The 270,954-nt window shown below is 36.9% G+C and overlaps 6 protein-coding genes and 3 long non-coding RNA genes across 13 annotated transcripts; 2 read left to right on the forward strand and 7 right to left on the reverse strand.

The window, feature by feature from the left end:
- Positions 1-17,672: 17,672 nt before the first annotated feature.
- On the reverse strand, positions 17,673-18,879 carry LOC136264989 (uncharacterized). Its single transcript, XM_066059756.1, has 3 exons — positions 18,665-18,879; positions 18,401-18,463; positions 17,673-18,217 (listed from the first exon to the last, which is right to left on the reverse strand). Exons 1-3 carry the CDS (start codon positions 18,777-18,779, stop codon positions 17,814-17,816), a joined length of 582 nt encoding a protein of 193 aa, XP_065915828.1. The 5' UTR covers positions 18,780-18,879; the 3' UTR covers positions 17,673-17,813.
- Positions 18,880-20,159: 1,280 nt separating this feature from the next.
- On the forward strand, positions 20,160-24,464 carry LOC136265000 (uncharacterized). The gene is made up of 3 exons (XR_010705337.1): positions 20,160-21,904; positions 23,661-23,769; positions 24,228-24,464. It is a non-coding gene; the product is annotated as an uncharacterized lncRNA (long non-coding RNA).
- A 688-nt stretch (positions 24,465-25,152) lies between these two features.
- On the reverse strand, positions 25,153-26,551 carry LOC136250428 (uncharacterized). The gene is made up of 3 exons (XR_010698535.1): positions 25,779-26,551; positions 25,669-25,722; positions 25,153-25,276 (listed from the first exon to the last, which is right to left on the reverse strand). It is a non-coding gene; the product is annotated as an uncharacterized lncRNA (long non-coding RNA).
- A 23,343-nt stretch (positions 26,552-49,894) lies between these two features.
- On the reverse strand, positions 49,895-50,725 carry LOC136246855 (uncharacterized). Its single transcript, XM_066038455.1, has one exon. The coding sequence runs from the start codon at positions 50,723-50,725 to the stop codon at positions 49,895-49,897; it is 831 nt and encodes a 276-aa protein (XP_065894527.1).
- Positions 50,726-57,352: 6,627 nt separating this feature from the next.
- On the forward strand, positions 57,353-154,592 carry LOC136265007 (adhesion G protein-coupled receptor L4-like). 3 transcript variants are annotated; one of them, XM_066059768.1, is made up of 25 exons: positions 57,353-57,474; positions 69,218-69,299; positions 74,177-74,530; positions 76,357-76,659; positions 82,878-83,147; positions 95,110-95,302; positions 98,762-98,831; positions 102,237-102,305; positions 102,425-102,545; positions 106,910-107,050; positions 107,104-107,173; positions 112,785-112,896; positions 112,957-113,015; positions 114,254-114,383; positions 121,142-121,233; positions 124,999-125,104; positions 125,742-125,898; positions 132,521-132,626; positions 140,050-140,116; positions 140,177-140,280; positions 141,123-141,252; positions 142,623-142,664; positions 143,547-143,615; positions 154,084-154,156; positions 154,388-154,592. In XM_066059768.1, exons 2-25 carry the CDS (start codon positions 69,218-69,220, stop codon positions 154,432-154,434), a joined length of 2,967 nt encoding a protein of 988 aa, XP_065915840.1. In that variant the 5' UTR covers positions 57,353-57,474; the 3' UTR covers positions 154,435-154,592. The 3 variants fall into 3 exon arrangements, 2 of the variants coding, with proteins under 2 accessions (XP_065915840.1, XP_065915845.1); XR_010705355.1 differs by lacking the exons at positions 154,084-154,156; positions 154,388-154,592 and adding an exon at positions 141,715-141,832 and having other exon boundaries at positions 143,547-143,606; XM_066059773.1 differs by lacking the exon at positions 69,218-69,299.
- Positions 154,593-158,676: 4,084 nt separating this feature from the next.
- On the reverse strand, positions 158,677-175,226 carry LOC136250437 (uncharacterized). Its single transcript, XR_010698540.1, has 3 exons — positions 175,069-175,226; positions 163,093-163,227; positions 158,677-158,772 (listed from the first exon to the last, which is right to left on the reverse strand). It is a non-coding gene; the product is annotated as an uncharacterized lncRNA (long non-coding RNA).
- A 26,212-nt stretch (positions 175,227-201,438) lies between these two features.
- Positions 201,439-211,761, reverse strand: LOC136250444 (uncharacterized). Its single transcript, XM_066042653.1, has 6 exons — positions 211,664-211,761; positions 208,841-208,912; positions 207,609-207,962; positions 206,504-206,815; positions 204,326-204,595; positions 201,439-202,833 (listed from the first exon to the last, which is right to left on the reverse strand). Exons 2-6 carry the CDS (start codon positions 208,908-208,910, stop codon positions 201,635-201,637), a joined length of 2,205 nt encoding a protein of 734 aa, XP_065898725.1. The 5' UTR covers positions 208,911-208,912; positions 211,664-211,761; the 3' UTR covers positions 201,439-201,634.
- A 21,282-nt stretch (positions 211,762-233,043) lies between these two features.
- On the reverse strand, positions 233,044-255,761 carry LOC136265023 (uncharacterized). Of its 2 annotated transcripts, XM_066059786.1 has the most exons (19): positions 255,622-255,761; positions 255,165-255,312; positions 254,656-254,694; positions 253,389-254,606; positions 253,081-253,335; positions 252,320-252,435; positions 247,404-247,526; positions 246,342-246,626; positions 241,482-241,707; positions 240,305-240,462; positions 237,133-237,220; positions 236,820-236,879; positions 236,595-236,764; positions 236,408-236,534; positions 234,731-234,928; positions 234,252-234,632; positions 233,615-233,741; positions 233,293-233,392; positions 233,044-233,231 (listed from the first exon to the last, which is right to left on the reverse strand). In XM_066059786.1, the coding sequence occupies exons 2-19, from the start codon at positions 255,235-255,237 to the stop codon at positions 233,178-233,180; spliced, it is 3,798 nt and encodes a 1,265-aa protein (XP_065915858.1). In that variant the 5' UTR covers positions 255,238-255,312; positions 255,622-255,761; the 3' UTR covers positions 233,044-233,177. The 2 variants fall into 2 exon arrangements, 1 of the variants encoding a protein (XP_065915858.1); XR_010705356.1 differs by lacking the exon at positions 233,044-233,231 and having other exon boundaries at positions 233,370-233,392; positions 234,247-234,632.
- A 97-nt stretch (positions 255,762-255,858) lies between these two features.
- On the reverse strand, positions 255,859-265,181 carry LOC136265035 (leishmanolysin-like peptidase). Of its 2 annotated transcripts, XM_066059801.1 has the most exons (11): positions 265,050-265,181; positions 263,274-263,351; positions 260,726-261,185; positions 258,483-258,583; positions 258,137-258,234; positions 257,996-258,083; positions 257,854-257,939; positions 257,745-257,801; positions 257,579-257,694; positions 256,011-256,115; positions 255,859-255,948 (listed from the first exon to the last, which is right to left on the reverse strand). In XM_066059801.1, the coding sequence occupies exons 1-11, from the start codon at positions 265,074-265,076 to the stop codon at positions 255,944-255,946; spliced, it is 1,221 nt and encodes a 406-aa protein (XP_065915873.1). In that variant the 5' UTR covers positions 265,077-265,181; the 3' UTR covers positions 255,859-255,943. The 2 variants fall into 2 exon arrangements, with proteins under 2 accessions (XP_065915873.1, XP_065915881.1); XM_066059809.1 differs by lacking the exon at positions 256,011-256,115.
- Between the last annotated feature and the right edge of the window lie 5,773 nt (positions 265,182-270,954).

Below are 270,954 nucleotides of genomic sequence, written 5' to 3' on the forward strand. Positions count from 1 at the left end.
CAGGATATACTGTACTGTAGTTTGTGCCCACATTATGTGCCACATAGCCCCGTTTTTACAGATCCGGTCACAAATAGTTTTGAAAGTCTAGACTAACATGACCAGTTAGCATATTATAAAACATACATAATTATCTTGTCAATGTCTCTTCGGTATTGAAGTGTTGCCCACTTTAACATGTTCACCATACTAGTTAGTATAATACATTTGCATATCACTGAGTCAAGAATTATTAAAAACAAAATGAGTGACTCTCTTTATAGTCTCTGAATACAGATACGAAAATTATTTTATAACAAAAAAAAAGCAAATTACAGTAATCTGTCTAGATCATGTTTCAGTCTCACTGTGTATTCATTACATTGGATTGTTTAGTAAATTATCAAATCATCTGCTTATAAGCCTAATGTTCAAGTCAAAGGTATTTTATTGTAAATCATGATGTTGATAAAAAGTAGAAATAATAGGGGTCCAAGCACTGAGCCTGGGGGACACGAGAGAAAATTTTACAAGTAGTATTCTTGTTGTAGACTAAAACTACATGTAAGAACGTGTTTTATCCAGTTCAATATACTTTTGCAGATGTCGTATTGACTCAGTTTGTGGAAGAGTTGTCTGTGTGAGACTTATCGAAGGATTTATAAATAGACTTTATAAACAATACAGTTATATACATCGTCACACAAAACCTGCCTGTTTTCCAATGGAACTGAAATATCTACAGTTTATGCATTGTACGTAAATGATAGCTGGCTAGCTCATAATAAAAATGTCCAGGATCAGAGTGGATCTGGAATTTTTAGAAAAGGGATTCAGTAGTAGTTTAAGAGTATGACAGGTTAATTTTGTAATGCTTGAATGTAATAAACTTGATGTTTAAAACTACTACACATTAGTTACTTTACACAGTTTTTGATCTACTGATGCTTATTATTACTATTCTAGCTACATATGTGACAGAATTTTGGAAAATCACCCATATGGGCGCATTTGACATCTAAAATATTTAATAATCAGATTACACATTTCATAATGGAAATCTAAGTGTTGATGCTTTTAATCCATTCCCAATACCTTAAATTACAACAGAATTCCTGAAATATTTTTAGGACTGTTTCCTGCTCTTATTAGCAACCCACTAAACATGAAAATTCTAATTATTTCATGCGTGCCCATATGGGTGATTTTCTAAATGCCTTCTTAAATTTCTATGATGCTACTGTTCAGAAATACAGTGGTGTCTACACTAGCTTATCAATTTTATCAGAATCTGACATATTCAGTATAGTTATGCAGAGTTTGCAATCCATTATACTGTTTGAACCATCTTTAGTTAAAACATTGATGCTTTCTGTATTATAATCTTGTGTATAGGAAATGTAAAAGCACTATGTAGGTAAAAGACTATGTTACTTAATTTAGTTCTTAAATCTTTATCTGAAAGTCCTCTCCCACTGAAATGGAAGTCATTTGCTTCCCTAGCTTGTACTCATGCACAGGCTGAAAGTGCAGCAGGGCTACTACAGTGAATTTATATAGTTATGTACGTAGTTGGATGTCAAAATGCCTATATACCTATAGGATAGATTTATAGTGTTTGCCTTTGTTTGGCTCATCATCTTTGCTTCTTCATAAACTTGGTAGGGTAGCTAGCCACAATGTATTTACTCCTTCATTATCATTACTATCATATCATCTTCTATAATTCTCTTCTTGAAAAAGCTTAAAAATAACAAGAGACTCTCTTAACTTAGCCAAATGCAAACTACAATTATTAAACAATAGCATTACAGTAATTAGAAGTGAGTTTTTGGGTGTAATCCTTAAGTTTTGATGCAAGAAGAGTGATAGCATCAATTAGCTCATGAGTATTGGTGAGTATGACTTGTATGTTATGCCTTGTGGGGTGGTTTTGTTGTAGCTAACTAAGAATCACTACAATGCTAGCTAGCTAATAGCTAGTTTTGTGTATAACTAATTGCTGGTCCAGGACAGCTAGCTGTTCAGAAGTAAACCCAACTCCAAAGAGATTTCCAGAGTCTATAAGTGCAGTGTAGCTAAAGTTACAGTGAATGATCGATTGCCCTATCTCCATTAGCAAATATTATATCATTGCACCTAGTTCTTGCTATGGCTTCACAAATCAATTAAATACAGATTTTTTTGTGCCTCACATTGCTAAGCATTATACATAAGTCCATTTTCATCCAGATGATTTCACAACCCATGCACTTAATTTCAATCCACAGCTGTGTTTAAGATTTGAATTATGCTATGCATTAGCCACAAGGTTGTATACGTGTCGAGCTCAGTGAAAAATGGTAGCAATGTGTTTTCTAAGCTGGGATGTTTCTGTAGTTGTGAAGTAGCAAAGGGTAGTGAATACCTCATTATTTTTCCCACTTTTGGAATGAAATATGTTGGTGATATGGTCACTAAAATGTAACTGGCTAAGAAAAACCCACAAATTTCTCAAATGCCATTTTATTGCTTCTCTATTATTTATTATAGTAACAAAGGCCAACTGAAAGGTTTAGTCTTTTAATAGTCTTTGAGTTATAGTGCTGGACATTTCTAACAGCCAATAAATTTGATTTGTACAGCAAATATACAGCAAATAAAGTACAGGTGCTTAATTTATTACATACAATGTAGTATCCATGAAAATTTGATTTACTGTACAAAAGGAGGTAACCAGAGGAGATAATTACCTACTCTGGTTCTAACAATTAGAACACTGTACTATGCAGAATTGTCATAATCCCTTATGAAAATGAAACATATTTTAAAGAATTTAAAATATGCTTATATAAACAAACATACACATATTTTAACATTATTTGTTGTCAGTTAATTGCATGTGTGTGTGTGTGTGCAAGTTGGCTTGAAAATTTTCTACTGAGTTTTGATTGATAACACCTCCTGGCAAGGTATTCCAAAGTTTAATCGATGATGGCATAATATGAATATTTGTATGCGTCCACTCTTGTGTACGGCTGCATGAAGTGACCATGTGTATAGTGACATGTTATTGGTACTAATATATTGTCATTAATGTCAACATCAACAATATCGTTAATTATTTTGTAAAACATTATCAGTTTTGCATTTGTTCTTCTGCTTTGCAAACTAGGACATCCCAAAGATTCCATCATTTTAGTCACACTAGCGTATCTGTCTTTCTTATTTAAAACAAATCTTCACTGTGAAAAAGGTGGGATATAATATGGTATTTTCAGTGGCTTATTGAATACAAATAAGCTTTAATATAAACCCTGTATTATACTCATGTTATACTTTAGTATAATGCATACTATACTATTACATATATGGTTTCAGTTTATTTACCACATTACCTGAAATAGCTTATATCTAGTATAATGCCCACACTATACCATCACATAATTGGTTCCAGTATGTTTAACACATTAACTAAAGCCTTACATGAGATTGTTAGTATAATACAGGTTATATCAAGCTTTTTTGTATTAAATAAGCCACTGGAAATACCATCTTATATCCCTCTTTTTTCACAGTGCTTGCTGATCGTCTTTGCACCATCTCTAGTCTGTTAATGTCTGTCTGGTAATGTGGTGACCATACCACTGATGCATACTCTAGAACTGGTCGTAAATAAGTTTGATAGCATGATGATTTTACAGCAATGGGACAGTTTGTTAAGTTTCGTCGCAAAAAACCAAACACACAATTTTCCTTCTTGACAACATTGTTGATATGTTCATGCCAGTTCAGTTTTTGGTCTATGGTGACTCCGAGGTATTTAGCGTGTTCAACTTGTTGGATATTAGTACAGTCTATGTGATATGTAAGGTTAGGTAAGTTAGACTTGTTTGATATTCTTAAACACTCGCATTTACTTGGATTGAAGTTCATTTGCCATTTCTTGGCCCACTGAGATAATGAATTTAGATCTTGTTGTAAAATAGTAATGTCTTCCTCTGAATTAATATTTCTGTATAATAAAGCATCATCAGCATATAATTTGATCTCAGATTTAACTACTGTTGGGATATCATTAATGTAACACAAAAAGAGTAACGGTCCCAGGACAGAACCATGTGGGACTCCTGATATTACTGATTGTGGTTGACTGGTTTCTCCATTTAGTACAACTTGCTGCTTTCTATCAGATAAAAGGCATTGATCCAATTTAACAATTGGCCACGTATACCATATGAGGACAGTTTATGAGATAGCTTATTGTGAGGAACGGTGTTGAAAGCTTTTGACAAGTCCAGCAGAATTGCATGTACCTCTCCAAAGTAGTCGCAAAGTCGTGTACAGTTGATATCAGTTGGGTTTCGCATGAGCGCCGCTTACGGAAGCCATGTTGCTGTCTGCATATAATATGATTTTCTTCTAGCTGTTGATAAATACTGGTGGAAATTATATGTTCGAGTATCTTACAAACAATACATGGTAAGGAAATTGGTCTGTAGTTAGAGGGGTGCGCACGACTTCCCTGCTTATAGATTGGCACCACGAGGGTAATTTTCCAGTCTTGTGGAAGGACACTCTGTTCAAGGGAAGCTTGGTAAATTAGAGTAAGTGATGGGGCAATTTCACTTGACATTAGCTCTAAGAGTCTACCAGGGATCTGGTCTGGTCCACTAGATTTGTGCAGTTCTATGTTAGAAAGGAGTTGCTTGACTCCTTCGACAGAAATGTTCAGGCTTCTTAATTCAGAGGAAAAATTGGCATCAGCAATAGGTGGGCAATTGTTGTCTTCTCTGGTAAAGACTGAACTAAAATACTTGTTCAACTCTTCAGCCTTTGCCAAATTATTAGTAACTACTTCACCGTTTACCTCCAAGGTAGGAATTCCATTACAGTCTTTTCGCTGACTTTTGATATATGAAAATAGTTTTTTATTTGGACAATTTGATTGTGGATTTATCAAGTTTGTTAAATAATCATTATGTGCTTTTCGACATTCACGTTGGGCTGCCCTTTTAGCTGTACGGTAAGCATTCCAGTCTTCAGTAGAGCCAGACATGCGAGCACGGTTATACAAATGCTTCTTCTTTCTAATATATAGTTTGGTGTTTGCACAACAATTGTTTCCTTTTAGCTGGAGGAATATAAACAGCGTTCACAGATGATTCAATGTAAACTATGTCATTGTCACTTATTCCTGGCAGAGGTATACATTTGTTAACTAAATTTGGTCAGTTAGTGGCAAAAATTTCAAAGGTATTCTTATTTCTTGTAGGGAAATCAACCAACTGAGTCAAACCAGCATAACAAAACGTGTCAAGGATGATATTACAGTAAGAAGAAGGATAGTTGTTCCCCAAGATTGAACAATTTGACCAGTTGATGTTTGGAAGATTCACATCTCCAGCAAACCATATCACAGCATTAGGATTTTTATCAGCTAAGTCATTTAGCCGTGACACATTAATTCTAGGTATCTTAAGTCTGTATTAGGTGCTCTATACACTGATACTACTATTAAAGACTCACTTCAAGATAATTCCAGTTCAGAACCTATGAGTTCACAAGGGTAGTTACTAGTATCAATTTCTTTCCATGAGTAAATTTTATTGCAGGCTAGAAAGACACCTCCAAAACCATCACTTCTATCACGTCTAAACACTTGGTAATCATCACAAAATATTTCACTGTTCTGTATGTCCGACCTCAACCAAGATTCTGTTACTGCAATAATATCAGGTTTGTAGACAGAAACAAAGTTATCAAAGAGTGGTTTTTTGCATGAATACTTTGGCAGTTTATGACAGCAAGTGTCAATGCAACATTATCATTATTATTGCTTATATTAAGAGTGGATGAGAAATTTCTGAAGTTACATACAATTGGTGTAGTGAGATCATGATTACTGTCAGTTGTTAGATCAGAATCAATGGGAGACAAGGGTAAATCTAATTGAACTTTAACACTTTCTATATATTAGGTACACTGATCAGCAAGATCAATCAGACTGGGCTGTTTTATTGGTGGGATTGGTTCAGATAAAATTTCCGGCTGTCGTCTAGGCTGTCTTTTCATAATTGTGCCATTTTTAATAATTAGGTTCACTTCACCTTGTTGTTTTCTTTTCTTAAGTTCCTCTACCAGCTTCTTATGTTTCAATCTCTGGAGTTTTGTCATGTCTTGTGCAATAAATATGTTTTTATACTCTTCATGAAATCTGAGTTTGGGGACTCTAGACAGAAGTTCTAACTTTTCAACTCCAGACTCTAATAATGCAACAAGAAGGGGTCTAGCTTTATTATCAGTTTTACAGCCAAGATGGAATAACTTATAATTATGGATTTTAATATCCAAATCAGTAGAATCTTCGCACACTTTTAGGAGCTTATCTCTTTCTGCTGGGTCTTCTGGAAAGTTGTAAATGATTATGTTGTTTTTCTTTCTTTCTCGTTCAGCTAATTCTTCTACAATAGTTGTTGCTGTAGATAGTTCTTGTGAGCTGGAAACGTTTCCTGTTGCCTGAGGTTGTGTTTGGCTAGAGAGCAAATCGTTAAACTTCTTTTTGAGAGACAGGTTGTTCTGGCTTAGTTCTTCAATTTGGGACCCAAGTTTTGACACTGTAGTCTTTAAAACTCCATACTGCTCACCAATCACCTTCAGGTCCTGAGAGATATTAACAGGAGAGTCATGGTTGGCAACAGAAGTGAATTGATTTAGACACGAGTAGCACTGATTATACTTACAACAATATACTAGATTGGGGATTTCTCCTACTACTTGGTTAAATAGCTTGTATTTTTCTTTAGGTATTCCCTCACAACTAGCGTGTACCCATCAATAACAAAATTCACATTGAATAGCATCACTTGATTTACCTTTAGATGTGCAGCGTTTCATACAGTGACTACACGTGTCACCTGGCAACTTAACTAGCTTGCTCTGGCTTTCTGCCGGCGAAGTGTCCTGTGAGGCTGCAGTAACTTGATCCAATGACCGTTTCATAGTCATGTCATTCTAATTGAGTTGCACTGTAATGAAAAACTGTCACAAATAACCGTGTACACGATAACTTTACGCTTGCCTTTAGCGGTACCCTTAAAGGATGCCACGGTACAACAGCTTCTCGGTGTGTTAGTAGCGGGAAAATGCTTGAAGAGGAGGAGTGCGAAGAAGGACATCTGACTCCCACAATTCAAATGCAAAAAAATTCAGTCTATTGAGAAGTGTTCTATCCTTTCACTGTTTACATAATGTTGAAGAGGTTAAATCTTTCGCATTAGTAAAATCGCCAGGAGGTGGCCAGTTTTACGGGAAACGTTTACGATTTCTAACAGAAGACCGTATATTAAAGTACAACGCGGATTGGCAGTGTTGATAAGTGTTAACGAAGTCGGTACGCAATCCCGGGTATGTAGTATATAATATCTATGGTCATATGATCGTTCACTTTGTGATAAAAGCACCTAATTTGGTGTGGTGATGCTTGTTGTTATTATCACTAGATTTGCCATCTTTTCATTATAGACGATTGAGAGGTGATCTAATATTTCTTTTCAAAATTCTTAACAATTATTTCACCACCGATATATATACGTACTCAAGATCTATTACCAGGGGGCATCAATTCAAATTGTTTAAGGAACGCTCAAGACTATTGTGTAGATCCAATTACTTTATCAATAGAATCACCAACAATTGGAATAGTTTGCCTAATTATGTTGTAAATAGTTCTTCGATTAACACTTTTAAATCATTATTAGATAGTCATTTAATTGATTCAAGATTTATTTTTGTATAATTACTGCATTGATCGGGTATGCAGGCTGTGCCTTTACCCGTATTTAATCATAATCATAATCATAATCAAGACTCACTGAGGAGCGCGGCCAAGAAACTACGAAGCGCACGCCCAATTAAAAGACGTGGCCACTACTATGAGTTATTTACGTGTAGGGTCGGTTTCGCAATATTATCCCTGGATTACGCAACATCTCTCAATGGATTTGTATTGGGTTACGTAATAAAAAATCTTTAGTCGTCGTTTTCTTGCGACCTTCCTAAAATAAAAAATATAGCCGTATTTAGACATATTTCACTTTATTTCTCTGCCTTGTATTACACTTATCGTCACGTTATACCAGTCATCTTACCCGTATTTGTACCGGTAGTCTAGGCCTGACATTATCTAATTCTGGTTGGCCCTACGCGTATTTTCTCCATTCAAACCTGTAATCCCTACAATAACTTTTAAAGACACGATGTGGACACAAGCCCTAATGTCTGACAAACACGTTGTAAAAGCGTGCAGACCCGTAAGTTCCCTAGGGAAGGAATTTTAAGCAGAAATCTTATAGAGTCCATTTAGTATCACGCCCCATGCCAGCGTTTAGGCCAATGAAATTTGATTAGCAGTTTCGCGTCATCGCTAGCATGCTTTTGATACACCCGCATGGAATTTCATTATTGGTATTTCACATCGAAATACTCTAATAAAGCAGTCACTTTTATTCTAATAGAACAATCAGCTATACTCTAATGGAAAAATCACTTGTTTAGGAGTTACAGAATTAACTGAATATTCTAGTAACGTACTTTAGCTAATGCAAGAGTAATCAATGTACATCTCACTGTTTTTTGGCAGAAATCTTCATGTTTGGATGTGTGTTGTGCATAATCCATAAGACCTCACCTTGAATATGCTAATGTTGTATGGGGACCCAATTATATTGGAGATTGTGACAGGATGGAGAGAGTACAAAGAAGAGCCACTAAATGTGTTCAGGATCTGTCCAGTTTGGAGTATGATGAGCGTCTGGTTACCCTCAAGCTTCCTACATTGTCATATCGAAGGCATCGTGCTGACATGATTATGGTATATAATATCTTACAAGGGAATGTTAATCTTCGACCTGAATTATTTTTCCACCTGAATTTGTCAAGTGCCACAAGGGGACATGACTTCAAACTTTTTAAACCTCATGCCCAAAAGAATGTTCGAAGTGAATTCTTTTCAGTAAGAACCATCAATTCATGGAATAATTTACCCAATTAAGTAGTGTCGTCTAATTCTAATGACAACTTTAAAATTTTGATTGATAACCTTTATTCTTAATGTAATTGTTTATTGTAATGAGCAGGACTCACAGGCATAATGCCTTTTTCTCTGTATTTAATAATAATAATAATAATAAATAATGAATAATAACCGCCCGCCCGCATCAAATTTTCAAAAATCTGAGCGAGAAACTAGTAATCAAGTTTCATTGGCCTTATAGTCGGAAGATGTCTTATAAACAAGGTGTGAAAGCGTGAAGAACGTACAGACACTAGGGAAGGTGTATTAAATCGTTAGTCAATACTCCATTTAGCGCCATGCACCACTTATGATACAAGAAATGCTTTGCAAGTTGTGTGGAATGACCAAAACTAGGGTCCGCAACGCGAAAAATTGATATCCTCCAATCAACTACCTAACTATTGTCATGTGTTAGGCTAAGTGTAACGTGAATAACACCAGCGTGGCAGCCAAGTTTGTCACTTTCTTCTGGTAGAAAACGATACAAATGTCTTAAAATCACGTGATTTTTCGTTGCAGCAGTTCGTAGGGTTGTTCGTATGCCACGATATTCACTCTCAATATTGTTCAAGTAGTCCATCATCAACTCAAAGTAAAGATTTCCAACTAAATTAAATAATTAACATTCCATACATTCATTGGTATGATAAATATTGTGCATGTTTTCAGGGTCATTTTAGTGCAAACCCCACCCCAATCAGTGGTTCCTATCAAAAGATATAAGGAAAAGAAGTTGACAGTGTGATGATTTTTGTGTACAGCATTTCAATGCTTTTTATGTATATTGCATGGCACCAAACACAATATACAAAGTGTCATAAATCTAGATAGGAAACTAATAACGACATTAAATTTTCACCACATATCTATTTTATGAAGAACAGCATATGAACTAAGTAAAACCTCTCAAAAGTGACCACTTCTTTGTAGACTGACCACTCAGAATACTACATAAATAAAGCAAGTGATTCACAAATAAAACTGTGTATATTGTGTAATTCTAAGTATACACAGGTACCCAATGCATTTTCTGGAACAGTTAACTAGAAAAATCAGTAATATTTTATAAATGGCAAGTACTGGCATCACAAGTCACAATTAACACGTACTTCGGAAACATGCATGACAATCAGATAACACAGTGTAAGAGCAACATTATTTTTAAAATACATTTGTTTGGACACTGCTCAGCTTTATTTGTCACATTGTAAGCACTAAGGATGATAATTATTATATAACACAATGACATCACTATACTACAAAGAGAAATTATAAATAGTTTCTGATCAAAAGTACAACCACTAAAGCTGCTATAAAATGGATCAAAACAGCAGTAAATACACCAGAATATAACAACAGGTACGTGTGAAGCCATGTAAGGTTGGTATCACATGCCAGTCTCCACTTTTGAAAAGATTATGCTCAACCTTGAACCTTATTTTACAATTCCGCGCAAGACAACAAACTGCTCACCTTCAAACTATACTTGCATCGATGCAGGGGGATGCCTTGAAGTCCAAGGTGATTGTAATGCTGAATTCTGAGCAGTGTTAGATGGCGATTTACCTTTAAAAGGGTCATATTTTCATCGTAATCCAACATCAATCGTCCTCCAATCAAAAAACACATGGCAAAATCGAAATCAGCATATACGGTTTGCCTAGAACCACTTTCTTCGTCCTCATCAGCAGCAGATTCACGCGGAAACACTCGGAAACTTCGGCTATCACAGGTGCCGCATTATTCCAATTAGAATTACGTACGCAATTATTTGTATGGGCTTCTTATGGGGATTTTTATTTCTCAAACTTTGATTTGCTATATTTCAATAAATACCGCATGGATTTTAATCCAGTAAAGTGCATTACGAAGTACGAAGCATTGGCTACCATTTACTGGAACGGCAGCTTGTGAAACGTTTATTGAAGGTGTATAATTTAAGTAGCAAAAATATGTGTGAAAAAATGGTAGGTTGGAAATCGCTACTCAAAGTATTGGTGGTTTGATTTTATTGGTCAGTTTCTGGTGGCAGCACGATCTGTGCAGCTTTTTGGCGACAGACAAAATGTTTCTTTCTCTAGAGCACAGGACAAACAGAGCAGCAACTGCGCCGTGGATCAGCAATGACCAGTACTAGGTAAAAGTACCTGCATGCGGAGTATGGTTATAATTGAAGCTTGTTAGCCATCTGGCTGATCATGAGCCATCTATATGCTGAAATTCGGCCAAATTGACGCGATTTTTTTCAAACAATTACCAGAATGGTTGATACATCAGTGAGACAGTCTCCAACAGCGAGGATACGAAGCTTATAAGCACTTACCGATACGGCTATCTCGCCCAGTATACGCATAGAGCAATCCAATTCATGAATAGGCACTCACGTGATCGAAATTCAAATCGCGGAAATACCCATTTGAAATCGCTTTCATTTCTGAATAGGAATCATGCAGTGTGCTCCTTTTGTAAATATTTGTGTTAATTGTTCACTCGGGCGTGGTCTGGGCCAGTGCAGGTGTGTTTTATGCTGTGATGGCATCATAGGGAGAGTCTCAGATTGCTGGGTTAATCGAGATGCTGACCTAATGCACACAAATTTTAAGGTCATGGAATAGATTATGGTTGTATTTCTGTGATTTGAATATCGATCACGTGAGTGCCTATTTCATGCATTGGATTGCTCTATGCGTTTACTGGGCGAGATAGCCGTATTGTTAGGTGTTTATAAGCTTCGTATCCTTGCTGTTGGAGACTGTCTCACTGATGTATCAACCATTCTGGTATTTGTTTGCAAAAACCGCGTCATTTTGGCCGAATTTCAGCATATAGATGGCTCAGCCAGATGGCTAACAAGCTTCAATTATAACCATACTTCGCATGCAGGTACTTTACCTAGTACTGGTCATTGCTGACCCACGGCGCAGTTGCTACTCTGCTTGTCCTGTGCTCCAGAGGAAGAAACATTTAGTCTGTCGCCAAAAAGCTTTTTTTTTTTTTTTTTTTTTTAAAGAAAGAAGAACCGGCCCAAGTTGGCACTCCCATCCACCACACTCTACTCTACGCTAAGATGTTCTATAAAATGGGTTTAGCCTTTTCCTACACCTACAGAGCTACTGAAACAGAACCTACAGAACATAGAATAGAAAAAAAAAGGAAATGGGGCTTAAACGGCCCCAAGACGCCCCTCCCCCAGTGCAAGGTCAACTGATGCTGGAACATGACCCTTAAAAGGATGACCAGAGGAGGAGCGAGAACCCCTTATGCACATGATGGCAGAGTGCAATAAGGAGAGGCCAAGACGGCAGCGAAGCCAGCTCATCACCCTACAGTACGGTGATTTCCACTTATAAGATAGGAGGAAGGCCAGGCACTTGTAAGCCACAGTGGTGGAGTCACCCATGCCTCCAGAAGTTGAAAAAACAAGAGGACTAAAATTACCATGTTCCACCTCTCGCACTCTCTCCTCATACTGACGGCGCTTCGAAGTTTCATGCTGGCGATAGGGATTACAACGGTTTGAAGGGGCATAAGGGTTAAATATTCTAACATCAAAAAAAAGTAGGTTCAAACCGAGAACCCCAGAATCCAGAAGCCTTGATGTCCAAGCGAGCACCGACATCTTGGTTAGCTGTACGTAGGGAGAGAGATTCACCACTCAAGGGCTGAAGGGGAGGTTCAGTAGATACATCATGACAAACCTCTGACATTAATTCTGCAGTCAAATCTCGGATGTCATTGTGGCGGATGGTAAGGACACTTTCTTCTGGTCGCCAAAAAGCTGCACAGATCGTGCTGCCACCAGAAACTGACCAATAAAATCAAACCACCGATACTTTGAGTTGATGATAGACTACTTGAACAATGTTGAGAGTGAATATCGTGGGATACGAACAACCCTACGAACTGCTGAAACGCAAAATCACGTGGTTTTAAGACATTTGTATCGTTTTCTACCAGAAGAAAGTGACAAACTTGGCTGCCACGCTGGTGTTATTCAAGTTACACTTAGCCTAACACATGACAATAGTTAGGTAGTTGATTGGAGGATATCGATTTTTACAAAATCACTCCAATTAGTAGCACTCTTTTTATTATTATTATTATTATTATTAAATAGTGTGCATGATTATGTAGCGTAGTCTTAAACTGTTGTAAAGAAGATTTATTAACTAATAATATTATTCATGATCTAAGCTGTTCCAAAGTCAAATTGTTGATGGAAAAAATGAGTACAGATGGCTATTTATTTTGGAGTAGGGTAGTTGATAGGTGAAATTGTGATGTTGTGTGTTACAGTTACTTGGGACGAGGTAATGGCTGGGAATAGATACTAAATTATGAATTATTTTGTACATCATCGTCACTTTTAGAGTGGATTTTCTTGACTCTAAACTCTGCCATTCTAAATCATTTATAAGACCAGTTACACTTGTATGCCATTAATAGTCATTTTAAACAAATCTAGCTGCACGTCTTTGAACTTTTTCAATCTTGTCGATGTCTTTATGAGTATGCGGATCCCATACTGTACATCCATATTCTATAACTGGTACCACTAAAGATTTATAACATGAACTTTTGATATGAGGAGGGGCGGTTTTTTAAATTTCTGTGTAAAAAGTCCAGTAAATTGCTTGCCTTTTTGGTAATATTTGAAATATGCTCTGCCCACTGCAATTTTTCATTTATAGTTATCCCTAAATATTTTACCGACGATACTTGTTTTATAATCTTTGATTCCATATTGTAGGTGGTGACTATAGGGGAGAGTTTATTTGTTACCTGTAAAAATTCACATTTGTCAAAGTTAAAAAGAAGTTGCCAATCTTTTTTTAGTCCAGCATCTAAGCCAAATATTCATTCACTTTTTGATAAAAGCCCCAATTTTTTTACAGAGCACATGGAACGTGTACTAAGTGTTGTAAAAAGGGGAGGCACGTAAAAAGTCCTCAGGAATACCACTTTTTGTACCCTGACAAGAAAACTATTTGTTACTATTAAATATCAGTCATGTTTCTATCAAGTTAACTGCTGAGCCTAGTATCATAGTAGTACAAAGTATACAGCTGGCCTATTAGTAATCTATTAAAAAAAATAGTTTTCTCACCTAGGTAGTAAACAAAATCACTAAAATTTTCATTTGCAGGGATTCTGATAAAGTTTTGGACCTTCAATGCTGACAATTGTGTAGTACTATGTGCAAGGATTATCCTGATACGTATCATTTCTTTATTGAAGGGGTATAACAAAAGTTATGTAATGCTAAAGTTTTAATAGGTCACAGGTGAATATCTCAACAGAAAACCATGAACTACAGCAGTTCAATTATCAAGTACAGAGCTTGAACAAAGGTCCCTCGTTCTTATACTGGGCACCATATGAAAGGTAATTAAATTCTAGTTTAATGAAGGTAGTTGCAAGTTGTTTAAACATCTTGTTCTCAAGTTACAGCACTTTAAAGTCAGTGTAATATAGCATAAGCAAGAAAAGCACAAGGATGTGTCATAAGGTATTTCTTAGTGCTGTGATAATGCTCAAAAACATAAAGGAACTGGGTTCCAATGAAGTGAGATTTTGAGCACTAAGAAATACCTTATGAGACATCCTTGTGCTTTTCTTGCTTATGCTATATTACACTGAATTGAAAGTGCTGTAACTTGAGAACAAGATGTTGAAACAACTTGCAACTGCCTTCATTAAACCAGAAATTTAATTACCTTTCATATGGTGCCCAGTATAAGGATGAGGGACCTTTGTTCAAGCTCTGTACTTGATAATTGAACTGTTGTAGTTCATGGTTTTCTGTTGAGATATCCACCTGTGACCTATTAAAACTTTAGCATTAAATAACTTTTGTTATACTCCTTTAATAAAGAAACGATACACATCAGGATGATCCTTGTACATAGTACTACACAATTGTAATCATTGAAGGTCCAAAACTTTAACAGAATCCCTGCAAATGGAAATTTTAGTGATTTTGTTTACTGCCTAGGTGGAAAACTATTTGTTTTTTATAGATTACTAATAGGCTATTATGTTCCAGCTGTATGCTTTGTACTACTGTGATACTAGGCCCAGCAGTTAACTTGATAGAAACATGATTGATTTTAATAGTAACAAATAGTTTTCTTGTCAGGGTGCAAAAATAGGTGTTCCTGAGGACTTTTTACATGCCTCCCCTTCTTAAAACACTTAGTGCACGCTCCATATACTCTGTAAAAAAATTGGTACTTTTATCAAAAAGTGAACGATTATGTCAATTTTAAGGGTTTATGTACTGCACTATTTGGACCATTTTATGGGATTGTTTATGTCATTTTGCAAGAGGGTACAGTCTTCATGAGAGATTATTCTGCGGTACAGTAAAATGTCATCAGCATAATTATAATGTAATCTTTGAGGTAACATTTAGGGTATATCATTTACAAAACATACATGTAGAAAAAGAAGGGGGATCCTGTGGAAGGGAAACTCTTCAGAAAGTGGGAAATTATGTCTTAGCAAGTTCCTCAGATGGACAAGCGTTTGATAAAATTAGAGAATCTTCCTTTTTATCAAAACTACTTAGGTAGTGACAAACCTACTCACAGAATTTGTGAAGATACAAAACTTGCCAATTCAGTATGCATGAAAGTGGGAAACATACATCAGTTTTCTAAGCAAACAACAGAAATGACTGTTCTGTTACGAATATTTTGTCAGCAGGTGTATGCATGTTCTATAAGCTCTGTACATAATCAATGGGTCACTAATGCAAATTCACTAGTCTGAACAAACTTTTGTTAATTTGACAATCACTGTATATATACATGTAACACTGCTCTTGTTTGAGAAGCATAGTTACATTGCTTGATGAGTAATACTTACTACTGTATATGCATTCCCTCTCTGTCACACACACACACGCACACATACACACACACACACACACGCACACACGCACGCACACACACACACACACACACACACACACACTACAATACACTACACACATACACTACACTTACACAGACAAACACATACACACGCACAAAAGAAGCCACTCATCTGACCAGAAGATACTGACTAACACTTTTACATGCAGGTGAGCTAACTCTCAGTATAGCACAAGGGCCTCAAGAGAATAGCAATGACTGGATCAGTGATCTGGTCCACATCTCTTTTATAAAGCATGATGTGCATGCATTCTATAGTTGGCTTACAAGGCAAGACAGTGGAACTTGACTCAACAGTACACACACTCCATCAGTGACAAAATTATTTACACATATTATCATTTTATTTTTTGCGCTCCACATCTGTATGATAGTAATTGCATGCTTCTTTTTACAGTCTCAACAATGGACAGTAAACAGTTGTGGGATGATGTACTGTTATGGGATTATGTACCACCATTCACTGATTCTAGTACAAGTACTCCTAGGGCAACTTCCCCAAGAATGTCAAAAACAGTTAATCTGTGCACCTTTGTCAATCAAGCAAATTAAAGAAGAAGCCACCCAACACAAAGAATGATGTATATCTAAACACATTACAAATCCTCAACCTCAACCATAGCATGATGGATGGAAAATCTGAAACTTGTTGAATGCAAACAAAGCAAATATAACTAATGGGGCTTGGTTAAGTGCTTCTGGTGCAAGGTTCTTACCTATGGATTTTGAAATTGAGTCAAGCCGATTTATGCAAATAATCCACGATGATGACCGGAATCACTGGATAACTGTTGCCAATATTGGAAGTGATGAGCCAGAAGAAGTATAATTATGCTTGTGTATTTAAAAAGAATTTAATGCAATCACATTTGATCAGATGTCTAGAATCTCAGAAGTTTACTACTTTCCCAAATAACATCATGGCCTTAAGATGAGTGCAAGGGAGATGTGAAAGTGTTTTGGCATATTCCAGGTGCCAATAGCTCCAAAGCAGCCAAAGATGATATTGCACAATATGTGAATCATGGTTCCATTCTGAAGTCTGCCTTACAGACGTACCCAAGACTGCCGTCTTGAATTACAAAAGAACATTGATCATAATTTCCTAAATGTAGTGACAAACAAATTTAGTTGTACAATTTAATTAATATTGCCAGGTTGCTGCCTATCAGAGAAGCATGTGCATTAAATTTAACTGAACTGTTTAAATAGAGAGAATATATATGTATCTGGGGTGGTAATGGCTAGGTGCACATACCATGCATGTATATAGACCATGAGTACTGGCTAACTATGATCATGGTAAGCTCTACAAGCTGCATGTCTCTCCCATTCTATGTTCTCCAATTCTATGCTGATCCTTATCTTATGTGAAGGGCTATTTAAATACTTTATTTTTAGCTAATTGTGTACTGATGTACAATTGGTGTATCTATGTTTATAGGGCATTGCTGGAAAGCAGCTGCTGCTGCTGCTGTCTGCTGCAGTTTTCTACTGATGCAGTCTTCCCTAACAAAAAGGTTTGGGCACTGCCAAATTAGCTTAGTCAAAGCATATTATAATAGATTATATATTCTTTACCCGTAACATATCTATGGCACATGATCAAAAATTAGTTCCATTCCGTAAAATAATGTAACGGAACTGTTCCGTTCCGTTCCGCTCCGTTCTGCAGAATAATGAACCCCTGGTTTGCAGACACTTTTTAAACCATACTACATGATTTAGTTAAAAAGCCCGTTCTTCTGCAGGACTGTGCATAACATATACATATGTACGCAAAAAAACACACTGACAATACAAAGATACAAATCAGTTAGTCAATCATGCAGATGCATTTTTCAGACAACAAGAGTCAGAGGAAATCGTCGGTGGGAGTAATCGGAATCTCCATCAATCCAACGATTAACATCCAAGTCAACACTGCTCAATTCCCAGTAGTATCGATTGACAACCAAGAATGTGACAATGGAGTCAATATTCCACCCGTCATTACTGCTTTGATATATGGCAATCCCTTGTATGTCATTTACTTTGATGCAACCTCCGATTTTAAAAAAATGATACAAATTTAGCTCCCACATATCTCCTTTTTGTGTTTCATAATCATCCTGTGGTAGATCTGGCAAATCTCTTGCGTATGTCCGTCCCTTTACACGCAATTCAATTCCATGACCCCGGTCAGAATGACCATGTCGTAGATTAGATGTAAATGCCATAACATACAGGGATGTTACGCAATGACCTATACAGTACAAGGTTGAAAGTATAATTATTACTACGACAAAACACATGATAGCTACACGTGCAAACTTAAAAATATTTAGAAATTATAGTTTGTGTATTTCTTAACATAATTATACCATATATTTATAAACCCCAGCACCTGGTATTTATAAATCTACATAAAGCAAATAATGCATCTTACTTGAAGGGATATAACGGCGGCTTTTTGAGTTGGCTACTTCAACCAGCTTGGATAGTTTGGTACCTGTATGGGAGAACCATACATGAATAATGACAGGTCAGCTAGCACAAGAATGCAGCAGTGCCATTTATACTATAAAAGGCAATGCTACATTGTTATGCTAATAGGATCAGTGCTACAACAAACAAGTATACACATGCATTCAGAAACATAATATAGTGTAACTTAATAACTGACAGCCTCTACATAACTGACAGCCTCTACCTCTTGTTTCAGATATTTCTGCAGCTGCAGAGGCTGAGTTTTCATTTTCAGCAAGCACACCATAACTTGAGAAAATAGCACCCACTGCAGCAAAGAACAAGAATCCTTTCAGCATAGTAGCTGGATACAAAACAGCACAAAAGTTAACAATGATATGCTTCTAATTGTTAAACAACAACTGATTGACTAAAGCCTTTTGTTTTGTAGTTATGTGTTTTGGATGCTTAACCACTGTGTTTATTTAGAACATCTAAATTTGGAATTGAAATTTCCTCTAGTATTACATATAGGTGTTTTTCTAGGGTTTCTACCTTTACCTAATTTATAGTGAGAATTAGGTAATGGTGAACTGGTGAAATTTAGCATCAAAATAAATGGATGAATGCTGGACCAAGTGTGAGTATATGTGACCTAATTTTAGAAAACCGTCGATATACGCATATAGACGGGTTGCCTTTTTAAGGCGTGATCGTTTTACCGTAAATTTTCCACATACTTTCCGAGTTCGCTAAGTCAAAAATGTATTACGGCTATTGGAGAAAATGAACGTTTCGGTTAACTTTAGCAAACAAGAGTTAGCCAGCCTTCAGAACAGAAAGTATGTTATAGAGAAAAGTTCGAGCTATAACATATCCAGCGTGTAAGGTGAAGGCTGAACGAGAAGATGATTTTCTCTCAATCTCGGGTTTTTGGAAAGCGATAAAACTCGCTGAAAACATTCTTTGTAAGACTTTGCTACTACTTAGAATGATAGACTGGATGATTTTAACTCACTTTGTACCTTTGAAGAATCAAAAACGTTTGTCAAACTATTTTAAAAAATGGGTTTTTTGTTGACTTCTTGACCAACATTGTAATCATGCGTAAAACGGAAAGTCGCGTTTTCTCGCGTTACACAAGGGACACGCCCTAAATAGGCAACCCGTCTATACGCACAATTTTCAAAATGCATTTTATTTGTTCTTTGTTTTCTACAGGGACAGAGGAATGGACTACCTAAGTTTCAGCTTCATAAGTTAAGCAGCGTTGGAAATACAGCACTAGACAGCTGGACGAGCAAATAAATTGATATGTACAGAAGCTGTCGAGAAAACAATCTACAGGCGCTTACATAAACCATCATAACTTACTGATACAATGACGTACGGAACTGAATCTTAGCTCATTGTGTTCGCCATGAATTTGTGCATCCACTAAGGTATAGTTTTTGCCCCAGGCATGCTTCTGTGTTGGCGAAGGAAGGAAAATTCACTGAAAAACGATCGTGGGTAAATTCTTTTGTCACCGCAACGTAATTAAACGTCTGTACTTTTGAAATCCTTTCGTGTATGGAGATGAAACAAAGATTTTTGTACTCCTTATGAACAGGCGAACACGATGATTCCCAGGATGTATCCATTGGAGGCTTAGTTCGCCCACCAGTGAGGCGATAAAAACTTGCATATTTTTTTCTGGAGCTTGCGTTTTTTTACTGATAGTTTTTAAATGCGTTTTTTATTACAAAAGTACTGTTGTGCGTATATCGATGGTTTTCCAAAATTCGGTCACATTATTACTCACATATATACTCTCCAGAATACAGTTGTTCACTGACTATCTTTTTTTGTCCTGTTGTGCATTGCTCTGTTATTACCTATCTGTCTTTTTTTAGTTATTGTATTTGTGTGAATTTAATGTTACTGTATGTATGCTTAATTGTGGGGAGTATGTTTGCAGGCTTGTCCTTTTGTACGGTCCTGTCATTTTGACAAAATCGATAATAATACTAATAATACTGAAAGACAACCATACCAAAAGTGATGTTATGTAATAAAGTTGTCTATATCTGACCGAATTTTGGAAAACCATCGATATACGTACAATAGTACTTTTGTAATAAACGCATTTAAAATTATGGGTAAAAACGTAAACTCCAGAAAAAAATTACTCAATTTTTAATCGTCTCTTTGGTGGGTGAATTAAGCCTCCAATGGATACATCCTGGGTATCATCGTGTTCACCTGTTCATAGGGAGTGCAAACATCTTTGTTTCATCTCCATACACGAAAGGATTTTAAAGTTACAAATGTTTGTTTAGGCTGTTTACGCTTGTTTACGTTTAGCCTCTGGCAGTCCTTTGTGGGAGTTGAACTCTGTTTCATGCTCCCACTCCCTGCAGTTTGGTCAGTAGTCTGCAAGGCTTTCTTCATAAGGCCCCTGTCCGGGGGTTTTGCTGTGTGTATGCTGGCGGTCCATGCGGTGTTTTTGTAGGTCTGTAGGTTTAGCTGCTTAAAAAAATTTTGTTTACGCTGCGGTGACGAAAGAATTTACCGACGATCGTTTTTTCAGTGAATTTGCATTCCTTCTCGAACACAAAAGCATGCCTGTGGAAAACCTATACCTTGGTGGATGCACAAATTCATGGCAAACACAATGAGCCACGATTCAATTCCGTACGCCGTTATATCAGTAACTTATGTAAGCGACTGTAGATTCTTTTCTCGATAGCTTCTGTACAAGGGGTAGCCAGCGCCCACGCAAAAACCCAACATGTTGTACGAGAGTCCCAATATTTAAGTATTTCAAAACGTATTTCTGAATTATTTCCATAAATATTTCATGTATTTATAATTGGATTTCTCAGATAGGTGAACGAGAGTCCCAAGGCGTTGGCTACCCCTTGCTTCTGTACATATCAATTTATTTGCTCGTCCGGCTGTCTATAGTGCTGTTTTTCCAACACTGCTTAACTTATGAAGCTGAAACTTAGCTAATCTATTCCTCTGTCCCTGTAGAAAACCAAGAACAAATAAAAGGCATTTTGAAAATTGTGCGGATATCCACGGTTTTCTAAAACGCAGTGGCTATTCGTCCGGCTGCCGGACACCACCTTTCTGCGCTATTCGTCCGGCACTTCCTGTTTGCACACGTGAGGGCTCACGTTGCGTTCAGGTTGAGGCGCACTATTAAAACAGAAGAGTCTTGGTTGGTTCTTGGACGAACTATGGCCGTATCCTTCGAAGTTGGTGACACCTTCTCGTCCTATAAAGATTTGAAGAATCGTGTTGGAGAGTTTGAAAAAATTAATTTCGTTCAGCTTGCCCACAGGGATTCCAGGACATTGGCAGCTGCAGCTAAGAGGGCGCCTAAGGTAGTGGAGAAAGCAAATAAAGAGCTTGTGTATTACAGCATTGTGTTAACTTGTGTGCTTGGGGGAAAGAAGCACAAATGTGAAGGATCCGGTGTTAGACCAACACAAAAGTGAGTCCATGATCAGTGAGAACATAAGTGCAAATGAGTGAGATTGGTATTAAAATGAGTGAGATTATGTAGAGGGCAGGAGACTCACCTGCATTGTGTGAATCACTCTCCTGAATGCAAAGGATTTTGCCTCTAGGGTATGTGAAAAGTTTGCAACTCAAGACATTCTTAGGTGCAATTTTGATCGATAGTTCATCATTTTTGGACAAAAGATCAAACAGATTTTAATCACATACAGTAAGGGATTATATTGCATAATGTATATATACAGTAGCTATTATATAATTCACTGTTTGCTGCTGTGTGCCCTGTTATATTCTGATGTTACTTTCTTCGAGGATTTAAGCCACACCACTTCTGCAGGACTGCATTTATGACAAGGCTTTGTTTTGATTATAACAGATAATGACCTGAATGCAAACAGTAACTATACAGCATGGAAATGACTTAGTATATAATAATTGCATGTTTAAAAATAATGTGAAGTCAGTTAATTAGCTAGCTATAAGGTGTGTGCAATGAGTTCAATAATGGCTTCTGTTTACATGGCTTCTGTTGATTGTTGGTGGCTGAGCAACCCTAACATATGTGAATATAACCATAACAACCCTATGATATACCTGTCCTTACGAGTGATCACGTGATGCTAAGAAACGGCTGCTTTAGTTCGAGATTCATGCTTTGAGTCAGAGAAATTAATTCGTGAGTTTAGAGGTGTTGTGAGTGAGAGTGAGATTTTGCTTCAATGCGTGAGAGTTGAGAGCTCTGGTTATACTCTGACCGAGTTTTTGTGTCTTGTGCATTGGCCAGAGGGTACATGACCAAATTTAATTGTGAAAATAGCCAATGGCTGACGGGTTGCTGTATTTGGTGGATCAACGGATCACGTGATGAACATATTATTCTACTACTCATTGGATTATTGTGTAATACTCTTGATATAGTAATTATTTTACTAATAATGACAAATGCTGCACCTTCATCGCTAAAAAGTCCACGCACCGTTTCAGATTTATGGATTTAGCTAGCTACGTAATCACAGATTAGCTAGCTACGTAATCACAGATTAGATCCACTACCTAGCTTTAAACACAAGTGTTTTTTTTTATCATTATTTTTAGTCAAGAGGATGAGATTAGGTACAGCCAGCCCATACCACAGCTGTAATCCTACAATCATTCTATAATTTACCTTCTTTAGGCTTTATTCTCATGGAAGGAGAGTGTGCCGTGGCCCAGACCGCTGAAGTGAGTCAATTCATCAGCTTTCCTGTTAAGAATATTTGCTTCTATAAAGATTGTCAACAGTGCTAGCTTGCCAAGTTAACTTACTCAGGCTGTATCAGGAGTCAGACTCCTCAAACACATGCCTATCCATGGAAAACGATGTAGCTACTTGTGCAGCACCAGATAGTGGACTATATAGACTATGTACTGTATACATAAGTTTAATATGACCGCCATAGCTAGCTAAATCCGTAAATCTGAAACGGTGAGTACAGTTGAGAAGTTAAAATGAAGTGAGCAGTGTTTTGTCATTATACTAGTAAACTAATTATTATACCAAGAGTATTACAACACTGACATTACTTACACATCTCCAATGAGCAGTGGAATATGTTCATCATATGAACCGTCTACCCGTGATCTGTCGACCAATGATTCACCCAGTACAGCAACCCATAGCCGACTGCAATTTCTAATAGTTTATATACCATGTATACTATTTTATGTTTCTGCTTTGCTGTATTTTGCAGGACAATCAAGCAAGGCTGCCCAGCTTCAGTGAAACTTTGCTTGACAGAAGATTGCCAGCAGCTCACAGTGTCTCATGTCAATATGAATCACAATCATGATGTCAATAAGGTTGTAACTGATGTTGATTGTGTTGGTTGTGTATGACAGCACTAATGCATAAACTACTGTATAGAGAGAAACTTTGGCAGGGGTAAACTTTAGTTAAATTGCATTTGGCAAAATAAAAACTTTGGCAAATTCAAGCTCATGCAATGTTTAGCTATAAAGAAGCTAATCTGAGACGCTATGAGTAAATGGCGGATTTGGCCAAATTTGTCGAAAGTTCCCTCTATATGGTATTGGAGTTGTTGATACTATATACTTTTGTAACCTTTGGTTTGCCTGCACATTATTTATTTTGTATAGTAAATTGAATTACAAACATATTGTTAAAACTGGCCTTGAAAGCCTATGAAATAGTGTGCTGTGTATTCTAAACCACTTTGCATGGTAAATACGAGTTTTCTGTGGATAAATACAGCTATTAAATTAAACAATTATAATGAAATTCCATTTTTTGCTAATAGGAGATGTACAGCCATTTACCAAGGTAAAGAAAGTTAAACAGTGCAGAAAAGGATGAAGTGAAATTGCTTTTGGAGATGAACGTGAATGAGAGACTAATACAACAGTACTTAAGCTTATAGGAGAAAAGATACAAAGTTAAGCACTTCTCAGCAGGATTGTTATATGCAAAATTGTAGTTTTGTTGTGTAATACACTTGTATGGATTAATTGCTAAAAAATGTAAAACAATTAATAATGTGCACAGACTAAAAGAGTCAATGTGTTGGAGTATGCAGTACTGCTATGGGGTCAACTAACACTAAGTAGGAATGTTGCTATAACATGAACGACAAAACCACACTGCACACTTTGGCTTCTGCTTTAAATTCACACACTTGAAATGATACCATACTAGGCAACTATCACATTGTATGGAGTCGTCTTCATCATCATTAATAGGGCGAGTACAGCTGCCACAGTAATAAGCAGGATTCTTCTTTATTGCTTCCACCACATTATATGTACAGCCATCCATCCATCCTGAGTAAAGTATTTCTTGCATGAATCCAAATGGACTTGGTCATCTAAACAAGATGCTGTAATGCGTTCCAGTAGAATTTCAACACCATCTTCCTGAATTACGCCCTTTCGTGCAAGGACAATCTCTGCATCACTAGGTTCCACAAACCACTGTAGAATTACTAGAATCCAGTACAACAATAATGTATAATATAATAATTTATGTGACCTGATTTTGGAAAACCTACATTTTGTATACCATGTTAAAACATATATAGCAAACAGTGTTTTATAAGGTCTCTATAATAATCCATGGGCATTGACATGCCTACAGAAGTCCATATATGAGTATGTGCCAAAACGGTAGGTGTTACAAAATCAGGTCACATTAGTTGCTCATCTCTTTCCCTGTCAAGTGGCAACTTCTTTAAAAATGGCACAGGCTTGTCCAATCTTTTCTTCTTTCTAGGTAACCCAGTTACAGTTTTCTCTGCCCCTTTTGGCCTGCCTCTCTTCTTTAGTTTAGGTGGCAGTGTTACATCTTGAAATTCTAGCAAACAAATTGTGTGATTTAAATACCAAACAGGTTTGCAGTTGAATTGAATGCTTGGTCTACCTGAATACTAAATAAATAGTGCATCTTATTGTAATTCACGTTTGATATTTGAAAATTAGTGCACAATTGTTGTGCACTGTCATAATCATCATACCGTAATAGGGTAAACATTTCTCATATTAAAAATTTACTAGATTTACATTATAGTTTTTCAATGAAGTGTCTGACATTCAGACAAATTTGTTGGGTGTGGTCAGATAAGATGTATATGACACATTTTTTGGGTGTACTACTGAAGAAAGGCACATGCTTAAATTTGTGCACACCCTGGTCAAAACATATGGTCAAGAATTCACTATATACGTACAAGTGCAATAGTGCTATACCTTTATGATTGGCGTCCAGTAGCACAGGTGTGCTGCTATCATTATTGTCAGTTGCTAATCAAATTCACAAATGGAATATAGCAACTGTGCTACAGTATGTGCCTGCTTACCATCATCATTGTCCTCTTCCTCATCATGACTCTGATAAACCTCACCACCATCTATAGTTACTTCACTACTGACAGGTGGTACTAAGTGTCCTTCACAAGTGTCCACTGTATTGCTGATCTGAACAGCTATTATCCAGTTATTAATGGCACACAGTATGCCAGAAATGTTGAAAACAAAAATTAGTTAATTTTTTGGGAAAGAACATAGGTGGCTGGAACCTAGCTAGCTAGGGCATATTCAGAAATTCTTATGTTTTCTAAACATTGCTCCCATAAGTTTCTGGCATTTATGATCAGATTTACAAAAAGGTACCTTTTTCATACTCAAATTCTACCCATTTCTGAACTTTGAAGCTTCATAATAGGGCTGGGAGATAATTTAGATAAACAGATAATCTAGATACTTATTGTAAATTAGATAAAGATTTTCACTATCGAGATGATAGTAAATCTCTGCAATCTAGTGTATATCAACCACAGTCAGACGAAAAACTTTTGGAAAGGTATCAAATTAAATGAGCAACAGGTAAAACTTCTGACTTGACAAGGACTTTACATCAACAAATATGTAAAACTGTGCTTACAAAAGTACATTATTATATCAATATTCGAGATAAAATGGTTGTCAGTTATCGAGGTCAAGATGTATCCCTACTTCATAACTTTTTTTATTTTCCATGAGTGCAGCTAAAGTGTTTAGCTGAATTTTGAAACTAAGAGCAAGTTAATCAGTATAAGGAATCAAGTGTTACATCATTTTGTTTGCTGGCATGTACAATGTGTGGAAAGGAACCTTTCACAAATTCAGTCACAATTTATAGTTATACACATGTATGCATAATGCAAAACTTCAGAAGGCAAAAATACTTTCCTTCAACCTTACATACAGTAATTTTATATAAAACATGCAATAACAATTAAAACATGATCCAAACTACAATGGGAAAATCCATTTTACATTATTTTCTGAAAAATTCTAACATAATTGAAAATTATTGTAATTTCACAAGCAAATATTGCATGGAACTAACACATTTTGCAACCATTTATTTGACAATTGTCATTTATTAGTCATATTTGCAAATAGCCGAAGTTTCAAAATGCTTAGAAAATAAGACTACAAATTTACATGTAAGCATATTTTACATAAACGTGCATGCATATAGTTCACTCCTAAATACAACTACCTAAATGGTGACAAATATTATTTACACATATTCAATGTCCTCATAGTCGGTTTTAATTTTGGGTATGTCAGTTTCCTGTAACTCCATGTTCGCATTGAATTCAATGCATCGGATTATGGATCTTTGAGGTAACTCTACTCTAACTTGCCTGCCTCCATACTTCCAGGGAGACCATTTGCCTTCAAAACTGCCATCCATCCATTTAATTTTAACTTTGGTGTTATCTATTGTTAAAACCTGCCCAATCTGTGGTATCCAGTCCTTGTACTGCTCGCATTTCAATAGAACATAGTCCCCTTTAGTAAACTGCTCCAATGGCTTTTCTGATGAGTCTCCTTCAGTACTTTCTCTGGTTGTAGTTAATGATTGCTTCCCTTTCTTAGAGGGGCGATCCATGGCCTTGGATGAAGTAGTTCTTTTATCACCAATCACAATCTGAATGTTGGTAAACAGCAACAGCATAAAAAGTATGAATCTGAGTTTAAAACTATTCCAAAACCTTATCGTACTGAAATTTCAGGACCATGTGGAATAAAAGGCACCGAAATGTTAGGATATGGATAAAATGGTATTGAAATTTCAGGACCATACAGTAAAAAGGTACTGAAATTTTATGACCATACAAGTAAGAAGGTACTGAAATTTCACGACCATACAGATTAAAATTACTGAAATTTCAGGACCATACAGATAAAAAGTACTGAAATTTCAAGACCATACAAGTAAGAAGGTACTGAAATTTCAAGACCAAACAGATAAAAAGTACTGAAATTCCAGGATGTTAAGGAAGTAAAGAGTACTGACTGTATGGGTAAAATGATACCCAAATTTCAGGATCTTTTGATAGCAAAGCATTGAAATTTTAGGAGGTTTTAATTATAGAAATTTGTGCAGTTCTCAAACACTGCATTAGAATCAGCTGGTTTTCCTAGTCACATTGCTCTAATACCCATATCTGGTAGTTTCGCTGTGTTAATCACCATACCAATTTGATTTACACTTATAATAACAATACTTGAATATATAAGTACTCATAAATATCCATGTAATACTAATCAAGTTCTGAAATTTCAATTACCTCTACACTCATACAAGTTAGCTAGACTGGCAGGAAAAATTGTCATAACAACAACTGTTCACTTATTACGATGCCACAAAGAATGGCATCTATATTTCCTGTTACTTGACACACATCATGCTGGTAGCCATTGTTTAGAATAGAGACCAGTTGCATGCAAGTTCTAAAGCACGTTATTGTAGTTACGTCACAACTGGATGCTATGGTTGCCTGTCAAAATGTATTGAAGCCATTGGGAAAACAATGATAACTAATGGTGAAATCTTTGTTACTTACAAAGTAGACGGTAACAAAGTAGACGGAGTCTCCCCCATACAAATATTATGAACTCTTGATATTAGCAAAAATAAATATTTATACTGCTATCAAGACACACGGTAGTGTGTCGTGCGGCCCAAGAAGCCGGCGCGTAACACCCGTGAGTATATTGACAGGAAGAAAGAAAACGCAATTTTCGCACCTCCGTAGCTCTGTGCTTCCTTGATGAAACAAGAAGATTTTTGCTGTGGACATGCCCCCCAACTGCAGCACTCTACATTCCAAATTTGAGCGAAATCGCTTCGCGCGTTTTCGAGATATGCGACTTCAAAAATTGGCTGAGTTTCTTCGTTTTTTTTTTCTTCTTCTTCTTATTTTTCTTTTTCTTGTCGCACACTTACAAAAACTGCTATAAAACTCGAACGCGTTATCCGATTGCCTTGAAATTTGGCACACAGAAGGGGGGTATAAAGGCGCATCTCTGTACCAACTTTGGCTGGAATACCATAAACAGACAAAGAGTTATGAGCGATTATGCACGAAAAATAACACCAATATGTTGTCACGCCTACAGGGTAAACCGCGTATGGGAAGAAGCTGAAAATCGGTGGGTGAATAGGTTAACTATTGAACCTCAAACCTTTTGTGGTTTGAAAGAAATCGAGCTAAAAACCAGGAAGATACAGCGAAAAAATCAACAGTGTGTAACAATTACGCAATCGAGATTAGCTAATTTTTAATATTTTTATTTTATTATTATTATTATTATTATTATGCTTGCCACGCCTACCAGGTAAACCGCTTGGGGTAATGCTTTCAAAATCGCTGTACAGATGGAGTTATCATCTTAGAAAGGCTCTTCAATGGTGTAGAAGAATCAGACTTAAAGCCACGGAGTTATAACACGAAATCCAACTTGGTGTAGCAAGTACGAGATCGAGATACTCTAATAGAGCAGTCATCCTAATAGAGCAGTCACCCTGAACAGAATTCAAGAGATCAGTTAGAAATAAGTAACCTGTATAGAGATCAGCTACAAACAAATCACCCTGTAGAGAGTTCAGCTACAAACAATTCACCCTGTTAAAACATCAGTTAGAAGAAGATTTCTTGTAGAGAGTTCAGATACAAACAAATCACCCTATTGAAAGATCAGCTAGAAGATGTCACCTTGTAGATACTTCAGTTACAAAGAAACCACCATGTAGAGAATTCAGCTACAAACTAGTGACCCTGTAGATACATCAGCTAGAAGAAGTTACCTTGTAGAGAGTTCAGCTACAAAGAAACCATTCTGTAAAGAGCTCAGCTGCAAACAAATCACCTATACAGAATTCAGCTACAAACAAATCACCCTGTAGAGAGATCAGCTAGAAGAAGTTACCTTGTAGATAGTTCAGCTACAAACAAATCATCCTGTAGAGAGATCAGCTAGAAGAAGTTACCATGTAGATAGTTCAGCTACAAACAATTCACCCTGTACAGAGCTCAGTTAAAAGAGGTTTCCTTGTAAAAAGTTCAGCTACAAACAAATCACCCTGTAGAGAGATAAGTAAGAAGAAGTTACCTTGTAGATCGTTCTGCTACAAACAATTCACCCTGTAAAGAGATCAGCTAGAAGAAGTTACCTTGTAGAGAGTTCAGCTACAAAGAAACCATCATGTAGAGAATTCAGCCGCAAACAAATCATGTATAGAGAGTTCAGCTACGAACAAATCTTCCTGTAGAGAGATCAGCTAGAAGAAGTTTCCTTGTAGAGAGTTCTGCTACAAACAAATCACCCTGTAGAAAGATCAGCTAGAAGAAATCACCTCGTAGAGAGTTCAGCTTCAAAGAAACAATCATGTGAGAGTTCAGGTACAAACAAATTGTCCTTTAGAGAGATCAGCTAGAAGAAGTTACCTTGTAGAGAGTTCAGCTACAAAGAAACCATCATGTAGATAGTTCAGGTACAAACAAATCACCCTGTAGAAAGATCAGCTATAGAAGAAATCACCCTGTAGAGAGTTCAGCTACAAAGAATCTATCGTGTAGAGAGTTTAACTACAAACAAATCACCCTGTAGAAAGATCAGCTATAGAAGAAATCACCTTGTAGAGAGTTCAGCTACAAAGAAACCATCATGTAGAGAGTTCAGCTACAAACAAATCGGCCTGTAGAGAGATCAGCTAGAAGAAATTACCTTGTAGAGAGTTCAGCTACAAAGAAACAATCATGTAGAGAGTTCAGCTGCAAACAAATTACCTGTAGAGAGTTCAGCTAGAAACAAGTCACCTTGTAGAGAGTTCAGCTAGAAGAAGTAACATTGTAGAGCTACAAAGAAGCTACCATGTAGAGTTCAGCTGCAAACAAATCACCCTGTAGAGAACTCAGCTACAAACAAATCGCCCTGTAGAAAGATTAGCTAGAAGAAGTTACCTTATAGGGAGTTCAGCTATGAACAGATCACCCTGTAGAGGGTTCAGCTACAAACAAATCACCCTGTAGAGAGTTAAGTTACAAAGAAACCACCATGTAGAGAGTTCAGCTGCAAAAAAAATCAATCACTCTGCAGAGAGTTCAGCTAGAAGAAGTCACCTTGTAGAGAGTTAAGCTGCAAATAAATCACCCTGTAGAGAATTCAGCTACAAACAAATCACCCTGTAGAAAGATCAGCTATAGAAGAAATCACCTTGTAGAGAGTTCAGCTACAAAGAAACCATCATGTAGAGAGTTCAGCTACAAACAAATCGGCCTGTAGAGAGATCAGCTAGAAGAAATTACCTTGTAGAGAGTTCAGCTACAAAGAAACAATCATGTAGAGAGTTCAGCTGCAAACAAATTACCTGTAGAGAGTTCAGCTAGAAACAAGTCACCTTGTAGAGAGTTCAGCTAGAAGAAGTAACATTGTAGAGCTACAAAGAAGCTACCATGTAGAGTTCAGCTGCAAACAAATCACCCTGTAGAGAACTCAGCTACAAACAAATCGCCCTGTAGAAAGATTAGCTAGAAGAAGTTACCTTATAGGGAGTTCAGCTATGAACAGATCACCCTGTAGAGGGTTCAGCTACAAACAAATCACCCTGTAGAGAGTTAAGTTACAAAGAAACCACCATGTAGAGAGTTCAGCTGCAAAAAAAATCAATCACTCTGCAGAGAGTTCAGCTAGAAGAAGTCACCTTGTAGAGAGTTAAGCTGCAAATAAATCACCCTGTAGAGAATTCAGCTACAAACAAATCACCCTGTAGAAAGATCAGCTAGAAGAAGTTACCTTGTAGAGAGTTCAGCTACAAAGAAACCATTCTGTAAAGAGCTCAGCTGCAAACAAATCACCTATACAGAATTCAGCTACAAACAAATCACCCTGTAGAGAGATCAGCTAGAAGAAGTTACCTTGTAGATAGTTCAGCTACAAACAAATCATCCTGTAGAGAGATCAGCTAGAAGAAGTTACCTTGTAGATAGTTCAGCTACAAACAATTCACCCTGTACAGAGCTCAGTTAAAAGAGGTTTCCTTGTAAAAAGTTCAGCTACAAACAAATCACCCTGTAGAGAGATAAGTAAGAAGAAGTTACCTTGTAGATCGTTCTGCTACAAACAATTCACCCTGTAAAGAGATCAGCTAGAAGAAGTTACCTTGTAGAGAGTTCAGCTACAAAGAAACCATCATGTAGAGAATTCAGCCGCAAACAAATCATGTATAGAGAGTTCAGCTACGAACAAATCTTCCTGTAGAGAGATCAGCTAGAAGAAGTTTCCTTGTAGAGAGTTCTGCTACAAACAAATCACCCTGTAGAAAGATCAGCTAGAAGAAATCACCTCGTAGAGAGTTCAGCTTCAAAGAAACAATCATGTGAGAGTTCAGGTACAAACAAATTGTCCTTTAGAGAGATCAGCTAGAAGAAGTTACCTTGTAGAGAGTTCAGCTACAAAGAAACCATCATGTAGATAGTTCAGGTACAAACAAATCACCCTGTAGAAAGATCAGCTATAGAAGAAATCACCCTGTAGAGAGTTCAGCTACAAAGAATCTATCGTGTAGAGAGTTTAACTACAAACAAATCACCCTGTAGAAAGATCAGCTATAGAAGAAATCACCTTGTAGAGAGTTCAGCTACAAAGAAACCATCATGTAGAGAGTTCAGCTACAAACAAATCGGCCTGTAGAGAGATCAGCTAGAAGAAATTACCTTGTAGAGAGTTCAGCTACAAAGAAACAATCATGTAGAGAGTTCAGCTGCAAACAAATTACCTGTAGAGAGTTCAGCTAGAAACAAGTCACCTTGTAGAGAGTTCAGCTAGAAGAAGTAACATTGTAGAGCTACAAAGAAGCTACCATGTAGAGTTCAGCTGCAAACAAATCACCCTGTAGAGAACTCAGCTACAAACAAATCGCCCTGTAGAAAGATTAGCTAGAAGAAGTTACCTTATAGGGAGTTCAGCTATGAACAGATCACCCTGTAGAGGGTTCAGCTACAAACAAATCACCCTGTAGAGAGTTAAGTTACAAAGAAACCACCATGTAGAGAGTTCAGCTGCAAAAAAAATCAATCACTCTGCAGAGAGTTCAGCTAGAAGAAGTTACCTTGTAGAGAGTTAAGCTGCAAATAAATCACCCTGTAGAGAATTCAGCTACAAACAAATCACCCTGTAGAAAGATCAGCTAGAAGAAGTTACCTTGTAGAGAGTTCAGCTACAAAGAAACCACCATGTAGAGAGTTCAGCTGCAAACAAATCACCTGTAGAGAGTTCAGCTAGAAACAAGTCACCCTGTAGAGAGATCAGCTAAAAACAAGTCACCCTGTAGAGAGTTCAGCTAGAAGAAGTCACATTGTAGAGAGTTCAGCTACAAAGAAACTACCACGTAGAGAATCCAGCTGCAAACAAATCATCCTGTAGAGAGTTCAGCTAGAAGAAGTCACCTTTTAGAGAGTTCAGCTACAAAGCAACCACCATGTAAAGAGTTCAGCTGCAAAAAACTCAATCACCTTGTAGAAAGATCGGCTAGAAGAAGTTACCTTGTAGAGAGTTCAGCTACAAAGAAACCACCATGTAGAGAGTTCAGCTGCAAACAAATCACCTGTAGAGAGTTCAGCTAGAAACAAGTCACCCTGTAGAGTGTTCAGCTAGAAGAAGTCACATTGTAGAGAGTTCAGCTACAATGAAACTCCCATGTAGAGAGTTCAGCTGCAAACAAATCACCCTGTAGAGAACTCAGCTACAAACAAATATGCAGTGAAAAAGATCAGCTAGAAGAAGTTACCTTGTAGAGAGTTCAGCTACAACGAAACCACCATGTAGAGAGTTCAGCTACAAACAAATCACCTGTAGAGAGTTCAGCTAGAAACAAGTCACCCTGTAGAGAGATCAGCTAGAAACAAGTCACCTTGTAGAGAGTTCAGCTAGAAGAAATCACATTGTAGAGAGTTCAGCTACAAAGAAACCACCATTTAGAGAGTTCAGCTGCAAACAAATCACCCAGTAGAAAGTTCAGCTATGAACAGATCACCCTGTTGAGAGTTCAGTTAGAAACAAGGAATCCTGTAGAGAGATCACCTAGAAGTATCACCTTGTAGAGTTCAGCTACAAACAAATCACCTGTAGAGAGTTCAGCTACAAACAAATCACCCTGTAGAGAGATCAGCTAGAAGAAGTTACCTTGTAGGGATTTCAGCTACAAACAAATCACCCTGTAGAGAGTTCAGCTACAAAGAAACTATTCTGTAAAGAGCTCAGCTGCAAACAAATCACTTGTACAGAATTCAGCTACAAACAAATCGCCCTGTAGAGAGATCAGCTAGAAGAAATTACCTTGTAGATAGTTCAGCTACAAACAAATCACCCTGTAGAAAGATCAGTTAGAAGAAGTTACCTTGGAGAAAGTTCAGCTACAAAGAAACCATTTTGTAAAGAGCTCAGCTGCAAACAAATCACCTGTACAGAATTCAACTACGAACAAATCACCCTGTAGAGATCAGCTATAAGAAGTTACCTTGTAGATAGTTCAGCTACAAACAAATCTCCCTGTAGAGAGATCAGCTAGAAGAAATTACCTTGTAGAGAGTTCAGCTACAAAGAAACCACCATGTAGAGAGTTCAGCTGCAAAGAAATCACCCTGTAGAAAATTCTGCCAGAAACAAATTGCCCTGTAGAAAGATCAGTTAGAAGAAGTTACCTTTTAGAGAGTTCAGCTACAAAGAAACCATTCTGTAAAGAGCTCAGCTGCAAACAAATCACCTATACAAAATTCAGCTACAAACACATCACCCTGTAGAGAGATCAGCTAGAAGAAGTTACCTTGTAGATCGTTCAGCTACAAACAATTCACCCTGTAGAGAGAGCAATTAGAAGAAGTCACCTTGTAGAGTGTCCAGTTACAAAGAAACCACCATGGAGATTTCTGTAATCAATATATGTGACCGGATTTGCGAAAAGGGGTCTTCCACACACATCCAATTCCGTAAATGTTGGAGACCATAACTCAGTGTTCAAGTAACATATTAACCTGAACATTTCACCATGTATTCAGCTATAGTGGTGCTCACCACTGCCCAAATATCAAGGCAATAGCTCTTTCCAATCTGAAGTTATCAATTGTCAAAGTTGGCAAATTGGACCCCTTTTTGCAAATCCGGTCACATATGTATTATACAGTATATATAATTTGTACATTTACTGATAAAATATTTAAAGTACATCTACTTCATCTTTTCTTCTTCCTGTAGTAAAGAAAAAAACATAGGTTAAAAAAGTCCCAAAGCTGGCCATAGGCCGGCTTTGGGGTATACAAATACAAAAAGAAATGAAATCTAATCCAAAACAGCCAAGCTGTAAAAAAAGTGTGCGGCCCTCAGAAAGGCTATGGTGAAAAAAGATGTGAAATCCAAGGTGGCGGCCAAGAAATGGCTGTGATGGTAGGTTAGTGGTAAAAATTTTAATAACGACAATTCAGGTGAATTTTTGTGAAGCGGCACAAAAATTCACCTGAATTGTCATTATTAAAATTTTTACCACTAACCTACCATCACAGCCATTTCTTGGCCGCCACCTTGGATTTCACATCTTTTTTCACCATAGCCTTTCTGAGGGCCGCACACTTTTTTTACAGCTTGGCTGTTTTGGATTAGATTATTTTATAACAAAAAAAAAGCAAATTACAGTAATCTGTCTAGATCATGTTGCAGTCTCACTGTGTATTCATTACATTGGATTGTTTAGTAAATTATCAAATCATCTGCTTATAAGCCTAATGTTCAAGTCAAAGGTATTTTATTGTAAATCATAATGTTGTTGATAAAAAGTAGAAATATTAGGGGTCCAAGCACTGAACCTGGGGGACACGAGAGAAAATTTTACAAGTAGTATTCTTGTTGTAGACTAAAACTACATGTAAGAACGTGTTTTATCCAGTTCAATATACTTTTGCAGATGTCGTATTGACTCAGTTTGTGGAAGAGTTGTCTGTGTGAGACTTATTGAAGGATTTATAAATAGACTTTATAAACAATACAGTTATATACGTCGTCACACAAAACCTGCCTGTTTTCCAATGGAACTGAAATATCTACAGTTTATGCATTGTATGTAAATGATAGCTGGCTAGCTCATAATAAAAATGTCCAGGATCAGAGTGGATCTGGAATTTTTAGAAAAGTGATTCAGTTGTAGTTTAAGAGTATGACAGGTTAATTTTGTAATGCTTGAATGTAATAAACCTGATGTTTAAAACTACTACACATTAGTTACTTTACACAGTTTTTGATCTACTGATGCTCACTATTACTATTCTAGCTACATATGTGACCAAATTTTGGAAAATCACCCATATGGGCGCATTTGACATCTAAAATATTTAATAATCAGATTACACATTTAATAATGCAAATCTAAGTGTTGATACTTTTAATCCATTCTCAATACCTTAAATTACAACAAAATTCCTGAAATATTTTTAGGACTGTTTCCTGCTCTTATTAGCAACCCACTAAACATGAAAATTCTAATTATTTCATGCGCGCTCATATGGGTGATTTTCTAAATGCCTTCTTAAATTTCTAGGATGCTACTGTTCAGAAATACAATGGTGTCTACACTAGCTTATCAATTTCATCAGAACCTGACATATTCAGTATAGTTATGCAGAGTGTGCTATCCATTATACTGTTTGAACCATCTTTAGTTAAAACATTGATGCTTTCTGTATTATAATCTTGTGTATAGGAAATGTAAAAGCACTATGTAGGTAAAAGACTATGTTACTTAATTTAGTTCTTAAATCTTTATCTGAAAGTCCTCTCCCACTGAAATGGAAGTCATTTGCTTCCCTAGCTTGTACTCATGCACAGGCTGAAAGTGCAGCAGGGCTACTACAGTGAATTTTTATAGTTATGTACGTAGTTGGATGTCAAAATGCCTATATACCTGTAGGATAAATTTATAGTGTTTGCCTTTGTTTGACTCATCATCTTTGCTTCTTCATAAACTTGGTAGGGTAGCTAGCCACAATGTATTTACTCCTTCATTATCATTACTATCATATCATCTTCTATAATTCTCTTCTTGAAAAAGCTTAAAAATAACAAGAGACTCTCTTAACTTAGCCAAATGCAAACTACAATTGTGACCGGATTTGCGAAAAGGTACCTTTTCCACACATTTTACATACCAGCAAACAAAATGATGTAACACTTGACTCCTTATACTGATTAACTTGCTCTTAGTATTACAATGTAGCCAGATACTGTAGCTATACTCATGGAACATTTCAGGCAATTATATGAAATGATAAAAAAGTTATGAAACATCAAAGTTCAAAAAATGGGTCAAATTTTGTGTGTGAAAAAGGTACCTTTTCACAAATCCGGTCACAATTATTAAACAATAGCATTGATTAGAAGTGAGTTTTTGGGTGTGATCCTTAAGTTTTGATGCAAGAAGAGTGATAGCATCAATTAGCTCATGAGTATTGGTGAGTATGACTTGTATGTTATGTCCTGTGGGGTGGTTTTGTTGTAGCTAACTAAGAATCACTACAATGCTAGCTAGCTAATAGCTAGTTTTGTGTATAACTAATTGCTGGTCCAGGACAGCTAGCTGTTCAGAAGTAAACCCAACTCCAAAGAGATTTCCAGAGTCTATAAGTGCAGTGTAGCTAAAGTTACAGTGAATGATCGATTGCCCTATCTCCATTAGCAAATATTATATCATTGCACCTAGTTCTTGCTATGGCTTCACAAATCAATTAAATACAGATTTTTTTGTGCCTCACATTGCTGAGCATTATACAAAAGTCCATTCTCATCTAGATGATTTCACAACCCATGCACTTAATTTCAATCCACAGCTGTGTTTAAGATTTGAATTATGCTATGCATTAGCCACAAGGTTGTATACGTGTCAAGCTCAGTGAAAAATGGTAGCAATGTGTTTTCTAAGCTGGGATGTTTCTGTAGTTGTGAAGTAGCAAAGGGTAGTGAATACCTCATTATTTTTCCCACTTTTGGAATGAAATATGTTGGTGATATGGTCACTGAAATGTAACTGGCTAACACAAATTTCTCAAATGCCATTTTATTGCTTCTCTATTATTTATTATAGTAACAAAGGCCAACTGAAAGGTTTAGTCTTTTAATAGTCTTTGAGTTATAGTGATGGACATTTCTAACAGCCAATAAATTTGATTTGTACAGCAAATAAAGTACAGGTGCTTAATTTATTGCATACAATGTAGTCAGTGTTGGGCAAGTTACTTTGTAAAAGTAACTAGTTACATAAATTATTACATATTACTTGCAACTGAACTATTTAGTTACAGTTACATATTACCCATAAAATAAAGTAACTGTAATAATATTACATATTATATTACTTTGTGTCCACAGCCTTAAGCTGTCACGTGTGAAACTACCACCTTATCACGTGACATGATTGCGTTGTTGGACAATATGCAAATTTTGGTTATAAGCTTCATTCAGTAGGCCTCGTTAATTACTTCGTTGTGGCTAGGCATTACTCAGGGGATAACTAACGAGATTAGTAACTTCGTTACTTGTAGTAATAATATTACGTAATATTAGACTCGTTACAGTAACTATATTATTTAGGTAACGCGTTACATTTGTAAGTAAAGTAGCTTGCGTTATATTACCTGTTTTTATAGTGTATTTCGTTATATTACTTTGTTACCACGAATGTAGTATCCATGAAAATTTGTTTTTACTGTAAAAAAGGAGGTAACCAGAGGAGATAATCACCTACTCTGGTTCTAACAATTAGAACACTGTACTATGCAGAATTGTCATAGTCCCTTATGAAAATGAAACATATTTTAAAGAATTTGTGAATGATAACTAATCTTGTACCAACTTCTTGACAATTTTCTTCTCTAGCCATCCATTTCATACAAGTTTTTCATGTGACAAGTCACATGAAAAATTATCTCGTTTTGCCAGTATACTAACATCTATCCACTAACATCTAACCACTGTACCACTAAATTAAGCACAAGGAAATATCTTGATCAGGTCACACTTCACACAAGTTGTGTGTGTAGCTATATGTTAAGGGTGGGTGAGACTTAAAAATGTAACTTGTGCAATGGTACTGATGTGTTTCAAATGATACTAAGTGTTTTAATCATTCTTGCAAGTCGACTAGGTCAAGCTATGCAAAATGTTTATGAGGTAACATGTGGCCATGGAAAAATTTGGTGTATAGTAATTTACTTTTGAATTGAGCCTATTCTGCTTTTAAGTTTACCTATTATGCCTTTTGGAATTTCCTACAAAATTAGCCTATTATGCTCATTTTTATGCTTTTCTTACATAGTCCAATTATGCCCCAAAATTCAAGCTAAAACTGTTATTAGCTATTATAATTGGCAAATTTTCATAAGATTACTTTCACCCAACAGCATAATATTATGTTATCCAAACTTGGATAAATGCTGGTAACTTCACCTTGGAATCAAAACTTTAGCAATCACCACAACGCTTATAGTTTTTTTTTTTACTACTGATACAGATTTGTGTGTTCAATGGAAATTCTATTCCTCTGTAGAGAAGCTTCTCAAAATAGTGCAAACTTCAGCCTATTATTCCTGAAATTATGCCTAGCAATATGCTTGATGCTTTTGCTCACATATATTATGCCAAAAAGTATGCTGGCATAATAGACTCAAGCCTAATTTATTTCATGCATGGTTATAAATTAAGCATTAAGCTTAACTAAAATGTGTGGCAAGAATCCATTGCCACAATGCATAAAAGTTGCATTTCAATTCTACTGTCATAGTACGTGTATGAATAGCTTAACCACTACAGTGTTAAATTCACCTATCATAATAATTATATGAAATGTGATAAAATCCTGCTCTTTGCTAGTGTGCTGATGAAACCAGATTCCTATTTTAGCTTTTCTATTGTGTTTGCTGACACAGTTGTGAGAAAAGTAAGCAGTTTATCCAAACGATATCAACTAAAAAGTGCACTTGTTTTGAAAATGCGTGAGCGAATCGCCGAATAGACAATAATTTCACCAGAAAGCAGACTGGCTAACCATTCCAGTTGCTAGTGCCTGATAACAGATGAATGTCAACACTGAAGAAGTTTAGCTGTAAGTGTTAGTCACTTAACGGCAGTATGCAGGCCAATAAAATTAACAAGCAAATTTTCCAGCATCTGGCTATACAAATGAATGCTGCACTTGTGATGTTAGCTACGTACATGCAACTACTCTATTCACTTCAAAATTTACAGCGTGCCAGCAACAATGTTTTTGTGCCCTTCATGTGTCAGACTCTTAAAAACAAAGGGAATGTACTGGTGGAGTGGTGGTACTGTAGCTACGCATTTGTGCATGGAGCAACAGATCTAGAAATCATTGTGGTGCCAATGTTTCCAGGCGCCCAGGCATTAGCTACAGCCCCACACATGTGTAGCCATACAGTTAGGGTCCGCAAACCGAAAAATCGATATCTTCAAATCGACTTACAAACTATAGTCATGTGTAGGGGTAGGTCTAATCAAGAAAGCACTTAAGTGGCAGCAAATTTCGTCCATCTCTTCTAGTGGAAATAACGCGAAATACCTTGAACTCGATCGATTTTTCGCCGTCATAATTTGCAGATTGCAGTGTTATTCTTTTGGGCCAAAACTCTCTCTCAAGCTTTGAGAGGTTGTCCACTCTTACTATAGAGTATAGGTAGTTTAATGTAATTAATTGATATTTGGTATCGGCGTCGCGCGCATCGCCAATCGGCGAAAAAAAAGGTTTCCTGATCTGGAACACAGCAGACTTGCAGGAAATACTGCAACATTTACTGCAGTGATCACCTCCAAGTCAAGTACCTGTGTGCAGAATATGGTGTGGATAGAAGTTTGTTGACCATCTGGCTGTGACCAGCCTCGCCAGATTTAGCAAAAACTCCGCGATCCAACAAATACTGCAGTCTCGTGTATATAAGCACCTTCAAGTGTGATGGATTATGGAAATGATTACTCAGCACAAGTACAAACTTCTAGCTAAGGTTAAATTACGAACACTTTAATCAATTACGGCATGCGAAACGCGATTTATTGCACAAACCAAGGCTCTCGTAACTAATATATAATTTTACAAAAGATATTGTGGTAATATACTTGACAATTACTCTGAGTGCAGCTAATTAATCATTTTTGTGATCGTTGATCAATTTCAGTGACAATATGTATGAAAAATCAATTTCTGACTGTTCTATAAGAATATCTGACTGCTCAGTTCCTTCAGCTATGTTACATTGGTGTGAATTTACCTATGTAATTTAATGCTGGCATATTGCATGCTATAGTAAAATCATTGTGCCTTTTCCAAAAAAAATTTTCTTCCTCATACTCAACAGAACTAAAAGGTATAGTCTAGACATAGCATCTGTATCTTCATTTTGATATGCAATGGTATGTATATGCTGAGCCCACTTAATATGCATGGGGGCAGTATTAGCAATAATTATAGTAGCTATCAAAAGCAGAAACCAAGGGTTTATTTTGTATATCCTAACTGTGTGGGCCACTGTTATGCATTCCATGTAATTCTCCAAACTACTAAAATTCTACCTCAAAAACTTCAAAATCATGACCCAGTGCAGGACAAATTTTCAACTACGCATTTGAATTTTTGAAAAGATCTTAATATTAATATGATGAAGTCATCGCAATAATCACTCTAAATTCAGTGACATGTGACTACTGCTCTTTGATATAATCCATTAAAACTATGTCAATTTTTAAGTTCCAGTAAATCATCTGATTGGCATCTCACTATAACAATTAAAATAAATTTTCTTCCAAATCACAAATAACTAAACATCATTTTTAGAGATTTTGTGTCACAGAAGTAATACTATGTTTTTTAATGTCTTGCACAGAATATGATAATAACTACTAGACATGATTGAGACTGAATAAATTGGTACTTTAGTACAAATCTAGCTAGCTACCAGGAAATATCATGACTTGTATGATAGTTTCCATGTAGATCTGATATGATTTCAAGGCATGTAAAACTTGTCTGGGGACCATACCATCTGACCTTGCATGCTACTGCATCTGAGTATCACATGAAAATAGACGATCAGATAATTATAAGCTCTGATTTAACTATCAAAAAGGTGTGCATGATTATAACTATGCTACACATGACCTGCATGTGCGTATTTAGCTATAGCTATATAGATCTGGACATGCACTCAAGACCTCTGGACTCTATCCTTGCTACAGAAATGATCATCTTACTGTGCTCACAGTGATTTAAATTACATCAAGTCAGCAATATTATGTTCAGTGCCGTAAAACTTTCATTGCAAGAGTTTTAGTTTTGCACAATAAATTGCGTTATCGGCTAACTGTAAAATTTACCGTCAGTAATCAAGCCATCGCTGTAAGTTTATACTTGCTCTGAGCAATCATTTCCATACTTCAGCACACCTAAAGGTGTTAATTTGCACGAGACTGCAGTATTTGTGGGATCGTGGAGGAATTTTTCGCTAAATCAGGCCAGGCTGGTCTTAGCCAGATGGTCAGCAAACTTCAATCCACACCATAATTATTCTGCACACAGGTACTTGACTTGGAGGTGGTCACTGCAGTAAATGTTGCAGTATTTCCTGCAAGTCTGCCGTACTCCAGATCACAAAACATCTTTTTTTTCACATACCATTAGGGAGAGGAAGTTTCCATAACACGGAGTTAGGGTATTACTGTATACTACTGTACTCTAAATGATGCACATTTTCAGTAGCATTACACAGTTAGGCAGTTAACTCATTGGAGTGATCAGAGTAATTGGAGTGATCTAAGTGATTGGAGTGATCTGAGTGATTGGAGTGATCTGAGTGATTGGAGTGATCTGAGTGATTGGAGTGATTGGAGTGATCTAAGTGATTGGAGTGATCTGAGTGATTGGAGTGATCTGAGTGATCTAAGTGATAGGAGTGATCTGAGTGATTGGAGTGATCTGAGTGATCTGAGTGATTGGAGTGATCTGAGTGATTGGAGTGATCTGAGTGATTGGAGTGATCTGAGTGATTGGAGTGATCTGAGTGAATTATAAGTGATTGGAGTGATCTGAGTGATTGGAGTGATCTGAGTGATTGGAGTGATCTGAGTGATCTAAGTGATAGGAGTGATCTGAGTGATTGGAGTGATCTAAGTGATAGGAGTGATCTGAGTGATTGGAGTGATCTGAGTGATTGGAGTGATCTGAGTGATTGGAGTGATCTGGGTGATCTGAGTGATTGGAGTGATTGGAGTGATCTGAGTGATTGGAGTGATTGGAGTGATCTGAGTGATTGGAGTGATCTGAGTGATTGGAGTGATCTGAATGATTGGAGTGATCCGAGTGATCCAAGTGATTGGAATGATCTGAGTGATTGGAGTGATCTGAGTGATATGAGTGATTGGAGTGATCTGAGTGATTGGAGTGATCTGAGTGATTGGAGTGATCTGAGTGATTGGAGTGATCTGAGTGATTGGAGTGATCTGAGTGATTGGAGTAATCTGATCAATCACTCCAATTACTCAGATCACTCAGATCACTCCAATCACTCAGATCACCCAGATCACTCCCATCACTCAGATCACTCCAATCACTCATATCACTCCAATCACTTAGATCACTCAGATCACTCCAATCACTCAGATTACTCCAATCACTCAGATCACTCCAATCACTCAGATCACTCCAATCACTCAGATCACTCCAATCACTCAGATCACTCCAATCACTTCAATCACTCAGATCACTCCAATCACTTAGATCACTCAGATCACTCCAATCACTCAGATTACTCCAATCACTCAGATCACTCCAATCACTCAGATTACTCCAATCACTCAGATCACTCCAATCACTCAGATCACTTCAATCACTCAGATCACCCAGATCACTCCAATCACTCAGATCACTCCAATCACTCAGATCACTCCAATCACTCAGATCACTCCAATCACTCAGATCACTCCAATGAGTTAACTGCCTAACTGTGTAATGCTACTGACAATGTGCATCATTTAGAGTACAGTAGTATACAGTAATATCCTAACTCCGTGTTATGGAAACTTCCTCTAATGGTATGTTTTTTTTCGACGATCGGCGATGCGCGACGCCACCACCAAAATAATATTAATTAATTATATTAAACTACCTATACTCCACAGTAAGAGTGGACAACCTCTCAAAGCTTGAGAGAGTTTTGGCCCAAAAGAATAACACTGCAAATTACGACGGTGAAAAATCGATCGAGTTCAAGGTATTTCGCGTTATTTTCACTAGAAGAGATGGACAAAATTTGCTGCCATTGTAGTGTTTTCTTACCCCTACACATGACTGTAGTTTGTAAGTTGAAGTCACTTCAGAATTATTATTACTGTGATTGTGGGATTCGCTGCGTGATTTTTCGCGGATTTTTCCTACTCTATTTCCTCCGTTTTTGTACGCTATTGTGATTTAAAATCAATACCTAGACGGTTATTCCAAGGCACGAGAGTTCTGGTTGACCACAACACGAGAATGGGGAGAGGTAAAAAGAGACCTATCCCCGTGACCTCTCAAGATGATACCTCGGATGGCACTGTTACATCGAAAAGAACTAAAAATCTCAACTCGTCCTGTCCTATCTGTGAACGAGCTTTCGAACCTGGGCAAGAATCTATTTTCTGTGATGGCGACTGTCAGAAGTTCATTCACCGGCAATGTGCAAGCCTAACCAAACATCAATTCAAGCAAGCTGGTGAGTCAGACTTACCTTATTTTTGTGTTCATTGCACTTTGTCTAAGCAAAACTCAGAAATAACTAATCTCAAACAAGTTATCACCGAGCTCACTGACAAAATCAATTCCCTTACACCGGTGAAACCTGTTAATGTACATTCTGCTGTACAATTACCTGTACGCATGTCCACAAATCCTGCTAGTCAACCTCCAAACACTGCTACCACAACAGTGCAACCAGCTGACCGTAAATTTAACTTGGTTGTATATGGAGTTAGTGAGTGCCCTAATGGAACCAGTCGGCCAGACAGAATGAAACATGACATAGACAAGTCCGTTTCTATTTTATCAAAGATTAACAATGACATCAATCCCAACTCAGTCAGGGACGGCCTAAGATTGGGCAAATACAACAAAGAGCAGTATCGTTCTCGTCCACTTTTATTAAAACTTAATCGAGCTGTTGATGTGATTTCAGTCCTTTCAAACCTGGGTGCCAACCAGGACAAGTCAGTTTCCATCAAACCTGACATGACCCCAGATGAAAAGCAAAAGGAAGCGTTGTTACTTAAAGAAAGGTGGTCACTATTGCAGTCTGGTGTCAACAAAGCTGATGTCAAAATCAGGTCGGGTTCTATTTACGTTAAGGGTAGGAAACATGGGTATGTCTCCAATTCAGTCTTCCACCTTGCAAATGCTAGTCCACCGACTATGTCTGTGGACAGTGATTCTACGGACAATGCTAGCCCACCGACTATGTCTGTGGACAGTGATTCTACAGACAATGCTAGTCCACCGACTATGTCCGTGGACAGTGACTCTGCGGATAATTCTAATTGACAAAAAAAAGATCTATATTTGTGTTTGCATAATTATAGAAGCCTTGCAAATAAGTTGACAACATTTCAAAACTTTGTCTACACTTCTCACTACAATATTATAGGAATAACTGAAACGTGGTTGAATTCTACGATAGCAGACAATGAAATTCTTCCTGCTGGCTTTACAATATACCATTCAGACAGAAACACTAGAGGTGGAGGAGTACTACTAGCCATCAGGAATTCTGTTCCCAGCCAACTTGCAGACTGTCCTGTGAACTTAGAACTAATTCTTGTACATGTTGGCCTAAACAATCCAATTCGAATTTGCTTACTATATAACCCTCCAAATACTACTACTAGTCATAGACAAAACCTAATAACATATCTTGAGAAACTTACTGCTGATCCCAAGCCACTTGTCATAATGGGTGATTTTAATGTCCCAGATGTAAACTGGGCCACTTTAACTGCGTCAACTAGTTTTTCATCCCAACTGTGTGATTTAGTATTTCAGTCCAATTTGTTGCAGATAATTGACTGCCCCACACATATCCACGGCAACGTACTCGACCTTGTATTTACCAACTGTAATGATGCCATCAATTCATTCTCTGTTTATACGGATAACACAATATCTGATCATTATTTAATAACCTTAAAAATGTCATTTAACTTTACTCATTCCGATCAGCAACCAACGAATTATGTATATGATTTCTCAAAGGCAGACTATGATGGTTTTTGTCATTTTTTCCTAAGCTGTGACCTTACTAGTTATTATAACTGTACTGATGTCAACGAAGCATGGACCTTCATCAAGCAACTAATTATTACAGGGATGGACCAATTTATTCCAAAAGTTAGGTTGAGATCCTCTCAATATCCTAAATGGTTTAACGCTCATATAAGACACCAAATTAAGTGTCTCCGAACACTACGACGAAAGTTAAGACGACGCTTTTCTATACCTGCCCTTAATCGCTTGATCTGTGCAGAAGATAACTTACAATCGGAGTTACAAACTGTTAAATCTAATTACGAGCAAAGTTTATTAGACAATTTTGCCAAGCATAATGACCCTAAAATATTTCACTATATCAAGAGTCTGTCTAAATCGAGATCATTGCCTACAGTCCTGAAATACAACTCCATCTCAGTGGAGTCTGACAAAGAAAAAACAGATATGTTCAACAACTACTTTTTCTCCGTGCTTACAGATAGTACTTCTGACTTACCCATGTTGCCTGAGCTGAATAGCTTAATAACCGATATATCAATCAATCCGAATGAAGTATTTGAAGTGCTAAATGCCCTCCAGATGAACAAAGCGTCTGGTGCAGATAATATTGGCCCTTCTGTATTAAAGAATTGTGCTGCTTCTCTGGCTCAACCATTATATTTCCTTTTTTCCTTGTCTCAAAGAAACAGTGAGGTTCCTTCACAGTGGAAGCACCACACAATTATACCAGTGTTCAAAGCTGGTGACAAATCCAGTGTTAATAATTATCGACCAATTTCACTATTAAGTAATATCTCAAAGGTCCTCGAACGGATAGTTTATAATAAAATAATGGAAGTTTATTCAGACTTAATATCACATTGTCAGTTTGGATTTTGTAGAAACAAGTCCACGTTACAACAATTACTGCTGTATTTTAATGATCTTTGCTCCTCTAAAGCACAAAAGGACTATTTATTTAGACTTTTCTAAAGCTTTTGACAGCGTCCCACACAATAAATTGTTATCAAAGCTATGGTTTAATGGGATCACCGGCAATTTATGGTCTTGGTTTCGTTCATATTTGACTTCTCGTTACCAATGTGTGTCTGTTAATGGCTGCCTTTCCAATGTCCTACCTGTTAAGTCTGGTGTTCCACAGGGCAGTATACTAGGACCGTTACTATTTTTAATCTATATAAATGACTTATCTCAAGTCGTAGTACATTCAACTATATTCAAGTTTGCCGATGACCTCAAGTGTTATCTACCTATAAGAACTCATATGGACTCCACTCATCTCCAACATGACCTGAACCTATTATATAAGTGGAGTACAGAGAACCTTCTTTCTTTCAAAGTTAACAAATGTGTTGTCCTACAGTGTTTACCATCCTCAACTTCAGCTATCACTGTTTACAATCTTGATAATTTTGAACTATCTAAAGTATCTCAACACAAAGATCTTGGCATCATATTTACAACAAACTTAACTTGGCAATCCCATTACGAAGCCATTACAGCTAAGGCTTATAAATCAATTGGTCTGATACGGCGAACATTCAAAAACACTATATCAATCCAACCCAAAAGAACTCTTTATTTAACCTTAGTCAGATCAACCTTATTGTATTGCTCTCCTTTGTGGCGGCCCAATCTCATTAAGGATATTTCGATGTTGGAAAGAATTCAGCGATGTGCCACCAAATTTATTTTAAACGATTTTACTTCGGATTACAGGGAAAGACTTATGGATCTCAAACTATTACCCTTGATGTACACATTTGAATTACTAGACATTCTATTTTTCATCAGATCATTAAAGTATCCTACTCCTAGTTTTAACATCTCCAACTATGTAACCTTCAATAATTCTAATACCAGATCATCAAATATCAAACTACATCACAAGATTTTAAGTAATTCAATATGTGCCAATTCTTATTTTTATAGACTTCCCAGATTATGGAATTCTCTGCCAGTAATTGACCTTACCCTCTCCTTCAACACAATTAAGCAACAGTTAAAGAGCTATTTATGGGAACATTTTTAAAGTAATTTTAATTCAAATAATAAATGTACTTTCCATTTCGCATGTCCTTGTTGTAATTGTGCTAAGCTCCCCAACCCTTGTAACTATCATTTATTGTAATAACTAGTTTCATAGGCTTTTGGTAATTAAGTTAAGTATAAGTAGTTAGTTTTATAGGCATCTGGCATTGATTGTCATTTGTCCTTCAGATCACCTTTCCAATCATACTGTCTTATTATTGTACCTACCATCCTTGTAATTTTGCTGTGTATCTGTAAAGCAATGAAATAAATAAAATAAGTTGATTTGAAGATATAGATTTTTCGGTTTGCGGATCCAGGGGGGGGGGGCTTTGGGGGCTGAAGCCCCCCCCCTTCATATTTAGGCTTTACTTGATCAATATACTGAGTATTATAATGAAATTTTGTCTTAGCATAATTATATGATCACTAATAATACAAATACTCATAAAACCACCTTATAAACATCTTTCCAAGGTATTATCAGTGGATTTATTCCAAAGTTTATGCAACAAGGATCCGGATCAGCATTGGAGGTGTACAAGATCGAGATACTCTAATAGAGCAGTCAGCTAACTACTCTAATAGAACATTCACTGGAAACATGTAGTTGGTTCTGTTATGGAATTTTTCCAAATCTGCCTGCACCTATACATACAATGAAGTGGATTGGTCTGTTTAAAGGGCTTCATTCATCTACTTGTGTAGTTAATATGTATGGCAATACTTAATTCAGGTACACAATTTCCATTGAAAATGCTCTCAGATTCAATCTTGTATTTAATATTCAAATTTCAAAATTTTTCACTTTCAACATTATTATTCTAACATGCACCTATTCTTGGTTGTCTGTACCTACCCAAACTTTTCCATTAACAAAATGCTTCAGAGAGCCATACCTATAATCTAAAGGCAGTATATAAAATATCTACAGGCAGAAAATATTAGAGATTTTATGTGGAAATGTCTCCAAATTGCGGTATTTTAGCATCTATTTTCAAAATTTCCTGGGGGGGAGGGGGCATGCCCCCAGACCCCCCTAGTTCCAGCATGCTTCGCACACCTCTACCCAAGAGATTAGTACCTTGAGCTAGCCCCCCCTTTATAAATCCTAGATCCGCCCGTGCTAATGTAGTGTAACAAAATACAGAGAGAGATTTAGTGATTCAGAATTATTTTTGTGAAATGTCATCTTGATGATCTCCGTCGTTTAATAATCACGTTTTTTTTTAACAATGTAGTTTACTAGGCAAGCTAAGTGGCTGTAGCAGTCCTAGAAACACCGCCCAACTCGAAGAGCGCAGGAAATCACGTGGCACAATTATGCATAGGCGGTGGAGACGGAGGGCCAGGGGGGTCATGGTCACCCCCACTTTTCTGTTTGCAAGAAAAGGTCGAGATACTCTAATAGAACAGTCAGGATCTGGATACTCTAATAGAGCAGTTTTTTTAGAGCAGTCACAGTATTCAGAGAAGCACTGTAGTAAGCTGCTTAGCTACGTATGTGTAGTTATAAATAAAGAGATATAATTGGTGGAGAACAACTATTGTCAGCAGGCAGTGACCTTTTTTTTTTTTAGTCTTCAACTTACAGCTGGCTTGGCCCCCTCACTCTTTGGCCTGCTCTACTGCTCCTGCAATTATGTGACAAATTAGCTATGTTTTTTTTTTTTTGGGAAGACTGCATCAGTAGAAAAACTACTGCTTTTCAGCAGTGCCCATACATAACATACAATATAATTACATACACATTAACATACATGCAAGTAAAAATTAGCTAAAATGAGATTTATATAAGTTTTTAAATTGTCCAAGAGTAGCTGCAGTGTAAATTGAGGCGTTCATTGAGTTCCAAATCTGCGTTCCTTTATAGTAAAAACTATTCTTTCCATATGAAGTCCTAACTCTTGGTACAAAAAGGCGATGACTGTTTCTTCTAACATGGGAGGTAACAGTTGTAGTGTACTGAAATGTTTCTCTCAAGTAAGCTGGTGAGAGCTGATGAAGAGTCCTATAAACAAGGATGGCAGTATGGAATCTTCTACGTTCAGCCAAAGTATGGCACAAAAAACTTTGTGTAGCTGGGATCAACGAACAAAACTTAGAATGAATACGTTCAAACTTTTTAAAGTATTGTACAGACGAAGGTGACCACACAACATCGCAATAGTCCAGTAAAGGAAGTACAAAAGCACAATACAATTTGCCCAGCAGCTCATTAGATAAGGGACGCAAACGATAAAGACAGTGCAGCCTAGACTGCACTCTCTGATAAACATATTGAGTATGCTTCTGCCAAGTCAAATTTTCATCAATGTAAACTCCAAGATATTTAAGAAATGGTACTCGAGAAAACTGTTTTCCGCTGATATTAATACACAAATCACTATCCCGTAATTTCTGTCGAGAGCCAATCAGCATTACATGAGATTTTCCCACACTAAGACTTAACTGGTTGGTCCGCAACCAAAAGTCAACAGAATCCATATCACTTTGCAAGCCACATTGTGCTAAGAGCAAGTCACCACTAGAGCAATGTAACTCTATATCATCACAATACTTATTTAGTTGAGAGCCTTGAACAACAGACGGTAGATTGTTCATATATATACTGAACAACAAGGGCCCAAAATGGACCCCTGAGGTACACCAGCATGAACCGTACCCCAGTAAGAAGCTGATTCCTGAAAACACACCCGCTGCCTACGGCACGACAAATAACTAGCAAACCACACAAGAGATTCATCCATTACTCCATAGCAAGCCAACTTTGACAGTAGAATGTCATGATTCACACAATCAAAGGCCTTAGACACATCCAAGAAGGCAGCAGCAGTAATTTACTTTCATCAATGGCCTTGCGCCAACCGTCAGTGACACACATTAAAACATCCTGAGTAGAGTGTTGTGGGCGAAAACCAGACTGTCTGTCTGATAATAAATTAAACTTCAACAGATAAGAAACTAATTGATCATGAACAACCCGCTCCAAAATCTTTGAAAGCACCGGTAAAACTGATCATGAAATCGGTCGAAAGTTTGTTAGTTCCATATTATCTTTGGACTTTTGTATTGGAGTGATTATCGCGTATTTCCAAAATTCAGGAAATGTTCCAGAAATAATACTGTGGTTAATAACCCTAGTAACAAGTCTTCCAAATGAAAGTGGATGAGTCTTAATAAACCTTACAGGAATATCATCAACACCAGATGCCTTTTTAGTATCCAAACTAGAAATAATGGAAATGACCAGTACTTCAGAGACAGTGTTGAGCTGAAATGTTGATTCAGCTGTAGTAACAAATGAAAGTTGGGAAACAGATGTAGGAGAAATCCCTTGTACAACCTTATCAGCAACAGCCAAGAAATGTTGATTTAAATCATCAAGTGTAAAATTCAAGTTCTCCAAAGAAATAGGCATCTGAGCCTTTCGACATGACAAATGACGAAAATAAGACCAAAACTTAGAAGCTTGTCCCTGTGCCGAAGAAGCAAGCTGAGACAAATATGCACACCTAGCAGTCCTCAACAGTTTGTTTACTCTGTTACGTAACGTACGATACTGCTGCCAGATTTCCGAATCACCAGTAACCATAGCCTTATGATGGAGCCTATCTCTCTGACGACGGGCAGCAGTAACATCAGCACCAGCAGCCCACGGACTAATATTCTGCTAGACACAAAACTTACGTGCAGGTGCTAAGAAATTTAACAATCCCTGTAGCACAGCAGTAAAACACTGCACAGTATCACTGACATTGTCGAAGGAAAAAACAGCATCCCAGGCTGTATCAGTAAATAAATCACAAAGCAAGTTGGAATCAAGCTTCTTGTAGTTTCTAGCAGAAATCACTTTGTGGGTACGCGGTGGATGCATCCTTCGAGCAAGGTAGGTCCCCATAACAATATCAGTACATCAGCAAAAGTCCAGATGAGTAGATGTAGACTCTGTAATTCTAGTAGGCCCCTTAAACATCTCACACAAGTCAAAACCATTAATAAAACTATCCAATAGCTTACACTCGGGCAACTGAGGAGACAAGATATTAGAGTTTAAGTCCCCAACTATCAAAACTTTTAAGGCATGTGAAAATCTCTTTTCACACTCCAAAGTGAGGTATTCATAGAAGTCCAACTTAGAAGGAGGCCTATAGGCACAACACAACAGTAAAGATCTTTTACTCTTGGGATAAAGCTCCACCCACAATGATTCAATTTCACCAGTTGAAAAATCAAGTTTCTTACAATGACAAAAGTGGTTGGAAATCAAAATAGCAATACCTCCACCATGACGATTTCTATCCTGACGAATAAGGGAATAATCACATCCACCAGGAAGAATCTCACTATCTGGTATTGTATCATCAAGCCATGTTTCAGAAAGTGTTAGAACATCAAGATGAAAACTATACAGCAAGCTAAATATTTCATCCTTGTGTGGCAAAAGACTTCGACAGTTTAAATGTGCAATACGCAGCCCATGAGCAACTGGCATTAAACTAGACTGTTCTTGGCTAACATCACTATTAGTAGAGGTCACATCAGAAGTCAGGACTGAAATGGCATAGTACCCACCAAACAACGTGGACAGGACCAAGAAAAACATTCCATCCTGTAATATATAGATTAGCACGTGATTGTACAAGGCACGTGAGTGTTGTGAAATCATTCTAGAACATTCTTAGCACGTTGTTACATGGTGTCAGAAGTTTCTTGCGAAAATGGATCAGCTTTCGCCACCAGAGGAATTGAACTTAGACGGAACTATTGCTGACAACTGGAGACGATGGAAACAACGTTTCGGGATATTTTCCCTTGCTAGTGGACTATCTACAAAAGACGCGGGAATTCAAGCCGCAGCATTTCTTCACGTGGCCGGACCGGAGGCACTGGAAGTTTATAATACTTTCTCATGGCAAAATGCCGACGACAAGAACAAGGTGGATAAAATAATAGAAAAGTTTGATGAGTATTGCAACCCTCGCAAAAATATTACGTGGGAAAGACACAAGTTCAACACGCGAAACCAGCAACCAGGAGAAACCATTGATCAGTATGTAACAGATTTAAAAACAAAAGCTCAATCTTGTGAATTTGCCGAATTGAAGGATGGTCTGATTCGTGATCGGATTGTGTGTGGCATTATTTGCGATAAGACCCGTGCGCGTCTATTAAAAGAAAGCGACTTAACTCTTCAGAAGGCCCTCGACATATGTAGAGCGAACGAAGCTACATCTACCCAATTGAAAACCATTAGTTCCAGTACTACCGGTAAAGAAACACACTATCAGGAAGTCCTTGCTGTTACAGCACGACGTCAAAGTCAAGAAGCAAACCCCAAACCTCGATGTGACCGATGCGGAAATCAACACTATCGTCACCAGCCCTGTCCAGCACAAGGCGTAGAATGCTACAATTGTGGTCGTAGAAACCATTTTGCAAAGGTTTGTCGAAGTCGCACTGCTACAAAGTACCAAAAGAAAGTGCACAGTGTTACACATGAAGACTCCGATTCCCCTGACGACATGTTTATTGGTATGATACAATGTGCTACTTCAAAGTCACCCGATTGGAAAGTAACAATCCTCGTAAATCGCCAGAAAATGAGTTTTAAGATTGATACAGGTGCACAATGTAATGTCATCTCCAGACAGAAATACCTCCAACTAAGCTCAACCCCACTGCAAAAATCTCATGCAAGGCTAGTTGCCTTTGGTGGCCAACGACTCGACACATGTGGTAAGGTCACACTAAACTGCCAGCACAAAGGAAAATGTTACCCTGTGGTTTTTGAAGTGATTGACCAGAATGTTCCCAACATAGTAGGCTTGACGACTTGTATGGAACTGAATCTAGTGCAACGATTAGACGCTATCAACAATCAACCTGATGATATTCTCAATGCCTACAGTGATGTCTTTGACGGATTGGGATGTATCACAGACGCCTTGTACCACATCAAAATTGACAAAAATGCCCAGCCTGTTGTACACCCACCGAGAAAAGTTCCAGTCACTTTGAGACCCAAAATTCAACAGGAACTCAGTCGCATGGAAAAGCTCAATGTAATCCAGAAAGTTGATGAACCCACAGACTGGGTAAATAGTATGGTAACAATTGTTAAACCAAATGGTAACCTCAGAATCTGCATAGACCCACGCGATTTAAACAAGGCAGTCAAACGTGATTACTATCCAATGAGCACAATTGATGACATCGTTACAAGAATGCCAAATGCCAAGGTTTTCTCTGTCCTGGATGCCAGTTCTGGATTCTGGCAAGTCCAATTAGACACACCAAGTGCAAAGCTTTGCACGTTTAACACACCCTTTGGACGCTACATGTTCAAACGTCTTCCTTTCGGGCTCTCGTCTTCCCAAGACATTTTCCAGAAAATAATGTCAGAGATGTTTCAAGATATACCAGGAGTCGAAGTTGTTGTGGACGACCTGCTCATATGGGGCGAAAATGAAGAGCAACACGACACCCGCTTAATACAAGTCTTAGAAAGAGCATGGCACAGAAATCTCAAGCTCAATAGAACCAAGTGCCAAATCAGAAAGGATGCCATTACCTATATCGGTCACATACTTAGCAAAGATGGTCTCAAACCTGATCCAAAAAAGACCGATGCCATTCTTAAAATGCCATGTCCAGAGAACAAAGATGATCTTCAGAGATTCTTAGGTATGTTAACTTATCTGGGCAAGTTTATACCAAATTTATCCACTGTAGCTTCGCCTCTACGAACCCTATTGGAAAAGAGTGTGGAATGGCATTGGCACACTGAACAAGCCAACAGTTTTCTATCTTTGAAGAAATTAATCACCACTGCCCCTGTGCTCAAGTATTTCAACCCTAGTAAACCTACCAAGCTATCCGTCGATGCCAGTTCTAAAGGATTGGGAGCTGTACTTCTACAAGATAATCACCCCATTGCCTATGCATCCAGAGCCCTCACTATGTGCCAGCAGAACTACGCCCAGATTGAGAAAGAAATGCTCGCTGTGGTTTTTGGATGCACCAGATTTCATGAGTACATTTTCGGCATGCCGTCTGTTGAAGTAGAGACTGACCATAAACCCTTAGAAGCCATACTCAAGAAGCCACTACATCAAGCACCACTGCGACTCCAGAAGATGATTATGTCCATACAAAAGTATCAAATCAATCTTATTTACCGCCCTGGTAAACAGCTAGTGATTGCAGACACTCTGTCCAGAGCGTATCTAACAAAACAGCCAGATGACTCCACATCATTTGAATTTGAAGTGAATGTAGTAGCATCACTGCCAATATCAAAAACCAAGTTAGAGCAATTTCAATCAATGACCCAATCTGATTCAGCTCTAAAGCAATTAATGAAACTAACACTGGATGGTTGGCCAGATCACAAGTCACAAGTGCCAACTGAGTGTTTACCATATTGGTCATTCCGAGATCAAATATCCTCCAGCGACGGAGTTCTTCTAAAAGGGGAAAAGCTCATAATTCCTAAGGCCATGCAGCCAGAGATGTTGAAATTGATACATTGTTCCCATTTAGGTATAGAGAAATGCAAACGGCGAGCCCGAGATATAATGTACTGGCCAGGGATGTCATCCCAAATCCAAGATACCGTTTCAGCTTGTGGCACTTGCAATACATACCAAAGAAAAAACCAGAAGGAGCCTCTCATCCCACATTCTATCCCAGACCGTCCATGGTCCAAAGTTGGTGTTGATCTTTTTGAGCTGCAGCAAAAGCAGTACCTTGTGATAGTGGACTATTACTCAGGATTTGTTGAACTAGACCTGCTCATTCACACCACAGCAAAGCAAGTAATTAAGCATTGCAAATCTCAGTTCTCCCGTCATGGAATACCGGATGTCTTGATATCCGACAATGGCCCCCAATTTTCCAGCCACGAGTTCCAACAGTTTATCAAGCAATACCAGATTGACCACCGTACATCCAGCCCATACCATCCACAGTCCAACGGCATGGCTGAAAAGGCAGTACAAATCATCAAACGATTGATGAAGAAGGCAGCACATGATGGAAATGACCACTACCTAGCACTGCTAGAGTATCGGAACACACCATGGTCAGACACTCTTGGGTCACCAGCCCAGCGACTTATGGGGAGGCGGACAAAGACTCTCATACCTACAGCAAATACTTTACTAAAGCCAGCAACAATTAACCCAACTGCAGTACAGGAGGAACTTCAAAAACACAGAAAACAACAAAAGATGTTTTACGACCGCCAGGCAAAACCATTGAAAAGCCTCAAAATAGGTGACTCAGTGTTGATGACATCAAAGGATGGCACGTGGAAGCCAGCCAAAGTAACCAGCATTAGTCAAAGAGCTCCACGCTCCTATAACATTGTGACACCACAAGGGCAATACTATCGTAGAAACCGAAAGGACTTAAGAAAGGTGATGGGTAAAACAGAGGTTAACACAAGCACTGATGAGTTCCTAGATGATCAAGCATATGACAGTGACACAAATGAACCAGTTGAGGAAAGTTGTGGCACTAATTCTGTTGTATCAGCTCCAGCCCTGAGACGCTCCCAAAGAACCATAAGAGCACCAGTTCGATATGCCGACCAGTTTTCGTGACTATAACATACGCACACACTGCACTACTTTCACTTATTTGATTAGAGCACTGTAAGGGTTTTTCATCCTTGTACCCTGTAACACACTCCTTTTTGTAATGATGGAGATGTAATATATAGATTAGCACGTGATTGTACAAGGCACGTGAGTGTTGTGAAATCATTCTAGAACATTCTTAGCACGTTGTTACACATCCTCTGATAAGTAGCATACGTGTAATTATCCACGCTACAGCACTTACAATGAGTCCATTTATCACAAAGGTCACAAAGAAGCGCCTTTTGATTCCAGCGAACTGGCTGGTAGCAAAGACTACAGGGATATCTTGTAGTAGGACCAGGATTCTGTTCAACATCGCCGCATAATAAACCGTAACATGTTACGTTTCACCGCAACATGTTACGGTGAAACGTAATTTTATAGCCGTCACGTGATCCGTAGGATCCTGCACATGACAAAAACTTAGTTGAATCAGAAACTCAGTTTTCTATTTAATTGTTCTTTTGTTCGTTGCGTTTTTGTGTCTGCTGCTGCTAGTAAACTAAAGAAAACAAAGCACATGTACATAGGCCTAACAAAACCCCGTTACGTTAAAACTCGATTCGCAAACCTCGCAAAAAAAATTTTCTTGTACCCCTGTGCAATTAGGTGGCGAATTGCCAATCGAAAACAACATTCTCGCGGTGTGCTAAGGTATAGCTACTCTCACCTTCTGCGGTATATCTAGGCTGATCAACTAAGCAGGTGACTTTAATACTTTTTGACTGTATTTGCATGCATGTATGTTCGCATATAGCTACAGTAGCTACATAATGTATGAGAAGAAATTTCAACTTAGTTACGTAGTTCAAGGCGCTGGTTTAAGTAGTTAGCTAGGTGTTTCGAAGTTAGTATTTCGCCGGTCAACCCTCAGGGTCGCCGGTCAGCTTGCTACTGGGTTGAAATTTAGCCCCGGTTTTCCAGTCATTAGCAAGAAACTTTTACTCGGGCACTCAGTCAGGCCAGCATCACCAACTGTAGGTCACCTACAGTTCCATTGACACCTTTTGTACACTCGCTCACGTTTGTAGGAAAAATATTTACTGAGGAATGCTGAACTGTAGTACAAAGTGACTACACGTGGTCACGAAACTCGAAGCGACCCGGCTGAGCCAACCGATCGAAGTGTAATCCGTGCCACTACGTAGAATTATCCAATTCTATTTTTGTCATTGAGCCCCGGCATTTCTGATGGGTGCATAATGCCACCCATACACATGAAGCATGTTCTCATGAGAAGCATTTATATGAAAATCTTGTGAAGTGCATGCACACAAGGTCCACAGCTACAGTAGTCTCGCCCCCCGCAGGGTGTGATAACACGCAATAGAGATGTTTGGCTGCAGAGCAAAGCTTTGAATGATCTAGTTGAGATCTAGTTGCACAAAGGTATAGGAATAACGGATATCAGAGGCTTTTCAAATCTGATTGGAGATTGATGAATTCCTAAGTTTTATACGTCACTGCCAAGAGTTTGTATTGCGTGTCACTGGGAGGCTAGTCTACAGCTATGCTATAGTGGTATCACCAAGGCATGAAGTTGCAAAAATTGGAATTTGATATTTTGTCATAAATCAGATCAACAGCATACAGTACATTTTTCTTTGCACATGATTATATTAAAACAGTTCATATATATATATATATATATATATATATATATATTTATATTTATTTATTTATTTGTACTCTGTTGTCATGGTAACAACCACAATTAAGCTGCGATTTATATACTGTATAATGAGTTTTATTGAGGTTTTTTTTTGTGGATTGACAGCTATTCATGAAAATTTCCCCATTGAAATAGTTACCTGATTGATTTGTCACAATCACTTAATCAAAAATGATGTTAATATAATAAAAGTGTACAAGTAATTTAAAAAATTAAAACATGGGAATACGTATATGTGACCAGATTTGTGACAAGGGGTCTTTCACACACATCCAATTTATGAACTTTGGCATTTCATAACTTCCAATAGGAAAATGTTATTGCCTTGAAATTTGGATAGTGATGGGTACCAATGTAGGTTAATACATGAAGAAAATTCCAGGTTAGTATCTTTTTTGAACACAACGTTATGGTCTTTCAAGTTCATAGAATTGGATATGTGTGGAAGACCCCTTTTTGCAGATCTGGTCACATATATATAGAAATCACTTAAAAAGTAAAGAAACAAGAGTCAAACAAGCCAGCATTCTAAACACAGAGAGATCTCTATTTGGACTCAATGGATATGGTATATAGAAACTAAGGAAAAAAAACAATAGTTTCTCCGTAAATCATGCAGGGGCAGATTAGTACTGAGAATGCTTCTGTATAAATGTTTATTCGAGTCGAAATAGAGATCTCTGTGTGTTTAGCATGCTGGCTTGTTTGACTCTTGTTTCTTTACTTTTTTCAGTGATCTCTATTCCCATGTTTTAATTTTTTAAATTACTTTTACACTAGTTTGTTTACTTTTTATAAATCCATTTATGGATAGCAAAATGATAATAAGAGTTGCTTGTGGTGCTTGATATTACACAATACTAAACATGTATATGAAAGTCATTCATCATGTACAGTTGCTGTTAAGTAGCTATAGTCAGTCAGAGTTAGCAAACACCAGTGTATTGTTCCTTACTATTGAATGTACTTTGTGCTATACAGCTTTTACATGTGCATTTTCTAGTGTTTGAATGCAGTGAATTAGCAAGAAAATAAGCTCCCATGTGAATATGGTAGTAGTGTCACGTGATGCTGTGTGGTGTGTACTAATTCACTCTAGGCCACGTGTGAACAGGTAGGCTGCATTATTTATCACGATCCAAGATGGTGGAAGAAAAGATTGACCTTCTTATGGAGAAGCTCAGTCAAAACTAGCAAGAGATGATGCGAAGCTAACCCCAGCTATTGCCGAAGTATGTAAAGCGAGAGGTAACGTTTACACAACTTGCACAAGAAAGGACAGCACAGAAGCTATAGCGGAAAATCTCAGGACCGTCTTACCAGTTCCGGAAGAAGGGAAATGAGATGCAGTTCAAATTCAACCAGGAGGTTGAAGAATCCATCGCATCCACGAAGAAGGAGCTGGGAAAGATGGCACCCTCTGAAGGGCAACAGGGCTGTTAGAGGAAGGTGCATCCGCTCTAAAAACGTGGCAGAGCACGTTAAAGTGGTGGACCGCTCCAGATTCAGCTGGGGTACTATCCGCCATTATTAAAGTGATCCTCTCGTGGACAACGAGGATGATGAGAAGCAGCTTCGCCGCTCAGAAAAGGAGACTGAGCATGAAATCAGAGAGTTCAAAGAGGCCAGCAAACGATGGCGAGGTGGTGGAAGAGGAGGCTGGAGATGGCGGCCTTACCCATATTCGTTCCGGGATCCCCAGTGGGATACTGCTGGACCCAGTTCAAAAACAGTCACATCACCTACACCTCAGCCAATGATGTCCCTCACACCTCCGAGGCAGATCAGGCCAAACGTCTTGGGGCCTTGTTTCACATGTGGGGCTTTTGGGCACCTAGCAGCAAGCTGCTCTTTTAAGGGAAAACAGTATCCTTTTGGTCAGCCATGCTGAAGTCACAGATATTATATCTGAGTCTAGTGAATTAAGCATGTGTGTACAATGTGTTGATAGTGGTACTGCTGAATCATGTGTGCCTATACAATGTGTGAATGATTCTCAAAGCATTGGTTGATGTTTAGGATACCTCTGAAGTAGATGACACCTACCCCCCTGGTGGCCTGTTAGTTGACATGGCAAGAATTTGGGAGGCTGAAGTTCCTCCAACCTTGAAACAAATCTCAGATGTCCAAGGAAGGCTCAAATAAAAACTACAGTATTGGCAAGAGCTCCTGCATGCCCACCTCTCATCCTGGACTGTATAGAGAATGGTTACCGCTTGCCGTTAAAGTTTGTTCCCCCTCCTTATTCCCAACATATCCACTAATCTTCACAGTTACACTGTGAGTTTGTAAATGAGGCAGTAAGGAGTTTGATTTTGAACTGCTGTGTGATGAAAGTTCAGAGTAAGCCTGAGGTGTGTAGCCCATTGTCAGTTGTGAGAAGTTAAACTATGCCTGGTGCTTAACCTGAGGTACCTGAATCAGTTTTTGCATGTCCAAAGTTTTAAGCATGAAGACCTGTATATAGCAGCACTGATGTTTGAACAAGATGAGTACCTATTTAAATTTGATCTCAAGTCTGGGTACCACCATGTTGATATTTGGCCCAAACACTGCAAATATCTGGGGTTCTGTTGGGATTTGCATGGCGTAGAAAATTAGTATGCCTTTAAAGTCCTTCCGTTTGGGTTGGCCACTGCCTGTTACCTATTCACAAAATTAATGAGGCCATTAGTGAGGCACTGGCATGGAAGAGGCCTAAAAGCTATTATTTACTTTGATGATGGAATCGTAGCAGTAAAAGGAAGAGCTGAGGCAACAGTTGAAAGTGAAAAGTTAAACAGGACCTAGAATCAGCTGGGCTTATTGTTAATATAGAGAAGTGTGTTTGGGAACCATCCTGTAAAATAGAATGGCTTAGGTTTTACATCGATTTGGCCCTGGTGAGTTTTCGGTACCAGCTGAAAAGATCTCCACTCTTAAAGCTAAGCTGTCTGAAGCCAAACAAAAGAGACTCCTCCCAGCAAAGCAATTGGCCAGTATAATTGGCAAAATCACTTCAATGTCCCTTGCCTTAGGTTCGGTTACCAGACTGATAACCAGAAGCTTGTATGCCACCCTAAACTGCAGAGTCACTTGGTGCCACCAAGTAAATTTAACAGATGAAGCTTCACAAGAGATAGAATTCTGGCTCACTGAAATTTCAAACATTAATGGGCAACAAATTGGCCAAAACCATCAGCAGTCAGGGTTGTATACTCAGATGCAAGTTTGACAGGTTATGGTGGCATAGGTGGGTACGTATGTAATGGAGCATGGAAATTTAGTTGCTAATTATAATGGCCAGTGGTCTCCAGGGGATGCAGATAAGAGTTCAACATGGTGGGAATTTCAAGCAGTGAGGCTTGTGTTAGATACCTTTCAGAAAAAGCTAATGAATGAATGGATTCGCTGGTTTTCTGATAACCAGAACGTAGTAACAATAGTCCAATATGGAAGTATGCAGGCTGCTCTCCAATCAGAATCCCTAAGTATATTTGTAACCTGTTTAAAAAACAACAGAATTGAGCCAGAATGGATTCCAAGGAGGGAGAATGAGCTGGTCGATTACTACAGTTGTATAATAGACTATGATGACTACATGTTACACCCTTTATGGTCCCCACATGGTGGATAGGTTTGCTAATCATGTAAATGCCCAGTTAGAAGAATTTAACTCAAGGCTCTGGGTTCCTGGTATGGATTCAGTGGACATGTTCACTTGTGACTGGGCTGAGGACAACAACTGGTGGTTTCCTCCTATCTACCTAATCCCCTGAGTTATCAGACATGCCCGAAACTGCGGTGTGAAAGGTACTCTGTTAGTTTTTCAGTGGATGTCATCCCCAATCTGGCCTTTAATCTTCTCAAATGGGGTGGACCAAGCAGAGTTTGTGGTGGAGCACTTGATGTTGCCTAATAGTCTAGACTTAATTTATCAGGCTTTGTAGTCTTCCAAATACACTTGGTCTAGTATTAGCCCTTAGGTTAGACTTCCACAAAAGTGACTAGAAAACACAGAATGGGTAAATAGTAAAAGTAAATGGTCACAGCGTGAGGCTGGTTTGTATGACCAACATGCCCTGATGAGGTTTGCTATGTCAGATATTGTCTAACTTGATAAAGTAAATTATATAGTTGCTAAGTCCTAAAGTGGAATGATTCTTGGTCACAGCTGAAGCTGGTATGTATGACCACCTAGTCCTACTTATCCTGGTCACAGCAAGAGGCTACTAGTTATGTCCTGTGTGTAAGATGGATGCAGGTTCCCAATTAATTGGGGTCACAGTAAGAAGCTGGTATGTATGACCCATACGTATACCAGTCACTTTAATGTTGACAGCAAGAAGCTGGAGTATGACCCAAAAGTGTAGACCCCCTTACCTCCTACTGCCTGATGGTTACAGCGAGAGGGAACCATAACCCATAATTGGTACTAAGTATGACTTCCCCATTCGGCAAAAGAATTAGCTTGTTAGGTATGACCAATAAGGGCACTCCATTATCCTTGGCCACAGCAAAGAGGCTGGTGGGTATGACCTGTAAGGGTATGATTGTCGGTCACAGCTGGAGACCAATATGTGCTATGTTGTATGTAAGTATGTTCAGTTAGTGAGGCAAGCCTCATAGCTACAAAAGAGATATTAATTATTTTCTTTTTAATTTCCTCATTGTTTACTGCTATTCTGTTACAGATGTCTTTAATCAAGGAAGTTGGAAGCTACTAGATGAGCTGACAGATCCCTATTTGAAGGACCTGGCCAGTAGGCTGCCTAACACCATCCTCCATAGCAGGGCAGACAGCACAATCAAGAAGTACCTTGGTGCTTTCAGGAGGTGGAAGAGATGGGCGGCTTCTTACAAACTCTCACCGATCCCGGCTAGACCGCATGAGTTCATTTTATATCTCCAATAGCTGGGAGAGGAGACCAAATCTAAGTCTGCTGTGGAGGAGGCTTGCAATGCACTGTTGTGGGTGTACACATGCGTGGGTTTTATTATTCCCTCATCCCACTCCTAGTTAGAGCTACACTATGAGGGCTTCAACACAAATTGGAAAAGCCTGGAGCCAATGATGGTGGATATGTTGGAGGCAATATTTGCAGACGCAAATGGCTCTGGCACACTCTCAGATCTAAGGCTGGCAACTGCTTGCTTACTTGGGTTTGCGGGTTTCTTTCACTTTCAGGAGATAGTGGATTTAAGGGCATGTATTGAAGGCGAGATGTTAAAGGTCTACATTGCCTCAAGCAAGAATTTCAGCAGCTTCGTCAAGGGGATGAAGTGCTGATAGCCAGAACCAGATCCAGTACATGCCCTGTAGCTATGCTGGAGCGCTGTATAGAAAAGACAGGCATAAGATGTAATGACCAGCGCTTCCTAATCCATGCAATTCAAAACACGAAAAATGGTGAGGTACTCAGACAATCTGATAAGATAAGTTATACCTGCACGAGTGACCTTTACAACGAGACACTAACCAGCCTAGGATTCTCAGCAGTAGAATTTGGACTCCATAGTTTGATATCGGGAGGAGCTACCACTGCTGCCAGTGCAGGAGTCCCAGATAGGCTGTTTAAGAGGCATGGAAGGTGGAAATCTGAAAATGCAAAAGACGGTTACGTGAAGGACAGTATAGAAAGCAGGTTGCAGGTCTCTAAGAAGTTGGGACTGTATCTTATTATCTACATCTTTCTTTGTAGCTCTAAGTTGTCACCAAAATAACCAACCTGCAGTGGTGGTACAAACCCTATGTGTTAATTGGTATGGGTAGTAATGTAAAGCATGCATCAAGTGTAAGCATAGTAGTATGATGTGGGAGGTGTATTTTCTAGTGTTTAAGCGCAATGAATAGCAAGAAAATAAGCTTCCATGTGAATACGGTAGTAGTGTCACGTGATGCATAGTATAAATAATGCTGTGTGGTGTGTATTAATTCACTCTAGGCCACGTCTGTGAACAGGTTGGATCCCTTCCCCCCCACCCATTGAATTTTCCTTAGCTGTGGTCTCAGACAGATGGCATCTGTAATTATTGGTGGCAGTTGTGTGACAATTGAATTTTATGCATACACAGCAGAGTGAGCAGTTTTTTTGGTTTTTTCCTGAGTGGTTAAAAAAAAGGCCCACCAGGTTTTTCCAAGGGTGTCCTGGGGCTGGATGCTCTGAATTTTTTTGTTAAGTTTATTTTATGTTTGGCTAGCCCCCACTCTGCTCCTATAATCTTTGTAGTATAGAAGTAGTAACGGTGTGTGTGGTGTTTATGATTGTAAATCTTTCAATGTAACGTTGTCACAAAAATAGCCAACCAGCAGTGGGTGGCACAAACCCTATGTGTTAATTGGTATGGGTAGTAATGTAAAGCATGTATCAAGTGTAAGCATAGTAGTATGGTGGGAGATCCAACTATAGGCAGTGTATAGCATGCTGTGGGCAACAATAGTATGACTTCTGATTTATCATATAGTCATGCACACTTGTGTAGCTATATGATCACAGTAAGTCAAGTAGGCAGTGATACACAACAACATTGTTGCTCTGATATGAACATAATATACTGTGGTTAAATATGTGACTGGATTTGCGAAAAGGGGTCTTCCACACACATGCAATTCTATGAATTCGGATGACCATAACTCAGTGCTCAAGAAACACATTAACGTGAAATTTCTCCATCTACTAAGCTATTTTGTTCGTAACTACTGACCAAATTTCAAGTCAATAGCCTTTTCCAGTCTGTAGTTCTGAGTCATCAAAGTTGGTAAGTTGGATGTGTATGAAAGACACCTTTTCGCAAATTCGGTCACATATAGGTACTGATATAGGGTTTCCCAATGAATGTGTTAACATGAATAGATTGGATATTTATTAACACAATTAACACGTTGGTTACCCTTGCAGAGACTAAGTCAGAAGATCAATGGCAAAGTGAACCTACAAGAAGCAAATTTGCTTGAGAATGGGTGTTATCATTGTAATATGCATTTAAAAATAGGTCATGGACTGAAGAAAGACGTAGAAAGGAAAGTTATGTAGTTTTTATCTCCAAAAATACTCATTTTTTGTTCTAGCCCAGTGGGGGAAAATTATACAACCAAGTACTAAGAATAATACAAAATGCGGTTAAAATTACATCATAAATAAATAAATAAATAATAATGAATAAATATTGTTTAAGAAACTACAAGGCCTAAGGCTTTCCACTCATGAGAAATAGAAACCATGTTGAATGAAGAGACAATCATATAATAGGCGGGTGTTTACGTGGAGGTGATAGAAATGGTACGACAATTCCATTTAATACCAATCAAATCAACTAGCACGTGATGCCCTACAAAGAACTACTGATGATTTGTTTTTGAAAGTGTTGCCAGCTGGCACATTAATCTCAAGTCATCATGCCAGCTGCCAATGGATACATTGCGCATAAAGAAGATTAAGCAAGTACTTAAGGCAGCCATGCCCAACACCAATACCAAGGAAGTTCACCATGCCAGCTGCACAAGACAATTAATTGTATGTCTGTTTGTATTGTTTTTATTATAAATGTATTGTAAAGAGTGTGGTATGTGTTTATGTTTTCTTGTTAACTGGCTCACTAGGCTCTGGCTGGCTTGGCTGTCTTCCTTTATCAGGTTCACCTGGTTTGCACACTCTTAACTACTATAGTATTGTGTGTCTCCGGCATGTTGTGTATGCATATAGTGCGTACCCATCACTGTGCCATTGCCACACCACTGATGAACCATATTCAGCTACCAGTGACCTCTAGTTGATGTTGATACTGTGCTGTATATTAGCTGCATAGCTGAATAGTTTTCATCTTTGGTGATGTTGCCAATCTGTTATTTGAATAACATGGTTCAGCGGCATCGACTCTACCTGATTAAATGGTTACAGACTCAAGGTATATTCAGTATCCTTGGGGAATGACTGTCGAGATTTCAGTTTAGATGGTGTCTTTGTGATCACATCGGTGAACTCATCCAGGACACTGGAGGCATACAAGTCCTCGTAGTTTCTACTTATGGAAATATAATATCAAAAGTTAGTTTATATGTAAATAAATTTGTTTATATTATATTATATTGGTACAGAGAGTAAATTGAAGACAAAAGATGAACTCTAGATCTGTAAAGACAGTTAGAATTCCTGTAGACTCTGACAATGGTATTGTCAATAGTCAGGTAACTAAGAACTTTATAGCAGTCACAGTATAGCAGTCATTTGTGGCTGCTATAAATTTCTTAGTTACCTGACTATTGACAATACCATTGTCAGAGTCTACAGGAATTCTAACTGTCTTTACAGATCTAGAGTTCATCTTTTGTCTTCAATTTACTCTCTGTACCAATATAATACAAGTTTATTTACATATAAACTAACTTTTGATATTATATTTCCATAAGTAGAAACTACCAGGACTTGTATGCCTCCAGTCTCCAGGATGAGTTCACCGATGTGATCACAAAGACACCATCTAAACTGAAATCTCGACAGTCATTCCCCGAGGATACTGAATATACCTTGGGTCTGTAACCATTTAATCAGGTAGAGTCGATGCCGCTGAACCATATTATTCAAATAAAGTATGTAGCCAGACTCCAGACTACTGAGTTACAGCATTGCTTGCCAGCACTGCCTGTCTGCAATGCAAGCAGCTAGTCCCTGCAGTTTCATGTTAAGTATACACATCAGCTTCTAACCATGACCAGGATTTGTATCTCACATTATTAAGCATTGGCTCAAATATGCAAACATTTACTTTCTAGTGATTTTTCAAGACACAAATTACACTGGACAAACTATTGGGTTGAAACCAAGGTGAGAGTGCATCATCGTCTTTGAATTTAAGGATGACACTTGATAGATACTGTAGATATAGCTAGTCTTGTCTAGCTATACATTGTCATGATCAACTGTCCATTGTACATGACTGATATCTGGCTAAGAGTCGCTGAGTTTGTCTGCATGTATAAGTATTACTTCATATACACTTCATGAGTCTGATCAGTTACTGTAACTTTTCATTGTCAGAATTCTTGTGATACAGTAAAGAGAACATTTAGTTCTTAAACATTTTCTGATAAAATACTGTGATTCTCTATGATTAATGGATAACCTGGAATTTGATGACTATTCTACAGTAGATAATCCAAATTACTCCCCTCTACAGTATGTAGAACTTGATGCTCATTCAGACTCAGAATCAACAAGCTCACTAATCTGGTCATTCTTTAGCTTCACTGGCATGATTCCTGTGATGAAATTATTAATTTAATACTGTAAGTCTCAAGCAGATTATTTAGAATCAGTTGCTACATGGGAAGAAACTATATAGCTGATGCACTACAGAATTTAGTTAATCACTGAGTTCGGCTCAAGTTGGCTTTAAAAACCTCTCTTTCCAGCACTGGATCCTCTCAAGGTGAATGTTGGGAGACTTTAGGGAGCAATTCCACATTGCTTACTTTCTCGTTGCATAAAATTATATTCATTTAGCACAACAACTGGATGGGATTCTGAACACTCATTTACTCATTACAAGCTTCCTGTTATTGCCCTACAAAAATGACGGATGTAAAATTCACGTGACTTTTTACTGTAGGTTACCATGCCATCCTGCTAAACCTGTCTATAGTGATTGACCATTAAATACATACTTTTATTGGTAGCATGGTGAAAAACAATGACCACGCCCCTTAAATATTGCATATAATCTAGTTGACGAGGCCCACTTGTGATACTCTAACAAAGCAGTTACATGCGCAAGCCTGTCTTCAATAATCATCATTTTATCTTCATACATAAGAAGAAATGTGAGTAAAAACAAACCCCAAAGTCAGCTACTGTATAGGTTGGTTTTGGGGCCTTATAAAGTAAAAAAATTCCACACATAAATGGTCACACTGTGAAAAAATGGTTCGACCTTCAAAGCCTGGGTGAAAAAAGTTGTGAAATCAAAGGTGGAGGTCAAGAAATGGCTGCAATGATCATGTTAATCGGCTGTGTGCATTGTTAAAGTTTATTAGCATTAACATCATTGCAGCCATTTCTTGACTACCACCTTTGGTTTTACAAGCCAGGCTTTTTAGTGCCGCACCATATTTTCATAGTTTTACTGTTTTGTGTGGATTATGTTATACTTTTAAAAAAAATCATGGTAATTAACAAGCCTCAGTTGAAAATTACCACAAACAAGCCTGTTTTCATAATTTTGCCACCTGGTTACATCACCACTTCCCTACATACATTGTCACATGTCTGGTTGTCCTCTAATATGGAATGAACATCCCCCACAGGGAGACTGTAATGCTTATATGGTATAGCAGTATTAAACAAAGCAGGCGGTATTAAAACTGGTGTGACTTGAAATATTTCGGCTGACTAATAATATCGGTAATTTTTGCTCAGCTCTAATTGAGACTGTTGTTAAATTGCATGCAGCTTTTTGCCTTTGTCATTACCTGCTACTATACCACAGGCTACTGTCCTTTGAAAGGACCATGCTTAATAATACAAATTATACCATAAAGTCAATGTCCTTTGCCCAACTTTTTATTCCAATTATAGACACTTTCACTTGCTGTCATTATACCATTGATGCATTTACATACCTGCATCCATAATATAGCAACCAAAATGTTTACATAAGACTTTCTTGTAATTATAGTAACTATATGTCATGTGCATTACTTAATGTATGTGTAGTTATTACATTATCTAACTCTGTATGTAGTTGGCAATTATTACTGTATGTGTTTAGACAGCTTAACATGCATGTTGGTATCTATTGTAGATGAAAAGTAACATGTTGTATTTACTAAGTACAACCATCTGTGCACTTCTAAGTCACCAAGTAACACCAGTTTCCAGTCAGTGTAAGTAACAAGTAAAATAACATTAATAGTATTTAAAAAGATTGTTAATTTAAAAGTGAAGTAGGGAACTATGCAATAAAAAGTAGCGAAACAAGAGACGAATGATGGTATTACAGCATAGCTCGGTGGGAAAGTCCCTACTTTGGGATTGAGCAAAATTATAGCTAATGTGCCAAAGTAGGGACTTTCCAATCAAGCTATGCTGCAATACCATCATTCATCTCTTGTTTTACTACTTTTTATTGCATAGATCCCTACTTCATTTTACATTAATAACTTTTAAAATACTAGTTTGTTTAGTTTTTTGTTGTAGCACAGCTAGCTAGTTACAGCTTATTGAAGTATGTACTGTGCCAAAATTGGTAGCACATAGGCCCGTAGTAGCGTGCATAGCTTACCTTTGATCGTAGTAGCAGTGGCACTCAGATCTAGTTATGACCTGTCTCAGTACGATGGTCCGCGTTCTATTTACCTTGGCCGGAAGTTGTTCGAACGAACAGGCTCTTTCAGTTGTCTGGAGCTTAGTCTCGACTAACAGGATAAAGTAATACAATTTCCACTCAAGTACTATCCAATCACATGAATCACTTGCTGATCTCTTTGTCTGGCACTGAGTGGCTGAGTCAGTGTGTTCAGAGGAACAAGCCGTCGAGTATCAGTCCGTCTCAAATCTCTTCATTGATTGCAGCCCAGGCTTTGGCAAAAGTTGAAGTGACAACTCAGCAGCCTTAATGTTTTACGTGCAACACTTAAAATTATAAGTGCCCTGCTCTTTCAGCAGCATAAGCGCTTTCTGAAATAATTTTGTGATGTCTACAGAAAAGTGTTGATACGGAAAATTAATGCCTCAGTATGGTTTCGATGCTTGAAGAAGAAGACATCCTTCTGTACTTGTGAAGGTTCTTCATCGATAATAAGGCTTCCATCCACAGGTTTAGCTACACGTTGCACAATATTATGCAATATAGTTATTGCATAATGTGTGTATGCCTGTGGACATATGTTGTAGACACTGCAGTGCTGTCCAATATCATCAGAGACAAGTGTTTGTTTTTTTTAGCAAAGTCAGCTTACATAACTACGTGGGTTTCTGAATGTTGACCAACACTATTCACTACAGGCACAGATTCAGACAAGGAAGTTTCATTCTTAATGGTAGACTCCCCAGTAATGGTTCACTGTTAAATATCACTATTTAGGCCTTTTGAAATGCAACTGAAATCTTTAACAGTTGCTGTAATAGCTTTAGAAGATAAAGACAATAGTTATTTTTAGAGGTGCCTATCGCAGTAAGATAGTAGTTTCAAGTGATATTTGAAGTATTATTGTTGTAAACAAAGATAAAAGTAAATATAAAATCTTGTAATAAGTGTTTCTTGGTCTGATAATAACTGATTTTAGTTTTATTGAAAATTTATCAGTCACAAGGGGGGCGCGGATCCAGACTTATGGAAAGGGGAGGTCAAAATGAACTCTGAGATACTACATTGTCTGGTTTGGTAAAGTGAGACCAAAAAAGAAAGAAAGGAAAAAAGGTCACAGCAAGCTGAAAATAGCTCCCCACCTCACCAACTACACATTTATCATTGATAAAGTTCATAAAAATCCTTACATAGCTCACTACACACTGCTCTAATACTGTGACTGCTTTATTAGAGTGACTTGTCTATTAGAGTATCTCGATCTTTGTATACTAAAAATATTTTCAGGGGGTTAATAGTCCGCTTTGACCCCCCTGTATCTGCCCCTGGCTCCACCCCTGCATTAGCTGCTTCTCTTGTTTTGCTTTGTAATTATCCAAACTGGTAGCATTCTTTCCTTCGTGACTTTCTTAGTGTTTCTTCACATGATGTGTCAAGCAAACCACATAATATAGATATAATACCATGTAGTGAACCTTGCGTTAAGCTAGATGACTTGATGAACTTCTAAGTGAATACAGTTTTGCAATAATATGTGGTGTGTTATACTTTTAACAAATCGGCTAAGATTTGCCGACTACTTGTGTATAATTATATTGCTGTCATTGACTATCAGTTTTGTGAAAAGGGGTCTTTCCATGCACACATCAAATTTACCAACTTTAACGATTCATAGCTTCATACAGATGGTAACTAATGATTTTAAATCTGGTCAATAGTTAGCACCAACATTGCTAAATGGATGAAAAGTTTCAGGGCTATATACAGGACCTATAATTATGGATGAGTATTAAAGACCTATTTTCAAAATCCAGTTGAATTAATTTGCATTATTATACAGTGTGTTTAGTGATCATGAACTTGCAGAACAAGTTCACAAATAAGTATAAGAATCTTAAACTAGAGTAGGGACAATGAGGTACCGCAATAAAAAGTACTGAAACAAGCTGGATTGGAGTAGTATGTATTGCTGTAAAAAATAAGAAGCAAATATCCCTACTGTGCATTTCAATCTCATAAGCACAGTAAGGATATTTGCTTCTCATCATACAGTACAACAGCACTGTATAGTAGGGACCACAAAGGAGTAGGCGTGGCCCAAAAATCAACCTCAATTTTCCCTGATGATGATGAGGCAGTATTGGTTAGGTAAAACTAAGCCTTCAGATCAACCCAAAATGCTTTCAACAAGTTGCTACAGAATATTTAAAAAGTTATTTGTGACTGGACCTGTGAAAATAGGACATGTGGGCACATGATTTTTGCCTACTTTTTCAAACTTCATCATTCATAACTATTATACCATTATGATATGGCACTGCAATTTTCAGCTGTTAGTAAGCATGTAATTGGCTTTATGATGCAAGTTACAGAATGCAAATATTCTGTTACAATACTGAGGTATGACCTGTGGAGTGATAGGGTGTAGTTTGTGCCCACATGCCCTGTTTTCGCAGGACCAGTCACATTTAATGGAATTTTCTACTGACTGACTGAGTAAGTAAGTAACTGACTGATACCTTCAGACAAGCGTAACTCAATGATGACTAAGGCTATGGGCTTGATTTTTTCACTGTTTGACGTCGCTTCGGCCCAAGAGGTGCCTTTTGGCATACCGCAGTACTTACAATGCATTCTTCATGGACTTACCAGTGTCTTCCTTTGTGTCCCATTCATCTTTGCTGACAGCAAAAAGTGTCGATTTGGCAGTAGCACGTGATGGCTTCCCTTCGTAACGGAAATTTTCTGTATTTTCTATAGTGGCTATTTTGATTGTAGGAGTGCTTTTCGAACAGTTCTTGATTGGCACTGCTGTGTAATGGGTTGAACATAGCTGACACTGAAGTGTAATGGATACTTCACTTTTCAGATGATAATTGATATAATTGGGCATGCGACACCATTATTTTCAGTATGCATGGATTGCAGAGGTGCTTTTCGAACAGTTCTTGATCCAAAATGCTGTGTAACAGGTTGAACATACAGTAGCTGACAACGAAGCGTAATGGATACTTCACTTTTTAGACAATAACTGATATAGCTGGGCGTGCAGCGCTATTTTTTTCGCAGCGTGCATAGGTTCACCAATCATAATAACTATTTACAAAAGAAAGTTAGCAAACAAGTACACAGAAAAATTTGGAATTTTCAACTAGAGCAGGGACCATGCTGTACTACTCCAGCTTGTTTCAGTACTTTTTATCGATGTGCTGTAGCACATCGATAAAAAGTACTGAAACAAGCTGGAGTAGTGCACGATATTAAATCACAGTAAAACAATAAGAAGTGTTATATCCCTACTGTGCATTTCCATTATGGTATCTTGAGCACAGTAGGGATATAACACTTCTTATTGTTTTACTGTGATTTAATATCATGTACTACTCCAGTTTGTTTCAGTACTTTTTATCAATGTGTTATGGTCCCTACTCTAGTTGAAAATTCCAAATTTTTCTGTGTACTTGTTGTTTTACAGCAATTGGACATTACATACTACACTTCAATCCAGTTTGTTTCAGTACTTTTTATCGTATTGTCTCTACTTTAGTTTAAAATTCCCAATTTTTCTTATACTTGTAGTTCTTTGGTTTTTGCCTTGTAACTCTACAGCTGTCAATGTGATTTCTTTTAAACCACAAAAGGTTTCAGCTATGATGGTTGACCTATATGCATGCTGATTTTTAGGTTATTCCCATAAGTAGTTTATGCTGTAGATGTGATGAAATGCCAGTCTTTTTAATGCAGATAATCATCTTAGCTCTATGACTATTTATCAGATTTGCACTCAACTCAGTACATGATTTTACGACAATATGTTCTTAAAGTGCACAAAAGTTCAAGAAAATTGATGTATGCATTTGCATTTTATAGTGGTTTGTAAAGTGTACAAAATAAGTACAAAATAATCTATGCCACGTACCAGAGCCTACTAAAAAAAGGAAAGAAGAAAAAGGAAGAGATTGAGGATTCATATTTTCACGATTGCATTAGGCAATCTTACTCAAATTTGGTATGTGGGGTGTTGAAGATAGAAGGCATCTGCAGTACAAAAATGATTCCAATTTGAGAAGGGAGCACAGAGCTACATATGCTTGAAAATTGTGTTTTCTTTCTTCCTATAAATATACTCAAAGTGTGGCACACCAGTTTTCTTGGCTGCATGACACACTACCGTGTGTCTTGATACTTTTAGCAATACTGTCATGATGGTAATGCATATATCTTTGTTAATGTTTTAGTGTTAATGCATACATATGTAGTTCAAAACTTACTATAAAATGAATGATGTTACAACTTTTTGCAACAGAGAAGATAATCTGGGAAATTAGTGAATAGTGTGGTATGGTAGCTATTATATGTATGTACAGTTTGTGGTAGTGTAATTGCTCTAATTAAAGACATAATTAACAGTTTGTAATTTTGTGAAGTAAATTTTTAATCTATTTCACCATGTAGTGATAATTACAAACCATCCTATGAACATCACGGTTTGCAGCGGAAATACTGTCAATATTTCTTGTGGGTTTAGTGGAGCAGTACCTCAGACTACAGTACCAAACTGGAGGGTTATTAGAAGTGATAATGGTAGTGTTATCAGTGATGAGATTATCAGGGGAAGCGATATTGAGAGTGATGATGATGATGGTCTAGTGTGGATACCTGACCTGACCAGTGGACCTAACAATGCTCAAAGTAGTATACTAGTAGTTGGTCCAGTGGATGAGACTTATAACCAGTCATCATATCAGTGTATCTTTGCAACGACTGGTGGTAATATATCAAGCAGTATGGGAACAATCACAGTAGCTGGTAAATTATGTACTGTTTTGTATACCTTTTAAAAGATATGCAATGTATAAATATTATATTGTATTTTGTGTGGGAGGATCAAAGCTCTGAAGTGTGCTGTAATTTTTATATATTTTTACTATTTTTTCACCCAAGCTTTTTAAGGCCACACCATTTTTTCACAGCTTGCAATTGGCTGTTATTGTGCAGATTTCACTTGTTTTTGTACTATTGTTCCAAAAACCAGTCTATGGCTGACTTTTTGGTTATTTTTACTCATACTTCTTTTAATCTATACAGACACTATGATGATTATTAAAGACAGACTTATAAAATGTATTGTATTGCATGCTTCACTTCAATATTTGATAATATTATTGTAATACTCTAATAGAGTGCACCATTTTTGAGGACTTCTAATAGAACAAACATATAATGTTCTAGAATAATCTTAGACTATAGTACTTCTGTTGCTAGATCTATGAAGTTATAAACTTAATTTACAGGTATCATTTATAAAACAGAAATTAGTGATATGATCAGCCAAGATAACAGCGGTTCAGTGGTTAAGGATGTGGGTGGTACAGTAGGTATGGAGGCCCCTAGTTTGATCTCTGTTTTGTGACACTTTTGTGCACCTTTTTTACACCGTGGTGAATGCTCTATTAAAGTATCTTGATTCCAAGATTTTACATTTGTTTGGTTTTTGCTTTATAACTTTTTATGTAACTCTATTTTCAAACCACAAAGGTTTGCACTACGACGGTCACGCCATGTACAGACTGATTTTCAGTGTTGGACAAGTTACTTTGTAAAAGTAACTAGCTACATATTACATATTACTTGCAACAGAACTATTTAGTTACAGTTACATATTACCCATAAAATAAAGTAACTGTAATAATATTACATATTATATTACTTTGTGTCCACAGCCTTAAGCTGTCACGTGTGAAACTACCACCTTATCATGTGACATGATTGCGTTGTTGGACAATGTGCAAATCTTGGTTATAAGTAAGAAGCTAGTGAATAAGCTTCATTCAGTAGGCCTCATTACTTCGTTGTGGTTAGGCGTTACTCAGAGGATTACTAACGAGATTAGCAACTTCATTACTTTTAGTAATAATATTACGTCTTATTAGACTCGTTACAGTAATTATATTACTTAGGTAACGCGTTACGTTTGTAAGTAAAGTATCTTGCGTTATATTACCTGTTTTCATAGCGTATTTCATTATATTACTTTGTTACCACAAAAGTAATAATATTACGTAACGCGTTACATAAGTAATGCGGTACTCCCAACACTGCTGATTTTCATGTCATTCCTTCAAGCGGTTTACCCTTTGGCCGTGACAAAAAATTGCATTCGCATTTTTCAAAACCCATGTATACCTCCTTTGTTCTTTATCCTACAGTATGTATACACAATTTGGGCTGTAAATGTGTTACATTATGTTCTTACTGCTCTCCAAATGTGAAGAAAATCGACTAAAGCATGTGCAAACAATAGTGATTTTTCGAAGTGTTGCAAAAAGTAGAAGAAAAAGAAGAAAAATACAGAGACAAGAAATTTTGAAAGTGCATATCTCAGTGATGGCTTGGCAGATTCAGCTCAAATTTAGAACAGGAAATACCCCCACCCCAAGGAAGCTTCCACATTAATAATGGTTAATTCATGATCAGGCGCTATCAAGCTATAGATGCGTGAAAATGTCATTTTCTTGATTCCTGTAAAATACACACTTGTCTGTTATACCTCCACACTGGCTGTACTTGCTGCAAAACACACTATCATGTGTCTTGATACATATATTATTTATTTGTGTAATGCTTCCTTTCAGGTCCACCATCCACTCCTTCTGTTAATGTTTACATTTCAAATCCTAATGGCTGTTTGAATATCACTTTTACATGGAATTCAGTAAATAGTGACCCAGTATGTGGTTCAGTGCTATATGAAGTGACAGTATCAACACCTAATTCAGTAGTGTTATTCACTGATGAAACGTCCTACTTTTTTGACATATTTAGATATAACACAAGGTATAATATCACTGTGGTTGGTAGAAATGATGCCGGTGTTGGAGAGTACGGAGTAGCATCTTTATCTTTTTCGGGGGTTATAGGAATTGGAGTGCCTCAAGGTAAACTACATGTACTGCACATAATAGTATTGTAGAGTATGATAGTATGTGACTGGATTTGCGAAAAGGTACCTTTTTCACACACAAAATTTGACCCATTTTTTGAACTATGAAGTTTTGATCATTTCATATAATTGCCTCAAATTTCCCATGAATATAGCTACAGTATCTGGCTGCATTTTGATACTAAGAGCAAGTAGGGACCCGCCGATTATGCTCATAATTTTACCTATTATGCTATGCTGCACTGCTCAAAATTTTACCTATTATGCTCAGATTATGCCCAATTATTTATACCTTAGTTCTCATGCTTTGCTAATAATTTCCAGTTTATGGATAAATAATAAGTGGCTGAAGCACAACCTTACTTGTCAAAATGCATATCACAGAAAAGATCGATATACTCTAATAGAACAATCAGCTATGTGATTGTTCTATTAGAGTTACTGACTGTTCTATTAGAGTGTATCGATTTTTCTCTGATAACTATTTTATAAGCAAGAATTCGTACTGTTACAAAATATTTTCAGTTTTACAGGTCCTTGTTCATGGGCTCCAACAGCATTTACCTGAAACATTCAAACTTTACGCTGACCTTCCAGGTTATCTAGCTAGTTCCAGCCCCCCTAGTACCATCCCAACCAATCTTTCCTCCACCCTCAGCAGGCCTGACTTGGTATTGGTTTCTAATGATTCCATTTGTTTGTTCGAATTGACAGTACCAACTAATACCCAGCAACATCTTCTTGCTGCTAGAGCTAGAAAGGAAGATCGATATAGCTCCTTGCAATATGACCTCCAGCTTTCTGGGTTAACTGTCAATCTTGTTCCCATTGAAATTGGTTGTTTAGGCCACTTTTTGTCAGAAACAATTGCTCAAATGGCTACTGCTTGTGAAGTGCCAAAGAAAACCATAAGATCCTTGTTTGAGCAGGCAGCTCGCATTGCTGTGTCCTGTTCTTACAAAATTTTTAATTCTAGAGCCTCCCCAGGCTGGGATCTTTTAGACCACCTTAGGTAAACTTTAAGTATTACATATATGTAGATGTAGTTGTTTTTTTGTTTTTTTGTGTATTGTAATTTAATTTACCTTTAGTTAATGTAAGTCTTGCCAGGGCTCCTGTACTGATCCATCAGCACATGGTACCCCTGTGTCTAGGCCCCTGTATGCTTGTAATGTATATTTTGTCTTAATCATTAAGACGTTTATTCTCTCTCTACCTATTATGCTAGCATTATGCTCAATGCTTTCAGGTACCTATTATGCTCATAATTATGCCAGCATAATCGGCGGGTCCCTAAGAGCAAGTCAATCAGTGTAAGGGGTCAGGGTCAAGTGTTACATGATATGTAAAATGTGTGGAAAAGGTACCCTTTTCAAATCCGGTGACGTGTTGTGTAGTACAGTGTATGTAGTAGGGATCTTTCCAAATGAAAATGGCACACCCAAAATGCTACATTGAGAATTGTAAAGAATATTTCACTTGACAAAACATACCGTCATGGAAGAGTCTTAAATTATGTATCAAATGTAGCAATACAACTATGAGATGCTAAACACGATAATGAATTTTTAAATAATTGCCACAACCCAATATTTAGTGTGCCAGCTAGCTAGTCAGCCAGCCACCTAGCCTGTCTGGCTGCCTATCTGACCACTGTCAAAAAAGGTTAGATGATAAATGACGCGTATACAACCATATTAATGCAACAATATCAAACATACCTGTAGTACGTATGTGCCTTTTGGGGTTGCCCTCTGTACTTACCCGTCATCTTCAATCTTACTAGTCATCATCTCTTACAATGTAACAATATTTAAGTGCTAATTTTCTGTAGTGACAATTTCCTTGCAGGTAATTTTATAGATTTCACAACATATACATACTTTATAATGATTTGTTTCACTACAAAACATAGCATATAATGGTTGTTACATGACTGTTGTTGATGACCGTGTGGCACACCACAGCAACTCAAGGTCTATTACTACTATTCTAGTTAAAACTCTCACGCATGCACATGTACATCTCATAAGACTCCCTCTACAAAAATACATTCTGTTATGCATACAAATACTTAGGATGTGCTTACAAAAAACAAATGGGATATACTGGTACTACAAATGGGCCGAAATGGCTAAGGCATGATGAACAACAAGAAAAATAGCTAGGTGCAGTAAACTATATTAATAACAAAATGGTGAGGTCCAAAGAATCTAATTACACTGCTCTAGACAATCCATCCACAATAATAATTGACCCAGTGTGGGAAAACCAGTCTTATCACCTACAGAGGTGTATGTAAAAGTATCAAGAAATGCTGGTTTTAAGTATTTAGTGTGTTGCATATATAACTCGCCAATGGTTGAAGCTATGAGCACTAAATTTTCACACATTTTACACCAATTCCTTACCTTCTGGAGTATTCACTATGCAAGAAGCCAACAGCTAAGTTTCAGATAGTTTTTCAACCGAGGTTGACTGTATCAGGTGAGCTCCAAAAGGGGTGGGTGGCAGGGGCGCAGAAGGAGGGTAAGAGGCTCTTTTAAAAATTGAAGAGAAGATGTAGGGATGGATTAGGCCAAGTTATGGGCCATTCAGAGGTCTTAACACTAAGGAAATTTACAGCACATGTCTTATTCAACTTCACAAAGCTGTACAGCCACATTTGACAAAAAGGTCCTGCCAAATTTGGGTCTAGAACAGCCAGTTTTGGAAACTTGGTAACTTTTGCGTTTGTTGCTTTCACTATTTTGAAGTTGCATTTGTAAATTGCCAACCATGGCAAAGTAAGATTTATTTCATTGCCAGACTTTAAATGGCTTTCACCTTTACATAACAGGTATGATTTCACCCTGGCCTACTACATAACCCAAAAATGTCACTTGTGCTTGACTTTCAGTTGTTCGTCCCATGTGCCGCTGTACACAACCATGTCATCAATAAATGCATCACAAACCCTCCAGGCCAGCTATCACACCATTAATCATTCTCTGAAAAGTGGCTGGTGCATTCTTCATTCTAAATGGTATCACAAGGTATTGGTAAAGACCATCAGGCATTGCAAAAGCTGGTACTTCTTTGGGTCTCTCTATCAGTGGCACCTGCCAAATTCCATTTAGGAGTTCAAACTTACTGATGTATCTTGTGTGTCTTATGCAGTCAATACAGTCATCTATTAAGGAATAAGATGAGAGTCAGTCTTAGTCACTGTGTTCACTCTTCTGAAGTCAGTACAAACCTATACTGTATACCCAGCAGTATGTATATTTCATGGTTATGTACGTTGTCATGATTTTCACATTTTAAATTTCTTGGATGCCTCCTAGCCAAGGATGTTTGTGCTTTAAATTTCATGGATCACTGTTGCTTAATTTGAAGATTCTTTCTCTCGATTACACAGGTATGAAGGATATGGATTGATTTGTACTTCAAGCATCATACAGATTGCTAAAGCGTGTGTGAACCAAGTAGCACAGCAGTATAGTGGCAATCCAGTGGTAGTACTGCAAGACTAATTAATCATTTAATTAGGTTTGCAGTAGGCCAGGTTCTTCATGAGCCATACCCACTTTACTATAGGGAATGCATGATACTGTTTGTGAGCATATTATGTGGAATAGTATCACACACCAGGAGCTGCACTAATTTATCGGTGAGGTGAGTTGAAGTTTGTATGACACACATAAATTTTCAAGTGTTAAAATTTCACGGTAGTTTTGCTAACCACAAAAACTGAAAATTTCTGCGTATACGGTAGCTCCCATCTGGCATAGGCACCGGTAAGCTCCACTGACTATCACTTACTGTAGCTCAATTATACCATTCTCCAAGATATAGTCAACCTCCTCATGGATGATCTGCAGCTTAACTGGATTCACTCTATAATGGTGTTGTTTGACTGGTTGTGTCTGCCCTACATCCACATCATGGCACCCAACTCGTATCCTACTAGGGGTATCAGGAAATATTGAGGTTTTTAAGCTAAATTCCCTAATCAAGGATTTAAGTTGTTCCTGTTCCATCTCAGGCAAATTGCCAGTTTTTAAAATCTAAATGGTACAGTATGCCGGAACTATTCAACTTCAGACCCTTAACAGCACCTTCAACTAGGTCAACATCTGTGGACTGTTCGGGGAGAGAGAAGTTAGCAACTGCTATGGACGAAACTAATTTGTATTTGGATTCAGCTATAGCCTCTCTGTCTTGGTAGGCTTTCAGTATGTTTCAGCTTTCAGGAGTTTTCAGCATGTTAGGCTTTCAGCAGGCTTTCTTCTCAACTACAAAAAGCCCACTGTAATGAGTTTGTAAAGAATGACCATGGATTGGTAGCAGGACAAGTAACTTGTCACCAGGCTTGAATTGTCTGGTACAAGCCTTTTATCATACCAGCTCTTCATCTTTCCTTGCACTTTTGTAAGTCATCCTGTACAAAGTTCAACTACAAATAAGTCACTCTGTGGAGAGTTCAACTAAGTTACATATAAGTCAGCCTGCAGATAAGATATACTGTACGCTGGCTTTTTTTCACAACACTAAATTTTCACCAATTTTACGAATTCCTGTTTCATCGGTGAAAATTTAATTCATGATATTAGTGATTATTGTAACTACTTGTGCAATCATGTCTAAAAGTATTACCGAGTTCTTTAAGCCTCTTGGAACCAAGAAGAATGATGGCAAGTCCAGCTTACCGCCTGACATTCTGCATGTGGGGGTCAAATAACAACTCTGTCATTGCCTAATATGTCAAGTTATAACCCCTCTCTGAGAAATTGCCTATGGCTAGCCACCTAAAAATGGTGATCTTCACCAGGTAGTACTTACAGTACCGCTTAAATATACGTAATTTCACACATGTGTGGTGCAACAATGTGTAGTACTAAACACGACACGTGTGTGAATAGAATAACACACAGCTACTACACGCATGTATGCTACACTGCAACTTGCATGTACTTGCATATATGCAAGGTTGCAACTCATGTGTACATGTGTGTAGGCTGGCACATGTTATCCAACAACCAATTTGCATTATTACATATAAGTGTACTACTGTAGTTAAACCATTTCTTACATTTAATTTAGCTACATATGTATGTTTTTTTACTGCGGGGTAATCCACTGGCATACTATGTGTACTGTAGCTATTTTAACAGTTAAAAGTGTAGGATTGCACTTCTCAAGATACAGATCATTAGTTATGTGGTTTCAATGAGATTACTGAGTATTATATTATTCCACACAAGAACACACTGCATTCAAACATTATACAATCTCCACTGTTACTAAAGGCCTTGTCAGTAAGCAATTAGCATGGTAGTCATGTGAATATGCTAATTGATTGTTGATATCAGAATAGTTTAACACACATGGTTGCAATAGACTGTACATGTATGTAGACTTAGTCCATTCAGTTTATATTTGAATATCCTAGTCTATGACTCCTTTAGGTAAGTTGGCATTCGCCATTGGAATTGAGAAAATTCTGAGGTTAATTACATGGATACATGACTCCACTTTGTGAGTTACAGCTATACTGTACATCATAACGAAGTACACGCGCCCCACCAATGGTACAGTCTATTCAGTGATGGCTAGATCTGGTGTTCACAGGTTACATCACTCATGATCTACAGTGAAAAAACACAGCATGTGCGAATTACAAGCAACTGTAGCTGTTTCATGTGGTACAACAATATTTCATGCCAGTGTTTTAATATTACACTGTACAGCTACCAGCTACATTACGAGCCATGCATATGTTCTCCACCTACTTGCATACTGTTTTTGCTCAGAGTCATGCTTGTAAAGTAAGCTACATGATGCATGCACCATGTATGTGGTGGTGCTGTTGTGTGCTGCCTTCAAGCATGTTAGCTGTGTGTACATGCAGCACTCGTTTACTGTGAAGTTATATTAGAGTGGTACAGTATGTTGTATTAATTCCACATCATAAATTCCTTCATTGAGTTCTACATGCAGTGATTCAAAGACAATACATATTATTGTTTTTTCATATACAGTACACCTTCTTCATATCATACATACTTCCTTATCCTAGGTTACAAATATTAGTTCACACCTTCTGTTCATTGTTATAAAAGGTTGACACAGCACTACATTATCATGATAGTTGTTACACTGCTCAAGATTTGTTTCTGTAATTGTAATTGTAAGCATATTATGAAAAGTTGAGATTGCATTTTTTTACAGATATTATGAATCTAAGAACCACTGAAATAACTCATGATACAATCACTGTGGAGTGGGATGCTGTAGATGGTCCTTGTTTTATAACTTACAATGTTGCAATATCAACTGCTAATGGACATTTGATTGATTCTTTTGTTGTCAGAGTTTACCAATTTACATTTATGGATTTGATGAGTAACACATCATACATTGTTACTGTGTCTGCTGCTAACCAGCATGGTAATGGAAGAACTGCCACAATAAATGTTACTACTGGATTAGAAACACTAAGTATGTATAATCATACTTACATATGCACTCATATACTGTTTGTTTGTCATGTGTAATGGGGCAATGTTTGTCTTCTTAGTGTGGTATGTGGTTACTGCATGCAGGATGCTATTAAAATCTGTGGTTTTACAAAAATACTATTCCATTTTTTGTTTGCTTTAAAAGTGGCTCATTTGAACTAGCAGTCAAACCATGAGCTCTTGCATCAATGTCAGTTTTGCTTTTAAGCGCATGTTCTAAACACTGTAAAAACGACAACTAGAGTTTAGGTATCATTACACAAAATAGAACCATGTATGCTGATATATTCAGGCAGAAACCATTTGCATAAACTTAAACCATGTTTATTTATTATAGTAGTACTGTACACAGTGAAGTGGGGATCCCCAAAAACAAAAGGGGCCTTTAAAATGCTGCCATTAGTACCTTAAGACCAGTTAATGTTGTTCACTCACCTTACGCTGATGACTCGCGACTGCTTACTACTCTGCTGCTAATCATCTGGTGGTCCTTCACCCGTCTTCCTGTGGCAGTTGCCACAGACCTCTCCCAATCAAATGATTGTAAAGGTGTTTGGTAAATGTACAAGGCCCCGACAGCTGTAGGATATTTTATTGTTTGAAATATTCTTTGTTTATTGTAATGTAGGGGAGAAAGTGTGAGCCGTTAATATCGGGATTTTTAAAAACACAGATACTTGGGGAGCAAGATGTCTGGGGGCAAGACTAGCACTAGTCCCACCCCAGACTCTTGCAACTTTTTTTTAAGCCACAGAAAGGGAGCAGTTAAGGTGACCTTTCACCCAAGGATCTGATTGTGATTGGTGTTTGGGTGGTCGTTGTATTATTCCTTTATACAAAAAATGAAAGACAAAAAAAACAAAAACAACACATTAATTACTATTATTCTTTTATATAATGAAGTACCTGAATCATTCATCACTTGTGATTGAATAATTTTGTGTACGATATGAGCTATAACAATGCAATAAACTAAATGAGTACATAACACATTAGTAAGGTAACTAATGACTTGAAGTGGCATGGCTGCTGCCACCTTGAGAGATAGGTGCTGATACCAGGCGCTTGGAGAGGTGGGCAAGTTGTAGTGGTGGGGTCCTGATATATTGCTGGTAAGCATCACTTCTCCATCTTCCAAGCATCTTAATGTGGCCGTCTGGTATGAGTGCTTGAGCTGCAGTTGTAGCTGCCCCTATCCGGAAGCTGTGAGTATTGTATTGATGTGTGTTTATTTGGAGATGGTCTAAGAGAGTGTCTAATTTTTGACTGAACAGCAAGCGGGTAAGATATCTATGATCCTTGGTGATGAACAATGGGCCAGGTTGAGCTCCCCTTATGGAGAGATAAGGTATTAGCCCGGATATAGGGCAAATAGAGTTGTCGGTTGCTCCCAGGTAGATATCCGTGCCCTGCCTAAATGGATCTGTTTTTGACTGCTTGATGTGTACTTTGATGAGCAGGGGGTTATTGCGGTTGTCGACCGAGATGTCGCTTAGAGATAGATGTGTTGATGCATCATAATCATGTTGGGTTGGCACTGTAAACTCGCTCACTCTCAGGAAGCCGAAGAAAGCCAGGCAGCAGGCTGCCCAAAGCATTGTGTTGTCATAAGACGATTTCTGGGAGAGCAAGTGTTTGGCTTTCTGCATTATTTGGAGGGTGATGGGTAATCGTGTTTGCTGGGGGGATGCAGCTGCTTGAATTCTTTTGATTCCAACTAGTGCAAGCTGAAGCTGGGGGGGGGGGTAAACTGGTTGTTGAGGTCTGTGTGAAAGCCGGACAAAACATGAATGTGGCGAACAGCAGATAAATATACTTTAATAGTGCCATACAGTATGACAGATTGCTAACCGCCAATGATGTGACAAACAACAGCAGGGTGTGTTCACTTGCTGGCGTGGACAGCAGCCCAAATTCTGCACAGAAGCTTGTAAACCTTTTCCAGCCTGCGGAGTAAGTCGATCTTGTTGTGGGAGCTAAACCAAGAGTGATGAACCGTTGGGCTTGGCTTTGTAGCTGCTGGATGTTACTATAAGCAAGTGTGGCTGCCCCTTGTGGATGACCTGCAGTAGGGAGGTAAAGGTAGCCTGGTTTACTTTTATTCATCCAATGCACAATTGATAAAACTATACAAGAGCCCGATGTACCCGTCACCAAGCATATAGGGGGGGGGGGGTAATTAGTAAAGGAGAAACATTGAAAGCATACAATGGGTATTATTGAGAAACGTTCAATATACAATGTTACTAAAACTTACAACTATTGTGTATATGATAACTATGAGTGCAGAAGGTTAAGATGAGTACTATTTGGGTGTAAGAAGTCAATTGGTGAGTGGGAGCAATTTCCGGAGATTACGACGAAATGTAGATGACGTCCAATCTGGTCTTTTTGGTGAGATAAGAGCTACCAGGGCTGGTGGGATAGATTCTGGTCTGGTTGATGCTTGTGGATGAAGCCTTAAGAACCGTGCCAGCTGATTCCTGGACAGGAACTCTGCTGAAGTATTTAGCACCCCTGGGATATGGGACACTTCTATGTTGATGTCAAACATTGCTGTGAGGAACCACAAGCATCGAAGGAGGTGCATTGCCATAGGGTCCTTAGAAGATCCTTTCTTTGTTGCTTCTACGACACTAAGATTATCACACCTGAACTCACTTTTATACTGTGACAATGTCTTGCTCCAAGGCACAGGATAGCACAATTGGGACAAGCTCTTTTGCCATTATACTGATAGAAGCCCAGTCGGCTGACCACGAGAGCTGAAACCATCTTCCATTAAAGTGTGCCCCACAACCCCATGAACCAGAGGCATCTGTGGTTATCTGATAGTCACAATGGCTGGTTGAGGGGGCATTGTGAAGGAAACTGATACCGTTCCATCTAGTGATGAACATGTGCCACCATTGTAAGTCTGAACGAAAACTTTTTGTGAGTCTGGTGTAAAAGGAGAGTCGTTTAACTTTGGCAGCTGTGGCATACATGCGAGCCACAAATGTGCGGCCAGGCTTTACTACCTTAGTGGCATGCTGAAGTAATCTGACGAGTGAGAGTATTTCACGTTTAGTGGCTTTTTTCTTGCGGAGCCAGGATCTAACTGTGATGCGGATGTGGGATAACTTCTCATTTGGTAGGCGTGCTTTCATCTGTTTTGTGTCCAGAGTGATTCCTAAAAAGGTCAGCGAATTGGTTGGTCCTTCAACCTTCTCTAGAGCTAGTGGTATGCCAAGCTGGGAACATACCTGCTTAACAACACATAGATTATGTTGGCAACTAGAAGACTGTGGAGGGGCTATCAGAAGGAAATCGTCAAGGTAGTGCAGAAGAGGTGTTACTCCCTGCTGCTCCAGGATCCATGATAGATCAGCTAGGACGTTGAAGAGTTTGGGAGCTGAACGCAGCCCAAAGGGGAGGCAAGTATCTATGAATATCTGATGTCTCCAGCGCATGGCCAGTAGGTGGCGGTCTGCTGGATGTACTGGGAGCAATCTAAATGCGTGTTTGATGTCGATCTTTGCCAACAATGTTCCTTGGCCCAGCTGTATGATGTGCTTAATGGCACTGTCTATGGTGATGTAAGACAAAGAGCACAAAGTCTTAGGGATGCCGTCATTAACACTGTGGTTGGCAGGGTGGGATAAGTCAGTTATGAGTCTCCATTTATTCGGTTGATGGTTCTTCGGTATGACTCCGAAACGGCTTATATGCAACTGTGAGGCCCATACAGTATGGTATGGGCCCACTATGCGATGTTGAGCAAGTTCCTCTGCCAGGTACTGGTCTACCACCTCTGGGTGTTCCAAGGCACATGGAAGGTTCCGTTTGGCTGATTTCAATGATTTCTGAGAGCTGTAGCCAACTCTGAAGCCATGAAGGAGACCTGATATGAAGAATGAGGTTAACTCCTGGTTTAGATAGTATCTTAGCAGGGAAATCCAGTTATTTGTCTGTAATGGAGTTGTAATTGCCATGGCTGTGGGTGGCACAATTGCTACATGTTTAGCAGTACTGATGTGCGATTTCCATTGCGGTATCCAATTGTCATACGAGGTGCACATTGGAGTGGTCATGGTTGCTTCCACTTCAGGAATGTTTACATCTGAGGGGGAGGAGAGGTAATGATTTGTGCAGTCATGCATGCACACAATACGTGCAAAATTGTGATGTCAAAAGCAGCACTACTTAGCCATGAATGCATGACACTTCCCCCTTTACGTGTACAGTTGACCAGCTAACTGTTATCAAGCTAGCCTCCGTGTATATTATGTACGTACATATGATTAAAAGATTGTGCTTACATACAGACACTTTGTATATGGCAAACAATGTTAACAATGTGATAATATACACTGCAGTTAGTTGTGGGCATGGCTTGTCTCAGTTGTGGGAGGTGGTGGTAGGAGCACCAAGAAGGGGTCGCTTTTTATTCATGTTTGGGCAAAATAGAGCCTTGTGTCTTGTATCTGTCACTCTAGAATTGAACACACATCTGTAGCAGCGGTGCTCAAACTTGCAATCGGGGTAAGGGCAGTTGGGATTGGGACTGTCGTTCCACTCAAGGCATATCTTCCGTTCCCTTGGTTGGGAATAGTTGGCAGAATAGCGCTGTGGACCTTGCCTAGTGTAAGATGGTGTATACTGTGGTGGGAACTGCTTGACTCTATCAGGAAAGGCCCTTTTCCAGATGTTCATTTCCACCAATGACCAGTCCTTCAATCCAGTGGCCGATGCTTTCAGCCTAAAGTGTCGATCGTAATTTAACCAGCCACCTTCACAGCAATTCTGAGAAGAGTCAATAATCATTTGCTGGTAGCCAATGAGGTCAGCTGTCCGATCAGGTTCTTTTTTAGAAATAATAGCGGTGTAAATGCCGAAGCATTGCACCCACTCTATGATATTAGCAACATTGTGATGCTTCTGCTTAGGACTGGATGTGCTGTCCCAAGTGTAATACTCTTGAGATAAGAGCTTCTGAGGGAGAAGGTCGGCCATTTCGACAAACAGTCCATCCTGTGCTCTTGATACCAACTTGGCAAGAATTGGGGGCAGCCCACTGCTCACCAGGACAGGAGGGAGGTTCGCAGAAGCAGAGCCCGGTGTTGGAGATGGTGTTTTAGTGCTACCTGCTGGTGCTGTGGGTAGCTCAAACTCTTCAACGTGGTCAAGGCTCCCACCACCAGTGCTTTGATCTAAAGGTTGTGTGGACAAATTCGGGAGTTAATTATTAATCAGCTATGTGTTGCTCATATACGTAAAACAATAAATTGGTGCGTGATTGAGGTGTAACTGCTGATAGCTTCCTACTATAACCTGTTTATTATTATTACAGTTGTACAAGACAGCATGGCACGCACACTACTTACCAAGCTCCGGGGCTGGCGACCCTGCTGAATCTCTGGCGGGAGTACTCCGGTTGGCGCCACTCTTAACAATGGAGGTGACAATAGTGGAAATGTCTTCTGCTGTCAAAGGACGCGAAGGGGAGACTTGGCTATTGGTAGATCCGTTTGTGGAGTCCGACGTGGTAGAAGGACTGTTGCTCGCGGGTGTCGCGGAATTACTGGGTCGACTGTCCGACGTTCGGTCTGAGCCGCTGGCAGAAAGAGATTTGAGTATGGTGGTCACAATATTGGGGATGTCAGCTGCGGTGAGACTCTTGGCTGTGCTTTCCTCCTCTGTTCGACACTGGCGTTTGTCCGTGCTTCGTCCTTCGTCGCCATTTTCACTGCTCTGCCTTGTTCTCTTTCGAGACGTCGGTGTTGCGGCTGCCGATTTGCCCTTCGCAGATCTCTGGGGGGTCTTCTTCGCGGTGGTCTTTCTCTTTGGCATCGCGGATAACTGTGTAGGACACAAGGTGATAGGGCACGAGGTGTTTGTGCTAAACGTGTTCAGTGCACGTGCGCTGAGCATTCTATTTGGAACCCAACTTAATTTTCTTTTGTGCACGCTTGTTCCCTGTGCTGATTCATTTGTAACACCCCTGTTTTGCTATATGCCTGTTGCTCCTTCCAACATTAATTCATTTAAACAATCGTTTAAATCCCATGAAAATGTAATAATTACTTCATTATCTCATTCCTTCCCCCATCACTTTTTGGCCCATCACCTCAAATTTCAAAATCGCTACTATCAATCACGTGATCCTCTTCTCTGATGCTGGTAAGAATAGCAGAAAACTACAGGGTAAAAAATATAAGTATTAGCTTGTAGAGAACTAATCTGATGTGCATGGTTACAGATACTGTACTACAGTACCGCCCAGAGGTAATGTTACACTTGCGAGTAGTTGACACTCGTGTGGCCAATTTTCGACCCGCGATTTCTTTCACGATTTCTTTGGCATGTGTGTGCTAACTAACTCACCACCTGTAGCCACAATAGTCGAGCTCCCTCGGGTGGCTACTCCAGTAGCTGCGTGCCTTCGCACGTGATGTATTCCAGTCATGCGTCGTGTCGAGTCGTGGCCTGAATTTGAGCACTTGCAAGAGATTGTAACGTTACCTCTGGCCAGTACTGTATATGTACATACTTCTCTGCTGCAATAACTTTCTTTAATAATGAATAATGCAAAAATGACATCCTACCCACATGGAAATTGCTGATTTTGTAAATGTGAACAAGTAATCAAGTTTGCATTTCCTTAGAGAAAAGCCTTTCTTATCTATACAGAAGCAGCCAAGCTGTAAGAAAAAGGGTGCAGCCAGGGTGAAAAATATATGTGAAATCCAAGGTGGTGACGAAGAAATGGTTGTAATGGCAAACATTTTAATAATGACAATTCAAGTATTGCCTTCTCCAGGCTTTACTAGGAGTCGGTACCAGATTCACCTAAATTGTTCTTATTAATAATTTTGACAGGGCATGAAATATTTGTATAGCACTATTAGTTGTACCTATCAGGGGTTGGTTTTGTAACAAGGACAAAACTAATCTATTTAGATTGGGAAATTGTGCACGTATTAATCTTTGGGCACTATTAATCTGTAGATCCATCCTTGCTACAGAAATGATCATCTTACTTTGCTCACAGTGATTTATAATCATATCAAGTCAGTAACATTATGTTGAATTCCGTAGAACTTTCATTACAAGGGAGTTTTAGTTTTGCACTGGAAATAAATTGCATTATCGGCTAACTGTAAAATTTTTCGTCAGTAATCAAGCCATTGCTGTTAGTTTATACTTGCTCTGAGCAATCATTTCCATACTTCAGCACACCTAAAGGTGTTAATTTGCATGAAACTGCAGTATTTGTTGGATTGTGGAGGAAATTTTCACTAAATCGGGCAAGGCTGGTCTCAGCCAGATGGCCAACAAACTTCAATCCACACCATATTCTGCACACAGGTACTTGACTTGGAGGTGATCACTGCAGTAAATGCTGCAGTATTTCCTGCAAGTCTGCTGTGCTCCAGATCACGAAACGTCTTTTTTTTCGCCGATCAGCGATGCGCGCAATGCCACTACCAAACATTAATTAATTATATTAAACTACCTATACTCCAAAGTAAGAGTGGACAACCTCTCAAAGCTTGAGAGAGAGTTTTGGCCCAAAAGAATAACATTGTAAATTACGACGGCAAACAATCGATCGAATTCAAGATATTTAACGTTATTTTCACTAGAAGACATGGACGAAATTTACTGTTACTCTAGTGTTTTCTTGATTAGATCTACCCCTACACATGACTATAGTTGGTAAGTCGATTTGAAGATATCGATTTTTTGGTTTGCGGACCCTAACTACTGCAAGGGATTTCTGTGATGAGTATTCCAGCTACATACCAATTTTCAGCTCACTGCTCTAAGCGGTTTGCCTGGTAGGCGTGAAAATTATTGGTGTTTTTATTCACGAATCTTGATCACGCAATTGTTACGCACCTTCGTTTTCGTGTCGTATCACCATGATCTTTATTTCGATTGCTTTCAAACTACCAAAAGGCACTTCTAAAATGGTCGATCTATTCACAAAACGATTTTCAGCTCATTCCATGAAGCGGTTTACCTAGTCTCGCGTAGCCAGACCACTATTTCTCCCCATGGCGCTTATCGATTAGAATTTCTTATAATTTCTTATCAATAAGCGCCGTGGGGAGAAATAATGGTCTGGCTATGTGAGACTACAGTTTACCCTGTAGGCGTGACAACAAATTTATCTTGTTTTATGCGAATAATCGGTCATAAATACTTAACCGTTCATCGGATTTGCACCAAATTTGATACTACTCCATTATATATTTCTATTACATTGCAAGTTATGCTGTAGGCAGTTTAGCAGCAACCAGTTAATATTGTAAACAGTTCAGCTACAAGCAAGTCACCCTGTAGAGAGTTCAGCTTTATTTATTTATTTATGATTACTGGGCAGTCAGTACAGCTGGTGTGCCCAGGTAAAAATAAGGGGGGGGGGATCACAATGTTAGGTACAATTGTATACTAACTAGTGTGGTGCTGAAAGCTGATCTCTGTACAGGGTGATCTTTCCATAGCTGAACTCTCTACAGAGTGATTTGCTTGCAGCTGAACTCTCTACATGATGGTTTCTTTGTAGCCGAATTCTCTTCAGGGTGATTTGTTTGTAGCTGAACTCTCTACAGGGTGATTTGTTTGTAGCTGAACTCTCTACAGGATGGTTTCTTTGTAGCTGAACTCTCTGCAAGGTGATTTCTTCTGGCTGATCTCTCTACAAGGTGACTTCTTCTAGCTTATCTCTCTACTGGGTGACTTGTGTCTAGCTGAACTCTCTACACAGTGATTTGTTTGAAGTTCAATTCTCTACAAAGTGATGTTTTCTAGCTGAGCTTTCTCTTGTTTCTCGCTGACCTCTTTACAGAGTAACTTGTTAGTAAAGCTGAACTCTTTAGAGAGTGGATTTTGGTTGTTAAACTCTCTGCATGAAGACTTGTTTCTAGCAGAATTCTCTACAAAGTGAATTGTTTGCAGCTGGAGTCTCTACAGGGTGCATGACTTGTTGATAGCTGAACTCTCTTCAGTGTGTCTTACACAGCGATATATTTGTAGCTGTAGCAGATCCCTAACACCAATAGTTCATCACTATACACTTAATAATAATTCTTTCCTAAAAGAAACTGACCAGCATCTCTACCTGGGGATCATGTTGAATAAGACATTGTCATGGTCGTCGCACATATCAAACATAGCTAAGAAAGCATCTAATACTTTAAATTTTATAAAGCGTAATCTGAGTGATTTTTCAAGAGAAGTAAAAGCACAAGCATATTTTACCATGGTAAGACCCCAAATGGAGTTTGCCTCAGTTGTTTGGGACCCCTGTTATAATGTTGATGTAGACTAATTGGAAAAAATCCAGCGTAGAGCAGCCAGGTGGGTCATCAGTGATTACAACAGAACTAGCTCCGTGACACAAATATTAAATCAACTATCCTGGCCTACCCTACGGACACGACGAAAGATACCTAGACTGCAACTGCTCCACAAAATCCTCCATCAAGACATATCCCTATCAATTCCCCCATGCTATCAATCCGTATAGAGACAAACAAGACACTATCATCCCTTGCATTTTATCCTTCCCACACCATCAACAACATCTTATCAACAATCATCAACTGATGAATTCAAGAAGTTGTTTGACAACTTGAACAATGACATTATGTTTAGCATAGATTTATTGTGACATAGGATCAGGATTTACAGGCTTTGCCTTTTTTAATTCCTGTGCAATTATATAACTAAGTAATAAGAATAATACAAACGTGACGTCATAAATAATTAATTCACAGGCAAAACTACAAGGTATAGAACAGAACACTAACTGGTATTAGATGAAGCAATATACAAACATTAAATAAAACGACAGGTTTGTTTCTGCAACTCTTCATTACCAAGTTAGGTTTTCTATATAGCGCTATCCATAGTAACACTTCTTCAGTACCTGGCAACTAGTTCAAATGCAGTACGCGTTAGTTACAACACATTCCACTCGTATAACTGGTTTGAGTGTACGGCAACCAGTTTATATGCACTACATGCAACAGTAAACATTGAACTTGTATAACCGGTTTGAGAACTGTTCGGAACCGGTTTAGCTTATAGCAACCAGTTCATAGCTATGCGCTGCGCATTTAACTTGACGTTAGATACTACTTTGAACTTTTTCAAGACAAACTCAGTGGATTAGGATGAACCGCCGTTGGCTAGAGTACCATACTGGTACCGTCATACTACATAGAAAGCTGGCATTTGGGATAGACTAGCTGCTCAACCAGAAGGACGGCTACTGCTGAGCGGCATTGAAAGGGTGAAACAACTGAACCCAAGATTTACAACTAAACTGGCTAGAAGTATTGTAAGTTTCTGTAATTTAAGTAGGGGTAGGACTGAAAGGTAGAACCAGGCTGACAGGCGTATCGGGAATCGAGGCCCAAGTCCGAGCATAACTAAAAAGATCGAGATACTCTAATAGAACAGTCACGCTAATGTAGCAGTCAGGCAAATCAGAGTATTCAGTCTATTAAACTGCTGAAATCCGTCTCACATTCAATTTCAGAGGGTCTAAAGTTTAAAATTTTTTTGGGTGTTATGTGTTTAATAGAGATAAAATGTTGTGATATCCTAATGAGCCTTATCTGAAATTACGTCACAGATGTAAAATAGCCGCTGTAGTGTGGGGACGTTCGTAAAATTTGTATGGGTGACTATGTATTTTTGAATGGCGATATCTCAGCCAAGACGGAAGATATCGAGCTCTAACCAGCAGGTATGTTATAATATGGATGCACAGCAGGTATGCACCACTTTGTACCCTGTACAATGATGTGGGGAGGCCAGACATATGGTATTTGTTATTTAATTAAGTATTTGTTGATGGTTTATAGTGGTGGGCACAATTCAACCCTGAAGTAAACTGAGATTTTAAGAGTGCTAACCACTTTTCGCATCTGTAGTAAAAGATGCTTTAAACCTGATTACCATGAGTAACTTTAACTTGAGGTATATGTCCAACTTAGATATTTTAATTTACAAGGAGGAGTTTGTCATGTTATAGTTAGTTATCATAATATATGTTTGTATCGTGACATAAACCTTGGTGATATAATAATGATAATACGGAGTTTTTCTATGTGTGACTCTGGATTTTGGAAAATCACCTTGTGGGTGCATTGTTGATTCAGAGAAAAAATGTATTTTAATAATTTAATGCATTGTTACTCACCAGCCTTGGCAACTACACATATGGATTTTTCAACAAAGATGGAGCAATTCATAACATTTAAGAACACCTGGTGGCCAAGGTAACTCTTGTAGAGTTTCCCACCATTTTGATAGATTTTTCACCAGTGTTGCTATATCATGAGTCCTCAAAAAGGGGCTGAGTGTCGGGGTGGCAGGGTGGGTAAGAGATAGACTACAAAATGGATGAGGATAGTAATTGAAGGCACCAGACCCCAAAACAGCCCATCAGAGGCAGGAATAGACTGAAATCTCACAAAACAAACATACATCACACATTCAGCTTACTGATCATCTGTCCAGAGTGTATACATAAACCCCCAAAAGCACTTCCCTGCTGTTCACAAACCTGTACAGACATCTGGCAAGGTTATACAGGCCGCCAGAAAACAGTCTACCACAAGCATACCTGACAAGTTGAAGAGGAGTTTGATATGGAAATTGTTAGCCTGATAGTGCAGCAATAATGTAGGCTCTATTTAGCTTTTGTTTATCACCACACATCATAATGTGAAGGGTTTTGACTGTCATTTGCAGTATTGTTGTAGTCTTGAAATTGTATGTCAAAGTTATAGGGTATGTTTTCAAGTATGGATATATCTGCAGTTGGATGTAACCCATTGAACACCTTTGTACGTATTATGTAAATGATTTAATGGCTAATAAGGTTTTTACCTCATTTGTGGCACATAATTATACCCATAATTTATTTTTTGTTTGCATAGATCTTGATGATCTACAAGAGAGAGCCACCATGCTTGAAGATAGTCTCAATGCCAACAACGGTCATATTGTGGATGTTGCAAATGAAGTTCAAAGCATCAGTGAAGAGCTGATTAATATAACCAGCACATCAAATGAAACTCTGTCTCCTAATGATCTTATTGCTGTTATTGAAATCATTAATACAATCACAAGGTTATTCTGTATATATACACATGTATATATAAGTGCAAAATAACTCTATACTAAAACAGTCAATTTCAAGCTGTGAAAACAGTTGCAGCCCCCCACCTCCCAAAAATATCAAGGTGAAGATGTTGTGAAATCAAAGGTGGTACTGTATGCAAACAGAAAATGTCTGTAACAATGTTGATGAATAAATTTTAATAATGGTGTGACTATGCTGTCATTGTTAAAAATAATGCTGTGACTATGCTGTCATTGTTAAAATTAACATCATTGCAGTCACTGCCATTCATTTCACCTTGGTTTTTTAGGGATCACACACTTTTTTGCAGCTTGACTGTTATGATATATCGGTATCACTTTTTGTATTTGCAAGGCTGTAAGCCTTGTATTGCAAGGCTGTAAGCCAACTTTGTGGCTTGAGTTTGCCTATGTTTCCCTTCTCTTCTACAGGAGCAACAGAAATAACATCACAATTTTTTATAGTTATATGTGTTAATAGTGATAAACCTCATTTAAGACTCAGAGCAGGAGCAATACAACATCTCTAATACTCTCAAGCAACAACCAACTGACACATGTGTATGGCATATGTAATGTTAGACCACAGCAAGGTGATATACTCGAATTTCATGCGCTACTTGCAGGTATCTAAATCCTGTAGATCGTTGTTTATATATCAATAGATCCCTGTCTCTGGGGCGATACAAAACACGGCAATTATGCACCTGTAACATTGGCAACCCATGGGCGTTTAACTGGATAGTAAGTGCGACTACAAGTACAGGGGGCTTGTTCTACTCACCAATGCTACATTTCTTGTGTTACAAGCAGCTGGGAAGGTACAACAAGCAGCAGCGAAGGTACACGAACGAGCTGTGGTCTAAGTTAGTTAGACATCATAACACAGGGCTCTACAAAATTTGGAAACCCTCTCAGGCCCTGTAGTAGCACCCTCTCTTCACTCATGCGCCACAACACAGGGTCTTTCAGGTTTCTAAATTCTGTAGAACCCTATGTTTCGATGTCTAACTATTATTTAAAACATGAGGTGTTGATAATCAAAGAATGCCCTATACTGCAGAGTACTGCTACATAATACAAAAATGACAAACAACACAAATACAATAATATCCATTGTCTTTTACACTTAAAAAGAACGTCTCATCCATTTACTTTCGAACATATATAGTCATTAAGATGTGTAGGAGGTCTTCACTTTCTTACTGGATATCTGTGGGTTGAACTTATGTGGTTGTATGTAGTGACATTGGTACAGCAACATCTTCCACGTCATTATCATCAATCAGTTTTATGTTGGTGCCATACAGCTCTGATGTAGAGGGTGTACCTACATCTGTTAATTGAGATGTTGTGGATATGTTGGCAAGTGGAGTCTCATTTACTCGTGAGGAGTGAGAGTCCATTACAGTTACACCACCTCTACAAGGTTTCAGATGACCACCTTCCTTTTTCTTGGTCCTTGTACCTGTTGTATTCTGTATGTAACTTCAGACAGTTTCTTTACTACTTTATATGGGCCTGTCCAAGGGTGGTACGGTTTATGTGATGATTCTCTTGGTGGTACTAGAGAGCGCAGCCAAACTAGATCACCTGGCTTGTACGGTTTGCCATGAACTTTCTATTATGCAATGTATATTGTCGCTGATGCTATGTGTGCTGATGCTGTGTGGAAATATGATCTCTAACCAAATCATAAGCAGTTAGTAAGTAGTTCTGAAGTTGTACTGAATTATGGACAGCTGTAGGTTGATTGGACCCATACATAATATCCAGCGGTAGTTGAGCTTTGCGGCCAAACATCAAGTAAAAAAGCCAGTTTACAATTGTACACTATGATTGTATGCCATACAAACCTTATGAAGATGATGTTTCCAGTCAAATGGATGATCATCTACACAGGTTGACAACATGTTTAGTAGTGTTCTATTGAACCGCTTCACGAGTCCATCACATAGGGTAGTCCATCACATAGGGTGTTGTTCTTGTCTTGTGGACACCTAACAGCTTACACACTTCACTAAGTACTCTTGACTCAAATTGTCAGCCCTGGTTAGAATGCAATTGTTCTGGGATAGCAAACCTGAGGAAAACCTGAGAAAAATGTTATGCCCAGCTGTAACTAGTAACTGACGCATTTAGTATCTTTATTGTTAGATATCCACGTAATATGCTACAGTAGCTAGTGATGCAGTGACACTACTTTTTACTATCTGATCTGATAATGATACATTTTAGGGGGAAAATGGTTGATATTGATACACAAAGGCATTAGTTTATAAACAACATTCAGTAGTTCCAATAATGGTTAATAAGCTAGCTGTGTGTGGACAAATCCCATATCAATTTTTATCCCCATAAGAGCTCGAATGATGGAACAAGCCCAAGTTAAATTCATGTTGATATATTGTGCCAGGGTTCTATTGGGGAATTAACAGAGATTTTTTAAGTTAAAAAATCCAAATACTGGAATGCCTAGAAGAAAAATACAAGAAACCCCCTCCCCCCATGCTTTGACCACTTATATCATGGAAATGGTTGGGTAAATTTCCTTTAATTTGGTATGTGGACTCTCTACTGCAAAATTGTTTCCAATCGGTTAAGGGACCATGGAGCTACATGCAGTATATGTGAAAATCGTGTGTGTGTTTTCTATCTGTCAATATTAGTGTGGTATGCTGACTTCATGATACACTACTCTGTATACAAGACTATTTTAACCCTTAAAGGGGTATAAGCCACTGTAGTGGAAAAGTTTAAAAGTATGAAAATACAGATGCGTGGTATTTAAGTAACAACTGTATTGGCAACAAAATGTGTTATATACTCACAGATTAATAATAAAGTAGTGTCTCTGCTTCTTTCATGGTCTTCTATACCTGATTTCAGTTGATAATTTGTCCTAGATCAACAAGAATCACCAGAAGCTCACTTGAACAGCTCTGCTCACAAAGATGAAAACAAGGCAACTGATCTTAAGTTACGTATATATTGAAAGCAATGCTATTGAACAGTGCCACAGTGGACTGTATCAACTAGTATACCAATGAATAAACTTTCCACTCAACTAGAATTTACAGGATTTCTTCTTCCTTGAAACTTTATGTGATTTACACCCTTGTTTAAACCATGCATTGTAGCGTGCCAAAGGAACATCACAATTTGTGAAACATGTACACCATTTTATTTGTTATGATGTCAGAATTCCAAAAATGTAATTGCAAGTCCATGTGATCTTCCGTATATTAGTTATCAATTGATGAATATCAATAGCCACTTTAGTGGTTCATGCAGATACAATGCATGAATTTTATAATGTTTATGTGGCTTTAAAATATTGAAAATATTCTGTGTAATATTGTATAAGAGTTTGTTATTTAACTTTAGCTTAACTTGAGCATTTAAAAGTACTATATTCTCCTATCAAAATGTAATTTTTTTTAACAGAATTACACAGATTACAAATGCAGCATTGGTTGAAAATGGCACTGGTGAAGTTGTTGAACTGACTTTAAATGTAAGTTTTACGCTTAGAAATATTTGTATGGATTTGCAAAAAAGGTCTTCCAAGCACATCCAATTTACCAACTTTGATGGCCCATAACTTTAATTTAGAAAAAATGTAGTTCAAATTTGCTCATAAGTGAGCAACAACATGGCTAATATTACAGAATACTGTACAAAAAATTGTACACATATATGACTATTTGCAGTTATGATAGTTTAATTTACATCAATGTAATATCATTTTATCTGTTAAATAAAGACTTCTATACAATCACTGGCCTTACTGGACTGGACTGGTAGAATGGACTACTGGACTCAGGTTTTTTGTCTTCTTTAAGGTTACGGTATAGTCACGGGCAATCATTCAAAATTTTGAATGCCTATCGATTCTTTTTGAGAAGCCCATAAAACCAGTCTAGCAGCGTGAAAAGTTTTAAATGAAGGTGAAGCCCTTCATATTTAATGTTTTTATGTAGCTACAGTATAGTTTGAGGCTGGTGGAACACTACAATTTGTTGTAGTAACACAAGTAAGCCAGCCTGTACACTGCTCAGCTCCAGCTGTCACTACCATGTTTTTCCGCCGCCAAATACAGCAAAAGCTGTAGACTCTATTGGCATTTCTGGGGCATAGTGATACTGTATATTAAATTTATTAGGTCCTGTGGAAGCGTTTTTGGCGTGTTTCTTCCCAGTGACTAAGATACAAACCTTCAAAGAGCTTGTTTCACTCGAAAAAACTACTAGAAATTCAATAAAACGTCTATGCAACCAGTGACTTAAAAAATAGCTTCCACAGGACCTAGATATTTTAGTTATTTAGTCACTTGTGTTGAAATTATAAGGATTCAGTAATTTGTTAGTCTGGTTTTTGGGGTGCATTTTTATAAAACATCGCTCTATTGTGGACCACACACCCAAGAACAGTTGTTGTTCTGTAGTAAAAACAAACAAGCACAATTAGTTGTATTGCTAACACGACACAGTTGTTGAAATTATTTGGCCCTGCTTGGTTAAAAGCATGTTTATTTGTTCCGCCCACACATTTTAAACTATTCCAAAACCTTAAACAAGTATTCTGGTAACTAGCTGTTATTACAGTAGCTACTCTATGTTATACTGGTGAAATGGCTAGACCACCTTTCCACCCATTTGCAAAATAAACTCCAGTCAAGTTTTTCCCAGCTGCAGCTGTGCTGATGGATGGAGTAGTAAGACAGTTAAACTTCAACTACTGACTTATGCTCATAACTTGTGTTAAGATGCATGGTACTTCCCAGTATACTACAAACATAATAATATTTTAAAATTAAGCCTTGTGTTACGGAGAGTAGCAGCCATTATTCATTGTTAATCGTGCTAAGAAATTACTAACATACTTACTTTTGTCAATACTTGGTGCACACACATATAGCTATGAAATATACTTTCTTATAATATTACTGAAATGCTTTCACAGATGTTTTGTAGATTTAAATTACTTATTACATGTGAAATACACAAAGCAAAAATGATAAATTGTCTATCTACAAATATATATATAAGAAACAATTGATGTGATACTATTTCTGAATCAGTGGGTGTGGCTTGTAATGGCATTTTGAGATGCACATTTTCTCATCATTCTGTGGTAAAAATTTCTAGCTCAAATATTCAAATTCTCAAAGTTACAGCACATTATACTTGCAGTGCCATTTTCCTGTTGAGAAACTCCATACAAAAAAATGTCTTACACTGTAAGATGTTTCTTGCCATAAATTGACAAGTTCTGTTTTCAGGTCTGGTATTCCCAATAGTTCCTTTACAAACCAGGATGTAAAATATTTAAAGTATGCAAATATTAAAAATGGTTCAAGGTTGCTAATTTAGGGTTGTACTGAAGGCTTGGTTATACCTACACATATACCACCAAGGTGCTAGGATGGTATTGTGAAGCTGGGTTTTGGGTGATTTTTTGGTTAGAAAAGCTCAAACCTTTGTGATCCCTAATTAAATATACAGTACTACTATACTGTATGATAGAGGAAAAACTATCATATCAAACCATTAATTTAGTTTAAATATATATATATATATATGTATATTTTGCTTAAACTAATATGTGACTGTCTCTGGGAAAAACGGGTCTTATTTCCCATTTAAAAGTATCAAGAAATGATGGTTTTAAATATTCACAGTGTTGTAGCTTGCCAATGGTGGTAGCTACGTGTACCACATTTTTGCATGTTTTACAACAATTTATTACCTTCCAGATCATCCACTGAAGAAGTAGTCTACAGCTAAGTTCCCACTATTTTAAATAGTTTTTAAACTGAGGTTGACTGTATCAGGCGAGCTCCAAACGGGGTGGGAAGTAGGGGCCTGGAAGGTGGGCAAGATACTGTTTAAAAAATTGAATAGAAATGTGTTAGGATGAATTAGGTCAAGGTATGGGCTATTCAGGACTCAAAACTGGTTAAAATGAAAGGAGATTTACAGCACAGGTCATTATCCAATAGCACAAAACTGTACAGCCACACACAGCCATCTCCTGGTTGGCCACCATCAAGGCCCCAAACCACTTGTACGGCTTGTCACTGTGCTTGAAAAAGCAGCTAGCAGAAGCAGACCACTTTACTCTGGTTGACTGTGACAGTGTAATTTGATAGTGCATTCATAAAGCTTTGCGTTTGTGTGAAAAAAAAATCTAATTTCCTTTTTTTGGACAATAAGACTGGTTTTCGCAGATTCAGTCACATATGTAAACGGATCTACGAAAACCGTTCTTATCGCCCAAGACAGGAAGTTTGATTTTTTCACACAACCACCAAGCTTAATGAATGCACTATCAAGTTTCACTGCCACAGTCGACCAGAGTAAAGTGGTCTGCTTTTGCTGGCTGCTATTTTAGAGCACAGTGGCGAGCCGTACAAGTGGTCTTGAGTCTTGATGGAGCCCTGGCCAACCAGGTGATGGCTGTGTGCGGCTGTACTGCTCCGTGGTGTTAGACAATGACCTGTGCTGTAAGTTTCCTTTCATTTTAGCCAGTTCTGAGCCCTGAATAGCCTATAAATTGGCCTAATTCATCCCAGCACGTTTCTTTTCAATTTTTGAACACCATCTTGCTCGCCTTCCAGGGCCCCCGCCTCCCACCCTTCTGGAGCTCGCCTGATACAGACAACCTCGGTTTAAAAACTATCTAAAATGGCGGGAAATTTAGCTGTTGACTACTTCTTCAGTGGATGATCAGGAAGGTAAGAAATTGTTGTGAAATGTGTGAAAATTTGGTATGTGTAGCTATCACCATTGGCCAGCTACAACACATTGAATATTTAATACCGACGTTTCTCGATACTTTTAAATGGGCGATAAGACCGGTTTTCCCAGAGACAGTCACATATTATATTTTATTACTGTATGTTGTGATCTTCTACAAGAATGTGGCAACTACAATGAGTAATTTATTGAATGAAGCAAACAAAGAATCATTTCTACAACCACAAAATGTGAGTGTTATATGCAGTGTACTGTATAAGTGTTTTATGAACACTGCCTCTTCACTAAGTTTTTTTCTGAAAGTATATATTTTCATAGGACATATGTATTGACAAATTTATTGTGATAGGAGACATTATCATCATCACTCGGTGAAGATTTTTTGAAAAGTGTTGAGAATTTTGCAGTGACAGTTGGTAATGTTACTTCTACTACCAATAAAAGTAGGACAATATCCAATGAAAACATAAGTGAGTACACATGAGTCAGTGAGGATAAAATGTGTAAATATTATTTTCTTTGGTGTATTTGTATGGAGTGGTGTGCCACTGCTCACTTTTCCTTTGAAACCATTTGGCAATATTGGTTAGGTATCCAAAAATTCCTTCAGTGTGACCCCAAACCCTTCAAACAAGTTTCTATAGAAATTTCCTATTTAACTAAATTCTCTACTAACTGACTGGCTAACTAACTAACGAACTGTAACTGCCAGACATAACTTGACTATAGTTAACATTATGGGATTGATTTCTTCACTGTTTGATGTCACTTTGTCCAGAGACACCCCTTTTTGCCAACCACATCAGCTTCAGTGCATACATCATGGACCTACTTTTGTCTTCTTTGTGTCCCAATTCTTTCTTCACTACCATGTAGGTATTGATTCATGGTAACATGTGAGTGGATTCAGCACAGCTGGCTGGCAATCACAAGAATCATCCATAATTCCATAGCAACTGGATTGATTGCAGAGACGTTTCTCATACTACTATTCATTTGTAATGCTGTATAGCAGGTAGAACATTCTTGAAAGCAAAATAAAGTAGAATAGCCACTTCACTTCTCAGTAGTTGGGGTACACATTTACTCGCAATTTTGACTGAACTGATTGCAAAGGCAGTTATATGACTGTTCTTTGTATTTAATACTGTGTAACAGGTGGAACAAAGTAGAAAATTAAGTAAAATGGCCACAGCGATTTCCAGTAGTAATTGATTGTTGGGATGTGTGTCAAGTTGCTATACTAGCTTTGTTTGGCAGGCACTATTCTTTCCTTTGATGCGATATGCATTCATTATCCAGTCATGAACTATTTTACTAAAGATTAAACAAGCGTAAAGAAAATTAGAAAATCTATATTTGAGTAGGAATCACAGAAATAAAAAGCAATGAAGCAAGGGAGGTCATCTACAGCTACATGCAGTTATACTAGTGGACATTTATTCCCTACTTCGGTCATGGCTAACTCTATACTGAAGTAGGAATTAAACTCCCACTAGTATAGCTGCAGGTGTTGATGATCTCCCTTGTCTCATCGGTATTTATATAATATAAATTTTTAAAAATCTAAAATTTTATTTTCCTTACACTTGTGTGTATATAGCTATATGTATATTAATGTATCCACACAAAAGCAGCCAAGCTGTGAAAAATGGTGCAGCTTTAAAAATCCTGGGTAAAAAAAGTTGTGAAATTAAAGGTAGCAGCCAAGAAATGGCTGCAGTGATGTTATTGCTATAAAATTTTAATAATGGCTGTGTGCATTGTTAAAACTTATTATCATTAACATCATTGCAGCCATTTCTTGGCCACCACCTTTAACTTCACAACTTTTTTCACCCAGGCTTTTTAAGGTCGCACCTTTTTTCACAGCTTGGCTGTTTTTGTTTGGATTTCACTTCTTTTTGTACTTTATAAAGCCCCAAAACCAGATATGTAGGTTTGTTTTTACTCACATTTCTTCTTTTCTATACAGACACAATGATGATTATTGAAGACAAACTTATAAATGTATATATTGCATTGCATGATTTACTTCAATATTAATTTTGATTATATTGTTGTAATACTCTAATAAAGTGCACATTTTTTGAGGACTTCTAATAGAACATACATAGAATGTCCTAGAACAATCTGGTACTTTTAGTGGTAGATCTATGTAATTACAAACATTTAAATTATAAGCAGATTTAAACTACTGTGTAAATTTCGTTTATAAAGCAGAAATTAAGTGAGGTGTTCAGCCAAGATACAAGTAGCAGTGGTTAAGTGGTTAAGGATGCAGGTGTTGGTGTGGAGCTCCCTGGTTCGAACTCCGGTAAGCTGTTTTTTTAAAAACACTTTTTGTACACCTTTTTTACCCATGATGACTGCTCTATTTGAGTATCTTGATCCCACAATTTTACACTAGTTTGGTGTTTGTTTAATAACTTTGTCACTGTAACTCTCATGCTATTCAAACTATCAAAAGGATCAACCTATCTACACACCAATTTTTAAGTTATTCCTATACTCGGTTTACCCTGTAGCCGTGACAAAAGTTTGATCTTTTTTATGTGAATAAATGCTCATAACCTTGGATATTCATCAGATTCACAGCAAACTTGGTACATGAATCCACCATTATACACTCTTCATTTGTGCTAAAGATTGAGGCAATTGAGGTACACATTTGTGTTTTATAGCAATTTTTACAAAGTGTGCGAAAATAAATTGAAACCCCCATAGCCCCCATATGGTATAAGAAATAAAAACAAAGAAATCTAAATAAAACTTTGAACTCCCATGGCTGTTGCAAATTTAATCACATTTGCTGTGTGGCCTACCCTACCTGGCAGACAACTTTGGAGAAGGCGCCATGGAACTATTCACACGTGAAAAAGCTGTTTTATTTCTTCCTGTCAACATACTCACATTGTGGTGCGCTGGCTTTCTTGGCCACACAACATACTACTGTATATTTTGATATGCTTCATTCTGTAATTACATGTAGTAAGTTTATTGTTTTATACTACTGCAGGGTATACTACTACACAACCTTTACTTTCTTTGATCCCTAATCTAACTTAAAATTCCTAATTTTTCCTTCTTGTTGTTTGTTTACTTTTTGAATAACATAATTATACAAATTAAAAGTGCCGGGAATACTATAAAAGTAATTCTGTGTTGCAACACATGCCCCAACAATCAGTTACATTACGGAAAGGGACGTGGCCATTGTGCTTTGTCGTCAGTTATGCTCTGTCTTCAGTTATACTCCACCTGTTACACAGTGTTGCAAACAAAGAACTTTACAAGAAGCAGCTCTGCAATCAATCCAGTTGCTACAGAAAATAAGGGCCGGTGATAAGCATAATAGCCAATGCAGCCACAGGCTTGCTATCATGAATCAACACCTTGCATTGTCAGCAAAAGAACTGGAACACAAAGAAGGACAAAGGCAAGTCCATGATGCGTGTATTGTACATATTGCAGTTGGCAAAAAGGCACATCTCAAGACAAAGCAACGACGAACAGTAAATAAATCAAACCCTTAGTCTAATCCATTGTCCAGTTATGCTTGGCTGGAGGCATCAGCTAGTTAGTCAGTCAGCATAAAAATCCATTAATTGGAAAGTTTTTAAAACTCCATGATACTTTTTGGGAGGGTTTGGGGTTGGTCTGAAGACATTTTTGGACTTGGCTGTGTCTAAACAATGCTGCCAAGCTGTCATGAAGGAATTTGAGGCTGGTTTTAGGGTGATATTTTTGGGCTGAAAAGCCCAGTTCTTCATGATCCCTAATATGCAATACTACCATGCTATACTGCATCAAAGGAAAGAATTACATTGTACAGCCAGTATGATGAGATGTTAAGTAATATAGCTTCATGTTGCCTTTGACTATGCTCTATGCTTTGTGTGGGGCCGATTACACAACCCTACATATGAAGAATGATATGTGAAGCTAGCCTACTATCAACCTACAATGGAACCTCAGTTATCCGAACCCCTTGGGACCAGAGGTGGTTCATAGGTCTGAAAAGTCCATATCTCTGAAATTGTGTATAAATAACCTTAAAATAGCATGAAGAACATTAGAACAATCACTACTCTAATAGAGCAGTCATTTCAGAGGTTTGGTTAACTGAGAATCCAGATAAGTGGGCTCTGGAAACTGAGGTTCCACTGTGCTTACTCCAGCTATTGAAAAGGTGGTGCAAAAATTACAGACAATTTACATTTTATTCATACATGATAGGCTATGCAAAACACTGATGCACTACTGCAAACTGATACCTTGCATGTGTAAAGGCATCAGTCAGTCATTTAGGTCAGTTAGTCAGTAGAAAACTCCATTAAATGATTTTTGCTTTTGTAGCAACTAATAGGAAGCATTAGGCTTAACAAATACTGTCAAGGTACTGTGAGGCAGGTTCCTAGTCAATTTTTTTTTCATAGGAAACTAAACAGTAACTACGTACCACACTGTATGATAATTTATAGTTACAGTATATCATCACAGGAGTGGAATATATTTGTATATGTCTGAGGCAAAGTTGAGGATTAGTGCCAATGAATAAGAAATTCCATAGCTAATATGATATAACTGGCTTTTATCCCACCAATGTTTTAGACTTTGGCAATGTTACTAGTTTCTATTGCTGCTTGTTTTAATACTACCTTGTTTATTTATTTTTGATGTAATAGTCTAGAGATCTACAAGGAGGTATGTTTGTTCTTAACATCTTGCTTTTAGATCAGTACCCTACCAGGCAGCAATTATAGCTTTCTATTCAGTCCCTTTAAACTATTTGAAGTATTACTTCAGTGGTATAAAACTAATTTTTTTGCAGTTGTTGAAGCTCAACTGGTGCCAAATGATACAAACCTTATCAATACAATAGTCTTCCCCAATGACACTATGGCAGCCACATTTAGTGGTACACAAATCACAATACCAAGAAATGCTCTGATTCATCAAAGAGAAACTGAAGGTGAAAATACATTTTGTTGAATAATAGTTCATGCGATAATTTTGAATTTTTAGATGCAGTTGTGCCAGTAGTAAACTTTGCTGCAAACAATTTACAATTTTACATCAGTGATCCTTCACTAAGGTACAGTATACAGTTAGGAGTAATGAAACTTGTTCAGTGAGTATTTGAGGTATATAGTAAACATGCAATAAAAGACTGTGGAGTCAAAAGTTTTGCATCTAAGAATTAGTTGCAAAAATGTTTACATTTATACCAATACAATCACACTTGAGAATGCATGTCATTACAAAAAGATTGAGTAATTGTGTTTGTTGCAAAGTGTCCTTCAGCTTATAACATAATATTCACCAGTACCAATACATCAAATCATTGGAATGTTATCTGTGAGGAGCAGCATAGTTTTCAGCAAGGTAAATATTGTGGATTGCAATAAGTAATAGTTGTAATATGGGCATGAGGATTTTAACTGATATGCATGCTTGACAGCCCAAGGGCCACAGGCCCGAGACTGACGACATAGATATATCAGGCAAAAGTCCAAATACCCCATGTTGCAGCTAATATGTTACACTTTAATATTGGGTAATCAATCACCCAAGCCAATACGAATGTTACCACTTAATATATACAGGTATCAATACACATGATATTGTATCGTGCAGCCCAAGAAGCTGGTGCACCACACCATGGGTAAATTTACAGGAAGAAATGCAATTTTCACACATATCTACACATATAACTCTGTGATCACTTATCCAATTGCAATGAAATTTACAGTAGAGATGCCATTGTGGTGGGGAGCTCACATACTAAATTTGTAGAAAATTTCCCCAGATACAAGTGACCAAAATTCAGGTTTTTTCATGACTTTTTGTTTTTGTTTTTTTCTCTTTGTGTTTTCTTATATAGCAAACTTTTTTATAAAACACAAACGCATTATCTGATTGCGATGAAATTTGGCACACTTGAAGGGGGTCCAAAAGCAAATAAAATAGAACGATTTGTTGTAACAGCTACAGGCTAAACCGCTTCATGGAATGAACTGAAATTTGGTTTGAAGATAGATTAACTATCATAGGAGTTCCTTTTGGTGGATTGAAAGGAATCGAGAAATACACCACAGAGACATAAAGCAAAACTGAAGGTGTGTAACGATTGCACAATCAAGTTTTGTGAATAAAAAAGCATTAGTTTTTACACCTGCCAGGCAAACCACTTAAAGGAATGAGCTGAAAATTGGCATGTAGATGGATTAATCATCATACAAAGGCCTGTCAGTAGTAGTTGGATACTTATAATGCAAAATCTTAACTACATGTGGCAAGAGGGCGGTCTAGATCCTCTAATAATACAGTCACTCTATTCAGTACCATTAGTGAGTTACCCTATTACAGCATTCAGCTACATGACAAGTCACTATGTAGAGAGTTCTGCTATGAACAAGTCATCCTGTAGAGAGTTCAGCGACAAACAAAACACCCTGTAGCAGTTCTGCTACAAACAAGTTACCTGGTAGAGAATTCAGCCACAAACATATCCCCTTGTGGAGAATTCAGCTACAAACAAGTCAACCTGTAAAGTGTTAAACTACAAATAGGTCACCCAGTAGAGCGTTCAGCTACGATCAAATTACCCTCATCTACAAGCAAGTCACCTGGTAGAGAATTCAGCTGCAAACAAGTTACCTGTAAAGAGTTTGACTACTAACAAGCCACCCAGTAGAACATTCAGCTACAAACAAATTACCATGTGGAGGGTTCAGCCACAAACAAGTCACCCTGTGAAGCATTCAACTACATATACGTCACCTAGTAGAGAGTTCACATAAAAACAAGTTACCCAGCAGAGTGTTCAGTTACAAAAAGTCACACTGTAGAGAGTTCAGCTACAAAAACAGTCACGCTGTAGAGAGTCCAGCTACAAAAAAGTCACTCTGCAAAGAGCTTAAATACAAAATTATACTGTAGGTCACCCAGTAGAGTGTTCAGCTACAAACAAATCATCCTTGTGGAGGATTCAGCTACAAACAAGTCACCTAGTAGAGAATTCAGTTACAAACAAGTTACCTGTAGTGAGTTCTGCTACAAACAAATCACCCTGTAGAGAGTTCAGCTACAAACAGTCACCCAGTAGAGAGTTCAGCTACGAACAGTCACCCAGTAGAGAGTTTAGCTTCAAAAAAGACACCCTGTAAAGAGTTCAAATATAAAATATCTGAATTTTCTATCGGGTGATTAACTTGTAGCTGTAGTTGAACTTCTACTGAGTGACCTATTACACTGTAAATTTACAAACAAGTCACGTTGTAGAGAATTCAGAGGGAATTCAGCTACAAACAAGTTACCTGTAGTGCATTTACAGGTGTAGCTACAAACAAATCACTCTGTGGAGAGTTCAGCTACAGTACAAACAGTCACCCTGTAAAGTGTTCAACTACAAAGAAGTCACCCAGTAGTTAGTTTAGCTACGTACAAGCTCGTCGCCCAGTAGAGAATTTAGCTACAAATAAGTCACCTGTAGAAAGTTCAAGTACAATCAAGTAACCTAGTAGAGATCTCAGCTACAAATGATTCAGAACTAGTCACCCCTGTAGAAGGTTCAGCTAAAAACAAGTAAATCTGTAGAGGAGAGCTCATGTGATAATTTTATACAGGAGTAATACCAATATGTATAATTAAACAACTATATTATCCACAAATAAAATATTTGCTCTGGACATCTTCCTCCTTTCTGCAGTAAAGAAAATAGACAGGTAAAAAGAAACCCCACACCATATAATTACAAAAAGAAGTGATACTATGAATTTGGTGCCGAATCCTTGAGGAGGCCACACAAATTCACCTCAATTATTGTAAATATTTTTTGCCATTAACTTAAGTACCCTTACAGCCAGTTCTTGACCGCCACCTTGAATTTCACATCTTTTTTCTCCTTGACTTTTTTGGGGCTGTACCCTTTATTACAGCTTAGTAGTCTTGGTATAGATATCCACACAAAAACAGCCAAGCTGTGAAAAAATGATGCGGCCTTAAAAAGCCTGGGTGAAAGAAGTTGTGAAATCAAGGTAGCTGCCAAGAAATGGCTGCAATGATGTTAATGCTAAAAAATTTTTAACAGTACACACAGCCATTATTAAAAATTTTTAGCACTAACATCATTGCAGCCATTTCTTGGCCGCCACCTTGATTTCACAACTTTTTCACCCAGATTTTATAAGGCCGCACCATTTTTTCACAGCTTGGCTGTTTTTGTGTGGATTTCACTTCTTTTTGTACTTTATAAGGTCCCAAAACCAGCCTATGGCTGACTTTGAAGTTTGTTTTTACTCACATTTTTTTCTTTTCTGTGCAGACACAATGATGATTATTGAAGACAGACTTATAAATGTATCGCATTACATGATTTCATTCAATATTTTGATTATAATATTGTAATACTCTATTAAAGTGCACATTTTTTGAGATCCTCTAATAGAACATACATAGAATGTTCTAGAACTATCTTGAACTTTTATTAGTAGATCTATGAAATTACAAACATTTGATTATAAGCAGATTTAAACTAGAAATTCCATTTATAAAGCAGAAATTACAGGTGAGGTGATCAGCCAAGGTAGCAGTGGTTTAGTGGATACGGATGCAGGTGTTAGGTATGGAGGTCCTTAGTTTGAACTCTGGTAAGGTTTTTTTGCCATTTTTGTACACCTTTTTTACCCCATGGTGACTGCTCTATTAGAGTGTATCAATCCCACAATTTTACACTTGTTTGGTTTTTGCTTTATAACTTTGTAGCTGTAACTCTATTGCTATTCAAACTATCAAAAGGTACTGCTACGATTATCAGCCTATTAATACACCAATTTCCAAGTTATTCCTATACTCGGTTTACCCTGTAGCCGTGACAGAAGTTTGATCTTTTTTACGTGAATAAATGCTCAACTCTTTGGATATTCCTCAGATTCACAGCAAACTTGGTACGTGAATCTACCATTACATGCTCTTCATTTGTGCCAATGATCGAGGCAACTGAGTTACACGTTTGCGTTTTATAGCAATTTTTGCAAAGTGTGCAATAATAAATCGAAGCTCCCGTAGCTCCCGTACAGCATAAGAAGAAAAAAATGAAGAAATTAAAACAAAACTTTGAATGCCCATATCTCGAAAATGGCTGTTGTGAATTTAATCAAATCTGCTGTGTGGTATACCCTACTCAGCGGACAGCCATAATGTAAAAATGGTGTGCTTTGGAGAAGGGGCCATAGAGCTATGCACACGTGCAAAAAGCTGTTTTCTTTCTTCCTGTCAATATACTCACAGTGTGGTGCACCAGCTTCTTGGCTTCATGACACACTGCCATGTGTTTTGATATGTGACTGGCTCTGGGAAAACTGGTCTTATCGCCCACGACAACAAATTTGATTTTTCACCAAGAACGTAAAAGTACATTAGTATACTATCAAATTTCATTATCAAATCAGCTATACTTACTTTTGCTGCCTGCTTTTTCCAAGCACAGTGGCAATCCGTATGAGCAGCCTGGGATCCTAATGGGGCCCTTTGAGCTTTATTCACCCAGATTTATTGTGGGCCACAAACTTCATTTACAGCTTGGCTATTTAGTGATCACATGTTTTAATATAGTAGTCACACTTCCCTTGAATCTATTGAGGAGTCAAGATTGCATCACAGGCACATTTTCTGCCAATGAATTTGCTAACGTTAACACAATTTAAAATCTGTTACTACTGTATTAACATTATGATAGCCATTTTATGAATATCATATTTGATTTACAATTTATTTAACACTTGTTACACTGATTTTATCCATAACTTTACAGAATATAAGTATGTGTGCAGGTACAGTACCGTATGTATGCACAGAAATTTTCAATTTTCTTGGATTTTGCAGCTAATACAGCTACCGTGAAAAAAATTTGTTGTACATGTTTACATGCTAGTGGAATATGATATACACAATCGCAAGACCTCAACACCAGTAGTTTCACCAATATTTAGATGCATTCATGACTACCATGTCTATAAGGATGCTGTATATACTGTATATGGAATCCTTCAATTGGAGAGATATGAGAAAATCTGTGACTGAGACCCTTCATGGTAGCACTGTGAAAGGGCTGAGTGGTTGTCCACATCCGCATACCATCACTTGCATGTGTTGCTCTATATGAGATTTTAAAGAAATGGTTTGATGATTGTAAGCATGTGCAAAGTGACTGGACTAACAAGGCATTCTCAAACATGACACAACTTGTTAACTACAAAAACCACAAAAAAAATTGAGGTAGGATAATCCATGAAAATATAATCATGAAAAATCTTGTTTTGGCACAGGAACCGTGAAAATATAATCCTGTTTTAATTTGCAACAATAAAAATTTCATACCACAAAATTTTCTATTTGTGTGTAGCAATGTGCACCTTGTGTGTGTGTGTGTGTGTGCGTGCGTGCGTGCGTGCGTGCGTGCGTGCGTGCGTGCGTGCGTGCGTGCGTGCGTGCGTGCGTGCGTGCATGCATGTGTGAGTGAGGCTTGTGTGAGTTTTTGCAGATCCAGTCACATATATAGTCATTGACTTACATGAAGAATTTAAAACTGGGTTTGAAAAGTGTGTTTAAGGATTCATTTCTACTTGATGCATTGCATTATGTATTGGTACAGAGACTCACTATTTTGCTGGGTGTATGTATAAAAGCACTCTTTCGTCTTCTAGTGAACAGTTTCCTGAATTTAGAACATCATCTGGTGTGGTTATTTCAACTCAGTTTTCTAAAGGCCCAATTAACCTGACAGAAGATGATAGACAAGTGGTATTAAAGTTTAGTGTAAGTATATAGTTGTACTAAGTATATTCTGTGTTCAAAGAAATTAATTTAATTATACAGTTGGGAAATTCTGTTACCACGCAATGTGTTTTTTGGGATTTCAATCTTTCGACTCCAAGGTACAGTGTTTGCATATTAATTTCAACATAACATTATCAGATAATCTACATACTGAATATTACATGCATACAATATCAAGTTGTAAATTAACATTATGTTATAAACAGATGATTTCGTATTACTGTAATTTGCATGGTTAAAGTAGTAGAGATTAATGTAAGCCAGAGATTAATATAAGCCAGAAATAACAGGTCAGGAACTAATGATTATAATTAATAGAGTCACAATTTCTTACTGCTTCAATAGGCTACCACATTTTTTCAATGCCTCAAACCTATACAGTGCATTTGTATAGCAGCAACATACTGTACAGTAAGTACTAGATTGGGTAAACACTTCTAGCTGTATTTGATGAGACAATAACTTCACTTATCTAAATAGTATTTGCTTTTAAAAGTACCCTTTGTTATAATATTAGGTGCATGTTACAATGTAAGTGTTTATAAATTTGTGACTGGATTTTGACAAAACAATCCAAATCACACAGTAGAAGTTTTGAGATAAACAGCTTTAAATATTTCAAGCCAGTGTAGCTTGCCAAAGATAGTGAGCATGCATATGAAATTTATGCAATAGGTGCATCGATTTATTACCTTTCACGCTACATCCAGTAATTGTAACTGCTTGTATAGTGTCCCGCCAAATACAATGGAAAATCTGAGCAGTTGGAAGAGAGAAGCAGCATCACAATTGCTCTCAAAGGGGTAGAGGGTGGGGTATGGTGGGGTGGGGTGGAGTTCAAAATGGAGGCAGACCATGATTGTAGTCTAGACATGAGATTACAGGGCTGTGGTGGATGGTAGTAGTAGAATCAACAAAAAATTGTTTGGCCAACTACTGTGTGTCAGGCCATCCACCAGTACACCACTGATTCTGTCAAGCCAGGTCCTTCACAAGACCAGAAGCCACCATTTGAGCCCACCACACCACCCAGAAAAATCTCTTAGAATTAACCTCAAGTAGCTTGAGTAATGTGAGAGTCAAACCGATAGTATGGTAGTGTATAAGGGTAGTAATCCACTGATGGTGTTAGTTTGATTTTGCCTGAAGTGCAATTTGTAATTGGATCAGTTTTGTAATATCTGGTCACATTTCTTGACTGTAACTATGTTGACCATTCTTTCATATCTATGGTATATGAAAAAACTGTAATAAGATGAGCTCCACATTTAGCTGTTATTTTAATTGTTGCTTTTAAGTTTATAGAATTTATGCTTGTTTTGCCTATATTTTGTAGAAGTAATGACACAGGAGGATGGTCCAGTGATGGGATAATTCAAGATAACAATCCTAGTCCTCCAGTGATATGTAGAGCTACTCACTTGACCAGTTTTTCTGTACTAGTGAGTTCAGCAGATGCTGCTAAGGTATGTAATGATTATAATAAATAACAGATATATTGCTTTGTATATTATATAGTTATACAACGGCCACGAGTGCTCTGCCTGATATAAATGCATGAGCCTGAGGGCCGTTAGGCCCGAAGGCAAGTGCGTTTATACAGGCAGAGCACGAGTGCACGTTGTATAACTGTTATGTACCACTCACCTAATAGGTGGGGAGAGTCTCACAAGACAGCTGTAACACTTATAAAGGCCAGGTTTCTAACATCGATTGTGGGTAACCAAGCCGGACGTTGCGATGACGTTCCCCCTGCAGTACTGCAGCCACCTGAGATATTGAAAGCTAGTACGCTATGGGTTATATCACTAACCTGCATTCGCTGTTCGACTCTCATTATGTAGTGCTCAACATGCCAGCGTGATCACTCAATCGCCATATAGACTAAGCACCAGACTAATCGCCATAGTGATTCCCTCGAGCAAAAAAAAGTAGCTAAATAGACGTTTTAAGTAAACAAAACCCAACTACTAAACGATACTAGTCTAATTCTTACTATTCACACTGGCTAAACTCGAATCTGGTGGCATGACAAAACTGGTTACCACAATCGAACGTAAAGGTTAGTATTATTTAGAATATATTTGTTTTATTGAGTCATTGTCGAAGTGGACTACAGTTTAATCTGGGCTAAGATGGCACCAGACTAGTAAGGTGTATAAGTACGTTTATATATATATATGTAGACTAGAGTTGTGGCCACCCGTGTTGGCTTTTTCAATCGCCATTGGCTGCTTGTAAACATTATACGTATTGGTGACGTTATGGCCCAAAATCGACCTTTACATGTCAGGCTATAAAAGAATTCGAGTGATCTGTGAAGTGTCCTTCCACCTATTAGGTGAGGTGTCATAGTGGTCTTCGCCACCGGCACTTGTGCTATGCTGCATAAAACCGCAGCCAGTGCAATATCTGTATATTGCACTGCGGTCGGTGCATTATAACTTATAATGTACTCGTTGTGGTCTACAAAACCACAACCAGTGCGCTATAAGTTATAATGTACTCACTGCGGTCTGCAGCAGTGCAATATACAAATTATGGCACTGGCGGTGCCTTTGAACTGCCCACGCAAAGTGGTACATTACTTCATATCTCACTTAGTGTTTCTCTTTCTGATATAACAGTCAGTCATTTCAATTCATAATCCAATCATTTTAAAAAAAGAGTACCTGAAGCCAGATTTTATACATATCAGCAGTCTTTAAAATCACTTTATGGCTAAAATTTCTGTAACTGTCATTAGAGGATGTGAATGCTCTATTTGAGTTTTTCAATTCTGTTGTATTTTTAAAGTCTGGACGGTGTTGGATTTGCTGGAACAGTTATTTAACAGCTTTCATTGGATGACTGTAGTTTAATAAAAGCATGTTTTAAGCCACTAATTCAGTTTTTTTTTTCAGAAATCACCAAGTTTGATTGTTGCTTCAGTTTGAAAATATTTACAGACAGTGTCCTTGAAATGATCCTTTTTCATTATATGTATTAATCGGACCAATCTTTGAAAGGCTGCTATATACAGAGATAAAGAATCCTGAAAGTGGTACACAAGGTTCTGCAAAATGGAGGTGTACAGAATATGATTAAGTACAATAGTACTTAAAGTAGTGATATCCAACCTCGTATTTTTAGTACGGGGCTGTATAGTCTTCTTTAACAACCAATACTTACTTTCAACAAGTAATCACTAAGCAAAATTTCGTTCCTGGATGCTTGCGCTTCTAAATAAAGTTTACTTCAACTTATTTTGTTTTGTAATTACGAAGTTATCGTATTTCAGTCAAAAATACATTAAAATTTAGGCTTTGGATAATTAGAGACAAAACGTATTACGGGCATGGCACTAGCTAGTTGTTTCAGTATGATGGTGTTTCTGCGACATTACAGCTGGATTTGAGGGGCCTTCATGGTTGCGTAGGTTTTCAATAGTGCTGATTTCAAATCTGACGAGCGTACAAGCCACAAATGCAAGGTATGGTTAGTATAGCAGGCATTTATAACCTATTTTACTGCCTGTATGCAATATAACACTATATTTTTCTCATGTACGCATTTCAGTCGAGTGTATTAAGTTGTTTTTAATATATTTGTAATGTAGTTGAGCAGAGCAATGTGCATACTAGCTCCGCAATCCAGTTTATGTGCTTTGTAGTGTGATTGAATGGATGGAATATTGGCATTGGACAGCTGTGTGATAAGATAGGGCTGTATGCTGAAATGATACAATAGATTTTAATGGAAATTATTGGTCTCAATGGGATTACTGAAGGCATTGCCCTAGAATTAAGCTAATGTTTCAGAAGCAGCAATTTTCCCTGTTGTAAGTTTGATACATGGTTGAAAGCACTATGTCCAACTTCTTACCTGTAGATATGTTAAGAATGGTTTTAGTGGCTTATACGAACAATTTGAGTCAGTCTAGTTTTATTTAAAATGTAGAAATCACTAGTTAATTTTCCCTTCAGTGCCATTTTTCCTATGTAAAATGGGCCTAATTTTTAATGACATTTAATAGCTGTAACTTCACTAGAGAATACAATATTGATCTGGAATTTTCAGTAGAAGTTGCATGTTAGCAGTGCTTTATATGGAGTTTGTCATATGTGCTAATTGAAAGGTGTCGGTTTTTTGTAGGACATCACTACTTAAAGGTCCATTGAAATGGTAAAATACACTTTGGCTATTATCGATCCTTGCTACTAGTGGGATAGGTTGGTGCATGTGATTTAGTCAGATTTTGTTTTGTTTAGTAGATATAACACATTTTAATGTATTGTGGTTTATCAATTATATTACATCATAATACATCAGACAAAGAAACTTTAGTACACATGAGGTGCCATTAGAGCGACTGTACAGCTAGGTTCGATTTAGTTTCATGTAATATCTAGCATAACAACTTAAAACATGGTAAGAACTTGTACTGCAAGCAGTTACAAGCCTTTAAGTGAATTTACGCTGGTCTTGTGGTGAAGAACGCTCAAGAATCCCTGTTAAAGATACAGTAAATCAACAGTATAGTGGTCAAAACACAGCTAAGTTTATTTCTTAGATGTTTTAAATGCATTGAAGGTCCAATACAGCAGATAGAGGTAGAGAAACATGAGAAAGAACAATAGCGATGGCTCCACTGGCAAGACATTATCCCTACTAGGCAGAGGAATGACTCAGGAAAGTGTGATATAGACACCATTGTTTGTTTCACTAGACGACTGTGGAACACTAACCCAGCTTTGTAAATCAAACTAATCTTACTTCAGTGAAGCATAATGAAGTGTGAGCTTTGATAGTGCAAGGCACACAGGCCGAGCTGCTACAGGCAACTACAGAACAACTCCGTTGTTGTTTTCCAGCAGAACATTAAAGTAATTTTGAAGCTGAAAAGGAGAGCTTGGTATTGCCACCTACATGTTTATAGACTTTTACTATTTATCATTGCAAAGTGTGTAATAACAGTAATTCCGGTTCTTTGTCTTGCATCACTACGTGACGTAACTAGAGTTTGTGGCTTAATATCCCAGTACAACAACATAATTGAATTATTTAAAAGGTGCTTTTGCTCATTGCATGATACAAACAACCTATTTATTCAAAAAAGGGCAAGTGAATTTCCATTTCAGTGGACCTTTAATAAGTAGGGATTGGTAAGAAATCATTCGCACTTAAAAAAAACAGCCTTACAATAAGTTTTTACCTGAAAAAACCACCTGGAATACATTAGTACTGCTGTAATGATGCCTTACCTTGGTTAAACGAAGTGAAAAGTTAAATGTTTCAATGTACACATGAGTTTTAAAAAAATCAAAATTCACCTCAATTTCGTCTGCCTGCCTGCCTTGCCTGCCTGCCCGCCCACCCGCCCGCCCTCCCACATAGCTGTATAAACTAGACAGATGGAGCAAGCCTGAGTTGTGTAAAAAGTGATGCAGCATCAACTGTATTTCCATGAATAGCGTTTTATGTGTGTGCGTTTGTAGCTATACATACAGAAATGCTCAGGATACTCTAGAGGTAGCTGGAGGAAGGTGCAAAAAGTTCAAAGTGGGAGGCTCAGTGGCCTACCAGTATATAGCTACATAACTGTGTGGTCAGTTAGGACTTATCTCCCTGTCTTCTGAAGTTTCATTGGCCAACCGCATGCTCTCTTCTGTGAGTGTGCATGGCGTCTATCAGGTGTCTATTTGCTTCTACTTCATCTGGAATTTCTGTTGCCATCCTCGCCCTGTCTCATTCTCTCCCTGCCTTCTTCTAAGACGGTCTTCTTTGTCCATGTCTATGTAGATAAGAAGTTATAACCCACGTGACAATTTCTAAGCCAATTAAGTGGCGCAAATACGGCCTTTTCGTACAGGAAGTTTTCGTGAATGTGATGCACGTACCATTCACCCGGGCATTCACCAGCCAGTGTTCCCTCCTCGCCCTGTCTCGTTTTCTCCCGGCCTTCTTCCAAGATGGCCTTCTTTGTCCATGTCAATGTAGATAATTATGAGTTGTGAGCCAAGTGACAAATTCTAAGCCATGTGGTACTTTTTTCCGTGTTTGTTATGTAAACTCTCGGGAATGGTCAGACGTACGGTCATACATACAGTTGAGCACTACCAGTGTGGGGCTGTCCGTGTTCATTACGTAAACTCTCGGGAATGGTCAGACATACAGTCGTATGTACAGTTGAGCACTACCAGTGTGGGGCTGTCCGTGTTCATTACGTAAACTCTCATGAATGGTCAGATGTACGGGTCGGACGTACGAATAACTACTGCCATTTGTGGGGCTCGCTTAGGCTCGCCCCGATTATCATCAGTTACCACTTTAGCGCCCTATATCTTGCTTACAGTGAGTGATAAAAATTATTGAAAAATATCCAGTGGTCTGTACACATTCTAAACCTTTTATCCATAATTTTAAAACATTAGCGCCAATTACCAGGTCAGTGTGATTTTTCAAGTGAAACTGTTACATACACCCATACACACTACATACAGTTAAATGGGTAAAACAATTCCCTGAACTTAACTTAGTTATCATTTCAGCTGCAATTTAATAATGTTAGTGTAGTACAGAGCTCATGAATCCATTGCTTGCACACACACACACATAGTTTGGATTTGCTCCGTATTTTGTTCATACAAATCAAACATTGCAACTTTTTCAGCAAACAATGAATTGTTCTAGTAGCACTTGAAGCACATCTAAACAAAGGCTGGATCTTTATTGAACATGAGCAGTTCTGTGGTATTTTGCTACTCAACTGCTTTACCTCATAACTGCTGGATTGTGGTAATGCAAATCAAAAGAAATAATCGGCTGTCTGCTGGTAACTGCAGTGACTCTCTACTAGATTTTTCTTCGCCCATTAAATTTATATGCATCCACTCACCATGTTACTTATGTCATGCAGATACTTCTGCAATCTTTTCTTTGGCTGGTAGCTAACAAGCTTTGTTTCTTTTGCAGATCTCTCCATCTGAGAAGTCCAACCAGCTTTTGGCTCCTTTTATAACCAACTGTTGTTGTTTCCACTAAAATATTGCTCTCCTCAGGTTGATTCAAGTATTGCTGGGGTTCAGGATTACTTCCATGCCTCACTACTCTCCTGAAATTCCATCTTGCAGTGTCATTCTTGATACACCACACTCACATGCAGAATTAAATCCGTTCCTACTACCCTCCACGACTTTAAAGGTGGAGTTAAATTGCTCTTCTGTCCATATCCTTTGAAGGATTGGTGACTATCAGTGCCGGGAAGGATTTACTTTGAGGCTTCCCACATGGCCTCCTTTCCATTTGTTCCAACCGTCTAAACCATTTCGTCTCTTATAAGGTCACTTCATAGTATCAGCCCACGTACTTCACCTATAGGGACAAAAAGGAGACATATTTGTAGAAAAAGAATGGAAATAATTTAGATTAATCTTGCTTTGTCCAGGTAAGATATCCGACTTCAGAGATATTTACTGTAAACGTGACTGGTTTTATTTTTAAAGTTTTGTGACGGTAATAGGTGACTGACGACAAATGGTGACTTATACGCTACAAAAATAATTTTTTGATGAAATACAGTAGGTACATAAGGAAATATCAGGAGAAATGAATTGTTGTTATGGACGGCCAGTAGATATTGTTCCAATTATGATGTTGTTTGAAAACATCAATGACTACATTTAAAGAATATATATCTCATTCTTTACTGACTCAGTTTTTGATAATCTTTCACTTTCAATATACTTCTGATTCTTGGTCTTACTCATGTCACATTGTGATGCAACTCATAATAACTCAATACAACAACATAATTGAATTATTAAAAGGTGTTTTTGTACATTGCATAATACAAACTACTTATTTATTCAATAAAATGGGAAGTGAATTTTCCATTTCAATGGACTTTTAAAGACTCAGTTTTAATATATTCAGACAGCAGTGTTGTTAGGCACTATTGCTATTGTCAGATTTTTTTCTTGTGTAGCTTAGGTATTTCACTTGTTATACAATGTGTTGTGTATACAAATAAATGTACATATGAAATTCTTTAATGGAAGCATAATACACATTCATTCTTACAATATCATTTGTCTTCCTGTAATACATTTACACTCTTAGTTATGAATGGAGGTATATAGTGAAAGCATAATTATTTGACATCGCTTATAGGTTATTGTATTGCCACTAAATGTATAGCACATACAAACCACAATGTTTACATTTATTACTTTCAAATCAATAGGATTCTCCAGAACTTCACATAGTCAGCTATGTTGGCTGTGGAGTGTCCATTATATGTCTCCTTCTGACCATTGGAGCAATTCTACTGTTTAGGTAACAAATTATACGTACATGCATATGAATATGTAACAGTAAGGTATTAACATACAATTATTCATATTGTGAAATGAATTTTGTATTAATATTGCATAAGTACTAGAATATTGTCATTTCAAAGAATTAGAGATTGAAAAGTGATAGTGTATGTTAATGGTTGATGGTTATTATAAAGGTCCAGATTAATCATTTCAGTAGTTGCAGTACTCTTGGCTTGAATAAAAATATTGCTATTGGCTCTACGTATTATTACTTTATGCATGTACTTCTGCTTCAAACGATTGTAAAAGTAGTATGGTGTTCCATGGGCATTGTAAATTGGTCAGCAGCATCTACTTTTCTGCAAGTAGCTAGAAGTAAGTTAAGAATTTTAAAGTTGGGTTAGGGATCAAAGACAAAAGGTAGTAAAACAAAGGAAGAGATTAAATGTCCACTAGTATATCTGCAGGTGTAGTGACCCCCCTTGTTTACGTACTTTTTTCTATAATCCCTAATTGAGCTTTAAATTCTCTAGTTTCCTTATACTGTACTTGTTTGTTTACTGTGACTGGTGAACCCACGCATAATACATCAAAAGAAAGGATGGCACCAGAGGTAATGTTTTCGACTGAAAACATGCCTAAACTATGAATTACTGACTCGAAAGTGAAGTGGCCATTACACTTCTATGTTCAGCCTATTTCACAGCATTACAAACGAAGAACAGCAGGAGAAGCACCTCTGCAATCAGTCCAGTCATCATGGAAAATATGGACGATTCCCATTTACAAACATAGGGAAGCCATCGCCCCACCACCTTGGGTTGTCAGTAATATGAAATGGGACACAAAGGAGGACAAAGGTGAGTCCAATAAGTATATGCATTGTATGTACAGTGGTATGCTAAAAGGCATTTGTTGGGCTGAAGCGACATCAAACAGTGGAAAACCAAGGCTGTGGCCTTAGCTGTTATTGAGTTACATTTGTGTGAAGGTATCAGTAGGCAGGCAAACAGGCAGGCAGGCAGGCAGGCAGGCAGGCAGGCAGGCAGGCAGGCAGGCAGGCAGGCAGGCAGGCAGGCAGGCAGGCAGGCAGGCAGGCAGGCAGGCAGGCAGGCAGGCAGGCAGGCAGGCAGGCAGGCAGGCAGGCAGGCAGGCAGGCAGGCAGGCAGGCAGGCAGGCAGGCAGGCAGGCAGGCAGGCAGGCAGGCAGGCAGGCAGGCAGGCAGGCAGGCAGGCAGGCAGGAAGTCAGTTAGTCAGTATCAGTGACATAGCTACCATTGAGGCGACCGAGGCAGCTGCCTCGGTAAAAAATTCTCAACAATTCAGGCTGAGCAGGCCTGGGTTTTGGCAACCTAAATTCTCTACTCAAACCTTACTACTAGACAGCATTACTGTACCACATATAATATGATCTATGGCTGTCATACTAAGCAGGGCTGGAGCCTACGGTGACACGTTCCAGCATTGGCTGGACCACTTTTCAGTTACTTGAATTTGTATCAAAAATCAAGATACTCTAATAGAGCAGTCACCGTAATAATTATACTCTAATAGAGCATTCAGTACAGATTATAGCCACTGTTCTCACTACACTGCTTGGTCTAAATCATTTGCATTTATGTTAATTGTTTATTTTTCAAAAATTCGGGTGAGTCAACTGCATGGCATTGCATTGACCTACTAAACTGATCATGAATATCATGCATTAGCAGTTATAATAAAAAAAATAGCCTCCACATGCCATTTCAAAGCATATATTTTCAAACTTTTCCTTGAGGGAACATGCCCCCATACTTCCTAGCTTGACGTGCAGTTGAGTATCACATGAAAGAGATATTCTCTGACTTAAATATCACATCAGATCAATAAAAGTATAGTGTGTATGGCTATTATGACCTCCATTGCAGTCCATGGATGGCCTGACCACTCAAAATATCTCCGGAGTAAGTAAGTTTTTTTGCAGTTAAACTAGTAATTGAAGTATGGTATACTGTAGCATTAAGCTGGAACATACATGTAGAAAAACGTTAATACGTAGTCTTCTGAAACAGTTACTTCCATCCAGCCAGATCGAGAGTCAACCTTAAAATGCTGTACCACCCATACTTGAAAGTGTTTGCGAATCAGTTGACTTGGAAGCAGACCCATAAACTTTGCCTCGGTAAAAAAGATTTTCTGGTTATGCCACTGAGTATCTACTGTATCTAACATTTTTACCCCTCATAATGGTGTTTAAAGATTGAAACCTGCATGGGTAGAATGACTAAAAGTGAAGCTTTTTAACCATCTGGCTGAGCCATCATTTGCCAAAAATGATGCAATTTGCAAACTAATGCCAAATGAATGCCAAATCATTGAAACAGTCTCCAATAAAGGATACAAAGCTTATAAATACCTAGCACAGTATAGCCATTTCACTCAGTAAATGCATAGACCATTCCAACACATGAAGTATGCAGTCACATCCATAAACAAATTTCAAGCATTTAAAAACTCATTCACATTATAATCATTTCATGCAATGGAATGCTCTATGCATTTACTACATGGATGAGATAGCCATTATAAACTACATATCCTTGCTATTGGTGATCATTTCACTCATTCATCACTCTGCTGGTATTTGTGTGAAATCGCATCTTTTTGCCAAATTGCAGCTTATATAGATGGCTCACTGAGCCAGATCACTAACAGGTTTCAATTTTAACCATATACTCTGCATGCAGGCACCTGGTTATTGCTGACCCATAAAGCAGTCACTGCTGTGATTTTTCTGTGCTCCAGAGAAGGAAAACATTTTGTTATCATCAAAAAAGCATGTTTCCACCAGTAACTAACACAACCACTGAACATGGTTGAGAGTGAATATCAAAACATAGAAAGAAGGTACACAATACCGCAGTTAAAAACCATATGATTTTTAAGAGATTCCTACCATCTTCTAACAGAAGAAGTGACAAACGTGACTGCCACTTTGGTTTTATCCAAGCTATACTTAGCCTACAGTAACACATAGCAATGGTTAGGTAGTTGATGTTGATGTGACTGGATCTGAGAAAACTGGTCTTATCGCCCATGTCAGCAGATTCAATTTTTCACCAAGAACCCAAAGCTACATGAATAAAATATCTAATTTCACAATCAAAATCAGCTAGACTTGAGTGGTCTGCTTTTCTCAAGCCCAGTGGCAATCTGTGCGTGCGGTGTGGGGCCTTAATGGAACACTGGTTAGCCTGGAGATGGCTGTATGTGGCTATACAGCTCCGTGATATTGAACAAAGACCTGTTCTGTGAATTTCCTTTCATTTAAGCCAATTGTGAGGCCCAATACTTAGACTAATTCATCCCTACACTTTCCTTTTGAACCCTCATTCCTAGCCCCCACCTTTTCCCCCTTTTGGAGCTTGCCTGATATAGTCAACCTCGGTTCAAAAACTATCTAAAATGGCAGGGAACTTAGTTGCTGGCTACTTGCATAGTAGATACTCTGGAGAGTAAGGAATTGGTGTAAAACATGTGAAAATTTGGTACACATAGCTTCAGGTATTGGTGAGCTACTGTATGTACAATACACTAAATACTTAAAACCAGCATTTCTCAATACTTTTAAATACGTGATAAGACCAGTTTTCTCAGAATGGATCACACTGATGTTTTGAGTCCCAAAGTGTGTATGTGCACTGTTTGGGCTAATTATATCAGAACATGCATTATTATAATGAAGCATAAAGAATGCACATAAGTTAAATGTTTTCCATTGTGTTGTTGATTTCATTAACAGGAAAACTGCTCTCAATGCTACGCACTATTTGGTACATTTAAACCTCTCAATCGCTCTCTTGTTTGGTTTGATAGTTTTTGTTTGTGGAGTAGAAAGAGCTGAAGATGTGAGTTTTACCTACTGTACTTTTCATGCATGTCACTATTATATGTGACCGGGCCTGTAGAAATAAAGTGTATATTATATGGGCACATAAAATTTGCCTACTTTTTCAAACTTTAATGACTCATAATCTTTTGTGATGTTAATTGTCTGACAGGATGTAGTTTGTGCCCACATGCCCTGTTTTTGCAGGCCCGATCACATTCACATACCTACAATATGAGAGGTTCCTAATTATTTTAAAATGTTTTATTGAGTGCAGGTTCTACTTATTGTTTTTGTGTGCTATGCATTTACACTAAAATTGGTCCTGTATAACAGCAATATCTAGTGTGGTCACAAAACCTTTGAAACAGTTTGCACATTTTCATATAAAATACTAGTCAGGAGTTAAGGAACCTTGCCACCATATACAAACTGTATGTACTGTATTTGAAAAGCACATAAACACTCAATATGTTTCTCTGCTCCTGGTGTAACAATACTGCTGTCCACTTTATAAAAATTTTAAAATCAAGTATTGACCCGGTATACAGGCATTGCCTTTACCAGTAATTACTAATGCTAATACTAAGATTTAGAGTTTCACAATATGCACACAATTTAAAATGCTGTAAAAGTGACTTGTTATGTACATACAGTGGAGGTGCAACATGGTGGCTATACTTCTCCATTATTTGTTCCTGTGTGTATTCTGCTGGACTCTTTGTGAAGCAATCATGATCTACATAATGTTTGGGGCAGTATTCTACAAAGGGATATTCCAAGATATACGTTTCTTTGCACTACTTGGTTGGGGTGAGTAGCATAGTCATGTCTTTTATTTACCTTTCCAGCATTGCAGTAGTTTATATGTACATATGTGATTTCAGTACAATATTATATGTGACCGGATTTGCGAAAAGGTACCTTTTTTACACACAAAATTTGACCCATTTTTTGAACTTTAAAGCTTCATAACATTTTGATCATAGCATATACTTGCTTGCAATTTTCATTGAATGTGGCTACAGTATCTGGCTACAATGTGATACTAAGAGCAAGTTAATCAGTGTAAGGAGTCAAGTGTTACATCATTTTGTTTGCTGGTATGTCAAATGTGTGGAAAAGGTACCTTTTCGCAAATCCGGTCACATATACTGTATTCCTGCATATAACAGTCCATCAATAATTATGTTTAAATAATTAGGAATGCATATCCATCTTCAGTCTACTATGTTACACATGTCTATATGCTTGCACTATAAATAGTTCCTGTATTTTTGCTGTGAATAATTGAATGACTGGTTAATTAAACTCCTGCATAGCATAGTTAAGAAAATTGCTTTATGATATTCCTTATGCATAATTATGTTGAATTTTGAAGTCTTTGATTATGCAACAAAATGATTTTTAGTTACATTTCAGTTGTTAGAGAGTTACAGTGTTTTCTAGTAAAATTAATGGCAATAAACAACTGATATCACAGATATGTCGATGGTGGAAGAATTTGACTCACATAGTGTACACAGTACATAAATATTTATACAAAAATAACACGTACATTTAATGTCCATAATTACTGTTTCTGGTCCAGCTCATAGAAATTAATCATATGTAGTTCCAGTCACGATATCCTTCTAGGAGAGCAAATGAAATGAAAGTTTTCATTGTTCTTTAAACACCCATTAAATCACTTTTGAGCTATCAGAATTGCTTTTCTTTGCTTCCTATCATGTCTAAGTTGTATGTTCATGTCAACAGTAGAACGATCAAGTACTCGCTTCCTGCTTTTAGGGTAGAAATTGATTTTCCTTCTACCATTCTTACTGATCTATAATCACATAGTCTCCCTTTAGCACTAGCTAGCATTCTCTTGGATAGTAACATGTTGGCTTAGTGGTTTTCTCTTTATGGTTTTCTTAGTAACTCCATTGTCCATTTTTGCTTTCACTATTTAGTACTGTACAACTTTAACATACTGTAACTTGTAAGAAATCTACTCCAATAATATTTTTATGATTATTGTAGCTGTATTACTTTGTGATTGCAACTGTCATAATAATTATTCTTTTAATATATTCTTTTGTTCTTTGCTACCTGCTTTCCATGGTGGCTGCAGAGGTGCTTCTCCTACTGTTCTATGCTGTGAAACAGGCTGAACATAGCTGAAAACAAAGTGTCGTATTGACCACTTTCTGAGTCAGTAATTGACATGGGATATGCAAATTGTCCTTATTTTTTGTGGTGACTGGATTGAATGCAGAGGCGCTTCCTCTATTGTTCTTCGTTGTAACATACTGAATATAGCTGAAAGCTTGGGTGAACTACTGAATATCATTAAATTTGGATAAAGTATATATATATAATCTGTAGAGTCTGCTTTGTTTCAAAATTTCTCCTGTGAAAGCTTAGGTGCTATATCATAATTATAATCAGGATATAACAAAGATACCAGAAATTGCAACTGACTGAAGAGTCATTAACTCCTCAGTTGAATTAAGTAAACTTTGACATAATCAAAATGTTTTGCTTGTGTAATAACAAACTAAAAACGTCCCGAAATTCTGGCTACTTCAGTGTATGAACGTAGTTAATGTAGCTTTGAATGATAACTGAGTTTTGTTTGCTGTGAAACTGTCACCAGATGTTTGTGAGGTCAAGATTTCAGCTTGCGTCATCTGTGTAGCATGTAATGGTACGTGTTCAATTATTGGCTGAAATTTAGTTTGTGTAGTGGTCATTATCAAAATTAGTATCACTGTACCATCTGTCACTCAAACATACTCCTTTTCTTCATTTGCTTTTGCTTCACTTTCACTTTTTTGATAAAATTTAACCAGCTTTTGTTGCATCACTTTAACTATGAAGCTTTCACTGTTTGCTTCACTCTTGTGGTCATCCAGTTCATGTTCATTGGGGTTTTCCTTCCCATAACCCTTTCACCAATAACATGCATACACTGTATAGCAGCAAGCAGGTTTTATTTATTTTTCATACAGTTAGGCCCCGGCTGATTATGCTGGCATAATTTAAAGCATAATAGGTAACCAAAGGCATCAAGCATAATGCTAACATAATAAGGACAATAATTGAAAATTTAATTAAAATGTGCAATGCGTGCATCTGAAAGAAAGCAAATGATCATCGCTAATATGCATTGTTATTGCATTTCATATTTAGAAACACGTAAAATAACATAATTAACCATTTCATGGTTATTCACATTTTGTAAAAATAATATCTAGATACTGTAATAGAGCAGTCACTTACTCTAACACAACAGTCAGGAATACTAATGTGCTTTAATGAAATCGCCATTTCTTGAGCATAACCTTGATTTTGAAAGAATAATTTTGAATGTAATAGGCTTGATTTTTAAACACTGCTAAAAAGCATAATAGGCCGGATCCTACATACAGTACTGGTTTATCTTGGTCACAATGCTGAACTGTGTCAATGGTGAAGGAACACTAAGCCAAATTTGAACTTTGATTTATTTTACTCACATAGACTGATATAGTGCATACAGTACCTGAAGATCTCAATAAATAAAAAAAATGAACTTAAGTATTCAGTATAATTTTATTTTAAAGGTGCTTATTTTAGATAATAGTGTCTGTAAACAATATCCATGCAAAACAGCCAGGCTGTAAAAAAGTGAATAGTTTGGATAAAAAGTTGTGTAATCAAAGGTGGAAGCCAAGAAATGGGTGCAATGATGTTAATGTTAGGGGTGCAGTAATTATGCCGGAATAAGTTTCAGCATAATGCCAGAAATCATTATTCTAACATTACGCTAGCATTTTGAAAGAGTTATAATGAATGAACGATCGATATACTCTAATAGAACAGTCACTAGATTGAGATACTCTAATAGAACAGTCACTAGATTGAGATACTCTAATAGAACAGTCACTAGATTGAGATACTCTAATAGAACAGTCACTAGATTGAGATACTCTAATAGAACAGTAACTAGATTGAGATACTCTGATAGAACAGTAACTAGATTGAGATACTCTAATAGAACAGTCACTAGATTGAGATACTCTAATAGAACAGTAACTAGATTGAGATACTCTAATAGAACATTCACCTATTATACTCTAATAAAGCAATCGATCCTATTTTTTGCATACTACTCTATTAGAGCAATGAAATATCTTGTTTATGTGCAATAATTAATCATAGAATTTTAAATAAACAGTCATTTCTACATGTCTATTTCAATTTATTGGAATAATTCTGAGAAAAATGCATAAGTTTTGGACCATAATGCAACCTTCTTGCAGGAAATTCTGAATAGAATAATACAAAGAATCATGAGCATAATTACCTCAGCCCAAGTTAATACTGATAATGGCTGTGCGCCTGATTTGCATCAATATCATTGTGGCCATTTCTTAGCAACCACCTTAAAATTTGCAAGTTTTTCATCTAAGCTTTTGAAGGTGGCTGTTTTTTTGCATGGATTTCACTTTTTTGTATAGTTATATATAAATCCAAAGCTGGCCTATACTGGCTTTGCAGCTAGCTTTTACAAACATTTCTACTGACAGTATCCAGATGTAATGATGATGATGACAGAAGATGGAGGTTACATAATACTCTAAAAGAGTGTACATTTTTGAGGGCTTGCATTACAACACACAATGAATGTAATCTAAATTGTCCATTGGTAGACCTACAGGGTATGAATTTATAAACTTCTTCAATTGAGTAAATTTAAACTGCGTGTGTAGAAATTTCATTTATTATAAAAACTAAGCAGTTGACAACAGTGGTTCAGTGGTAGAGGGTTTGAGAGTTAGGTGTGGAGGTTGCTGATTTAAGCCCTAGACAACATATTTTCGGCATTTTCATGGACATTAAATTTTTTTGATGACTATTATATTAAAGTATTTCTGCCTCACAATTTTACATCAGGCTAATTTTCTCCTTGTCACTCTGTAGCTGTTACTGAGACTTCATTTAAACAACAAAGGTTTGAGCTATCATCTTTCAGAAAGCGTAATTAACAACTATCAGGATATCTAGAGAAAATATACACTTAAAGTATACAGGTCACATACATAGGCGGCAGAAAGGGGAAAAACTTTTTTTTGCTTACAGCGGGAATCAAACCACTAACCTTTTACTTTTGAGAGTTAGTGTATTACCATTGTACAAAATATTTCCAGCTGTATAAAGGCTATTTTGAACTGCTTATAAATGCTGTATGTTCATTATCCCAGTATTCAACATTGCCAAAAATGTTTTCATGAACTGCAAATAGCCTGTTTTAAATGCTTTCAACTTAAAAGTTGGTGATATGCTTCAAACTGTGCATTCTGGTGAACTTTGAGACATGTAAAACCTAAAGTGGCTATAGCTTCTGGGGGGCTGTGCTCCCCATACCCCCAGCAGCCAGAGATTCTGTAATCTGGTCAGCCCCCAGCCCTCCCATCAACTACTTATCCTGCCACTGTCCACACAGTAATGTGTCATGCAACCAAGAAAGTCAGTAAGCCAGTATGGATTAATAGACAGAAAGAAAGAAAATGTGATTTTACTCATAATTATGCTGCTTGCTGTTCCCTTTTTTAAAATGAATGGTATTTACACTGTATATTTTCCCTCCATTTTTATTTGGCATTCCACATAACAAATTTGAGCAAAATTGTTTTGTGCATTCTTAATAATTATAAGTCTGTTAACTTCTTTTCTCTTTTCTTTACCTAAACCATTATCATAAAACCCAAACTCGATAACCTTGAAATTTGGTGTACATTAAGGATGTACAGTATTAAGGCTAATTTACATTCTACTCCTGCTGATGTGCACTTACAGAGTTATGAACAATGATTATTTAATTTTAAAGGATCAATATCTTTCCGCACCTACAGGGTAAACCACTCGTGTTAAAAATTTGAAGATCAGTCTGTATAAGTTATTATTGTACTTTGGGTGAAAAGATCAAACTGAAAAAGTGTACTTTTATTTCCATATTGTACACCTGGCTGCACACTTCAAAGCTGGCAGGGTGCTGTATTTGTTTCAACTGTGCTGTATTTGTTTCAACTGTGCTGTATTTTCCCAAGTGTGCTGTATTTTCCTTTTGATCCCAATACAGCACTATTGAAACAGTAAACAAGTTGACCAAAGCATGACCAATGCTAGACACATTATCGCATTCCTTTCACCAAACCACTGCAATGTTATGAAGCCATTCAACAATTATGACGTATCATAAACACATAGAGCAATGCCATGACCTAAACACAAGTGGGTGAATTACCCTGAAAGCCATTCTTAGCGAATGCAGTTAGCAAAGGAACAGCTAGAGCACATGGCATTATCAACACTACAAAATGACTCCTGTCCACATTGTAAAGCCAGGTGGAACACGATAAGTTAATTCGCTTCCAGTTGCCTTCGTAGTATCGTTCTCAGCGCCACACCATGGCTTCTGTAAATGCACTCTCACCCGCTAAACACGATAGCAAGCCTCTCTATAACAAAGTCACAGACTTACTCATGGGCATTAAGCCAGACCTCAACCTAGAAAGAAGCAGTCGGCCACTTACTGTTGTTCTCAGCAGCTCAAATCAATTAAAGCTACGTAGCTAGCTAGCTTCATCATGCTGGTGCAATATGAACGAGTATGAATAATGCCTCGAATATTTAATCACTGCACTGAATACACACAGTCTCGAACTTATACAGACAGGCACTTACCTCCTGCTACTTGGAATCACTCCCACTCTTCGCAGCCACTACTTTAGTACAATAAACCAGTTAAAGCACCGCCATTGCTCGTGCAATATGGAAAAAATAGCACTCGGGCATGGTCTTGAACCTTATACAGCACTTGGCTTTGCCTCGTGCTGTATTAGTCTCTCGCCCACGCCCTCGTGCTATTTTTTCCATATTGCACTCGCGGCGGTGCTAAGTATTAAGAGCCCTTAGAGATGTAACAATACAGTGTGTAGACGTATCGATGTATTGCCTCTGGTGTATCACAATACAGCAATACATTGCACAATACAAAGTGTAGTCTAAGCAATGGTCTATGTTGTTTATTTAATGTTGTTATTTTGTTTTTTAAGAGAAGCAAGTGAGCTAATTTTTCTTTGAGAAGCATTCCATACTACTCAATTTAACCACAATGTGCAATAATTTGATTGTCAGCCATGTTAACAAACTACGATATGTTGATATATCGCAATATATCGATATGGTTTGACTTTGTATTGATACAACGATATTGTTTTAAAACAATACGTTACGCGATATATCGATATATTGTTGCATCTCTAAGAACCCTTTAGTATTATCTAGTAATATGTTAATTTCTAACTAATTGTAGTAAGGTTGTTGCTACAGTGGTCCTCAGTCATGGTTGTGCATCAACTCCATGCATAAATATAGTCTTATAGAAATATTTGTTATTCTATAGGATTGCCTATACCAGTAGTAGCAATATCAGCTGGACTATCGTATGATAATTATGTAATTGAAGACAATAGTGATGATATTGCTGGAGATAAAACAGAGATAATAGCGTATGTACCTCATGATTGCATGATATGTCATGTTTGAGAATATGGGGTATGTATTTTAATTTCTCCTGCTAAATGTATAGTGCGTGTGCTGTACATATTTTTTCAAAACTTACAGTATATTTGCACACTGTACATTGCATATCAAATATTGTAATACACATAATACAGTGTCATAGAACTCCATAATGAGACCCCCAAAATAAAGGGTACCCACCAAAATGCTGCTACTAAATAAAAACATTCTCTGCGACCAAGTAGAGAATGGTACATGTTATATCTATCTATCAAGACACATGGTAGTGTGTCGTGCGGCCCAAGAAGTCAGCGCGCCACACCGTGAGTATATTAACAGGAAGAAAGAGATCCTTTATCCAATTGAAACCAAATTTACTACAGAAGTGCAGCTAGGTAGGTGAGTCCACATTCCAAATTCGCTCCAGCCATTTCCGAGATACGAGTGGCCAAAGTTTGGGTTTTTTCTTTGTTTTTTTCTTCTACTGCTTTTTCTTTTCGCACACTTTACAAAATCTGCCATAAAATGTGAACGCATACTCCGAAATTTGGTATACTTAAGACTCATTAAGGCGAATCTAAGTATCTAGTTTGGTAGGAATCCGAAGAACATTCACAGAGTTATGACCAATTATTTGCATAAATAAGGTCGAAGGTCCACGCCCACAGGGTAAACCCCTTGAAGGAATTGCTATGTAGATGGAGTAACTATCGTAGGAGTACCTTTTTGTGGTTTGAAAGGAATCCAGATAAAGGCCATCGAGATATGACACAAAACCCAACCTGTGTCACAATTACACGATCGACTTTTATGAGTAAAAAAACTATTTTGTTTTCACGCCAGGGGCGTAGCCGGGATTATTTTGAAGGGGGTTCGGACTTCAAGTGGCCAGAATGTCTTAAGGGGAAAGCCCGAGTGCTTCCCCTAGACCATGTTTGAATCAAAACGATGCATACACAAAATGTGCCCTTAGGCAGTAACATTAAAAAGTGTTTGTGCATCTAACTAGCTAAAACCTACACACTGCTGTTTATGCAGCTTATAGAAACTATAAACCTATTGTAAAACTAACTAATCTTCACTTCCAGACAGCATACTGACAGCCAACTTCAATTTCCTAGCATACAGAAGCCCTCCACACTCGAGTCCCTTAGTTGGCAATACTTCTTTCCAGCATATACATTATTCTCAGCCAGTCCTCCTGTTGATGGTCAATAACTTCAGACTTGGCTTGTACTCCAATATGTTCGAGACATCATGTGACCACAACATGTAATAAATAAACAAACAATTCATCAGGTAAATATGCATCAACAATTCACAGTTCGTGCTAACCTGACACATGTATAACACGACCACTCAAGTTTAGCAGCTGCTGCCTTATAAGCTTGTAATATGTCTCAACCAACCACTGAACAGTCCCGGGCTTTGCCATTTCACCCGTGCCATTCATCACGTGCACAATTGATCACGTGATGCAATAGATATGATATGCAGGGTTCAGCATTAATATGATGTGACCCTCAAGAGTAGTACAGAGGAGCGCTAGTTGGAAAGTAGTTAACGGAGAGCTCCAGGACTGTAAGATTTGGTGTGATTTTTAATTTTAAAACATTCTGCTTCTGAAAGGGGGGTTCGTCCGAACCATCCGAACCCCCCCCCCCCCCTGCCAACACCCTTGCACGCCTATCAGGCAAACCGCTTAGAACAATGAGCTGAAAATCAGTGTGTAGCTGGAATAATCATCATAGAAAGTTCTTGCAGTAGTACAGAAGAATCGGATTACAAACCACTGAGTTATGATTCTAAAGCGAATTACGTGTAGCAAATCTGAGATCGAGATACTCTAATAGAACAGTCACCCTAATAGAGCATTCAGCTATGTTTATAACTTCATTATAGAATCGTATTACATTGCAAGTTATTCTGTGGGGAGTTCAACTACAAACAGTTAATTTTATAGACAATTCAGTAGCAAATATATCGCTGTAGAGATTCAGAACATTACAAGTCAGACTGAAGAGAGTTTAGCATGAACAAGTCACCCTGTAGAGAGTTCAGCTAAAAAGAAACTACCCAGTAGAGACTTCATCTACTTAAACAAGTTAGCTACCCTATAGAGATCAGCTACAAGTAAGTCACTCTGTAAAGAGTTCAGCTACAAACAAGTCACTCTGTAGTACAAACAAGTCACCACGCAGAGAGTTCAGCAACCAATCAAAAAACCACCCTGTAAACAGTTCAGTTATACAAACAAGTTATAACTCTATAGAGAGATCAGCTAGAAACAAGAGAGCTCAGCTACAAACTTAACAGATCACACTCTAGAGATTTCAGCTAGAAACAAGTCACCCTGTAGATAGATCAGCTAGAAACAAGTCATCCAGTAGAAAGATCAGCTAAAAGACATATCTTTGTAGAGAGTTCAGGTACAAAAAAAATCACTCTGCAGATAGTTCAGCTATAAACAAATCACTCTGTAGAGAGATCAGCTAGAAGAAGTCACCTTGTAGAGAGTTCGGTTACAAAGAAACCACCATGTAGAGAGTTCAGCTTTATACAAGTCACCCTGTAGAGAGTTCAGCTACGAACAGATCACCCTGTAGAGTCCAAGTCACCCTGCAGAGAGATCAGCTAGCCACAAGTCATCCTGTAGAGAGATCAGATAAAAGAAGTCGCTTTGTACTGATGTAGAGAGTTCAACTACAAAAACCACCATTTAGAGAGTTCAGCTGCAAGTAAATCACCCTGTAGAGAGTTCAGCTACGAACAGATCACCCTGTAGAGAGTTCAGCTAGAAACAAGTCATCCTGTAGAGAGACTAGCTAGAAGTCGCTTTGTATGTAGAGAGTTCAGCTATAAAAAAACCACCCTGTAGAGAGTTCAGCTGCAAACAAATCACTCTGTAGAGAGATCAGTTTGAAGAAGTCACCTTGTAGAGAGTTCAGCTACAAAAAAACCACCATGTAGAGAGTTCAGCTGCAAACAAATAACCTGTAGAGAGTTAAGCTAGAAACAAGTCACCCTGTAGAGAGATCAGCTAGAAACAAGTCACCCTGTAGAGAGATCAGCTAGAAACAAATCATCTTGTAGAGAATTCAGCTACAAACAAATCACCCTGTAGCGAGTTCAATTATAAACAGATAACCCTATAGACAGTTCAGCTAGAAATAAGTCACCCTGTAGAGAGATCAGCTAGAAACAAGTCATCCAGAGATCAGCTAGAAACAAGTAGTCACCCTGTAGAGAGATCAGCTAGAAGAAGATACCTTGTAGAGAGTTCAGCTACAATCATGTAGAGAATTCAGCTGCAAACAAATCACCCTGTAGAAAGTTCAACTACGAACAGATCACCCTGTAGAGAGTTCAGCTAGAATGAAGTCATCCTGTAGAGAGATCAGCTAGAAGGATCACCTTGTAGAGAGCTCAGCTACAAACAAATCACCCTGCAAATAGTTCAGCTACAAACAAGTGACCCTGTAGAGAGATCAGCTAGAAGAAGTTACCTTGTAGAGAGTTCAGCTACAAAGAAATCATCATGTAGAGAGTTCAGCTACAAACAAGTCACCCTGTCTAGAGATCAGCTAGAAGAAGTTACCTTGTAGAGAGTTCAACTACAAAGAAACTATCATGTAGAGTGTTCAGCTGCAAACAAATCACCCTGTAGAGAATTCAGCTACAATCAGATCACCCTGTATGTAGAGAGATCAGCTACAAACAAGTCGCCCTGTAGAGATATCAGTTAGATACAAGTTACCCTATAGGGATCTGCTACATGCAAATCATCCTGTAGAAATATGTGTTGGAAACAAAATTAATCACCATGTAGAGAGTGCAGCTAGAAACAAGTCACTCTGAAAAGAGTTCAGCTACAAACAATGAGGGTTTCAGCTACAGTTCAGTTATGTATAAGAAGTCACCTTATTACCTACAGTATGTGATTATCATTCTCATTGTTAAATATACAAATATATTTAATTAGACAAAAAGCTGTACACAAAATTTCTTCCTTTGTTCCACAATTCCTGCAGAAAAGAAGAAAAAAACAAGTTAAAAGGAAGCACCAAAGCCAGTTTATGGCCAGCTTGGTGGCTTGGAATACAAAAAGAAGTGATATCTAAACCAAAACAGCCAAGTTATAAAAAAAGAGTGCAGCCCCCCAAAAGGCCAGGATGAAAAAAGATGTGAAATCCAAGGTGGCAGCCAAGAAATGGCTGTGATGGTAGGTTAATGGCAAAAATTTTAATTACGACAATTCAGGTGAATTTGGTGCCGAATCCTAGTGGAGGAGGCAATGCAAATTCACCTGAATTGTGGGAGAATTAACATGGAGTATCATATAGCATAAAGGATGTGCACCACACCATGGGTATATTGACAGGAAGAAAACAGTGTTGTTTCCAACATATAAATTGCTTCATGGTCCCTTCTCAAAAGCACATGACTTTTGTATTATAGCTGCCCACCACCTTCAGCATCCCACATACCATATTTAAATAAATCACCTTATTCATTCATGAAATGCTAGTCCTCAAACTTATGCTTAATTTTTTGCCATTTCTTTCTTCATTTTCTGGGGGCCTGGCAGAAAGTCACACAGTTATTAAATTTAGTTGCACTGTGGCAATAATACAATACCTTCATAATTCATTAAGTTACGCATTTAAAATACATGTAATTTCTAGTGCTTAGATAGTCAGTTTAAGCCAATGAGTTGGTCAACAGTCTTCAATGATATAATATGCCCTGCAGAGAATTTAAGCTATTGTACATAACAAGTCACCCTGCAGAGAGTTCAGCTATAAACAAGTCATTCTATAGGGAGTTCAGCTGTGTAACAAGTTACCCTGTAGTGAGTTCAGCTAGAATGCAAGTCTTTCTATACAGATTTCAGCTAGCGTAAGCCCTTAATTATTGTCATACATCTGTTATTAGCCAAATATTTTACAGAATGAGACCACTTTTGCTTTGGTATTCACACTAAATAACTTTAATGAAAATAGCCTTGGATGTTTTTGTTTAAACCTATAAGTTACTGTTATAGTTAACAAGCGTTACTTATACTGTACATCCTTTAGGTTACATAAAAGCAGCCAAAAAGATGAAGAAGAAACAACTGGGCTGTAATCTAAAAGAATGGCCCAGACTTTACCCCGACCCATTAACCTCTATTCAAAAACAAAGCCTGTTAATGGAGAGGAAGTGTTAACCAACCCATTTGATCTTTAGATAGGTTAAAGCAATTGAAGGACACAAACAGCTTGAAGGCCAAAGGTCACCCATCACTATTCCCCCTGGTTCACTATCAGCAATCACAGAAAACAAATAATATACTCAGTAGTTCTGTACATCTTACCTGAACAGTTTAGGTTGTAAACAAAGTTGTAGATGCTTCTTGTTTTCTTTCATTTTGTATTATAAATTAGCATTAATAAGCAATTTCGTGTAGCTTAAAGTTCATGCATAAGAATTACATGAAATCTTGACATAAGTTAGGTTAAATAAGGCCAAATACAACAGTACCGTGGAAATGTTTGAGATCATTTGGAAGTACTTTGAATTCTAAGAAAGGTCAAAGGTCACTGATAATTAATGTATGGGCATGCAATGTGCTGCTGATAATAGATGCACCTGGATGATAGTTGAGGTCACACACCACCTGGTATTCAAGAATTCTGTGCCAAGTACGTAGGATGCTTCTAGAAACATGATATTTCAACACAGCTAAAGTAAGGCCAAACTTGTGTCCCAAGTTAGTGGGGTGATGATAGGTTACGTTATGTGGGAACTAGAGCTAAAAGGGCAAACTATGAACGATAATTGAGAGTTTACACTACATTACAAATCATCCTGTAGATTATAACTATGTAACAAGTTATCCTGTGGTGAGCTCAGCTACAGTACAAGTCATCCTGTAGAGCGTTCAACTACATTACAAGTCTGCCTGTGGAGAATTCAGGTATGTTACTAGTCACCATGTAGAGAGTTCACCTATATAACAAGCAACTCTGTAGAGATTTCAGCTACTGTACTTTACAAGTGACCCTGCAGAGAGTTCAGTTATGTTATAAGTCTCCCTGTTAAGAGTTAAGCTACATGACAATTCACCCTGGAGACCATTCGGCTATGTAACAAAGTCACTTTATTGCAACTTTTGCTACCTGTAAATGAAAATATTAGCTGCACATTAGTAAGATCATAATAATTATTATCAAACAGTATGGTAGCATTATTTAAGGATTCCCCTTAAAATGACACATGCCGCCTGAAATACTGCCTTTAAAAATCATCCTAGAAACATCTTATGTGCTTCATGTAATAATATTAGTCCATCTAACATCAAATACACCATTAAAAACAAGAAAAAACTTGGCCAGATATAAAATTTTAAATAATTGCCTAAACTTGAATTTTTTGTCTGCCAGCCTGCATATCCACTCTCGCAAGGATGGAGGCCAAATGAAGCAGCATATGGCCACCATTATATACCACAATAACAAACTGACTGTCGTTTGGAGTTCCAATGAGTATGTGTCCACTGTACCCTGTCTTTCCTTTTATCTTCAATCAGGCTGGTCATTTTCATGCAACAAAACCATATCGAGGCATTAATTTATCACAGTACAGTAGTACTGTTTAGCAGAGATCCCCCAAAAATGACACACGCCACCTAAGAAAGCCACTTTTAAAAATCATCCTAGAAACATCTTACATGACTAACATCACCTTTATGGAAACAATATTAGTCCATCTAATATCAAATACAGCATTAAAAACAAGAAAAGACTTACAGGTGGCCGAATATAGAATATTAAAAAGTCACCGAAACTTTAATTTCTGTCTGATTGCCAGCCAGCCTGCAAGTCTGACCACAGTCACAAGGCCGGAGGCCAAGCGAAGCAGTGCACAGCCACCATTTTATGCCACAATAACTAACTCACCAGTGGGATGTGCCTTTTGGGGTTCCAACTAGAGTGTTCCTTCTGTGCTTTGTATTTCCTTTTTTCTTCAATTGGTTGTCCTTCTTGATGCAATGAAACCATATTGAGGTGTTGATTTCCCTATCAACACATTCGCTGAGCAGTATATTCAGATACCGCAAACTAATTTAAGTGCTTACGCTTGGTAGATATGTGTAACTTTACAGTAGGTTTGAAACTATACCTAATAATGTGATCTTGGTTGATTAATAACGATCAAGCAACAAGACCACACTTCCTATTTACTAAATCATGATGACACACCCTGTTATTAAGTTTTGAAGAGAATATGCTTACTAAATTAAAGTGCTAAACTTTATGCTGAAATTCGAGTTATAATTTCCATTAACATTTATGGTATGTTGTCAAAAGTACAGTTCACATGTCTTTTCTATGTTATTTTATTAATTTCTTTATAACTTATATTCAGATGTTGGATCTCAGACAAGGATGGTTCTATTTGGGCATTTGCTGGTCCTGTGATTCTAATACTGCTGGTAAACTACAAGTGTATAAATAATGGTACTCCACTCTTTGAATTTATATTTCCACTGTAGATCAATATGATTCTATTAATACTGTCCCTCTTTACTGTCGTCAAGTCAAAAAGAACACATGATAAAATGACAGACGCAACAAAGACAAAATATGAGACAGCAAAGTATGTATAATACATACAAGATACACAATACAACCAAAACCATGTAATTTCATAAAGAATAATTTGAACTTTTGTGATTATTACATATAACCGTATATAATTGGGTGCCTCCTGAAGCTATGACTTTCTTTCTGGGGAAGCATTTCACCCATTGTACACTGTATTTCATCCATACATGGAAAGGGATTCTATCATGAAGGATTTTCCAAATCTTTTGTACTGAATATACATCGTGTTGATCCTCCTCATTATAAATAACTTAAACTAGATTTAGCTTGAAAATATTTGCTTGAATGTGATTCAACAATTTAGGGTGAACACAACAGTAAATTTAATTATTATAATCTGTAATTTGCAAATTAAAGAGTGGATGCATTATGATATACATATGTAAACAAGGGCGAAGGAAACACCTTTATTTAAGGGGGTGGCTGGGATCTATAGATTTGTGATGCCATAGCCTAGCTGTAAGTTGAAGATCAAAAAAAAGTCACTACCTGCTGGAAATAATTGCCCTCCACCAACTAGACATATATCTCCTTATTTATAACTACGTACATACGTAGCTTGCCTAGCTACACTGCTCTTCTAAGAAAACTGTGACTGCTCTATTAGAGTATCTCAAATTATTGATGCTGTTGAGCTAGACTCTCTCCATCACAGCTACATATAATTTTAGGGGGGCTAAGCCCCCATAATTTTTTTCACAGGGTCTACAGTCTCCCTTCTCTGCTACCCCTGTATGTAAATAGTCAATTAATTTTTATTAGATAAATTGCATGATGGCATTATATAGTTCATTTAGCACTGTATAATAGCATACTTCAAGTACATCTATGCAGGTTACTGTTGTTGAGTACATTAATACTTCTGCCACTACTTGGAGGAACTTGGCTACTTGGACTGTTGTTTGTGATTGATAATGAGTCTGTAGCTCTAGCATGGATCTTCACAATTGTGAACTCACTGCAAGTAAGTTCCTATAGTACAGTACTCATTTGTACAATTGCATGTGTATATGACTAGCATGAACATACAGTACCTGTACCTGACATTACTGTATTTACTATTTACTATATAGGATTATGTGGAAGCTAAAACTATACACATGCATGAGACATTTTATACTATATGCACCATGTAGTTCTAATATGTAGTTCTAATATTTTTAAAAAGTAGTTCAATGCAACTGCCATAGTTAGCAGATAAAACAGCTGAGACCTCAGACAACAGCTTATACCCATATTTAATCTGACAAGTAAATGTCTTATAATACTCTCAATAGCACCTTGACATATTATTATTTTGAAATATTTTGAAATATTATCGGATGTCCACAGGAATAATCGATGGAAATAAGGGGTGTGTTTCTTCTTGATTAGCTAGAAAAAAGTAGTTAAGCTACTAAGAATGAGGTTATCTGTATTATTATAGGAGTGCTAGCTAAAAAGGGGCTGAAAAGCCTCTAAAAGATCGATGTACTCTAATAGAGCAGTCAGATCATTACATGTTAACAAACTGCGGCCAGCATATGTTCAAAGACTTGAAGAAGGTACACTGGTATAATTTTTTAATATTAGATTTAAAAATTTATCTGCCTAACTTAGTAAATAGCTATAGCTACAGCTTTCATACAATAACAATTGAAAACGCTTGAATTATTTAATGCTACAGAGAGCTATTCTAAGTCTGTTGTAACTACTTATGACTAGAACAGATGGATGCTTGATATATGGCTATTAATTAATTCTCACTGGCAAAACTACTTGTAGCAGCATCTTAAAAACAAAGCAACTAGCTGAATGAGATTATAGAATAGTAAGCTAGATACAAGAATAAAAACAGAATAATAGCAGAATTTTTGGGAAATTCTGGAAGGAATAACAGGTAAAATTTTGAGCATAATAGGCTCAGGCCTACATTACATGTAGATACGTATACTCTAAGATTATTCCAATAGGCCACATAAACTTACGTTTCTCATCCTCCTGCACTCAAAATACCAGTGCAGAAGGGCAGATTTTTATTGAACTTTTACTAACTAGATAGCTGAAAATTAGCTAGCTAAAATGACTGCAGATTGCAGTTTTCTTAGACTGCTCTGCAAGCTACCAACTTAAAAAGGTGCTGGATGGCTGCACTAAGCCACCAGTGATGCAAAAAATCCTTGATGAGGTAAGAAACATGGCGATGTGGGTGGGGATGAGAAACTAATAATTAAGTTTATGGTACTTTTTGCTGTTGAAGATATTTCTAGGGTGGTTTTTAGAGGAAGGACTTTGGTGAGTGTCAGTCATTATAGTAGACTTCATATGTAAGTATTTATAATGGCTTCCTTACAGGGTGCTGGAATATTCTATTTACACATTGTCAGGAGCAAAGAGGTGTGTAATATAGTAGGTGTGTGCTGTAATAACACAAGTACTGTACTGTAGTTTGAGTCAAACCACAGGACTCTACATGATTTAGTGACCTGAAGGCTCTCACCTTCACTGCACTTGAGCACTATTTCAAGGCCAAAGAGTTACTAAATTACGTACATAGATCCCTGTGGCTGAAGTCTAGCTTATTTAGACTTTATGCAGTTGTTGTACAGTGACTTGACAGCTGTGTACAGAGAAATGTAGCATTAAATAATAGAAACAAGCACATTACTCCTTATGTTACAGATTTTAATTAATTCTCAAGTGTTGATGCTTTGCCAGCACTACAAGTGTTAGTTTGCAAAGCAAGATTCTAAGTAACTTGGACACCCCAAAATTAACCACAGAAGGGTCAGGTAGAAACATGAATCCAATACGTACAGTATGTTTGAGCTTTTTAAAATTCTTCAAAGTAATTTTTGTACTGAGTACTTTTAGTGTTGCGTACGTTATCACTTCTGCAAGGAAGAATGGCTCCAGCCAATTGCATGGAGTTAAAATAAATCAAATCAAATCATAGTACGCTATTTGACTATCAAAAATGATGTTCCTGCACTATCTGTAGATTTACATGAAATTCAGACACATTTACTTGCAAACTAGCACATCGTTTTAGTCACCTAAAATGTGCTTACAGTATTAATTTCCGTATCTACTGTACATATCCACGTAAAACCTGAATTATGAATAAGGATCAGCGAATTTAACTACAGTGCACAACCAATTAAATTTAAACTTGAGGCTAGTCAAAGAATATCTTCTGGATTATGCTGAAAAGATTAATAAACACCTGGATAGATAATATGTAGATATATATGGTATGGAATTTATTTACATTTGCAGGTGAAAAATGTGATCAAAGAAAAGTTCAAAAGGTGGAAGAAAGCTAGAATGATGAAAACATCCCTAAAGGTGACGCTATAATTATTGTCAATTTATACCATCCCTCAAAGTTTAAAATTAAATGAATGTGGTACAGTATCTTTAAAATTGGGAAATAGGAATTTTACAAGCAATGTATGTACTGTATATAGTAGGGCTAATGACAGTAAAATGTGCTTAAACAAGGAAGACCATCACTTGAAGTACAAATGTAATCCATACGTTAATCATGCTGATTTATTTTTAATTTGGTAGTACAGATAAATATGCACTTCAGGTGGTGATTTCCATTGGTTAAACGTGTTGTATGAAAATGGTCCTTACTATCTTGTAAAATTCACAATTTTTTTCCACAATTCATGTAAATTCACAGCAATAGTTTTCGTGACACAATTCATCATTAATAACACTACATTGAAGGAAAGAATAGTTACAGACATATGAGACTACAATTAAATTAAAAACACACTCCTTATTATTAATAATCATAGTAGCAGTTTCATATAAATTTTAACTATATGCTGCTCTCTCTACATATCCGTACATACAGAGAATATGTAGAATTCACCCAAAATCAATATGCTTATGGGTGTACTTCAACTGTTAGAAGCATGGTGTAAATAATGCAGATCATATTAATTGTTGCTGTTTTCCAAGAATCCATAAATACTCACTTATTGCTCTGCAGGAAAAGAAGTGATTTGTTTGTAGCTCAACTCTCTACAGGGAGACTTTTTGTAGCTGAACACTCTACCGGGTGACATTTTGTAGCTGAACTCGACAAGTGTCTTTTCTAGATCTGTGGCTGAACTCTCCACAGAGTGACTTGCTTATCTCCACAGAATAATTGTTTTGTATCTGAACTCTTTACAGCGCAACCTGTTTGTAGCTTAAGCTTACACAGGGTGATTTGTTTGTAGCTGAAATCTCTACAGGGTGACTTGTTTGTAGCTGAATTCTCTACTAGGTGACTTAATTTTTTGTGGCTAAGTAGCTATCTCCACAGGGTGACTACTTAATTGTTTGTGGTTGAACTTTTCACAGGGTGATCTGAACTCTGTACAGGGTGACTACTTGGTAGCTGAACTCTCTCAAACAAATCACCCTGTAAAAGTTTCAGTCACAAACAAGCCACCCTGTAGAGAGTTCAGCTACAAGCAATCGCCCTGTGGAGAGTTTAGCCACAAACAAGTCACCTGTAGAGTTCATCTACACTCTACATCTATTACCACTAATGTATGTATATGAAATGAATGATATTATGTTCTTCATCAAGTCCTAAAAGTAACAGTCATCACGTTTCAACATTACTGAATATGTCGAGTTTAGCACCTCTAATACACGATTTGGTGCATCTGAAAAAATGGTTCATCATAGATGTTCCTCCAACACTGCTCAGAACTTTTACTTTTATCGTTTACCACGTCTCTGGAACTCATTACCAAAAATAGACCTATCTCTGTCCACAAACATTATTAAACACAAACTGTACAACTACATGTGGGATCATTTCATGCGGCAATTCAATGATACAAACATTCATACCTCCCTGCTGCCACTGTTCAACAGCATCGCCATCACCAATATATGCAGTACTGTTATAAGTAATTATTTACTGTAATTAATTGTAGTAGAGTCACTGGCAGCACTTGTCAGTGGCTTTCAGTACCTTTTTGTGTGTGTGTACTGAAAAACAATAATAATAATAATAATAATAATAATAAAAAGTCACCCAGTAGAGTGTTCAGTTATGAACAAGTCACCCTGTAGAGCGTTGAGCTACAAACAAGTCACCTTGTAGATAGTTCAGCTATAACTAGTCTACCTGTACAGAGTTTGAAGTCGCTCTGTAGAAAATCCAGCTACAAGCAAGTTACCTTGTAGAGATTTCTGCTAAAAGCCAGCCAAGTTGTAGGAGAGAGTTCGTGTGATAATTTTCATACAATATTAATTTTAAAACAAGTTGATGTTGTGCTACTTCTAAAAACCAGGCGCCATGCAGCTATTTTTATTGTCATAACCATTGGTTGTGCAATAATATATTATTATTAGTGTGTAATTCTTGTATTTCATAATTCATGAAATTTTCGTAATTCTTTTAATTTTGTTGCTATACACTGCGCTTGTTAAACAAACCACTTTTACCAACATATTACGCACAGAAGTATCTTCTAAACTATTTTATAATTTGATTATCATGTTTTTCCCCACAAAGTCTCTTGACAATGCCTCAAAGCTGCTCTTCATTCTCGTTCGCGTATGTAAGGGATATGCCCCCTTTAAACTTGAAAGGATAGGTTGTTCCTAGTAGTCTACGAGGCCTGCACCATTGTTTTTCAATTGTTGAACGCCTGTAAAACCCTGAAAGGAATGTAATTCACAAAGTCTGTGGAGAGTCGCCACACCAGTATTTCAGACCACCGAAAATAAAACAACCTCAGAGCAAAGTTCACCAGTGCAGAAGTTTAATACAGACTTCATTTTACTTTTACTTCTTACGTAAAAGCTGCTTTTACCATTATTTAACGATTTTATTCATGTGGGTGCGTACGGACAAACATAGATAGGTAGGTACATACACACATACACACTTTTACGAAAACAATTTCAGTAAACCAGGTGTGCGGCTGGCTGTGGGCACGCGCCTGGTTTAGAAATATATAAGCCATAATGTAAATACCTACAGAATTTGGCTATTGATCTCTTCCACCTTTCTGCAGTAAAGAAAAAAGACCGGTAAAAGAAGTTTCATAAGCCAGCACAAGCCAGCTTTAGAATTACAAATACAAAAGGAACTGATATCTGTACCAAAATAGCCAAGCTGTGAATAAAGGGGAGGTAAGTTAATGGCAAAATTGTCGTTATTAAGATTTTTAATTAGCACCCTTTTTTACAGCTTGGTATAGATCAGATTATCTCTATAGCACTTGTTTCACACACATGTTTTTTCTTCTATATCTCCTTAGTTAATACTCTCAGTACTTTCAAATCACAAAAGGTTCATGCTACGATAATCAGCTTATCTGCATACTGATTTTTACCTTGTTTCTGTCAGTAGTTTACCCTGCACGCGTGGCAAAATGTTGCACTTGTAATTTGAAAATTGTTCATAACTTTGCTGCACCACTTCTACTAATCTGTACATAGATTGGAAAATAAATGCACTATCAAAATATGCTCTTAATATCCTCCAAATTTGAAAGAATCCAATAAGGCTTGCATGAGTTATGGAAACTTTTGTATGTAATGGAAGATGAAGAAAAAATACGAAAATAAGAAGGCACATATCCCAGTGGTAGTCAGGAGAAGTTGGCTCAAATTTGGATAAAAGGTGAGGCAGTTTACGCAACAAGATTGGATAGTTTTTGTTCAGGAATCATAGCTACAGATGTGTGAAAACAACATTTTTTTGGTTCCTGTAGAATACACACTTGTCTGTTGTGCATCTGCACCAGCTGTACTTGGCCACACAACACACTGTTGTGTATCCTGATATGCAATGCAACTATGTTCTTCCTGTTATTATACATCCCTACACACAAAGAACTATAGGTGAAGGTGTAATCTGCTGTACTTCAACTGTTGGAGGTGTTAGTGCTAATATTACTGATAAGTTCTGTTGTATTCTTACATGATAAGCAACATGAAGCCATTGTTGCACTACTATGAATGAACACCTTGTACTGTCAGTGAAAAGTAGGACTGCACCAATCATGCCAGCATAATTTGGGGCATAGCCAAAGTATTGAGCGTAATTCCAGCATAATAGGCATGATTTTGTGCGTTGGTTATCAGAGAAACTGAAACTCTGTATACTTTGCATGATGCAGAATGGAATAGCATGTAAATGCAGTAAAAAATCAGATTTATGGCTAATGATGAAGGAAAGATTATTAAAGATCAATATACTCTAATAGAACAGTCACTGCATGTTAAAATATCCCAACTAGTGTAAAAATAATTTAAACATGGGAATAGGGATCGCTGAAAAAAGTAAAGACACAAGAGTCAAATAAGCCAGCATGTTAAACACACAGAAATCTCTATTTGGGCTCAATGAATGTGATAGAAACTAAGGAAAAAACAGTAGTTTCTCCATAAATCAGGGGCAGATTATTACTGAGAATGCTTCTGTATAAACGTTTATTCGAGTCCAGTAGAGATCTCTGTGTGTTTAACATGCTGGCTTGTTTGACTATTGTTCTTTACTTTTTTCAGCAATCTCTATTCCCATGTTTAATTTTTAAAATTATTTTTACACTACTGTAGTTTGTTTACTTTTTATAAATCCATTTATGTGATGATAAGATTGCTGGTGGTACTTGATATTACACAGTACTAAACATGTATATCAAAGTCAGTCATCATTCACAGTAGCTGTTAAGTAGTCAGTCAGAGTTAGCAAACATCAGTGTATTGTTTCCTTACTATTGAATGTACTTTGTACTATACAGCTTTGACATATCCAACTATAGGCAGTGTACAGCATGTTGTGGTCAACAATAGTATGGCTTCTGATTTATCATATAGGCATGCATACTTAGTAGCCATGTGATCACAATAAGTCAAGTACGCAGTGATACACAACAACATTATTGCTCTGGTTAATATACTGTGGTTAAATATAGGTAATGACAAAAATAAACGTGTTAACATGAATATATTGGATACTTATTAACACAATTAACACATTGGTTACCCTTGCAGAGACTAAGTCAGAAGATCAATGGCAAAGTTAACCCAAATTTGATTGTAATATGCATTTAAAGATATGTAGGTCATGGACATGAAGAAAGACATACCGCAAGTGTAGAAATTTTTGTGGTGTACAAATTTTCATGGTTTTCGTGGTTTGCAGCTGAAAATCCACATAAAGCTGATCCACGAAAATTAATCCATTTAGAAATTCACGTCTCAGCTTGAACAGACCTATTAACCATTGCCACCAATAGAGGTTATGCACAGAGTCACGTGAATACTCAAGAATACAGAATATTTCAGGATTTCGTCACGTAATGAGTGGATAAAGTATCTAGCGTTGTACAGCAATCTTTAAAAGTGACTAACTTATAGTTTTGATAAACACATATGTTAAATAGTAAATGAATGCTATTCTAACCAGCGACTGTTTATAGCGAAACTATCCCTGATGGATCAGAAAAACAAGTTGTGAGTTTTCTGATGTATTGTGGGTATCACAAACCACTCTACTCAAAATGGTATCAAATTTGGTGGGTAACGCCCCCTGCATAATCTCTATACTGTTTCCTTATATTAGTTCTATGTAATGTGCTACGTACGACCTGATGATACGTGCACCTGTTCACCACATGAATAGATACTGGTGGCCTTGTTCAAGTATCTAAGACCCCTTTTCCTCTGATTCCAGCAGGCAAGATTTGTGGTGAGTCAACTCCACAAAAATGGTTTGCTTAGTCCCAGATAATTACACCAGCGTAAATGGAGTAGCCAAAGCTTTTAAGCTGTAAACCTTGAAATGCGACCTTAAAGCGTAAATTTTGCTCCCATGGATCCTTGAGAAAATAAACTGGCTTGTCGAGATTAAACCATCAAAATTATACCCATGAAATTTAATACACTTGCAAACCTGTCTTTTTGGCCAACCATGAAACTTTTACCCATGAAATTTAATATGCTTACAGTAGGAAGGAAAGTTATGTAGTTGTTATCCCCAAAAAGTACTCACATATTGTTCTAGCCCTGTGGGAAAAATAAGATAGTTATTTAAAAAAATATTTTATTGGTTCCTTTTGACTTCATATTTTCCAGTGAACCTATACTTCTTCCAAATTAACTTCTAAGGCTTCTTTTGTGGTTGGGGGAGCTTTCTAAGGTGGTGTTTAGGTGTGTGTTTTATTAGAATTTTGGCAATAAAAACATATGTGATCTCTTATTATGAACCACTACTGTGGTTCATGATAGAAAGTTTACAGATGCATTAGATACTCTTATAGAGCAGTCAAGACACAATTTTATATGAGCATATTTGGGGCATAATGGAACACAACTGGGCATAATAGAAGAAATTTTGGAGCATTGCTCAAAATCATAATAGGCAATTTCAAAAGCACAATAGGCTCAGGCCTAGTGAAAAGAAATGGGGGTAAAGGTAAGTGCATGATGCGTGCATTGTGCATACTGCAGTATGCCTAAAGGCACCTGTCAGACTGTAGCAATGTCTAACAGTAAAAAATCAAGCCTTAGGCTTAGCCATTATTGGTATGAAGGTGTTAACAATTCAATAGCTTAGAAGAATACTTTAATATGTTCTTGTAAATTTTATGGTAATTTATTTAAAATGTTTTGGGTGGTACTAAAGGCATTTCAGGGCTTGATTTATTGCATCGCAACAAATTGAAGTTAACATGCATGCTGTGGGTGTAGATATGAACTTGTTATGAACTGAGTGTGTGCAGTGTTGTTAAAATGACTTTTAAACATTATGTAGTTGCTGTTTGTAAACTAATTCAATAGGTTCAGCTCACATGAGTTGCCATGCTGTTGAACATTAAATGGTCTAGTTAACCCTTAAACCCACAGCCATTTTACAAAACGCAACGACTGAAAATGCTTAATCCAGAAACTGGGTTATACGTATGCCTTTTACACAAACTAATATAGACAAGAACTTTTAAAGCTGTCTAAAAACTACAAACACCATGTTACTCACCGTTAAATTTCAGTTTAAATGGATCTATCCTTCATCACATCCTTTCATCCTAGAACTTCACTCTGTGCCTTTACAGTACAAAAGAAATATCTCTTCATCTTTTTCCTTCGCATATCGATACAACAAAGGCCATAACTTGGCCATACTGCATCGCAGAAACATTTTCTTGGTGTCATTTTGGTTGTCAAGTGATGGCGATTCTGTTGATGTACAGCTATCATGTGATTGACAAAGTGGCTGGCAAGAACACTAATGATGCAGATGTAAAATGAAACAAACTGATTCAATGCTTCGTAGCGCATGAGTTCCTTGTTGTTTGTAAAAAGTTTATAATACTGTTACAAAGGGTAGGCCTTCCCAAGGAAGAAAATCTCTATTTCTAAGAGATTGGATAAACGCTTTGCAAGATATGCCTGTTTAAAACCGTGTATGGAAAATGACAAAAATATTGTGCGTTTTTCGTTTTTGTTTTATCAAATCCAGTTTTCTGGATTATGTGGGTTTAAGGGTTAAACAAAAACTGTCAATAGACCATCATGATTTTTATCCTGTGGGGTAAAGCAAGCTGGGGAAATTTGGAGGAATTTGGTGAACTAGATGCTAGATAAGTAGCTGTAAAGCTTATACCAAAATTAACTTGTGTGATGTCACAGCTTTCAGTGGTTATGCTGTCATCTTTGGTTGCTAGTAATAAATTGCTGCTGGTTGACTGACATGATTTAGCAGTTTGTTATCATTGCTTGCATTCCAACACAACACTATGCCACAAATACATTGTTCACCTACCTTCTTTGTGAAGAAGCCTCTCTATGATTTTCTCAGTTCCCTATTATTCGTCCAAACTCATTCTCTACATTATAATCTTATAGTATCTATACATTACAGTATAATCTATTACAGTATATCTAAAAAAATTATTATTGTTCATTTAAAAATTAAGTAGGGATCCTAGTAGGCCTGAGTCAGATATGCTAAAATTTTTGCCCAAAGCGCTTTCAGGAATTTTCCAAAAAATTCAGCTATTATGTTCTTCAGTGTTCCCATTATGATTACATCATGGTCCTAGGTTAGCAACATTTTCACAACTATCTTGGATCAGTGAATGCTCCATTTGTGTATTTCACTACAAAGTGACTGTTCTATATCATCATCTAAGGAGCTTTTTTTTAAAAAATCCGTAATTTGAAATATCCACCTAATATGATAGCATTATGCTGGCTTAGCACTCCAACCTATAATGCTTTTTATTGTACTGGCATATTTGACACAGGCCTACATCCAAGTGATAAAAAGTAGTGAAACAAAAGATGAGTGATGGTATTACAGCATAGCATTATTTTGTTGAATGCCAAAGTAGAAATTTTTCCCACCGAGCTATGCTGTAATACCATTATTCATCTCTTGTTTCACTACATTCTATCAATTGGATCCCTACTTCATTTTGAATTAATAATTTTGTAAAAATATTGCTCAGTTTTTGTTATAGCATACAGCTATACACACATGACTGTACTATTAGGTTAACTGCTGTATTAAAATATCTCAAGTCAGCCTTTGCTGAGGTATGGGTACTATTCCTTATTTTCACTGTGCTTATTATTATCTAATCCAAGCTGTAAAAAAAAGGTGCAGTCCCCAAAAGTCATGATGAAAAAGGATGTGAAAATCCATGTTGGTGGCCACGAAATGGCTGTGATGGTAGGTAAATGGGAAAAAATTTAATAATGACAATTCAGTTACCTGGTAGGTGCAAAAACTAATAGTTTCTTTATTCATGAAACTCGATTGCATAATTGTGACACAGGTTGGGTTTTGTGTCATATCTCCATGATCTTTATCTCAATTCCTTTCAAACCACAAAAAGGCACTCCTACGATGGATACTCCATCTGCATAGTAATTTTCAACTCATTCCTCCAAGGGGTTTACCCTGCAGATGTGACAGAAATTTGATCTTATTTTATGCGAATATAAATCGGTCATAACTCCATGAATGTTCATTGGATTTCTACTAAACTTAGTACAAAGATCCGCTTTAATAAACCCTTTAAGTGTGCCAAATTTCAGCGTGATTAGAACATACTGTACATTGATGTTTTATGGCAGATTTTGCAAAGTGTGTGAAAAGAACAAAAAATGAAGAAATTAAAATGAAATTTTAGCCGCTCATATCTCAGAAATGGCTGGGGAAATTTTCTTCAAATTTTCATACAGTATGTAGACTCCCCTTCCTTAGGGACACTTCTGTACCAAGTGTGGTATCAATCGGAAAAGGGATCACAGAGCTACATTTGTGTGAAAATTACCTTATTCAGCAAATCAATAATAAACCAATAAGAGATCACAGAGCTACATCAGCTCTATTAGAGTATGCATTGGTGTTTTATGGCAGATTTTGCAAAGTGTGCAGAATGAAAAAAAATGAAGAAATTAAAATGAAACTTTGGCTGCTCGTATCTTGGAAATGTCTGGGGCGATTTTCTTCAAATTTGGTATCTAGACTCCCCTTCCTGGCAGGCGCTTCTGTAGCAACTTTGGCTCTGATTATCGGATAAGGGATCACAGAGCTACATATGCATGAAAATCACATTTTCTTTCTTCCTGTCAATATACTCATGGTGTGACGCGCTGGCTTCTTGGGCCGCACTGTACACTACTGATTGTCTTGATAAATAGAGATAAACTATTAAGGGGTGTGGTCATCATGCTTGAGTAAATAAGTTGTTAAGAAGTGGGATCTCCGCACTCGATTGCTATTAATCAACCAAGATCATTGATGCGCTTGGTCTCCAACCTATCATGAAGTTACGGGCATCTACCAGGTGACCATTATCATTTACAGTAGCATAAACACTTTAAATAATTTTGTGGCATCTAAATATTGTATGCTGCTCAAGGAAAGTGTTAATATAGGATATTAACACCACCTGGGTATGGTTTTGTTGCATGAAGAAGTTTGTTGCATGAAGATGATGACCAGCCTGATTGAAGATAACAGGAAATGTAAGGCACTAGTTGGAACCCCAGAAGGCTCATCCCACTGGTGAGTTTGTTATTGTGGCATAAAATGGTGACTGTATGCTGCTTTGTTTGGCCTCCAGCCTTGCAGCTGTGGTCAAGCAGGCAGGTAGTCAGGCAGGCAGACAAAAATTAGAGTTTGGGTGATTTTAAAAAAAATTATATGTGGCTGCCTGTAAATGCGTTTGTTTTTTATTTTAATTATTAAATGGACTAGTGTTATTCTGTAAAGGTATTTTTCATCATGTAAGATGTTTCTAGAATGATTTTTACAAGCAGCATTTTAGGAAGCACATGCATGAGATAATAATTATATGGATTATAAAATTATAGGATTATAGCAGTACATGAGATTATCAAACAGTATTGTAGTAGTTTTTAAGTAGGGATTGCCCCTAAAATGACATATAATCTCATGTGCTATTTTGATGTCATTTGTATTTGTTTATTGTTATGTATTGTTATGTACACTACCAGCTTTGTGAAAAATGTTTTGTACTTAGCATTAGGGCAAAGTACGGTAGGCAGTGATAGAGCTTGATGCAGTGGAAGGGTGCTATGTATAGCTAGGCATCTACGCTAGACTATGTATATATGAGCTCATACTGTGTATGTTAAGGTCCTGAATAAATGGTGGCATCACCATTGATCCTTGAGTAATCAACATGTTAATAACTAACTAATACTGTCAAGGTGCCATGGAAGTATTGTGAGGCTTGTTTTAGGTTAAGATATTTTGTGGGATTGTGTAAACTTCTATGAAACCCTACTACACACTGTACTTTTACAGGACACCACCTTGCAAAGGCAAACTCTGCATTCCAAATTTGTATTACAATACAAAAGCAGTACTTTGGAGACAAGTAAGGAGACAATGTTTGCATTAGTTATCAGTGATTGCTCAACTAAGTTATGCCTTCTTTACTTTTTATATCACACATAGCTAATCAGTGATCAATAGTATCTGTCACATTTTTATGCATTATATATACCCTGTACACGTTGTATATGCATGTGTTGCTTAATGAATGGTATATTTGTGGCACACACATTATCCACAGAATATATTTTGTATATGCATATTTTTATGATAGCTGAATATCCATCAACTAAGGATAGTAGTCAACATGAGACTTTGTAGCTACGCAATGGAAAGATAATGCAGTTTTGTGAAGTATTAGGCTGTAAACTTGGACATTTTATAGTTGTTAGTCGTACACATTTTTGGATATATATTTTACTTGCTGAGAACTTACTGCACTGAAACTGTTTTGTTGAAGTATAAATAATTGTTATGTACCTTGTGAGGATTACAGTGTTGGGCATAACATGTTACATAATATTATTACTTAATGCAGTAACACAGTAAAATAATGCACTACATTTCTTAATATCTAATGGATAGTTATCTTACATAACTAATGCATTACTAAAGTAGTGCATTAGCTGCTCATTACTGTAATATTATTACCTAACAAAGCACTAATGCATTACTTTACTATTAAGCTTGAGCCAATTATGCTTTGAAAATAGACTATTACACTTTTGAGCAGTGCTCAAAAATCCAGCCTATTATGCTCAAAATTATTACGCTTTCAAAATCAAGATTATGCTCTAGAGTTGGCTGTTTTATTAATTAGAGCATATCAATTTTCCTGACTGCTGTATTAGAGTAAGTGACTGCTGTATTAGAGTAAGTGACTGCTGTATTAGAGTATCTCAATCTTATTTCTGCGAAGTGTGTGCAGTCAACCAAGAAACAATGAAAATAATAACATTGCACATTTTCTTGATATTAAATGCTGCAGTATGATAGTGTGGTGTGTTTATGTTTAGCTGCATTGTTGACACACACATTGCACATTTAATTAAAAATCTTGAAACATCCTATTATACTGGCATAATGCTTGATGCTTTTGCTAACCTATTATGCTCGAAATTATCCAGCATAATTGGTGCAAGCCTATCAACTAGCATGTTACTGTAATATTATTACCTAATATACATTGTGTAATATGTAATATAACATAGTTACTATTAAACTGAAGTAATATTATAACTGTTTCATCGCAGTGGTAGTAACAAGTAATAAGCAATGTATTACTTTTTAAAAGTATTGGCTCAACACTGGGCATAATGCAACTGCCTCAAAATAAATAAAGTTTTAAGTTGGTTAAGTAGTGAAAAACATGCAGGGAATATTATAGCTATAACCTTTAAGGTGATGTTTCTTCTTCCTGTGGGGCATGTGATTAGTAGGAAATAGTTCACATTAATTTTATACAGTAAAAAATAAGTAGTCATTACTGTGGCAAATAGTGAACATCACTGGAAATTCTTAGTGACGGTCATTAAAATGGCCAGTGACATTCACTATTTGCCACAATATTCACTACTTGTTTTTTACTGTGTACTTATTCAATGGAGTAAACCTAAACTATCATCTCCTACATATCACATATAACAGAGAGGAACATGCAGTATGTACACATGAGGTCTATAACAGTTTGTTTTAACCACTGGTGTTAACTCATGATCAGTTTGTACTGGGATTACAGAATACATTATATGTTCACAAGGGCATGTACTTCACTGTACAATCTAGATAATAACATTTTCGGTTCTTCCCTGATGTATCGTAACTAACAAGACATTCAAGACTCTCATCTTAAAACCTGGGCCAGCCATTCACCTTGGTTTATAAACCTGTTTTTGATATTATTTGTAATGTAGCTGAGCTGAGCAATGTGCATACTAGCTCTGAAATCCAGTTTGTTTGCTTTGTAGTATTGTTGAATGGATGGAATATTGGATGAATATTATATTGGACTGCTGTGTGATGAGATACCACTGTATGTTGAAATAATTCCAAAGATTCTAATGGAAATTATTGGATTACTGAAGGCATTGCTCTGGAACTAAGCTAATTTAGTAATTTTGTAGAAGCAGTAATTTCCCTAATGTAAGTTTGATACATGGTTGAAAGCACAGTGTCCAACTTCTTACCTGTAGACATGTTAAGAATAGTTTTAGTGGTTTATACAAACAATAGGGACTAGGCATGAGGCTATTATGCTCCAAAAATTGAGCATTATGCTTTTGAACAGTGCTAAAAAAATCACCTATTATGCTTTTGAGAATTCGAATTGCCCATTATTCCCAAAATTATACCACCATAATTGGCTAATAATGCCAGTTCATTGCTGTATCAGGCCATTTTCATTGATGTTTAAGCTTCAAAAAGTCTTGAATTCTTTTAGCTGGTTGCGGTATTAGAGTATTTCATTTCAATGTGATTGCTTTATTAGAGTAAATAATACTCAGAGGCTGTTCTATTAGAGTTTCTGACTGCTCTATTAGAGTATCTCGATCTTTTTTAACGGAATTGTGCATTCTGCAGATTTTCTTACTGTTAAAGCTTTATAATCACCTCAAAATGCTAGCATAATTCCTGATTCCCACACATACTTATTGTGCCCGAAATTATGCCGGCATAATCGCCGCATCCCTAATAGGGACCCACCTATTATGCTCAAAAATTTATCTATTATGCTCAAATTATGCTCACTCATTTCCCATGTTTTGCTAATAAATTTGCAGTTATGGGCACATAATAAGTGACTGAAGCACATATTTGCTCTTCAAAATGCATGTGACAGAAAAGATCAATAAACTCTCTAATATAGTTCACCAAAGCATAAACTACCAAAAATTAACTTTATCTTAATTAGCACATATCTCCATGATTCATGGAGTAATTAATACAGGTTTTGGTGTGGATGTATATACCACTGTTACCTAACATTTACACCCATAGTTGCCATGGAAACGTGAATAATTAGCAGATATTGTATAAAAATCTGTTTTTACATTTTCACTACTACTTTACATTTTACTTCAAACTTCAAAAGCTATGTGCCATATGAAATCTCTTGATACTTTCATAAAAGTTATTGATCAAATTTGTGAAAATAAAATGTTATTGAATAATATGTCATTTTTAGGCAATTTCATAAAAACGCTACTGTGGTTTCAAAAACTAATTAAATGCATTCCAATTATCATAGTCTGTTTCACAGTCTGTTTCTCAAGAGGATGCTAAAATTATGGATTAAAATTTTCAATTTGGTTTCTGTTCATAAGTTATCAGCATTTACCTGAAAAGATTGCAAAAATTGAGCTAAATTTCTATTTAGTACCTATCATGAGCACAGCCATACTAGTGAATTTTGAATTAAAGTTTGGCTTCTCCTGATCACTGACTGTTCATCACTGAAGTGGAATCTAATTGTTTTACAATGTGAAAATGCTACTGTACAGAAGAAACATAAAAATGTACACAGGATTGTCAAATTTCTGATAAGTCATATTTCAATTTTGGTAGTTTATGCCTTGGTGCACTATAGAACAGTCAGCTGCCTGATTGTTCTATTAGAGTTATTGACTGCTCTATTAGAGTATATTGATCTTTTTCTGTGATAATTATGTATTTTGACCATCAAGGATTTGTAGTATGGCTCAAATATCTGCCTATTAGACCACATAAACTTAATTATTAGTTTCTCATCCCCACCTGCATGGCTGTTTTTCTCACCTCATTGAGGATTTCAACACCACTGGTAGCTGAGTGCAGCTATCCAGCACTTTCCAAAGTTGCTACCTTACTAGAGCAGTCTAAGAAAACTGCATTCTGAGTCATTTTAGCTAGTTAATTCAGCTATTTGGTTAGTAAAAATGAAATAAAAATCCGTCCTCCCGCACAGAAGGATGAGAAACTAATAATTAAGTTTATGTGGCTTTATGCTAGCATTATGCTCAATACTTTCAGGCACTTATTATGCTCATAATTATGCCAGCATAATTAGTGGGTCTCTAACAAACAATTTGAATTGGTCTAAAAAATGTAAAAACCATTAGCCAATTTTCCCTTCGGTGCCATTTTTCCTACAGTATGTAAAATGGGCCTAATTTATTATGACATTGTAATCACTATAGAATACAGTATCGATCTGAAAGTTTTGTAGAAGTTGCATGTTAGTAGTACATTATATGAGGTGTGTCATTGTTGCTAATTGAGAAGTGTTAGCTTTTTGTTGGACTTCAATACTAGACCTCAAACCAACAAAGCACAGCTATTCAGCACTCAATGTACAGGAAAGATTAGGTAGGTTAGTTAGCTGAAACCTGCACCTTTTTACTTTTAAAAAGAAAACAGGAAGAAGTTTATAGCAATGCTGTTGAACATACAGACATGCATCAGCAGAATCATCAGCAGAATATCCTAGATATAGCTACACCATCAGCTGGTTGGGCAGCAGTACCAGACATTGTGCCATCCATTCCTCATCAGCCCCTCCCCAACCCAAAAGTGTGATATTATGAACATCACATGAGATCACATATTTACATAAGTAAATTAAAACATATTACAGTATGTACACATTGTATTATTAGTTCTGAAGACATTGGTAGCTTTCTCCTATAAATAAGACAAAATAAGTTACTTAAAAACAATATTACACTAATGCACACATGCACACACACATACAGAGCGTAACAATACAGTATGGCACAGCAAAGCAAACCACAGCACAGAGCTGAATGTACTGCACAAACAACACAGCAAAGTTAGCATACAAATGTATATCCTGTCAGTGCCCTTAATAAGTAAATCAATAAATTAAATCTATGGCTAATTGTATATGCCATCAGTACTGAAGGCATCAGACATGACCATAATACCAGCAAAAACAGTATATGATCATAAAGAGATAGATAGGCAATGATTGTGCGAAAGTGTGTGCTATATTAGGGTGTTTTGCAAGCCTTTACTTATGACCCTCATTGTACACCAAAAGTTGGTAATGAATTTATTATTATCTGCATAAAAGTAATTGCCAGCCAGAAACTCACTAGAGCCTTTCACTAAAACACAAGAACATTCAGGATCCTCTGAAACTACATAGAAGACATCCCATGAGACACTATTATTCTGTATAATATGATTGTGGGTTTAAATTTCACTGTCAGGTATATTCTGAGTTAATAATTATAATGATTTTGTAATCTGTGAGCATCAAAAATTCGGAGAGGAATTCTAACAAAGGAAAGAAAAGTCCAGGTAAGAGCTGTGACCTTGGAGTATTGGAATATTACCTGGTGAGGAGAGTTGATAAAGATGATTCATTGTGCTCTGGTTTATTGCGAAAGTCCAGTTGTATGTACATCATGTGATACAAACCAGACCATCGTGCAGGATGGTAGATGGTGATAATGACTGTAGTTAAGTCATGCAGTATTGAATAAACTGCAGTTAACAGCAGTTTATAGATTTACAGTAGCTAGGGGCAATGCACTATAATGTGTATGAATACTTGTTCTTGACCCCTCAAGAATGTGGGCCCTCCATACACTTTTGTATCCAATCAATTCATGTTAGGTAGCTACTGCTTGTCCAAGTGACACAAAAATATGAGTCTCTCATTATCACCATGGCCATTCCATAGCTAAACAGTCATGCTTCCACTCTTACAGATTTTAACTGTTCAATCATAGCATCTCATGTGAGCCAAACCTGTTAAACTAGTTTCCAACTATGTAATACTTAAAAAAACATTTCAGCAAACATCCTACACCCACAGCATGCATATTTTTATCGTGATGTAATAAATTACTTTTTGTATATGAGTGTCTGTAACCGATAGACAAAAGCGGCCACTATTTGACAACACATCACCTTTCTTTGGTTAACACTATCAGGGGGTATCATGATGAGTGTGGGATTCAAACTGTTCCACACCATTTGTTCTTCCAACTGAATGACTAAGAGAAAAAGGCTGTCAGATTAACAAACATAACATTCACCTTTTCCATGGCCATTCATTACAAAACCGTTTACCTGACTTAATATAATAGAAATTAATTCAATGGAGAACTATAGGGACAACTATTCAGAGACATTATTTTAGGAATTCATGAAAACAGGTGGTAATTTAGGCAGTATATAAATGGTAACCAGACTCAAACCTAGTAATGTGAACCTGAACAATTGGCTCAATGCTTTTGTAGTAAAGTTCTAGGTAATGATAACCAGTTATCATACAGATCATACAGTACTACCATACTTGCTATTAGAGGTTTGGATTTTTCTAGCCAAACATATCACCCAAACCAGCTTCACAATACCGTCTTAGCACCTTGGCAATATTGGTTAGGTATAACCAAGCCCCAAAGTGCCCTCAGTACGACCGTAAATGTTTCCAATAGATTGTTATAAAATTTAAAAATATATATATTTAGACTGACTAACTGCCTGCCTTCCCGGTGCCTTCAGGCAAGCATATCTCAATAATAGCTAAGAGTATGGGGTTGATTTTTTCACTGTTTGAATCGCTTCTATAGCATCGCTTTATCCTGGTATGCCTTTTGGCATACCGCATGCGGTACATACAATACACACATCATGGACTTAACTTCATCCTCCCATTTCTTTTCACTGAAAGTCCAAGGTGTTGACTCACTGTAGCATGATGGCTTCACTACATTTGTAAATGGACATCTTTCATATTTCCTGTGGTGATTGCAGAGGCACTTCTCCTACTGTTCTTCATTTGAGCCGGGCTGAGCATAGCTGAAAGTGAAGTGTAACGGCCACTTCCTAGGCCAGTCAGTGTTTGATAGTTGGGTGTGTGAATTGTCCATATTTTTTGTGGTGACTGAATTGATAGCAGAAGCATTTCTCCTACTGTTCGTTTGTAGCACTGTGTAACATCCTGAACATAACTGAAAGCAAAGTAAATGGTCACTTCACCTTTGAGTCAGTAATCAATAGCTGGAGTGTGTGTTCAGACAAACACATTAACTTTGGTGCCATCCTGTCTTTTGATGTAGTAAGTGTGGGTCCATCACAGTCATTATGTTACAAAAAGTAAACAAACCAGTATAAGAAAAAAATTTAAGTTCGATTAGGGATATAGAAAGAAGTAGGGAGGTCACTTACACCTACAGATATACTAGTGGACATTTAATCCCTCTCAAGTACTTGTGCATTATTGATCTTCCAGTTTTATGCCAAGACGTTTAAGCAGTTGAGTTTGCAAGTTAATATGTGATTTTTGGTAACTCAGGTTCACCCGGATGGTTGCAGTATGCATGTGACTTCTTTGTTGTTGGATGACTACTACTATAGTGTAAGGAAAGTTTTTGGACTATCATTTGTTTATTACCATTGACAAAAATCTACTGTATTTTTAGAGTATATAGTCCAAAATTATGTTTACGTAAATTTAATGCAATTGAGTCATAAACATCTACAGCACCTTACCAATTAAATTATCAAATACTTTGATGAAGGTTTAGAGGAAGATTTACTGGTAAAATATCAAGGCTACCGAATGTTAAGCCCATAATCTTAGACTGCAGATTTTCAACTAACTACTATCTCAAGAAAGCAATGGAAATTGCCAACACTGCAGCTGTATTTAAAGCAACATATAGTTACAGTAGGCTTGAGCCAATTATGCTTTGAAAATTGCCTATTATGCTTTTGAGCAGTGCTCAAAAATCCAGCCTATTATGCTCAAAATTATGCTCTCAAAATCAAGGTTATGCTCGAGAGCTGACCGTTTTATTAGAGTATATCTCCATTTTAGACTGCTGTATTAGAGTAAGTGACTGCTCTATTAGAGTATCTCGATCTTATTTCCATAAAATTAATTGTGAATAATCAATCAGTCAAGAAATAGTAAATATAATAACACTGCAAGATTTGTGATATGAAATGCAGTAATAATGTGCAGTATGTTAATGTTGTGCAATATTTTGGCACGCGCATTGCGCGTTTTAATTAAAATTCTTGAAAATCGTCCTATTATGCTAGCATAATGCTTGATGCTATTTGCTAGCCTATTATGCTCGAAATTATGCCGGCATAATTGGTGCAAGCCTAAATTATAGCAGTTGGTTAATATTGTGATGTTACCGATTGCTTTTTGCCAGTTACTCCTATTGTGCTCATATTCATAAACTAGTATAATTTCCTAGCAATACACACCATTCTACCATACTCAGATTTATAATTCTCACTTTCCCTCCTAATGCTAAGTACATAACATTTTCACAAACCAGTAAGTGTTCACAACACTGTATATAATAACAATCATCAAATATACAAAAGACCAGGATAGTATATATGTACATTAACTTTACAGCTACAGTGTATACAGAATATCAGTGTTGATGAACAATGGGTAATTGTAACAATCTCCTCCACAAGGAAAGTAGGTAAATTTTGCATTTGTGGCTCAGTGTAATCTGGCAAAGATGAGACTCATGAAGTGGTGATGGCAAATAAGTATTGGCTACTATGATGCCAAATCAAATTGCAGTAATTAATTAATAGCGATGTAATATGACAGACAGACTTAACCTACCATTTCAACAAAGTTGATTTGCATGGTGTAGTTTTATTTACAAGCTTTACAAATACAAATACATCACAATTACACATCACTCATCCAAAATTTCCTCAGTTTTTCATGTGTGTGTTATCCCATACTAAAACCATGGTAGCGCACTGACTATAATTGCAATACTGTATAGCTAAAACATTTAATACATGCAATAATAAGTTATTATACTGTAGTACTTGCTATAATTATGTATTAATACTCTTATTATTATACATGCCACCATCACATAGTTCAAACTGCATGAAAACTTAAATCATGTTCATACTACTGTATACTGATGGATTTTATTAGTACTATATTGTATGTGTATACTGTCATTATGCACTTACCAGAATTATGCATCTTAATCTTAATGCATATGAATATTATGCAAAAGCTGAAGCAGGAAATCAAAAACAATACAGCTCCAATGACAATACCAGCAATTTCTCCAGCACTTAAAGCATTAGTCTTAGAACTTGAATCTGTAATGTGAAAAATTAATGTGGAAAAACTGGCAATTACAGCAAGTTTATGTTAAACTATAATTATTACTTTTATTATGCATGACTGAATGCAGTATCAAATTTCATGTCATAAAGAGGTATAGTTAAGTGGCCTGCTTGCTGTTTATTCTAAGCCCAGTGGCAAGCCATTTAAGCAGTTTGGAACCTTGATAATCATCCCTCTGCTAGCCGAACAAGAGATGGTGTTAAATGCAATACTACTATATGCAGATAGAGATCTGAGTTGTCAATGTCTTTTCAATATAGCCAGTGTTGAAGCTTGCCTGATGCAGTCAACCTCAATAAAAATTTACTATGGTTCACACATCTATAGTGACAGCCAGGTTTTAAGGTTTGCAAAATTTAAAAGCCATCATAGTTTCACCCCAATCAAAGTTTTATTCCATGCAACAACTGAACTACAATAACTACATACACAGCTGTACGATAATGATTCAGCCACACCAATACTAAAATAATACCATATAAAAAGGATGTATATGTGTGTATATATACCACTTCAACACCTCAGATCAAAGAAAAGCCAGTGCATATATATCACATATTGCAGTGGCTCAAAATGTTAATGAGATATATGCACTAAGCCAGTGCGTATATCTCATTAACTCAAGACATTGCACACCTGATAGGAATGCACACTATATCCAGAAATCATTAGATTTCTTTGATGTTATACTTTATTTCTCTTTTCTTACATATGGAATCAAACAAGCTGTGATTGTGGAATTGAATTTTGCCAAACAAACTGTGATTGTGGGATTCAATTTTAATACATCAACAGTAGTTTGTTTTTTACTTTTGTAAATGTAGTAATTAAAGTAACATAATTAACACTAGTCTCTTAAAATTACTTTATTACCAAAAGTAAAATCAAACTACTGTTTGATGTATTGAAATTGAATCCCACAATCACAGTTTGTTTGGCAAAATTCAATCCCACAATCACAGCTTACCTAGTTCCCTATATAAGAGAAGGGTATAGCAACTACAGATTTTGCCATCTAGGTGAGTCTGAATGCTAAAGTAGAACATATTACTTATACCATGGGCACTCATGCTTTGCCTGATGTATACGCACTCACACTTGGACCCACGGCCCTCTTTCTTGGGCATATATATTGCAGCCCGAGTGCTAGTATGTATATATCAGGCAAAGCACTCTTGCCCATGGTATAACTATTTCATATATCACACAAGTACACAGAGAATAGTAGGGATATAACGCTTCTTATTGTTTTACTGTGATTTAATATCATGCATTACTCCAGATTGTTTCAGTGCTTTTTATTGATGTGCTATAGTCCCTACTCTAGTTGAAAATTCCAAATTATTTTGTGTACTTGTTTGTTGACTTTTTTGCAATAATAATCATGACTGGTGAACCCACGCATACAGCATCTGAAATGGCACTGCATGCCCCAGCTAATCAATTATCATCTGAAAAGTGAAGTATCCATTATGCTTTGTTGTTGGCTATGTTCAACTCGTTACACAGCATTTTGAATCAAGGACTGTTCGAAAAGGACCTCTGCAATCCACACATACTGAAAGAAATAGTGCCGCGCACCCCAGTTATATCAATTATTGTCTTAAAAGTGAAGCATCTATTACACTTCGTTGTCAGCTATGTTCAACCCGCTATACAGCAGTACGAATCAAGAACTGTTTGAAAAGTACCTCTGCAATCAAAATAGCCACTATAAAAGATATGGACACTTTCCATTACGAAGGGAAGTCATCACATGCTACTGCCAAATTGACACTTTTTGCTGTCAGCAAAGATGAATGGGACCAAAAGGAGGACACTGGTAAGTCCATGAAGAATGCATTGCATGTACTGTGGTATACCAAAAGGCACATATCTGGATGAAGCAATATCAAACAGTGAAAAATCAAGTCCATAGCCTTAGCCATTATCGAGTTACCCTTGTCTGAAGGCATTAGTCAGTCAATCAGTAGAAAATTCTGTTAAATACATTTTTTTAAATTCCGTACCAACTTGCTGAAAGTGTTTCGGGTTGATCTGAAGGCTTGTTTAGGGTTAGTTTTACCTAACCAATACTGCCTCATCATTGTCAGGGGAAATTGAGGTTGGTTTTCTGGTGATATTATTTCATGGGCCATGCAAAGCCACTAGATGTTCAGGCTCCACCCTTTCAACTACAGAGTGTACAGACTCCACTTTCAGCACCAGTGATTCAACCTTAACTAATGAGGCAGCCAGAACAAGCACATGTTATGTTATGTTGTTATTGTTATTATCTACTTTACCAGTTAGGCACTGGAGGGTGTACACAGATATCTGCACTCTTTCTTCCAATCCACTATCAGACTATGGAACTCCCTCACAAAAAAATAGTTAGTGCACCAGATTCACTACAATCACATTTTAAAACACTTTTTGATTATATGTAATCAATTTTATTGTATCTCTACATGTACACTATACTCAATTCTGAGTCCTGTACATTACAAATTAGTAAATAAATAACTACTTAAATAATGACGTTTTACCACAATGTAAAAAAAAAAACATGCATAGCCCTTGCCTTTATTTCTTCTGAGCTCAAAAGTTGACCAGTTCAGGTGGTTTAACATTGGCTGTTCTGATAAAGGTGCTATGTACAAACCTTGAAGAGTGATGTTGGACCATTTCAATTCTGTTTATATCTTAAACTATAGATGAGAATACCAGACAGTTGAAGCATACTCTATTATGGGGTGAATGTAGGTTGTACAACAAGCTGATTTGACAGATGGTTGGCATCGATTAAGATTTCATTGTAAGAAAGCTCTGGTGGAATTGGCTTTGTTGATTATCTTGTTGATGAGTCCAGACGATGAAAGATTGCTTGTAATAGTAACTACAATGTATTTGGCACTATTAGCCCAGGTTTGTTGAATAATTGAGTCACAGATTGAGTATATAGCTATTAAGGATGTGTCTTGCGGGTAATAGTTAGATGTACATTTGGAAGGGTTAAAGCTTGTTAGCCATTTTTCTGTTCATTTAGATAGTATCCCTTTGTAACATTACTATGTTTTTATGAGTGTGGTAGCTTTATTGTCATTTTTCCAGCCTTTCTACTTAATAGCATGGATGTATTAGGCAAAAACCATATTTTTTGTTCCGCACCACTACTTGCCATCTTTATCCTTTCCAAACACTAGAGCTAACCATCAATTAAAATTTTCTCACTACCAATCAAGAACAGAAATCTATCGAAACTCCTTTTTCCCTAAGACAATCATTGAATGGAATTCCTTACCCTATCCTGATCTTCGTGAGATTGACACAGACACATTTAGATCGTACTTAATACTTAATAATTATCACTGTAATTGTACATTAGCGTGTTACCCCTAAGGGTTTTACTAATCAATAAATAAATAATATAATAATACCTTCATAATTGCCCCAGTTTATGGTGAATAGAATGACACAAGTCCCAACTCTTTAGCCCGTTGCAATTGAGACTTATGATCAATTAAACAAGCGCCTGTAATTTTCCCTAGGCACTATATAAAGAGAGAAACATCATTAGTAATGAAAAACAAAACAAAAAGTATACAAAACAAGACAGAAACAAATCAAAAAATATGAGAGCATGAGACCACAAAGTGACTCGTTTAGAGAACCACACTGTGGGAATGGTAAGTTAAAAACAAAACGGAAAAAAAATCAACTTGTCTACTGTATTACAAAAATAAAATACTACTACGTATCCAGTTGGTGCACTACTCTTTACGATTTCTTGCCAGAAATATTCTGTGAGAGGCAGAAATACTGGCAGAGGCAGTGGCATCTAACCATTGCTTAACAACAGTCTTTGGTGTCTTCATGTCAGGGTGAACAAAGCTTAAGCTTAACAAATTCAACAAATTCTTGATAGCAGAAACTTGAAAGTGATCTAGCACTGTTATTTCAATTGTATCATACTAATTGGCAATGTTAAAGTGGTCAAATTCAGCTAACAGCTGTAGATATTTAATTTTGTTTTTTGTTTCCTAGTTTGGGTAGAGTGGATGTGATGAGTGGAGTCCAGAGGACTAACAGAGTGATGGATGGAGTCTAGAAATTATATATCACAATGTTTGAATGGTAGGTGGTGATTAGTAAACTAGATGGAATTGTTGGCTGTGGAAAATTTTAAGCACGAATATAAAGTATATCAGCAAACACTTTAACAAACAGAATATCAGCATAATGCTTCAACAAGTCTAGTGGTCAAAACAAAAAGAACTTGATCATAAGTGTAACATCGGTAATTCAATGCAGCAGCAACAGCTGCTTAAAACATGAACAGTTGTAGGACCCTGTGAGTCACAAAGTACATACCTTGCTTCACACTTAATTGACCATCTTTGTAAATTAACAACTGTTGGTATGCTGCACGGATGAGGTCTATGATAATTGATGAGGGTGAAATCCCCTCAGTGCCGATTCTAAGTTTTACAAGAATCTTCTAACTCAGCTAAACCCTGAAACTTTTTCCTGAACAGTCACTGTCTGTAGATGATCTTCACGTTGAGCTTTGGTACAATCTCATAACTGATTCTTAGCCATAATGTATAGGGACCAAGCTGATGGGAGAGTAGATAATTGTTCCTGAGCAATTGGAAAGATGGAATAATAGTTACTTGAATTTGCAAGCAACATTCCCAAAGCATAGCTGGAGGCTAAGTTCCTGGAGCCGTAAGTCAGAGGAAGCACTGACACAAGCCAACAAACTTAATCTTGCTTCGCTGGAGACACGAGAGACACTTGGGCAGCAAACACCTGGATAGTACAATGTAACACAAGTAGCACTCCAAGGCAAATTTAGCCTTTTTTTTTTCAGAAACTGAGTGGTAATCAATTCTAACTTTGAGATGGACCCGCTAGAGACAGCATTAACACATAGATGAAACTGAAGCAATGAAATTAAATAGTTTCTGTAAATCCACAGTTTATACTCACCACAGATGGGGACTAAGTCAGTTGCAGTAAGCAAGTTTGTAAGACAGCATAGCATGCACGTGCTTGCAGTTTTCTTGGTAGAACTTAAAGAGACATCAATTAAGAAAACTTGGTATGACCTTCTCTAGATGAATCTGGTTGTACAGTGGCGGATACAGTGGGGGGTCACAATGGTTTCAGCTGAAATCCCATAGTGCGCATGACCCAGAATTTATTTATGGATCATGTGAGTGATAAAGTCACCAAGAGATATACACAGTGCATATATAAACTTCACACTTTTGCCTTTAAAAAATCGCTGAAAATGCCATTACGTATATGGTGTTTAAGTGTGTTAAGCGCCTCTCAAGATAACTATTGTTTTAACGAATACAAGCATGCACATCCAGCCATGGATTTTTTTGCCCTTTCATAACTTTTATACAATTATGTTATTGTATAACTAACATTTTAGACAGGCTGTAGGACCAGGCATAGGCAGTGGAGATGGGGGGCCAGCCCCCCCTCCCCCACACACACTTTTATGGGACATTGTTTGCAAAAAATCGAGATACTCTAATAGAACAGTCAGGATCTGGATACTCTAATAGAGCAGTCACGGTATTCAGAGAAGCAGTGTAGAAAACTACTTAGTTATGCATGTGTAGTTATAAATAAGGAGATATAATTGGTGGAGAGCAGCTATTGTCAGCAGGAAGTGACCTTTTTTTTGGTCTTCAACTTACGGCTGGCCTGACCCCCTCACTCATTGGCCTGCTCCACCACCCCTGGGACCAGGTATCTTGCACTTGTAGTGTAAAGTCTTTAATAAACAAATCAAATTTAATGAAACAATAAATGAATAAACAAAATAATAAATAATATAAATATTACGTGTTTTTCTTCTCATGATATATAGTAGCGGTGTTCACAGTTTTGAACCTTAGTACCAATGCATGGATGTACCAGTTAGCTACACTCTCTATAAAGTTATTGAATAACCTTCATATTGTCAGATGCAGTCAGAAAATTACTAGAGAGATTTGAACTGTTCATAAACTTCATAATTTCATTTAATTGGTTTGTAGCTATAACTAATCATCTTATTTGCATGTGCATAGTTAATTGTATGTTACTATCCTTTCCCTCCCATATCCTGGCGGAGGTTCTGCACAGTAATATTTAGGGCTAAAACGAATATTCTAAATGAAAGAGAACGAATATTTTTAGTCAAGAACGAATAATAGAATATTCTATATATAGTGTAATACTCTTATACAGTGTATATGTGTTATTTCTTATTATTTGTATTCAATTGTAAAACATCATTAAAATTTGATACAGTATATAGGCAGCTTTTGAAATGAAGTAAAAGTGTCTGATGATGTAGCTACTAGAGGTGTACCGATAAAGATTTTTCAGCTGTATTGATATCTGATTAATTTGTACCTAAAAGAGCTGATACTGATTATATACCGATTAAATTATTGTATATTCGTAAATCAAATAGAACTACAGGTGTAGCTACTACATGATGTATATTCTAATGATTTGTAGCATTGAGAAAAGAGAAGTGATGTAACTTTACTATATTGCACAACTACTTATGGTGGTGTGGCCTCTATTACACAACCCAGACAATTAGGCACCACAAATATTTTACTATGATACATGCTCCCTTGTCCGGATTACTCCGTATTTTGATTAGTTACCAAGATGGCTGCAATATACAGGTGATCACTTTAGTTTTCCTGTAGTGCAGTTTTCTATTCTTAAAGTGCAGCTAACAGCTACTGTTCTGGGTAAGAATACTTTAACACTAATAGCAGTACTCACATGCGCAGTCGTATGGCTTCTCGTAACTTAGCATTTTATAGAATAGTGTAGAGAGGCTTTCTGTTTGTTTGTAGCGAGCAAAAAGGCTTTTGATAGCTGGCCATGCAAACTAATAGATTCATAGAGCGTTTGTGCCCATTATTACTGAATATGGAAGGCAAATCAGCAACCGATTGCGATCTGATCACCCTCGCGATCACCAATCCGATTATTGGTACATCTCTAGTCCAGTGTCTGATGTTGTAGAGACTGACAGAGATTCCTCATTACTAGTGTCCACCATCTTTACTGTAATTTCGATGTTTCGAATTCAATAATTCCTTCGAACGAAGTCGAATCGAATACGAATTCGAATATTCGGTATATTCGTTTTAGCCCTAGTAATATTGTTTATAATACAATTGAAAGAATAATATACTGTACATGACAACAAGTATTCCAATTCAAAACAAACTATAACTACAATGAAGAAAATATCGTTGGCTGTTGCCATTGTTCCATCAGTCACGTGAATAAAATAAAACATAGATAAAGAGGGTCCTCAAGCAAAAAAAAAAAAATCCTTGACCAAGAATCAAGTCTGGGACCTCTTGTGTGTGAGCCCGGAGTCATAGCCACTATGCTATGTGCTCCCAGCTACCCACCTCCTTTAGTTTTTACCTAATATGTGTCCAAGTGGAGTAACTACTATAACAAAGGTTAAATAGAAACCAAAGCTAAACTCGACCTTAAACCATAAACCCTAACCTAAGGTTTTCCTGTTAACTACTTATCATGTAGCCTACAGCACAAGATCCAAGGCAAACTACTGGTTGCATTCCCTAATGTCAAATACTTGGGGCATGCTACAAAATGCATGCCAACCCCTAGCTCATGCATGTGTTTGATTGTGAAAGAAATCTATTGGACTGCTGGAACAATAGCCCTGGCAAAATATTTCCGGCTGCCAGAAAAATAGCAACTTCTAATATTGTTTATATTAGCCATTATGTAATGTAATATAGATGTGCTCAACGAAGAAGTGTCCTCATCAAAATGTGCCGCATGTACTGCAATTTACCAGTCATTTTATTATTTTTAGGCACTGATTGGAAGACTGCTACAGTTGCACCAATATTATAAGAAAGGCTCTTGCACTGACCCTCCAAAATAATTATAACCAATATCCTTGACCTGCATGTATTTGTTGCAAAGTCTTTGAGCACGTTATACAGACCATCAACAATATTGATACAGAATTAAATAACGATAAACAAACTGATTTTCTAAAGCCTTTGAGAAAGTGTCTCACCAACAACTTTTGAATAAACTTTTACATTATGGCATAAATGGTCCCTTATTTAACTGGATCAAAGAGTGTTTATCTAATATAAAGCAGATCTAGAAGGTCATTTGGGATGGAGCCACCAGCAGATTTTATTAGGAGTACCACAGAGTTCTGTGTTAGGATCCCTACTTTTTTATCATTATATCAATGACCTACCAAGTAAAACGTCCTCTACTATAAGACTTTATGCTAATGATGTCATCATGTCTATCATACAGTACAATAGTACTATATAGTAGGGGTTGGTAAGAAATCATATGGTTTCATGGATTTTTGCATCTTAAAAAAGGACTTGCAATACGTACTGTTATAGTACTGTTATTAATACTGTTATAATGATGCTATACCTAGGGTAAACAAAGCGAAAAGTCGAATATTTCAATGTACAGTGAGTTTCAAAACATTTTGAAATTCACCTACATTTCGTCTGCCAGCCTTCCTGCCGTGCAACCTAGTGTACAGCTCCAGAAATTTCAGACAGTCAAGGTAATGACGGCGGATTCATGAATCTGTTGTTCCGATTATGTTCTGTCCGCTGCACCATGCTGTTTGCTTTCATCATTCATCCACTTCTGTTTTCTCGAAAGATAATTAATAGTTGCGGCGCTTAATAGTTGCGGCACACGCCACAATTTAAACATGTGATTTTAATGAAGTGTGAATACGTGTGCATAAGATGAGAGTGAATTGGTGTAGTACCTAAAGAGTTGTCTCTAGCATTTGTTAATGCTGGGTAGTTGTTTTATATTACCAGTTTAGCTTTTTTGTGAGGTAGTTAGCTAATAATGTCTTTGAGGGGAGGATCCACCTCAGAATCCAGACTTCTAAAAGCGAGAGTTTCACCCTTATAATAGTGGACTCTCCAGCGATGTTTTACTGTAAAATTATCAACATTTAGGCCATAAGAAATGCAGCTGAAGCCTTAAATTAAAGAGTTGCTGAAATAAGACAAGACGATAATTATTTTTAGAGATGCTTATTACGTACGAAAGTAAAAAGATAGCTGCTTTAAGTGATATTTATACTATGTGGAACAAAAAGAGTATAATACAGCTAGCTAGCTAGCTAGACAAAAAAAGTAAACAAACTAGCTATTTTAAAAAGTTAAAATTTCAAAAAAAGTAGGGGTTGATATAATATACACACTACAACAAAGTAAGGAAACAAGCTCAAAAATGTTACAGCTGAAATGAGAAGTGATTCATACAGCAGTAAAAAGTAAGGAAACAAGATTAAACGACTGCCTACTAAAATGAGACACACTTTAATGTCTACTTTTGGCTAGCATCTTGAAATGAGACCATCAAATTAGCGATTAAAGTGTGTCTCATTTTCGCAAGTAGTCTAATCTTATTTCCTTACTTTTTACTGCTGCATGGATTATTTCTGATTTCAGCTGTAACATTTTTGAGCTTGTTTCCTTACTTTTTGTAGCATGTATTATATCAACCCCTACTTCCTTTTGAAATTTGAATTTTTTTAAATAGCTAGTAGATATATTAATTCTAATGAAGATGTACTTAAATTTCAAGAAGATCTGCTAAAATTATTTCAGTGGGCCAAAGATTGGCTAATACACTTGAATTTATCAAGATGTGAACTTGTCAACTTGACATTTAACAATAACCAACAAGCAGCCACCTATTTTATCAGACTAGCTATACCCTTAACAATTGTGTTATTAAAGGTTTACTCTATAGTAAATACTTTGGTGTCACAATTATGTATACAAACAATCTCAGTTGGAGTAAACACATCTGCATTATTACAAGCAAAGCACGTGCATTCAGTTCATGTTTTTACAAAGAAATTTAAAGTAGTGTTCCACTACTGTGAAATCAAAGGCTCCTTTTGTTAGACCTACAGTCGAGTATGCATCAGTTATCCGGTCCCCACATACGAACTCTGATATAAAATACTTTAGAAATGATACAGCAAAGGCATTGTTTTTAATGACTTATTCAAGTGTATAACAACCATGCTTCAAAATGGAACTCACTACAAGACAGAAGAATTCAGTCTAGATTGATCATGTTCTACAAAAACCTTAATAATTTAGTGGATGTTGACTTCAACTCTCATTTGTTCCTTTCTGAAACACCAACTAGTGGCCACCAATTAAAGTTTAGACAACTGCAAACAAAAATTAGCCAATTCGTTTCAACACTATTTTTGCCAACCACAATCTGCATGTGATTGGAATTCTCTGCCAGCCGGGTGCTGCCAGCTGATGTAGCTACCTCTTCTAGTTTACAGTAGATACATTTACTGACAAACTGAATACTTTGTACATGCACACACACACACGCATACACACACATGCACACACACACACGCACGCACACACACACACACACACACACACACACACACACACACACACACACACACACACACACACACACACACACACACACACACACACACACACACATACACACACACACACACACACACCACTCATTTATGAGTTTCAGCTTAATTTATGCATAGACTTTAATCTATAATTAATAAATAATTTTTTGTTGGGCAAAAGAAGTTCGATGTCAACTGAAAGTTATCAATCAAGAAGGGTAATATTTGAGGACTAAAACCATTAATAATCTCAGGAATGGTAAAATAAGTTACCTTTCAGATATTAAAGGTTTTAGGAGGTAATTTAAATTAGCTACACGTTCAAAACCCATGTACCTGTATAGAAAAGACACTCCGTTATTCTTTTTCAGCAAATCCCGACTATTGGTAATGTATAGCTGGGTATATAGTGGTTCCTTGATGCAGTATTGCAGTGCTCAGGAACGCCTCGAAAACGTTTGCCCTACATTACTTTCTTTTTAAATCCGGATTAGCTACACTATACGCAAAAACATAATAATGTATACTGCCACGCCTTCTTTTTAAACGCGTCTATTTCTTGCTCTGCACTGCCAGCTTAGTAGGTATTCGATTAATAAAACAGAACATATTTGCCACTATATAAGGTCAGTAGCTAGCTACAATCATGCAGAGGTCAGTGTGCGGCTGGTACCGCACGAGTGTGGCGTGGTTGGACTATTAAAAACGCTATTAATATGATTTCGTTGATTTGCAGGCATTCAAAGAAAAATCTCAGTTGATTCCAAAGTAGGCGTAAATTGTAACAAACAATTGACATAGTAACCGCTAGCTAATTACTGAATCAACTAATTAGCTATTCAACGAAAATCCACAAATATGCGTTAATTAGCTACCTCCCTTTCAAACATTATACATAATTTGCTGACTTTAGAAGTACTGTATAATACTTCACAAGATTTTAAGAATCTGCATTAATACAAGCAAGAGTAAATTCCATTATTTACTCTTGATACAAGGAAATCTACATAACCGCACTGGCTTTATATCAAAGTAAAATGATAATCAAGCTTTATGATGATCTCCCCCAGCTATCATGCAAGTGTTATTCTGTTAAGTACTACTCCACCTAACCTCTCTTCTTCTCTGATTTGGTATTGGTCCCTAATGATGCCATCATTTTTTAGTATTAGTGTTACAGGTGAAGAATTAAGGCTCAAGGAGCCTGTTTGTTTGAAATGTCAGTTGTTACCAATACAAAGCACCATCTGTCAGCCGCTAACAGCAGAAAACAACAAAATTACACTTCTGAAGGTATGCCTACGAAATTAACAATGTAGCTATGCCTATTATGTCAACTTACCATCTTGAGCATATGTCACTACTAAAGTAGTCAGTACTAGCAAAGCAGAAGAAATCATCTTCTCGGCTTTTCAACTCTGCATGCGAAGTTTTAAGCCTCAAATAGCGTCGTATAGGCTTTATTAAGCTAGACTATATAGCTAACAGACTTATATAGAAAATAAGTTCTGCCACGTATATGTATAAATCACGTACTGAGTAAGGACACGTGCACTATTAATTATGGTGAAGTCACAGTACTCGTTGTGGATTTAGTCACGAGACCAACAAGTGTGAAGTAAGTCGCTTATCACATTCCAAATCGCTAGCTATTAAATTTAGCGACGGATCCCCCAAGTTACCGACTATTAATGGTTACTGAACCGAAGATTTTTTCCAGGATAACATGAGCTGTCATCTAATCTACACGATCGAGTATCAAGCAAAGAGTAGCTATTCGACTTTAGGGCACACGTCTATGACAGAATAAAGTAAATGAGGGTAATTCCGGACACTCTTTAGTAAAATCGCTCTAACATTGCACTCACAACGAATTAAGACAACCTCTAGATGTCGTTTTAAAGCCTATCTTATGGTGCATCTGCAGTACAAATTTCGTTTCGATACCATTAACTGCTGAGGAGTTATGAGCCGAAATTTAATAACGTGTAAAAATGCAACATGCGGCTAATTCCGGACACTTTGAATAACAAGCAAGTAGCGCCTTCCACAGGTCATATCAATCCTCTTTGAAGTATGCAGACTGAAGTACCACTCATCTGCAGCTTATAAATCAAGTAGAAAGTTCATACCCTTTGGGATAAAGCAGCAGATCGTATTTTTAAAAGTTTATGTAATTCGCGAATGTTGGTGGGGTCTATTCTACGGAACGGAATGGAATGATGGGCTAAACTGCGGAACGGAACGCTTTCTCAAATTGAAGCTTGCAACTTACCATTGCTGAAACTGCCCTTAAAAGTTATCAGTGGCACCTCCAGTGGGTGATTAAGCATAAGATAAAAAGAATTAAAGGATCGATTGTGGGTTCTTGTTGGTTGTCATTAGTAACGAAATATTAATTGTGGGATGAGCTGTATCAGTGATGTTCATCCATGGTTCATCTACGGATATATCAAGAAGGGCACTTTATGTGAGCTGTTTTGCTTATTTTGACTTTAGAAAACAGTCTGGGCCAGCGTTGAAACCGGGTCGGGTCATCCGGGTCACATTTTCTCCTGGTCATCCGGGTCTGACCCGGTTTACAATTTATCCGGGTCTGACCGGGATTGGATCACGTGAGAAACGAAATTGTTCGTTTGACGACATGGAACTTATAAACGCTATCGCGTAGCTCTTTCGTGAGCCACGCCCACTTATCGCATTACCAACATATGCTCAGCCACGCCTATTTGTTAGTAAGTGCAGTATGTAGCACGAAACTGAGGGTATCTATGGTGAGGGGTAACTATTGTCAGTAGGTGAAGACTTTTTTTTTTTTTTTTTTTGGTCTTGAACCAAAAAAAAGACTGAAGTTGCTCAACACGAATCGAACGCTCAAAATGTAGACTCGTTCGCTCGCCCGAGACTACCCGAAACACGTCTCGGCTTTAATTAATCTGGGTCAATCGGGTCACATCCGGGTCAAATCCGGGTCAGCAGTAGTGACCCGGTTTCAACGTTGGTCTGGGCCGGATTTTCAAGTCATAAATTAGTGTACAAAGCAAACAGGAAGACACTGGTAACAGGAAAGAGCCAGCTGAATTAAAACTTGAAAAATTTTGTGCAGTGTGTGAGGAACAAACATTTTGGCAGATCGCAAGGAGGCTATATTCTGCAAACAAACATCACTGAAGTGTATACATGGAGTTATTAACAGCTGGTGCAGTGGACTAATGCCGTGTTCAATAGCGAGCTGATTTTTTCTGTTGCACAAATTCAATGATGTGTGTGACTGCTAGCCTTGCTAAATGTCAAAACTCCAAGATCAATCAAATCTAGCTTTCTGTGCATGTGAAACCATGCCCATAGCCACCAGGCAAATGTGATTTGGAGTAAGATGTGTGTGTGTGTAATTTTAACCCATCCAAAAACAGCTTATAGCTATAAAAAAAGTGTGCGTCCAAGTAAAGCAGAGTTAACTGCGACAAAAAGTAATGATATCATAATGCGGCCATGTGCGAGGTGTGCAAGTTGTAAAATTAATATTAGCTAATCAGATAATACAATGTTATTGTTAAAGTGTTAATGAGAACTATGTGATGCTGCTAGTTTTTAAGTGTGTGAGCATCTTCATACAGTAAATGCCACATAAATTTAATTCTCAATAAAGCAATGTGTATAGATTCTCTGATAGTAATAAATAGTTTGAGTTTGGCCACCTTTCCTTTGTTCGTAGCATTGCTGTATACAGGAAAGGTGGCCAAACTCAAACTATTTATTACTATCACAGACACTGCTTGAAGTATCTTAGTTTACTACAGTGGTATATCCCCAGTATATGGAACAGTTAATTGTTTGTTATTTTAGTAGTTTTTCAGTAAACCCGCATTCACTGATGTTTTACTGAGAGTTTAAAACTTAGTAAAATAATTATGTTCCATATACTTAAGTTTACTGACACTTTACTATCAGTATAACTACAGTAAGGCATGTTAACAAATTAGTAAACTAAGAACCTTCAAGCAGTGAGAATCTATACACATTGCTTTATTGAGAATTAAATTTATGTGGCATTTATGAAGATGCTCACACACTTAAAAACTAGCAGCATCACATAGTTCTCATTAACATTTTAACAATAACATTGTATTATCTGATTAGCTAATATTAATTTTACAACTTGCACACCTCGCACATGGCCGCATTATGATATCATTACTTTTTGTCGCAGTTAACTCTGCTTTACTTGGATGCACACTTTTTTTACAGCTATAAGCTGTTTTTGGATGGGATTTCAATACTTTTTGTTAGAATAAGCAATGCACTGTTGATAACAGTAGGTGAGTTTCCATGGTTTTGACAGAAACCCCAGATTACAGTGACAGAATACTAAAATATAACTGTAATTTTAGTGGCCAGGGCCGCCCACATTGGGGGTAACTGGGGTATTTTGCCCCCTACCACAGCCCGAAAGGGGCCACTTGAATACCTGTTTAAAGAAAGATCGATATACTCTAATAGAGCAGTCAGGATCTAGACCCTTCCTTGCCCCTGGGCCCCTCTTTAACTCTTTTTCCTGGGCCCTCTAATTTCTCTGGACGGCCCTGTTAGTGGCATGCAACTGCAGTCAACTAACACCCATTTTAACCAGTAAACCCTTAACAACACTTTGCCTTTCATCTTGTACTGCATTGAAACGATCAAGATGCTCTATTAGAGCAGTCACAAAACAGCTGTAACACAGCAATCAATATTTAGCATAGTTACAACTTCTGCTTAGCATCGGATTGTATAGTTTAAATTACTAGCTACTTACAGACTTTACAATATAAAAATGTGGCACTTGTAGAAATGTGACTGTTCTATTAGAGTATCTCGATCTACTTCAAGCATTGACTAATTCAAGTGAAGAACGAGAAGAAGCTACGCCCCTGCCAAGAGATCTTGTGAAATGAAATGAGAATAGTAAAGAAAAGGCAAGTATGTACAGAGACAATAGAGGGGCGCGTAATTATGTCCTGTTGTAAATAAACACCTTTAAAATTTATATTACTACTAAATAAACGCACCAGAATAGGCTTGTGTCCAAGGTTGTCTCATTACTTGTCTTTCGTGTTGAAGGGATTTAGTCGCAATTGGTGAGTTTAACTATACATGTATTTGTGTTGTAAAACTTAATTGTAAAAAGGCGATTAGCCCGCGATTAGCACATATCAGTGCTGGTCACTGTAAAGTGCTAATAATAATAATAATAATAATATCATGATAAACATGTATTTGTCACAGTAGAGTCTCTCACGAAGTCACGATTATTACGAGACATTGGACCAGGGTAAAAAATTTACTGCTATATCCACTACTTTAGGACAAGTAGATTATAACCTTATGCAAAGATGTGACATTGTCACAAAATAACTGCTGATTGTGGATTTGCAATTGAGGATTTGCTTATACCAGGCTGAATATTCCAGAACAGTTGGAAGGATGCAAAGCAGTGGAGACATAACAGATTTTTTAGCATTTGAATGAGCAATTGATCATGTGAAAGATTTTATCTGATGTATTAGTGGCAGCTTCTTTGGACTGTGTGTTGCCTGTTAATTAAATTTGGTTTTAAGTATACATGATTGGATTAATTGGCAGGCATTACATACATGTATGGCAAATTGCATCTGTTAATTTGGTGAATGACTGCTTCTAGGTCACACAAGACCATAGGCAAATTGGCAGATTTTATATTGGCAAATTATAATTTCGTATAGATAGCTACATGAAGTGATAATTGTAACCATGTGATACAATTGTGAAAAAAAATTATATACAGTGTTAAAGCAGTTATTATGTTAATACCCACAGCATATAACAAGAGTTGTGTGCTAGCTCATGTGTAGCTGGCAAATTAAGTTGGAATGTGCAGTCATGTCATTGCCTTTTTAAAACACAAATTATCTAATATGTGATGATGTAACCTAAACTGATCACATGATGCCATGGACACACAAGATGAAATTTGGAGAACAAACGGCTGATCTCTGTAAAAGATGGTAGTGTCTTCAAAGGATAAAATGCATTACCATGCAGAATTTAACAGCAATTTTAGTTACAATTCCAGTGTGTGGCAGCATACTACAACGTACACAATTAATGCAATTGCATAAACAGCTGTATAGCTATATAGAGCATACACAGATGCAAAACCACACTGTTTAAATAAAAGTGTGCATGCATGTTACAATTTTTTTGACTTGAGTCAGTCAAATTTTAGGACTTTTAGGTGCTACCATGATAGCACATCAGTTTTAGCAGTGCACACAACAATTATCAGCCTAAGAGCACAATTTGTGTATATATGTTGTGTTTGCTCTCTCCGTCAGGTCGCACGGCAGTAGATATAGTTTTGCCTGCATGTCAGTGACCTCACTCCTGGCACTCAAGGGCTTCAGTTTCAAAGCTACAGTATGCATCATTACACAAACTTATCAGCTGGAAACTGCACCTTCTCTGGACAATGGCCTGCCAGGTGAGGCTAGATCTTTTCCTCCAACCAAAATACAGGCCTGACCATGCAGGACTAATAAAAAATAAGACTAGCTATCAGATGCGTGTAACATGAATACATTGCAAACTAACCTGCAACAATAAAATTAATAGCAAACGTCCAATCACACTGCACGCTAAGTAGCTTACTAGGCAGATGATTCACCTTGATCCAGCATGGTTGCTCACGTTTCTTGACAGGTATTATATAGAATGACATACCTGCATTCATCAGCATGAAGAGGCTTAATTACAGTATTATACAGTTGTGGCTTCATTGGACTTTAACATGGATAGTATTCCCAGTGAGTGCGAAGCCTAGTTTTCTCAAACATTTATTTATTTGACAATTTTAACTGCATTTCATATTATTCTTAGTACTTGATTGTAAAATGATATTTCATAAGCATAGGGAATTGACATTGTTTCTCTATGTTGTCAATGAACAGTTGGAGGACATACATAAACATATGTACTGGATTTGTAGAAGTATGTATTATTAATGAGACTGGCTTGAAATAAGTAAAATATACAGCACTAGAAGACAAACTACATTGATCTGAAGATAAGACAATTAAGCTGTCTATTATCTCAAACAGTACTGTAAGGATCAGATGATTGAAAACAACAAAAATAATTGTACATGTAATTTAGGTCTAGATCCTTGTAAAGTCTACACCAAACCCTTTATAATTTGTGTGCATGAAGTTCTGAGAAGACAGAAGAATTGTAGCTGTAGTCACCTTTTCTCTGCAACTGTCTTAGACATCAGCAACCATGTTTAATATGATTTTAGAAAGTTAGTTATTGAATTGTCATTAAAAATGTTTTCGGGCTATTTTGAGGATACATGTTTATAATATTTTAATAAGTTAGTCAGTCACTCTGCAGTTACATGCTGCAGTTTATGCTTCACTGTACCCAAATATTACTACTTAGTCATCATGACAAAAATTCAGTCATCGTTGGTTTTTTAAACCGGCTTTTGCGATCCTATTATTAAGTACTACTATACTCTTCACAATATTATTTACTACACTGAATAATATGCTAATCTTATGTCTTTAATAAAAAAAAATTCAGCAATAATAAGTTTTTAATGTATTAAACAGTAAATTGACCATATCTCTGGAACCCTTCAAGATACATCAAGCTGAAATTTTAACACAAGATAGATAGACACCCAGTTCCTTACTTAAGCTATAAAACAGAAAATTGACCAATGTGTCAATGGTTTTCCAACATTGGGTCACGTTTATTAAGGACGTATTATATGAATATATCTTGTGTGATTCAAGCTGTTTGTGTAACATGACATAGTTAAAATTGAAATGCTAAACATCTCCAAAACAGCCATTGTAGTGTACAGTTGTTTTGTTTAGTTATCTTTCAGTTTCTATTTCACGTTTAATACAAATGTTTGCTATTTATACCATATTAGTTAACTGCATAACATTGTAGCTACTTTACAGCTATAGCATAAGGAAAGAAGTGACACCAGTTTAGTATTGTATGGTAAGTTTAAAGTAAACACTAATGTACGTATGGAACATGCATGTATGTATGTATGTGTGTACCAGGCTTGTTGTAATTGTAATCGTAATTGTAATTAATTACTAATCATTAGCAATTTTCAAGTAATTGTAATTATAATTGTAATTGCTCACTGAGCATAAAAGTAATGGTAATTGTAATTGTAATTAGCTGTTCAGTCAATAATCATTATGTAATTAAATTAAAGTAATCAAAGTTATGCTATATAAAAGTACTACTCCATAACTTGACTATACTATGTACACAATCCCATGTGTATAACATGTGGCCCATGTAGCTACTAACAATAAATTATTGAAATTATATGTCATGTATTTGTTGACCATATAGTTAAACATTTTATGTACAGTATGGGATACCCATGGGGTACATAATGTTCAATAGTAGAGAAACATTTAAATGTATCTGGATGACGCAGAGTTTACAAAGGATGAAAGCCCTTTAAAATTTTGGAAGATAAAAGCAAATAAATACCCCATTTTAAGTACAATAGCAAAGAATAGCAGCACCATTTGCACCATTTGAGTGTGTATTCAACCATAGTGGCAATGTTCTCAGACCAAAATATATGTAGACTATTACCAAAAAAGTTTGAAGAGTTAATAGACGTACCTTAAGATTAATGTTGGAGAACTGTAAGTAAGTTATTGTTGTACCCCACTTAGTGCTGGGCAGTGTTGAAAAATAACAAACGGTATACCTTCCATAAAAAGTATCACAGTATTAATGTAAAAGCTATTGGTATTAAAGTAACTGCCATTTACCACAATAAAAGCACCAAATACCCATGGTAGCTCAGCAAGCCTCAGGTACAAACTACCACTAACAAACTTGTTTACATATAGTTTGGTTAGCTGACTACATCAGCACCTGCCTACAAACATTAATTGTCACATGTCTGGTTACCTTCTAAATATGGGATGAAACAAGCCCACAGGGAGGCCATAGTGCTCAGATGGTATGGCTGTATTAAAAACTGCAGGCGGTATCAAAACCAGTATGACTTAAATATCACAGATTATTAACAATACCAGTATATCACCCAGCTCTAACCCCACACGTACAGCAGTAATTGAAAAGTAATTGTAATTATTAATCATTATTTTACATACTGAAGTAATTGTAATTGTAATCATTAGATTGGCTTCAAAAAGTAATTGTAATTGTACTGATTACTTTCGTTGGGTAATTACAACAAGCCTGGTGTGTACGAATGCGTGTGTACATGTGTTATAAAGTTAACAAACCAACTCTTCACATTAATATTATTTATATGTATGTGCAGATCTACATCACCATTATACATAATGCATTCATTGCCATACTTCATGCTGCTATTAATTCTGACATCACTGTTACAAGTAGCTATCTCTGCTGTCTACTATGTGAAACCTGATTCTGAGAAACGTGTAGGTCAAAATACACTAAAATATTATCAGCGTACTGGAAAATTATCTTCTAACACGCAACTGTATTTTACTCCAGGGTCATTCAAATTATCGACACCATTAATCATAAGCAATGTTACAAATTTTTCACTTATTGGCAGCTCAAGTGGTCAGACAACTATATTTTGCATCAACAGTGAAGCTGGTGTTTTACTAACTTATAGTGATACTATCAAAATAGAGAATATGGAAATCAAACATTGCGGATATATATATAGTAAATTTTACAAATGGAAATCAAGACCCATAATAAGTAACCTAATGATTGTAATGTGTGGAAACCTTGTTATTCAGAATTCAACATTTTATTCCAAATCAAAGTTTGGATTGTCAATTCGTGATCCGATTGGGTGTTCAAGTTTGCTTCAAGTTAGTTCAAATGCAATTTTAATTGGCATCCACACTGTGACCAACAATATCAACTTAACAATAATTGGTTTTCGTGATATTTCTCCTGCTGATGGATATGTAGTGTCATTTATTCTTGATAATCATTCAAGAAAGATCAACATCATTATGTCACAAATGAGAATCACTAATCACTTAGCTATTAACATTGAAAGCAGTACTTGCACAGGTGCCAATGTCATTAGAATTTACCAGCTAAATCTGGAAAGCAGAGGTTGGCTAGCAACCAGTAAATTTGCTGTATTTTTTTTAAATGTCACAATCTCTTGTGCATCAGTTCCAAAGTATGGTAACCTCAGTACACACATTGAATTTAACAACTGTGAATTTAAAAACATATACACAAATATTAGACTATTTAACATCTACACCCAACAAAATACTGAATCGCAATATCCTATTTTATTCCACATTATCAATTCATTTTTTTATGATTTAAAAAATACTCAGATTGCATATAGCAGAGCAATGATACCCAGCAAAAGAAAGCCTCTAGTTGTATTATTTTTTACAAACTCAACATTTAAACAAATTATTACATCATATCTAATGAATTTGGCAGAAACACTTGTGATAATTAAAGGACCAACTTATTTCACAAAAATCAAATGTATTACCAGCAGTACTTGCATTAAAACAACTAAAGGGATTATTAAGTTTCAAAATTACATAGAATTTTCTTTTATCGAATCAAATGTTTTATTAAATGTTGAATACATTATACTTGAATGGAACACAGTTGTTAACTTCACAGCAAATAAGTTTAAAGAAGGAATTACATTTCCCAACAGTACACAAAGATATCAATATTTACTCTGTGCATTTCAGTACATTGATACACTGAATACTCCCAATAGCTTACTAATAGGTAAAGCTTACAATAAGAGTGATTATTTGATCATATTTAGTAATAATTCAGGTGGTAAGCTGTTCTCTAAAAGACATTCCACATCACATTGCAGTTGGATAGAAAACTCAGTTTTTCTAACATCTGACCCTGAGGTGATTAATGAGCAACTCATTGAATATTCAAACAATTCATTTGACATGATCGTGAATAATATCAGTAATCGAATGTGTCTTTGCAGAGATGCAATGAATTTTGACTGCTCAGTTGATAAATTACAGCCTATTTATCCTGGCCAAAAATATTCACTAAGACTTATAGATAAAGCTATGCCACCGGTTTTAGATTTTAAAATAGATGAATCACCATTTACATCATGTAAAACGCAAACTGAGTTTAAAAGATATAATATATTTCAGAACTGCTGTACTACAGTTGAGCTCAGTATCCAATTTAAGAATCGGAGAAGTTGTGAATTATTTATACGGGGTAGAGTATCAACATCCATAGACATCAATGAATTTAATACAATGCGACACGCATATGAAGAATTAATTGATGTATATCATATATCAATGATTCCATGCCCTGTTGGGTTTATCTTAAATGATGTAGAAGGATTTTGTCAGTGTGATCCCTTGTTGAAGGGAAATGTAATATTTATTACTGACTGCAACATTAATGATCAGACTATTCTACGTCCTGCTAACAGTTGGATATCTGGTGATACTGTCAACAACTCATACACATATGATGTGTCACTGGAATGTCCATTTGACTACTGTATACCTCACCAGTCATACATCAACTTGGCCACTCCTGACTTACGGTGTCAGTTTAATCGATGTGGTGTGTTGTGCGGACATTGTCCACCAGGTCACAGTGCCGTGTTTGGTTCATCACAGTGTAAACATTGTTCAAATGTATACTTGTTGATTATCATTCCTATTGCAATAACAGGAATTGTTCTGGTATTTCTACTTTTTCTTCTCAACCTCACTGTGACTGATGGCTCTATTACTCCATTTATTTACTACGTAAACATTATCAGCATTAACAGTGCTGTGTTTTTTTCTGAACGTCATACACTGTTTACTCAGATTACATATGCTTTTGTATCAGTTGCAAACCTTGACTTGGGGATTGAAACATGTTTTTATGATGGCATGACTGGCTATGCCAAAATATTTCTACAATTAGTGTTTCCTTTTTATCTGCTTTCAATAGCCATCTTGCTCATAGTAGCAAGTCGCTACTTCACCAAAATACAAAGATTGACAGCACGCAGAGCATTGCCAGTACTAGCTACACTGTTTATACTGTCCTACACAAAGATCTTACAGACTGTCTGCACAGCTTTGTTCTTCTACAGTTCAGTCACTCACCTTCCTAATAAACACACCACTGTAATGTGGTCAGTTGATACGAGCATTAAAATTTTTGAAACAAAATTTATTTTACTGTTCGTAGTATGTCTTATCCTTTTTCTACTACTGATGATGTTCAATGTAGTTCTTCTATTCATCAGATATTTGTCTCGTTTTAAGTTTATTAATCACTTCAAACCTCTATTGGATGCTTATCAAGGTCCATACAAAGACAAATTTTATTTCTGGACTGGTTTACAACTTGTAACCAGAGTCATATTTTTTGGACTATCAGCTTTGGATAGAAATATTGCTTTAGTTCTTGGAGGAATGCTACTTTGTGTTATTGCTAGCATGTATGGCTTGCTGCATCCATATGCAAGGAAAGAAAAGAATAGTCAAGAAGTTGTCTTCTTATTAAACTTGCAAGGATTGTTTTTACTAAAAGCTTTTACAGAGAAATGCAGCATTCCAGTGAACATATTTGTTACTCTGTCACTGTTGCAGTTTGGAATAATACTTGTAAAACAAATTACAGTAAATATGCCGCAGGATAAGGCTGAAAAACTGCTGAACATCTTTCCTTCAAATTGCAAGCTACTTTGCAAAGCTAAGAAAACACAGGTTCACAATATTGAACTAAAAAGTATGGTGCCAGAAAAGAGTATTTACTGTGAGTTTCAAGAACCCTTGCTTCAAGAATTATAATTTTTACTGCACATATTAAAGGCATGCACATCCACACAGTAGTATACTGATACATACCCTGTATGTATTAATTGTAGTAAATGAGTGCTTATAATATATATAAACATTAATAAGTGTAAGTGTACAGCTGTATCTTTGCTAGCCAGAAGGTCAAGGTGGAGCTAACTTACAAGCATCCTAGCTACTTGTGGTATGTGTGCCTAATTTAGTACTAGTGTTATCTCTGCTTTGACGTTTGTGACATTATGGTTGACTTTGCAAAAAATATTAATAAGGATACTACTGCATTATAGGGGAAATATTTGAGGTTCTCTACTGAGTAGGTGGTTGATATCATAGTGTATACCGACATCATATCTTCCCCAGCTGTAAGATACCTATAGGTGATTTCAATGTCACAGACAACCCAGTCATTGTTGCTTTACTTATTTTTGCATGTATATTAACGTGTACTTTAATGTGAGGTAACATCAGTGCAATTATATGATGGTAACCAGGAGTCAACATTTGCAACTATTCACACCACATTGTAATATGTGAGCTTTCGTAACATCTTATGACCCAGTGAGACAGCCTGTTGTGCAATATTACACACATCAGAGATTATGATTACATTTACTTCATTTAGTGTGAAAAATTCGCTCAACTTCTTGATTTAAATTCTGCACAATTTACATCTTTTATATTACATTTACAATTGTCAATCAGGGAATTGTTTTCATGCCCACAACTGATAACAGATTCATGGTGTATGGTGACAACATTAGAGCATTTTGCACTTGCTGCAAAATCAGGATAACATTGTGAGGATTTGTAGTTGTTTGCATACTTATTATTTTGAGATAGTAAGGTAGTATGACATCACCAAGTGTATATAGGTATTTCAAGTATTCTGCACCTGTCAAAAGCAGTGGATTGCCCACACATTGTGAGTGTTGAAAAGCTAATGTTAGACCATGTTTAACTGACTGCACTGTATTCAATTCATAATTATGATGAAAGCAAAAATACCATAGAATCAATTACGTACTGGCTAATGACAGTGTGCACTTCTACCTGATGGATGGAGTTGCCGCATTGAATGGGTGTATTTGATTAGACTACATATCCAAAGTATCTCAACAGTTTCCCTGTTTCTTATTGCAAAATATTCCACAGCACTGATGTCACCATAATAGATATATCAACATTAACCTTGTCTGATAGCTAATGCTTTGATATTCCAGGGTTGTTTCAATACAAGCTTTCACTGCTAATTTACAGCTCTTGCTTACACTTTCCATAAATCTTTAAGCAATCAAACCCTTTTGATGTAATCTGCTTTGTAAATTTTCAATGGAATCATGAAATGATAGATGACAGTGTTTTAGGCCATGTGATAAGAGACAAACAAGGGCCACAAATGCACATCTTCAGCATATTCGTATACAGCCATGCAAATTATTTTGACTAGTTTTGCAAATACTACACACATGATCCAACACCTGTGTTTAATTTTCCATACAGCAGCACCTTTGTTACTTTATGGAACACTACATGCAGTGTTCAATCTTCACACATGCAAAATGCCAAAATGCTTCATAATAAAATTATATATGTTTATGGTGCATAGAAAATATTTCCATGGTAATAAAAAGGTTACATTTTAAAAGCAATGTAGCCTGGCAAACAACATTTTTGAGACGCACTATACAGATCATGGGTATAAAATTTCTACGGTGAAATAAAACATGATCTAAATTCTTTAAAAGTTTTCACCAATATAATATTTTATATTGCCATAGTTTGTATGTAGTATAGCTGTCTAGTTCATTCTATTATAGCCTTAATTTGAAACTATCATAGTCGTTACCTGTACTTACAGTATTTCACCAACAATAGTTAACATGTTTGAGGTGTTTGGTAGTAATGGAGCAATTTGTTCTAATGTATCACACTAATCAATTTTTAAAAGCAATCAAGTATATGTTATTGACAGTAACATGGTCAAGGTCAGGATTTGTCAACACTTCACAGATCTGATCATCATTTAAGTGGTCTTGTATCAATCCAGTATCCTCATATAATCAGTGGGCAGTGAGTGAAGAATACCATCGTACCTGGACATCAGCAGCCATGTACCTGAATGATATAATTCCAATTACTTATAACATACAATAACTATGCAAATAGACTTGAGTTGGAGTGTATAAACAGTGGAACGGACTACTGGAATACAGGAATGGTGGAATGAAATTTTAAAAAGAAGTCCTATATTATTTTTACATCCATACACCTCCCCTTAAAGAGACAGGTAAGTATGATTTCCTTGAAATTAGCTCTTTTAGCATATTTCACCTCAACATAGATAAACTTAATAGTTTCTTTAAAGTCAGCTGTGAACATGCACAATTTCAGTTTATTTAATATTGGAATTACCAAGATGACTTCTGACTTAATCTTGTTCTCAAGTGGGAAATCAACAATTAGCTAACTGATTACATGTATGCATTGTAAAGTACATGCACTGTATAATGATTCTGAAGTTTTTGTAAGAATTTACAATGAGCCTTATATCCACAATTACGTCAGAAGATTAAATTTATGCCAAAATGTTCTTTACACATTGCATACAGAACCAAAGCTTCACTAAGACAACTATTAAAGAATACATGACCTTTTCTTTGACCTTGTTCTTCTTTTGAAATTATGAACAGGGTCAAAATTAATCAGAAGTCTTCTTGGTATTCCTAGATAAACTGCTATTGTGCATGTGACTTTAAAGTACAGTACATTACATATATATATAGGTAAAGTACATTATAAGTTTTTCTTTGGTGTACCTGTAGTGCCATCATCTGGTATACAAGTCATATTTCACAGGGTATGTGCCTTTATGTATGGAGTACTATCTATAGCTCTAAGGTGATGCATACCTACTAGTAAGTAGCAGTACTGCACTGTTTGTTATATCTTTGCAACCAATGAAAAGGCAACTGAAACCAGTTGTGAAATAGTTAGGCAAATCTGTTTAACAGTACTGTTAGTGGAGAGCTGAGCTATGTGGTTAAAAATATTGTAATTGTTAACTACTGTCATTATAGTGATTTCTTGAATGCAATAATCACTTATTAACATTATTGCTCAGCCATACTGTAACTGGAATCGGGAGCGTATAAACAGTGGAATGGACTTCTGGAATGGTAGAATGAAATTTTTGAAGTCCAATATCATTTAAGACGATCCCTGTCCTCGGTGTAAGCAAATAAGTAGTATAACCAGATCTTTTAGCACACTTCTCCTATGTAATGCATTGTGTAAAATCAGGTAATCCTTCGACATCATCATTAACAACTGTTGAATTGATCATTGTAGGTGACTGAGCTGTAACTGAATATATATTTTATAGTTAAAATGATATCATTAAGTATGACACTGCTTATTACAGTAGGGATCCCTCCTAAACTGAAAATGGCATCCACAATAATGCTGCCACTGAAAATCGTCAGAGATATTTTACACAACAAAAAATCCTTCATGGAGGAGTCTTAGCCTATCTAACACCAAATTTAATATTTAAACCAATATATTTTTAATCGCCAAAATACAATTTTTGTTCTGCCTGCTTGCCAGCCTGCAAACAGCCAAAACCTAGAGCACATCATACCGCATCCATTTTACAGGACAATAGACCACAGCAAGTTGAAATACTTGAATTTCATTTGCTACTTACAGGTATCTAAATCCTGTCGATCCTTTGTTCTTGTCTCAATATATCCCAGGCCTGTCTCTGGGGCTATGCAAAGCATGAAATTCTGCACCTATAACATTGGCAACCCATGATAACCAGTGCCATATGATTAGAGGGATGTGTCATGGGATTGTTTCTATCTACATTTGTCATGTCACAAGCAGCTGTGAAGATACAACAATGAGCTGTGGTCTAAGTAGTTAGACATCAAAACTCTCACTTCACTCAGTGTGTCACAAAACAAGGCCTTCCAGGTTACCGTCTAAATTCCATAGAACTCTGTGTTTTAATGTCTAACCATATATTATATAGTGAACTCATGCATGGTACTGTATGTGCCTTTGACATTTCAATGAATATCCATTCTTAATGCCTTGTCTTTACCTTTCATCTCCAATTCTTCTGGCTGTCATCTTATAATAAAAGTTCATTTTTTATACTGACACTTTCTTTACAGGCACATAATAAGCCACAAAATGAATTTGAATTGCTTGTGCTACTTTAATTTAAAAAGAGTGAATAGCTGCACTTATTATTATTGGTTAAATAGGGCAGACAGCTGAGGCTGATTAGGCCCTACAAGGTACAAGTAAATACATTACAGACATTCAATTATGGCTTCTGAAAATTTAGTTAAATTGTCCATTTCTATCAGTGGTATTGGTAGTGCATTCCATTCTCTGATCATCTTCGGGAAAAAGCTTGTCATATATGCAGTGGCACTTATGATTAATTTTGTTTCGCTACAGAACAAAGTACACAGTTAAAACTGATGTACTATGGTAGCACCTACAGTAGAACCCACAAGTGCTAAATTTTGACTACTTCAGCAAAAAATAGCACCTTGAAGTGCTGCCATAGCACTTTTGTTTTAAAAGTGTACTATTGCCATGCTCCTTAATGATTTATCACATGGGATAGATAGCTCCACCAGAAACTCACTTGTTGAAATCAACGAGATCAAGATATCCTAATTAAGCAGTCACCCTAATACAACAGCCATTAACGGTAATAGCCACACTCGTATATCATGTAACAAAAAATTTAACACTAAAACTAGTGTATTTAAAATTATTAATTTAAATATGATATGCTAAAATTAGTGAAACAAGATACATGATGGTACAGTGTATTGCAACACACATAATTATATACCTATGTAGAAAAAATCCTTATTATAACATTGATTGTTGTAATACAATCATGTCTATTGTTTCACCACTTTTTAGCACATGGATCTCTACCTCATTTTCAAATTAATTTTAGTTTTATTTATATTTGTGGCTGGATTTGCAAACCATACATAACTGTGCAAGCTTAAGTTTAAAGCTAAATATATAAGAAAAACTTTCTAACCCATTTATGAATGTGTTTATATATTCATGGGGAATCATTGTTCAAGTCTTGACCCCTTATAACATTATTATATTCATAAGTTACAGTTGTTCATTTAAACACCTGCAGTTTTTCCTTATTATTGCTGTAGCTAATAATTTTTTTGCTGTTGTCTACGTACTTTGTGCAAAGCTTGGTGAATCAAAATATTCTATCTCGCAATGTTGTCACCTTAGCTAGGTGTTTTTTAACTATCTAATACAATGCAATAAATGAATGTACATTGCTTTTCTTTACGCATACCACAATCATTAAATTACAGCATGTGCATGAACAGTAGGAATCTTAAACACTGATATATGTGCTTTGAATATATTTCTTTGAATGCACCGAAAGAAAGTATTATTTAATCAACAAACCAACCCCAGCTTTCCCAGTAGACTTGGAAATCAACTCCTTGAAATGCTGGGGCGCAGTCTATCTAGACCACCTGTAAAGCTACGGATAGCACGAGTAACAATAGCACACAAAACCTCTGAAGAATCATCAGGTGGTTCAAGAAACTCTACGTCAGGAGGAGAGGATGGATGTTTCGACTGAAGACCAGATAATGTCTCATCATCAAAAGGTACCAAATTATCATTGGAACTAGTAAGGCATACTGCACCAGTAACATCACCATCTGAGAGTTCGGCCTCCACTTGGTGACGCAGAGAGTTGAGTCGTTAGACGAAGATGGGTCAGACCTTGTAGAAGAACGCTGGTTGTACAGAAGAGAGAAAAAATCCAGAGCTGGAAGCAACTGCTGCAACTTGACGCTTTAGAATAGTGGTAAGAGGAGGGCCAGATGAATCATTACTAGATGTGTCAGGGATAGCTAAAGCTGTGCAGCCAAAAACAGAACTTTCCACCAGGGTAAGACGCTAGCATCATCAGAAATACAGTCATTAATGATACTGAGTTGTGAGTGTTTGAGCAGTCAAAGAACTCGCACTGAACGGGAATTCTTGATGGAACAAGAGTCAAACAAATCCACTCACCCTTAGGAACGTCACTAACACCAGCACAGTCGTCCGGAACAGGGACTATATCACACCCAATCAAGAACTGGTGACTGTCTGATCTGCCACACGGACACCGGATGGCGCTGCGGAAGGTAATTCCGTGCGGCCTGGTCGACCCGGGCCCGTCGATAACTTCTTCAACGGATGTCGCGGCATGGTGGTCATGTACACTAAAACTACGTCTTCTTCTAGAGCCAGGAAGCAAAAACCTGGACCCAAAAACTCACGAAGAATTTGTACTTAGCTATAATTAATACATTGTTTAAATGTGCTTAAGGTAGTTGATTCCACAGTACTGCTAGATAGGTTATTCCATAATTTAATTGTAGAGGGGTAATAAGAGTAAAGGTAAGAATCAATTCTGGAGTGTGGCTGCAAAAATCGTTGATCATGACCTCGTGTTTGACTTGCTGTTGCACTGTAAAAATTTAGTAGTGAATTGCTCTGCCACAATACTCACTACTTTTAAGTAGTGACGTTCACTACTTTTTGTAGTGAACGTCACTACTTTTTGCAGTGAACGTCACTACTTGGTGGTCAATGTAGTGACGTTCACTGCCAAATTAGTAGTGAACGTCACTACACAAAAATAGTGAGTATTGTGGCAGACATTAGTAGTGACGTTCACTAGTTTGTTTTTACTGTGTGGGATTAAATAGTTTCCATTATCGATGTGAACTTGTCTATGCACCATTTTATACATCATGACTAGCTTCAAATTGTTCCGTCGCTGTTCAAGAGTTGGTAGATTCAGGTGATCTAGTATCTCAGTTACACTAGCCCAGGGTGGATAATTGTTTGTAATAAACCTTGCAGCTCTTCGTTGGACCATTTCTAACTTGTAGATGTTACTGTTAGTGTATGGAGACCAGACAGTTGATGCATACTCTAAGATAGGACATACCATTGCTAGATTAGTTTGTTAAGTGCAAGAGCTAATATTATGTCGCAAAAAGGCATTGGCTGAGTTTGCTTTACAGGTAACATGTTGGATATGGTTTGTCCACTTCAGGTGTTCATCTATTGTTATTCCCAGGTAAGTGGCATTGTTAGATCTACAAATTTGATGTTGTTTCAGAAAATATGTTGAGTTAATTGTTTATCCTGTTAGTGATCTTGAGGTGTACACATTTGCTAAGGTTGAAAAACATTTGCCAGTCTTCACTCCACCTCACTATGGCATCAAGGTCTCTCTGCAAGCCTTATCCGCAATTACGTCACAACGCAAAAATGGCGAAAAGTGTGGGGGCCTTTTGTACAGAGAGCCATTGGGAAGAAACCAAAAGCAGACCGTAGGACTACTCGAGAAGTATGAAAATGCATGCCCCTACATAGTAAGATAGTTAATAAGCCTCACCAGAGTTTTCTCATGCTTTCTTCACGTGGAACATCTCGAAAAGTTATCTCTTCCATACAAAGTATCCCACTTGGCCCCCACACTTTTCGCCATTTTTTCGATATTTTCGCGTTGTGACGTAATTGCGGATAAGGCTCATAGACTGTTTGGCGCCGGAGTGCCACCGCCTGGTCGGTGTCAATAGTTACTCCGTATGATAATTTATGGTATTAATGGTTTGATTATACCTGCTGAAAGTACCAATTGTACTATCGATAACTTCATGCAGTGTAGCTACAGCAATTAAGCTGCAAGCTTCAATTTGAGGAAGCATTCCGTTCCGTAGTTTAGTCCAGTATTCGTTCCGTTCCGTAGAATGTAGACCCCACCTATCTCGAATAATGCGGATTACCATCACTGAACAAAGGGAAAACCGCAGCGGTCTGGGCCATATGAGATCAAGGGTGTGGTTACAAGGAAGGGGCAAAGATTATAGACAGTGCACGAGTAGCTATAACAATCATCTCAAGGAATCAAGTGTGGCTTTAAACTGACCCAGACGCGTGTAGCTACGGTATCTCGACGTGTACAGCGGCTATAGCTGGCGGATCTGCAATAGTCGCCATGGAAGGCTCGGAATTGATTTTAAAGATAACGGTGCCGGACAGAAAGACTATTACCTTTGCTGCCAAACGTTTTGACACAGTGGGAAGCATAAAGGACAAGATAAGTACAGAAGAAAACATCCCACAAGATCAACAGATGCTGAAACCGATTGCAGGAAAGCCTTACCATTGCATGCACAATGGACACTATATATCCCTGTATAAATATGACTGGAAAGACAATGTACTTGATTTGGAGTTGACAAAATTAGAGGGAGAATTTAATGTTTGTGTGCGCAAACGCTGGGGTATTCGAGATGATGATGATGATGAGGTAAACATTGTAAAAATAGACAAGTCCGCTACTACTACAGTGGGGGAACTAAAAGATCAAGTTTGTAATCAACTTGGAATAGACCCAGGTTCACGTATGGCAGTTGATAATGGAGTAGTGTCACTGAGTGATGACTCACGTACATTGGACAATTACCGTAATCTGACACTGTTTCAAAAACAACTACAACTAAAAGTTAGCCATGTGCATATACTACCAAATGGAGTACATGTTTGTAATGTACAAATATGCCATGAGTTTGATTTAGACACTACCAACCAATATAATTGCTATTTAAAGATACAATACAATGCTGCGGCTGAAGAGCTTTATTCATTGGTAGCTGAAAAATGTTGTCCAGGTGTTTCTGTAGAACACATTGAACTCGCCAATACTCATGTCATTCCTAATAATGATATGCTACTATATAAATTGCCATTGTTTATTCTTCCCATTTATCTATTGATGCATTAGTTATAGTATTTATGTGTTTAATTCTTGGTAATTTACTGCACATAACGTATTTTACTACTGTAGTTGTTTAACATGCTCAAATGTATAGTTGTTAATGTTTAACCACACATTAAATTTTGTTTTGCAGTACAGTAGCACTGTATAATATGTAGCTATAGGTTAGAAACCCAGACCAAGGTTCTTCATGGATTAAGCAACCAAGTGAAGTGAGGTTTCTAAATCAGGGCATGGTTCCTAACTGATTTAGATAATGGAATCATATTATATGGGTATAGGTGGAATTGTGGGGTTGGATATGTTGTTTTAAAATCATCATACTATATTGTAATACAGTAAGTGCAGAAGACTAAGCATTTATTTGTCAAAGAGCTGAAGCTCGCACCTTATCATTACTTTTTTTAGTAAAGTTATAGAAGTGGAATTGAGAAAGCACTGTACTTCTAAAGCACAATGGCTAAGTGTCAACAAGAAAAGTCAGTACATGAGATGTTGAGTGCTATTTGAGCAGATAACAGTTGTTGGCACTTGGCATGGTTTCAATTATGGACCACACCCACATTACAGATAACACAAAATAACTATTCCAGGTAATGTTTAACTCACACAGGAGTATTATGACAACTGATAAGCAACTAATTATAACTACAACAACAATACAGAGTATATATAGGTACAAAAACTAACGTCTGTAAATGCCTAACGCATGCATACAATTACATCATAAATAATTACATACACACATACATAATACTTTATAAGAGCTCAGTCCACCACATCTCCCCCTTGAGTTATGTATGCTGCTGTGCTTTAATACAGGTCTTGTACAGCTTTAATAGCTAAAATATTTCTTTGCTGCTATAGCTTCATCTAGCTGCTGCTGTTGCTGCTATGTGGTATGCTTCTGGCAAGATATGGTTTAACAACTACTGGAGTGCATGGCAGCACCAATAGTGACTAAAGCAGCAAACGGCAACATAGAGGATTTTCTCAGCTGTTAGGCAAAACTTGAGAAGGTGACAGGCAACTCAGGGGTAATAACAATCAACCATAGAGTATCAATCTAGCTATACGCCTGGGGTATGTATGTGTAAAGATCAGTACTAGATTATACCCAAAAACTGTAAGGAATCTCAAACCTACAGTAGAATTTTATCTATGTCTGTAAGTTGTAGCAATGATTTGATGTGCTATCTTAAACATTGCATATATCCAATTAAACAAATTTGTTTTGACCAATGAACAAGCACTTTTAGGACCACTAGCTGTTGTTCTATTAGTGTGATTGTCATGCTTTGATTGTAAGCAGTTTATACCTACAAACTAAGTGACACTTTATCTGGCTTCTAGAAGGTGTGTTAAAAGGGCAAGTAAACCATTCATGTTAAAGTTTGTTCAAGAGTCCCCAGAAAGTGAAATAGATAACTAAACATCATGGCATGCACATGTCGATATTCCTACTATCTGGACAATTTTTATTTTGTGATGTTGTTTCATTGCCATCTCAATGCTTTTGTGGCTAATGCTAATTACCCCTTTAGCTGATAATTACCTCTGCACCAATTGCTTGACCTGTGGAACATGGCACCATAAATCTTGTCTTTATGTATATCCCTGTTGGTAAACGCCCAGACCTCTAACTACTACAACAGTAGCTATATACCCCTAGTATATGTATATGTATGATACAAACTCTAAGGTGGCACCTGTTGAACTACCTTTAAGTGGAAAGAAATCATGTGTACATTTTCTGATCCAAGTGGTCAATTCATACCTTCTTTATAGTGGCTGCTAATATCATTCAATTATGAATATGCCAAAGTAAAGCACATTGTTGTATAGTCATGCCATCCAACAAAAATGTCTTAAATAAATGTCATTCTTTGTGGCAAAACAATTGTGAGGTGTTTTGTTGTCTGCCATTTATAGGGGTTGTTTCCATGTAATCGGTATATATAGCCTGTTACTTTCATGGTGAATGTTGTGATCGCAGTAGTGCTAACTACAGCTACACAAAGTGTTACAGCAGCAAGTCTGTGAATTTTATCACATGTAATACTATCTGAGACAATGTACGAGAGACTTATGCAATCTGCCTTTCACTGCCATGACTATATATATACATGTGTGAAATTACTTTTCCTATCCCGAAACAGAAGCATCTAACATGGTGGTAATACTATACATTTCCATGAATATAGAATACCAAAAATAAGGTACTTTACCATGAAATACAGCAGAACATCATATTAGCTAGACTCAGATTATTATCAGTAATATGCATACCATATAAAATTAACCAATGACAAGGAAGAATTTTACCGTATCACCAAATTTAAATCTTCCCATTCATTACATGTACATCTGTTTGTGATAGTTCTAGCAAAGATGTAGGGGTTGACAATGGTGACGTACTATGGACAATTCTTGTTATGGGTATGACTTGTATTGGTTACAGGTCTATTTGTACAGTCCACAGTTTCAGCCTCTGCTCACAGACTATAACCTTCAAATAAATCTTAAAAATTGTGGGCTTATATTAAATGCTCAATATATTCTCATACTTGTCATAGTCTTTTGTAATAGCTCCACATAAATTATTAATGATGTACATGCCTGGGAAACCGTAGCAATGAAGTTGGAGACAAATTGGCTGTGTACTGCCATGAATTTGTAGCACTCACCCAATACAATAATGAAAAGGTAACTGTCAAAATACATTCACAAAAGCATGGCCACTCATGGACTGGACCCAAAACAAGGATTGTCTGTATACATAAAACTATGGGAATGATATCATTGTTGTGAATTCCTAAGCAGACAACTCGTGTGTTATTGTTTCATAGGTGCACAACTAGATGTGTAGAGCTTGACTACTGTGTTGTTGACCACATGTAGGGTACATTACATAGGTATGTACGTACATTAAGTTTGATGTATATCACACACGTCTCTACAGCCTGTATAGTGTAGTGTGTTTGGTGTGTGTAGTGTAGTGTAGTACGTATGTGTGTGTGTAGTGTGTATTCCCAACTGTCCTTTTTTCTCATTTAACAGTGTTGGGTTGTTGTGGAACTTCAGGTTCTGTGACCTCTCCCTGTGAGACCTGGATATTCCTCCTGTAAGTTACTAGTCCTGCCCTAGGGGGATTTTCCTACACAAGCCTCAACTCAAGTGCCTGAGTGGTGCACAGGCATCCCAGTGCTAGTCCACTACCAGAGGCTTCACTTTGCCTTTTGCTTTTGTTTGTGTGTGTATATGTGTGTGTGTGTAGTATGTGTAGTGTGTGTGTGTGTGTGTGTTTAATATATGTAGTGTATGTGTGTGCATGCGTGCGTGCGTGCGTGCGTGCGTGCGTGCGTGCGTGCGTGCGTGCGTGCGTGCGTGCGTGCGTGCGTGCGTGCGTGCGTGCGTGTGTATAATGCATAGTGCAAATTAAGTGTGAAAGTGAGAGGCACTTATTATATTCCCAGGTTCCATGTTAAATTGCATGTCAGCATTAGCAAGAAAGTTTTTTATACAGATTGGTTGTGATGAGAACTGGCATTATTACAGGGAAGCAAATGCCAAATATCACCTAATAAAAGAAAAGTTAGGGACACAAAGTTTGCACTTTTCCATGGATTATAAAATGTCTTTATTTTCACATACCACAGAACATCCTATGCATCAACTAAGGTGCATTAATTTTATGTTTCGTTGTAAACATACAAAGTAAATCTTACTGCAGGAGTGGTACAGTGGAAGCGCCTGTCTATAGTATAGCCAGTTAGGTGTTAAGAATGAAGCCCTGCCCTTTTACTACTACTGCATTGTCATGATTGTAATAGTACACTGAGACTTAAATCTAATTCTTTTCTGTATTCTTTCAAATCTGTCTCTTTCAAATACTTTGACGTATTAGCAACACTATAACATCAACTGATGGAAAAATAATCTTTCCAAACTATAAGACAACAATAGTAACAGTCCGTAACCTAGTTGCCACTCACAAGTACGTACCATACCTGAGTTGTATCCACCTACTGAAAGATCATAAGTATTCAATTTTAATTCCATCGATTGTAATTTCTACTTCTGCTGTTATGAGACTAAAATAGTATTATACAAGCCCTCCCCTTTCCCATTGACATACAGTATGTATACAGACCTTTTCTTTGGCAGAACTCAGATGGCCTAGTATGGTTAATAATTACCAATTTGATTAATTTGGTTTGAATACTCCATAGAACATATCTATCAGTGAGCACACTTGCATGCAACTGGCCTGTACATGTAGGAAGAGTAAATCATCTAGATAACCTGTGCACAGCTAATGGTCAAAACTGTAATTTACTGCTGCTTGATGGAGTCTGCAATATGGCTTAAATACTGTATACTAATAGGGTGCCCTTTTTACAATAGGAGATGCAAAAACTACTTTATTACATGTGACTGAAAATTGCACATTAGAAGTTTTAAGATAAATGGTTTTAAAAAATTATTAAAGGTACTATAACTTGCCATGGGAAGTGGGCACGCATATGACATTTACACAAGAGATGCATCAATTCATTACCTTTCAAACCACTACTTGTAGCTGCTTGTACATGTAGAGTTTTCCACCAGATAAGATAGAGAATCTGAGCAGTTGGACAGACGAAGTACTGTAGTATCACGACTACTCACAAAGGGGTGAAAGGTGGGGGGTGGAGTAGTGGGCAAGGGATAGACCTCAAAAATAGGCCATGATTGACATCCAAAGGCGAGATTACAGGGATATGCTGGCTCATGAGTGGCTGATGTACAGCAAAAACTACATAGAAACATTTGGCCAACCATATTAGGCCATCCACCTGTGCACCAATGATTCTCATAAACCAGAAGACCAGACACCGCCATTCAAGCTCACCACACCACCCAGAAAAAGACGTCTGTTAAAACTAGCCTCAAGTAGATTGAGTAAAGCTGAGGGTCAAGCTGTCCACAGAGTGGTGATTTTGCCTGACATGTGATTTGAATTGGTTTTGTAAAATCTGGTCACATATGATATTCTAGATAATTAGAATGTATGCGCTTATAGGATACATAGCTTTTTTCAGATTCCTAATTTTTCAATGCACCACTATACATTGCTTTAGCAGTATTAAAGCTTGGCTACCTAACTGGTTACTCCAACTGAGAACCACCTGCATCACATCTGAGTATCCATTTATGTTTATGCAATTCAAGTGGTGCATTCATTTAAGTCCATACAATAAGTAAAGATCATTAAAATAATTATTTTCTTTGCTTGGTATGGACTAAAAGAAGTTTAAAGATTCCATCACTGTCTACATTGATAGGTGGCATGTCTGCAAAACCATTTTCATTGGGGCATGACATACTTGGACTACCATCTTTGATATACACAAACAGAACTAAAGTAGTTGTTAAGTGTCTGCTTTCTCCAGTGGATCACTGACAATTATAGTTCCATTAACTTTCAATGGAGCAACGCCACAGTAGTCTTTTTCTAAGTTGGCATTAGCAAACAAATCAGCCCACTGCAAATTGAATGTGTAAGAATAATGAGTCCAGTACACCTCCATCATGCATAAACATACTGGAGGATTACTAAATGCTACTTGAAGTGTTCTGTAAAATGGGTTCATCTTGATGTCAATTCCAAATACGTCAAGATCAGCACCATAGTAGAGATTGTATATGTAAACGTAATGTGTATGCAACTAGTATGGTATTAACTTGAAATACTGTAGCATAAGTAACAGTGAAATTTGGAGTAAATACCACGGGTGTTGTATTTGCAAGGGTATCGTTCAGATATGTCAGAGGACTAGACTGCCTTACGATGAAGGAAAATTTCATTGCATAAATTTTTAGTTTTGCGGTGTTATGTAAGGATGAAAAAACAGAATGGGTGCAGTTGCACCATTAGAACCGGATAAATAAATAAAAATCAGGTTTTGTTATCCTATTAATAACATGCAGGTGTGACAAGCCTCTGGTGAATGATAAATTTGTAATTGTACAGTAACATGTTACATGTAGTAAAAATCAAACTATTATACAAAATAATTGCATGTGTACCAGCATGAGTATATTATGTTATGTAGTAATGTACTGTATGTGTAAATGCAAATGTATTATTACAAACAACCGTGTAAGCCAAATACATTTATTTATTTTATGTCTGTACGTATGTGTTAATCGCTGTCATTTAAATGTAGTACTTCATACGTGGCATCAATCTGACTTAAGTTAGATACTTCTCTGTCAAGCTCAGCTGCTTGATTTAGAGGGTCTTCTTCCTGTACTAACCGATCAAGGGGATTTTGACTACTGTTTGGTTTAGGAGGTCTTGGAGGAGGAACAGAAGTTGTGATTTCATAAGGTGGCAAGTTAGGATATGTGCTAGGAAAATCATAGGTGCCATACTGATTGCTAGTTGATGGTGATTGATGTATGCTGTGTACGTCGTCATATAGGTCATCACCACAATCTGTAGTTTGGTGATCTGTCATAGCTACATATTCATCTGGCCGATCACCTGGTATTGGTTCATAAAGTGGTTCATCGATTTGATCATCCTCGGTAGCTGCAGAGGGCTGCTGACCCATCAGATGCCTATTAAGAGAGTTTGGTTTTGGAAGAATAGCTGGAGCCCTATTAGTAGTAGGCGGAGGTGGTGGGGGAGGAGTGGTAGGTCGTTCCCATTGAGGAAATGCAGAGCTATTACTTCTTTTCATTGAGTTTGGGCCATCACCACTAACTGTACTATGCCTCTTTTTAGCCTCCACAGCAGTAACAGCAGCTAACACATCAAAAGAACCAGACAAAGTTGATGTCCTATTGCCAATAATGTGTATATTTGAAGGAAGTTCTACGTCTTCACTTGTTGACCCTAGTGCATTTGATTGTAGTTCAGGTAGTGGAAGTGGCTGTGGTGGAGGTGGTGGTGGTGGTTGCTGCTGTTGATGTGAAGTAGGTGGTGGTGGGGCAGGGGACCTTGGGGCAGGAGACCTTGGGGCAGGAGACCTTGGGGCAGGAGACCTTGGCACATATGGTGATGCTTGGGATCCAGGTGATGTTTGCTTTGATTGAGGTAAAGTTTGGTCAACAACTGAAAATGATGTATCTACATAGGTATTATGAAATGTTCCTCGAGTGAATCTACCCTGTTCTAATGTATCGTGTCCTGTCCTAACAGCTTCTGTTATTGTTAGTCGATCTTTCGTTTGTCTCAGCTTGCACAATCTCCACACCCACAAACTCAGCACAGGTATAGCCACTATTAGTATCAACACAATCACAACTGGAATGACTACAAACAGGATCAGCCTGGGTATGATGAGGTCATATTCATCATCATCCTCCTTGTTGTGCGTACGAGTAGGTGACAAAGCTATAAAAAAGCAGAAAATTATAATAAATACTGCATGTAGGAAGTATGTACAACAAAAACAATTTGTAAGACAAATCTCTCTATAGGACATACTGTACCTTCAACAGAATTGTGTTGGTGCCCTTTTGGTTTGGGGATTCCTACTTTGCTGTATATTATGCTTTTTAATTTTAAACTAATTTTTGTATGCAAAAATTATATGAAAATTTTTTGCATGAAATTTTTACAGAAGATTGAAATACTCTAATAGAGCAGTCATGCACATAAATCATACAAAAAGTTTATCATGAAAACTTTTTGCTCAAAAATAAAGTGAATTACAGTGCTACACATTAGCGTGGGTATAAGTCCTCATCCATTCAGCATTCACTTTTCTAGCAGTGTCATTATTGTGCAATACAGTGCACGTGCTTAAAAGCAGAACTATCAAATGAGCCCCTTTTAAAATCAAAAATAAGTGGCAATATGACTACACTTTTATTGTTATTTTTTGAACCAAGCATAGTTACAGTAGCACTCAAATGTACCTACACATTCATGTATTTCATGCATACCACGTGTGGTAACACTTCAGGTAACAAGTACAAGCAGAATGGTTTCGTGTACTTGCTACACACATGAACCAGCACTTCCATACTCGTGATGTGTATGGTACACAGGTAGTGCACTTTACAAGAACGACTCTGAACTGAATTATACAACTACAGTACACACGTAGACCATTAAGATGGGACACTGGAGAGTGGTGTCACAGACTCATATTAATTGCCACAGTCAGCGTGTAGTCACATGATATGTTTTGTATTTGAATATTTTAACACATTGTATTATTTTTAATACTGTAGACTGTGATTCAGTTTATGTTAATCCTGCTGTATAGTTACTTAAGGTAGGTAGGGGCAGTTTCCACTGGAGATGAGAATTTCTAAAATGTGTTGACTTAGCTTTTATTACAGTGGAGATTGCATGTACAACACATATTATGGTTTGTACTATTATGAAATGATTATTTTATACAATAGAATAAATAGTTTATGAATTATATTCTTGAATTCACTATTTTATCCTCAAAGTCACTTCTCGAGATGCAGATAATTACGTGAACCCCTAGTCAGGTGATTTACCCAGCGGTTCATCTTACAGAGATAAAACATTAATTTTATACAATTAAGAAATAGTTTAAGGATGCTTAATAATACAAAGAGGTCATGGTACATTTGCTAGCCTACACTCATGTAGGCATGCTTACATGAGAGTAGCACAATTCCATGATCTAGCTTATAGCCAATATGCAATTTAATTCTTCATGCATAAATTTCAAAACTACACACAAATTAGTATCATGCGTTATGTGGACAGCCATGTGCAAAACTGTATTTGAGCAGCACTGTACCAAAGTGGCCACTACCAAGTAGTACTAAGAAGATTACAAGCTTTACCCAATTGTGCATATATAAAAAACATTTGAATACACAGTCATGTATATACATACTTGGTGGTACTAATCCAGTAGTGACATTTATTGTGGCAGTTCTTCCATCACCATGTTGGTTAGCAGCAAACACAGTAACAATATATGATGTGTTACTCATCAAATCCATAAATGTAAATTGGTTACTTCTGATGACAAAAGAATCAATCAAATGTCTATTAGCAGTTGATATTGTCACATTGTAAGTTATAACACAACGATCAGGTACAGCATCCCACATCACAACGATTGTATCATGAGTTATTTCAGTGATGCTTAGATTCCTTACATCTGTGAAAAAATGCAATCTCAGTTTACCAAAATAATCACAGTTACAGACTGAAGTATGTAACTTAACTGTTACCATGAGAGTAGTAAAATGTTTGTCAACCCTTATATAATGATGATCAGAAGGTATGAGCCAACACTTGTGGCCAAGCACATAATGATATGAAGAAAGTGTGCATGAAAAATATGTTGTTTTTTCAACCCTTACTATACATATAGAAACTCAATGAAGGCATTTAGATATGATGTGGAATTACTAAGCAAGCTAGTACTGTTGATGATCAACACTTTTCAGTTTCCTAACCCTCAGGCCAATTATGCTGGCATAATTTTGAGTAGAAAGCGCTAGCAAAAGCATCAAGCATTATCAGACAATTTTCAAGTCTTTTAATTAAAATCCGCAATGTGAACACCACAAATGTGACAAAATGTGAACAAAGTACATATTGTTACTGCATTTCATATCAAGAAAGTGTGTGATGTGATTATTTCTGATTATTTACACTTCAAAGAAGATACTCTAATAAAGCAGTCACTTACTGTAATACAGCAGTCAGGAAAAGCTGATTGTCTAATAAAACAGCCAGCTATTGAGCATAACTTTGATTTAGTTTTTGGCATAATAGGCTTGATTTTTGAGTACTGTTCAAAAGCATAGCAGGACTACTGTATTGTATTTTCAAAGTATAATAGACTCAAGCCCACCCTCAGGGCTCAAAGCCAGAATTTCTCAGAGAGTGGTTATAACTTGACACAGTAATTAAGCGATGAAAGAAGTGGTTATTTGATTCTCACATGCTGAAAAATGTTCGGTATTTCATTTCTAACAACTGGAATGAAGTGAGATAGATTATTGCAAGCACAATTAGTTTCTCACAGTTAGTCTGTATATCAGTTCTAACAACATTCACTTTGTGTGCAGATATAACTTAGCCCTAGACTTGGATGGAATACACTGAGGTCAAAATGAACACATCAAGACACATGGTAGCTGACAAGAAAGTTGCATCGGTACTGTATATTAACAGGAAGAAAAAACATAATTTTCATGCATGTATAGCTCCACGGCCCTTTCTCCAAAGCACACCATTTTGCATTAAAGCTGACTTCAATAATCATCATTGTGTCTAATCTGTATGGATGAGAAGAAAAGTGGCTGAAAACAAACCTTAAACTCAGCCACAGATTGGTTTTATGGTCTTATAAACTACATGAAATTTATGCGAAAACAGCCAAGCTATAAACGAAAGGTATTATCTAAAAAAATTCCAAGGTGACAACCAAGAAACAGTTGCAAAAAATGACTCAACATTGTGGCCATTTTGGCTGCCACCTTTGACTTAACATTTTTTAAAAATCCCTGGTGCTTTTTGGAGGGGGCTTTTCATTCACAGTTTGGCTGTTTTGATATGGATATGTTATGACATCAATAAAAGCACCTACATGAAAAGTGTCAGTACAATAAATTAGCACCTCAATGTGGTTACCTTGTAAGATGATGACTTGCATGACTATATAGTAAGATTGAAGATGAAAGGTAAAGAAAAGGCACAGAAATCAGAATTCCAAAGGGTAGGAAAATTGATATTGTAACAAAAAATAGTTTTTGCATGATGCATCATTTAGCATCTAACCTTTCAACTGTGGTCAGACATGCAGGTTAGCTGTTGGGGAGACCAATAATGGGTTGTGGTGATCATTAAATTCATTATTACACTTTCTGTAAGGGTTTTAATCACTTTAATGCTAGATTTGATAGGTATACTAACTACTAAGACTCATCCATGACAGTATATGTTTGGTCATTTGCATGCTGATTTTAACAACAGCATTTTGGGGAGCTGTTGTCTTTGGAATAAATCTCTACTACACAACAATAATGTACTTATATTGTGCTGTAGTATAGTTTACCTTGAGGTAAAATGCCTCCAGTAAGTAGTGGGGTAGACAACGATATTACTCTGTGTTCTCCAACACCGGCATCATTTCTACCAACCACAGTGATATTATACCTCGTATTAAATCTAAATGCATCAAGAGTGTAGAAAGCTTCACCAGAGTGTGATATTATTGTCACTACTGAATTTGGTGCTGGTGGTGTCACTTCATAAAACACTGGCCCACATACTGAGTTGTTAGTAGCTGAATCCCATGAAATAGTGACATTCAAACAGCCATTAGCACGCACATAGTAAACACCAGGAGACAGAATGGATGGTGGACCTGAAAGGAAATAATTACTACACTTAAAATATATATTATATATGCTTTTAATTAAACACAAATTTTTAATGTATGTTATAGTTAAAGCACCACCACATGTGTGTATAGAAAATGCAGCAAAAGGGGGTATGTCGAGAGGCCAATACAGCATGAGATGATGACAAGTGTTGTATTTACCCTGAGACATCTTTAAGTGCTGCATTTGTTGTACATATAAGCAAAGGGAGTGCTATAAATGTTGTATTATACTTCCTGGTCATCTTGTTTGGGGCGATTTTCTTGAGTACCCTACTTGCTTCAATTTTTGATAATCAGACTATCAGTAAGTTGTCATACAGTTATCGTAGAATGAACTGGTAGGATTAGTTGATAACGTCACACATGTGGTCCATTGTGTTGTCTGTGTGGGTTGCTGCTTCAACTTTTGACAATCAAACTATCAGTAAGTATTTGTGTAATCTATTTCTAGTCATAGAACAAACTAGTAGTATCAGTTTGACTAGTATTTGTGATTTACAATGTCATGCACATGATCAATCTTGATGTCTGAGTGTGGTTATTTTCGTAACGTTCTTTACATAAATTTTCTTTGTAACTGTTAGTACTGTATTTGCCCAATTAGCTATATAACTGTACTGTATGACTCATACAGTATAGTTATGCAGCTAATGGTAATGTACAGAAAATACAGCACACTTCAGAACTTTTATTCTCCACACAAAGTACAATATAATACTTGTACAGTGTAATACGTATATCTTTTAAAAGTTATACAATACAGTACATAATTTACCAGCTACTGTGATTGTTCCCATACTACTTGATATATTACCGCCAGTCGTTGCAAAGATACACTGATATGTCAACTGGTTATAAGTCTCATCCACTGGACCAACTACTAGTACACTATTTGGAGCATTGTTAGATCCACTGGTCAGGTCAGGTACCCACACTAGACCATCATCATCTTCACTCTCGATATCACTTCCCCTGATAATCTCATCACTGATAACACTATCATTATCACTTCTAATAATCCTCCAGTTAGGTACTGCAGTCTGAGGTACTGCTCCACTAAACCCACAAGAAATATTGGCAGTATCTCCACTGCACACCGTGATGTTCATAGGATGGTTTGTAATTATCACTACATGGTATATAGAACAGGTTTATTTCACAAAATTACAAAATCCACATATACTGTATTATACTGTAATTGTTAGTCATGTTAATTTTGGAGCAGTTATACAGTACCATATACCACATACAATTGCTACTACCATAAATCAGGAAAATTTTGACGTAGAAAATTTTTGTCTATAAAAATGTCGACATTACATATTTTCATCGCTTGCATAATCGACGAACATTTTTTGACGGAATAACTAGCTGTACATTAATAATTGCATGCACGAATTATCCATATATATATAATAGTTAAAAATAATTCGTTGTTTTAATTTTCGTCAATACAGCCAGCCATGATTTTTTGACGACAATTTATGGTATACCACACTATTCACTAATTTCACAGATTAGCTTCTCCGTTAAAGACCACAACTATTAATGCAATCTTAGTTGATTAATAACAGTCAAGCACCAAGATCATGCCTCTTAACAATCCATTTAATTGATCACGATGACACACCCTGTTATCATTGGCAGGCAGGTAGGCTGAGTTCTGGTGATTTTTAAAAAATTTTATATCCAGCAGTCTGTAAGTATGCCTTCTTGTTTTTAATGCTGAATTTGATGTTACAGTAGATGGACTAAAATTATTCCGTAAATGTGATTTTCATCATGTAAGATGTCTCTAGGATGATGTTTAATGGCAACATTTTAGGCAGTGCGCGTCACTTTTGAGGGATCCCTACTTAAACAGCATATACTAATGTACTATTTGATAACACTATTAACAACACTTATTGCAAGTAATGTAATTTAGGGATTTCTGTAAAGGCATGTAATACTCTACATGTACAGTACAATATACATGCAACACTTATATTTTTTCTTATAACTTACACTGACTGGAAACTGGTGCTACTTGGTGACTTAGAAGTGCACAGATGGTTGTACATAGTAAACGCAGCATATCTAGTGTGGATACCAACATGCATGTTAAGCTTTTTTGTCTGTGCACATACAATAAAATAAATTTATCGTACATACATTAAAAGTAATGCACAAGACACACAGTTACCACAATTAATTTTGATTTATTTTGCAAGAATATTTTGTGTAAAATCAATTTTGGTTGCTAAAATTTTGTAAATACTGATAAATGCATGCATCAAAACAGAAGGTGAAAGTGTCTATGATTGGAATAACAAGTTGGGCAGAGATAATTGATGGCATAATTGCATGTTCCTTGCAAGGAAAGCAGTTGGCAGCATAGCAGCAGGCAATTATAAAAGCAGTTAAGCCACATGTAATGTACACAACAACGGTCTCAATTAGGGCTGGGTGAAGTACTGATATTACTAGTCAACCACAATATTTCAAGTCATACCAGTTTTAATACCACCTGTTCATACCATCTAAGCATTCATCCCATAATAGAGGGCAACCAGACATGTGACAAAGTGCAGGTGGTGATGTAGCCAGCTGGTAAAATTATGTAAACAGACTTGTTTGTATTTTTATTGAGGACCAAGCATAACTCAACCAACACAACTGTCCTCGACTATTTTTATACTGTAGCAATTTCATAGTGTTAAACCACAACGTTAGGCCATCATTATTTTATTCCTTGTTTCCCATCACTTCCCGCACCAATTTTTAAGTAGCTGCACAACATTTTAATTAAATCACATGAATGCCCCATTTCATGATAGAGGAAGGCACAGAATGACCGAGTGTCAAGGTAAATGTATCTAGCTGTGCATATAAACAGAGAGGTAACTAAAGAGTTGGAGTTCCTCCATTCTTGCTCAACAGGATGCACTGCACAGTCTGCACCTCCAAGATCAAGATACTTTAACAGAGCAGTCATGTATAGCATGCAAACTAGAGGTAATATTCTTTAAATCACTCAAGCCCTCTGCTCATTCTTTATGTCTTGTCAACTATTTGATACTAGGGTGATAAATGACTGGAACAATCTTATGAGTGGTAATGTGGAAATTGATTTTAAATCAGCTGTAATATATAGATAACTAATTTTGTATACTTTGTTGTATCTCCTGTTGCATATATGTGACCCAGAATGAGAAATCCGGTCTTATCACCTATTTAAAAGTATTGAGAAATGCCGGTTTTAAGTACTGTATTTAGTGTGTTGTAGCTCGCCAATAGTTAAAGCTATGTGTACCAAATTTTCACATGCTTTACACCAATTCCTTACCTTCCAGAGCATCCAATGTACAAGTAGCCAGTAACTAAGTTTCCCACAATTTTATATGATTTTAAACCAAGTATCAGGTGAGCTCTAACAGGGAAGGGAAGTGGGGCCCTGGAAGGAGGGGCAAGTTGTTTAAAATTTTGAACAGAAAGGCATAGGGATGAAATAGGCCAAGTTATGGGCCATTCAGATCTCAAAATGAAAGGAAGTTTACAGAACGGGTCTTTATTCAACACCATAGAGCTGTTCAGCCACATACAGCCATCCTCAAGCTGACCACAAGCCCCACACCGCATGTACGGATTGCTTGGGAAAAGCAGCCAGCAAAAGCAGACCACTCAAGTCTTGATTGTAGTTTATTCATGTAGCTTCGTGTTCTTGGTGAAAAATCGAATCTGCTGACATAGGCAATAAGACCAGTTTTCCCAGACCCAGTCACGTACGTAAAAGAATGAGTGTACAGGCCTTTCAGCCTCAATCTGGACAGGAAGCAAGCAATATAATAATGATGGCATTAAAGCAATAATATGAAGCAAACAAAAATACTGCCATTTTGAGCCCTATGCACCTACCAAAAAACCACCATCAAAGAGATGATGATATGTAATGTAGTCTGAAGCCAACAAGGAGCTGAGATAAGTAGGCAGCATTAATTTACCCAGCATGGCTAAAGTAGGAATTCAATTTTCTCTTGCTTTTAGGTGATGATCCCCCGCTCTGTTTACCCCTCTCCCCCAAATTTCCCCCATCTGTATGCTTCAAACAAGCGTACGTATCCCATAGCCATGCAACATAATCCCATAAAAGTATATATATTATAACATTAAACGGGGAATCCACCTGTGGTATATCACAGTTTACCTAACAGTAACCCATACACAATTACAGGTGTATATATATCTTCAATAATTGGCCACCAATCCTTAGCCAATTAGCACACATAAACACTACTTAAAGGTGATTATTTGCTGCAAGAAAATCTGCTATCCCAACCACCTACAACTTAGTCTGTTTGTGCCCCTCCCTTGCCAGCTCCTGGATCCTCCCCTGCACTACTTGAGTAACATTTATAAGATAGAAAAGTAGCTATAGGGGAGGTGGGTAGCTAGCAGCGGTAGCACAGTGGTTAGCACGCTTGCCTAATCATAGCCCCATAAAGCACCAGCATTTCAGGGTTCGAGTACCGGCTGAGTTTTGTGGGTTTTTTTTGTTTTTTTTGGAAGCCTTCAGTTTTTGTCTAAAGTTTTAGCTACTGTCGGTTCAATAGTACGGCTTTTAGAACCTACTTTCGATTCAGTATCCACTGCCTTCATTTTATCCAAGTGCCATTACACTTTGGAACAGCTTGCCAACTAACACAGTAACGGCATCCACCACTCGTACCAGCCTTAAAATATTCAAAAGCAAATTGAACATTTAACTATCTTAGTGGCTCTTTTGTACGGTAGCCAGCTATTGCTACTCAATCTGTACGGCAGCATAATAGCAAAATAAACAAGTCTCACCTGGTTTAGTTTTGATCAGCCCAGATATACCGCAGAAGATGAGTAGCTACTTTTGCACAACGCAGAACATCGATTGGCGACACGCCCCTTATGTAAACACAGCGGATTGTATGCGCGCGATCCAAATTTTGCGAGGTATGCGAATTTTTTAACTCGCACAATTTTTTGCTTGCAGACTTGATTCTCAAAACCGCCATGTGATCTGCAAGATATTCTGGCAACAGAAGTAACCAGCAGAATTGTTTTAACAAGCCGGAATATGACTGTTCTGAGTTGTGCATAATGACACTTGTACCAGAGGAAACAGCTAAAGCTATAGCTATATAGTTATGTAACTGAATGAATCATCTCAAAGTCACTTGCAAAATCAAATATATATATATATATATAGACTACACCCTATACTCACATCCACTTCAAAAATTACACCACTATGGAGTATTTTAGGCACAGATACAAACGTAATTACATGTATACAGTCAAACCTCTCTCAATTAGGTTAGGTAATCCTAAGGCTGCAGCACATGTTGCTGTGGACCTTCAGTGCTGGTCACTGTAAAGTGTTAATAATAATAATAATAAATAATAATAATTGGAGTCATAAATTTTGCTGAGGTTGTTGGATTACGAAGTCAACTCTATTGCAGTTTGTAGCTTCCACTGACTGCTCTATTAGGGAGTATCGACCTATTTTCATGGAATTAAGTTCCACAGTTTGAAATATCTACCTAATATGCTAGAATTATGCTGGCACAGTACTCCAGCCTATTATGCTCACTCTGGCATATTTGATGCAGACCTAGACATGATCAGCATAGTGTTTAACAAATGATTTAACATGACCTGCATGCATTGTCAGGTCATTGGAACAACTTACAATGGTCCTAGAAATGGTTCCTTTAAAATATAAATTAATAATATAACTTTACTAGAACTGACTGCTATCAGGAGCAGATCCAGGGTTTGGAAAGAAGGGGGAGGGGGGGGGGTTACATCAGGACAGTAGGTACATGGGGTCAGAAGCTAAAGCTATTTTATATGTTTCAGACTGAAAATTTAGATATAGAGTGGTTTTATGCACAAATGTCTAAATCATACTGCTTTCTACTGTACGTAGATTAGCAAGAGTTGTATAGGGATAAGTGATAGTCATGAGTAGTTCAGCTAGCTATTTTATGAGCCTAAAGCAGACATACAGAAGGCAGTGTGCATTTCTTGTATTTACAAAATATTCTTAGCAGGCAAAGTGTTTCCATGCATGGGACATAGTGCTGCACATTTTAGACTTCATCTTCAGCAACTGTGCATGGAGGATTCGAATAGTGTTAGCTCTGCACACAGTACACCATAGATGCATCCATGCATAGAAACCTGACAAGTCTTCCGAGCTACAGTATCTTTCCTACCACACACAAACTTTTACAATCTATACCTTCAGATTCCAAAGAGCTAATGACTTGAAATTTGGTCAGCAGTGAGTACCAACACAGCCGAATGATTGGAAAAATAATATTATGTTTTTTGAACACTAAGTTATGGTCTTCCAACTTCATAGAATTGGATGTGCGTAGACCCTTTTCGCACATATGTGAACAAAATCATTGCATCGTTATAAGTTTGCCCAGAGCCTATACTGTATGTAGTTTTGTTTACATACCAAAACTATGTATACTACTCATGCAATGTGGTTTTTGAAAAGAGAGTTAGCTTTATTTACACAAGTGTCATGTGCATGATCTTAGTGATGAGTGCTACATTTGTTCAAATAATGTCAATGAATGGCTCACAATGTTAGTGCTGATGCTGCTCCACAAACAACTTCAAGGATTATTATACCAAAAGTATGGTTATAACTTTCTATAATAGATTTTAGAAAAACATATAATATTGAAACAAAATGTACAACTTGCATACAATTACATCCATCAGTATTTATTTGTGCATGCATATGTCAATGTTAAAAAATACATACATGATACATACAGTATATATATAGCCTACAAGTACAGGGATACAGATTTTAGTCAACATCCTAACATTTATAATCTTTAAAACAAGCCTCTACATTATCACGTATCTTCACAGGTGGCCTGGGTTTTGCAGATCCTTGCTCTATAATGCTCGGTGTCACTAAATGTTCACAATTTTTACCCCATTTTGGAATATCTATCAAAATAAATGCACCCTTGTTCCACTTATCAAGATATGGTACATATGCTTCACATCCAATAACTCCAGCTGGCTCATTGTACTGTGGTTCCTGACACCAGCTAATAGCCTAATGTGTACACTTGCAAAGATTAGAGCCAAACAACCTGTATTCAATGCTTTCTTCTTCACTTAAGTCAAACGAAAAGCCTCCATTACATTGAAAGCTATCAGGATTCTTCAGTCCTAAATTCCCAGCTATCCCAAATCCTCCCCCCTTGAGTAATGTCTTAATGTGAACAGGGAGACCAAGTAGACGTGCACTGTTGAATATGATATAATCAGCACCTTTCAATTTTCGATGACACGATGAATAATTTGGGACAGCATGCAGTATCTTTTCCATGTCAGAGCCACTGATACCAACTCTCCTTAAATCAAACTGTTGAGTGGCAAGAGATTTGATTATGAATTCTTCAATAGGGTACTGTTGCAGCTTGGTGAGTATCTCTGTTTTGTCCGCAGTGAAGTTGACATTAGCAAACAAATCAGCCCACAGCAAATTGAATGTGTAAGAATAATGAGTGTTAAAGCCCAGTACACCACGATCACGCATGAACATAGGACTACTAAGTGCTACTTGAAGTGTTCTGTAGAATGGGTTCAACTTTATGTCAATACCAAGTCTGTTGATATCAGCACAATAGTAGAGATTGTATGTGAGGGTGACTCGATATCCTTCAGTAACTGGAAGAACTTCATGCTCACTATCACTGAGGAAAGCAGCCCAACATAAACCACTCAATGGATCAGAGGCATGAGATGACCAATCATATTTTATTTATTTCTTCTGGTGACGTATGACCAGCTCTCCACCACTAAACTGAGTTGGTAAACAAACCACGAGGCTACCAAATGTATGTTCAGACTGAGACACATTAACATGATATTTTAAAAAGCCACCAGGTGCATAGATAGTCAACTCGTACAGTTCTGCTTGTAAACTAACACAAGTTGGGTTGTTTAATCCAATCTTCCTTAGAATCGAGGTATTACAAAGTTGAAACGTTGTCATAAAATCTTTAGGAGCTAATCTGTGGTAGTTTTTACCTGTCATACCCTCCCCTTTGTATTCAACACTGGTATCATAAACAGTGCATGCACCAAGTAGCTTACAAACTGCCATTTGGTCTTCACCAGGAAATTTTACAGTATGCCACGTCACTTCAGCAGCCTTCCTAGTTGAGGTACAATGTCGAGCATCTTCTTCACCAGGTATTGCAGTTTTGTAGGCTAATGACACAGTCCCTTTGAGAGATAATTTTCCACCACAACTAAATCTGCTAGTGATGCTATCAGCTATGTGACCAAGATTTGAATTGATGATCTTCTCAGCTGACTCTTTCAGTGAGGCCGGATTCTTTTTCTCCTGTCTTTTACTTGAATACCACATATCTCTAATCTGCTTGGCTAACTCAGTAACTAACACGTAGCTCAGTATCAGTGTAGCTACACCAGCACTCAAACTCAACGTACTGGGCCGGCTACTGGCAATAATGTAGCTAGCGAACTGAGTTGGTACGTAGACTAGTATATAAATTATTATCTATGGTACAGGTACACACAAACAAGCCAGCACTCACAGACAGTCACTACAGTACGGTTTGTTTACGCTGTTCAAGTGACCCGGTTATCACATATGCGAGAAGTAGTTACCACGCCCAAGACCACGCCCTACTATTAGTTAGTCTGGCGGCGCCGTCACCTGCATTGGTGGGGCGGGCGCCACCAGGCTGACTGTATTTTGATCATGTCGCCTACTTTTCAAACTTTCGCAACTTTTTATTCCGTCAAACTATTGTCATGCAATTTTCAGTGTTGACTGCTGAGAGATTTATTAATTACCAATGTAGTTGACGTTTTACCAATCTGTTACCTTTGTGCATGTAGCTAGTTGAGAATACTCTTCAAGCTGATGTTGAGAATGTATCCACATAGCTGATTGTTAACAGATTGAGACTGAATGTGATAAGTCATTATGAATGCTGATTGGTTCCTGCCGGAGAACTAGAGGACAGGATCTTAGGTACATTAACACTGAATGGTACTATTTTAAAGCAGGTTTGTCACTGGGCAAGTATCTAGGTATATATCTAGATCAACATCTCACTTGACAAACTCATGTAGATTATGTTCTGAGTAAAGTTAGAAAGAAACTTTATGCCATAAATCATGTTAAGCCTACTTTCTCTAGAGTTATTCAGTTGTTGTATCAATCAAGCTTATATACTACCAGTTTTTGGCTATACTGTCTTATTTACATAGAATTTTCTCTTATGCTGTGGATGTCACTGGTCGCTCTGGTAAAAATGTACACAGATTGTGTGAGCACTAATTATGGTAAGCAGTCACTGGCGTTTAGGGGCATAGTTTACCTAAAGTACTGCACGATACTAAAACTGTCTATGAATTTAAAATTGTATTGTGTGATGTAACTAATTTTTCTTTTGTGTGTATATGTGTACTGTATCTTGTGTTTTATTGTGTTCTCAGGGCAAAACTGAAAAACAGCCTTCCTTGGCTAATGCTGTTCTCCCTGACTAAATATTTGAAAACTAATGTTTAGTAGCCCAGAACGTACATATTGCTAGCTTGCTATATAGCCAAGGATTAGCTTTAGTATAGTAATGTTATTTGCATGCATCAGCTATATAGTGCAGCCACACCTATCAACATGAATCCACTGACAAACAGTTACAAGTTGTTGTATTCACCTTCTGGTTTGTTTTTGTTCACATGACTGCAGGTACATATGTCAGCAAAATTTAATTCTACGTTTGTCACAGTGCAAAATTAATGAGCAAAATTTGTGCATTAACAACTACAGTAAATATAACTACCAGTAGCCTGGGGCATACAGATATTGTTCTTTATCTGAACATTTGTATCTTTGAAAACAACCCTCTACATTATCAAGTATTTTCACAGATGTCCCAGGTTCCATGGTAGTTTCTTGTCCTGAAACACTCATTGTCACTAACTGTTGGCGACATTCACTCCATTTTGGAATTCCAATCAAAATAAATGAATCCTTGTACCATAGATCCAAATGTGCTTCTTGATCAAATCCACTCCTCCCTGGGCAGTATCCAGCAACTCCAGCAGGTTGGTTGTATCGAGGCTGCTGACACCAGGTAATATCTCCTTGTGTATACTGGCAAAGATTTGGACCAAACAATTTGTACACAACTTCTTTTGAACTTGCCTCATACACAATGTCTAATGTATGAAAGTCATCAGAATCATCTGTTAGTGCTAAATTCATATGTTTGTCAGGTATACTCATTAGCAATGGCTTAATGTGAACAGGGAGACCTAACAGCTTTGCACTGTAAAATATGATATAATCAGCACCCTTCAATCTTGGATGATAGGTTGGATCGGACACAACATGCAATACTTTTTCCATATCAGTACCCGTGATACCGACTCCACTTAAACAATACTGTTGTTCATTATGAGATTTGTTAATAAATTTTTGAATAGGGCACTGCTGTAACTTGGTGATAACCTCTGTTTTATCTGCAATGAATTTAATATTAACCAACAAATCAGCCCACGTACACTGCAAATCAATTGTATAAGAATAACGAGTGTTAAAGCCCAGTACTCCTCCATCACGCATGAACACAGGATTACTAAGTGCTCCTTGAAGTGTTCTGTAAAATGAGTTCTTCTTTAAGTCATTTCCAGGTCTGTTGAGATCAGCACCATATAGTAGAGATTGTATGTGACGGTGACTCGATATCCTCCAGTAACAGGAAGAACTTCATGTTCACTATCACTGAGGAAAGTAGCCCAACATAAACCATTCAATGGATCAGAGGCAGGAGAAGACCAATCATATTTTATTTCATTTTTCTCGTGATGTATGATCAGCTCTCCACCACTACACTGAGTTGGTAAACAAACTACAAGGCTACCAAACATATATTCAGACTGAGACTCATCAACATGAGCTTTTAAAAAGCCGCCAGGTGCATAGACAGTCAACTCGTACAGTTCTGCTTGTAAACTAGCATGATTTGGAATAATTACTCCAATCTCCCCAAGAATTGAGGTGTCACTAAGTTGAAATGTTGTCATAAAATCTTTTAAATTATGATCTAATTTGAAAGCACCATGCAAGTTTTTGTCAATCACAGTAGTCTTACCAGTGCATTTGTCAAACAGCTTACTCATGTCTGCTTGGTTTGCACCTTGGAGCGCATTATTTCATCCCCTTAGGTGACCTACAATGTTGTTCATCATCTTCTTCATGAGGTACTGCAGTCTTGTAGGCTAACGATATAGTCCCTTTGAGTGGCAATTTTCCACCACAACTGAATCTGCTAATGATGTTATCAGCTATGTGATCAAGATTTGATTTAACTCAGCTGTCTCTTTCAGTGACGCTAGATTGTTATTCTTCTGTCTTATACCCCGTCTCGAAGACCACATCTCTAAATCAATTCAGAATCACAACGTCCATACTATCAAAGCGAGTATCAAAGTCACGTGATGACGCTTTCTTAACTGCAGCTATATAGCCACGTACTTAACACACTATGACTGACTAATCACCTTAACGGTAATTGCTTGGTGCAGGAGTGTACCACTAGGAACAGTGATTCGCCTGACAGCTTCTGTTTCCTAGTTTGACGACCTCTGATGACCACGCCCATATACCACACCCTTGACCACTGGAATTGTTAGTCCCACCTCCAGACCACGGGATGGTCTTTCAATAGGAAAGTGACTGCATTGGCAAGGTTGGTAATTTGATGGTTTAATACTGTGGACTTAAATAAGGTTGAGGGGCCTGTTGAAGGTGATAAAAGGTCTGAGTTTACAGTTCACAAGCAGGGCCGCCCAGAGAAATTAAGGGGCCCAGGGCAAAGAGTTAAAGTGGGGCCCTTCACCCAAGTTGTAAGGTGAAGACCAAAAAAAAAAAAAAGTCACAACCTGCTGGCAATGACAATAACTACCCAGCACCAACCATATCTCCTTATCTACAAGCTTGCTACACTGCTCCTCTGAAGAATACTGTGACTGCTCTATTAGAGTATTTAGATCTGACGGCTCTATTAGAGTATATCGATCTTTTAAACAGGTATTCAGGGGGCCCTTCATGGGGCCTCCTGGGGCCCCTTTCAGGCTGGGGCCCGGGGCAAAATGCCCCAGTTGCCCCCCCCTGTGGGCGGCCCTGTTCACAAGTTCATCGTGCCCATACATGCATTAGCTACTTGTCAATTTTGAATCATGACTTTAAATTTGCATGTGTATATAATTTATGTAGAGAGAGAGAGAGTGATAAACAATATGGCTTTAGACCTAATCATTCATGTGAGACCCAGTTACTTAGTGTTGTAGAAGAAATACAACTAACAATGGATTTATTGACTTTCACAAAGCATTTGATACTGTATCACATTAACGTTTGCTCAAGAAATTACACCACTATGGAATTCAATGAAATGTCTACAACTGGATATCCACTTGGCTTACCAAAGAACACAATGGGTTGTCATCAAAGGTCACAGTTCAATTTACGTTCATGTTGATTCTGGTGTTCCTCAAGGAACAGTGCCTGATCCACTAATGTTTCATCAATGACATCATTGACATTACTTCTAATATTTCTTCTTGCATCAGATTATTTGCAGATGACTGTGTACTATACCAAGTTATTCAATCTGAACAGGATCATCACCACTTACAATAGGATTTAAATTATATTATTCAATGGACTAAACACTGGCAAATGAGCCTAAACATTGATAAATGTGTCATACTTACCTCTTCAAGATCTACCTCTCCACCTGAATATCATTACAACATTGACAATACAATGCTAAATCGCACAAGCCAACACCAATATCTTGGAGTCTTATTCCATCCTCAAATGTCATTTTCAACACATGTTAACAATATAGCAAGTAATGCAACTAAACTTTGTGCGGCGTAATCTCAATAATTGTGAAGAGTCTGTAATATCTGCTGCTTACCCTGGATCAATTCGCCCAAAATTGGAGTACGCATCTGCAGTTTGGGATCCATACCTATCAAAAGACATCAATGCCATTGAAAGAGCACAAAGAATCACAGAAAGATGGGTGAAATCAAACTATAACTGGGAGAACAGTGTATCAACCATGCTTTCTGAACTGCAGTGGCCAGAATTACATATCCGCAGTCATGAGAACCATCTCAAGACTCACAATACTGTATAAAGGTCTACATGATTTAATTACATTGGAAATACCTACCTATATAACAATTTAACAACTACCACCACCACCACCACCACCACCACCCACTTAACAAGATTTCAGCATCCTTTTCATTTTAACATACTGTACCAACTGCCAGAACTAATTACTATCATAATAGCTATTTTCCAAAAACTGTGCATGATTGGAACTCTTTACCTATTTCTGCCATCGAAGCAAGAACTGTAAATAGTTTTTCTAACCAATTATGTAATTTATTGATTGTTTATAATTAGTATCTGTAATCTATGTAATATAGTGTATAATTCGTAATTGTAACATACTGTAGTAACTTAGTATCTGTAATCTGTAATCTGTGTGATATAATATTGTATAATTCATAATTGTAACGCAGCAATGTACTGTAATATTGTGTGATTGTACATCCTAGGCAAATCGGCTGTGCTGCCTGCCTTAGACTAGTAATTAATAATAAAGAATAGAGAAATACAGAGAGAGAGAGAGAGAGAGTTGTGCATAATTATGAGATTATTATTGAACTGCTGCAAATAAAGCATAGCTAGTAGTAGGGTAGCTGAACAAATTTTTTGTTACAGAGCGGATAAAAGCACCCTTTTTGGTATACAAGTTCTTTATGATGTACTTATCAATATTAGAAGGAGTGCCCACCAAACCTAATTATAAAACAAAATGGCCATCAGCAGCCCATGTAATATGACGGTATCTATATAATATAGAGAGACTGAAATACACTTATACATAGTTTTATATTTTGCATTCAATATGTACAGACTTGTCAAATGAATTAGCAAATGGCACTGTAATTTTGCATGTGTGCAATTTGAGTAGCCTTCTTAGACCAGTTAGTGGCATTTAATACTAGAGGTGTGCAATTATCTAGATAATTATACCGTATTCAATTATCGAGATATCGTAAGACTTATCGAGATAAGGATGACAGGTTTATTTATCTAGATAATAGTAAACTTCCGTAAATTACTTGTATACCAAAGAATATGTCTGATAGTGTAGACACCTCCTGGGTGCTCCAACTCTCCTACCACTTGGAAATATTGTTAAAACTAACTTTTTTGTACTCTTCAAATTGCAATTTGCTCACTTTACTGGTTAAAATATTGACAGTTAAATGCAACAAATAATTGTTTCAATTATCGAGATATGTTAGATAATCAAGATAAGTTAAAAAGAAATATCGAGATATGTATAGATTTGTCATCGCACACTTCTATTTAATACCAATGTTTAAAATGCATGTTCACAACCGTGCTGTGGTCAATGCATCAACAGGCATTTGGACTATGTAATACACAATTTTTGTCTCAAGCTAAAGCGTATACGTAGCTCATGTTCATGCACACAGTGCAGTTTGGTGATGACTGTTAACATTAGGCTCATAGAGAAGACTGCTCATTGCAAATTGCATATGTGCAAACGATAACTTACACTACAATTTACTGAATCATTTGACAAGTTTGTACATATTAAATGCCAAATATAATTAAGAAAGCTAACTCCACATTTAAGTGTATGGCATACCATTTATTTAATGTACTATACTAGGACTACTCGGACGGCCATTTTGTTTTCAACCCACACATAATTAGGTTTATACATCATTCCCAGCACCTTTTAAAGCTTCAACCAATGTAAAAGATATATAATTAGTATTGTCTTTATGATAAGAATGCAAGGGTAGATTGCCCAATTCATTTGCTTAACAACCTACCATTGCATCTTTAAACTTAGTCTCGCCAGCCAGCCTATATTTTTTCTTTTGTCATTTGGTTGGGAAAAAAGACCAAATCCCAAATCTTTTTTTTCCAACCAAAATTGATAAAAGAAAAAATACAGGCTGGCTGGCAAGACTACTTTGAACTAGAGACAATACTAAATTTTTCCCATTGCTGAGAACTTTAAAAGGTGCTGGGAAAGATGCACGAAATTGTCTAGAATCTAGACAGTTTTCTTGGATGGCTACACTTGCCACCAAACTTACATTCTTGCTTTTCCCTTGAAAGCAAGTTAGGTAGTGGAAGAGGGTCTGTAACATAATAGGCTTCTTCAAAATTGCCTTAATATTTTAGAAAATGTGCTCAGCACCAGCCCCTAAACAAACTAATAATTTATATCAATGTTTGAGCCACAATTGGCTATACCAAGCTACGTAATTAGATGCACTATACTACAATATTACTTTTAAGCATTTACTTTGCATTGGTCTGCAAACCTTTCCTGTCTGCATGCCGTATTATTACCATGTAGCATATTAAGCGCCACAGAGCCACCACCACTTTAGAATAGATTGTCATGATACAATGTTCAGTAGTAAACTACAGTAGTTTGCATGGAGGATCATAAGCTCTGAAGTAACCACATGGACAATTCAGTCTGTTGACTATACTTTGCATTTCAAGTACCTCCATTATAACCAGATACATAGATTTGTTTGCTGAGATATACTGTATGTTTCTGCATGCATCTTTTTGAATCTTGGGTTGCCTTGTAGACTTTTTATTCAAGTGACATTTTATCATGTCATCTAAAATTTCATGATGGTAAAATTGCATTCTGTATAGTCATAACAGGGTGGACCTACTCCAAGAGGTTGTAATCAATTACTACAATGTAATTTTAAAAACTCAAAAAATGCTTACAAACTAGACTCTCCAGCATAATAGGTTTCCGGATCATCAATTTAATTATGTCACATACATATAAATGTTAGTTGGAAGTACATATACCAAAGATGTAAACTATTACAATATGCTGTCCTACCATGAGATTGGCAAGTTTAGGGGCAAACAGGTTGAAAATTAGACTTACCGTACACTGAATAAACAACTTAAGAGAAGCCAAAGAAAGTGTTGCTTTCCTTACCCCTATACTCTTAACTAACATGCAATGTGGGGGATAGGGTAACTTTGGAAATGAAATTACACAGTGAAGTTTGAATAATACAGCAGATTTGGATGCCATTCTGGGATCTGGGGTTATCTTCTCCAGGATTATAGAAGGTCTGTTGTGATATTTTAGACTGTTTTTTTATTGTGTTTTTACAGTTAAATTATTAGCTACAGGCCTACAGCTTAATATATTAAAGGAGAAATTTACGATATATCTGTTAGTGGATGACTGCTGTATTAGAGTATTTAGATTTTTTGCAACAAGCAGTGACCAATAATAATTGGGGTGTGGCACCCCTTCTAAAAATGATCCAAATGCCTTCAGAAAAAATGGTGCTTTTATCCACTTCATAATGATTTCCTCAAAGTTTGATGCTAAGCTACAGTACTCTACTATAGATACTATGGTTAATATGTACGTGCTGCTTGATTACACACCTAAAATTACTCCATACTCTCTAATAGAGCATTCAACAATTCATTGATGGAGTTTATAATCAGTAATCTTACTAGTTTACCCTCCATCTAAATGGGAGATTTGGGAGGCTGTGGGGAAAATGAAAAATGCATGGAAAGGTCTGGTATTCCACCATAAATGATGTAAAATTATGGAGATGTTAGTAACTTTAGCCGATTGTAAAGTTTCTGCTGATTGGTGTAATGTAAAGTTGTACTGATATATACCTGTTCCTAAGAAAGGTGATTGAAAGCAATGTAGTAGAGCGGCTAAGCGAAAAAATCGTTCATTTTCTGATAAAAGCACCAAACTTGGTACAAGTTTTGCTTAATTCATACTATTTCATATTAGATACAGTGCCATTAAAATTACCAATCATATTACATTCAAAGAACCTGAAAAGCAAAATCAATAGAAAATGTATTGGGGGAAGCCATAAAAGTGATCTGAGCTGGCTCAATAGCAAATGTACTGGAAATTTGCATCTGCATAGACAAGCACGGGATGGTCATATCCAACAGCTGATCAAGGGAGGTGTCCATCCAGGTCATTAGCTTGCTATGTTAAAAAGAATGGAGGGTCATGGTATATGAAGCCATAGATATGCAATGTATTGTTTCTATTGGATTCTGCCTGTACTTTTAACACTAAAATATTGGCTCCATTAGAAATGTTCAAAAAGCTGTTTATTCTACAGTACCACATTTTGAAGATTTTTGATTACATCTGTAAACTTGAAATACTTCCATGTGATTTAAGCAAAAATGAAGATTCTGAATTCACTTTTATGGTTTCCTGGCCAGCTAGAAATAAGCCTATAACTAAGCTTTAAAACTTCAAAACATGCCCTAAGACAATGAGTTTGATGTGGCACCGTATCTCAAATGATTTAATATACCTTAATCAACTTCAAAGAAAATTTGGCGCTTTTATCACAAAGTGAACAATTTCATCAAAATTAATTTTGTTGCTTAGCCGCTCTACTAATGTGAGATTTGGAGAGGAATAGTTTTATTGTATGTTGGTTGCATGAGTGCTTCAGAAGAGACCACAAAGGTTGGCAGAAGATGAGCTTCCTCAATGTGATTTCAGAAAAGGTGGGTAATGTGTGGATATGATTTTCACTACTAATATAAACTCTTGCAAACATACCACTAAAATGCTATTAATTTTACTTTCTATAAATCTGATCATTCAGTAACATGAGGATGACACTACAAAAACCAGGTGTGCCTGATGGAGCTGTTAGATTATTTCACCGCGGAATGAATGTTAGGAAAGAAGGATCATTGTTATAGAAGTGATCAATGGTTTAAGGCAAGGTTGTTATACTGTAATTATGTGATCGGGTCTGCGAAAATAGAGCATGTGTGCACATAAAATTTGCCCAATTTTTCAAGTTTCCATCACCCATAAGTTTTTGTACCATCGTGTTATGCCCTTGAAATTTTCAGCATGTATTAAACAATCAAAGGGCGTTATACTAAAAGTTGCAGACTGTACATATTGTATTCCCATACTGAGATATTTCCTGGTGTGCGACAGGGTGTAGTCTGTGCCCTATTTTCACAGGTCCAGTCACATGTGTCTGTTGTGCTGTAACTTGTTAACTTGTGACTGCTTGTTTGCAGATGGTAGGACTTTGTTGGCTTCGTCATTCATCAAAGTCAGGAATGGAGCTGTCAGCTAGAAAATAAAAGAGTACCAATAGTGACAAACAGTTAGCACTGCTAAAACCAAACACATGGATATGTACATCTATGCTGAGTTATTGATATAGTATAAGTTTTTGCAATTTTTTGGTGGTTTCAAGAAGTGGGGAGGGGGAGGCAAGTTCCCCTTTCTGGATTCACTACTATAGTAAGTACCTTATAGTACATGACATTATTCATAAAACTATCACTGCTATAGTAGTATGTAGCTAAATCCTGTAAGTTTCTAAGAAATTTAAACATTTAAATGTCAAGCAGACAAGTACAATGCCATTAAGTAGTTGTATAAACCAATGCACTCCATCTGATTGTATGCATAGCAACTTTTTAAATAATTAAGAAGTATAATATACAAGATTGTTCATTTCAAAAATTTTGTAATGGCACACTGTATTGTACACATGCTTCCATAAAGTACACTATACATTTTAAGATACATATAGTGCAACAAACTATCTATTCAACTTTTAGTGATAACACTGAATGTGATACTTATCTATTCAACTTTTAGTGATAACACTGAATGTGATACTTATCAGTATCACATACAGTGTTATCACTAAAAGTTGAATAGATAGTTTGTTGCACTATATGAATCTTAAAATGTATACTGTACTTTATGGAAGCATGTGTACAATACAGTGTGCCATTACAAAATTTTTGAAATGAACAATCTTGTATATTATACTTCTTAATTATTTAAAAAGTTGCTATGCATACAATCAGATGAAGTGCATTGGTTTATACAACTAACTAATGGCATTGTACTTGTCTGCTTGACATTTAAATGTTTAAATTTCTTAGAAACTTACAGGATTTAGCTACATACTACTATAGCAGTGATAGTTTTATGAATAATGTCATGTACTATAAGGTACTTACTATAGTAGTGAATCCAGAAAGGGGAACTTGCCTCCCCCTCCCCACTTCTTGAAACCACCAAAAAATTACAAAAACTTATACTATATCAATAATTCAGCATAGATGTACATATCCATGTGTTTGGTTTTAGCAGTGCTGACTGTTAGTCACTACTGGTACTCTTTTATTTTCTAGCTGACAGCTCCATTCCTGACTTTGATGAATGACGAAGCCAACAAAGTCCTACCATCTGCAAACAAGCAGTCACAAGTTAACACGTTACAGCACAACAGACACATGTGACTGGACCTGTGAAAATAGGGCACAAACTACACCCTGTCGCACACCAGGAAATATCTCAGTATGGGAATACAATATTTACAGTCTGCAACCAAGGGCATAACACGATGGTACAAAAACTTATGGGTGATGGAAACTTGAAAAATTGGGCAAATTTTATGTGCACACATGCTCTATTTTCGCAGACCCGATCACATAATTACAGTATAACAACCTTGCCTTAAACCATTGATCACTTCTATAACAATGATCCTTCTTTCCTAACATTCATCCCGAGGTGAAATAATCTAACAGCTCCATCAGGCACACCTGGTTTTTGTAGTGTCATCCTCATGTTACTGAATGATCAGATTTATAGAAAGTAAAATTAATAGCATTTTAGTGGTATGTTTGCAAGAGTTTATATTAGTAGTGAAAATCATATCCACACAATGGATTACTCTACAGATAGAATTATTTTTAGTGAATAATAATGATAGCGAAGAATTGTATATATGTATAAATAATGATAAAAATGAGACACTGTGAAGTCCATGATAGATACTACATATAAACATAAGTCTATAGCAGTCAACCTTTACATGTATAGACAAATTAATCATTCAGCTAATACAATGCATGCAATGTACATGCATAGCTATTGCATGGAAGTACAGTAGAGAAAAGTATACAGTATTACATGTGTAGTTATCAGCATAATTACAGGCATGTAATGGATGCATAATGCTTTAGAGCAAAGATAAGTCTACACTTGATCTCATCATAAGGCCATGCAAAGTTAATTATATGTTTCTGGTTCTGCCGATTCCCAAAATTGACCAGGTGACCAGGCTTGTTATTGCAATGGTACACTACATTTGACATAGCAGTTCATGGAATTATAGGGAAAAACAAAGTTAATGTATATAATTTATAAAGTTAGTGCGTTTTTATAAGAAAAGAGTGTTGAAATGAAAACCTTTCAACAGATAACAAATAACATAAGGATAAAAATTGTGAGTCAGCAGCAGATCCAAGGGGAGACATGGGAACATGTCCCCCCACTCCCCACCCACCCACCCATCACCACCACGCACACATAAAGGCTTAATACAAGATCAAGATACTCAAATAGAGCAGTCAGTCAAATACTCTATTAGAACAGTACACTACTATTAAGAATCCTCCACAGTTACTGAGTATGATAGCTACATAGATCACAAACCATGTGCACAAAATTTTCCAGACATGATTATGATTATGTATTTAGTTAAGCCAGGATACCTGCTAGCTACAGCTATAATGTTGTTATGGATTTGAGTTAAATGCAATGAGTTTACTTAGTTTTTTACTACAGAATCCAAATCATCCAATAGCAATATTGTACTATACTACCAAACAAGAAACCACTAAAAGCACAATTTCACATTGTAAAGAAATGTCTTAATACATGTGTGCTAAAATCACAGGTCTACGGATATGATCTTAAGATCCTAAATTTAATGAAAATGCAAATAATCACTATTGGTCAGGCTAATGATATGATATAATTGTAGTTGTTAATTTAGTTGCAGAGATTAACAAATGCTACATTAGCTATATGTCCACACTCTGGTACTATAGTATTGAATTCATACACACAATCACAGTGTAGCTATATATATCTAACATACATACATGAGTATATATTATTATAAACATTCCATTCAATTTTAAAGTTACTACTGTTTTTACTTGCAATATCACCACACATGTCATGTCAGAGTGATGTCACTCAACATGTGATCTCTGCAAATGGCTACCTAATGCAGTATATGTTGGCTACCATGCTGGAAGTGTGAACAAAAGATTTTTAAAGTTTTAAATCATTCTGATCCTTTGGTTACTCATATCAAAGTATGCCTGTGTTTACAGGATAATAAATATGATTGTAGCCTTGATGTATTGGGACCTGTGTATCCTGGACAAGTGTTACGGACAAGTATGTCACTACCTGGCACTAAAGAAATGTCTCTTGTTTATGTCGAAACATATGCCCAGTCTTTACCTAAAACAGCTTGCAAAGTTGCTCATCAAACTGATATGACTATATTAAATGAAATTTGTAAAGTAGTTAATTTTACAATTGTTTCAAATACATCCACAAAATGTGAATTGGTCTTAACAGCACAACCAGATACACATAGATGCCTTTTATGTACAACTCATGGAATGTCCAGTGGGTTTTATATTGAGTAATGCAGTATGTGTTTGCGATCCACTTTTAAGTAGAAGCAATTTACACATTGAAACTTACATGCTACATAAATTTTGCTGCCATCAAACATCTTGCTAACAGTTGAATATCTAGTTTTACATTGTCAAACACAACCAAGTATTTGTCTTCCACCATCTGTTTTATGGATTTTTGTTTACCATACTCATCACCACTCAATTTGTATAATCCTGGCTTACAGTGTCAGTTTAATAGGAGTGGTATCTTGTGTTTACAATGTCAACATCGACTTAGTATGGTATTTGGATCATCAAGGTGTATGAAGTGTACTAATTAAGTTGCTTTTGCAGTGTACAGTAAGTCTAATTTTGACCTGTTTGCCCTTAACCTTGCAATCACCTTGAAAGTCTCATGGTAGCTCAGCATAGTGTAAATATTGTAACAGTTTACATTAATTTTTTGATGTACTTTCAACTAACATTAATATATGTAACATAATTAAGTTGATGATCTAGAAACCCATCATGCTGGGGAGTCTAGTTTGTTTGAGTTTGTAAAAGTACATTCAGCTACTCCATATCATGGGTAGTGCTGAAATTGGTTACAACCTCCTGGAGTTGGTCCACCCTGTTATGACTACACAGAATGCAATTTTACTACCATGCAATTTTAGACGAAACAATAGAGTGTCACATGAATAGACAGCACACTTAGAAAAATACAATATATCTCAGCAAAGAAATCTACACACCTGGTTGTAATGGAGGTACCTGAAATGCAAAGCAGAAAACGGACTGAATTGTCCATGTGGTTAATTCAGAGCTTATGATCCTCCTTGCAAACTAGTTTACTACTGGACATTGTATCAAGACGATCTATTCTAAAGTGATGGTAGCTCTGTGGTGGCTTAATATGCCACACAGCATGCAGATATCTATACCAGGAAAGTTTTGCAAACCAATGCAAAGCCAATGCTTGTAATACCATAGTCATCTTATCATAGTATAATGTATCAAATGAGCTATGGCTCAAACATTGATATATATATATATTATTAGTTTGCTTAGGCGCTGGTGCTGAATGCATTTTGAACTAGTTTGTCATAAAGACTATACTAAATCTTTCATATTGGTGGAAACTTTAAAAGGTACTGAGAAAGATGTATAAAACCTAATTATGTGTGGGATGAAAACACCATGACATCAAGTAACCCCATATAGTACATTTACAGTATATCATACACTTGCATATGCAGTGAAATACCTAATATGTACATACTTGTCAAGTGCATCAGTGTGCTGTAAGTTAACTTTTTCATGTATGCAATTTCAGTAGTCTTCTGTATGGGTCTAACATTAACAGTCATTAAAAACTGCATGGTGTGTATTATGAGCTATAGCTTGAGCAAAAATTGTGTATTATTAACTAGTCCAAATGCCTGTTGATGCATTAACCAAAGTGCAGTTATGAACATGCATCTTAATCATTGGTAGTACGTAACTGGTCTAAGATGACTCAATGCTCAAAAGCATAATAGGTAAAATTTTGGGCATAATAGGCCAGAGCCTAGTACTTTTGCATGTATGCAATTTGCTCAAAAATTAAGCCTATTATGCTTTCAAAATCACGTTTATGCTGTATAACTGACTGTTTTATTAGAGTATATCAGCCTTTTCTGACTGCTGTATTAGAGTAAGTGACTGCTCTATTAGAGTATCTTGATCTTATTTCTGCAAAGTGTGAATGACCAACAAAGAAACAGTTTAATACATTATATTATGTGTTTTTAAATATGACATGCACTAATAATACTATTGGCGGTGACTATTTGCTTCCTTTCAGGCATACGTATTGTGCATTTTAATAAATTTTTCAAATATCGTCCCTATTATGCTGGCATTACGCTTGATGCTTTTGGTCACCTATTATACTTTAAATTATGCCAGCATAATCGGCCGGTGCCTAAAAAGTACCATTTAATAATTCATTTGACATGTCTGTATATGACGTATTGAATGCAAAATATAATTCAGGAAAACAATATACGTAAGTGCATTTCACTCCATATTCATGTGCATGATATATCGTAAATGTACTATATTGGGGATACTTGATGGCCATTGTTTTCAGCCCACACAAAATTAGGTTTGGTGGGCACCCCTTCTAATATTGATAAGTACACCATAAAGAACTTGTATACCAAAAAATGGTGCCTTTATCCATCCTGTAACAATATAATAATTTTGCTAAGCTACCTCTGGTAGTTATGTAAAGTATTTTTGTGTATATAGAACTGAGAATGATTAACTGTCCTATTATGTTGGTGTCCAAAAGTTCGACAAAGCTACACAATATTGTTGCCACCAATTAGGGTATGTGCAATGTACTGTTTTAGTAGCACCAGTAAATGTTACATATGCATGTCACGGTTATTGGAATTTGCTAGACCATAATTTCTTGTGAAGACATTAAAGGCATACATTTTTACCTAGAAATACAGGCACAGCTATATATTATCGGTAATGTGTTATGTATAATATTATGTATGTGAACCACTCAGCAAAATCTTACTTGTTTGCCTAATTCTAATTTTGCAGTAAAATGCATTGAAATACATTAAGCAAACAAGCATGCTACAGCCAAAAACACAAAACTTTTAGCTATGTTGTAATTACTCCATTACCTATACTTAAAAAGTTTAAACATATATACCTGTATAGTCTGTTTAGTCTATATACCTGTATATACCTCATATTTGTCTGTTCACAGTAAATAAATAAAATTTCACTTGTTAACAGTGTAATTGGCTATAATCAAGACACACGTTAGTGTTGTGTGGCCAAGAAGCCGGTACTGTACATCACAATAATGTGTTATTGACAGGAAGAACAGTAAAGCAATTTTCACACATACGTAGCTCTGTGCTGCTTTATGAAACCAATCAATTTTGCTATGAATTATTAGTAGCCTACATACCACAGTGGCAGATCTAGATGGGTTTCTGTCGAAACCCCCTTTTAAATTTAGCCCAGTGGAAGTCTAAATACATAAACACTGTTGTACTGACAATTTGTCATATCAAACAACTATATACCACTGTATTTCAGTAGCATGCATGCAGCTGCACTTAACTGACACCATTTATAACTATTAAATCCTCAGCAGTGCTTCACTTTTCATCTCCCACTGCATTAACAGTGATCAAGATACTCTACTAGAGCAGTCAAGTAACTACTCTAATAGAGCGATCAAAGCTACAGCTTGCAATCACCATCTTTGCCCTATAGTTAGCTATAGTATTCACATTGGATTTATTGTAAAAGTAGCCTAAATGCAATCCGAGTTTCAAAATTTTCTGGAGAAATGTCATCACTTATTAATACCATAATTGATTGTAGTAGGTGAACACACCCAGTGTGCGAAATAACTTATCAGACATGTGCTGACACACTGTCAGGACAATGTAAAAGTTGAGTGGACATCAAGTGATTTAGTGGACATTTTAACTCTCTCCTTTCCTGCATGTATTTTTTGCCAACTTGACTAATTGGATGTTTGTGTACTGTACAATATATCACTACTCAATCACTCACTAACAAACACAAAATACTGCGTGTTTTAAATGATGGTTATAATCAGTGGTCACATGCATATAAGGGATTCTAATTATATTACAAAATCAATTATTACACTGTTACAGGGTCTTTTGTTGGAAAAGAGTCATAGAACTTCTGAACAATTATGTGAACAATTTAATTCTTTTCATTTCATTCTGCTGGTGGTTACTAAAACTATACGCTTATAGTTATCAGTAGCCACACCTCCCTTTCATCCTTCTCCATTATGTCAATTGTCTCCCCAATTAAATGAAACTAAACTACTGCACATCCAATTTGCATTTGCAGCCTACAACTAGCTAAGGTCACATAAACTTAATTATTAGTTTTTTAAATTATTGTTATTATTATTATAATTACTATGTACCATTGCTGCCTTTTAAAGTTGGTAACTAGCTATGAAAATTGTATTCAAAGTTATGAATTCTGCAATCTAGCTAATACAAAATAAAACCCGCTTGCCAGCATTACTATTTTAAGTATGGATGATGGGAAAGTAATAATTAAGATGTGGTCTAATGTAAGAAAAAACTTACATACAGGGCCACCCAGAGAAATTAAGGGGCCCAGAGCAGAGTTAAAGTGGGGCCCCAGGAGCAAGGAGGTTTCCATTCTGAATCACAACTTCACCCAAGCTGTAAGTTGAAGACGAAAAAAAAAAAAGGTCATCGCATGCTGACAATGACAATAGCCACTCCTCACTGACCATATCTCCTTATTTATAAGCTTGCTACACTGCTCCTCTGAAGAATACTGTGACTGCTCTATTAGAGTATTTAGATCTGACTGCTCTATTAGATTATATCGATCTTTTAAACAGGTATTCAAGGGGCCCTTCGTGGGTCAGGCTGGATCCCAGGGAAAAATTGCCCAATCCCCCCCCCCCCCCCCCCCCGTGGGCAGCCCTGAAATTTACATACAGTAGCTAACAAAAATCTAACTACTACTACTACTACTACTGTTGTCTTTGCTAAAATAGCCCTTACAAAATATCACCTAAAGTCAGTCAAACATGCTATCCTATTTTGTTTATGTCTCTAGTTCCACCATAGAAGTTATTTCACCATGTCTGGTAGCTACAGCCTGTGAAGAAGGTGTACTAATATCACACACACACACACACACACACATCCTTTATGTTGACCTGTTGGTCTTGTCCTTCATCATCATCACTATCATCATCATCAGTCATTAGAGGGGTGGTCCCATATCCATTAGATGATTGTGACCTTTTTCTCTGTGACCTTGTGTGTATGTACAAAACAATAAAAGTAATAGCTGCTAAAATTCAATCTCAAAAATTTATTGTATAACTAATATTATTACTGGAAAAAAGAAATGCATTTAACATTATATAAAAACTGACAAATTTATGTATCCTATTCAGGGTTAATTTTGCTATTATTTTGTTCTCAATAATATGTAATGACACTCATTGCCATGTGTAGAGTACATGTACAACTCACCTACAGTAACACACCACCAGGATTACAACAGTTATCAGAATTACTATAACTACTAGTCCACCAACACCTCCACCAACCAGAACAATAATATTAGTAGTGTCCCCATCATCATTAGTGATCAGTGAAACTGTGAAGAGCAAGTTATGATGCAACATAACATTATTGTAATGGAGCAGACCCAACAAAGAGAGTTGGGTAACTTTGGGCAACAAAAGTTATACTGTGTATGGCATAAATATCATTCTGGAATGTCTTGGGGCATGCACCCAGAAAATCAATCAAGTTCTGAGATAGTAATAAATAACTACAGTATTTAACAGATATCAAAATAACCATTCTATTAAAGTAGTTGGCTGCTCTATAAAGCACTCTGTATTAAGGACACTCAATACCAACAAAAGGTGCCCTGATTTTCCACATCAAAAGGATACTTTGGGACCATTACCAAGTGTCTACATTATGCAGGTATACTTATTTTCAAGTGGGGACTCATGGCCCCTCTGCACCTCCCTTCACTCAGTCTCCACTACTACCTCTGGTGTTTAACAGTCTTTTCTTTTACAGGTATATATACTGTAACACTTGTATAACACTTATTAAAGACCTGTAGGTTTATAAGCATGTGTACACACCTTACCATTTAAGGGATGACTATCCATAAAAGAAGATGATCCACCAGTTTTCACTCCAACTACTACTGAGTACAAAGTGTGACTGACTAAGTTAGTGAATACAGCAAAACTATTATTAGTTATCACAGTGTTAGTATCAAGCTGTCTCCTCTGCTGAGACAATTGAGAGAGTACTACTTTATACTGTGGAAACCCTCGAGCTTCTATAAGACTCAATGGAGTCCAAGTGATGTTAACTCTTGTTGAGCTCAACTGGGTAGCTTGTAAATTCTCTGGTGCTTTAGTTGGTGCTAGTTCGCCACTGAAGAATACCACATACTCACCCAAAACTCCCATACCAACACTTGTGAATGCCACTACTCTCACTTGATAAGGAGTACCTGGGTCTGGAAGGAGACAATAAAAAATGCTGACTATGTATACATTCTGTGAAAGTTGCATTAAACTCATACAGTCATATTACTGTACATTTTCATACACTTACCTAAATTCTTAATGGTATAACTCCTATCAATACTCTCCAGCCTAGTGTGTACTGCAGTAGAGTAATCACGTTCATATATTTGATACATCACTTCATATGATGTGATAACTCCATTAGGTTGTAGGGGTGGTCTCCACATAACTATCACCTCAGTGTTGTTTAATGTAGTCTGTATGCGAAACTGTACTATTCCAGGAGCTACATAATATGAAGAAATGTGTGCATTATTAAACACAGTACACACAGTGTACACTCTACCTATACTAGTGGTTCTATCAACTATGCATATAACTGAGATGACACCATCAGAAAGGTACCACATATCAGGGGCAGCGGAACCGTGTAGACAGGGTAGGCAACTACCTACCCAAATTTTAGTGGTAGCTATTGAGCCATGTTCCAAGAAAGCAGTCTGGTCGCTCTGGTTTTCCAGGATCACTTTTGAATATTGTCACTCAAGATACTCTAATAGAACAGTCAGTGATACCCCAATAGAGCAGTCAGTGACTACCAGTATTTATTCCATTAGGGTATATTTTTAGCAGTTAATAGTCATATTATTTTTATAAAAATGAAATTGTCTCCAGATTCAACTCAGAAAACAATCTTTTGAAATTTTTTTTGCTAAGCATGTGCCAAATGTTGCACAACTATGATGCTGGTGCTGGTCATAAAAGTATATGTGTGACCTTATTTGCAAAAGGTAACTTTTTCACACATTTGACATACCAGCAAACAAAATGTCATAACTGTTGACTCCTTGTACTGATTGACTTTCCTTTTGTATCAAAATGTAGCCACATAATGTAGGCATACGCATGAAAAAGTACAGACATGTGCTTGCAATTACACAAAAGTTACAAAGTTTGAAAGTTGAAAAATGGGTCAAATTTTATGTGTGAAAAGGTACCTTTTTGCAAATCCGGTCACATATGATCTTACAGTTGCCTATCCACCTTATAGATGCTTCCTCCACCCCTGAATATTAATTTAGCTGCAGAGCTTTACAATTGCAAAGTTAGCTTTTTAAAGTGGTGTAAAATGTTGGCTAACAAATAGTCTGATGAAAGAAATTTTAGAATATTGCCCATTCCAATCCTTGAGTACATATTTCTTACGCTGTAATTTTCACTCCTACTTATTACTGGTCATCCCTTCCTGATAACTAGCCAAATTATGATACATGTAGGCTTGAACCAATTATGCTTTGAAAATAGCATATTTTGTTCTCAAAAATCCAGCCTAAATAGTATGCTTTCAAAATCAAGATTATGCTCTAGAGGTGGCTGTTTTGTAGAGTTACTGTATATATATATATCAGCCTTCCTGACTGCTCTATTAGAGTATCTCAATTTCTGGCAGTGTGATGTGTGAATAATCAGCCAAGAAACAATAAAATATACTCATGTGTAGTGCGTTCATGTTTTGCTGTATTCTTGGCACACTTTGGACATTTTAAGTAAAATTTTGAAAATCGTTTTATTATGCTGGCATAATGCTTGATGCTTTTGCTGGCCTATTATGTTTGAAATTATGCTGGTATGATTGGTAGGCACATATGCTTGAGGACAACTGTGCAAAATCTTTCAGGGATGTAAACTTGCACCAATACTTTCATGGCCTGTCAACCACAAGCAACCATCAAGCTGCCTACAAACAAGCTGTACCATACAATACCTGCTTCTCTTGTTCTGTTCATCATCACATTACTGTTCCCACTTGTTCCTCCTCCATCATTAGTAGCAGTGATGGTCACTGTGACTAACTGATATGGAGCCAGTCCAGTAATATCATAAGATTGTATCTATAACACATGTAAAAGGTTTTAACATGATCATAACAAATAGACTCATTAGAAACTTACCGTTCTACCATTATATTGAACATCAGTTATTACATTACTGCCATGATCAATGTTATATGTGAGAGTGTAACTGATCAATACTCCATTAGGTTGTGTTGGTGCTCTCCAGGTAACATGAACTGACTGACTATCAATTGTAGTGACTGACAGTATCACTGGAGGATTGGGAGCTGTGAGGAATTGTCAGCATTTAGAATTTTGCAGTAGATCAAGTACACATTGTACCTTTATAATCAGTTGTTACAGTGATGGGATCACTCACTGGTCCATCAGATCCACTAACAGCATATGTGACCGGATTTGCGAAAAGGTACCTTTTTCACACACAAAATTTGACCCATTATTTGAACTTTGAAGCGTCATAACTTTTTAATTATAGCATACCATTGCCTGAAAGTTTCCACGAGTGTGGCTATGGTATCTGGCTGCAATTTGATACCAAGTGCAAGTTAATCAGTGTAAGGATTCAAATGTTACATTATTTTGTTTGCTGGTATGTAAAATGTGTGGAAAAGGTACCTTTTCGCAAATCCGGTCACATATATTGTACAAGTGTATGTGGTGTGCGGAGTTAGTCCAGTAACTGTTCCTTGTGTAGCAGTACCAGTGATGTTTGCATGATATTGCTGTATATAAAATTATTGGATAATTTGTTATACGGATATGTGTAGTGCACGCTATGTGTCATATAAGGACTTTGTGTGATACTAGTAACTGTCAACTAATAATTACAGTTATTCAAATACATAAAATTATTGTATACCTGCAAACATTACAGTAACAATTATTCTGTAGTCGGTTATGGAAATTACACTTCACCGTGCATGAATAGGATATTAAGCTGAAGCATTGATAATTGGATAGCTAGTGAGTGCTGGTGGGGTTTAATTAGTTTCATATACAATGCTTCCTTCAATAAGCAACAAAATCTATATAGCTCAATTTTCAGAGCACTTCCATCATTGTGTTCCATAGTATGTTCACATTGAGCTGATATGCAGCAAAGAAAGAAAAGTGTTATTATTTTTCTCTAGAGAAATGACATTTCAGCCATCTAGATGATTAGTGATGACAAAGAGCAGACATGTCCAGTTTAGCTTCATTACACATTTGGGAAACTCCTGTACCAGACAATGAATTTTAAGGCTTCCCATTGGTGAAAACTTTGATTGGTCATATACAAAAGGTTAGACATTCAAATGAAATGATTATGGAACAGGTCCCATGTTTTGCTTTAGTTTTGTGTAAAAACTATTTTTGTATGATTTTCAGTGAACTAAATTTAAGTTACTGCTTATAAAGGCATCTCGATCTTCTGGTAGGTACAGGTATAGCCATGTTCTCTGAGGCTTAATACATTTTATCTGATAACCAATAGCTACAGTATTAAGACAGCAAGCTTCACAGTTGATGCCTGAAAATTTTGGTCAGTATCTCAAAGATATAACTGCACAGCGAAATCCACTTTTGTATACTTTTGCATCTGAAAATTATTTTACAATAAAAATAAAGCAAAATTTGGTACTACAAATGAAAATCCATCCATTGGTTATTTTCAAGATCAGCAAAAACCTATCATTATGATATAGGTTATTATGTGTACTTTGAAACATTTCTTACATTTCATGTTTACTTGGCTGTCCATGAAATTTCCATCCATAAAATTGAGCAATTTAGTTATGCCATAATAGCATAAGTAGTATGTGTGTGAGGGGGGAGAGATGGTTCCATGACTTTCCTCCTTGAGACCTGGATGGTCCTCCTGTGCATTAGTAGTCCTGTCCCAAGAGGATTTGCCTACACTAGATTCAAGTGTGCACAGACATGCCAGTGCTGGCTCACTGAGCAGCAATACTGTAGCTGTGTTTTGCATGGCTACTCAGGGCCGTAGCAAGGTATGTTGAAGTGGTCCGGCCAATTTTCTGTGAGATAGCTAGCAGCTGGTCACAGTTGTGTGCACACAACTGACATGTGAAGCATGGAGCTGCTAGAGGGTCTGGGGGCATGCCCCCCCCCCCCCAGGAAAAATTTTAAAAATTAGCACTCTGAGATGGAATCTGGTGCATTTTCTGACTAGTTTTTGACACTTAGACTATACTGTACCATTTATTTCATATTTTATGTATGCTACATTATTTGGCATATAATTGTAGCACATGCACATTGAAAATGATTTGGTTATGGTCATGAACATGATGTACTTATAATGTAATAATAGTGTTACAACTGAAATGATGAGAAATGCTAGTTATATAATAATGCAGGGTGAAAATCAATTACAAAAGGCTATAAGAGGCTACAAAAGGCTATAAATCAATTACAAAAGGCTAAGATTTCTAAAGGCTACTTTGGCATCTTTCCAATTAGAAAACCCTGTGGATATAAAGGCCTTGTCTGCACACCTACTAAGATTTAACGTGTTCTTCCTTACTGCCTTCATGCAAAGGTAACAAAACGCTAAATCCTTACTTTCATCATAGTGCAGCCACGTATGGCTGTCGAACCAACTTGCATTACATCCCCGCTTAACCACTTTTTTACTTCCAAACGAACGAAGTGGAAAATGGAATGAACGAGGCTGGTGAGGAGCATCAAGTATTTGTGGATAGTTGAGACTGTCAGTGTGACGCTGTGATACGAGGGACGTGGCGAGCTGTGACGGGGAAGAATCGTCTTGTGATGCGAGGCGGGAACCTGATGTGGCAAGCTGTGATGGGGAAGAATTGTCTTGCTTGGATGATGGCACCAATGATGACGATGGTGAAGATACTGTAGATGATGATGAAGGGGATGAGGTAAACGCAGAACTTGGCTTTGAAAACCAGGAGAATAACGTTGCCATTTTCAGCTGCCGTATTTATCGAAATGCATCAAAATAATTGAAATTACGAATTCAAACAATACAATTATTGTAGGGTTGCAAAGTGGTCCGGCCATGGCCGGACAAACCGGACCGATTCCTACGGCCCTGCTACTTGCTTTGTGTGTATCTCTGTGTGTGTTCACAGATGTGTGGGGGTGTATCCAGGATGTTTCCAAGGGGGAGTGATCATGAGTTATAGGTGCATGAGTCTGGGGCACAGTCCCTAGCCACTGGTGCATTTTGAACCTTAAAATTTTTTAAATTTCACTAGATTTGTGATTTAGTGGATAGTACACTGTAAATACTATTTTCAATAAATTAAGTTCTTTGCTTGCTTTCATTTAAGTCCTAAAATTATTGTTTTATGGCTGGTGGGGATTTGTAGTGATCCTTCAATTGAAATGAAAATCTCAAGATTTAGCTGCTAAATCATTCTTTAATCACAAGTTAGTCTAACATCTAAATTATTTTTATATCCATTTTAACGTTGTGTTCCATTATGAACATTCTATTAGAGTGCTCTATTTCGACCTTTATAAAGAATTTTCAACACATAACCTTAATCCACGTTTTAGGAATCGGTGTGTCCTGTAAGTTTCCTGTCTATGCTGTCCTACCATATTTCTGTACTAAGACAGTCTGGTGTTACTGCTGCAGGCCTACAAATTAAAATTTTATAAGGGGTTTCTGGAACCCCCTAAATACGTCCCTTATGTGTGTGCATGGTCGTGTATGTGTGTGTGTGTTTGTGTGTGTGTGTGTGTGTGTGTGTGTGTGTGTGTGTGTGTGTGTGTGTGTGTGTGTGTGTGTGTGTGTGTGTGTGTGTGTGTTCCATTTCATTCCTTACCACAAAGCTACTATCTGTTTCATAACATGTGATGATGTACCATCTTACTACTCCATTAGCTTCCTCATTACTCAAAGCATTCCACCTGAAAGTAACGGATGTTGACTTAGTGGAAATAGCTCTGAATCTCCTAGGAGCCACCACTGGAGCTCTAAGTGCTAAATAATAGTAGTATAAAATGGCACATTAATGGAAACATTATGATGTCTGGTATTAATATTTATCTAATTTGTCAAAAAACCGAGTGGCACCAAAGGCAAAGCCTGTACAAGGGTGCTTCCCAAGACACAAAACACAACAAATTACAAAATATCAACAGTACAGTTACAGTTACACAAACAAATTACAATTTTTGAACAAATTACAATTACTGAAGTTAACAATGACAAAACAACAGATACACAACAGGATGAAAATAGGGATATGGTAGGGATCACTACATGAATAAGTGATTAAACAAGGAAGATCAAGTGAAAATTTAATCTCTGCTTTAGTCCAAACTATGTAGCTATAATAATAATAAGCAAAGTGATTAGTTACATGTGTTCTGCAAAATACACAGAATACGTGAAGCTAGCTTAATGCTTATTTAAATTGCTGGAAGCATAGTGATATTGTATTCTTTGCACCAAAAATATACGTACTATATATACAGCACTATTTACTGTATACGAATACTACACATGGTCTGTTAAGCACCTCGAGGAATTTCATGGCATCTAAATACATGTACACTCTTTCAGTAAAGTGTTGATACTGATGTTAATGCCTTGTTGTGGTCTCCTGGCATTAAGTAGAAGATGAAAATTTGATTGAAGATAAAAGGATGGCAAAGCCCAGAGGGCGGGCAGGCATTCATACAGTAGGAATCATAAAAGGGACATTCCACCTGTAAGTTTATTGAAAATGGTAATATAGCCGTGCACTGCTTTATTTGGTCTTGTGCTTGTAGTTAAACAGTAAGGCAGTGAGGAAACAGAAAGGGACAAAATAGATTATTTTTACCTGGCCATTTTCTTGTTTGAATGCAATAAGACTATTCTGTAAAGTTATCATCGCATTATGATGGTTTTCAGATGTGCCAATTTTATTGTAGCAATTTTATTGGCATCCATCACTTTAGGGGGAACTCTACTAAACAGCACTACCATACTGTTTGATAACATTATATATGTAACTGTGCTAACTTCAAACATCCACACACCAGGATCACCCACATTACTGGTCTCAGTGATACTGAGAATATCTTGAGATAGTGATCCAGGAATGGTGATGAAATTGATACCATCACCAGCATTAATTCCAGCCATAGCTTCACCACCACCCCACTGTAAGTCCTCATACAGGAATATCACAAAAGATTTAGTTCCACTGGTAGCAAGCACACATTGAAAGGTGTCAACCTACATGTAGTAGTAGTACAATGAAACACAGTATCATTTAAAGTGTAGAAAATAGAGCACCTGTGTATGAGAATTTAGAAAATATTAAATGTTGTGAAAAACTTTTTGGTGGAGTGGTAATTGTTCTATTAGGATAGGTCAGAGTATTGGGTATAACATTTCCAGCACTTTAAATGGTGAAGCTATATTACCCCTAAGACCATTAATGTCACAATATTGACCAGTGATGAACATGAGCTATTTGTATAACAAGTAATACCAGATTCTGATTATTAGGCATATATTGTCAGTTGGGTGTACATGGAAACTTGTGGTATACACCTGTTGTTAAGCATATATAAATATACAGAGGAATCTCTTTTGGATTTCTATTATCAGGGGACCTCCATCGTCTGCACAACCCAAAGTAGTTATGTGGTTAAACATGTGCACTCCTGTGAGTACATATAAGGCACTTCTAGTAACATGAGCTTCAAAATACGGTGTGTTAATTGGAAGGTGGTGATTGATGAGAATCAAAATAAGACTACAGACTAAGAATTAATTGCCATGGATGATGTTTAGCTGAAAGAAGACAGAATGGATCAAATACCATACACTTCAATATGTAGCTGTACTTATATATGTAACAGTAGTCAGTAGTATGTACATGCACTGTAGCTAACTGGTATTAGGTGTTTAATGACGATTCTACTGTTTTTGCCAATTCCACCGTTTCCACCATTCTACTAAATTTCCTTTCCCGAAGCCTAAAGGTTGCTGTTTAACTGTTAGGTGGCTTGTCTATTTTACTATTAATAATCACCACTTAGTTGTTAGGTGATAATACAATTTTACAGCCCAGGGGAGTGACCATGACTGCTCAGTAGTAACTTCCTTCTCTGGCCATTAAACTTTATAGCACTAACTGATTGCAATAATAACATTACTTGTATTTAAAACAGTTACTTTAGCTTATCATACAGTATGGTAGTGCTGTATATTAGGGATCACGGAGGTTTGGGTCTTTCTGGCCAAAAAACCAACTTCACAATACCAACCTAGAACCTCGGAAGTATGGTTTGGTAAAACCAAGCCCAAAAGTATCTTCAGTATGACCCTGATAAATTGTTACAAAATTTTAAAGAATTTTATTCAATGGAATTTTCTACTGAATGACTAAATTCTTGCCTGCCTATCTGCCTGCCTGCCTGCTTCCTGCATACCTGATGCCTTCAGACAAGCATAACTCAATAATGGCTGAGACTTCAACATCATTTCGTCTTGAGATGTACCTTTTGGCATACTGAAGTACGCATCTTGGACTTACCTTTGTCCTTATTTGTTTCCCATTTCTTTTTGCCGACTGCCCAAGGTGTCAATTCACAGTAGTGTGATGTATGGCTTCTCAACCTTTGTAAATGAGAATCATCCATATTTTCCATGGTGACTGGATTGATTGCAGAGGCACTTCTGATACTGTCCATCATTTGTATCACTGTATAACAGGCTGAAAATAGGTGAAAGCAAAGCGTAATGGCCACTTACTTTCTAGTCAGTAGTTGATGGTTTGGGTGCACGAATCATCTGTATATTTGTGGTGACTGGATTTATTGCAGAGGCACTTCTCCTACTGTTCTTTGTTTGTAACACTGTGTAACGGACTGAAAATAGCTGAAAGAGAAGCATATTGACCAACTCACTTTTGGGTTAGTAATTGATAGCTGGGGCACGTGTTCAGTAACTCTGGCACCATCTTTTCATAATCATGTTACTTATAGAACCTTGCATGGGTGATATCAATGGAAAAAGTGTACTTTAAATTTCATAAAGTACACTCTAGGGCAAACAGTGCTTTATTGCCCACAAAGAGTGCTTTATTGCAATGCAAAGTGTGCTTTAATCATACAATAAATCACTCTTTGCGGTGCAATAAAGCACTCTTAGTGGGCAATAAAGCACAGTTGCCCACATGCTTTAATGCAGGCTAATATCCCGTGGCACTCCTGCCAGCATGACTAATCACCCAAGCCAGTGAAGGCTGAAGCCCTCACCGTGCTGAGATGTCAATCACCCCAGCCAATACAACGTTCTACCACTGGATTGCTTTTATAGACATAATGTCTAAATGCTTTGATGATGGGTGGTAGAAGGTAACGTTGCTGTTACGTTTGTTAATGTAAATGGACAAGTCCTGGAGATATATCACGGCAATACTTCACCATGTGTCACAATAGAATCAATTGTGGGTTTTGACCAAAACCCGCCAAAATACACAATGAACGTCTACTACATGCATGCCAAACTATGGTGAATTACGCATGAGTTACTTTGTTAAACTAGTTTTGGCTCATCCAGGCTGCTAATAATTCAAGCAATGCGTGTTAATTATGAGTCCTAGCAAGAGTTCATAATACATATATTTAGGAGAGTATCCAACACTGTACTACCCATTCAAAATGCACTGGTAATGATGTTACACAATAGTCGTTATCGCCAAAGGTGTTAACTTGCTTCAAGAGCTATAAGGGCCTTGAAGTGCTTGCAGGTCTTTGCTTTGGTATATCAACGCCTATCAACAAGTCTTTCAAGGCAAAGCCATGTGTTAGAGTTTACTGAAATTATACTAAAATATTCAGATATGCTACACAATGTTGCACAATTATTACACAGTGCGTTTTGAAGGGGCAATACAGGCATTGGATACTCTCCTAAATATGTGAGGGGGCATAGGAAAAGGAACCTACGTATAGTGGTTAACATGGAATTTGAGTTATACTAATCAAAGAATTCTACAACTCACCAGCTATTCATATTTCAAGTCAATGCTCAATTGTTTCACATAGTTATGAAGAATTTAAATGCAAGTGTGATTTCCCAATGTATGTAATTTACTATAATTACCTAATAATAAACGGAAATTTACTGACTTTTACTCAAAAGTTTAAAAGTCTCTATAGGTACCTTTTCCTATGCCCCCTCACACATATATATTATGAACTCTTGGTCCTAGTGAGCTACATGACTAGAAAGACCATAAATCATTCAAAACATTGCCTTGCTTGTGCTATATGAAAATAAAACACTTGGCGCTTGGCCTTGACACTAATAAAGCACTTGGCTTTGCCTCGTGCTTATGTATTAGCATCTCGGCTGTGTGCCTCGTGCTTTATTTTTCATATAGCACTCGCGGCAATGCTTTAACATAATTATACAAAAAGGTAAACAAGCAAGTATAAGGAAAAATTTGGAATTTAAAGTTTGGTTAGGGATCTTAGAAGGATTGACTGAAGTAGGGATTAAATGTTCACTAGTATATCTGCAGGTGTAGGCAACCTCCCTTGTTTCTCTACTTTTTATATGATCATCCCTAATCAAACTTTTTTTTAAATTCCTTATACTTGTTAGCATGTATTTCTTAGTTAAGGACATTTCTGAGATACGGACAGTGCTAAGTACCAGACTGCCTGGATAAGAGAGGTTCCACTGTATACATAATTATACAAAATTGAATCGATACTGCAACCTAGTGCTATGTAAATAGAATGGCAGAAAAAGACTGATAGAACAAACTATAAGTGTTACAATGCACTTGATTCCTTTATGTGTCTAGCAGATGCTACTATATGTAACAACAATCATAAGCACAGATGCCTAAATAATGTGCATGGTATCAATTTTTTTAATTTGATTTCAGAAACTGACCCAAACCGCACGTTAGCAGTTTCAAGGTAAAGATTTCAAGCCATTATCATCACACAGGATAGTAAGTAAAATTTTCACAAAAGACACAAAAATTTATTACATTTTATATACAATAAAATAATGTCTGTTGAGTTTAAAATGTTGAGAGTAGTGTACTATAGTCTGGTCTAATCACAAGAGCTCCCATAAGGGAGGATGGGAAGGGTGTTGAGGCTGGCAAAAATTAGGTTCAAAGGACAATGATTGAAGGCTAGAGATAAATAATGCAGCAAAATCAACATGCCAGCTGTATAAGGCCATCCACCTGCAGACCACTGTTTCCGATCAAGCCAGGTCCTTTCCAAAATCAGAAATCAAGTTTGTCATACTATTCAGAAGGGAAATTCTGTTAAGTTTGAAGAACATTGAGGCATAAAACCAATATGTTGGCACTAGTTAAATTTGTCCAATGTGCATGCAGTTTTATAAAAATCCGGTTATAATTATTTACTAACCTATTATGGAAATCATGTCTAAAGGTGTATATAAAGACATTAGAGCTGGGCGATATACTGGTATTGTTAGAAATCTGTAATATTTAAGTGATACTGGTTGTGATATCACTTGCTTTTTTAATACCGCCATACCGTCTGGGCACTATGGCCTCCCTGTGGGCTTGTTTCATCCCATATTTAGAAGGTAACCAGATATGTGGCAAATGTTTGTAGGCAGGTGCTGATGTAGTCAGCTAACCAAACTATGTAAACAAGTTTGTCTGTGGTAATTTGTACCTGAGATTTGCTGAGCTACCTTGGATATTTGGTGCTTCTGTTGAGGTAAAGTGGCAGTTACTTCAATATCAATGGTTTTTACATTGATACCATGATATTTAGTAATACCGTGATACTTTTTATGGAAGGAAAATAAATTTGCTATTTTTTAATACCGCCCAGTACTAAAAGACATCTTACCTTATTGGTTCCTTCAGGAAAATAACCAACTCTATCCCATGTTGCAACTAATAAGTTTTCAACTGATACAACTTGAGAACTAGGAAAAGCTGTTCTTATTTGTTCAGTTGCTCTAACAAGGAGATCATCATCAGTGGTTTGACGATAGTAAATATCTCCAGTTCCTCTAGTGTCAACATCAGCCCAATATGGTGCAATGATCTTATCAGTTCCAGTCAGTGGTAATGGACGTACAACAGAGTCATCAAAGTCACTACTTAAACTAATGACTCCATTAGCATTCACCTGCATAACACACGTACATGTAACAACTGCCATATTCTTCAAACAGTATTGTAACTATAATGACCATACAATAGATAAAAGAATCAGAAACACCATACAAACAATTACTTATTAAGGCTTTACACCACAAGTACTGAAGGTATGTAGGACACCTGGTACTATATGGCCTGGAACAAAGAGCAAAAGGATATGTTTTGAATAACTTTTACAAAGATCAATGATATACTCTAATAGAGCAGTCAAAACTACCCTAATAGAACAGTCATAATGATATACTATTTTTAAAATTGTTATTCTATAACAGCAGTAACTTAAATTTTATCATTTTAATAGCGTAATTTAGCAACTTGCTATAGAATTTTTCCTACTAATTGGAGAATTAGAGTATGCGATTGTAACATTATGCACTATCTGAGTAGACATAAACCGAAGGGAACCAAGCATAATTATTATTGAAAATCTAATAAATTTTGAAGCATTTTAATGTTCAAAACTTATCAGCATCTGGAGTTGTGCCCCCAGCCCCACTGCACTTAAACTCATTACTAAATCTAGAAACAATCCTGGATATACACCACTGAGTACACCAGTGTTGTACATCATTATTATAATAAATTGTCAATCAAAATGTCACTACCTCCAAATTTCAGTATCTAAAAGACAAACGTGTGCTAAAATATTCAGGCCTGATTAAAGTGATACATTTAGAAGTTGAGTGACACTATACTGTAAGTACTGTAATGCAGAATTACAGACACTTTACAATGTATTACATACATATGCACTCCATTCAGAGTGGCCATAAAACTTAAAGGTTGGAGAAAGATATATTGCCGATGAGCTTCCATCATCAGTTGAATATACTCTATCATCACCATGATTATATCCAAATGGATACAGCTACAAGAGAAATGTATAGGAAAGTTAGTATATTACATACATAAATTATCTGCTGATGGAATTGGAGTGTTTCATTGTAGATTTGCAATTGCTCTACCACACTAGCTTCACTCCTTAAACCTTGTAGCTATACTAGTGGCCGTATAGTTAATCAAGACACACGGTAGTGTGTCGTGCGGCCCAAGAAGCCGGCGCGCAACACCCGTAAGTATATTGACAGGAAGAAAGAAAACGCAATTTTCGCACCTCCGTAGCTCTATGCTGCCTTGATGAAACAAGACGATTTTTGTTGTGTACACTCCCTTCACCTTCAGCACTCCACATTCCAAATTTGAGCGAAATTGCTTCAAGCGTTCCCGAGATATGCGACTTCAACAATTGGCTTAGTTTTTTCGTTTTTTTCTTCTTATTTTTCTTCCTCTTTTTGCACACTTACAAAAACTGCTATAAAACGCGAACGCAATATCCGATTGCCTTGAAATTTGGCACACAGAAGGGGGATATAAAGGCGCATCTCTGTACCAACTTTGGCTAGAATACGATAAACAGGAAAAGAGTTATGAGCGATTATTCACGAAAAATAACACCAATATGTTGTCACGCCTACAGGGTAAACCGCGTATGGTAAGAAGCTGAAACTCGGTGGGTGAATAGGTTAACTATTGAACCTCAAACCTTTTGTGGTTTGAAAGAAATCGAGCTAAAAACCAGGAAGATACAACGAAAAAATCAACAGTGTGTAACAATTACGCAATCGAGATTAGCTAATAAAAAAACTACTACTTGCCATGCCTACCAGATAAACCGCTTGGGGTAATGCTTTGAAAATCGCTGTATAGATGGAGTAATCATCTTAGAAAGGCTCTTCAATGGTGTAGAAGAATCAGACTTAAAGCCACGGAGTTATAACACGAAATCCAACAAGTGCGAGATCGAGATACTCTAATAGAGCAGTCATCCTAATAGAGCAGTCACCCTGAAGAGAATTCAAAAGATCAGCTAGAAACAAGTAACTTGTACAGAGATCAGCTACAAACAAGTTACCCTGTAGAGAGATCAGCTACAAACAAATCTCCCTGTAGAGAGATCAGCTAGAAGAAGTTACCTTGTAGAGAGTTCAGCTACAAAGAAACCATCATGTAGAGAGTTCAGCTGCAAACAAATCACCTGTAGAGAGTTCAGCTACAAACAAATCTCCCTGTAGAGAGATCAGCTAGAAGACGTTTCCTTGTAGAGAGTTCAGCTACAAACAAATCACCCTGTAGAAAGATCAGCTAGAAGAAGTCACCTTGTAGAGAGTTCAGTTACAAAGAAACCACCATATAGAGAGTTCAGCTACAAACTAGTGACCTTGTAGAGACATCAGTTACCTTGTAAAGAGTTCTGCTACAAAGAAACCATCATGTAAAGAGTTCAGCTGCAAACAAATCACCTGTAGAGAGTTCAGCTACAAACATATCTCCCTGTAGAAAGATCAGCTAGAAGAAGTCACCTTGTAGAGAGTTCAGCTACAAAGAAACCATCATGTAGAGAGTTCAGCTGCAAACAAATCACCTGTAGAGAGTTCAGCTACAAACAAATCTCCCTGTAGAGAGATCAGCTAGAAGAAGTTTCCTTGTAGAGAGATCAGCTACAAACAAATCACCTAGTAGAAAGATCAGCTAGAAGAAGTCACCTTGTAGAGAGTTCAGTTACAAAGAAACCACCACGTAGAGAGTTCAGCTACAAACTAGTGACCTTGTAGAGACATCAGTTACCTTGTAGAGAGTTTAGCTAGAAGAAGTCACCTTGTAGAGAGTTCAGCTACAAAGAAACCATCATGTAGAGAGTTCAGCTGCAAAGAAATCACCTGTAGAGAGTTCAGCTACATACAAATCTCCCTGTAGAGAGATCAGCTAGAAGAAGTTTCCTTGTAGAGAGTTCAGCTGCAAACAAATCACCCTGTAGAAAGATCAGCTAGAAGAAGTTACCTTGTGGAGAGTTCAGCTACAAAGAAACCATCATGTAGAGAGTTCAGCTGCAAACAAATCACCTTTAGAGGGTTCAGCTACAAACAAATCTCACTGTAGAGAGATCAGCTAGAAGAAATTACCTTGTAGAGAGTTCAGTTACAAAGAAACCATCATGTAGAGAGTTCAGCTGCAAACAAATCACCCTGTAGATAGATCAGCTAGAAGAAGTTACCTTGTAGACTGTTCAGCTACAAACATTCACCCTGTAGAGAGAGCAGCTAGAAGAAGTCACCTTGTAGAGTGTTCAGTTACAAAGAAACCACCATGGAGAGTTCTGTGATAAATATATGTATTATATATATAATTTGTACATTTACTGATAAAATCAGAAATATTTAAAGTACATCTGCTTCACCTTTTCTTCTTCCTGTGGTAAAGAAAAAAAAGACAGGTTAAAAGAGTCCCAAAGCTGGCCATAGGCTGGCTTTAGGGTATACAAATACAAAAAGAAATGAAATCTAATCCAAAACAGCCAAGCTGTAAAAAAACAGTGCGGCCCTCAAAAAGGCTATGGTGAAAAAAGATGTGAAATCCAAGGTGGCGGCCAAGAAATGGCTGTGATGGTAGGTTAATGGTAAAAATTTTAATAACGGCAATTTAGGTGAATTTTTTTGCCAAGACCAAGTGGCACAAAAATTCACCTGAATTGTCGTTATTAAAATTTTTACCATTAACCTACCATCACAGCCATTTCTTGGCCGCCACCTTGGATTTCACATCTTTTTTCACCATAGCCTTTTTAAGGGCCGCACTGTTTTTTTACAGCTTGGCTGTTTTGGATTAGATTATTACTATTATTATTATTATTAGCACTTTATTATTATTATTAGCGCTTTACAGTGACCAGCACTGAAGGTCTGACAGCAACATGTGCTGTAGCCTTAGGATTACCTAACCTACAAGGACTTAGATCTAGTGACTTGACTTACTGACTTTACAGTGACCAGCACTGAAGGTCTGACAGCAACATGTGCTGCAGCCTTAGGATTACCTAACCTAATTTCAGGGACTTAGACCTAATGACTTGATTTACTGACTGACTGATAAGGTGTAACAGAAAAGGGGCCAAAGTAAGGAAAAATATCCCAGGATTCAAACTGCAGGTCACCCAATGTCTAGTCGGGGCCACACTCAGTCTTCCTCCAGGAGGGATGGATTTTCTTCCTTAAACCTAAAGTATTTATTATTAGCACTTTACAGTGACCATTATCTAGAAAGAGTTGATGCATTTGTGCTATACATTAATATCCAATTAAAGAAGTTGTAGCACATAGGTGGTCTTTCAATACAGGTGGTCACTAATACAGTTGTACTGTACCTAGAGACCTACACACTGTAAGACAAACCTAGCATGGCCTTATTGTGAGTGGTTATTGGAGGTATACACTCCCATACGGCAATCAAAATTCCACTACATACCACAACGTAATTTATCATATCTCTTGAGCCCATTGTGGTCCCACCACAAAAATTTTACTAAACATGGACCATGACCAAATCATTATTCACAAAGGAATTGAAAGAATTTCAAGCAGCTTTTTTTTCAAAATATACAGGATTAACAAAGTACTTTTGAACCATAATTAAGTAGATATCTCATAATTTAAGAATCACTGGATCGGTTGGTCAACAGTCTTCCACCAGTGAAAATTGTGCTAAAAATATTCACACAGTGTGAAGTTACAGTTGATTTTGTAACTTGAGATGGACCAAAATATTCAAAATATTTGTGGTCATAGATCAAAACTATCGAGTGTATGGAGCTAAAAGTTTGAATGAGTGATAAACAATACTACAAACACACCAAGTGTCATGCATAAGTGCAGGGGTTGGCAAAATAATTGTCCGATGGCAAAGAGATGATCAGATGGATATTCAACTTTTATTTATATGATGTAGGAAAGTTTTAAAGAGTAATCTCCATTAGAAAATTTTATACTTCATGTGTGACTGGAAAACCAGGTTTCGACACACATGCAATTCTTTGACTTTAACTGCTCCGTATAGCTATTGACGTACAATTTTCACACAATTCTTTCACATTGGTCAAAATTTGAAAGTGTGATAGCTTACCCTTAGATTGAATTATGGTCCTTTAAAGTCATAAATCTGGATATGTGTGAAAATCTGGTTTTGTCAAATCCAGTCACATATAGTGTTTCAAGGAACAAGTATGCACACGTTGTTTAGATTGATTGCAGTACTGTCAAGTCACATTTACAACTACAAAATTTACAAGTTAATGTAATACACTGACACAACACCAGTTCCTTGAACACCTCTACTGCGATGGCACTATGACAGACAGGCAAGTGGTAACTGCTAGGCCTGCATCAAATATGTTAGCATAATGAAAAGCATAATAGACTGGAATGTTATTCCACCAACATACTAGGTGGATATTTCAAACTATGGAGCTTAGAATACATCGATACACCCTAATAGAGCAGTCAGTGGAAACTGCAAACTGCATTGTACACAGCTCCTTAGATCAATACTCTCTAACAGAACAGTCACTTTGCAGTAAAATACTCTAATAGAGCATTCATTGATTAAAAATAATGTTCTTGTAAGCAAAAGTTGCTAACCTTAGGAGCATAATGTAAGCATAATGGGAACACTGAAAGAGCACATAGGCAAAAAATTTCGAAAATTCTTGAGAGCATTTGGACAATATTTTGAGGCATTTTGACTCAGGCCAATTAACTACCCTGTAAGTGAACACATCAAGCAAAAACATAATGTATGTATACATGTATGAGTGACTACATGATAGCTTACCTTCCGAGTAGACTCACAATAGGCACCAATATATGTTTCACTACAACTGCAATGCAATGTTGTACCATAATCTGAACAAGTCCCTCCATTTATACAAGGAGATGGATGACAAGGTACTATAGTGGATACAAAGAGTGTTACAGGTGTACATACATTTACACACAAGCTACAGTAGTCTGCACCAGAGGAGGTTGGAAGTGCAGTAAGCACTACAATTTTTTGTGTTAATCCCATTTATGAGATTGTAAGATGAGGTATAGCATTGAAGGAGGGCAGCAACATTGAATGGAGGCCTTCAACATTGAATATTCATTTCTTTGTGGTGGCCAATCGTTGCTACTCATCTGGTGGCTTTCTTCATCTTTCTAGTCTCATGTGATCCCTACTGTTTTTGTGAAGGATGATGTGATTTCTTGGGTTTTTATTCATACTATTTTCTCAACTGAAACCTTCCCTTCTGTGTCTTTCTAGCTTGTCAAAATAAAATGTTACCCGCACTTACTGAATCATGGTCTGGGTGTGAGATCTCGTGTGATTTATATGTAGCCCAAGTTTAAAAGCTATAACCTATTCAGTAAAACTTAACAGGGCTTAATGTGCCATTAACATGTACTTGTTGTACTTCATCAATCAGAAGCACCATAGGGAGGTCCAGAATGTTTTTCAATACAGAACCATTGGGCTCATGTGCATGCTTGCATCATTTCTTGGCCACCATGGACAGTATACATGTATGTACATGTTTTAACCAACAACAATACCTTGAGACTTGACATTCTTAAAATCACTTTGACCATACAGATTAACAGCAGCCACAAAAACAAGAGCATCATTGAAGTAGGGTAGTGATATTGTGTGTTGGTTAGCTGGAACATGATGATAAAATTTCCCACTAGAGTTGACTCTCTGTACAATGTACTGGTAAATGATTCCATTAGGAACAACTGGAGGTGTCCATGTGACATGGACCCTTCCATTAACTAGTGATAGTACTGCATCTTGAACTGGTGAAGGAGCTGGAGAATAGTGTACAGATAAGATGTAGTGTATATAACAGATTTCAACACACCTTGTGATGGTAGGTCAGTAGCTAGATTAAGTTTCATTCCAGCTGGAAGTGCATATGTATCAGTCCCACTAGGTCCATATATGGTAGCTCCAAATTTAACATCACCTCCTAAGAAGGTTAGTGTGTGTCTACCAGAAGGAAGACTAAGAACAGCATAGTAAGTGTGTGAGTTAACTGTCTCCCAGTTCACAGTTGCAGGATTGTTATCAAGTAATATGGGATTAATGTTAGGGTTAGTTCCCATGACAGTTAATGCAACATGAGCACCACTGTTGTTTGCATTGAAGATATAGTGATCTTCAAACTGTTCAGTTGCTGGTATAATAGTCATGAAGGTGTCTAATGGTGATTGACTGTTATCTTTGAATTGTATTATCAGAATATTGTCATCAGACTTAACTATGCAGTGATGATGAGTAATGGATAAAACAAGGTGTTGTCTAAAGCCAAGATGGTAGTTGTTACTCTCATAGTTAATTCCATTATTAGTACAGTTAATTGACACACTAGCGCCAATATCAGATGATATCAACTTGAACATGTTTCCTATCAACCCACTGACATTGGTGTGTAATATGAAACTGTTCCCCCATGAATTGAATGGAGGAATTTGAGTGATCAAAGGTGGACAATTTTCAATGCCACCAGAGCCACAATAGCAACCAGAATAAAATGATATTGCTTTATTAGCAGTTACTCTAGAACCAGTAAGATCTTCACTACTGGTAACCATCACTGACTCTCCGATATCTAGTATTGTAATGTACTCTTCTCCAGACAAAATTTTAAACCTATTAATAGTCACATTTGTACTAGGAGCTATCCTAACCTCCACATTGTTAGTTAAAGCAGTAACTCTGAAGAAACTACCATCATTAGACAGTGTAGATACTGCATAATACACAAAAGAGTGACTGGCTTGTGGATTTAACATCAACATAAGACTATAATATTTAGCTTGTGTTAGTATATTGGTGAACTCTGCACTGACCACTACTGATCCACTAGTCACTAAGTACATTACACTACCACTGACTACTGTATAAGAGTCTACCAGTAAGGGACCATCACATGTTGTACATCCAAATAGTTGACAGATTGGAATAGTGGCATTAGTATACGTATTGACATGTAACAGGATAGTGATGTCATTGTGGACACTGACTCCTCCAAATGATACCACACTTTGCTTATGCATTCTATTTGTCAAATGTGTCACTACAGTTCAAAAAAATAAATAACACTTGATATTTGATTATTCACTTACCTGGTAAAACATTCCCAAAAGCACCTAGATCACAACTACCTAAATGAATAACAGGAAACAATGTGGTTATCACCCACATTATTAATTTTATCTTATTGATATCAGAGGGAATCTTCACTTTCAAAATGCTAGCCATAAAAATACCCAAACCAAAAGAAGCCAAACTATGCTTTTCTTAGAATCTGTCTGTTTGTTAGGCACATATTAATAGAATTCGTTACATGAAATGTTTTATTTTATTGCAACATTCATCATCAGGCATGCACTGACAGAAGCAGACAAGCAAGTATGTATATATCACGTATATACATGTACTTGTAGTAACAGATTGTGTAAACATACACATCCTTGTACACAGAAATTAAGTACACACATTCAGGATTTATACAAAGGTCAATTAATACTACTGAATCATTGATGCTTAAGTCAGTTTTAGTCTTTAGGTGACATGCACATTGAATCTTGACTATCTATATACTTGTACATACAACAGTACTTGATTGTCTTACCAAGTTCTCCAGTAGTTGTTAGTGTAGGTAACTGATTATAAACTAGTGGAGATCGTGATACTACCTCTGTCATCAGTTGGAGGACATGACATTATCCAGTTATCACCAGTTATCACAGCATGTCCATCTTGACATCCATATAGCTGTCCTACAAAATTATATGATTGAATAAACTTACCTAAATATTTGTTCTCGGTTTCTTACAAGGATGCATAAACAATTTGCTAGAGCTTTCTAATGACAAATGCATTTTTTCAACAACACACAAAATTACATAAGTACTACATTGTGTAATACAGTACATATTATGTGCATGATGTAGCTACTTTTTCCTTATGGAACATCATAATATCAACATCTAATAATATTACTACATCAGTCTGAGTGTTTGATGTATAACAGAAAAAAAAATTGCATACTAGATAAAATTTAATTACTACGTATTTCAAATCCATACCTTCCACATTTAGGACATATTGTTTATTGCCATTTACACTGTATGAATTTTGTGCCACACAAAGTGGCCACACTGGTTTTCTGATGTAGGTACCACAAGTATAAGAAGACAATAATCTCACTGCATCAACACAAATTGAGCTACTGGTAAAACTTTCTACTGCGGTTGTTGACTACAAAATACAACACACAAAAATATTAACTGCTTGGAACATTGTATCAAAATTATTATTTATACCGTTGCATGCTCCGCTCGACAGTAATCATCAACATTGTAAGCAATTGCAACTGGACAATGATCAAATCCAGCCCATTGTGAACAGTTACCCTATTACAACAACAAAGGAAATAATTTATGTTTGACGTGGATTAGTTATGTACAGACCTTACTCAGGTAATCAGGTGTACATACTGGCTTGCTATCACTTGGATCACACAAATATGGATACACATTCTTGTCAGTACACTGCTCATTCAAAAATGAACATCCTAATCCTGTGCAAATATACACAAAGGGAACATCTTCTCACATGTGTCTTTTCACCGTGAAGTCACTTGTACACAATTGTGCATAGTATTATGTTGTGGTTACCATTTTAATAATAGCATTCCATGGCAGGATCTATGCATGTAAAGAACTTTAGGTGCTATAAAGTGTTTTTGCATGGATATCTGCAAGTTACAGAACAGTTATGATAAGCATGCTTATGTAGTTCTAATGGAAGTTAGAAAATGGTAGGCATAATATCCTTTGATCTTTGGGAGCTAGATAATGTGGTCTTTAAAATCACTAAGAGGCCTCTAGAGAGGTTCTCTAAAATGAATAGAGACCTCCTATATAGCAGATCAGGGCCGCCCAGAGAAATTAAGGGGCCCAGGGCAAAGAGTTAAAGTGGGGCCCTTCACCCAAGCTGTAAGTTGAAGACCAAAAAAAAAAAAAAAAAAAAAAAAAACATCACAACCTGCTGACAATGACAATAACTACCCATCACCAACCATATCTCCTTATCTATAAGCTTGCTACACTGCTCCTCTGAAGAATACTGTGACTGCTCTATTAGAGTATTTAGATCTGACTGTTCTATTAGAGTATATCGATCTTTTAAATAGGTATTCAGGGGGCCCTTCATGGGGCCTCCTGTGACCCCTTTCAGGCTGGGGCCCGGGGAAAAATGCCCCAGTTGCCCCCCCCCCCCCCCCCCCTCCCTGTGGGTGGCCCTGTAGCAGATAGGTATCTTTATATCTCCAATTGAGGTAGTCACCACACAGCACACCTCACTAATGATCACTGATGTACTGAGTAGCATTGCAGGTCTCACCAATGATCACTATGTCTTCATGAGGAGGCATAGCAGATCAGTGAGCTTTTTATACATAACAATGTAGAAAATGATTTTACAATTTCTATGATGACATGATGATGTTTTACTCAACCCACAATCAATCTATCTACTAGTATAAATACACCCACACCATTTTCTAAGAGACTGTTCACTCAGATCTTTGTGGATTCAAAAACTACAAAGATCCTCATGGTAGGTCTCTAACTACAGTATAACTTAAACCAACTACGAGCTTCTTATTCTATGATCAGAAGCGACTAAAAGTCTGATGGGCAACAACTTTATGCTAAAGATGGATGTTCCGAGAAGTTAGCTAGGAAGTACTATCACTTAAAGTGTTTACTTGGTTGCACAAGCAATTATAAGGCACTTGTGATGACACCTTGAGACTAATACAACACTCAACTTGCCTCATGCTAGCCTCCTATTTGTGCTTTATTTCTGTCCAATTTTGTAACATTACTTCAAGTAGCATAGAATAAAATTATGCAGTTGGATTTTTTCAGGCTTGGCAGTACAATATTAAGAGTGTAGATATAGTTATCATATCATGTCTTTACATTCAGAAGTTACAAAGTTCACACAAAGTTGTGTATTTAAACAGCTTTTACCAACCTTTTCCCCATAGTAAAGGGACCTGATTCAGTTCATGTAATGCAGTGTAGTTAGCCTTGTACCATCCGCTGTCTTCTAACAAGGCTACAGTGAACTCACTCAACACTTCATAATCACTGTAATAATGTACACTATACATTGACATCATACACTATTGTGAGGTTACTCTGATATGTATCCATTCATCAGTTCATGATTGAGTGTCCTCTTCTCCCAATGGGAACTATATAACAGAAATAATGACAAATACACTAAATAAAGTCACCATACTGTACCTTGATGTGCCTGCACCTCCCTCATTTTCTAGTAGAGCACCTTCAATGTCTTGACATGAATAATATGATCTTGCAACAGCCACTGTCTGTAATGTAAATACACTTTAACAGCAGAAACATAGGTACATAATATAGCACTAACTTTTGGGCCAGTAAAAATGCTGGTATCTCCATATGGTCCAACAATGGTTTTACTTGTAGTGTAAGTATTGCCATGTTGATCAACAAATCTTTTAAACAGATGAAACAATTAACTACAAACAAGATAATTCTGTAAGCTAACTTTTCAAAGAGACTTGAAGAAAATCCCAATGCATGGATCATCTCGTGCATGAGGAGGTCCTTAATTGCTCTGTTCTGGCCTTCATAGTCATTAAGAGACTACAGCAGTAAACACACACAAATATACATACATGTATTAATACTACTTACAGTGGTTATACATTTACAGTAAAATTAACACAATAACAAATTTTATTATACAGTACATATAAATAAATATTATATGCACTTCTCTAGTGTCAAACACACAGTATAGTGCAATGGGTTAAAGGCGTACAGTATGCACAAATTAGTAAATGTAATACACCGTACAAATATGCACTCATGCACAAACCACAAACTCTTACTAATGGACAAACGTTGATGTATCCAGCCACTGGTCTATTATTACCACTAGTATCGATCATACAGTGTGAAGCATAGGCTAAGGTTCCCTCATCACAATTAGCTAGTAAAACAGAACACATTTTCTTAACATAAGTGCCTAAACATACTACATTATTATGTAACACATATTAATGCTCTATGATTTCAAAATTACAGAACACATAAAAATTGATGTTTTGTATACCACTACTATATATGGTGTGGATTGGCCTCTTGTGCACTGAGCATGCATGTGCATAAATAACATTATGTTTAGCTTTGTTTAGTAGATAGCTAGCAGGTATTATCGATAAACTGTGATATGTATTGTCAAACTGTGGGGAGATGATATCAAGATAGTATGTCTTGTAGTAGAAACCATGCATGACACATAATTAACAGGAAGTATGAAAAAACAATGTCCATGTTTTGTAGTTGCATGCTCCTTTATATGAATGGAGCAATTTTTATTGCTGAGTTGCTCACCATGTAGAACAGACATCATGTCAAATCGCCCCAGCCATTCATGAGATATGCATATACAACAATTTTTTTTTCAGTCTTCATTCTTATTCTTTGCTTTTCTCTTTTTCACACACTTTACAAAACAGAAACACATAATCCGATTGTACTGAAATTTGGTAAATACATAAATTGTGGCTGGATTTGCGAAAAGGAGTCTTCCACACACATCCAATTTACCAACTTCGACAATTTGTAACTTTAGATTACAATAGGCTATTGACTTGAAATTTGGTTAGAGGTGAGCACCAACATGGATTAATAATTGGAGAGAATTTCAGGTTTATATGTTACTTGAAACCTAACTTATGATATCTCAAGTTCATGAAATTGGATGTGTGTGGAAGACCCCTTTTCGCAAATCCAATCACAATTAAGTCCAAAGACAAATTTCAGTACCAAATTTTGTTGATAAATATAATGGAGCGCTGACTGATTACTGGCATAAAAAACTGATTTTTGTCACACCTAAATTTTGTAGTTTGAGGATAATGGTCATGGAATTATAACTATCTTTCATTGTATAAATTTTATTAGATAATAGAAATGAGCAACAATAGGTAACAGTTGTTGTAGGGTAGTAGGGGGAGCAGGAATGTGAGTACATTATATAAGTAGGCCAGCATTGTCCAGTGCTATGCATACAGTTTAATAGAATATTAATACTCAGCTTTTTCTAAGTATACTGATATAGTGAAAGTATAGAATAGTAAAGTTCTACACATAAGGCATCTGTAGGTACCATACTTGAATGCATAACACAAGACAACTCCTGCACCATAGAGAAATATTTTTGTCACTGACCATTAGGTTATTGATAAGACAGGTAAATAATTTACCTGCATAATAGACCTGTATATAATTGGATCCTGTCTGGTACAAGTATGTACATTGGTTTAGCTTTCTATGCTGTTTACCTTATCAACATGCAGCTTGCATCATTTGCATAAGGCTCATGCAAAGTGACATCATCATGCATGCTGCATACGTGAATAGTGCTAATATTTCAATTTTAATTTCTAATGACATTAGTTAGTGATATTGTAAGAATTTACACGTGAAGATACAGTGGTGGATCTAGGATTTTGAAAAGGGGATTTATGAAAATTAATAGTTCCAAAATAAGGCATCCAAGAGCATGGCCTGATCGAGAGGCTCTGAGGTTATATTTTAGGCTAATTTAATAGTTAACAATCATAGTAAATCCAATGATTTTAAACTATGAAATAAGCAAACTAACTGTAGGAAAAGATTGCTCTATTAGAGTAGTTACTTGACTGCTCTAATAGAGTATCTCAAATCCTCGACCACTTTTAATGTTAAGGCAGATGGAAATTAGAATGTTGCTGAAAGTAGCTACAATGGATGCTAGTTCAATGCACTTGTATACATTGTAGTGGTATAATAGTATTTTGCTATGATGCATGTCAATACACCAATACCAAAGCAACCACTGAGCTAAATTCAAAAGGGGGTTTCTGTTGAAGCCTTAGAAACCCACCTACAAATAGATTCACCATTGAGGTGGTCCTGCATGTATAGGGAAGGTACCAATACTAGTATCTTAAAAAGTTTAACTGCATATACAATATGTACATATATACTCAAGACATGATCCCACACTAAGAAATTTTTACATGAGTGCTAGTAATATAACACATGTACAATCCAAGCTGGAAAATACTGTAAACTAACTACTTACATGAAGAAGTGGCAGATACAAACAGCAAATAATCAGCATTGCGTAGTCCTGAGCCATCCGGACCTTCCAAACTACAAGATCCATAAGATGTTGGGCAGACTTCTATGGTACCAATGTATGATGACGGAATTGTAGCAAATTCTCCACATTCATAGTAACTCTCGTATGGTAATGATGAGCATTTTCCTTCATTGGAACCATAGAACCATGTGTCATCACACATTGGGGGTATGATCAGGTTCCCCTGTACTGGGTGGACCATTAGAATACTCTCAAGAGTCTTAATACTGTCAGATAATACACTGTTAGGTCCTCGTACATATGAGTCAGCATTAGAGTCTACATTGGTATATTCCACATGTATCCTAATGTTGGAATAGTCCACTGAAGATTGTCTTTTGTTTATCTTTCTTCTTGTCTGACTAGCAAGATCCACCATGTGTGGGTGTCTCTCTGCTATCTGGAGAATTAAAACAAACAGTCTTGAAGTCTGAAAACCATTTTTAATCTGCAGCAAAAATCTACATCAAGTCTTTTTTGCTAATAAAACAAGAAAGTACATATGTGCCCGCTAAGCAAAAACCCGACTTGTTTGCCTACTGAATTCGTTTTAGAGATAAATGCCACTGAAATACATTGGGTAAAAACACGTGCTACATAATTTTACACAATGCTTTAATCGCTTCAGTAAACAGTGAAGGAAGACTCGAATCGAATAATCTAATATAATAGCAGTCGATTTGCCTCTTCATGGAGAGTAGGATATCCTTTGTTTCTTTTCTGTACCATGGAGCAAACATGAGTTGTGTGTGTTTGTTTATGCTGCGGTAAAACGTAACTTTATCGTTGCCATTTTTAAGCTTGAATAGCTTTCTTGCTTGATAGCATGGGAGTATTTAGGTCAAAACCTATGTCTTGATGAATGCTTCAGTTCATGGTGACTAGAATGGGGCAAATCCCAACTCCATAGCCCATTGCACTCGAGAGTTATGATCGATTAAACAAACGCCTGTACATTTTTCCATATAAACACTACAAATTGAATCAGATTGTTTTGCTCTTCTTGATGTGTATTGCTATAACACCAAAACCACTTACAAGAAATGGCTGAAACTTTAACAGTCCATTGGTCCTTCCCAAAAATGTCATAAAACGAGATCCAGGGAAAATGCTTACAAGTTGGGTTTTCGTTCAGCGGGTCACATGTGGGCTGTTCATGAGCCCCTGAAAAACTAGCAAATAGCCATATACGTACCACATAATATCACTTAAGATATGTAGCATACACTGGATAGGAGATGCTTCATCTATCTACAGTCTTCAACAGCTTATTATTCAACAGATTAAGCTTAAGTGTGGTATTATTAAGTCATACCTCTGTTACTGTCAGACATACAAGTTAAATATGTGCATCGTATGTGAGAGAAGAGAGGGATTTGAATGACATATAATCCACAATAGTTCACTACCTAGTGGTAAAAGAATTTAAAATTAATACTGATGTGATAATCGATTGCTTTTCTAGGTATCCAAAAGATAAAATCAGGTTTTCTTCTCCAAGTTGAAGCAACTTTTCATAAGCCGGAGCATTGTTATGGTATCTTGGTAAGTAGATACTAAAAATTGTACAGGATCTACTGAACTTTGAATGCAAATCCTCAAAAAAACAGATTGGCTTATAGCTGTGTTTTAGTTAAACCAAGGTATGGGTGACCAATAGTTTGAACAACAATGTCAGTGACTTGATATATGATCAGGAAACTATACTAACTAGTTACTAAATAGTTACTGTGAAAATAACTACATATAATGTAGTCAGGTTAGCTAAGATGTAAGATGTTATTACAAGGGTATTTTTTACATGAAATTTGCTATTTCTCATGTGTCTTACATACCACAACATTCATTGAGGAAATGCTTTACAACAACACACTGAGTGGAACACACAGACTATACTTCATTATGTCAGTCAGACACAAAGAAAACAATTATTAGTATGATCATTTCCAAAAATTTCTTGTTTCCTATCCTCTTCCCATGTAAATGTATTAATAGCATGTGGTATGGCAAGCTGGTTATAACAATTACATATTTAGCTACTTTGAAGCAGCTTGCAATACTAACTAACATCAGTGTAGACAAACTCATAACATACTCACCCCATAGTGTGCTTATAATAACTAAACACTAAACTTGTACTTTAATTTTAAACACAATTCCAGGAATAATAATTTGTAACTCATTATGCTACATGTACAGTAGTAGGAGTAGTACACATAAAAAATCAGAACCAATGGAGTAATATAATGCCGGTAGTGGACAGGAAATTTTTATTAATATGGTCTATGAATGATCATATGCTACAAAATAATGCATTGACCAGCTGTTTGGCCACATTGTTAAAGTTTTGAGTATTGGTAGGTAAGAATTACATATAGAGATAATTCTATTGCAAATTAAATTCCTGTATTTCTAGAACAGAAATGTGTACATCACCATATACAAAGTACTGTATATATACTGGTTGTTACTGCAACACAAATATCACCTTGTCATGAATACATGGTGGTCTGTGACTAATCACCTCTCCATTATTTAGAGCAAGTTCACCAACAAGAAGTAATAGCTGTGAAGACACAATAAAGGAAAACATATTTTAGATCTATAGCAGTGCCACCATTAATAAGTTTAATACCAGCGAAGGATCCAGTATACAGCTGATTAGTGGAATATGGTAGACCTAATATATCTACCATATAGCGGGATTTCTTAAAGGGAGAAATTTTTGCAGATTTCCACCATCCAAAAATTTGAGGGGGAAATCTTCACTTCTAAAGGATCTTGTATGCATTTATAATACTCGAATAATGCAAGTTGAAGGGGGAAAATTTTTTTGATAGCTTCCAATCTGCAAAAAATATTCTCCTTTGAAAAAACTGCCAGCTCATGCAGAAGTATATAGCCAATTGCATGTATGACCAATTCCCTATCCTTTGGGACAGTTTTTTTGCCACAATTTCCACTATAGCTACCTATACCAACGTTGAAACCGGGTCACTACTGCTGACCCGGATGACCCACTGACCCGGATTAATTAAAGCCGAGGCGTGTTTCGGCTAGTCTCGAGCGAGCGAACGAGTCTACATTTTGAGCGTTCGATTCGTGTTGAGTAAATATTGCAACTTCAGCCTATCTGTAGGTTGAAGACCAAAAAAAAAAAAAAAAAAAAGGTCTTCACCTACTGACAATAGCTACTCTCGCGTATGTTGGTAATGCGATAAGTGGGCGTGGCTCACGAAAGAGCTACGCGATAGCGTTTAGAAGTTTCCACGTCGTCAAACGAACAATTTCGTTTCTCACGTGATCCAATCCGGGTCAGACCCGGATAAATTGTAAACCGGGTCAGACCCGGATGACCCGGAGAAAATGTGACCCGGATGACCCGGAGAAAATGTGACCCGGATGACCCGACCCGGTTTCAACGCTGACCTATACACTTGTTACAAATGTAAAGTTACATACTGTACTCTTATAACAACTTTAATGCACCCCATACTGCCTGACCTGGGATAGGTGGTGGGGGAAGGACAAATGATAGGTGCATAACCATACCCTCAGACCCTGGAGTATGATAACAAACTTTCTTATCTAGCTACAATCTGTACTTTGTCTTCCAGGAAGCTTGCATGAAATAACATGTTGCTAATGGTTTATACATATGGACACTGTATTTAACTACTGCAAAGTGGCACTTGATCACATGGTTGGAAATCCGTCAAGTATGCAAGTTTTGTCTCAAGTCAACTTGATTCTTATTTGCTCCTTACTTCTTATATCTTCAATCTATGTTTTGCAACAATTTGTAATGAGTCATATTCTTCAGTCCGTTATTCAAGTCCTGTGCTGCATTTGTCAACCAGTGACATAGTAGCCTGATTTAATGCATACATTAACAGCATGTTCACTATTATACACATCTGGGGAAAGCAATAACAGCTGCTGTAGCTATCTACCCTTCTCTGTCCCACAGTGTAAAGGAGTCATTATGACGATAACACAGCATGGCTACGAGAAGACAAATTAGCTCAGTAGAAGGTTCAGCCAGTGAGCATGAACGGACAATATTCACCATAACAGTAGCTATAATCTGCAAATTCTCAGCATTTTTTGTTGATGTCGGGTAGCTAACTACCGTATGCCGTTGAATGGGGGTGTGCACTTGTGAAAACCGGCGAGAGATAGCTATATAAACTTCGAAATGATACATATCAAATGAAGCACAGAATAAGCTACGTAGCTATATAGCTAACACAATTTTACATACCTGTAGCAAACCACTGGTGCTAATCATTATCGTAACCGACCTTCAGTGCTGGTCACTGTAAAGTGTTTAAAAAAATAAAACCAGCCAGTTTCACACTAACGTTGAGGTAACGGGGGTTGCCAGGTGACCTCGCCATACAGCCATACAGCCGGTATGCGGCTGTCGTGTGGGTGACTGTGTGGGAGACTGTGTGGGAGAGGGGGGAATTTTATACGTTCCTTAAATACCTCATGTGATCACCCTCTACTCGCGCCTGTTTGCTGGTGACTGCTTGTTATACAGAGTAATTGATTCCCAGAATGATGCTTCCATCCTTCAGCAATATCTTGACAGACTATCAGAATGGTACATATATGGCAACTTAGTATCCAAATGTGTTGTAATACGTAAGATGCACCAGATCTCAGTCACCCATCATTTCACAACTATGAGCTGAACAACCATACCTTAACAATAATTATTACTGATAGACATACATACCTTGGTGTACTCTTGGACAAACGTTTATCTTGGTCAAGAGTCCAAGATAAACGTTTATCTTGGACTCTTGGTCTTGGTCAAGAGTCCAAAGATAAACGTTTATCTTGGTCATGTATCCAAAATAACAGGAAAAGCATCCAGAGCACTAAACGTTCTTAAGAGTAACCTAAGCAATTGTTCTACACAAGTGACTGCAGCAGCATATTTAGTAATGGTAAGACCACAACTGGAATATGCTTCAGTAGTATGGGACCCTATTTATAACAGTGATGTACAAAAACTTGAAAATATTCAAAGAAGAGCAGCAAGATGGGTATTGAAAGATTACAATAGATACAGTTCAGTTACTTCTAGGCTATGGGTAAACACCTCGAACAGGCTCTGCCTTCTGTGTACACCCTCCAGTGCCTAACTGGTAAAGTAGATAATAACAACAATAACTACTTCCATGCTCCAACATCTCTCCTGGCCTGAACTTCAAACTCGACGTAAGATATCCAGACTGCAGACATTTTACAAAGCACTTCACAACAAAATTCCCTTATCTATTCTAACCAATTATCTTCCAATGACCAGAGAAACCAGACAACATCATCAGCACCATTTCATACTCCCTACAACATCTACAACAGCTTACCAAAAAGTTTTTTCTCCAGAACATCTCAAGACTGGAACTCTTTACCACAATTCCTAATTGATCTAAATGACTTTGACTCATTTCAGTCTCAGTTAACGTTTCTAATTATTGTAGGTAATGTACATGTATGATTATTTTCCTGAGCACATCAGCAGTGCATGCTGCTTAGTAATAATAAGTAAATACTCTTGCAGAATTACAATTAACTTATGTGATGGTTTATCTAGCAGTGCTGTTGACCCACCATTAATGTAATCTTTCTGGCGTGCCAGCACCCTATGCCCCCACCCCCACCACTAGTGTGCTGGACAAAATAAGACTATAATCATAAAGGGAGACCCTCAGTTATGCAGGTGGCAAGGTCAAACCACTAGGCTGGCATGATGAGGCCGTAATTGTTGTTGAGTCTATGTATTCAGTCCACATGAAGGTTCTGTACACTAAGAAAAATAATAATGTCCATGGTCAAGCCCGTGGTAGTCTCACTTGTGATGTACAGTTTGTGTGTGAGCAACAATTAAGGTATACCCCCCTCTACACCCACACAACACACACACGCACGTATGTACACAAACACGCATGCACACAAACACGCATGCACACAAACACACACATGACTGTCCAATTGACACGTAAGTCTATAGCCTCATTGAGAATTTAGTTACAGGGCATGCCAGATTTCAGTTGCTAATGGAGATAGCTAAGTTACGTACAGCTTCTTCTTATTCATTATATTTTTAACAGCACTCCTTGCCACCACCCCCTATACAGCAGTAAGATGATAAAGGTGCTAGACAAATGCTGGAATCAATATACAGTCAATGAGCTAGAACCAGTCACCTGACTCTCAGCTGGTACAAGGTCAAGTGCTCCTAGTGGAAGTAAACGGCACTGATGTGATCTATATAGCTCCTCTCAAGCACAACATATTGTAATAGCAGAGCATATCAAATCCTGCAATGCAACCATGACATCATGTCACTGAACTACAATTCCTTCAGGAGAAGCAAGTCTTTGTAAAACACAGCAGCAGCATGAGCCATACCACCAAAAGTCATAGCCATTTATAAATTATATATTATGTGTGTAAACACTGTAGCTTTATGTATGCATGATTGATAGTTACTGGTTGTGTGAGTTATGTACACTGATTAATAATGATGATACACACGACAATGTGATTAATACGTAGCTAGCTATAATAAAATTAATCAGCGATTAAGTTTAATGCTGTCCATGTATATCTGTACACCTTTTCTCCAATGTCTCTCTCTTGGTATTGCTATTGTCACAGTCATGAGGAAAGTAGTCTTTCTGTATAAATATGCATCAGGAACACTGAACTATCAAAAAAAGGTACGTAAAGCTACAGAAAAAGACAATAACACTTACAATAGTGAGGTGCAAGCATACAATGTATGACTCCCCAAATCCCATGTCTTGAACGACTACCCGCTTTGCTTTATTTGTATTTTGTATTTTGTATTTTAAAGATAAAGACTTGCGTTTGTACATCCATATAATATTATACAGTATGTACTTAGCTATATAGCTAGTACAGCACCTAAGCCACAAAACTATTCACTTTTTGATAAAAACACCAAATTTCTTATGGGGTTTGTAGCATGTGTACTAAATGATTTTAGAAGGGGAGATGAGTAAAAAGTGCTTTGAAACCCTATTTTTTGGACCTTGACAATAAAACTATTTGTTTACATGGAAAACAATCAAGTTTAAAGGCTGAATCTAGTGTATTAGACCAGTACAAAGCCTGTAGCTGTGACATGATGGCCCATTAAAATGCCACATGAAACAAATTGTTTTCTCAGCCTAGCAGTAAACAAAATTAATGACTGGAAATGCTGTTTACAAGGGGTTTATTAAAGTTTTGTATTTCCAATGTACACAGTTCTGTAGTATCATGTACAATGATCATCCTGATGTGTATCGTTTCTTTATCAAAGGTGTATAACAAAAGTTATCGAATGATAAAGTTTTGATTTGGTTACAGATGGCCATAAAATTATTGAAATCCCTCTGTATAATTATGCATAAATCAAGCAATTATCCTTGCAATGTTGGTCAAATATAATTAGTATTGTAAAGATACCTTAATTGTTGTTTGGTATATACTCTGATATTCCAATGATTTAATGTCCACCTGTAAACAATTAAAACTTCATTATTCGATAATTTTTGTTATACGCCTTTGATAAAGAAATGATACACATCAGGATGATCCTTGTACATGGTACTACAGAGCTATGTGCATTGGAAATGTAAAACTTTAATGAAGCCCCTTGAAAATAGCATTTTTCAGTCATTTTGTTTACTGCCAGGCTGAGATCACAATTGGTGCTTTTATCAAAAAGTGAACGATTATCTCAATTAGAGGATCTTAGGTGCTGCACTAATACTAATTACTATATATAATGAAATAAGCAATTACAGTAATGTCTGTCCGGCAGTGTTTTAAAATCACTGACAGAGGTAGAATCAACTATAGATTTGGGTAATGAATTACAGTCATTGATTACTCTGTTACTATAAAAATTAGATCTTTATTACAATACAAATAACTATATGATTATCAACATGATACTATCACAGTTTAACATTCAGATTTTTTTTTTTAATTTTCCATTTTGTGAAGGTCTAGCTGGTCCAGTGAGTCACCCTCACCACAGCTCTATGTGATGGTGATGACTTATAGTATTGACCTGATATTGTGATCCACTACTTCCACTATTGCACTGCACTAGCTTCTTGGGTTGACATTCCTATAGGACTCTGCTTAGGTGGATCTAGGAGACACTGTATGTTGGGGTTGGGTGGGGGGACGGACAGGAGACCTGATCATGAGAAGTGGTAAAGATAAAACAGTGCTTCTACTCCACTAGGAGGAGAACAATGGAACTTAATGGTATACAAACTAATTTCTTTCTCATAACTTACTTGTTGAATGAAGAACACTTACATTCTAAGACTCTAGCATTTTTAAAACTATGTATTTGACTAAGTCTAAGTGTATGCTTAGGTTAACCTACCTGGGATAGTAATTTTCTGAGATAGAACCTGTTAGTGTACTCAGTGCTTGTACAGCTACATATCACAATTAATTTATCAATTGAATGTTCTATTAGAGTACCTCAATCTTGACACACCAATGTCAAACTTATTTAAATATCCCAATTTCATCATAGCATATGGTTTATACACGTAAAGAGCATAATTGGGTGTCTGTGTACTTCAATATGGTGTGAATAGTCTTCAGCTTGTTTTTGTTGTGAATATTCTCACACATGTAGTTAATTCGTAACCCCAGGTATGTATATCTATGCTTAATGTATAACCTATTTATGATGGTTTCAACCTACTCCAAGGATCACATATTTTCCTCCTTGCACTGCATGATTTAAATGATGATCGGCATACATGTAAGGAAAAATAGAAATACTCTAATAAAGCAGTCAAGTGCATTTATATGTAAACTACTCTAATAGAACATTCGATAGGTAACTAGTTACGTTTTAAACTAAGTTACACTAAAGTAACTAAGCAATCTAATAGTGTACATGTTTTGTAACTTGTACATGGATGCCATTATTGATGATCTGGGGGTTACAAAATTTCATCTTTTAGAGGCTCTTTGGTAGTGCTTTTATGTTGTTACAAATTAATGAAGTTGGATTTATGCATACCATTTTCTAAGACATTAATTTTAATACCTTTACTTCAGTATATAAACCTTAGGGATTAAATGTACCTTTTATTTCTATGATCTCTAATTAAACTTACAATTTTTAATTTTTTCTTATACTTGTTTGTTTACTTTTTGTAACATTATTATGAAAATACTTTGCAAACAAAGATTATTTACAGCTGGTCACTACATTTTATAAAGCAGTTATGATAATTTAAATGTCCGAAAAGTAGTTAGTTAAATTAGTAACAGGTTACAGTAGTTACATAGCAACTAGTAATTATACTTTAAAAGCAGGAACACTTCAATTTTTACATCAGACACACTACAGCAACATTCTGTGTACTGTTTCTTGAGCAATATTTTGAAACTGAGCTGAAATTTCCACAGAATTATTGCTTTCATGAATATACATAGAGTAGCTACTCTTCTTCTTCCCTTGCTATATATAAGACGTGTAATTTCTGAGTATAATAATCATGAAAACATGTTACAGAAGTTAACATACAGCATATGAAAGTAACTGGTAACTAAAGTACTTATAAAAGTAACTGTAACTAAATTACATTATATACTAGTAACCAGTTAAAGTAACTAACCCAACTCTATCTAACACTGATATACTCATAAGATAGATACACAGTTAAAAGTGTTGAAAATAAAACTAGCAGGGAAGGCTTACATGTAGCTTTCCAAAGATCATGAGACCAGCAGAATGAAATGAAAAGAATTAAATTGTTCACATAATTGTTCAGAAGTTCTATGACTCTTTTCCAACAAAAGACCCTGTAACAGAGTAATAATTGATTTTGTAATATAATTAGAATCCCTTATATGTGACCACTGATTATAACCATCATTTAAAACACTGCAGTATTTTGTGTTTGTTAGTGAGTGATTGAGTAGTGATATATTGTACAGTACACAAACATCCAATTAGTCAAGTTGGCAAAAAATACATGCAGGAAAGGAGAGAGTTAAAATGTCCGCTAAATCACTTGATGTCCACTCAACTTTTACATTGTCCTGACAGTGTGTCAGCACATGTCTGATAAGTTATTTCGCACACTGGGTGTGTTCACCTA

This window comes from Dysidea avara, chromosome 1 (genome assembly GCF_963678975.1).
Source record: "Dysidea avara chromosome 1, odDysAvar1.4, whole genome shotgun sequence".
NCBI classification, from domain to species: domain Eukaryota; kingdom Metazoa; phylum Porifera; class Demospongiae; order Dictyoceratida; family Dysideidae; genus Dysidea; species Dysidea avara.

Coding starts and splice junctions, on each gene's coding strand:
- LOC136246855 (XM_066038455.1), bottom strand. CDS start 50,725: ATGAACAATCTACCGTCTGTTGTTCAAGGCTCTCAACTAAATAAGTAT.
- LOC136264989 (XM_066059756.1), bottom strand. CDS start 18,779: ATGCTGAAAGGATTCTTGTTCTTTGCTGCAGTGGGTGCTATTTTCTCA. Junction 18,464..18,664: donor AGAAATATCTGAAACAAGAG/GTAGAGGCTGTC, acceptor TCTCCCATACAG/GTACCAAACTATCCAAGCTG. Junction 18,218..18,400: donor CCGCCGTTATATCCCTTCAA/GTAAGATGCATT, acceptor TGTACTGTATAG/GTCATTGCGTAACATCCCTG.
- LOC136265007 (XM_066059768.1), top strand. CDS start 69,218: ATGAAAAGTAACATGTTGTATTTACTAAGTACAACCATCTGTGCACTT. Junction 102,306..102,424: donor CATTTCTACAACCACAAAAT/GTGAGTGTTATA, acceptor TTATTGTGATAG/GAGACATTATCATCATCACT. Junction 125,105..125,741: donor GAGTAGAAAGAGCTGAAGAT/GTGAGTTTTACC, acceptor ATGTACATACAG/TGGAGGTGCAACATGGTGGC.
- LOC136265035 (XM_066059801.1), bottom strand. CDS start 265,076: ATGATTAGCACCAGTGGTTTGCTACAG. Junction 263,352..265,049: donor GCACCAGTGGTTTGCTACAG/GTATGTAAAATT, acceptor GTGTCTTCACAG/CTATTACTTCTTGTTGGTGA. Junction 256,116..257,578: donor CCCTTTACTATGGGGAAAAG/GTTGGTAAAAGC, acceptor ATATTTGCACAG/GATTAGGATGTTCATTTTTG.
- LOC136250444 (XM_066042653.1), bottom strand. CDS start 208,910: ATGCTGCGTTTACTATGTACAACCATCTGTGCACTTCTAAGTCACCAA. Junction 207,963..208,840: donor AGCACCAGTTTCCAGTCAGT/GTAAGTTATAAG, acceptor TATACCATGTAG/TGATAATTACAAACCATCCT. Junction 206,816..207,608: donor GGGAACAATCACAGTAGCTG/GTAAATTATGTA, acceptor ATTTCCTTTCAG/GTCCACCATCCATTCTGTCT.
- LOC136265023 (XM_066059786.1), bottom strand. CDS start 255,237: ATGACAGAGGTAGTATCACGATCTCCACTAGTTTATAATCAGTTACCT. Junction 234,633..234,730: donor TTATACCATTAAGAATTTAG/GTAAGTGTATGA, acceptor GTCTCCTTCCAG/ACCCAGGTACTCCTTATCAA. Junction 233,232..233,292: donor ATGAAGGACAAGACCAACAG/GTCAACATAAAG, acceptor CCTTCTTCACAG/GCTGTAGCTACCAGACATGG.